Below are 288,358 nucleotides of genomic sequence, written 5' to 3'. Positions count from 1 at the left end.
ATACACACCCTGTTGTCAATCCAACACAATTGTCATCAATAAAATTGCCGATTTTCGATCACCATGTAATCAGTGTTTCATCTAGGCTTTTGATCTGCTTCATGAAAATGCTGTTGAAACAATATACTACGCGTAAATTTTCCGTACGCTGATTTTGCATATGAAAGCCTGCCAGTTGAGAGTTACGTGTACGTTCACAAAGTTCATTGCCCTAGCCCGATACGGTTTCTGTGTCACATTATCTCTGTACGATGAGAAAAGGAGACAAACTGAAGTTTTTATGCATTGTATGGATGTCCATAACACTCTGAAAATAATTCTGATAGCAAAATCGACACGAACAATCGGACTTTATTGTCACAGAAACGTGTTCAGTGCAGACGGCATGCAATGAAAGTCACAAGCAAACTGTGGTGTCAATGGCCCACACAATGGGTCCTGTTTTTGAATTCAGTGAACAGACAAACTTATTTTTCGGGGCAAATAAACCCGTACAAGTTACAAGTTAAGTTCCCCAAAATTTTAAAATCCCTCGAAAATTCCAGTGGAAGGGGACCAATCCCCCCACCCTGGTGTAGTATCCTAGATGAAACACTGTGTACCGGTAATATGGTTCAGTCTTTGCCAGCCTGCAGCCTTGCTTCACTTCTTTCTTCCTTCTTTTTCATCGACAGGCCTTAACTGGCTTATTGATATGTTCGCTAATGTAAATTCTCACTGGATTTTAAAAGCTACGTGAACCTTTTGTCTGCATTTAAGCACTGTAAATCATATATTTTCACATTTCAGTAACTGTGTTTCTCATTCTTCTATCATTTCAGAGTTCATCTGTGACTGGTATTAAGGCTTCACGTTGAAGGAAAACTTCACAGTTTTACATATAAAAGTATCAAAACGCGAGCGATTAAATTTAGAGCGTAGCCCTACATGTAGCATTGTGTCGTTTCAGCATGGAAATCCCTTGGTTTGAGTGAGTAAACAGAATTTGTAAACATGTTTGCTGCGAAGTGATTTTACATAAAGTAACACTTTTATTTCCATGGTCCATCTGGGTGAATTGTATCTATTTAAATTACACCCTCGCGATTCTTCTTTCTCATTAAATGCCAAAACAAATGTGTATTGCTTGATATATAGTTTGATGTCCTTTCCATATAGAGGATCTCATTTCATTACTACTACCGGTATTTGTTCAAAGCTTCCTATATTTATTCTATACATCAGATTAACTTTTGTTGGAATTGATAAGTACTGGAAATATTTGAATAAACTACAAGAACTTTGATCTATTTTACAATTCTGAGATTAACTCTTCACAATTTCTCAGAAGAAGTTTGATTCATCAAACAATGCTGAGGTAAACATCTCACAATATCTCCAACATCAGTTGTTCATGACAGTAAACTTGGACTAGTTTGTACTAGTTTTGATATAACATTATGCTAGCTTCATAAAGGTTTTAGACTTTTTTCCTTTGTTCATTCAGTGTAATTTTTCCCGTAACCTTTAGTAATAAATGAGTGTTTCTTCATCCTACATCAGGTGTTATCTTTTTTTACTCACATGTGAGCTAGTTCACTGGTATGGTAACTTTGATGAGGTGTGTCACATTTATCTAACAGGGTGACGAGGATCTCCAGCTGCTTGTGTTGTATTGTTGTGAGCCATTGAAGTGAGCATGACATGAGGTAGAAATAAATATATTTTTGTGTGTGCAAATAAAATATGACCAATTACATGCAGTATGATAATGGTGAATGAGCAATGTCCATTTTGAGCTGTTATATGTCTTCAAGTGGTCTAATATGAGCTGCTGTATGTCTGCAGGTCAAAAGTCATGGGCTGAAAGTTGTCTGCAATGAGCTGTGGCATGTCTGCAGGTCAAAAGTCATGGGCTGAAAGTTGTCTGCTATGAGCTGCTGTATGTCTGCAGGTCAAAAGTCACGGGCTGCATTTGAGCTGTCATGTGTATGTCATTGATCTGCATACCATGCCCATGAGCTGCAATTTGCAGCTCAAAGCTAATTATATATGCACAAAATCAGACCATTTGCAGATATCTGCAAGTGATCTGCTACAGCCGAGCTGCGAAGATCTGAAACAGCCATCTGGCAGGTCTGCAGGTTTGGTAAGGATAGCCACCTTCTTGACCAAATAGGAGGATGTTTTCTCCCGAAATAAGGATGACAGACGACACACACAAGTAACAAAACACAGTATTAATACCAGAAACCACCCCTTATCCGTCAACAACCCAAAAGACAGTCTAGCTGGTAACATGAAGAGACAGCTTGTCTTGTGAAAGACATGCTGTCATAAGACATAATTGAGCCGTCAAAGAGCCCAAGGGCAGCATCAGTTATCCTTGTCCAGAAAAAGGATGGGACAACCAATTCTGTGTTGCTTATCAATAACTTAATGAAGTGACACGCTAAGACGCATACGCCATTCCACATGTCAATGACACCATAAATTCCCTGGCCGACATCAATTGGTTCAGCAGCCTAGATCTCACTAATGGAAACTGGCAGCTTGAACTTGATGAGGAGACGAAAGCCAAGTCAGCATTTACTACTTGGAATGGCTGATACCAGTGCCATGTTATGTCCTTTTGGTTGTGTTACTCACCTGCTACTTTTCAGCGACTGATGGAGTTTGTCCTGTCTGGTCTTTCATGGGACATACTTTTGCTGTACTTGGATGACATAGCGGTATACACTGACTCAGTTGAGCAGATGCTGGCAAGGCTTGAACTGCATGGTCTTCAGCCACCTTCGAGCTGCAGGGCTGACACTTAGGCCATCAAAGTGCAGACTCTTCAAGCGCCAAGTTGAGTTTCTTAGACACACAATTTCCAATAAAGGTGTCAAAACCAGCCTGGATAAAACCAAAGTGGTGAAGGCCTTGTCAACTCCAATGAGGTCCAATGAGGTCCCCAGCTTTCTTGACTGACGTCGTACTACCAACATTTTGTTCCAGGGTTTGCCACAGTTGCAAACTATTCACCCAGCTGACAGAGGAAAATAGGCACTTCAACTGGAATGACGAATGTGACACCACATTCAAAACTCTCAAGGCTAACATTTTAAAGGCCCCAGTTCTGGCATACCATCTTCCTGGTACCCCATTAGCCTTGACAGAGATGCAAGTCAGCATGGGATTGCAGCTGGGTTGTAACAAATGGAGACGGTAAAAAGCGGGTAATTAGTTACGCCAGATGAAGTTTGATCAAACAGGAAAGAAACTACTGTGTTACTTGTAAAGAGCTACAAGCCGCAGTGCACTTTATAAAGCATTTAAGACCATACTTGTACGGATAATATTTTACCCCATGAACTGACCACAGTTTCCTTCGCCATTTACGTAACTTCAAGGAACCTGAGGGACAACTGGCAAGATGAATGCAAGTGTTAGGCGAGTACGATGTTGACATTGCACATCGCCCTGGTAAAAAGCAAACAAATGCTGACGCATTATTTACATCTGTCACTTTGAACTTCAAATGTGAGGTCACTACCCAAACATCTGAATCAACTGTTGCTCCAACTGCACCAACACAACCCGACAGAACTAACACAGCTGATGACAATGGAAACCCAAAACGTATGCCACCTCCCATTGACTTTCTCCCAGAGAATACTCCAACTAGAGACACACCCGAGAAATCCACAGTACCACTTAATGCATGCACCATTAGGTTCATCCCAAGGTGGAATAACACTGAACTAAGACAACTTCAGCAAACAGATCCCGATATTGGACCAATACTAATGTTAAAAGAAGAGCACAGCGAACCACCTGATGTGAAAAAGATTTCACACAATTCTCCAACTACAAAAGCATACTTGAATGTGTGGAACCCATTGACGACCAAGGGTAGTGTGTTATATCGAAAATGGGAATCCTCTAATGGGGAAGAATCTTGTTTGCTCCTTGATTTGCCAGCCCTTTTGCAAAAGAAAGGGGTTTTTTTTTGCTGAAATCCACTCCTCAACAACAGCATCGCACCTTGGTGTATACAAAACACTACGAAAACTTAAACAATGGTACTTCTGGTATAGAGCCTCTGCTTTTGTTTGATCAATGGTCCGCAAGTGTAATGTCAACTGGTCAAAAGCAGAGAGCATCACTTCAACAATACACAGTTGGGTACCCATTAGAATGCATTGCTTATGATGTCCTCGGTCCCTTCCCAACGATTGAGAGGGGAAACAAACTAGTCCTTGTAATTGGTGATTACATCTCTAAATGGATGGAGACCTACCCCGTCCCGGACCAAGAGGCCACCACCATAGCAACCAAACTGTTATCAGAATTTGTCACCCGTTTTGGTGTCCCTGGCCAAGTCCACTCAGACCAAGGTAGTAATTTCGAATAAGCTGCCATGGCTGAAACCTACAAACTACTTGGTATTAGTAAGACGCGAACCATGCTCTACAATCCAAAGTCAGATGGCTACGTAGAATGATTCCATAAAACATTAGTTAGTACAGACTTTGTCTGTGCTGATCGACTTGGACCTTGTCTTACCATTTGCGTTAATGGTATATCGCAGCTCTGTTCAGGAGAACATTGGCGAGATACCAAGTATGATGGTGCTATGGTGAGAAATCAAACTCCCAGTAGATTTAATTCATGAACCCCCACCAGAACCTGAAATTACCAAGACTGACTATGCTTTAGATCTCCATGATAGACTGACAACATAACAGAAATACAATACCTTACATCAATATTGAAAAAACTTACACATTTGAGGGAAAACCTGAATAACTAGCTAAATATAGTTATTTGTAATCAAATATAGTTATTTGTAATCAGCATTCATGAAGCCAAGTAGACTCATTACAGATGCAAATTAAGCATACATATGCAAATTAGGGCTGACCGGACCCCCAAAACGTGATCAAATGAAAATTAAGCATCATAGTACAATGTAATCGTAAAAACTCAAAAAGTGATTTTTTAGCCAAGAGGGTCCGTTTCTCATTCCATTTGACCTAATTTCAAGATATTTAAGAAAACCAGGAAACATGCCTTCCTATGAAGCATATATTATGAAACAATGTGCAATCTACATAATATTCGATATCCCTCCTATGCATACTTCGGAATAAAATTACTTCATGAGCTTGCAAATCTTGTATGATAGTCAAATTTCACAACGTAGGTAGTTGTATAGCAGTCAATCTCATTACATCATACTTTATCGATGATTTTACTGCGTCATATTAATCACCATTAATAGAGTTAACATTGTATTACAGAAAGGTATGGAATGTTTACCTTTGTTTTGCCTGTAGTATTATCAACTGCTGCCTCGAATTCCTTTCCGTCATCACTGAACATCACTTCAAAAGATGCAGTCCATCCGTGATATGACTCTTGTACTGGACCCCCTGCAGTGATTATACCGGTAAGTGTTGTAACCAAAAGAAGATCAACCACTACATTGAACTTTACTTCCATACTCAATGCATTGCCCATCATCGTTGACGAACTATACCCTAGCCTGATGGCATCGGGGTCGTACATTGGTAAATTTATCCCTGAAGCGGTCCAAATTGTGATCTGGTTATCTTCGATCTCTCCTGATACCATCCCGAGAGGAGTGAGACATTCGATTCCGAGGTTGTTCCCTGGTTAAAGCAAAACACATCGGATACGTGGCGTAAGTGTGTTATTTGCTAGACTTATATTGAAAAGGTCTTTTTTCGGAAAGTTTTGAGCCATCATTTTGCCACAAGCATAATCAAAAGCAGTGGACTCAAGAAATACAGTTGTCGGGAAGGAAAATGTGGAATATTGAGAGGACTCTCCGAGATTTTATTAACAAAGCACTGAATTTTCCTGGACAGAAATCTGTTAGCAACCCATTCTCGCACTTCACAGTCAATGATAAACGTTAGCCAATGTAGCTATTTGTCGAAACAAAGAGTTGGATACGACAATTATTAATATGCACTCTTTCAAAGGCACGTTTTGCGTTTATATATAAAATATACCATGAATTAAAGCCATACCAATCGAATTATTCCGAACTTAACATTACCTTTTCGAAAGGTTCTTACCTGTTGAACATAAGAATGCCGCTTCTTCACCACAGGACGTTGCGATCCATCTGTTCCCATGTTCCTTGCTGAAATGAGAACAGTTTTCATGATCTTTCTACGTACACATGAAAAATGGCTCGTGCGGTTAAAACTATTTAAGCCAAAATAAGTAAGAAAACTGAAGTGTAAAAGAAATCAAAGGCATCGAGAGTTTGAATTCGAAAACTTAAAAAAGTACAAAGCGGCAGACGGTCTGTATAGCAAAGGTCATACACCATATTGGCGTGATTTGAGTAAGCGTCATCTTTTCGGTATAGTAGAAACAGCAAAACATTAACTGAAAGAATAATGCATTGATTTTTTCAGCAAGAATGACTAAAAAATAATGGGAAAATCCAGGTTCTGAGAATCTTCCTGGGCAAGACCTGAATGATATGTTACGTCATAAGCTGGAATAACGAACCAAGATGGAAAGCAGCACGGTCGACCAAGCCTCAGTGGAATTCGAGCATTTTAAATTCAGCGACATCTCAACTCACCGCAGTTCAAAATAATGGAGGTCAGAGAATTTAATTCATCAAATAACTATTTGAAGCGCTTTTGAACTTTGAAATCTAGGGACCGAGCTTGGGTTGTGTTAACAGTAAAATACTGATATGCATTGAGCGAAGTGCTCAGCAACAATATGATTCCCATAAGTCTTGTGAGAAGTGTGTGGTTTGATCTCACATGACGTGGTCAAAAGGGGTTACGAAACTTAATGAAATAATTTTTTGAGAGCCCATGAATTCAGTAAGAAATTGGTTGAAAATGCGTTTCAAGAAATCAATAATTATACTGTGATGATTGTGCATCCCATACTGAAATGTTCACCACCGACAACCAGCGGTGTTCAGAGGCATTTTTGAATTCTATTCCAACAATTTGCCTACAAGCAGTAGTTGCTTTTTTCAACGACTGCAAATTAATTTTAGAATGTCCTCTTTGCAGTCAATTAATTGGGCGAAGACATTGCAATCTCCTGTGAAATTTTCACAGGAGATTGCAATGTCTTGTGTGCACACAAAACTGAGGGCGGCGGTGCGGCATGCACAGGGTCGGCCGAAGTACAGCCGCGGCATATCATGTAAGTATCCTGTCATGGAAACGAGGCAAGTGTAAGCTCATACAAACAAACTTTTACTGCTGAGCAAAGTCGACATATGTCCGGAATCTTTTCGAAAGTATACGGTGCAACCAGACAATGCGACCAATGCCACATGTACACGATGATGCCCATGACCGCCAACAACAAGCTGCGTGTTCTTTCGTCGAGTTAAATTCCCATGCATGTCGTAATTCGACCATTTCAAACAACATGATGAATCATACTGCAAATTTGTTTCGAAAATGCACATGATATGGTCCGATAAACATTCAAATCGTCCACAAAAATGATTGAAATAAGGATGAACGGGTAAGAATTGTCCCTTCCGGCAGCGCGTACGGTAACGCCTTCGTATATATGCTTTGAGCTTTTGAGGTTCAGCTTGCTTTCTGAGCTTCCATCTTTTTGAACTGTGTTTCGAGTGGACAACGCTTATGTTATGGAAGTTCATTGTCAGTTCTGCTTTCGCTGACACTACAATTGTGGTACCTTCATGTTTCTGCGACAGTGTTGGAACAAAACTTTTCACTCGGTTTTTTTAAAACTCTATTCTTTGCATTGCAAGTTGCATGGTATGTCTAAATCACAGCTGCCAGCGGAATTATGACGACATAGATAATTAATATTAATAAGGCCATTGAAGTAAACAAAATTTATTAGATCTAACAATCAGAGAAAAGGCAATATTAAAATGTTTTTGCAAAATTTCAACGCACTGATATAATACTGTACCAGTATCAATAAACTACTTCAAGGATGGTATACACTCGACTTTGACCAGTTCAACTCAGATTAGGCATGAATCTGTCAGTTGCTGGGGGCGTTTTGCAATGTGAACTTCGCGTCATTTCGCCTCCGCTTACTCTACGCATTTTTTTGCAATTTGAGAAGTTTTTCTGGTGCCAAACTGCTGCAGCACTTTGATATAGTGAAGTTGTAGTTGTAGCTGTAGCTGAAAGTAATCCAGGACCAAATCCATCTGGCAAACAAAACACCGGAAGAAGACAAACTCGCCAAACTACGTTGACAGGTACGTTCGCTGGTGTTGAAAGTGAAACTTTTGAGTTGTCTGACATCATGCGAGAATTACTTAATCTAAATTCTGATCTGTGCAGGAAGGCTAAGGTGAAAGAATTCATCACAGATAAGCTTGGTATCGAAGGGGACACCATTGAATTTGACCGAGTCCATCGACTAACGAATACGCGTTCTCGCCCACAACTAATTATTGCGAAATTTTCCAGGTACAAGCAACGAAAAGACGTCTACGAGTCGGCAAAACAGCTCAAAGGTATAGCATATAGAATATCCGAAGACTTTACATACAAAGTCAGAGAAACAAGGAGAAAACTCGGACGTCATCTCGAAGCTGCAAGAGCAGAATTTATAGGGCATTTCTTTCCTTTAACAAGCTGAAATAGACGGCAATACGTTTGTCTACGATAGTTTTCGCGATGACATTCGTCAATTGGCAAGAACGGACGCCACTAACAGCTGAGACGGAGGCCAAGGCCCTGACAATAAGGGAAGACAGCAAGACATTTTACACCAGAAATTCTGAACTCTAACACTGATACACGCAGTTTGCCTATTAAATTACGGTGCTGTTTTTGGAATATTCATGGTATTTCTTCAAAACTCTGTGATCAAGATTTTATTTCTTACCTGTGTAACTTTGATATCATCTTTTTAACTAAGACCTGGATAAAAAATTATTCAAGCCACTCTATACATGGTTTTAAATCCTTTTTCAAAACCAGGATTAAAACGGTCAAAATATGGAAGACATGTTTTCTACAGAGATTCATTACCATTGCATGTTAAGCAAATATCAAGTATTTCTTACAATATAATTTGGCTACATTTCTATAACCATTCCACTGACAACATCCCTGTCATTGTTTTCGCAGTTGTTTATAATCCAACACATGATGTGGGAACAACTGATTCAGAGTGTACACTTGACATTCTTTGAACAAGAATATGAACAATTTCGAAGTATCTTTCTAAATTCCCGTTTCTATACCTATGGTGACTTCAGTGCACGTGCTGCAAACGAGATAGATTACCCTGACGGAAGTATTGCAAAATTTGTCTGCCAAGATTTTATTTTTTCAAATAGTGACCCGCCTATCCAAAGTCGTATATCCTGTGATAGAGTTTTCAATAACGCGGGCAGAAGTCTTCTTCAGTTTTGTAAAAATACAGAACTCAGAATTGTAATGGTAGGTTGTTAAAGATGCAGGTAGCGGGAATTTCACTTTCGTTGACGATTCTGGTTACAGTGTCGTTGACTATTTGCTTACAGAGTCATGTAATTTTTCAACTATTTGTAGTTTTCATATAGGTAACAGGATTGAATCTGACCACCAACCGTTATGTTTTGATATTTACGACGTCGTGTACTCTGCAGTAAAAAAACCACTGAGCTTGCTTCATCAGATTTAGGTATTGATGATCGTATCAATAACTTTGATTGTAGTATTGTTAAATGTGCTGGAATGTTAATAAGAGATCAATGTTTTGGAGTATTGGGATTCTGTTCAAGCATGACATCAAGAAGAGTTTAACTCGTTCATTAATCACACCAATATTGAACCAGCAGCAAACTGTTTGTTATCAATGATTAAATCTGCTGATGATGATATGAAGGTTACGTGTAGGTATGGTAGAAGAGCACGTGGGAATACAGCATTGTCAACAATTCATGGTATGATAGTGATTGTAAAATGTTTACACGTATTGTAAATTCAAAATTAAATCATTATAGGAACAACAGATCTGTTGACAATTTAAAAGAGTTGAAGAAATTTGAGAATGAGTAAAGAGAAATTGTCAGCCATAAGAAGAAAAAATTCAACAAGAGTAATTTAGATAAATTGCTGTCAGCCTCCAAAGAAACAAATTCAAAGCATTTCTGGTCGCTTGTAAAAGGTAAAGCACCATCACCTTCTGCTAGTATTCACAAGGATGAGTGGTTCAATTATTTTTCCTCTCTCTTAAACACCCCTGGTATGGAAAATAATAATTTTTCTAATTTTTACAATGAAGTTAAAGATTTTGTTGATGGTTTTGAACGAGGTGGCTTAGACTTCAGTGTCGATACAGAAGGATTGGAAGTCTTGATGCACCAATTGCACTTGAAGAAGCAGAACAAGCAATCAGGAAGTTAAAGTGTGGTAAATCACCAGGACAAGATGGTGTAAGTGTAGGTATTTTTAGAGAATCTCCACTTTCTGTGAAAGAAATGATTTGTAAGCTTTTAACGCCGTCTTGGAGAAAGGCAATTTTCCAGCAGCATGGGTAGAAGAAGTTATTACTCCGATATACAAGAAAGGTGATAGAAATTGTGCAAATATCTATAGAGGAATAACATTGTTGTCCATAATGGGTAAAATGTTTTGTGGTATTGTTGTTCGCCGATGACTTAACTCTTGTCAGTTCCTCCAGAATGGGATTACAACATCTTCTCAATCAGCTTTATGAATATTGTTGTAATTGGAAGCTCTCGGTGAATACTGATAAAACTAAAATTATTGTCTTCAGAAGGGGAGGGTTTTTGAAAAACTACGAAAAATGGTTTTATAATGGGCACAGGATATCAGTTACTTCTTAGCTTTTTACAGTCATCTAGGTGTAGTTTTTGCTTGGACAGGTCTTTGGTTCCAAGCCCAAAAAGCGCTTAGTGGGCAAGCTAGTAGAGCGCTTTTTTGTTTATCAAGTTCTTTGTGTAAATTTGGTACTCTTCCAGTTAATATTGCTCTTAAGCTTTTTGATACCAAAATACTTCCCATTTTACATTATTGTTGGAAATCTGGGATTTTCATCAAGCCCCAGATATTGAAAAAGTCCATAACAAAGTGTTGCGTTCTGTTATGAAATTATACAGAAATACATCAACAAATGCAATGAAGAGTGAACTAGGTCGAGTTTCATGATGTATACAGGTATTGTAAAATCATCAAATATTGGCTGAGATTGTTAAGAATGGATAAAAATAGAATAGCTTTCAAATGTTATGAATTCCAAATAAGTAACATAGATGTACAGCGTTATAACTTTTGGGTAAAAAATGTCAGGTTACTACTACAAAACATTGGTTTTGCAGAGGTATGGGAAAACCAGGGTGTTGGCGATAAAGCAAGATTTTTAAAATTATTTAAGCAACGATATATAGATATGGAGACACAGCAATGGTCAGAACATTTAAGAGAAACCAGTCGATTGTATCCTCACTCCACATTCAAGAAGGAACTTTGTCTAGAACCATAATTGTTACACCTTGAAAAACCTGTGTTCAGATTAGCTCTCTGCAAATTCAGAACCTCAGCACATTCTCTTAAAATAGAAACAGGACGATGGAACAAAACTCCACGTTTAGACAGAACATGTGATTTGAGTTCCATGAACCAAGTGGAAGATGAATTCCATTTTTTACTTGTATGTCCAAAGTATCAAGACCTGAGGGCAAAGTTTATATCACGCTATTATTACAACACACCTGTTTAAGTTTACTTTGTTGATGTCAGCAGATAATTTTAAAACTCTAAGACAACTTAGTAGATATACATTTTTTGCAATGAAGCGTATAGACGACTATATGAGTAATGTAAATTTCACGTATACTTGTCGTCTGTTTTGCAATTAGCTTTCATGATCTGGTGTTATTGTAATACGTCTAGTTTTCAATCGGGTTCGAACCCACAACATACGGCATCAGTCGCCTAGCGGAGAGGCAATGTCAGTTACTATTTCCCAGTCACCAATGTACGACATTACTTATGTCTTTGTACATTTTGGCCGGTGGCCATAAGTATTGACTTGACTTGAAGTGGTCAATCTGTCGCTCGCGGGTGTATGTCGAAAACTGGTCCAAATATCGTAGTATACCGTCCCTTGGGGTGGTTTATTGCTTAATTAGACATTTGTATGCATGCACATATGTAAAGTATACATTTAATTGAGGAATGAAAATTGTTGTACACACGTACATATGTCCTCTGAGAAATTAAAGTGCGTGATGCACAATTAAAAGAGTGCACTGTAAATGAAAACTTACTTAAAGTAAAAATTATATAATAATATTTGCGACCGACGTTTTATTCACCTTTGCCATCATTAGACAGATACAACTCAAGTATCAATAGACCTGTCGCTTATCAATATTAGGGTTAAACCATTTTCCTATAACCCTGTGTAGTTAATCTAAAGTCTTTAAGGACGATTACTACGCTTTTGATCCGACTATGAGAAGGGTATATCTGTCTTTATGTCTGTAAACATATATGTGTGTGTGTTTCTATGAGTGTATCTTTGTGCTTGTATTTCTGTCTTGCTGACTGTTTTTATATTCGTGATTTATAACAGCGAATCACAAAAGAGTGAGGACATGCAAATGGTCTGATGCTAATAACAACATCCCATTACCTTAACATTGCGCAATCATTCTGAGTTCCGTTGACGTTAACGTTGGGATTTGAGTACCAGTTAGAGTAGCCGAGATCGTCGCCATCCGACCAAACCCACCGCCTTTCTTGGGATAAATCATTTGCACCGAACCAAAACTTGTGTTCATTCTCGTAAATTTCGATGCGTTTGTTGATGTAGTCCTGCGTCTCTTGGTCCTGAATTTTAGCAAGGGAACCACCCAAGTCCTCACAAAACTTGGAAGCCATTGACCATGGTAGTCTATCAACGTAGAATTCAATTGGCAACTTCCCAAGATCTGTTTTGAAAAATAAATCACAATTCGAAAATATGGCGACAGAAGTTTGCCTGTTACCATAACTTTTCATCATCATCATCATCATCATCATCATCATCATCATCATCATCCATTGTGCTTCGACCTAAGCAGCTTTGAAATAGTATAACGAAAGTTAAGGAATGGGAATGGGGCAAAAAAGGACCGACATTCAACATCAGGTGGTCTATTGTCACCAGGTGAACAGCATACACCAACGAAACAAAACGATGCAACCTGTGTCTCCCTACTCAACAAAAGGTGAGAAGTTGTCTTTAAATCCATGAAAACAAATTTTACCTGATGAACTACACCTACGACCCCACCTAGAAAATGGAACTGTCAATTACATAACAACACCTTCGTCACCTGAGTGCCAACGAACATTATATGTATATGCCGGGAGCAAGGATACCTCAGTTGTCTGACGACCGCGTAGAGCGCGAGACAAGGTCACAACTCAGTGACAATATATATATATATATATATATATATATATATATATATATATATATATATATATATATATATATATATATATATATATATATATATATATATATATATATAAAAGAGCTGATTGGTACAAAACGTTAATCAACATTTCATTTTCCATGTACTGTTCTTTTTTCTGTATTATGTTATAGCCACATCTGCTGTTTCCGCTTTGCTTATACTGTGTATGGCCGATGTGTACCTGAATATATATATATATATATATATATATATATATATATATATATATATATTATATATATATATATATATATATATATGGGACAAAACTTTAATCAACAGTTCATATTCCATGTACTGTTCGTTTTTCTGTATTGTGTTATAGACACATCTGCTGTTTCCGCTTTGCTTTAAACTGTGCATGGCCGATGTGTGCCTGAAAACACACGACAGGTATTTTTTGCAAAAATCACTACATGCTTTCCAAGCCAAAGTTTAACGACCTTACACAAAATAATGTGAGGTCGAATGCTTACTTGTTTCGCAGTGTACACCCGACCAGTCCTGTGGGCATAGGCACAAGGTTTTGTTGTTCATCAGGAAGTTATTCATGCAGGTACCACCGTTTTGACAAGGGTCGATCACTTGGCAAGGGTTTTCTGGAAGAAAATCATAATAAACTGGTAACTTCATTTGACCTGTGATTTGATACCATTACAATCAATAAACTTAAAGCCCTACTGGCTGTACCTTTTAAGTCTGTGAGAATGTACTAATTTAGGTGTGTATATACACTTATTATTGACTAATCTCTTGGACTGTATACAATTTTTAAACAAAATCAAGATTACACTCTGATTAAGCGTTTGCCCAAAACATTAAATTGCACCCCCTGCGGAAAACCAAACACCATGGATAATGTGCATGTCTGCACTGAAAGCTTTACATGAACTGCACTGAGTAGTCCAATGTAATGCACAGGGGTGAATGTTTTAAACTGTGACATAATGTATGTTTTGTTTCCTTTGTAATTTTACCAACTTTTACAAATTGCGGGAAATTAAAATTACCTTTAAAATTTGAATTTACTTGCCAAATATTTGAAAAGGGAATGGTTTCCTAATGCAGTAATGGATTTCTATGCCTCTGCAAGTATAAATATTACAATTTGTAGAGGAAAAAATTGTTCCTCTGTCCGCCTATTGTTGATAAGCAAGGCGGAACCACTGTAACTCTTGTCCTGTACTTTTGCATCGAATTAACGATATGCTTGCTTCTTGTACTCACTTTCTTATTCCTGAAGTCGCTTCCACGGAGGACAATGTCACCCTTTTTGGTGTTTTGTCCATGTACACTGATGCCAACATGAGCGAAGGCACATTTCTTTGCAATATCAGGAATTTAGAGGCGCCCTTCTCAATCCCAGGTTCTCACATTAGCAAATGTGTCAATAGCTCATTAACAGTTTGTCATTCTTTTATTTTCCAATGAATATTTTATCAAGTACATAATATTTATATTAGATAAATCTGATAATTGAGTGGGGGCTTTAAAATTAATTAACAGTAAAATTTGATACTGAAAATAGGCGCTAAGCTGTCGCTTTCTCTGTTATTCCCATTGGCAAGTGTGTCGGAAGGTGTGCTATGTTGACCTCCTTGTCATTATGCTTTAAGACACTAATAAAGTAGCCTACCTTACAAAACTGAGGAATATTAAGAATAGCATATTTTTAGCTTTCAGTGAAATTTCATTACATGTGCAAATACTCGAAAGATAAACAAGTCCTCAGAAACATACTTCGTTGTAAAATAAAAAACTATTTTTGGCCAAACAGGATTTTAAGAAGTAATCCAGTGAAGACTCTGACCTTGTTCATAGATTTCAATGTACAATTTATGCTGATACAGAATTATAATATCTCTTTTCTGTGAAGATAATCTCTTAGCACAGATGGTTAAGCGACTTATATAAAGTTTCATTTTAATTAAAAATGCAGATTATCTTGAAAATGTGGTACAACAACTAAACATTTATTGTCGAAGGTCAGTTAAACAGCGTATCATGCTTATAATCCCAAAGCAAACGGTGTACTCTTGCCGAGAATTTGAAATATTGGTCTTCAAGACCAAAGTTCAAACATTAAAAATATTTGCAGCAAAGTCAATTAAATTAGGCACAGTCTTTTAAACATGCACCATTCTGAGTCATTATCTGATCAATTGCACCAGACGTTGCCATGCTTTTGTATCCGGAAACAGTAATTTCATAAGGTTGATTCTCAATAACATGTATCGTTCTTCTTGCACTAGACAAACATCTGAGAAATGTATCGAAGGATCAGATCATTTATAAGTTGTTACGCACTCAGCTCGGGACGGATTTTTATTTATACACGCCTATCTGTTCCTGCATAGGTCTATCGGTCCACCCGCAGTCATATGCAAGACGAGGTTGGATCAAATTCGAGTGCGTGCAAATATAGTACGAGGACAATATGCAACAGCAGCGCCTACTAATGTTTTTCTCACGAAATTGTTCATGTTCGTATCTTTTACGGACAGTCCTTTGCTCATTTTGGTCAAATGTGTTGCAAATACAGTGCACAATTACATAAATATCGGCCAATTTGTTCATGGTAATTTCTGTGGCTGTCTGAAGGCCCTCTTGTCTGAAGGCCCTTTTGTTTAAATTCAGAATCTTGCTCATTTTATCAGTGGCTAATGTAATGTCACTAATGTCATTCTGAACATCTACCTTCGATTCAAAACCGCAGACATTACTCCGAGCATGATCAAGATCGGTATTTTTGGAACTAATTATCCAGAGAAATAAACTATAAAAGCATCCTTTGACATCAATATTCCGAGCTAGTCAACACTATACCAACAAATTATCTCATCGTGTGCAATGGTTCGTAGCACAGAATGTTGCATGTTATTATATCGTGTTATTATATATATATATATATATATATATATATTATATATATAGTATATATATATATATATAGATAGATAGATAGATAGATAGATAGATAGATAGATAGATAGATAGATATTAGAAGAACCTTACCGTGCAGTCTGACATTAAAAGAATAGGCTCTTTTCTGAATATTCAGACTTGCTGCATGTTCTTGTATCTGAAAAGTCTGGGTCAAAGCTATGTTCGGCTGGATGAAGTAATCAGATGATTCGCTTGGGTCTATGTCCCATACAAGTCCAGCGATTTCAGACCAGTGGCCTATCGCGTCATCTTGCTGAACATGCACCCATTCATGCTGGTTTAGTTCTAAAGTCGTTTCCCCATCTGCTGACAGCGACGGTATTTCTATGGTGTGTATCAAGTTGTATACAGTTGTTTTCCCATCACTCATCACTGTTGGCCTCCATATACCTAAATAAACAGTGCCCATGCTCCTGGCTCTGAAGTTGACTCCAACTATCATACTATCGCATGCGAACTTCTTCGCGATGTTGACGGCAACAAAGTTTGGAATTTCGGTGACCAGCCTATCGATGACCTTGTTTCCATGCGTTCTGGGACATTTTTCTGAAACAGGTACACACAATCACCTAGAATTCAGCAAACATGACATCGAAACTGCCCCTGGGACCAATCACCATATCATTTCAAGGTAAAACATTACAATGTACGAGAGATATTTATTCTTTACAAACCTAAGTTGAACCAGAAAAAACCATTAACAGCAAATGGTAGTAGCAATCATTATCATTCCATGAGAAAACATATCATAAGTCTCTCTGTCAAATTTATCTCATTGTTTATATTATCCAAAATTTTGCTAAAGTCAATGTAACAGTGAGGAAACGTATGATTGCCGTACTGAATTTTTGAGAGTTTTCCAGATACAAGTTTACACCATACAGACAAAACGAATTTCTCTGCAGACATTTATGATGGACTTCATTAAGATACAAATACAGCAGTTATTGCATACCTATATGCACCTTTATAACTTTAAGACACATTAACTTACCCACTTGGCAAATAAAATTAACTGGTACAGCACATTCTATCACGACCCATTGGTATCCATTGCTTCCTCTAGCAAGAGAAACAAAGATAAAATTAAGGTTGCAAGTAGCGTTGGTGGGGCCCGAGCGGTTGCCATGGTTGACAGTACCTGCATTGATGATACGTATTTGAGCTAAAATGTTTTTGGTTCTTGTGAAGAAGAATTCTGAATGTCATCCCATGGTTATTGTTGGCCTTTTGCGAAAACCGACAAGGTCACCTAACCACTTGGCCGATCGAAAGGTATGTTGCAAACTAGAAAGTAAACCTCTTATGGATGATATTTGTAAAAATTCAGTTAAAATGGTGCATGGCTTTCAAGAAGAAGAATTTTGAACCGTATGCCAAGCTTATCATAGGTGTTTTTGCAATTAATATGGCCGCTAAACCATGTGACTGATCCAAATGCACCTCACAAACTTACAAGTACACACATTATTGATGACATGGGTGCGACTTCAGTTCAAATAGTGTGTTGGTTCTGGAGAAGATTTATGAATAATATTATAGTAATTATACGTTTTTCACAAAAACCAATAAAAACCAACTTGAATGTACTTATACTAAGAATGATACGAGTAAAATTTTTAGTCGAATGATCGTTCTGGAGAAGAAGATTATTGAAGATTCAATTTGAATTTTTTGCAAAAACAAATACGGTCGCCAAACCACATGAGAGATCCAAACGTCTTTGGCAAATTTAAATGTACTCACACTAAGAATGGTACGAATAAAATTCCAGTTCAAATGATATGTTGGTTCTGGAGAAGATTTTTAAAGATTAAATCGGAATTTTAGCAAAATCCCCATATGTCAGCCAAGATCACGTGACCGATCACAATTTTATTAGCAAATTTTAGAGAGCAGACGACAAGCTTGCTTTACACCACAGCTCAAATCGAGCAGACCCCTTGGTCATCACGAGAAGCCATTTTTAGGTTTTGGAAAAATCCAATATGGCCGCCAGTTCATGTTTCGAGTACCCACATATACATATTAGCCTTGTAAGTTTGAGAAGTTTATGTCGAGCGGTTTTGAGTTCTAGGTCGACAAACAAATAACAGAAGAGGGAAATGTTGCGGAACAATGGTAAAATGTGCGGACATTTGATGTGCTTTTACGTCGGTTTCTGGCTAGCTACAGCTAATTTTTACTTTCTATCTACTAGTTTCTGATCAGCAACACCATTCGTCGCGTTATTTTACCTTAATTCCGAGTCCACAAGTATTTTCCTCTTTAGCATGATAGCACACATTATTTGAAACAGGGCCTGACGCCGAGTCGCGCTTGTGCGAGATAAACATCGTTATGTTGTCATTTGGAATGTTTATGCTGGGTTATGATTGGCTGGAGCTATGAGTAATAACGATGTGTTCTTTTTCTAAATTCGTTCCTACTTGAATCATACTACTGTACCGTGGTGTACATGATGGTATGGCATTTTATTCCCTCCACGAACTGTGGGAATAAATCCTATCAAATGGAGCTGCAAATTCAAATGCTTCATAGAAGATGTAATCCATGTGCGGCTGAAAAGCTGTGCAACATCAATGCAGATAGATCAAGCCTTCTCAAAAAGCGTTTGGAACCTTTCTATTAGTGCAAACATGAGAATAAATATTGCCTTTCAAATTTCCATGCTGTCCACTCATACTTCTTACACAAACCAAACAAAGAACTGGAATTTGAAGTTTGAATAACAAAGACAGCCAGAGACATTTGAATCAAATAATCTGAATATAGTTGAAATGAGGGAAACTCTGTGTCACAACTAACTTTTGATCTTTGCTAGATCTAATTACACACTGACGAAATACAAGTCCAAAGTACATTACATGGAGGCCCTATAGAAATTTGTGGGTCTCAGTATCGGGTAAAGTGGGTCTCAAATTCTGGCACAGAGTACCATAGACAGAGTGGCAACAGCTATTGTTCAAGGCGTGAAGCGGTTACGTAAGCAATCCTCGCCTCACGAAGCTCTTGGCTCGCTTTTCCGAAGAGTGCCGACCATGCACCCTTCGGTAATTTTCGGATTTTCACCAATTGTTAAGCGAAAGTATGTTCGACAAAGTTTGTGTTGTTGTTGTCGTGTGGTGCTGATCGGAATTGATGTGCTGGCAGAAACGGGAGTGTTTGAGCTTCAGGAAAGTGGTTTTACCGTTTTAAAAATTCCTCTTATATATTTATGAATATATAATGAGTGTGTTTGAACCAAATTGGAAAGTCTTTTATCGATACTGTCTGCTTTTACTCAATGGTTTACGGTCAGTCATACCGTCTTTTACACGTCCGTCAAGAAAGGACATGTTTATGAAACTGCTGGCGTGTTATGTTTTGATTGGCGTGAAGCAGTGTTTCTGGCCTGAGAGCTCACAAAGTAACTATGGTTGCTACGCGACTGGCAGTACGATGCCATCTCGTCGTATGTTTCGCATTATCTCGTGTAATTATCAACCACAAACCAAGCCTCCAAAAAGTTTAACACCTTTTAAGCTCATTTTAATATGAAAAGCCAATAGTCTACCGAGACGACCATGGAACAAAAGGCATGCAAGTGTTGCCACTCTGTCTAGGTACTCTGTGATTCTGGTAAGGATACAAACTTGTGTTAACCAGATAGCTGTATTGTTTTCTATTGTTTATTGCTCGTTTTTAGATGATTTACTTTGATCAGCTCCTATGTCGGAGGAACTCTCGTATTCGAAGAAAATAGCACTTTTCTGAATACTTTATATATACATGCATATATATATATATATATATATATATATATATATATATATATATATATATATATATATATGTTTGTGTGTGTGTGTGTGTGTGTGTGTGTGTGTGTGTGTGTGTGTGTGTGTGTAGGTGTGTGTGTGTAGGTGTGTAGGTGTGTGTGTGTAGGTGTGTGTGTGTGTGTGTGTGTGTGTGTGTAGGTGTGTGTGTGTGTGTGTGTGTAAGAAGTACAGACATTTTGACACATAATGCCATGATGTTAACACAAACACGAAAGACTCAATTTAAAGGCTTCTCTATAAAGGCTTATTGGTTAGCCTGTGGAATGTTCTATGGTCGAGTCACTGAACGTTTTAGCTGCAAGAAGGACTTACAGCTTGAATAGTTAGTGGTTAATCAGTTATTAACCATGATAACTATTTTTGAATTTGAAGAAATCACTATAGTTCGATTTTTCTGGCTCCATGCAATGTTGATCAGACACCACTTCAACCTCTCTTTAAGTCAGTACCAAACTTCTGATGATATCAACAGTTTCTTAAGATGATGTGTGAATTATAGATTGGTATAAATGCCATTAATTTTGTAGATCTTTAAAGGTAAAGGATGTATAGCGACACTATTTCAAGACTGTCTGAATATGTTTTGACCACCCAGTCACAATATCCACTCATAAAGTTACACTATACACAGAATGAAATCCCCACTCTCAATTGTAATATCTATCTGAAGAATGTTGCATGCGTACTGTTGTGTACACATTTAAAAAGAGAGACACTGGGTAAATATCTCAGTTAGCTCTACCGAACTCCATACCATCGTTTAAACAATATACTTGATTTATGAACCTGCAACAACCATGAAATTTGTGAAATTTATGGGTTTTGTGCAACTGTCTATGATTCAATGAACCAACAAAGTTTCTTGACCTTCATACTCATGCAGATCTATAGCTATTCAGCGATGCGATAGTAAGCTGTTGGAAGCATATCATCAGTATGCAATGTACAATCTAAGTGTTTCATAACTATCGAATATGAAAATGCATCACAGAGAACGAAACTGGGCTACATAAACACAAATTAACCACTTGAACACACTTTTCTCATAAGAACAATACCAATCATTAAGCCTGCAATGAGTGTTGTGCGTGGCCAGCTGGACTGACGTTGATATTCGTTCTTAAAAATAAAGTCTTATATCTGTGTCGGCCATGTGACTGTCAGGCATGGCCTCGTATACGTATGTGAATAACCGATTGACATTCCGTTTTCATTTGACTGACCATAAGAAATCAAATTGAGATTTGAGTTGACACCGTGGCCGATCGGAACGTATTAGGGAGAGAGTGCAAAGGCGAAGAAATAAAATTCAAAAAAAAAACACTCAACACAGTCACTTTTATAGTAAAATCAAAGTATGTGCCTAGAATCATCATTTTGGCTCATGAGAAATGGTCTTATTATGAAAAAAGCAAATTTGTGATTAATGTACAGGCTAAGCTCAACCAAAGTGAATACCAGGTTGTACATTTTCGTCAACTTTGGTCAAGTCAATCCAGAGATATATCCCTAATTAAGAAAGTTCGTTAAATATGCAAACAAGCTATTAGCTAAAGTAAAAAGGGTAAATAACTTCAGTAATATTTTATCGTAGTATCTCCATGTATATTGCACGTTTAGTCAACTTTGATTAAGCCAATCTAGATAATTTCTCAAATAAGAAAAGTTCCTTGAATATGCAAATTAAAATTAGATATTCTAACAAATCTAAACCGACTTTTGGTCATTATAGTTCCTTCGATGTACAGAGCAAGTTTCGTCGACTTTGGTCAAGCCAATCTAGATATATAACCCTAATTAAGAAAGTTCAGTGGATGTGCACATCAGAAATTGGCTTAAGTAAAAATGCTTAATGACTTTTCAATAATTTTAAATCATATAATCATAATATCTTTAATATACATAACAGGTTTCGTCGAGTCTGGTCGAGTCAGTTCAGATATATTTCCCTAATTCGAAAAGTTCATTAAATAAGCAAATAAAGGTAGGAGTGAAGTTGCTCCAAGGTCGGTATATTACAAGGACGCAGTCGTCGGAACTGCGCTCAAAGTTGTATGGGACCCATCCGACCAATGTAATCATTGTATTCAAGGTAGGATGGTAATTGATGAAAGTTAAAACATGTCTGTCGTAATCTACATCGTATAATTTAAATGTTGCAGCTATGGTGATGAGGTGCATCTAGATATCGTGCACGAACTACATTGTTTGTAAACAAGAAACTTACTAGGTTTTATAAACAAAACTATCAAAACTTTACTAAGGTTCAAATCTCTTTATACCACCCTTGTAAGGAGCTGTCTCGAGAATGGTTCTGGAAATGGTCAATGTAAATTCGTAAAATATCTGTGTTTCATAACTAACATTTGATATCATGCTGACAAATATGAAGCTCTCTGTACTATGTACTCGACGGTGCAAGTTTCTTGTTTACGAACAATGTATTTCGACCACGATATCTAGATGATCCTACTCATCATAGCTGCGTTACTTTTAACCCTTTCACCCCCAGTTCCCTGTATACAGGTCCAACTTTACCATAGAAAACAATGGATTTGGGACAAACCATGGTGGTGAAAGGGTTAAATTAAGCTAAACAAAAAATTATTGTGCTGTTCCGATAACCCGACCTACCCTGTTTCTTCCCGCCGACCCTAGACGTTTTAGAGCTATGTAGACGCGGAATTGAAAAAAAAAGAAATAAAAAAACCCGCAAAATCACGCACGCAAGAAAAAGAGAAAATTACGCGAGAACTAGCGCGAAATCTATGGCGTCATTCATCGTTGCACATACGTTACAAACAATATGACGGCCAGCGATACGCACAAAGTATACTGTATTAACCCGTGCGTTTGCAAATGTGATCACGGCAACGAAAGATCGTTGTTGTCTTCTGTAAATCGGAAACAGACTTTTGAACAAATTTTTGAGGAAAACGACCGAGGTTTTTCTCAATGTAAAAAACACTCCACTCGAGTTCAGTTTGTCAGTATTGCGGCTTGGCCGTGGTTTGAAATCAAGCACTCCAAGTTGGCGACGCTACAATGAACTTAAACGTGAAATACATTCACTCAGTGACCGTGATTCACTTTCATTTTGAGCGATTGCGAAAGTTGAGGAATTACGAGAGCAGAGAAAACCGTTGATGCATTTCAAGTTCTAATGGCGGGCGACCGGCAGTTTGCACCACCCATGGACGTAACCATGCACTACCGAAGACAAGCAGGGGCTGAAATCGGACTGTGCTCTAACAGTACAATATGCTGTCAAAGAATTATTATTTAGACAGTTCAGTTTCTATGGCATTCAAACAAACATACACGTCAACCAGTAATCCAATCTGATGAAGGAACTGTTAACAGTTACAGAGTTTGAACCCCTGAAAAATGAGTATTTAAATTAAACATAAAAAATATTTTGAAAAAAAAAATCTTTCCGTCGACATACCTACCCTTATTTTGAACACCATGTTATCGGAACAGCACAAGTTATTATGTTTGGCCTAATCCGATGTAGATTGTGACAGACATGTTTTAACTTTCATCAATCACCATGGTGCCTTGGATACAGTGTTTACATTGGTCGCACGGGACCCATAAGCTTACGACCTTTGAGCGCAGTTCCGACGACTGTATCCCTTTAAAGTTTTCTTGACGTTTTAAACAGTCTGAAATAGCTTTAATATGTCCGAAAATTTTCGCATCGTCAGCATTGAAGATACATTGAGAATATAGTAAACAATTACATGGTAAACAATTGATACATAAATATTGATCAACGGTTGACGAAGCAGTGGCCCCTGGGTTTACCAGATGATAGTAGGCCCCACTCAGAAAAGCGATTGTCAATAACTACTCTTCGTTGACGCTTAATATAATAAACACCTAATGCCTGGTCATGAGGGCTATAGCGCCCGTCTATTACCCCGAGGGGCCGTGTGTTACCAGAAACACATCCGCTATTCCCCGAGGCCGTAGGCCGAGGGGTATAGCGATGTGTTTCTGGTAACACACGGCCTCGAGGGGTAATAGACGGGCGCTATAGCCCGAATAAAGACCAGGCTATAGGTGTTTTATAACATACCACATGCTCATGTTGTATTGTTATATAGTTTTTAATGTGTTTTGATAATTTGTACCGCAACAGTCCATTGTGACAATTTTACCGGGCGATGTTTCCACAGCGGTTTCAGTTGTACGTGGTACCACTTTCTTTCAACAATATTCTAAGCATACCTAGCGAAATCCTTAGTTGCTCTTTAATCTTTTCCATCGATGAGCTGTTCAAGTTCCTACGCTGTTGGAATGTTGGAAAATGTTGGACAATCTGTTTTAGAGAATGTGTCGTCACCTATCCCGGACGCACATCATGTTCTAGTCACCCGCCATTGTTGCAAAGCTGCAGACGACACTGCGGTCACGTGACCGGGTACGTTTCCAAATTTGGTCAGAACTATTTCCCTAGGGAAATAGCTTTTCAAAAAATACCCTCTGACGTCACTTTTGTCGATCTGGAAGGGACTAGACGTATCTATTTTCTCGTCATGTGACGTATTCTGGCCAATCGCGACACAGAATGAGCATGTAGCGTGTTATAATAAGATTTAAACAACTGTGGAATTTGACCAGAAAAGCCATAACGTTCTACTTTGAAAACTCATAATACTCTTTTGGAACGTTAATATTACCCACACAAAACACAAACAAACAGAAATGTATCCACTGGCAGTGAATGAGCGAAACGACATACGGTTTTTTCTTCATCATGGACTGTGTGATAGTCGTGAAAAAAAAGACCGTTTTGGCATAGTGTGGTCCTGATAAGGTCTTTTTTGTGGTGTCCGATATATGGGGACGCCCAAGGGATTGCGTTTATTTGGTCGTTGCCAAAAAGGTTCCCTACCAACTTATCCTTTTTCGGTAGGTGCACTTTCTTCAGCTTCAACAAATGATGAAATGACGTAGCCATTTCAGCGAAAGTACGCGTAAACTGTTATACCTATGCTGCCGTAGACAGATAATTGTCGGGCTGTGATCGTCTCATCGATTGAGTCATGAGTGCCCGAGAAAATCATTTCAAATTGGGAATCTGTCTATTTTGACTTTGGTTTAGTTGCCAACACATGCAACAGCGAGTGCTAGACATGAGTCTGTTTTCGTTAATTCAGACCACGGGCCCTCGCTACATAGTTCTTGTGAAGACAATCCCATGTTGGCTATTACCATTCTTTCGACAGGTGACAATTGTATGCTCAAATCCCACTAGTGTGTAATAGATACTGTTTACCGTCCCCTGATATACTATTGTTTCACGATCATTAAAAAAATCCGTCCAGTATATGCAAATGATCTGCGTCATCATTTAGATCCCATTATAAGCCCATGGTCCTGTATATTCCCGTTTAAAGAATACAGGCACCCGTACTCTAAATATGCTCATATACGGTAAAAGGGGCGTTCCTTGTTATTCAAAATACCATGTTAGGGCGCTGTTTTTAAAAAGCGGCCACCCGCTTAAAATCTGTGATTGGTCAGAGTCTCTCTTTCCATGACAACTGTGGCAAAATTGAAACCTGTGACAGTATACAAAAAGCTTTTCCAAATTAAGTACTTCAGAGGAGCTCACGAGTCAAAACCTTTGCTAACACAATAAGATGATCCAAGCGAAAACATGCTCACAAAAATTAATGAACATGAGATAATGGACCTGCATGGTATGTCTTTCAATATACATAGGAGATTGAAGGCAAGAAGGATACATTTGCATCATTTGCATCTTAGTTTTTTCCGCATAAAGTCCTGATCAGCATACCGTTTTGTCGCACAAGCAAGAACTTTTTTTCCCGCACTGCACATGCTCGTCGTTTGCATATTACTTTTTTCCGCACAACGATCACTGGCAAGCATACAGTTTTGTCGCACCGAATATGTTCCTTGCTTACGGTATTTTCCGCATATAGTTTGTTGTGTACCGGAACAGCGCGTACTCGAGCAGTTGACAATGTTGTCGCACTGAATCATACTGTTAGCCGCATCATATTGGACGCGACCAGAGTATACTTTGTCCCAGCCTGTAGTTATTTCCTCAACGCATGTAAGCTGTAAGTTTTGTCACACCTCAACATGAGCATACAGAGTTTCCGCACCGGCTACACATTGCCAGCGTCCACATTTGGATAATGAGCGAGTTGTGATTTTGCGGCCGCAAGAGAGGATAAGATTTCATGATGACAGTTCAGTACAGTGCGGAAACGTTAGCATGAAGTTTCTGCGTCTGTATGTTTGTTATGAGCAGCTAGAGATTTCGCGTCCGCAATAGCTTTTGTTTTTTCTGCACTCGCAGTTAGGCATTCGTCGCTATCGTTATGATTCGACATCTCACTACCGCTGCGACCGGTTTTCATCCAAGGTCAAATTGCATAGTGTCAATAGCAATGTTGACGCTGACTGATACTTTGTGGTCGAAAAAATAGTTGTTGTCGCATTTCAAGTTGTTGGCGCCGCTAAAAGTTATGTTGTAGCCGGGTGGTATTTTTTTTGTATATTTCGACTGAAAACGTGTTTGTTTTCTACTTATGCATTTTCTTTGGGGAAAGAAATCTCGCCGAGGGGTCCTCAACGGCTTTCCATGCCGAATGATATTTTGTGGTCGCAAACAAAATGTGTTTTGAGTTGTTGTCCTCGCATTTGAAGTTGACTGTGCCGCTAAAAGTTACGTTGTAGCCGGGTGGTCGTATTTTTTTGGTACATTTCGACTGAAAACTTTTTTGTTTTCTGCCTTTGCATTTTCAATTTGGAAAGAGTTTTCGCCGAGGGCTCCCCAACGGCTTTCCATATAAACAACACATATCTTGTTGAAATATGGAAAAACGAGAAGAGACTGATAAATGTCATGTTTAAGTTCATCATCATCCGTACGCATTTTCGTAGTGCTACCATTTAAAACAAAATTTGCCAGGCAACAGACCAGCAAACAAACCGGCAGACATACTTGCTTTGAGCACAGGTGGCTTTTTGCCAGATGGCGAAAACATACGATACATAAAGTTACATACGGCCTGGATGACAGACAAATTGATTGCTTGATAGATTTGGTCCATGACTGGATAGACATGCAAACAGAAAATAACACTCAGTAGTCTATTAGCTGTACTTACGACAATAGAACGCACTCGTTTGCGAGATAGTCTGGCTCTTGAAACCAATTAGTGTAGTTGGTGCTACCGATGTATGAATAGTACTCCTGGTGTGCAGTTCGAAATTGGATTGCTCTGAGGTCAAAGTAGAAGTCACTCCTCCAGTCAAAGGCTTTAATCATACCTTCCAGGTAATCCTGTACCTCTTGGTTGGGTATCTCTGCTAATTTACCATTCATGCCAACACAGTATTTGGCTGCAGTATCCCAATCGCGTGGATCTGCGATGAAGTAGTAGTCATGGTCCAGATGGCTGTTCGACGGTGTTTCAGAGCCTTCCGGAAACAAATGCAAAAGTTTCCTTTGTGTCAAGAATTTATTAAAGAATAGACACTATTGTCTATAGTCAGTGTCAATCCCTTTAATGTCCATCACACTTATCTTAACCATTTGAAAACTGTACTTAGTTATTTATACATTATGTTCACAGTTCACATATGAAGATATAAACACGATTGGAACTGATTTGGGATATTTGATGGTGAAGTAACGTTGTTTTAACGTACAATTGTAAGCTCATCTGCTTTTTTTTAAGTTACACACTTGTTTTTATGAGTAATTTGTAATATTGCAACATTCAGCTATATATGGCGCCAAACACTTTTGAGAAATTGGAAAAATATAAACGTCCAATTATCCCAAATTAGTTCCAATCGTGTTTATAGTTCTGGGAAGAGCAGGGACGGGGAGTGGGTAATTTATAAAATTAAGTCAGTCATTACTAGTGGACAGATTACTGGTGTGCCATGATCCTGTAAGTAAGGACAGCGTTTAAAGGGGTGTAGTGTTGTGCTCCGATATAATAAACAGTAACTTATGTTCTCTAGTAAATACAAATATAGAATAAAGATCTGAACTCTTATTTTGTGTTCTATAACCGATCATTTAGTGTTCGAATTCTCTGAACACGCACACTCCTAAACGAAAAGAAACAAAACAAACCTAGATTTTCAATTTACGCCATGGGTTACAGCTGCATCTTTTTTACCCATGAGCTCTGCAAGGGCCTGCCCTGAGGGAATGGAGAATCTCGCTATTTTTTTCGGGGACTAGTTTGGTGAGAGACTCTATTGAAAAGCTGTGGCAGGTACCCGTCTCGTGGTCATGTAACAGCACAATCATTTTTTCAACGACTATTTCATCTAAAGGGAAAAGGTCATAGAAAAGTATCCTTCACACCTTTTTTCCGAGTATACTCCCTTTGTTGGATGATTGGACATCAAGGGCACTGGCCTTGTCTGTTTTTTATAGTCAAACATTTTGTTCTGGCGAATTATATCACAAAATAAGGATATAGCGTAACAAAATAAGGATATAGCGTAAATAAAACATAATGTTCGTAGATAGATAGTTATTTTTTCAAGTGAACACGAATCATGACAGAAGCTTCCATTGCAATTTTCCAACAAAATAATTCTGACTGTTTACTCAGGTGCATGTCTGTGGCTACATAAATGAGGTACAGACATATCATATAGCGATATATGTGAAAATCTTGTTTGGTTGTTTAAGGTAGAATGCGCCTCGGGGACAGACATTTAGACTCGCAAAATCTTTCCAATTCTTTCGGGCCTACCACATGTGGTGGCTCTTTTTTGAGGTCTTTTTTGTAAGAAAAACTTCTACCGTCTTAGTTTTTTGAAAATGAAAAATTCCATTTTTCTCTGTAGTGTTAACTCAGGGATGACGGCCGTTTTGAATTTTTGAAATCCGTAAATCTTGAGTAATATGTTTCTTTCAAAATATTTTGAAATATTTTGACATTATAATAGTTTGTCTCACACGAGCCGAGTGTGAGACAAAATATCCCCAACGAGTGTGAGCAATCTAATCCCAGGTCCTTTGTGTCTGAGATTCTTTTTCTCACATGACCACAAAATGAATTAAATGCACACTAGAAACATTGAATATCATAGAAATAACGGGCTACGCGCTGACCATTAACGTTTATTTGTGGGCAAGGGCGAGAGGAAAGCCAAAAATTAACGGGCGAGGCTTGCCGAGCCCGTTAATTTGGCTTTCCTCGAGCCCGCGCCCATAAATAAACGTTAATGGTCAGAGCGGAGTCTGTTATTTCCATTATATTATCAGCGAATCCAAGAAAACCGTCAAAATTTGCGAAAATTTCCGGAGCGAACGACTACTGGCCCCCAGAAACTGAGCAATACGCGACGCACTATCACGCGCGCTGTAAAAAATTGGCAAATCCGGAGATGTTTTCTGAAAAAAGTATCTCAACTTGACCTACAAGTGCTCCAATTTATTTTGTGATTGATTGTGATTTACGTTTGAGCTGTCAAATTACGATACTTTGAGTTGTAAATCTTATTATTCATATTTACGGGCATGTAAACAAACCATTATTGTGTATTTGTGGTCAGTCATGTGGTTCAGCTTGACCAATCAAAATGCGACTGGGCAGGGCATGGTAATATAATTAATTGTATCAGCGACTATCCTACTTCGTGGCCATCTAGTATTCCATGTCACTTACGCGAACTTCTTGGCGAGTTCCGTTGCCGATACTTCAACTACTGTTACGGACGAGATGTCCGACAAAACGTTGGCTATATGTTAAATATGACCTATGTTCACCAGTTATTCGCAACATTCGGCCGTCTTTTTGTGAATCTGTCACCAACGACGTACAACATTATCCAAAATCGTGACAACGCTGTCGTCTGCCACTGTACTCTGACCTGCTTACTCTGTAGTTCCGGTCCGTGTGTTACTCGTCGTGCCAGTGTATAATTTTATGCGCGTGGAACAAAAGGCTGTTTATCACCCTGTCATATTTCTATAATTTTCTCATTTGCTTTAAATTTACCTTCTTAAAAATCGCATGGGCGTGAGATTATGTCCCGCATGTCTTTCAAAATTGGCGCGAAGATGCATTTTCACAATTCTTTGTTCTAATTAAATTGTGGCGCCGTTAAGGAACCCGTGTAGTATGAATTCTTATGATTATTCATAGATGCCCTTGTGTACAAAGTTGGACAATAGAAAGACGCTGGTAGGGTGCTTTTCATACTTTCACGGCTTGGATCTTACACAATAGTGTTATGTGGGCAAACTGATAACTTGTACATTGTTTCTTTTCAAGAGTCTGTAGCTCAAAGTTATATTTATTGTACTTTCTAAGACGATTGAGTCGACAAAGAACTGTAAATGTATAACGTTAGGTTACTTTCGTGATTATATGGAATTCACTGGAGATCTGTATTACGCAGAGCCCCATCTCTCACGGAGGCCTGGGGTTGGCCAAGGTAGGCCGTTCCCGCACGGCACCACAGTCAATAACCCTGGTCAAGTTCCACACCGTCCACCTGTTGTCGCCGTATTACTACGTAGCCGCATCTCTGCCTTTATTTTATTATTATGACAATCCAATCAGAGCTCGTGTAATATATACTGCAGAGTGTAGGACGATTTCTGAGACTGGTGGGATCGATCTTTCCCACATCGTCGATCCCATCCTCTCAGCGGCTACGAATGTGAGAAAACGGATATTTGTCTACCGAAAGAGTTCCTACCTTTAACGTCTGGTGGCGCAGAAAGTATTATGATGATACCGAAAGCCAGTAAGCGAAGTTTCAGCATCTTGGAAAACCATTTATTCCTGAAGCCTACACACAAAAGAATTGAGAAAATTGTCAGTTTTGCAACCATGTGAACATAAAATGAAAGGGTCGCTTCATCGTATGTGAAAATGACACTTTTTATTTCTTACCACTGTGAGTTCGACTTCTCGACACACGATGACCAGGATAGTCTCTGCCAAAAGCTGAATAGTGTTATTGAAAATTATGACGTTAGCTCTTAGTTGCCGAGTTGTCCGTCACCAAAAGTGAGTGATACAATAGCTCTATTCGAGTAACATTATTGTGTCGTTTAGGTCATTACACCCTCCAATGAAACACGTTTTTCGTAACCACAGAACTGGTCATAAAAACTACGTTTGACTTCAAGCTTGCTCACGTACCACATAGAGGTATCATATAAACCGTGAAATGTCATAATGTTTCACTACTTCTTTCTCGAGATGCAGCATTTATTTTTCGATGCTATTTGCTAAGTCATAATGAATCGTCATGTTTTTTTTAGACACTGGCTATGAGACTATGAATTGGATTTTCAGAACGAGGACATTGTAGCTTTCTTTCAAGAATTGATGCCTTGGCAGAGCATTCTTGAGTAGTTTGTTTATTATTCTCCGCTTTTCCCATTTTTACTCTCATGGGACTGGTAATGCAAACATTGTTGGAGGGGCGTTTACAGAGCTTCCACGCTAAGTATCGTTTCCATTCTCTATGATATCGGAGTAAAACCCGAGAACTGCAATGCTCATGCAACAGCAATAAGACGGCATTAAACTGTGGAAACTGACTAAAATTCGATTAAATAGTGGATTAAAGAGCATGTACTCTTTGAAAATTGTGCATAGATGACGGAACAAAAAATCCTGATATGTTTGTAGAAAAATTCCAGTATTGCTACTTTAAAATTGACATGCAGAAAAGTACAAAAGACCGAGAAATCTAAAAAGGTGAAAGGCATTCAGAATTTGAATTTCAAAAAATGTTTCGTGTAAGAATTAAAGAAACATAAAGTGCACATAGTTGTACTTTCTACAATGTAATTGTTTTTTTTTTAATATGAAAAGCTTGCTGTTCGTAAAAGGAAACGAACGCACCAAACAAGCCGAAAACCCTTGTCGCAACCATAAATTTTCACAATATACTTGTACATCCATATTAATTGACAATATCGATGTGTCGTTTCTCAAGTCTCATCCGGTATGCTTTTGAATGGCTTTAGTGATCCATATCACATTTCAAACGACTCATTAGAAGACCCGGTGCATATTCTCCTTAACGCCCTCTTGATTCTGTAACACCTTGACAGCTCATGCAACCATGAAAGACTGACTCGATCGGCGGCAAACTGTTTGAATGCATCAATTAGCCCCGAGCCGACAACTTTGCCTCCCTGTTCAATGTTCATCGGTAAGGACATGAAAAGAAACGATGTGCGATCGAAAGCAGGAAGGGTGCTGATGTGTGAAATTTAATTACTCCGTGCTTCTTTTCTGTGGATTTCTGTATAACACTTGAAATGATAACTTGCATTGAAATATAGGATTTCGGATACGGTGCAAAGAATAAACTCTGATTTTCAATATTACAGTATTCACCATACCATTATCGCTTCATTCCAATGACAGTTACCTTAAAATTATCTATTCTGATATTTAACGTTGATAAATGCACGTTAAAAGACAACATTTTGAAGGTGTACCCGAGATACACATATACACTCGACTTGTAGCAGCTCAGATAAAGTTTGTGTAAACCATCGGCCACAAAATATTAATTGTTGATATTAGTTTACTGACATTATTCATAGCTGACTTGACTTTACGCCTCGCCGCTTCACAAAAAAGAAGATTTTGAGCATTTTTTAGTTGTACTTTAATGTTTTTCTCATTTCATTCATCGATTTTAGCGGTGCAATCTCTTCTCAGTAACCGCTTTTTAGGTCCATTTACATTGTGGTAGATCAATTCACATTTTGCGGTATTGAATGGATTCCAACTTAACGGGTATATTGCGATATATTTATAATTTACTGCATGTGGTTATTTTTCCTTCCAAGAGCAATATTCGACTACATTGCCCTATGCCTCAAACCCTCTTAACACCTAGGCTAATTATCAGTTGCAATACTGACACTTAATTAAGAGTTGCACAATTTAGTATTGAAATTATTATTTGAGAAAGAGATTCAGTACTTATGTTTTGGCCCCAAAACTTGTCGCTTTGAGAATAAGCGCGGTAATCAATTACCAATATTATCTTTCCAAAACAGATTTCCCGCCTTCTGAGATTGTGACGGCCAGGATTCTGTGATTGGTAGGGATTTTTTTCTTTTAAAGGGCACTTTTCAATCCCTGGTTCTCGCATTAGTTTTTGTTGACATTGTCCTTTGTTTTTCATTGACATTGATATCAAGTAAATTCATTTGCTATTATTTGTAAAAACCTGCCCCTTTTAGATCATGTTTATTGACGAGGCTTGGGCATCTATTCTGTGTTTTTTTCCGCTGTATCGTTGCAAATACTGTAGTCATCAATTAATGAGACTCGAGACGTGTTACTGAAACATGGCTACAATTTAAGGATCGAATGATGCAAGGCGAACAGATGTTGTGTAGATAGGGTCGAGGAATATCTGTTACAAACCTTTTACCGAAAATGAAGACAGAAGAAGAGCCCGGGCCATGGTGCTTTGATAACACCTTACTCGGGTTTCATGAAGTCTTTCATCAAAATTTCAACTACTTCGGCGTTCATTTCTTTGAGTGTGTAGAAGACACCGGTTCGAATAATCAAATTCGTAATAAGTAAGGCTATTTTGTGTTTTATGAAGCGGTGCACTATGCCACAGTTAACCGTGTATGAGCTGTCAGAACAATTGTAAATTATTTTAGTCAGTGCACATACAAAACAACTTAACCTCACCTTTTTACTGCCGGCAGAAAAGGGACAGATGGAGATCAGCCGCTGTCAACAGTCCGTAGAGCTCTAACAAATACCGTCACATTTACAATATTTAATCGATATTGCTTATCTAACTTTATTAATATTCATAAATTGCCAAGTCGACTTTACTCTGTGTAAGTGTCACGTGGCAAAGGACTTCATACAGCTTAACAAGTGAAATCTAATCTGTGAGGGAGTTGCGACGAGTTATGTGGGCGGGTTTTTCCTATTATGGTCATATAGAAACCAGTTACAAAAGGAAACAGTTGCCAAAGGCATTTTTGATTTTTTGATATTTGCGTACAATATAAAGGCGCCACTGCAAAAACATTTTTAGAGCAACGAAGAGCGAACAATGTTTTAGACGATGCCTTTTTCAGTAATTTACAGTGTAACAGTACATCTTGATATAAATCTCAATAAAAATGGCGTGTTTCGGAAGAGAAAAAGCGAGAGGGGACAGATAAAGCTTAAAACACAGAAAAGAGGGCGAGAAAGGTTTAGTGCTTCCGGCTTCCACTTTGTTGAAAAGCAAAGCCACTTCTATTATAGTTTCATCGAAGTGGGGTATGATCATTAAGCTGTGTATTGTACTACAAGAGTCACTTCCAATAGCATTTATTTTCGAATATAAATTTCTTACATTAGCCATGTTATCAGAAAGGGTAAGCCGCGGCTTTGAATTGCGACTTCAGCCGATAGCCAATATTTGAGCTACCGTTAATTAGGAGACCAGATGTAACCAGTGCCGTTTTCCCTCACTCTGTCTGTCTGTCTGTCTGTCTGTCTGTCTGTCTCTCTCTCTCTCTCTCTCTCTCTCTCTCTCTCTCTCTCTCTCTCTCTCTCTCTCTCTCTCTCTCTCTCTCTCTCTCTCTCTCATTTGTTCCGTCAAAGGGCTTCAAGTACGTATTTAGTGACTATAGTGTTGAGTTTCTATATCTTCTCACATATCAAGTAGGTGCCGATCATGAAACACGTTCAAAGTAAAAGATGATGAGGTAGACATTTTAGGATTCGTCTGTAAGCCTTGTTTTTTCACAACTTATTTATTCTCCTCCCACCATTAGCGATACCTTGATAAAAATGAAAAATAAGTTGAAAATTAAGAAAATTAAAATTAAAATCTAAAGATAGCATTTCGTGCTTTTGCCCCTAAGAGATCAAAACGCCATATGTGGATTCCATCTCTGGGCAACGCAGACATTTCAAATGATGGGAAAAAATTAACGCACGTTATCAAAACATCTAAGGATATCGCTGAAATACTCCAAATTTATTTCCTAACACCTGAGTATGATGATCGAATCCCCTTGCATTATGCTGTAAGGGATTCATCGAATTGAAGAATACCACGTACGTGAACCTTGATGTTTTGAATTAATTTATTTTGCATGTTTGGTATTTTCTGAGGAGTGTCCTTTTCATTGTCCTTTCCAACGCACGGGCCTCTTCTTTCTTTTACGTCCGCGTGCGCGTGCGTTTTGTTTGTTTTTTGTAAGTAGACGATGCCCACTTTTGTAAGCTACTTTTCAATTCTGATTTTCTCTCTTTTTGACAGTCAAACCAGATGAAGTTTCACAATTTCATATTTTTGTCCATACTTTTTCCCGAGTCTGTCTGTCCAAGTGGTAATAGACTGAAAGGTTTTTTGTTTTTTAATGATTTTTATTTTTTTTCAAGATGATTTACTTTTCTGTAAAAACAGAACTCATTTCATTTTTAAACGAACTATTGTACATGTAAGTACGTCAATAAGTATGGCTGTGTGATATTTTTCCAAGTCGATACAAACTGTTTATTTTCTCGATTATTACTCTTAAAAGAATATTTAACAGTTAAGCACTAAATGTTATTTTCGTCCTTTTTTGAATAATAATTCTCATTTATTAATTTATTTGTTTGTTTGTTTGTTTCTTTATTTCCTTCTGTAATTTCACCGAATTTTTATTTAAATCGAGAAAGATAATTTATTTTTACACTGTAATGATAAATATTTTTTGAAACTTTTGGCACGCCGTACTCTGTATCATCGGGTTTGATAATTTATTAAGAAAGACAAAATTGAGAGTTTTTAACTTTAACGATTTTTAAATATTTTTGAAAGATTTAGCGCTGATACATTTGCTATCCTTCGCTAGCGCTGCGGAAGCTTTGCCCGCCTTGCCTTGGCGTTATGACAGCGCGAGACAATGACTGACACGTCCACGTGACCGAATTCGTATGTCTGGTTGGTGGAGATACCATTCGGCTTATCAAAATTTCAACCTGATCGGATTTATGAATGAAAGTATACCTGTAAATCATTTGCATATCTCCAGGTTCACGGGCCGCTTTACTTATTCAATGTAAGCAATCCGAGTAAATAAAACACAAATCGCGACAAAAATCATGCAATTTTGGCAATAATTCTGATCTACCAACCAGAAAAGAAAAATATAAAAAGACTGTTCATGTGTTAATTATATTATTTCATGGAAGTTTTCTCTGTTTGGCGTCATCTTATACTCATTCTCTTACAAAATCAAGAACAAACATCAAGGGTACGGTCGTGACGTGCAAAGTTTGATACTAGAGAAACAAATTACCACATGTGAATTTAAAAATTGCCACCGTCCATGTGTTAACTCTATGTGAAAAGTAGAGTTTTCGGTTTTTAAAAACCTTAAGACGGTGGAAAATTTTTCCCAAGACTTTCAAAATTAACCCTCACAAGCGATAGTGCAGAAAAGCTTTGAACAAAGTGAGAGTCAGCATATCTTTCCCCGGGTATGTTTTAATTCGATTTTATACAGTAAATACATCTGAATGAGTTGGTATTACAGTTAAAATGGTTACATCCCAAGTTGCAATTCGGATGCTTTGTGTTTTGTCGTTTTATAGAGAAATTTTCGAGAGGATCAAAACCCTAAGGCAATGCGCCAGCCCGCCACCCGCCAATATTTACTACAAATTTACTCCTTTGTTTTAATTTCTCACTGTAAATATATTTTACATTCTATAAACATTCAGAGGAAAACTACCTTCAGAACGGTTCACCAAAAAAATAAATAACATTATATACGAAAATTCAAAGTACCAAGTAACTTGTTGTAATTCGCTTGTCGACCATCCTCGACAAGGGTAGGAATCTCTTCAAATCTTTAAAAAGTAAAATACAACACCAGTGTCGCAAGTTAGGTTGAGGTGTGTCATGAATGTGTGATTCGAACAGCGTACTCCACAAAGTTTAGCGGCAATTATACGACTCTATGATTAGATAGCTGCCACTCACTACGTTAAAGGTATATTGTCACCTGTTCCAATTTTGCCACAGTTACCATGGAAAGAGAAAATCTAACCAATCATATGTTTTAAGCGAGTGTTCGCTTCTTAAAAACAACGCCCTCACATGGGCATTTTGAATACCAAGGAACACTCCTTGACCATATATGGGCATATTAAGATTACAGGTGACTGTATACCTTTAATATGTTTGTCGGTAACTTGTATGATTGCGGTAATGCTCACCGATCGCCAGCACCATTTGGCCAAGTTGTAAACGGTAAAACATGGATGGATTGCCGGAATGATGACTGAGGATGATGGATGTATATATATATATATATATATATATATATATATATATATATATATATATATATATATATATATATATATATATATATATATATATATATGTTAATGAGATGCGCTTAGGCTGCACTCAATGTTTTGTCTGTCCCATATTTCTTCGATTTTCGCGTGTTTAGTGCTACATTTTTTATTTCTTTTGGTGGATACCTATTCGTGAATATTTTGGGGACGAGCACTGCTCATCTAAGAAGTTTCTCAGCTGATTGTCGTCTTCTGGTGCCTCGAACTTTGTTTTCGTGTTGCCGTTGCCTTGTTCAACAGGGTCGCCACTGCTTCAGTCATGCCGTCATTAGTATACACTGCTTCCACCTTGATGAATATTGGAAGGTATGTTGTCAACAATACCTCATTATCAAGAGTAAATTCCTCCACATGGAAGAGATTGAAGGAGTTTAATATATGCAAGACGCCGAATACTAAGAGGGGCTGCATAGCTGGCAGATTGAAGCAACGGCCAATCAAAACTATTCTTACACCTCACCATCTGTTCAATCATCATAGACTTGCCAACTGTTACATCCATCGTCATATGTCAACTAACTTGGTCAACGTACCCCTGAAGAGCAGTTTGACAAAGAAACGAGAGCCTGCAGCTGAGGCTAAGTCACTTCAGTGTTCATTCGTGAACTGTCAATCAATCAATAACAAATCCAGTGTCATCAATGAATACCTACTTGAGCATAATCTTGATATTTTGATCTTGGCCGAGACATGGCTGAAAGATGACGGAACTGCTGCTCCAGTTATCACTGAGTCTTTACCACCTGGGTACAACATTTTCAGTGTTCCTCGGAAAAGTCTTGGTGGAGGTGTTGCTGTCATTTATAGATCATCGATTTTAAACTCAATACATTCATGACCAAGACAAAAAGGTATGGTGATAGGGCGTTCTGTTCTGCAGCCCCATTTTTATGGAACGAGCTGCCAGTAATTATTCGTTCTTGTAATAATTTTAATACTTTTAAACGTATGACACACCTTTTTAAGTTGGCTTTCTCTATTGATTAGACTTTTTTATGATTTTGCTTGTTTTTCACTTTCTCGATCAATTATATTTTTATTAGTTATCCATTTTATATTGTAATGTATCTTTTAGCGGCTGTGATCACTTTTTCTTTGGAGTTTGTCGCTTTACAAATAAATTATATATATATATATATATATATATATATATTATATATATATATATATATATATATATTATATACATGTATACATATATACATATATATATATATATATATATATATACATATATACATATATACATATACATATAAACATACATAACATATATATATATTTTCTGTAATGACTATAATTACTGTATTTCCGACAAGCTCTTTTTGCCTGATAATTACTTTACATATGTTAGCGATATGCGTGGCTCCACGTCATGGTTAGATCATTGTATATCTACCTATAGCAGTCACCAATGTATAAAGTCTATGGAAATCTTGTATGACATGATGTTATCAGATCATTTCCACTTAGTATTACATGCAATGTTGCTATCTTGCCATCGTGTGACTCTAGTAGCTCAGATATTCCCTATTGCAAACCAGGGTTGAATTTAAACTGGTCTAAGGTCAGCATCAAACAACGTGACTTGTACACTGCTGTCTCAGACAGACTTCTTGCTGATACAGTATTTCTGATTTTTATGACAATATCATTAATAGTTTACATTTTGCTGGCACTCGAATAAGCTCAAGTACAGAAAATAGTAAAGGATGTGCAGTTGTTGGTTGGAATGACCATCTAAAAGAGATTCATGAAATTACCCGTGACGCATTTAAATTATGGCGTGAGTCTGGTAAACCCAAGCATGGTCCACTGTATGATTTTAAACGTTGTACTCATGCTCGCTTTAAGTATGCGTTACGGGCGTGTCGAGCTAATGAAGAGCAAATGAAAGCAGATGCTATGGCCAAAAATCTTTTTGGTGGAAATCACAAAAAATTTTGGCACTCCATTAATAGTAAAAAGTGTTCGTCCACGCCAAACAATAATATAATAACAAGGCAGTATTGCTGAAGGCAATGAGTACTTGGGCCGTGATAGAGTAATTTTGAGGACAATCTATACTACTATTCAAATATGGTCTTGAATTTCCTCCTGTCAATTAGGCATTTGATTGACTGGTTATTAAACGAAGCAATGGCATGACAACGGCAAAATGTGTCTAGCAACTTTTGTGGAGTTTGAGGCAGGGGTTCTTTATTTATAGTGGAAATTGCTTAAACTCCTTAAATATTCAAATTACAGCAAATTTCTTTTGTTCTCGATGGTAGATGTCTAATATTTAGATGGGCATATTTAGATTTCTACCCTATAGTTATCCCTATACACCAAAAATCGGACATCCAGCTCTATTGGCTCGCTCAAAATTAGATATGCGCATAATTAATGAGGTACAATATGTGGTGTCATAAGGTGTCTTATCATACCAAATATGAAGGATGTAGCACTTGTGGTTACTGAGTTGTGGACAAATATATATATTTGAGGTCAAAGGTCATTGAGGTCACGTCACATTTTGTCATAATAATTGTATTGCTAAGTTATTCCTATATACCAAAATCAGATCTCTAGCTCTATTACAGTGTTGTCCTTAGAAGCCGGGTGCCGGGTAAATAACCCGGCTGTTTTGCATTTTTTCCCGGCTACTTTTAACGTCATTAGATTATTTTATAAACCTGTAATTTCGGGATTGCACTGCAAGCTGTTTCATAGACGGCACACGTACGATTAACAGATGCGCGACCTCTTTCCCCGCATGGAACTGCACAAACATAAAACAGTTTCTAAATACCCGTTTGTGGCTTTTTGAGCCCGATCTTTTATTTGTTAAATAGTGTGATTGGCTGATGGACGCGCCTATGGTGCTGTCTTTTTTACGAGCAGTGTAATTGGTTGATTAGTATGAAGGTCATCTCAGGTCATGATTTTTTAACGATGGCGTCAAAAAGAAATGTGGCGTCGGCCACTGGCACCTTGCCAATGGAATATTTCATTTACCCGAGAAAGCCCGTTCGAAAGGTATACTTGATTCCAAAAAGATATTTAGTTTACGTATGAAAAACTTCAATTTCGCTGAAAAAAGCGCCGAAAAGATGTGATTTTGATCGACGATTCGAAGTTCATGAGACTGCAGCTAGTTTTCCGCCGCCGCGCTGGCTGCCAACGTCACGGTCACAGTGTTGTCCTTATATTCAAAAGTAGCGGGTAATGTAAGAAAGTAGACGGGTGGACTGCGAGGAAGCGAAGCGAGCGAGCGGCGAGTGTCAGCGTAGCGAACGAGGGGGGAGAGCGCGAGAGGGGGGTGTCCCCCCTCTCGCAAGGCGAAAAATGAAATTTTGGAGTGGAAATGGTGTTCTCTGGTGACATCTGAGGTGACATTTAGCTGAGACTGAAACAGTACTTTTGTTGTGTGTCTCAGACGTGGCTCACATACAACAAAACAAACAAACATGATTTTGTTTTGTTTGTATTATTTATGACACACTTATGGTTTTATTTGCAGTGAAGATGTAACATATAATCTTAAATCACCCGCTGTCTGCTCATTTCATTGCTCATTTCCCATTCTTCATTACCACATAGTAGTAAAAACCATCAAACTCATTCTATTCTAATCAAAACACATTCGCTTTTCTTAAGAACAACATCGGTAAGATAATTCACTGTAACAGTGTTCGCATTTACGAAAAAAATGCGTATATAGAAAACTCATAACAATGAAAAAATGCGTAGAGAGTCGATCGCATTGGATTGAGTCTCTACGCATTTTTTCATTATGAGTTTTACGCAAACGGTTGCGAAAGCACTCTCCGCGACTGAGCTTAGGCGACAACAAGACGAGATGAGTGCCCGCTTAAATTTTTTGCAACATTTCTGTCAATCACTCATTTTATGTGGAAAGTTTCAGATTCTCTGAGTGTAGTCTGAACAATCGGCAGCGTCGAGTCAGTCAGAGGCACGTTACCATGTCAGTTGCTAATTTTCTGGCTAGCGATAGTTTCTGAAACTTATTATTTATGACACAAAGTGAGTGATTGACAGAAATGTTGCAACAAATTAAATGCAAACCGCGCACGATCATCGCGTCTCGCTGTCCCCAAATTTGATCAAAGCAGATATGCAGTAAGGCGTCGGAAGGAAACAACTCTATTTTCTTTCAAATTTGCTCCACGAGTCCGTGAAAAAAATGATTCAGAGGGTCCATCGAAAGACACTATCGGGCAACCCAACATGGAGAAGCGCAGTGAAATTGAACCCATGTCGGAATCCACGACGTATTGTCCAGGGGATCAGCGCCAAGGTGAAGCCGTAAGCCGTGACGCGTCGATGATACGCCGGTCGGCAACACACATGCCTGTCACCGTGGATTCTATTACTTTAAAATAATCAATGAAGAAAAATACCAATTCAAATAGATCGATAGATAGATAGATATACTTTATTGTCCATAAAAACATGGAAAGTTGTCTTTAAACATCAGGGCCGCTATAAAAACACCAAATACGGACAACACCATACAAAACAATACAATAGTTACAGACAAACACAACACTTAAAATGGTGTTTGCTCTGGTTCTCCGGATGGAATCAGACATATTCATATTTAAAACAGCAACTGCTGACGGTATATATGACTACTTAAAAAGATTCTTCCTAGCCCTGGGCACAAGTAGACGGCGTCCCGAAGGCAGATATTGAAACTTGTCATTCAATGGGTGAGATTTATCACCAAGGATGGATAAACCTTTCCTACGAAGAGCATAAGTATACAGTTCTCCAAGATCTTTTAACTTTGTCCCGACAAGTCGACTACATTATGTTTACAATTTTCGTTAGTCGCATTCTCTCTTTAACAGAAATATGACCAAACCATGTGACAATGTTATAAGTTAGAATGCTTTCAATACAGCAACGATACACAGAAACAAGGATGTGACTGCTAACATTGAAACTCTTTAGCTTCCTCAGAATAAATATTCGTTGGTGAGCTTTCTTATAAATTTTGTCTGTATTCTCTTTGAAACTTAACTTCTGGTCTACTATGGACCCTAGATATGGAAATGATGATACTATTTCAACCTGTTGGTTGTCAATGGTAACAGATTCTACTTTTTCTAGCTTTCTGCCATTATTAAGAACCAACTCTTTCGTTTTTTTGATATTTAAGGTAAGAAAACTGTCTTTGAACCATGAACACAGGCGATTAATTTCAGGAAAGTAGCGTGACAAGGATACTTCGCCTTTTAATCTGGCAACTAGTGCCATGTCATCAGCAAACTTCAGCAAAGTCAACAAATTATCCGATAACATGATTTCGTTCGTGTAAATTGAAAAGAGTACAGGCGAGAGGACGCAACCTTGTGGCGCACCAGTATTCAACGTTAGTTCATCGGACATTGCATCATTTAAACTTACACGTTGAGGTCGATCGCTTAAAAATTGCCTTATCCAGAGAATGATAAATAAACAGTTGCTTTAAAAAAATCAGTTCTAGCTCATTTTTTTAAATCCAGAAAATGCGTCGGTATTGCTCTGAGAATTAAACTTGATTTGTTGAGAAGATCATATACTCGTAGTGACCGCAGTGGTTGTCCTTAGAAGCGGGTGCCGGGTAAATAACCCGGCTGTTTTGCATTTTTTCCGGCTACTTTTAACGTCATTAGATTATTTATAAACCTGTAATTTCGGGATTGCACTGCAAGCTGTTTCATAGACGGCACACGTACGATTAACAGATGCGCGACCTCTTTCCCCGCATGGAACTGCACAAACATAAAACAGTTTCTAAATACCCGTTTGTGGCTTTTTGAGCCCGATCTTTTATTTGTTAAATAGTGTGATTGGCTGATGGACGCGCCTATGGTGCTGTCTTTTTTACGAGCAGTGTAATTGGTTTGATTAGTATGAAGGTCATCTCAGGTCATGATTTTTAACAATGGCGTCAAAAAGAAATGTGGCGTCGGCCACTGGCACCTTGCCAATGGAATATTTCATTTACCCGAAGAAAGCCCGTTCGAAAGGTATACTTGATTCCAAAAAGATATTTAGTTTACGTATGAAAAACTTCAATTTCGCTGAAAAAAGCGCCGAAAAGATGTGATTTTGATCGACGATTCGAAGTTCATGAGACTGCAGCTAGTTTTCCGCCGCCGCGCTGGCTGCCAACGTCACGGTCACTACGAGTATATGATCTTCTCAACAAATCAAGTTTAATTCTCAGAGCAATACCGACGCATTTTCTGGATTTAAAAAAATGAGCTAGAACTGATTTTTATTTTTCTTGGCCTTATACATGGGAGTCTATGGAGAACTGCCTTATACATGGGAGTCTATGGAGGTGTAAACTAAAAAGTCCTCTAACACGGCCAAATTCGATCGCATTGTGAAACAAATCGACGTGCATCTGTATGGGGTTGGGTACTATTCTTGTGCAAAGTTTGAAAGAAATTGACCAGGGCATGTCTGAGATATCTGCGTGAACGGACGGACGGACGGACTGACATGACCAAACCTATAACTTCCCCAGGACTTCGTCCGTGGGCACTAAAAACAACGCAACAGTTATTACAGCTACACCGGCGGTAGGTTCATATCCAGAGCCCCGTACGGTCTGCCGCCGTCGCTTGAAAACCTTACCTAGATGAAATTTTGTCTATAGGCTGAAATTTCGCCGAAGTTTGACAAAATTGCATCGATTTTTCAGGTTCATATCCGACATTTTTGAGTTTTGAGTGCAGACAGAAATAAGTTTTGAGGCAACATGGCTGCGACCCCATGTTGACCCCTAGCCCTGCGTACGATGCTATGTGCTACAGCTAACACACAGCATCGTACGCAGGGCTAAAAGTAGCGAGAGTTGCCGACATCGACGGTTATTTACGAGAAGTGAATAAAAGACTGTCATTTTTGGAAGCGATCGAGTAGCTGAGGTAGTAGGCTGGGATGCGACTTGGGCCCAAGAACGCTGAATTTCGGCAGTAATTTGGCTTTTTACGTCAAGTCCCAAAATGGATTTGAAGTCACCGAACCTACGTACGGGTCTTTGCAGGGCTGTGGTGAGTGGGGCGATTAGCTGTAGCGGAACACACAGCATCGTACGCAGGGCTAGTTGAGCCCAAGTGAAAATGTGTTCGCGATCAAATCTTCCTACATTTTTTTCAGAATTTTCGACAAAATCATTGCTTCTTAAATCTTTTGTAAAATATAAAATACTAAAATAAAAATGCGATGTGCCATGTCTCCAGATTTCTAAAATATCGTTCGTTGACCGTTCGACGGAATACTCATTTCACAAACTTGTGACGCAGTTGAAATTCAATACTGACCGCCAAATAATCTTAATGAGACGAGATCATTCTATACATCCTCCAAATTATCCAACCATTCGCGTTAGAGTTCAGCTCGCTTAGAGTATCATAACATTCTTCGGCCTTCGTTTAGATCGACCCTAATCTCTCCCATTCAGGAAATAAATACACAAGCTACCTTGACAAAACTTCGTGCACCATCGAGGACCAAACGCACTACAAATCTGTCTTGACGTCATCATCTCCTTACATGGTAATCGGCATACCGTATTTTTTAGCAAAGGAGACACAGAATACGTCGGAGTATTCAGTTTCAAAACGTATTACATTGTGTGATGTTGTCAAAAAAAGTAATGTTACTGCAGTGGTATAAATTACAAAACACAAAAGTTCAAATCAGTTTATATTGACTGGCTTTACCCAACATTTCATATTGTTTCTTATGCCAGATTTGACCACGTGCTTACTGGCGACCCTTTACATGCAAATTTTGTGTCAAATGGTGTGTTCTGCTGGAAAAACAAACGTACGATTTCTATATGAAGGAGGCGAAATTTGCCCTCAAAACTCGAAACCACCCCTTTATGGGGTGTACCTAGCTATTTTGAACGAGCTTCTCGAATCTGCAGCTCTATTTCGAAATGATGGTGTGGTTTTCTCAGCTCAAGGATAAGTGTTCTCCATCGCTGTGGGCATTACTATTCTCAACTGGGGTACAGTTTCCAGTCGTAATGTTTTCATTGTGTCCGGGATATAAAACTTTCTTTTTCACACTTAATACTTTGATTAACAATAGTCCACATCTTGTCAGCGATTAAACATGCTTCAAGTTTAAATGTTAAATTCTGGTCTCGAGCCCTCTTGTTCGACCAAACTGAAATTACCCCTCCCACTTTGGCTCGTCCAGTGGGTGTAGCAAGGGTCGTGCCATCGCCTAGGAAACGGAGGGTGCATTAATTGTTGCATTTCGATGCACATTTTGATTATATTCAAAAGATTTTGTGGCAAAAACTCAGATAGAGAAACATTAATATTCACATCTCACTTATTCAAGACTGGCTGAGAGCAGCACTTCCATTCAGTTAACATCATTACGCCATTTATTATGCCAAGAAAGATGAAGCCAAGACATTTGCCCTCCCTGGTCTCAGCCAGAAATGGTTATACCTTACAGAGTTTTTCCCACGGAATGAAAACAAATGTACTTGGGCTGAGGCCCAAGTACAATAATAATAATTTTATTGAGCTCTACGACCCCTTTCGAGGTATGAGAGTACATTTACATCAAAATCTCTAAACAGGAGATAAATACATTTGAAAAAAGTTCTGATAAAAGACTTTTAAAAGTATTTAAAAATAGCACTAAAAGTAGAACAATTACATGCACATACGGAAAAATACATAAAGCAGAAAAAACTACTTAAACTTGTTCATAATGAGGTTGGCGAATTTCGCTAATTTTGAGAGATCATGCAAATTCTTACTTTTGAAGAGATTCTCGAACATGACAGTGTTAGGACGTGTATAGTAATAACTTTTTACATAATTTTTTCTTTCATTATTTAAAGCAGGACATTCTAATATATAATGCATTTCATCACCAATTTTGCCTGAATTACACAAAGTACAAATATTACTAATATTATTTTGGTAACGGTTGGAAATAGGGAGTTTGTGGCTACCACAACGAAATTTAGTGAAATTAATTCTGTCCGTTGCGTTGAGCTTAGATAGGTAGTATTCAGAGATACACTCATTCTTGAAGATACGATAGTTTGTACATAAAGTATTTTTTTGGACCTCGCTGTGCCAATTTTGAATGCTGATATCTTTCATACGCAACTCCAAACTGTGTTTCACCCATTTCTTGTTAACATTTTTATAGTCATACCAGATATTAGAAAAACCACACTTGTCAAGAACACTTTTGATTTTTACAATCCAAGGCGACTTATAGCTGTTGTTATCATGCATGGACTTCAATAATCTAAACATGGAACAAGACAATTTACTCTCTTTGGAAGATATCAAGTGTATCCAAAAGTTAATCATACGTTTTTCAATAATAATATCCATACTGTTTTTTCCCAACTCTTCGTAAACCATACAGTTCGCTGTTCTAGTATTTACCCTTAAAAGATTTTTCAGGTACTTATTATAAAATGTGTTGATTTGTTTTGGATTTTGATATCCCCAAATTTCACACCCATACAAGAGTATAGGTGTGACAAAAACATCAAATAACTCGCACTGGATGTCAACAGGGAGATTAAGACGTTGGGCCTTGGCTTTTAGACTATACATGGCACGCCTGGCCTGATTGACCTGTTTATCAATTGCTTTTGTAAATTTACCATTGTAATTAGGGAGTGTACCTAGATATGTGTATTCATCACAGACTTCAATAGAGTCTTTGCCAAAAGTAAACTTGTGCTTTTTAACTTTACCCTTCGAAAAAATAACAACCTTAGTTTTACTTGTGTTAACCGTGAGGTGCCAGTTATTACAATAGGTATATACAGCATTGAGCGCATTTTGCAACTCCTCAGCAGATTCTGCAAGTACAATGGTGTCATCAGCATACAATAACACATAAAGACGCAGAAATACTTCAACATCGTCGTCACTAAGTACAGAGCAAAAATCTTTTGAGAGCTGATCTAATCCTCTATAACTTCTACTGACAGAATATTCAAAGTCATTGAGATAAATAGCAAATAACAGTGGCGACAGGTTTTCACCTTGTCTAACACCAATATTACAAGTAAATAATTCTGAAAGACAGTTCTCATTTTTTACACATGATTTGGCATTATCATACATATTATAAATAACATTCAAGACTTTACCATTTATATCATGACTTATAAGCTTTTTCCAAAGGGAAGTTCTATCAATAAGGTCAAACGCTTTTTATAGTCGATAAAAGCACAGAAAATTCGTTTGTGTCGAGATAAATATAAGTCAATAATACTATGAAGGACAAAGATATGATCCATTGTGCTGTAACCCTCCCGAAAACCAGCTTGTTCTTCGCCCAGCATGCCAGTGCTCTCAACATACCAACTTAAACGAGCATTTATAACAGAGGTAAACAATTTCCCAAGACAGCTCAGCAGAGTTATGCCTCGGTAGTTGTCGGGGTCATCAATTGACCCTTTGTTTTTATACAAGGGTTTTATGATACCAACACACCAATCATTAGGAACAAAACCGGTATCCAAAACCACATTAAACAAATCAACTATAATCTCACGTACATTATCAGGGCTGTTTTTGATAAATTCATTGATAATGTTGTCTAAGCCACAACTCTTATTATTCTTCAACTTTCGTACTTGTTTCATTAGTTCTTCTACTGTAATGGAGTTATTAATGAAAGTATTTATAGAATGATTTAGGGACCTAGGGTCATAAGCTTTTTTTTCGGGGGCATCCATAGGATTGTTCTTCTGACTTAAATTTCTGAAATGTTGAACAAAAGAAGACATAGGCACATTTCCAGAACCTCCATTTTTGTTTTCCACTCTATTGATAATATTCCAATAATCTTTAGAATTCTCCCTTTTCAAATTTCTCAATTTAGTATGCAAATCATGGTAGTAATTTTTAAGCTTCTGCTTGATCAACTTCTTGTAAGCTTTGTTCATCTGCCTAATTTCAATTTGAGCTTCAGGGGTTTTCATTTTTTTCAGTCTATTCTTGTTTCTTATATAATAATATCTATGTTCTTCACAAGATTTGTCAAACCAAGGTTTACTACGGTGGGTTTTACGTGGCCGTTTCCCAACAGGAGTGTTTTTTGTGATGCCAACAGACATAGAAGTACTAATAAAAATGTTACAAAGGTCAGATGTCAAGGAATCTACATCACCTTGTTGTAAACTGCATACATTTAGTGTGTTAAGCCTCACTTTTAAATTGTTAATTGCTTGTATATGGTCATTGAACGCTTCTTTGAAATCACCGGCCAATTCGGCCTGCCATTTGTTTTAAGGTGCTTCTTACATGTTCCTTTGGGAGGCTCAAAAATAGGGACAAACTGAGAATTCTCAATGGAAGGTTTTTGAATATGCTCTATGTCTGTTTTAATGCTTAAATTCACTGGGCAATGCACATCTGAGAGACAACTATCAAACGAATCAATTTCGAAATGAGAAATTAGTGGGAAAACACTAGGTGAAGCTATAGCATAATCAACTGTACTTGAACCATTGGTTTAAAACATGTAAAATTGCCAACAGAATGGTCAGTCCCTAACCTTCCATTGATGATTTTCAGATTGAGGCCTTTACATATCTCTAACAAATTACGACCATTATTATTCATGGTTTTATCAAGATTATACCTTTCTACAGTAATTCCCAGATTTTGCAAGATGTCAACGCTATCATAAACTGATTCAGTACAAGGATCAATACCACAATTCAAAATAGTTTCATGTTCAATTGTAGTGAAATCACTATGGCAGCCTGTCCTGGCATTGAAGTCACCCATGAGTAAAATAGGGCAGTCAATTTTACTATTAAACATACTTAAATCTTGAATTAAGAGCTCAAAGATATCCTCATGATGATAAATGGAACCTTCGTGGGGAAGATAAACGGCCCCTAGTATCATTGGCAAACCAAAAGCTTTTTCATCAATTTTGATCCAGAGAATGCTTTCAGAGACTGACTTATCATAAACAGAAATATGCTTGTAGTAATGATCGCGAACAAAAATGCCAAGCCCATGAATACCACCAAATTTGTGATGGGTGCATTTTTTCATCATAGGAATATATTTGAACCCAGGAAAACTATCATTATCAACTGTATCGGTTTTGGTTTCACTAACACATACAAAATCAAAGTTTTGAATATAATTATCAAGTATACCAAGATCTATTTTAGACTGCAGACCGCAGATGTTGATGCTAGTAAAATTGACATGACGATGAGGGTATTTAGCGTAATTGTGATCATGTAAAATTGCACATTTGATATCATTAAAGGGGTCGGGCCTGTCCTAGTTTTTAAGATAGAAATTTAACTCATTTATTTTACTTTCAGGCCATCCAACTTTAAACAAGTCATCGGGATTTTCAATAGTGTGTTTTTTTTCTTGACCATCCTCGTTCAACTTACAAAAGATTTTGCCGTCGATAGTCCAGACTCTGCCTTTAGTCTCTCGCCTTTCTTTAGTTCACGTACTATTTTGCTTCTCATGGGGGTTAAATCATCCTCTATGTATACAAATCTTCTGTCGGGCAAATTCTTCAGTTTCCGTTTATTCTTCATTAGCTTGGTTTTAACATCTCTCCTTACAAACTTCACGATAATTGGCCTTGGTTTCGCATTTGACTAGCTCGAGAGGTGGGTAGACGATGACTGGTGCTAATGTCGTCTGGTCGCAGATGCATACCAATTTCAGCTGCCAGAGCGAGAGTAATTTGATTTGTATCTTCATTTGGGGTTTCACGAATACCATATATTCGAATAGAGTCTCTACGGCCATACTGTTCAAGTTTGTCCATGTCGAATTTATGAAGCTGCACTTCACTTCTGAGCCTTGCTTGTGACTCTTGAGTTGACTTAAGCTCGTCTTTTTGGTTCTGTTCGGTGGTAGCTAGGGTATCCAGTAATTGCTGAGTAGAGGCATTCACTGCGGCTGTAACAACTGAGACAAGTAGGGGTTGTATATATTGAATGACTTGGCAAACAATGTCTGCAACCATTGTGGCATTGCTGTTACGGGTATTGTAGCTCGATGATTTAGAGTCTTTTGGTTGGCCAGACACCTTTTGCGAGCTCTCATTTACAGCATGTTCAACTGCTTCAGATATGACTTTACTGACAGAGTTCTCATTCTTGGCTTCACTATCGTTCTCGCTTAGTGCTGAGAAACTATTTTTCATATGCGGTTGTCTTTCTTGGCGATGGCATGATCTTCGAAATACACTAATCTTATATCTATGGGCGTAATACTCACTCTTCTCACTCACTCGGCAGCTTGGATGCGGTAATCTTTTGTCAGGGCTGAGGTCCAACGTGGCAGGAACGTGGCAGTGGTGACACGCCGCACTGACAACAAAGGTTCACTGTCCAGGTGGCTGCAAAATGTAACTCGCACAAAAATTCAGCAAGGAAACTTCACGCAACCTCCAACACCGTTGATAAAAATACACCAAAACAACGCAGGAACAGAACATACAGGAACAAGACTTGACATACAGCATCTAAACTTGACTTGACGACGACGGAGAAAAAAATGCACAGACTAAATGCACAGACTGTACAGTTAAAAGCAGGTAAAAATCAGGAGAGAGCAAGAGACACGTCCGTCCAATGTGGGTGGCTGTACTGGCGAAGCTGTTATTGCTGATATGTGGCGTAACCATTACTATGGCGTTTACAACTCAGTGAATACGACACATGACCAGAAGTTTGTGTTAGATGTTGTTGAAAAGTGTACTCTCGAAAATGATTTCATTGTTTACCCCAGTGACATTAGTGATGCCATAGGGAAACTACAGGCTGGTAAATCTGTTGGCCCTGACTATCTCGCAGCTGAGCATTTTATGTATGCTAGCAGTAAAGTTTCCATTTTAGGCTCAGTATGTGTTTTATGGCGATGTTTGTGCATAATGTTTGCCCTAGTCGCCTATCCGATACTGTTTTAGTTCCCATCATAAAGGACAAAAACAACAATATCAATGACAAAAGTAACTATCGTCCGATTGCAGTTTCGACAATTGCTTCTAAGCTTATGGAATTAATTTTACTTAGAAATATTGAATGTTATCTTGAAACGTCACATTACCAGTTTGGTTTCAAATCCGGTCACTCGACCGATATGTGTGTCTTTGTACTTAAAGAAGTAATCAATTACTATAGAAAGCATGGTAGTAATGTCATTGTCACTTTCATGGACGCCTCCAAGGCATTTGACAGAGTCAACCATTGGGTTCTCTTCAAAAAGTTGATTGATCGCAAAGTACCAGTGTATTTTGTCAGATTTGTCAGATTTCTCCTGAGATGGTATCGAACTCAACAGACTTTTATTCGCTGGGGTGCATGTACCTCCAGTGGTTTTACTGTCTCCAATGGTGTAAAGCAAGGTGGGATCTTGTCACCAAAGCTTTTTAATATCTATATTGATCATTTGAGCTTTATGCTGTCTAATTCCAAAACAGGTTGTAACATTGGAGGACTTTCGTCAATCATTTAATGTATGCTGATGATATTTGTCTGATTAGTCCTTCTGTCAAGGGAACTCAGAAGTTAGTCAATATTTGTAGTGACTATGGTGATACTCATGATATTTTGTTTAATAACAAAAAGACCAAATGTATGTGTGTGAGATGCGATTCATCTATGATTCGTCACATTCCTTCTGTGTATCTCAATGGAGTTAAATTAGTATTTGTCACAAAGAAGACTTATTTGGGTTTTGTTCTCAAAGATCACTTTCGAGATGATGACGATATCGAGCGACAGATGAGATGCTTTTATATATCAGCTAATATGCTTATGAGTAAATTTTCTCGATGTACTTTTGAAGTCAAGAGTGTTCTTTTCAAAACATATTGTAATCAATTGTATGGCGGTCCAATTTGGATGAAATATTCTGTTAATATTATGGGGAAATTGAAAGTTGCTTACAATAATGCTGCTCGTCTTTTATTGGGTTATGATAAACGTAGTAGTGCAAGCTCTATGTTTATATCTTACAGAATCAATAACTTTGATGCCTTGCTAAGAAGGCAAATTTATGGTCTACAGCAAAGACTTCTGAGAAGCAGTAATGATATTGTACGATATGTGTATGACTCATTATATTTAAACTCCGAAATGATAAAGCTATGGAACAAGCTTCTTTTTGTATAACTTAACCAAGCTGTGTATATTTATCACCAGATTTTCTTTTGTTGTTATATGGACAATGAGTCCGAAATAAAGTCTATAATAATAATAATATAACTATATATATATATATATATATATATATATATATATATATATATATATATATATATATATATATATATATATATATATATATCGAAGTATACAGGTGTCGTCGTAGGAAATTACAGTGCTCCATGCTAAAGCAGAGCGTTATAAATAATAGCACAAATTAATTCAAGTACGAAGTAATAATATCTTTTACTTAAGTTTCATACATCCTGCAATCTTAAGAAAGAAGAAGCGAAAGATATATATATATATATATATATATATATATATATATATATATATATATATATATATATATATATATATATATATATAGATAGATAGATAGATAGATAGATAGATAGATAGATAGATAGATAGATAGATAGATAGATAGATAGATAGATAGATAGATAGATAGATAGATAGATAGATAGATAGATAGATAGATATAGATTGACAGAACGCCGTCGTATCGTAAACGGTTATCCTATGGCCAGGCATTTTGTACCTCTCCACACTGCTGTACGGCTGAAATGGGTATCTTGGGTTTACTTTCTATTCAACGTAAAGAAACAGCTCGTCCAACCAACGAAAAAGTCTCTAATTTACAAGTTTGGTACACCGACACCAGCTGGTATTGGCGTTCTGTTCATCGACTTTCAACCCGTTCGCGCCCCTGGCTGCTACTTTGTCAATTGTTTTAATGAATTCAGTCTCTTCTTCTATCTTCGTTTTCTGCCCTTTTTAATCACTTACTGACGAAGGGTTGTGTTTTGAAATGTCTTTGCTTTCAGTGCTCCTATTCTAGTATTTTAATCCCGTTTTTTTAATCCTGATCTCTGGTCCATCGTGAAAATGAGTGTTGATCGTCACACGTTGCCTTTTATCCGTCTTACTGATAACTTGGGAATCAGTGACTCAGCATACAGAAGGCTAGAAAATATATCGGTGTACCTTACAAACCTTTCAATTTAAGTTGTTTTAATACGGAGGTATGTATCTCCTAGGGAAAGCTAATTGAGCTGCTAGACGGCGAAATTTAAAGCACAGATTCTATTACTTCAACCGCAAATAACATCGTACCATTAGTAATTTGACGGATCTAATTTCACGAGGCGACATTAATGCGCATCTGGTTCAGCTTAGAAGGTCTAAGAGTCCCAAATATCTTTAATTCCTGAACAAGACCAAGAGATTTTCGATTATGTACTATCGTCTATGTGATTTCCAAGCCTCTGTAATTAAATCTCTCCAGAAATGTGAGCCAGGATAATTCTATTCTTGTCAGAGTAAAGGACACACGTCAGTATCGAAGGGAGGAGACAAGGCGGTAGTTTGCAAGATGACGTAGATTTACTTGACATGCTCACTCGACATGTTTATAGGTTCATCGCCACTTAAAACGAGATGCCTAGAGGTACATGAATGTGGAATGTGTACATGATGGGCACGCACACAGGCAAATGTACAACTGCTTCAGTGTGCATGCCCAGCCAGTAGCCTCCATATTCCTCTGAGGGGTAGCTCCGCCGCTGTTCTCCCATGTATACTGTTTTTGTTCGTCGGCCAGTGGTGGTTCATTAGGAACGTAAACTTCATTGAAACAGTGTTCAGTGCGCGCACCATGTTAAAATTGTCAATATGGCGCTGAAATTGATGATCCCAACTACATGATCCGTTAATCTCTCATGGATATAATAGTGCTCAGGCTTTAATTAGCACATTCGTTCTTAAACGATAATAAAACCATGTATTTTACTCGTCTACAATCTCCAGAGACACCTGCGACTTCTCGTTTTCACCTCATTGAAACTTAAGTCTGCGAGCCGTTCCAATTCATGTTGTACTTCTCAAGATGAACACTTCACGGTCTGATAACTAGGGAATCTTATCCAACCGAAAGCGACGAATTTGATATCTCTTACCAACAGTAAAAGAGCTAAAAATCTGTTTAATACAGGTAAAGCGCGTGAGTCTGTGTCTTTGCCATGTATGTTATCAAACATCGTGATGCATCCCTTAGTAGCCTACAATATCAATGTTGGTGGCGCTGCAGCCTCTGTGACGGTGATAATAATACACATTTATGCGATAATTTACACATAAAAAATACGACACCGAGAAGTGTAGCTGTACATAAGACCATAAAGGTTTAATCTCACAAGTCAGCAGGTTCGACAAGAATCTCAAGAGAATTCCGTGGAGATAAATGCCTATCTGAAATGGTGAAAAACCCATGCGTGAAAAGTACTTTAATGCAATTAAAGTACACTTCTTATTGTCAGTTAACAGATTGGGCAGGGCCTGGGTTGAGCATTTGTGCAGTGCAGTCAGAGACAGTCGTATGTTCAGTGATAAAATCGAGCATCAAGTCAGAATCAGTATCGGTGTCCTTCATTTTCAGTAAATACATGCCATGTTTTCCCAAACAATATACATTGATAACTTAGGTCAAATCAAGACTGGCGTCATCTTCGTCATCTGGCGTCATATATATATAAATACATACATACATATATATATATATATATATATATATATATATATATATATATATATATATATATATATATATATATATATATATATATATATATATATATATATATATATATACACTTATATAATATATACTTAATATATTTAATTATATATACTTATATTTACTTACTCACACACACACACACACACACACACACACACACACACACATATACACACACAGAATAGAATGCAGCCGCCATTTGCATAAACACCTGACAGTATATATACGTAGCAATAAAACCGCCAGTATCACTCCAAATTTTGTCAGGTCAGTACACGAATCGTACCGCCGCAAGAGGATGCTAATGTTGCTTAAACAATTGCCATTGTTATGGCATATCAGGGTACCAAAGAAAACCCGCTCAAGGAGAAAATTCGCTTGTGGATTTGTGTGCCCTTTACATGTCAAGGAGAGGTGAAACACTTCCAAACACGCAATAAATATACCACATTCCTAGTGCAATCTCGTTTAGCTATATAGACCAAGGATTTCACTTTAAGGAGCATCTGCTGTCTTCTTACAATATATTCTGGTCGATGACAGACATGACGCCACTACATTTAGAACTGATGAAGGCTAGTTTTCAAAGTGCTTTAATTCCAGATCAAAGTAGTAACCAACATTTGGAAACTTACTGGCAGTGCCGGGACTTTCGCCTGAAGAGACAAATCAGTTTCACTTTAAAATAACAATATAAAAATGTTTTGTCCAAGAGCCAACCAGATTTCACATTATTTTTATTTATCCAAGACACTCGGGACGCAGTAAAGATTTTCTTGTGGATAATGTCGCAACATCAAATCCAATATACAAACCTACCCTGGGATGGTATCAAATCTATTCTATTGTTCTAAAGATATAACTCCTGCAATTAGTAAGATTTGGATTCCGATAGTATGACAAAAATAAATGAGCGGTTTATGAGAATGTAAATCCGTTTTTCTGCTTGTAGCAATGCGACAGTTCCTGATAATGGAAATGTGACAACATTAAAATTTGCGAGTCCTGTAATTTTCCGGAAAATATCTCGCGGGCGAAATGATGTTTATCAAAAAATGGAAACTTTAACTTACATTTATCCGTACAGATGTGATAAATATGCCGTGATAGAATGCACACGTACAGAAAAAACGTTATCATTTTGCTACATAGGTCATCAATAAATCATTATATTCATTATGCAACCTGACAGTTCAGAACAGTAAGATTGAGGGGCTGCATCCATCTATAACACATGGAGATATAATGTCCCATGGTACATGATGTACCGTCAAAGGAGAGAGAGAGAGAATGTGCCGTACAAACCTATTTTTCACGTTAGTGTGACCAGAACGGGACAACCCCTGCCCCTCCCATGTAATGTAATAATATCTTGCGTGGGTGCAGAAACTGGGGTTGCAATCGTTCTTAAGGTGGAACACACACATACACATAATAATGCTCATACAGGGGCACAAATACAACCAGACATGTAGGCAATACAAACAATACTTTGGTTGACAAAAAGAGAGCTATCCCTAGTCAGTCTTCAAGATTCCGCTACGTTCAAACTAGCAAGTCTCGACAACTTGAGGACATCGACGAACCAGCGAACTGGGCAATATGCTATCAAACGAATATTGGCGCAATCAGTGATTTACAATGCTTCATAAATTTTTTATTTTCCCGGCATACGTGATGTATTCAACCTTCAAATATCAGTATCAGAGGTCAAATGTCGATGGAAATGTCTATAATGTTACTACAAGTTATATATCTATTGGTCGCAGTACAGATAAACGTGTTTACACGTTCTATTGCGTAAAAGTCAGTTGCTCTTCTCCTCTTCTCATTACATCTACCACGAACCGCCCACGTCACCACATATGTTGTAGACGTCACACAAACAGTTGTAGTATGCTGGTATATTCGGCAGGTAATCAACACACATGCTGTCGCGTTTCTGGGGGGCGTCGTCTTCCTCCGACCTCTTTTCTTGCGGAAATCTGCTCCTGCCTGTGATCTCTGAGACGCAACACATTACGACAAGGATAGCGACGACCACATACTTTGATGTCATAGTTGACTTTTTGACTGTGTTGCTGTTGCTTTTTGGTTCTGCAAGAACAATCGTGTAAAATATTTATTTTTTTGATGTCTGTTATAACCACCTCTTAAAGAGTTTTTGTACGACTATCAAATTTACGATTTTTTGATGATCTTGTAAATGTCGCTTATACCTGTAAAGTAAACCAGCCAATTGCATTAATTTCAAGAAATATTGGCCCGGGGAGCTTTCTGGTGAAGACACATCTGATTTGTTTTGAGCTACTTTAATCAAAATCAGATTGATAAGGGAAGAGAATTCCCGGACAGCTGTCTTCCCATTTAGATTTGATGGTCTCCCTTGTTGCTCACCAGTCTTCCACCCTTCCCATTCTCCACAAGGAAAAATCACTACTGACTCTCCTTTTATTGCAAAGTTCCTTTAATTGCCTTCTCGTCGCCGAATGATTTTTCTCTCTTGCTAAAAATGAAACCCCGAAAACAACCGCATCCTGATCCCCGCAATTAGACTTTTTCCAAGTTGTCCGCAGAAGGAAAAAAATAATATCCCTCGTCTTCTTTATATCTACAACTTATGGCCGCCTATATACAGAGATCACATGCGAATACACTTGTTAATTTCCCGTTGCTAAATCATACAATACCACCACCAACACCACCACCAACAACAACAACAACAACAACAACAACGAAGACGATGACAACATCATCATCATCATCATCATCATCATCATCATCACCATAATAATCATCGTCATCATCATCCCTAATTAGGCACACAGATGGTACTGGGTCAACGACGCCATCCAACTTACTACTTTCCCCGGAAATAAAAGCACCAGTACTTAAACATGACTTAAACATGAAGTACACTGCTCACGTCGCAATCTGCAATCCCTAGTCTTTTCACTAGAAGGACAGTGAACATCTAAACTCGGTCTTCTTGTCTTCAACGTGTATGACGTTTTGGAGAAATGTTTGTAAGGTTGCGGTTCAAAACTTTCTTTTTTATTATTTTCGACTTAAACGACCACATAGTTAATTAAGGCTTAGTAATCTACACAGGTTTACCAAAGACAGGGAGAAAAATACCTGGGGAAATTGACTACGTATTACAATGGTAAAACGTTTGGAAAGAAGAGTTAATTGACGCGAAAGAATCGATCTACTTTGATATAGAGTATGTGGCAATTTAGTATATTGATTTTACGACGCAAGTTGCTGACCGAAAGAGTGGATTGTGTGGCATCACGTATATTTTTCTAAAGGGAGACAAGATGGGTACAACCGTAAGTTGGACGCCATCACCGGTTTCATTATATATCTGTCAAACGCATACATTTTTCATACAAAATCTATGAATCGTGTCTTCCCAGTACAATTGAAGGCGTGTCGTCGTGCTTCCTCGACAACCCATCTAGATCCCAGATGTACAGTCATATTTTCGAATGTGCGATTTCCCGTTTGCAACTTGAAAACTGATTAAGATTCAACTTCCCTTGAGTGCCCTTGGTTTTTCTCTTCTTTCAATTGCTCCTTGGTGCAATATCCATGTTGCACACACTGATTGTTTCTCAAACGAGTACAATAGGCGACTTGCATTCCATATTTCTAATCTGCTTTACATTTCATAAGGATAGATATATCATTGGATTTTTCTTAAGTGGGAACCCCTTCCTAACACGACATTCTTTAACATCGGAATGATTCGTCGGTAAGTAAGCAGTGGATTATGTGTTTTTGGTTGTTCTCCAACGGTAATATTTGTGTACGAGCTAAATTCTGTCAGAACTCTACGAATTATTCATATCTTAATCAAAATATCCGTTTCATAACATTTTAGTAGTTGAATCCCTAAAGATGCATTAGGATACATTGATACCCTATTAATTCGTGTTTTTCTTTAAAAAAAGACAGAAAGCACTTAACTTTACACAAAATCTTGCACAGGTCAGCAAAAATTGTAAGATCTTGAGGATCAAAAGTTTGACCCCGAAGCACGCTCTGCTTAAACGCTAAACAAACCGATAATTTCTCCTTGACAGTTGTTCACATGCTTGTTGTTTCTAACCCAACAGAGAAGGGGGATGATTGCCCCAAGGTGATTCTGGAAGCAACGTTGTCTAAATTACACGATAATATCTCATAACGGTAGGCTACTTGCTAATGTACCTTTGTCCAGAATATGAAACGGAAATTATTCAAATGATCATAGTGAAGAACAAGAAATAGAGGATAGGGACTTTGTAAAAAGTGCAATAAAATGCTAGTCTCCGCTTAAAAATGACCGGCTTGTGAAAGAAATCTTCAGATTTTAGTGTAGTAGAAAAACGGCATTGCTAGTATGACAGAAAAAACGCAACACACTATGCTGCAAATCTTATCGCAATACTCAAATTCACTCACCCACTTTATGCTGTAATAAACTGTTACGCAGAAAGAAAGACGGCGTTCTAGGTTCTCCCCTCTAAAGAAAGTAGCTGTGCTTCAAGGGGTACCAGGATTCTCTACCACAACTGACACAATAGCTAGTAGATAACTCTAAGGTCGTACAATCGTAAACATAACATATTATTATCTCATGAAATAAGCAAACATTTACATATAGGCTTATAAACGGCAGAATGCGATGACGCGCGCTCTTATTATTTTACTATGCAAATAACTACTAAAATGTATAATTATATACGATAAAGAGGAGGGGCAGGTGAGCTATTCCATCGATCATTCATAGCGAATGCTTCTGATACTCAAAGGGTTTAATGTGAAACGATTTTGATCACTGGTGAGACTTAAGTTCGCTTAAAATATTACCAACGCGTAAGTCGTTAAACACTCTCTATTAGCTTAAGCCCAAATGTTTTCGTGACAATTAGCAAATACCACTTTACATATCTTGGAGTTGAGCAAACTAACCGACACAATTGCATCCGGACAGCTTTGGACGCAATTGATGTCAACTTGCCTATGAACCTGCAAAACACGAACTACGAGCAAAATACCCGCCTTAGTGTCACAGTTATCTGTAATTATTTAACGCGTGTGCCTTTTCTAAGCTAAAAGTAATAAGCCAATTTTGAAACTTAAAGCACCCGCAATTTGTTAACTGTCACATTTTCGCCTACGGCGACAGGCGTGATCTTTTTCGATGTCCGTAAGTTCTTCATACATTGAGTGGATATTCTAGTACCCACGTACACAATTATATCAATAATGGTACCATGCTTAGTTGTTTGCACATGCTCAAAATTGCCAAGTTATTCATCTCGAAGCTTGTTAACACTCACATGTGATCTCTTCTTGACATCTTAGTAAGCATTCTAATGGAGAAGGTCTGGCCTTGATTTCAATGAAGAGGATACAAACAGTTTTTGAACGCTGGCAAAAAGAGGGAATATCTATATTTTTAGATTGAACAACGAGGCATGCACTTATGTTCTAACGTTAAGTCTGGACTTAGTTCTACATGACTTCTATAGAAATACCGTAAGAGGACAGGTTTGTTACTGATGGAAAAATCAAACACATTCATAGCTATGATTGGTGATTGTAGGTGACAATCAACATGTAATTCACTGCTTCGTCTATATCAATGTGCCTTGATGGGCAGATTTTGTGTTTTGTCTGTCCCCGGAGTGTACCTTTATATTTAAACAAACTCACGCATGACATATGGGAAGAAGATATCTTCATATGATACGAAGAAACGACCTAAATGACAGATCATTAAATACGATGACAAGCGGTGTGCTTTTTTGTATAAATACCCATAAAGCATGACAATGAGCGTCCGTATTGCATATACCCTAACCGCTATACCCGAAGCGACAACCAGCACGGCTCTTTTATGTCACGTTGGGAGCTGGAAGACATTCATAGCCTTAAATTCGAATTGATATCTTTGTCAGCTATCCGGCTGTCACCGCGCACATTTCATGGAGATGAGGCACAAAGCCCTATCAGGGCAAACAAATTTACAAATTACGCTGGCTCATCTCGGGAAGAATAGCATAAATGGCGGGGGCCCATGGAGAGGAAAAGAGGCCCTTTGACTGACGGCACAGATTTCCCCCATGTTTTAATCTATCGTTTCATTCATTGTGGCCAGCCAATTTGAAAATGACATTGCATTGCGAAGCCTGCTAAATGCAAATAACTTTTATCACAAGCTTGGATTATCCCCGCGGGATTTTACAGTTTTCACCTTGATTGGCGTACAACGACCAATGCCACTCCAACTCCTACAGTACTCACCAACAGTAACGGCGTTTAAGGCTTCAAAAGTGAAGAAAAAATTCAATAAACTGATGCAAATGCATGTAAAACAAGCGACGTTCTCGTGAAAGTATTAGAAATTCAGTTGTGGCTTGAAGGAAGGTGCTGACGGTGGCAGTTGCGGTGTCTGTCAGATGGTCGCTGCCCAGGAGCATGAAAATTCTTGCGATATTGATTATAAGTCCCCGAATAAGTCATCATGGTAACATTTCTGATGAACCCTTTACCATCCAAGTCTTATTTCCTTCTTGTACGATCCTGTCCTTATTGAAGTTTGATACTGCCCATGCCGCTCATATTGATTTTCTCTCTCCTCATAACAATGCATAACGCTACCTGGCTATAGCAGTGTAATATTACATGTAAGTAGTTTCAAAAAATCGTCAAAATTGTAAAGTATTTTATATCGTGTCATTTCTTTTGCTACCCTGAGGTTTGCAGATTATCTACATTCAACGATGTTTGCATTTCTGTATTCAACGACAACAAGGATACATGAGGTGGCCAGATTATCCTTTCCAACGCTCTCAAGTTTGATGCGCTCCAACGCTCGCTCAGGAATACATGTTGTGTAAGCTTATAGTTGGACTGATTCTCCTTCTTTGCCATACCAGTGTATGCAACGCCTGCGTTAATACAAGTATGTTTGTCTCCGCAGTTTTTTTCCACTTGTGCCTAACTTGTCGATTGTCCTGTCAGTAAACAAACATCCGAAGCGAAATAGTCGCGCATTTTGATCACTGAACGTTCCTGTTGACGGAATGATCAGACTATTTTAAAGGGACCAACCAACTTTGGTTAAGTTTAGTATGTTACCGACGCGAGATTCAAGCCTCAAGTTATTTGGGCCTAAATGTACACTGGATCTTGCCTATATCCGTGATTTGGTTTCGTGAATAAGTTACGTAAACAGCTGGTTGTTATCTGGAAACACCGTAGCTGCCAAAACAATGTCCAAGAACTACTGCGCTCCCTCGTCACAAGAGCGAACGTAAGCTTTCATGAAGAAATATGGGGTGCATCTACTTACCGTCGGAGCGGGAGGCGGGGACTGTAATTGCAGACAAGCGAAGGCACGGTGATAAAATGCTTGTTGCTATGGACAGATCGATCCTCAATATGAGTTCGAAGCTAGGGCGCCCTGTCTTTTATGGACAGGCGACACAGCACGTTATATACGCAATCAATACATTTAGGACAAAAGCGCTATTTTCATCCGTCAAAGTACATATGTTGAGGTTTAAGAAATGTCAGGTCAAGACGAAAAGTGCAAGCGGTTTATAATTATACATCCTGTCTAATCAATGTGGTAACGCGTCATTATTGAACGACACTGAGAAAGTACAGGGACGCTGAAAAATCTACATTTTTAAAAATTCAAGAATAGGTTTCGAGGAAAACTAGGAAACCTTCGATAAGTAATCAATGCTGATTTGTCGCAAGGAACGGTGTAATGCCTTTGAATTATGGTGTTCGATATTAACCATCGGGCTGATAGCCTGACTCATTCTCGAAACGTGCTTCAGTTTGTGTTACAGACTACATTGAATCGTCACGATTCTGCCCCGCGGAAAAAAATATTGATTAAAACCGCGCGTAATTCTCAGTAGGCGACAATTTTATAGCCCTAATACCGTAAGTCGACTGTTGCAACTGAAAGATTTTATGATTCAAATTCGGCCGTGTTTTTGTTTACGTACGTATGTCAGTGTTTTCTAGTAAGTGACAAGAAGCGGCTATCACTTTATTTAACTATGAGAAAAGGAACATTTGATTTTCAATTTACTTGATTATACTTGGGCGGGGGCGGCTATTATTCCTGAAAACTATTATAGAATCTTCAAATTTCCATTCCGCTAACGTCTTCAAAATGACTGGCAACATATGAGAGCTACCGTAAGATCTAGGCTTCTTGTTGTTCCTTTGCTGTGGTTTGTAATCTCCGTTATTTAAATATCCTGTGTGAACAGGTAGCTGATTGACTGGAGTGTCTTGTGCGGTCACGGCGTTAGCTCGGCAAACAAACAGATTGCCGAGCAGCTCGGTCTACTGCAGCCTAACATCTGAAACATTGTTGGGCACCGATGAAGTTGCTGAACAAATAAACATTCGATTTGAGCGAAATTAATTTGAAAAAAAGACAGCGAAAACCGTATTAATCGGCTGGCTTCAAATTAATCCACGCAGGCGGCAGAGTAGCGAACCATTGTAAGAATCTGAGTGTCCAGAAAACTGTACCCGAGGCCCTTTAGACCTGAATGGTTAGGCTTCCCTTGTGTGTACATCATAAGAAGAACGAAACACAGTTTACATAATAAATTATTTCAAGTCTAATTTTCGAAATTAATTGACATGCATCACCGTGTGATGTCACCCAAGCTCATAAATAGAAGGCTTTGTTTCTTTATTTCGTACGTGTTGTTTGCTTAAAGGCGCCCTTCTCAATCCCAGGTTCTCGCATTAGCGAATGTGTTAACAGCCCATTGACTATTTGTCATTCTTTTGGTTTCCATTGAATATTTCATCAAGTAAATAATATTTATATCAAATAATTTGATAATTGAGTTGGGGCTTTAATTGTTCGTCCAGTTTCTAAAATTGATAGAAAGAAAATGACCAAACTTCAGTTTCGTCGATAGCTTACGGAAAATTAAAAACCCACACATTATAGTGTACATAAGTAGTTTTGCGGTATTTTTAGTAACGCAATCTCATAAGATTATTTTTGGTCGTTTTTTGGTTTATTTGTTGTTGTAGTTTTTCTCTTTTTCTTTGGTGAGTTTTATTTGTCCGGCGATATAAAATAAGCAAAGACCAGATGTGAACTGAACGTGCACACGTGGTTTACAACAGATAAATTACATAGTACGCTTTACAGAACAATCATATATCATTAAGATCATTACATATAACAGGTTTCATCAACTGTCGCACGGTACTTTCAGAGTTAAATCACTTATTGCAAAACTTCATTTAATATGCAAATGAGCTGTTTATTAACTTCACACTGCCCAATTCATGGGACAATTAGATATCTATTCGATCAACATCTGTACCACGTTTCATCGAATCAATGCTGGAATTTCGTAGAATTATCACTATTTACAAAGTTCATTGAATATACAAATGAACCCTTAATTAACTTGACATTGTTCAGCACTTCACGCGACCATTAGATATTTATCAGATCAATATCTGTAGCAAGTTTTATTATATTTGGTGCGATAATTTCAGAGTTATATCACTAATTACAAAGTCATTGAATATGCAAATGAACCCTTAATTAACTTCACACTACTAAAGGCTTCACAAAACACCCAGATATCTGTCGGATCAGTACCTGCAGCAGATTTCATCAAGTTTGGTACAGTATTTTCGGAGTTGTATGACTTATTACAAATCTTCATTAAACATGCAAATGAGCTATTTGTTAACTTGACACTGACAGTACAGTTAGATATCTATCAGATCAGTATCTATAGTAGGTATCATAAAATTTAGTGTAGGAATTTCGGAGTTATATCACTAATTACAAAATAAATTGAGCAGATAATTGACATGACACTCACAGTATTATTATAATGTTCTCAGATTGTCATCTGTGAAAAGTTTCATGAAATTTTTTGCAGCTATATATGGCGGCACTGTCATTACTGTCATTACCATAGCAAACTATGTATTAAAAAAAATGATATTTTATACCTTCATGAATATGCAAGCCACACTAACCACAATCTAATCAGTTCTTGCAATTAGCATACAGTACCTGTCTTCCAAATCTGACGTCAAAAACAGACAGACAGATACACACACTAACACACACACATATGGACAAACAGACAGACATCGTTCCGACATTAGATCACGAAAATGAACACGTAAGCTAAAAAGGTTTAATAACAAGCCGTGTCTCAGAGGGCATAGTGGCAACCCATCGCAAAACACAGCAAACAGTGAGTTGTTCATCAATGTCCTAAACGTTGCAAATACCAAAAGCCTTTGTGACAGTGGATGTTCATCCCACGACGGCCAATAGACGATTTCAATTAATAAGCACGAGATATCTGAATCGGGAATCCGAACATTTTAGAGCGTCTCAGCGGAATGTGTTAAGACATCTTTTGCATAACAAAAGCGGCAAAACTACCTGGTTCGACGAACCGAGGCTCACGCGATAATAGAATGCTATATGCAAGTTGATATTAGAGGATGAAACTTGACTTGTCTGTGGATCAGGGCGATGTATTTACGAATACACGACCAAAACCGAATATTAAATATAGCTGCCATTTCTAGAGAGAACCCAACAAACCCTCAGAAGCCGTATCTATATCTCACCGCATTGTCTTGATCTCACTACCACACAATTGTCTCCCCGTCTCAATGCTAGAAGAAATGTCACAGCAAGTTTTAAAGTACGAGTAATTTGCTCGTGTGCACCCAAAACGTGATCGACATTGTGGACATTTTAGTGTGACTGTAAGGAAACTCAGAGCTAAGGAGACATGTAATAAGTAACCTTTTCTGTAATCGCTAACGATGCAGGAAAGCTCAGTATTTGGAAAGTTGGCTATATTCTGCTTTATACAATACGGCAAGGTTGTAGCTTTGAATATTGCTTGCTGAAAATGGTACTCAAATGTGAAATTTGACACACCTTAACTTTAATTTCATGTTGCCACGAGTTGCCATATCAACACTACAGCTCGTACATATTAGGAAAAAAATATGATTGAAATGAATGAAACTAAAATTGAGCAAAGTCAGACTAATTTGCAGCTGCTGGGGATGAAATGTACATACGGGTTACTGTTAATTCAGAATCCTATGTTTTCCCAGCTGAATCAGTAAGTAATGTCTGAGATCCCAATTTTTGATTCCAGTGTAACGCAACCGTTCCTTCGAGAATACAGATATCTTGTTAAGAATGTTTCCAACGCAAAACAGAGTTGGAAATCAATTCCCTTCCGTGGTTGTAATGACTTGACGACACAACTTTTACATTTACAGTCGTTCTAAAATTAAAGTGGTGATAGCGCTTTTCTAAAACACGTTTTTATCGGTGAAGTCTCTCGCTGTAATTGCGCTTAAAATGATTCACAGCAGGTCACCTTGGAATCTAAGTTCCGTTTGTGGATAATGCTTGTACTGGATATAGGGAGCAATTCGAAATAAGAGGCAGTGGCTGAGTCTTGAAACAAATTCATGGTTTAGAAACTGAACACGGAACCCAGGACAGTCAAGTATTGGCAAGTTTTGACGAACAGCAAATGCTTTAATAACATGAATGAAACACGCGTCAAACCACGTTGAAAATGTTGCACCAGAACAGAAAAACAGACAAAGTCTTCACGTGTATGTATATAATTTCATACAAAAAAATTATCGATGAACGCCAGCGCGCTTTTCAATGGCCTACCAACTGCGTCTGTTGAAATATCTTGCAATTTTCTCAGATGTAAAGTCTGGTCATTCAAAGGAGTAGAATTTCACTACATTGCGACAACATTCATTTCTCATACTAACATTATGGGTAAGTATGCGTAATAGCTCTCTTTTTTCAATTTATATTTCCCCCAATTTCAAAAATTCGTCATATTAAGATTAGATACCGCCATGAAGGACATACAGAGCCCAGCCTTCCACTTGGTTGGCAGCATGATGTTTCTGTAAGGCTTGTAATGCGATATGCTCTATGTCCAACATTTTCTAGGGGCAGGAGGAGGGGGTTGGTTGCAACCTTGCATACAGATGGCCATATTTAAGTGAGGCACCTTGGTAAACTTGAATATGCAGTTCATTATGGAAATCACTACCCTTGAATAAACATTGAGTAATAGGCGCATTTACTGGAAATCGTTTTTGTCTAAAAAGTAAAATGATGAAAATAATGCGAAAGTTTAAGCTCACGGGCCTCTGAGTCATTTGCCGATATGGCATGCAGTTCTCCAAACAGTGCCAGTGCCGAATACCTCATGAAAAGCAACCAAATGATTCGTACTGCCATACCTGCCCAAGAATGACTAGGGAATCGAATGATTCGATCTAAATTATTTACACGCTATGTATCTTATTGCGCACACCAAATTGGTGGCTGACCAGTTTGACTGAAGCGACCCCCCAGTGGCCCTGGGTTCTGACGATCACCGATTAATCAATCTCCTATGTTCCGAGACATGCGGGTTTTTTTCTTTCTCTTGATTCTAATGTTCCACGTTTAATCTACTAGGATAAAAATATCAACATATTTCGTATTCCTGCGATTAAGGAACGTTTAAAAGTAAATCACCACGCCGCCCACACTCTTTTACAACAATATCGTTCACTTTATACAGAGAAAATTTAACGTAAGCAGAGATTACAAACTTCCACGGGCGTTGTTCTCATTCGTATCCCTTCCTAATGGTGACAATTTGAATGTTTTACGATAGAAAAATCTATTTCTCCTATTCTTCAGAACTCACTGTCTGCTGTGACTCATGATGTAGTTCACATGCGTGTGTACTAACATATTACAGTCACTAACAATGTCTTCTTGCAGTTGGAAAAAGACGATAATAATAGAGATAGTTCTCTTTGTACGAGACTATACTGTTACAGTGTGGATGGGTGGATGGATGGATGGATGGATAAAAGGAATAATGAACAGATGAAGGGATGGCTGGCTTGCTGGCTGGCAAGATGTATGTATGTATGTATGTATGTATGTATGTATGTATGTATGTATGTATGTATGTATGTATGTATGTATGTATGTGTATGTATGTATGTATGTATGTATGTATGTATGTATGTATGTATGTATGTATGTATGTATGTATGTATGTATGTATGTATGTATGTATGTATGTATGTATGTATGTACAAATAGAAGACAAGTATGTGAAGGTGTGCAAAATCATGATACAAAATTCCACCATTACCTTTTTCTTCGCAAGTGATGTGTGCAACGAAAACTCTGCAATAACCAAACTCAAACAACTTACGTGGATACAAATACGCACGTACAGTTTAAAGACCCTCTCTATATACATAATTGAAGCCTTGATTCAGACTTAATGTAAGCAGCGAGAGGGAAAAGTGCCAACGGCTGCTCAAAGTTATGAGAAGGTGTCCTGCTGACTATTATTCCATCTGACGCCTTTGGGCATAAAAAGGGAGTTAGCTTGTTATGTAACACAACATGTCGTACCCACCCGCCTGGAACATTAACATTACACTTTGATCACAGTTAACCACCGATGCCGAGGATGTTGTGTCACCCTGCTTGAAAGACAGACGCACAGACGCGATAGCGCTTAGAACACTTACCGGGATACGGCACTGAGTTGTGTACGAAAATATACCCAGGAATCTACGACGAAAAGTTCTGTACTCCGAGATGCTAGCAGTGAACTGAGGATAATAACCAAACCGCTGACAAATATATACAGTCTGGGCAGTCAAATTCCCATTTGCGTATTGAATATGAAATTTTATCACAGCCGTATATGGTAAAGCGCGGGAACGAGATTTGTCGTTGCGATAATTTAGAGCTCTTAAGACTAGATTCAACACTTCTGTAGTTTACTTTGATAGGTTGCGATGCATATGAAATTAGCCTACCTGTAAATGTTTACAATTATATTGGAAATTTGAAATGATTGTCAGTTGTATTGTTAAGCTTAAGGACGATGCGCACTGCGGTCTGAAGATTTGCTTTCATTTGAAATTTTGAACTCCTTTTTTTAAAAATCTCAATTGGGAAATTCATTCAATTTCGTCTCGGCTGATTCTGGTGTACCGTTTTCTGCTGGGAGGTATGGATTGCTTTGTTTTCATCTGCCGTTGTGTACCCGTCCATCAGGGACATTTTATCACTCGGTGTTAAATTTCGTTTCCATGTTTTTTACATATATAGCTGTATGAAGCGTGGCGTTGTTTTGACGGTCAGTTTGCCACTACACAATACGCGTTCGGAGCCTATAAATCACCTACCGAGACACCTGCAATAATACACCTTCACTAACGATCGTTCTGAATCTTTCTTGCGTCATCTGTACACGTTCCTTCTAATTTTCGCGCGCAATTTCTCTCGCTCCGCACATGCTCAGCAGCAAGTACTGCTGATGGGCTTGATTGATTGATAGAAAAGCACGCATACAGTGGTGGACTGCCGCTGTGATGTGCCACAAGCTCGTAACATTATTACATGTAAATCTATATGTAAGCTGCTGTTGACGCCAAATCCGGCTGCAAAATCGGAACTTTCTTGTGAAATCACTCGCTGTCGCTCAATGGAGAAGCCTACACGTTGGTTTATATCAGAATTTAAACTGGCAATGTTTAATTCTTGAATCACTGAATTAAGATAGTGCTTTTTCCCAAAAAGTCTTGCAGTAGCCCATGAAAGGTCTTGTCGACCTTTATTGTATCCTATGATTTATGACAAAACTGATTAAACTTTATGAAGCGTGTGTTTTTTTGCTTCTTCATGATCACCTGAGTTCGATATTTACGGTCCCAGTTCCCACTGCCCTGGTTTAAGTTTCAGCTAGCGACACTCTGAAAACTGATTCGGGGTAGAAAGAAAAGCCTCGGAAGGCGCGTTTTCCTCACATTTTTAATCGTTTTTTATTCAGTTGATCAATTCTAAGCTATTTCTGTTTTAGTTTAATCTCCCAGGTGTTTTCAGCTGCTGCCAAAATGAAAGGAGCGTAAGTCCAGATTGAGCGAATTCTAAACCAGCCCAAGGGTTCATTAAATAATTATGTTGTTATGAAACTTGTTGGTTTTGAGGATATTTATTGGCTGTCATTACGGCAATTTATGAAGGGAGCAACAAAGGACGAAGGAAGTAGCGATAATGCGAACGATTACTGCATCCAAGCATCGCGGATAAATTATAGTAACGGTGAGTGATTGTACTCAAAACGGCTAAAACATCCTCTTTTTAAAGCCTTTCGGGCTTTGCCAACCGAAATTGTTTTATTTAAAGACATGAGCAAAACGACCATCAAGCACTCGATACATCCGCTCGTCCTTTAGGACGCCCCAACCTACAGACTCAACCGTTGTTTTGAATTCCGCCGTGTTACCATGGTAACCGTTTAAGAGAGGCCGTTTAGTATCAACCGGAGAAGAAAAATTGACGACGGTGATCGCGCAATATCTCTGAGATGAGCGTTGAGATCATCGATACAAAAAAATCGGTGGACAGCAGCACGACGGATAATAGCATTACCGGAATGACTGTAATGTTTTGTAACATTTTCAATGTAAACGATATTTAAGCCGAACTCATTTTCCAATTGTAACTGATACATCCGCTTAATCTATTTGGAGTATTTGGAGTTCAAAATTCCGATTTAGTTTTGAAACAGATTTTTTTTAAACCATTTGTTATTCTTGTAAATCTTTTTTCAACTGATAGTATGTATACGAATTGGAACAAAATGCGGAGCAGATAAAGCATGTTGAAGGAACTTCGAAGACTTCACCTACGTGGTACATAATACGTCTTTATCTCTAAATGGTCATGATAGTTGATATTTCTCGTCACACACGTTTTTGTAAATCTTTATTTCCGGTGAAAACAGTCGATTCTTTTCAGTTAATACTCTGAAACCAGAGCAGATTCCTCGGAGTCGAGATTTAAATCTTCACGGCACTGTTGGAAATGACTCGTGTTCTGAAACGGCAGAACTTTCAGTCCTCATCAAAACGTATATTCGTAATGATATGGGCAGACATTTCGGATACATGTCATCCGCTGAAATCGTATTTTACAAACCGATCAGATTCGCCAATAAGATTATCAGTGATTAGAAAATATTAAAAAAATACCTAAAGAGGACAACATCTTGTAAACCTTGAAACATAATTCGTCGGGATTGAGTTATGTTATCGGAGTGCATGTTACGAGTGGCTCTGTTATGATTTACAGTCCACAGCTTTTGGCGATTAGCCGAGGAACGTACGTAAATCTACACGTAGGAAAAGCGAAACAAACAGAAGGCCGTTTTCATTCTGAACAAATGTAAATGTGCTTTGATGAGGGCCGAAAGTGTCTACATGTGTACAATTACGTGAACTCTCACTCCCCCCCGTCTCTCTCTCTCTCTCTCTCTCTCTCTCTCTCTCTCTCTCTCTCTCTCGAACTCTCGAACTCTCTTGAACTCTCTCGAACTCTCTCTCGTACTCTCTCTCGAACTCTCTCGAACTCTCTTGAACTCTCTCGAACTCTCTCTCGTACTCTCTCGTACTCTCAGACTGTCACTGTGAAATATCGGAAAGGGCTTCAGCAAAAAATAAGATACGCTGCAACAATATTGTAGCATAGTAAACTATTCTCCTGTGTTGCTCACCATCTCAGTGGTGAGTGGGTCTTTCTTCACATTCTCTGACGTCTTGCGGACCTTCATGGTCCTGCTAACCAACGACTAGTGTGAAAATTCAAAAGCAAGACTCAGTGTATCCGGAAGAAATCTGCGTAAAACATTCTTGAGGATTCTAAACATGAGCCGAAGTCATGTAGGTAATCTCTTTGCCGAAGATCTGTCAAAACACTGTTTCCTGTAACCCTGCCGGTTCTTCTGCAAACTTGTCGACCGTGAACTTCTTTTCTAACAACCAGGCAAATCCCGCGAGATTAGTGAAACCAAAACTACAAATCTCCCGTGATTTCGAGGACGTGATACAGCAACAGTGTTGCTCGAGTTTACCTGTGACACTTGAAAAGATACCACTCAGTGAACAAAAATATAACTCCAAGAAAAATTGCCTGTGGATCATTTGTTTGGGGAGGAAAATAGGAAAACATGTGTGATCTTTCATCGAGAAAAGTTTTTTCGTCAAAGCCATCTCGTATGCTGGCGTGCTCATTTTTGTTCTTTTCTCGGCGTCTAAACGCGGCATTGATTTCAGCACAGCCTCCATATATTTTCACGAAAAAAATGATGTGTATTGTTAACCGTTTATTTTGGAACTATGACATTTCCGTCGCATAGCAACGAATTATTCCTATGACATGCTGGATGAAAATGTCAGCACAACCGTCTCACTGCTATAGTTAGACACAATCAGTCACCAAAACTGTATACGGTTCGTACACTGTTTTGATGTAACATGCGTTTGGAGAAGCACTAACAACATATTATAGTATTGGATAATACTCCGCTTAAGGGTAATGTGTAGATGTTAAATAGTTTTATACTGTGAGAGATATAACTTCATTACACCACAGTTCTACTGTCTAAGACGTTGCTGACCGCTTGCAGTCGAGAAAGCATAAACCATTTATCTAAATACTGGCGAATATAGCCTACACCAAAACAATAAGAATGCACACACATCCGACCGTCTTGTAGGAGTTCTTTGATATACCTTTACGCAAAACTTAGGGAGAATGGAGTAAAGTACAAAGCACAATAATACATCGTTAGGCCAGGCTGCCACTTTAATGGGCCAAGATTTTCTGTAAAATATTGAATCTATTGATTTGTCTGTCTGTCTGTCTGTCTGTCTGTCTGTCTTCTCGTCTCCATGTTTGGCTGTTCGTCTGCACGTTTTAGTTTACTTATAAGCATAGCAATATAACAATATTACTAAACATTACTGCTTTCGACGCTGAATGTAAAGATGAAGACGCATTTTGAATGATCTATCGCAATTTTGTTCAAAACGTATTCGAATTTGCTTGGGGCAGTCTGATATTGTGTACGTTTCAGAAAAGAGCGTTGAATACGAATCTCAAGAATAAAAAAAATAATATCTGGAATGAACAGATATTTCATTTGGCTGTTTTAGAAAAAATTAAGAATTTTTCTTTAGCATTCGAAGAGAGAAATTAGAAACATTCAAAGCTCTAAGCGCCAGACGGACTGCAGGCGACTAGTAAGAGACATTAAGCAGGTAGCGATATAAACCTTTTCACTGAGTAGTTAAGTGGTTATTTTAAAGGTTCCCTTTTTCTCTGTAAGCATCGCGCACCGTGCATGAAAGCAACAATCGTGCGTCTTTATGTCACCGCGCATTTTTTGAGTGACAGCAACTTCAACTACGCGTTCAATAACACCTATTAAATGCTCGCTCGAGGGACAGTAGCTGAACCTTATGATTAGTTTGCAACGCTATGCAGTTGTTTTGTACATCAACGACAATGTCTTGTTCTGCATGCTCCCTGAAGCATATTGACGTTGCTATTCAGCTTTGGTAGCATAATCATGGGGTGCACAAATTGTGCTTTGTGGTCATTGTTTGAATATGTTTCAAGACCGAAAGTTTGTTAAAGAGTTGTGTATGGTTCGTGAACACCATTCAAAACCTTCGCAAATTATCACCATTTAGTGGCTATAATCGCAGGACCGCTCTTGTTCTCAGAAAAAAGACAGGTCATTACATTTACATAAGTGGTCGTAGCTCGCGCAATTATTAGAAATATTCCCGCTAAAAAGAGTATGTGATCAGGCAATGCGGCCGCGTTTATTAACTCTTTGATTTGCACGACGGAAAACCGAAAACGATGAAAGCCTTTGAACTTGAAGTAAAGTAAAGAGATTTAAAACAATATCATGGTCTACCAGATTAGGATTCTGTACGAAAATCAATTGTGCGTCTAACGAAACAACATTTCAACGAAATACTAATTTTACAAGAGCGGGAATTGAAAACCAGCTCACTGTATTTCAGAATGACATTAAATTCACGGGTCGTTCTTTGTATTTGAGAGAGAGAGAGAGAGAGAGAGAGAGAGAGAGAGAGAGAGAGAGAGAGAGAGAGGAGAGAGAGAGAGAGAGAGAGAGAGAGAGAGAGAGAGAGAGAGAGAGAAGAGAGAGAGAGAGAGAGAGAGAGAGAGAGAGAGAGAGAGAGAGAGAGAGAGAGAGAGAGAGAGAGAGAGAGAGCAGTATCATCAACAAATTACTCCGTGATATTCTCAGTTTTCAGGCTAATGAACATATGTCTTTTATAGACTTGATGTTAAGTGACAAACCTGACCCAAAAAATTGACACTTCTCAAATATTAACGCTTTTTCAGTAAAATACAAAATGACGGATGTCAGTAGAATGACGGACCTGTTGTTTCGCACAATTTATAATAGAAAAACTATCGGTATTATATTTTACCGGTGTGTCTCAATTTTAATGGAAAATTCAATTTTGCACACAGTATGTACGAGATGATATTTGAAGGGCAGATTTCTCCGGGTCACCGAAGAGATATCGCCGGGTCACCGAATTTAAACATGTTTCCTCATCATCAAGAGCCAACACAGACTGATTGATCTGAAAAGGCGGTAAGAGCAATACGTACGATCGTTTGACACATGGAATATCTTCAATTTGTGAAACATCCTTGGAGGTTATAAGCGATGGAGAGAGAGAGAGAGAGAGAGAGAGAGAGAGAGAGAGAGAGAGAGAGAGAGAGAGAGAGAGAGAGAGAGAGAGAGAGAGAGAGAGAGAGAGAGAGAGAGAGAGAGAGGGGATAAAATATAGGGATCCACAAATTTTCTTGTAAATAAAATCACTTACAATGAAAATGTAACAGTCATTTCTGAAATCAGGTGCTGACAAGTAGAAAATTGTGAAATTCAAGTCAGCAATTCGGTCTCGAGTCAGAAAATGTGTCATGAACGGTCAACAGGCTTACATCTAAAAGACACGGAATGGGTTTATCTCGGATTCCATTTAGTCTAAGTGGACATGTTTGACTCATGTGATCTAGTCGATAAAACAAAAACCCCATTGGATGTTATGATTCAGGTTGATTTGGCGCCAAAATGGTCTTCACGGCTGTGTGTATGATATCAGCCTCGATCGAGACTCTTGCTTTAAAGCTGGTCTCACAAAAAAGTTGCACTCTGTATGACGTTATTGATTCGCTCGAAGATTAAATAGAATGCACAGCTCTTGGGAGAGATGCTGAGTTGGATTTTAAATTTCAATCTTATGACACCAGTCGCATCCTCAATGCCTGAAGTTTTTACAACGCTCAGTCGGCAAATATCGTTAACATTGCAATATATCAATACCGACACTCGTTTAAGGTAGTGTGCGCCTCGAAAGTGAAAGACTTAAACTTTTGCTCAAATTTTCCTTAACGAATATTTCAACCATTTCTTTAAAAATCAAGAATAAATATCAGGGTTCACCGTGCAAATTTTGTTACTAGAGAAACAAATAACCCAAGATTTACCGATATGTTAAATTCAAAATGGCTGCCATCCCTGAGTTAACTCTATGGAGAAGAGGTAAAATTTTCGATTTTCGAAAAACTAAGCCAGTGAAAGTTTTTCTTTCTCCAAGACCTTTAAGAATGAGCCCCCACAAATGGTAGACCAGAAAAGAATTGTAAAAGTTTGAGAGTCCGAATATCTGCCCCCGAGGCGCGATCTACCTTATGGTAGTAGTATGCGAATCGGAGGCAAATATTCTGACTCTCAAACTTTTACAATACCTTTTTGGTGTACCATTTATAGGGGCTCATTTTGAAACCCATAGATTAAATGTCGGTAAATATTGAGTAATTTGTTTCTCTAGCACCAAATTTTGAAAGGTGGCCCCTGAATTGTTATTCTTGAGTTCGAAAGGAAAATGGTTGAGAGTTTTTTTTTACGGAAAGTTTGAGTTATCTTTACATGTAGGCCTAAGACTTTCAATTTCGAGGCATATACTACCCTGAATGACATTCTTGTGTTACTCTATGTAGTCGAATAACTGCTAGCTCATTTGGTCGTTTGATTCATGTTGTTTGTGAAGCTGGATTTTTCTAAGATGTAATCTCGCGTCATTTTAGGGCACTGGATCAGCGATTCAAAAAAATCAAAAGGAAGCAGCATAGCGTGCAAGATCGCCGAGATGGAGCTTCAATCTTGGCCATTCTACATCAACTCAGGGTTGCGCGGGGAATTAAGCCGGTCTGTGATCGTAAATAAGCCAACGAATCGATCCATTCAATAAAGTAACATAAAAACAGAAGCCTACACGCCCTGTTGATCGTCAACGGAGAGAAGATAATTGTCCACTGCCCACATGAAAGAATTTGTAATCAAAGCAAATCGCCCCGTTCTGATCCAACCGATTTAATAATGCATTAACGTGATGCAACCATAAGCGATTGTTTCGCACAGGTCATATATTAAATTCGGAGAGATCACAGAGGTCAAAGCATGGCAGTTTAGTGTATTTGACTACGCTGGGATATTTTTTCCATCAATTTGTAAGTGTTTTCATACTTACGCGAGAAGAAAAAATGCCTAGTTTTTGTATGGACCCTGCTAGGTTTCGGGGTAAACAGGTAATTTTCTTAAAAGGAGATCGCTCTACTGCTAATCTCGCTGTATTCTCGTCCGTGACGAACAACATCACTCTGGGTGTCCCGCAATCCTTTTTGTCGAGATAAACGCTTCGAAAGTATCGGCTTATTTATTTTTTAGACGAGAGTTTACTTAATCTTATCACTGGGATATAACTTCCATTCTTTAATCCATAAAACCTTTCACTTTTACTGAACTGAGAACGACTTAAAGACCTTCAAAGAATATGGCTGTGCCATATTTGCTTAGCTAGCAATTGCTTTAGACACCACCGTACTGCAGCCACAAGCTACCTCGCCCGAAGACTTACAAAATGAAAGAAGGCACTCAGAGAATCATGATGGCCCGTAGTGGTAATTTACAGCAAACGTTCTATGTTGGTTTTTGCCTTATTAAAGCGCTGAAAGTACACTACATTTTTCAAGATATGAGACGTTACAAATCAGTTGGATTGAACAGACTCTTGAGTTTTAATAAAAGTTTCGGCAAATATATTTTTTGCGGGAAGCAGTTCTGAATGGCCTAGCGCCTTGAAATGTCTGAGTACTGAGAATTGGATAAGTGCAAGCATGAAAGCTGTATGCAGTTTTTTGTCGTTTCATTGCTAAGCTTAATTATTGTATGCTGAGAAAACAAATTTGTGGAGTTAAAATTATTAGTTCTGTAGCATTAATTGACATTACGGCTTTGACGGCCATGCAGGCACCCTCTACATGTACTCTGTGAACAATCGTAACATTCACCAGTCCTCGCTGTAAGCCCATTGTTTGTGTGACCCAAGATAACTGTGAAATGCACATTTGGACAGTTCATCAAACACGTTTAGGGGGGAAATCTGCAACCCTTCGCTCTTTTCCCAAAAAAGTGAAATACGAAAACGAAGTATGAGGAGAAAAGTTTGTATGCTCGGCCATTTCATCGAAAGCCATTTGAAAGCAAAAAGTAAGTTTCATGCCCCCTCCCAGCACCCCTCCCCGGGATCTATAACCCAATGGTCTAGCTCTTTTGACCCTAAGGCTATACGGTAAGATCTATACTCATGATGTATTTCTACCGCACCCTGTTACCATACAGCAGAACTTCAACATTTTTAAGGTAGTATGCGCTTGGAAAGTGAAAGACTTTTGCTCAAAGCTTCCTCAATGAATCTTTCAACCATACCATTCTCTTTCAAAATCAAGAATAAAAATCGGGGAACGCCATTCAAAATTTGGCGCTAGGGACAAATAACCCCAGATTTTCCAATATTTGAAATTCAAAATGGCCACCGTCCTGTGTTAACTCTATGGAGAAAAATAAAATTTCCGATATTCGAAAAACTGAGATGGTAAAAAGTTTTCTTACACAAAGAGCTTTAAAATGAACCCCCACAAGTTGTAGATCAGAAAAGAATTGTAGAAGTTAGAGAGTCTGAATATGCGTCCCCGAGGAGCATTCTACCTTAATGAGAAGTTAGATCATAATTTCGCACCCCCTACCTTTCGTTCAGACGGAGAGTAGTGAGGTCATATACAAATTATTAGTTTCGTTTGCGTGCACATTTTTAATTATCCCCAGACCCGAACAATAATGAGTTTTGTAGGAGAAATATTTTGATCATAACCTTTGAGATTGTAAAAGATCGCGTCTAGAAATTCTTTCTCGTTCATTAACCACAGAAGAAGACTGTCAAACATTCAACTTGTGCGGTCACTGCAAGTTTACATGTTTATAACCATATATGGTATAAGAGACGCGCTGACTATGATTACTTCCGGAAAGTCAATAGCACAATATACAGCTTGGGCGGCGCTTAAAATTACTATCGGTGATTGGCCACAGATTGTAATTGTTTCTGTGTATAAGACGGGGGTTGTAACGGAACGGTGTTGCTCAAACGAGGCTGACCGAAAGGCCCAGAGATCGAATATTTGGAAGTGTCCACAGTCATCCCCCAAATTTAAACCTTCTGCTTTTTGTAACATTTCAATATTTTAGGTGTGTTGCTGTGTATGATTTTACTGTATCACAGCATGAGATTAACTTATATTGTATCTATTCGAAACATATTTTAAAAATGTTCCTTATACACCTGTGATTCAAGTAGTAGACTTCTACCCTGTATATGCGCAATCACACTTGAAAACTTAAAGATGTCGTAAATAGTATCAAAACAGACAAAACATCCTGTAAATACTGCAGGCTCTCTCAATAAACATACATTCCTTTATGAAGATCTATTCCTAAATTACCCGTAACGCACTTGCTGTGAAAATGTACATGTAAAGGATGTTATAACTTTGCCTGAGGCAAAATTGTTTTAACTTTCCCCCCCCCCCCCATTTTATGAGAAACTTATTAGATAATCGATGGCTCCTATCGGTACGTCACGTACTTTCTAATCAGGCGAGAGAAAATATTGTTTCTACGATTTTCTTGGCAAGGAAACATATGCAATGAGAGAATATTTATATTTGTTACAAACTGGTCGGTAGACTCCCCAAAATTTTATGATTTCGACTACCTGCCATTGCAAATTATGTACAATTGAATAAAAATACGGAATGTTGTTTTGTACCCACGCATCCCTTGCACATGATGACATGAACATCGTATCACCTGTTAAGATCTAAAGACGATACTTTCAGGCGACTTTTCAGTATGTAAATAGATTCGGTGTATCAACTATATTTTCTTCGTGTATTCCCAAACACATGTTGAAGTACTATGTAGTGGTTGAATGAGGGATACTATTGACGATTGAGTACACGTCCAGACAGATATTTAATTCTAAAAAGATAAGAAATGAACCGAAAGGAAATACATGTACTGGCAGTGTTGACGAGGAGAATACTGGGTATCTGTTTAGGCACAAGAGAAGTAACTGTGGTCGATGAATAAACAATAAATGTTCAAATCCGGAAGGATTTTGCACCGACTGTGATGCATTTTTGAAAGCAAATCCAAAATCGATTGGAGTAAACGCGGGGGTTTCAGAGAAAGAATCCTTGAATTCTCCTCGACTTTCGGAACACACTTTCTTGGCTTCCAGTTTGAATAACCAATTCATGGACGGTTTCTGCCCCGGTAAATTTACTGCATTGATGTTGTCACATCACATGTGCACATATATATAAAGATTGGGGGGATGACGCAGTCATACATACGTGCTGTAAAAATAAATGTTATGCGATATAGCCGGAGACAATTTCTTAAACTTTGCCGTAGGAAGGCTTACAACTCATGCAAATTCCGACAATGGCACAGAGTACGTGCTGTTCTAAACCATTGCATGATGATATAGCTCTGATGCATCACAGAGAAGTCCAGGGGAAAGTGTAATTCATAAACCCTCTGGTGCGTGGCAGCGCTGTTCATGCTGACTTAAGCGTGTTTCTTTTCCTTGAATGTAAAGAGTTTTACCGATGTCTTAGCCATGCAGAGACGAGTACAGCACGACAGTATGGTATTATGGTATCTCTTGTAGGGTATTATGATCACGTGACGACGGTCTTAGAGAACACTTTACATCCAAACCACAGTTCATGATTTCATCGTTTTGCTTTGGAATCTACTTAAGACTTGTAATGCATAAAGGCGTGTGGTTTGTTTGCCATAATTTTCAATATTTGTTTGGTGACTTTTGTCAAACTTTAAACTTTACTCTACTTTTTTAGTCTATCCATGGGACATTTCCCTGCAAAAGGCTGCAGCCAAGGAGTGTATCAAATATCACGTTTTCGGGTTAATACGCGGCACCTCTCGAACTTTCTCAATCTCAAGACAAGCCCAAGGACAATGCCATGCCTCTGCAATGTTAACGGGAGTATTGTACAAATGCTTCGAGAGAAAACGTAGAATACGAAAGAAAGCTCGATATTTTGTATGCTCTAGCGATTTAAAGAAAAAAAAAATTTAGTCCCAGCATGCCTCGCTTCTCGTGTCATTATCAACCCACATCGCGTCACGTCACGTCACGTCACGTCGCGTCACGTCACGGCCTACCCAACTGAAAACCCTGATAAATACAAACAAATGGGCTCCAGTACTCGATAAAATTCACTTACCATGACGTCACGGTGCTACGATTTTCTTTATGCCTGCTCAATCTACGTTTCTTCACAAGAAGCCGTAAAAAATGATAATGTCAAATAAAATAAAACTTAACAGACACTGGGGAATTAGTAATCGATAACGATATCAGCCTCAACGGTAGTGCAAATTCGAAATGTAATAAAAAATCATAAAATCATCAACGGTTTTATTTAGCGTAACATTACTCGTCGTAATAATGTTCACCCAGGGAAATATTACGCCCATCTAAAGACATACGCTTGAAAACTTCTCAGACTTACTGATACTGATACCAGAAATATTCTTTTCTGGATACAGGTATTAAAGATAAAACAATAAACAAAACTCAGATGGGTAAAAGTTCTATAATCTGTTCATTTATCTACGTACCGTCCCCATGCCGTAAAGTGGTATTGGAAGGTCACTTTCCGTAAATGTCAAAAATGTGTTTCAGATTCTTGAAGTTTATGGGGGTTGTCACATTTTATTACCTAAGGTCAGAGCAAACTTATCTTAGCGGCTTCTGATTGGAGCGTGCGTTTTCCTATCGTGTGAAACCGTTCATAAGGCTTTATCTTCGAGGCGAACTCGTATCTCCCGTCACAGATAAGCGGGGATCGATGATGCTGGTATCAGACCGGGCACGCGGCCTGATAGTATTCCACCGTTCAATTGTACGGATAAGATCAAACAGCGTTTACCGGAAAAACATGTCATTACGGAACATTCCAGAAAGATTCTTCATTTTTTTACGAAAGCTTCCGAATCCCAATTACTCATCCTTATCTCAAGGAAAGCGTTATCATGGAAAACAGCATTCAATAGTTTTTCAAGAGTACTTTCGAGAGTAGTTCACGGTCCACGGTGTCTTTTGAGTTTCCTTGGTAACTGCGATTTCTATGTTCATATCTTTGATTGAAGACGTCACAATTTTTTCTCGTCGGCTCATAAGCAATCTGAAGCTGAGTAGAAAATTCACTATATTTACTTTCCCTCCATAAATAGTTTGAGGTGCAGCGCGTGTTCAAATAGATTCTAACCGATTTACAATGGCCATAATTGTCTTCGTACCGATTTACAATGGCCATAATTGTCTTCGTCGTACGAGAGGTAGTCGTAATTAAATACGAAGAAGCGATTCGAGAAGGATACAGTTTAATTGAATACCTTCCAGGCTCAAATATGAACAATTACAAGCGTTAATTTCGCTCCTCGGGTTGGACGAAATCTATCCAAGAATTGCATCGCCGATTATTGGGCAATTTCCGTTACATTTATTTGAAGAAATTTTCGTGAAAATTGCTTGGCGTGCGTTGAGCATCGTGTGTTCAATGACACGTGTCATCGATGTGTAACACGATCAGCCTAGATATGTGTTACTATTGGCTGCTTTTATCGTTTAAAACTTGAATACGATGCATTTTACGTCATCTCTGACATCACATGTACACCAGGCCTCTTTGTGTCCGAATTCCTGTTCACACGATGGGAACCGTGACTAATTTGGGATAATTCGATGGTGAATTAATGTCGGTTTAAACTGTAAGCTCACCTGCTTTTCTCTTTAGGCAATGCACTTCTTTTTATGAGTAATTTGTAATATTGCAATATTCAGCTATAGGGCACTAAACACTTTTGAGAAATTTAAAAAATATAAAGATCCAATTCTCCAAAATTAGTTCCAAACGTGTTTGTTGGTTTATGCGTCGAAGACGTTAATTTTTAGATCGAGAAAAAATCATACTTAGGTGAAAATGCTAGATACCATTGCTGGATAGCATATCATAAGCCCTCTATATATTTATAAATAATAATTTGTCCACACGTTTTGAGAGTTTACTACGCAAGTATTGCTGTAATAATTGTCTATTTTGATTTTTTTATTTCATTGTTTATGCGAATATACTACGCATAAATATTTCAAATGTAAGAGATAAGCCATTTCTATATATTGCTATGAAATTGGTTGGCAAACCTTGAAAAATAAGTAAATTTCAACAAAATCATTGGTGAAAGTGTGTCGTGAATTAACGGTCGTGTACCGGCAAAATAGAAGCGGAATGCCATGCACAATTTCACAGCGATATTCAATGTCTTTCCCCGATTGGCAAAACTGTTCAGTTCAGTTCGTTGTTGAAACGCAAACGACAAAGAAGGTTGAAGTATACATTTCGCCATGATGAAAGTGAGCTGATGCATTGAGGGAATTCAACACTTAAATTGAGAAACTTTTAATTACAATTGCACTACTTTTCTAATCTACTACCAATTCTAATCCTCACGAGCTATGATGTATGGTTTAATCATGCAACTTGAGATGATTGGCCGTTGTTTTCTTGATGCCTATACAACATTATTCTCTGCCTTGGGTTACCATGAGCAAACCCCTTTCTGTTCATCGATATATCATATTGGTTTCGTCCGTTGATTAAATATGCTACATTACGATTCTATCTGAGTTTCAAAAGACACTGGTTGAACATTTGGCACGGATGAGAAACCAACGGCATATGAATAAAGAGACATGAACTGAAAGATGTCTCGGCCAGAATTTATAATGGGAGGGTCTACAGCAGAGAGCAACATGTCCTTTCACCTGTGGTTTCAGCCATACATCATTCTGTCAGTCGTAATTGAAAATGATCGCATTCCGAAGATAGCCGTTATTTGCCTGAGAGGTACACCGCATTTATTTACCGACTGTATTCCCGCCTAAGCGTGTTTCAAGGGAGATAAACCACTTCCTTGAGCGACCTTGAAGTTGAGGTTGCAAGAAAATCAAAGGTAGACTGTGTCGTTTCAAACAAGCCTATAACCATACTATGGTCTAGCCTATTACGACAGACGCTCTTCCTTACATGGGGAAGGGGCCACGTGTGCGTGTCGCAATTAAGATGTGGATAATTGATAACGGTTAAGGAAACATCATCTCTTTCTCACGTACCTCAAAAGAGGTTGGAACAAGTTTGCAAATTCGTAAAAGGTTAGCTCTGTTAGAGAGGGTGTGCAGAAAAGGTGACTAATTAGGCGAGGACTGACAATAACTGGGTGCTGCACAAATAATAGCTGAAAACGAAGTCATCGATGATGTCACTGAAAAGGCCAGTAGATGTAACTTCTAATTGTTTTTTTTACTATGTTTGTTTTAATGTCAAAAACAGTTCTTGTTCTACTCACCAAAGAATATCGATATACACAGTGTTCAGCTAATCAACTCAGCCTGCACATGTGCAAACTGCATTGGTATTGTTGACAAGTGGATTCTGGTCCGGACTAGAATTCAAATGTGAGCAACAAATGCACATTTAACACTTATACACAATGTGTTCAAACACTAAACAGTATTTCAACATGCCTTTGGGTCGGAGTAGCACAACAATATCTACTAGACACATAAACAAAATAGTGAAAAATCATCAAAAGTAATAGTTTCAGGCCCTTTAATGTCTCATCGCAAGCTTCAAAATTGCCCTGATCTTCTAATATTCCGCCAGGTTGTGGACCTAACCCTTTCTCCAGTCTGCGATGTTTAACTGTTAAATAGTTAACCTATATAGCTACCTAGAATAAAGCACGAAAGCACTAACTACTGATGCTGCAAGCGTGTAGCGGCGTGTGTACTTATAGCGTTTGACGGAGTAATTATGTCATATCAGGGTTGGTAGTAGTATGTTGACAGAAACAGCTGGATGTCTTTCGAGAGGAAAAGCGGAATCGTTTACGAGTAAATCATAATCCGTCACGGGAAACGATCTAACTGTTACCGCGAGGAAAATCTGGACGCTTTTCTTGGAGTACAAAGAATTTCTGTTGAGAAAGACACGTTTCGGTGTAAATAAAACCATTAGTTTGATTTGCAAGACGACATAAAACATCGTTGTTTGATTCTACTCCTCAGAAACATTTTGGGCGTGACCTGTCATGAGCTATAAGATTGACGATGAAATTATCAAATTGAGACACCTACATATAATTGGTTATACTCTTGAAAACCCCAATTTTTATCCCTCCCTCTGGTACAGTTGCACTAGGTCAGGTAAGTTTCCTAAAGACTATTGCTGAGATACTTTAATAGAGGCAAGTTTTCTCCTATATTTTGTCCGAATTTTGGAGCACTGAATAGTGCAATAAGAAAAAAATATCAGTAATTGTGTAAGTGTGGCTTTCAAAGTTCATCTAATGAAGGTCACATTGCCGAGAATGAAAGCGATGTGATGATACGACTTTCTTGTGTACTTGTTTCCGTTTTTTCCAAATCATCTTAGTAAGAAATTATCACCCATACAAACGTTGTTTTCTCCACTGACTACTCGATGCTTCCTCGTCCTTTTCAGCAGGACGAAAGGGCAATCCAATTCATCATACAGTTTGCTAATTCTAGTTATACTATAGCGTGAATAGTTTAGCTTGGTTGTGGGCTTGTTGTTTGCTTTGGGATACTTAGGATTTAATGTTTGGGAACAATCCCATGGAGGAATAAAAGGATGACGCGCAGGTTTCACTTTATAATTATATTACATTCACTTACACATACACATACATACATACATACATACATACATACATACATACATACATACATACATACATACATACATACATACATACATACATACATACATATATACATACATATCATGAGCAAACGCATATATGACACAGCCGACCGACTATTAAAGTATATAAAATTTGTGTAGCCCCTTGGGGCACGTCATTTCAGAGAATATATGTTATCTGTCTTGGAAAAAAGTGAACTCGCGTAAAAAAGCGAACTTTGCTCGTAAATCTCCCTCTGATATTCAAAAATTTATATGTTACTCTATAAATCACCTAGAACAGTAATGACGGTTGAGACTGTGGATAACGTTCAAAATCCAATTGAGTCTGACCTTTCACCCCAATGAAGACTCAACCATATTTATGCATTAATATGTAAGTGATAGTTATGCCCGTACTCGTTCCAGGGCTGTAGCCTGACCAAATTGCCGAGGGGAAGGGGGGGGGGACGATCCTAGATAAGCTTGGATTTGGATAATTTACGTCAATTTACACAATGACAGTGTGGAAAATTCCAGCCTGTCACGGCCCTTCTTCCTTTTCTATACCTCACATTGGCACGTGTTGGGCGTATGGGGTGCTATAATGCCAATCGATGTTCTCGTCGGATATTCAAAGTGTCACTCAATCAACATAGCTCCACTAAAACAGGACTATTCATGGGTTGGAAATTGCTGTCAGTAATCACAGAAAACAAACGTGGATGAAATGAATCGTAGAGGTATGTGTTTGACCTCTGTTAAAGCGCCATCAACTACCACGTTTGATGCATTTCAAATACTCTACTTTTAACAAATTGTTACTTGTTCTTCTCCGCCAAATCATGTACGAACTTCTATCGTTCGACTTGTCAACACAGTTTGTAGTTTAGTGATGCTAATTGATAAATTTGATAACTAATTTCCAGTCCGGACTTGAATTCACATGTCGACAATAACACAGTGCCTGCATGGTTTATTTTAAACGATGTTTTGTATGGTACAGGCAAGGCTAAGCTTATATTTCAACAAGATTTTCGGTACAAGAATGATAAAGTTTACTCGTATTTCAAATTAAAGATAACGAAGGTATTCTAAAAAGTTAGAGCTATGCTCCCTTCAATGCACTAAGCAATGGGAAATAAATTTCATATCAATTACTCAAGCTTACTTGTTACGGATTGGTTCTTAGGATATCAAGGTTAACCCCTTGAGCGCCAAAGTCAATTTTTGTTGCCTTCATTAATTTTTTCTAGATTTTTGCCAAAATTTTGACAAAAACTTGAGCCAATGAAATGTGATGTCCATTTTGTCCAAAATTATCAAAAAATTACAAAAAAAATTATAAAAATTGGTAAAATATTGCTCTAAAATTTTGGTGGGAAAAATGACAGCAAAAGATATTCGGACTCTCAATTTGTTACGATACTTTGCTGGTCTACCGCTTGTGGGGGCTCATTTTGAAGCTCTCGAGGAGAGTTTCAGTATCTTAGTTTTGTGGAGCTCGAAAAATCTAATTTCTCCCAACAGAGTTAACACAGAGATGGTAATTTAAAATGTCGGCAACACTAAAATGTTGGGTGATTCAAGTTGTTTCTCCTAACTTGTACCAAACCTTGATTTTCACTATTAATATGGTAAGGAGTCATGCTCATGATTGTTGAAAAATTCCTTACGGAATTTAAGTTGATAAAAAGTTTAAGTTTTTCAGTTTCATGATGGCGCGTTCGTCTAAACTAAGGAATACAGATAATTTATTCACGCTGAATTCTGAGTTGGACTTGGAATTACAACATTGCAGAGAGTGATTGATGTATCTTGTGCAATATTTATGAGCAGCTGAGTGAGATCAAGAAACTTGTCCAAATAGTTCCTCACGATAAGATTGATCCTGTACCTTTCTGTTGATATATCCTTCTAGGCTACGTCAAGAAACTCGCAAAGCCTATGAGCTAGAATGCGCCTCGGGGTGCAGATTCGGATTCTCAAAATTTACAGTAGTATTTTGGCCTACCTCTTGTGGGGAGGGGGCTCATTGTGAAGTTTATGGGGTAAATAAAATTTTCATCGGCTTAGTTCCGTGAAAGTCGGGAATTCTATTTTGCCCATAGAGATAATACAGTGATAGTGGCCAGTTTGAATTTCAAGTGTCGGTAAATATTGGGTAATTTGTTTTTCTAGTGCGAAAATTTACTCGCTGACCTCTGATTTCTATCCTTGATTTGGAAAGAGAATAGCGAACATTAGCAAGTCTTTCAGTTTTCAAGGCGCAAACTACTTAAAACGTGTAATTTGTCTCTACGCTATAACAGCTGACAGGAAGTAACGTAATATTAGGTGAGCGAAAAAGCATGTATCAGTGGATATGCGTAAAACAAGTCGACGACCCGCCTTCAGCAAGCAGAAATATGAACGAAGATGTGCTCTCAGACAGATGACTGTCGAAAACCTTTGATTTTATAATAAGCGCTTTTCTGTCTTGTATATGCCATAAAGATACATATTTACATACACGTGTGTACGTGTACAAGGATGCAATCGTCACGTAAACATCGCTCAGAGGCCTATATGTCGGCTTTCCCAACTTATCTTTAGTTTCATTCATTTTTCACTTCTTTGATAATTTCTCATGATAAGATTGCTGTTAAAAGTTGACAACTCAAGGATTGGTGACAGTGCTGATATTTGTCCATTCTCGAAACTCTCACAATCAGAGCTACAGTATCATGCAAATGGCTGCGAAAAGTCTGACTCAAATGCAAGATGCATGAATGACGAATTGACTCAAGCAATGCACAAACACAATTGACGTTTTCTTTCTGACTTTCTTGAGGTGAAGTTCTACAAAATCACACTAAAAGTAAAACTTAGCAAATAAAATATCTTGGTATCGTACAAATTTAAAAATGAAATGAAAAAAAATGTTCGTTGAAGCCAATTTTTAATTTAAACACTTGTTATTCTTATCTTATTTTTATTCATTGTTAGTCTACAGTTATCCTTCATCGAGACATAAATTAAAGTGATTGGCCAATACTGTGGAACAGCTCGTGTGTCAAAAGTGAATGTGGCATGTTGTGAACTCTTGCCACCGTGCACCAATGGTTCTCCCTATGCTTATTCCGGTTGAGAAAAAGAGCCATGCCCGCTGATCCCTTAAAGAGAGGCGGTTGTCGGAATTGCGTATTTGCGACTTTCTTGTTTACAAACAAGCTATTCCATGCACTATACATAGAGATGCATCATGTCAACATAGCTGCAACATTTAAATTTTACAATGTACATTATGACAAACATGTTTTAACTTTCATCAATCGCAATTGTATCTTGGATATAGTATTTGCGTCGGTCGTAAAGGGTCCCTAGCGACCTTTGGGTGCAGTTCCGACAACCGCCTTCCTTTAATCATGGGTGTACGCATGGACGTGCGGTACAGAAAATGTGCCATACTTTTCTGAGGAAAACTTGTCAATTAACTCGTATGAAGATCGTGATGAGGGAAACGACATGCATAAGTATAGAGTAGTGCGCCCTCTGTATCTGAACTGTTCGAACCGATTTAGAAATACATTGAAACTTACCACAGTCAACGCTATGCAAATTTATGCAACATGTATTTTTTTATTCAAAGAAAAGCCTTTGTGTCAGCTTTGTAGTGGTATATTGGCTTATGTTGCATGCTATCAATAAGTCATTATTCATGGCTGTGAAGCTACAACAATATTGAAACGTCGTCATTTTTACCTCATAAAAGCTTTTTTAAAATTTTGTCAGCATGAATATTACCTGAATTCATGGCCATATGCATAAGAATCCATACTTTATGGATGCTATGAAGATATATTGATAAATTTCTGTGTTTTACAACCTATCAAGATTTCTCAAGAAGTTTGGCTGGGTGGTTGAAAAATGATACAGTTTAGAGAGAGAGAGAGAGAGAGAGAGAGAGAGAGAGAGAGAGAGAGAGAGAGAGAGAGAGAGAGGGGGAGGGATACAGAGACAGATAGGGGATAGTCAGTCACAATCATCGACATGTTGATGGATTTGATTTATGGAAAATTTTACTGTCAAGGGAATTCTGCAGCATGAATCAACAGGTGTCAATATTTGTCAAAATGAAAGGTCTGCACTAGATTGATCTAGCATCATGCATGTGAAGCATAATCTGACACTTTAGTTTATAATCAAACAAAGTTTCTTTGAAACAGTACAGAGCAAATTTGTTTCTTGCATTCAGAGCAGTATCGTTAAACTAGATTGCAGGACACATAAGCGTGTCACTGAATTGTGCAGTTTCCCTGAAGATGATTTCACTTGTACATATGGCTGTATTCAAAGGTTGATAAATTTCATTACAATTTCCTGGCATATTTGGTGAATTAAAAAAAACACCATAAGTACAAGTTCAAGTTTTCTTCAACTTTCTGATATTTGTAAATATTTTGCAGTTTGAAACATCAACTCTCTGTTGGTTATACAGTCTGAAGTTCAGATATGAAAACAAGACAGCTAGGGCTGGAGACATATGGTACGTTTGCTGATTTACGGACTAAACAAGCTCATAACTTTTAAAAAGTAGTCCAACAATAACTTTATGAACATACATACATGCATGCAACACTGACAGTGCGCAATCTCTGAATAAAATGAAAAATATCTGTGTGGATGGAATGATGATATAAATGACACATATATAAAATACTTCATTTGGAAGAAACGTATTGTTTGATAAGTTTTCTTTATTGAAAACTAGGATTGAAGATTACACATTACATATAAATTAGCCATTTTATCAATCTGATTCTGCTTCTGAGTTGTGAAAATCTCTGAGCCACATCAACTTGCAATGGAGTAAAGGTCATAGGTCATCAGTTGTGCATGAGCAAGTTGTAAAGGTCGTAGGTCATCAGTTCGGCATAGTAGTAGTAGTAGTTGGGCATAAGTGAGTTGTGAACCCTACTCAATTTTGCATTGACAAGCTTTATCAGCAAACCTAACGCTATATAAAATATCTCAACAGGCGTTTTCTTACATCCTTACCATGGAAAAGAGTTATTTCAAGGTTTGATGAATGAACTACAATAAACAGATTGACTTTTTTTGAAAGTTACAGGAAGAATAAGAACAGGGGAACAGTAAATACGGGCATGCCTCTGTATTGGACACAAACTCCTTTACTGTTGCAAGAGCTGGAGTGTTCAGCATTTAGCGTGGTGACTTCAATTTTGCTGAGGTCAACAAAGATTAGCTTGTGATTTAAATAATCATTTATACAGAGAAACTCAGAGCATGCACAATTGATGACTTGCGTCCTTTCAGCATCAGAGAGTACTGTACATGTAAGCTTAATGAAATACACTGGTGGAACTTCCACTGGCACGATTTAATGGTTTTACCCAACTGACTAACCCGTTCACCCCATTTCCGAGTAAACAGGTCTGCAATCATTATTCATAACAATGGTTATGGGCCAAACTATAATGGTCAAGGGCAGGGTTGATCCATAGTTGTGGGAAATGGGGTGACAGGATAGCCAAGCAAGTACAGGACCATATGTTCAAAGAATTTGGGTAAAACAGACATGGTCACACATCCTACACTCACATCACTTGCATTTAAACATTTAATTTTGATCAAGAAATTTCAGTTCTAATGTACTCAATGATTGTAAAGTATCAATACCATCGTTTGAAGGTTGCGTTCAAACCGTTTCAACACAAATGCTGTCACCTGCAAACAAAATGCTACAGTAGCAATCACTGAAGTTAGATTTGTCTTTGCACTGCAAAACACATTGATTTGGTTGATCATTGTTCGAATCTATGGTCACTACCTCTACACTTGAAACATCTGCCTTCATGTAACATGTAGCAAACTGAACAAAACAGAAACTGCCCTGTGTACAGTACTGACAATGTTGAAATAAAAAATTTGTGCGAAATACTCATTTTTTGTCAACGTGATATAAATTGCTCTGAATCTCCGAGATTAGAAAGGTGTCTGAAACAAGAAATCTGTTTGATGAATTTAAGGTGTACGGTCAGTGTTTTTGCTGAGACCAGGCATCCAAGGAAAGTTAACCAGGGCTCCACTGTCCTGTCACTGGGGTGTCCCCACCTGTAATATCGAGGCAACCCTACTGAGGGGACAACAGAAATGGTCCAGGGGTTCCAACACCATTTACCCATCTTCCCAAACCTTAGCAAAGACACTGACTGTCAAGGTGAAAATACTTTTGCAAACTTTCCTATCTAGAGAAGGCTATGGCACATTTCATATATTGGTGAAGGCGAATCTATGTCTGTTTTCTTTGCCTGGTAAATGCACCAGCCTTACAATCTCATGGGTGGCATTTCTGGCACATAAAGAAGAGTTTTCTAGGGACACTTAATGAAGCCCAGTGCCTGCAACTGTATGAGATACTGTACAGTAACCTTCCAAGGCAGAATATACGTGTATGTATTTTAGGGTAGTAGTGTATTTGTTTCTCTCAACATATGCTGGTTTCAATGAATATAAACACTGTAATACTGTTGGCAGAGATTACAGAAATACAGCTCTTTTTGCAAAATAGGACTTAATCATCTGAAAATTACCTTAACCCTTTGAGTGCTGTAATTGTTCCCACCAAAATTTTAGTGCAACATTTTTACCAATTTTTATGAATTTTTCTGTAATTTTTTTATAATTTTGGACCAAATGGACATCACATTTCATCGTCTACAGTTTGTTATCATAATTTTGACAAAAATCTGAAAAAAATTCACTGGAGTATATTTTCTAAACGTGACAAAAATTGACTTTGGCGCTCAAAGGGTTAAGACTAGATTGGTAAAACACATCATCATCTGATTTTTCACTATCTGCCAGTAGTTTCTGATGAGAGCTTTTCCGTAATCTAATACAGAGTAAGGAATTTGTGACATAACATTTGAAACCATTATTGCTTGTAACATTTTTGTTTCTGTTTTTTAGCAAATTCTCTGTAAAGACTTGAGCAAAATATAATTGCACTTACAGCATGGGACAAAAAGATGATAAAAAATTGCTGATTGGATTTCATGCCATGTCCAGAAAATTTTGTGATTAGCTTAGGAATATCATCTGAGAGCTGATTGCACATGAACATTTTCCATCACTTTACATAGCAGCAGCATAAAAACACTCACACGGTGCAACACAAAACCAACAGCAATTTTTTTTTGGCTTCAATAGTCTCTTGCGAAATATAGGGGACACAGGCTGTGATTTGAGAAACAGTCTAAGCATACAGCCATGTCCACTACATACAAAACCTGATACAGCCACTGCCTTTGGTCTTCACAGCTACCACATCTTGACGGCGATCATCTTGGATAATTGTGTTCTAGTGAAATTGCATACAGATGATGTCCAGTAATACGTCAACCTCTTATAAAAATGTTTCATCAACCACACACACATATGAATCACTCTACCTGCTAATGCTTTGAAGACAGTCCTAGCACTAGCTACCTTGACTTCCATTCACTATGTTAGCGTATTTTATTTCTCCTGGATCCATATCCTCATTCCTTGGCCAATGCGGCAAACGGATTACTTGACACAAAGCGATCCGCTCCCAGCGACCGCCTATCACTGTCCACCTCACTCTCAACATCCGCATCGCTGTCACCTTCTGAACTCGTGAAGTCTCTCGACAGATCCGACTGTTGTTCGTCCTCTTGTTGGAGCTTCCGGTGCTGCTCCTGCAGAGCTGCTATCTGCTGAGTTTCCGGATGGCATTCCCAGTTTGCTAAAAGGCACAATGGATGAGTCAGAACACAGTTTACCAGCTTACATTGATCTTCAAAAACCTGTCATGCAATCAACTGCTTTCAAAAATTAGTGGCTTTGATTAGCAAATGTTGCATCGATGTGTGAAACTTTTTTTTATGGGAAGAGTAAGGCTTATCCAGGTTTGTGAAAACATTGTGGTTCAGTTGCTACTTTAAGAAGAATGGGTTAAAACAGTGATTTTGTGTCTTTTCTTTCTCACACTTTGTCAAAACAAAGTGTTTGTGAGTGATGGAGGTTTGGCTTTGCAAACACTCTTTACATCCATTCTACTCACCATCTCCTCAATGAAGTAGAGTTTCCAGGAACAAGCAGAATTTCAACTGTCAAGGCCATGCAATAACTCACTTAGAAAATAATTGGCTTGCTTTGGAAATTGTTTGGCTAAAGCTATCCCTCATGCATGGACAAATATGTTAACTCAAAGACCATGTAAAGTGTATATTAATAAAAAATATCTGACTCAAAGAGGGCCGTCTATTCACAAATTTTACATTCAGTGAAGTGACAGATCAAGTCAAATTGGCAAAATAATAATGCTTCAGCAAAAAGATGCATTCATCAGTGTGAGTGATTGTCTGTAGCAAAGTATCCATCAGAAACTTCATTTGTCTGATTTGAAAAATATCTCAAAGGATCAAAAAACTAAAAGAGCTCAAAAGATCAAAAATTACTTACCTTTTTCATTTGTGTATCCAAGTGGTCTCATACACATAATAAGTCTTCCTTCCACCGCTAACCTAAGTATGTTGTTTGCTGCCCTGTAAACATCATTTCTGCCAGCTTTAGCAGTCAGGAAACCACGCTTCTCAGACCAGGCTATAGGACAAAATACAGAAAACATCAGGGACTTGTTGCTGCCATTCATCATTTCTTGTAGTATAAATGCAACTACAAAGAATCCTAATCATTTCTAATTTAACGATCTTGGTCTGCTATGAACAGGCTGCTCTACATAGCTTTTAATATATCACTTTTCATGAACAAAAACAAATGAAGCATCATTGCATTCGGGGAGGGTAATGATCATTAGACACGACCTATTCAGAGCAAAAACTTCGGAACAATATGATACCTTGCATTCTCAGCCTACTTATAGAAACAAAAGAATCCCAAATAACAGCCATTGGGGGCATTGTTCATGATCTACAGAAAGTGACTCCTACTTTGCAATCAGAGATGCAATTCATTACTAGTGACTTTGCTTAATATACTCATAGGTGAACATTATTAATTCACGTTACAAATGTGAATTTTCAAATGCACTTTTGTCCTTACCTTCACATATATCCCAGGCTGACCACTGAGGGGCACAAGCACCCTTCTCTGTTGTTTCGTCATTGGGGTGTTTCAACTTGAGTATACTGGTAAGTGGTATTCTCTGAGCTAAGTAACCGACAGGTGTGTACGGTTCTTGCACCTGGGATATGGGGTATATACCTGAAAGGATCTGCAAAAGAAGTAAAAAAATCAACCAACACTGATCTTTGTAAGTTCAAATAATAGGACCTTTTTGTAATTTTTTTCTTTATTCTTGTTCTGTGTTAAACCCCTTGACGACATTAAATATCTGAAATTTCCAGTGCCATATTGACTTACTGTGTATCACGAATGTTGGAATATTCTGGTGGGATTGAAGTCCCTATCAAAATATGTATGGTATGCAGGACAACATTCCCAATAGATGTCAAAGAGTTAAACCTTTTAAAACTACATTCTGGTACACTCTATGGCAACTAGGAACCTCATTACTAGGAGGGAGGCTGAAGTGGATATGCTAAAAGTTCTTTTATTGATCCCTCAAAAAGCAAGTTGAGACTAGAAAGCATTTGCAAGCAAAAGCGAAGTTCCAGAGACCAGAGCAGCGGAAGAAACGAGAGAATGTGTGACAAAGATAGGTGCAGATGAAAGAGTGCTTTGGATTTTAATATTCAGGGCTGATAGCAGTGAACACGATAATACAACTAAAAGCAAGGCAGTCCGGGGAATTACAGTACACAGATTACAAATGCCTACATGTACGGTAAAAACGCAACAGATACATACGGGGGCGACAACGCACGGAAATGTTTATCAGACGACATTCTCGCGAGCCAGAGCAATAATTTTCGCTCCGCTGACCTATGCAAAAATCAATCGCTTGACGGGTAGTGCTGAATTGTTGCTGTAAAGAGGCGTGTGATATACGACGATGATCAGACGAGAGGAAACATCGGACCTAGGCCGTTGAAATTGAGCCACATGCATTTTCATTTGATTAAAAGCACAGACTAAAACAATTTTCATTGCTATGTCGCTGTTTGCACAAGATACTGACCGTTTGATCTTGGAAAGTTGAGTTGCTTTTACGTGCAGCCACGCATGCTGGTGCGAGACAGACAGTACGTACACTATGAATGGCTAGCTCTGCATGGCAGGGCTGTGTGTTACCGGCCCTCCCACCACAGCCCCGCAGACTGATATAGGAAAACCCACAGGTGGCTCCTCAGAAATACGGCGGGCAGTTTCTCCGCCAAAACAGCCGATTTTGAGTCCAAATTTTGCATTGATCATCGTTTTCGAGCACACCCACCTCGCCTAGGTAAACGATATGCCCAGCCGTGCTTGTAAACTTTCAAAAACCATACTTTTCTCTCTCTGTCCGAGCAATTGATCGATACGCCGCCATTGTTGTCTCATGAGCATTCGGGCGAAACAGTATAGCGCCACGTACGGCGAGTATTTAGAGAAAAAAAAAATCAAAAAGCAACAAAAAACAAAGCGAAAGAAAGCTAGAATTATTAATAACTGAACGCAATATGATAGTTGAGCAATCCCAAATAAAAAATAAATAAATAAACAAACAAGAAATGCCCGTAAAACCCGTCCGAGCTGAGCGATGACGTCATAAGCGTGTCGCAATGCATTCTGGGTAATTAAGGTAGAATTTGTGTATAGCATGTGCTATGGTAGTCATACCGGAAATAGAGAAAGAAAGAAAGAAAGAAGAAAGAAAGAAAGAAGGAAAGTGAGCAAAAACTAACAGTTCCAGAGCTGGTCTCTGGAACTAATAATAACCCTTTCATCTAATAAAAATATGATGACAATTTTGGAATTGATTTTAGTACACTGCAACTAACATTTATATCTAATGAACATTTGCATCTTATGGCTGGAATGCAGAGTTTTGACTTCAGGAACACAATGCTAGAAGAGCATCGACTCACCTGCAACTGTTTTGGCACGATGCTGGGGAAAACAAGGCCTGGTGAATCGCACAGCTTTACCGTGGGTGTCAGAAAGATAGTCTGGAAATGCTTGGTGTGGCCGGGCGTCCTGGACGCACTCACCACCTTCTTACCGACCAGTCCATTCATGAGAGAGGATTTGCCCACATTTGGGTGACCTGCAACACAAAGAGGAGAGATTGTCTGTTTATGTGGACTGAAGGAAATATCAAGTCCGTAAAGTAGTGCTGCACTGCATTCAAAACTGTGATGAAGAATAATATTTTAATATCAAGTATATTCATTTCATGCTTGTGTGTCACATGTGAAAGACAATACCAGGAAATCATTCACCAACCATATATTTGATAAAAACCAAGGCAACAGTTTTTCCAAACTTAAAAACAATGAGACTGACTCACCAGAATACCTCTCTTTGCTATATATATACATATGCCAATGTAAGCTAACAATGTGTCTGTTCTGACTTACCAACACATCCAATGGTCAATATCCCGTCTTTAAATTGCTCATGTTCCTCATATGAGGCATCTGGCATATCGTCGTCCTCTGGACTAACAGATATAAGATGGTCCTCAACTCTTTCATCTCCTTGTATTTCAGCTTCTATCTTTTCCCTCCAGCTGCTCAAGTCAACTGCAATGATTCATGGGGAAAACATCAACGCTGATGAAAGACTTATGCTGTCAAATTAACTGCGTCAAAATTCAATGACAGTAGAAAAGTGGTAATTTTATACATTGTTACTTTATATTAATACTTCCCTTTAACTTCTATATTTCCCAAAGCAACTGAGTACTTTGTGTGTTTTTTTTACCCTTTTGCCACCAAACTCTGGTTAATTCCCATAATGTTTTCAATACAGTATAGATGGAATGTACTGGGGAATGACGGAGAGAGATTGAGGCAATCCCTTCAGCGATTCAATTTTATATTAATCAACTGTTTCAGTATCAAATATGGACCTCTATAGAGGGAGCTGGGCGAGAAGTTATCAATAAACTGGCGTATGTGCACTGTGAGTTTGTGAATATGTAAATTGATTTGAAGGTTAGAGATGTGATCTCTCCTTTGTCCGTCACTTGATTGGCGAAGGGCTGTTTCAAAGTCCTTTGTAAAAGGGGTACATGTGCATCTGTGTTCATACAGTACCGGTACTGTATCTTTTTTCATGTCTGTTCAAGTATCCACATACTCTGCGAATCAATAACATTATCATTGATTCGTTTTAAAATTGCTGTACTGAATGAATATTCCACTTACCTCTGTCTTTGCATATTTCTTCGCACGCTAGAAGCAGCTGTTTGGGACCAACTGCTGTAAAATGACCTCTCCTACGTTTCTTATGCAGCTCTGCAGGGAAAAGTGTACACAATCTGCATGTTGAGCAATGCCATTGGCAGTCAACGAACCTAGTGCATGTTCAATCGATAATTAAACGAACACTACAGCCTTTTGCAATTAACCTCCAATGATGTATTATCAATACCCGGCACGTGTTATGAAATCACTTGTAAGTTTATGCTAATGACTCAAACATATTTAATGCTAAAGAGCTGTTACTGTTTCTATCTGGCAGTAATTTGTCATATTTCCATGAAATGCATGTACACATGTACAGCTGCAGTCTTTGTCTGAAATTGGATGAGACACAGGTAACATCATGTACGTACAAATGAAATCACGAAACATATCATGGATGCAAATCAAATCATGCTCTATACATGTACCAGTTCAATTCCCAGTACTTTCTGAATAGCAAATCTTAAACACACTGTAGTCGCAAACTGATGTAAGTAGAGACTGTACAGAAACGTAAACACAGTGGTAACACTATTTGTGCCTGATAGTGATACACATTGAAACGGCTCTTTAAATTTTGACTGAGAAACGCAGGAAATGGGCTGGACAGCAAATGGGATCAAGGCACACATGTAGCAGCACTATTGAAGCACATTGTAGTAACAGGTTGCTGTACTGTATATGGCATATTTGAAGAGCAGTGACAAAAGCAATTGTAAGTTGCAGGTATTGTGCCTATGTGTCTCTTTCACTGTGCACACGTCTGTTTCACCTACTTTTATTTGGATCAGCCTTGTCCAAGATCCGCTCCTTTGGGAACGCTGTAAAGCAGATGATCCTGAGTTCTGGGTACTTGGTCTGCAGGTAGTGCTTCCAGGCAACCACCAAGGACGAGGGTGCCAAGTCAATCTTGTTAAGTACCAGTATGATGTGCTTCTTCAGATCGTTGATGACGTATTTGTAGAGAGCCGGGGAGAAGTGAAGGATCGGGTGTCTGATATCCGTGATGAGTAGAACAATGTCCGACATCTCCAAGGCACGCCACAGCTGACGCCACGTCTGCCGAATCAAGGAAATAATTGAATGAATTAAGGTACTCAGAGAGTTTCCTCTTGTACCGGTAGTCTGTAGGAGGGGCTGGGCATGTGTTATTGAGCACCTTGACAAAGAAAATCAGAGTCATTATACTGATTGAGGGGAAATTGGAAATGCTTCAAAAGAATCCAAACTGGGAAACCAACATACACACATGTTGAAATATGGATTGTGTAGACTGCTAGAGACATTTGGTTTCACCATACACATTCCAGAGTGAAAGATTGCATTTCATTTGTGAACAATTTGAAATGCACTGCAATTTACTAAATGCTCCCTATTTTATAATCTTGCATGAAGTAATTGACCCTTCAACCCTTGACCCCCTGGTAACCTCTAATGTCATGCAGAGATTTCATCACCTTTGCATTTCTGTTTTCTCATACAGATATTACTGTGTAATGCCTTGGAAGGTGTTTTCAATCAGCCAACCTGAGGAAATTCTCTCATGGCTAATCCTGCTATTGAGGAAATGAGAATGATAAAACTTCAGTACTCACGGTAACTCACTCTGATACGAAAGTATAAGTGTGAGATACAGATTGGGTTCCCAAGTCATTGCATTTTACCGGCATTCCCTGGGGTAAATCAATGCAATCAGATTTGAGGAAGGCAGTTCACCATGCTTCCCATATCATTTTCCAATGTTCACCAACCTTGGCAAGAACACTGAGACAGTATCAATGCAGACAGCTACAGAAACCTCCATTGACACAACGTTTCTCTTCCTTACTTGCAAGGCACAAAGCAGTCCTAAACCTTGATTTCACTTTCATTTACTGACAAGCTAGAGTGTAGGAAATTTTAATGGTTGCTGTGATAATTCCTAGTTAGCCACAGAAAATGTTGACTTTACTAATTTCACTATATACCCTATTATATCATAGCTTTGTCAATACCAGTGAATTTGTGACGTCATATCCATACATTATTACTGATAATGTATTCCATTATTCAGCATTGCTGCCCCACAGCGAGCAAGGTTTTTCTTTTGAAAACGAAAAAAGGACTGCGCATTTCAAAGGAGGGAAAGTATCGGATAAACCATGTAATACACAAAACTATAAATCTTGATAATGGTGCACAATATTGATAATAATGTCTTACTGTACGATTTATCACATTTTTTGAGTCCTCACGCATGCACTTGTCGTCTGTCTGGCTGGCGCTCAGCATGCAGTCCCCGTCCGATACGCTGGTTGTGTACTACTACGTTTGTTCACAACATGGTTCGCTTCGTTGCCGTATAGGTGAAACAGAACTCAGTACGTTTGCAAACTCCTAGACGATACTTGGTCTGACACATGACATATTATGTATGTCAGTGGCAATGTAAACTATGCAAGCGTGAAAGGCTACTCGAACCAGCCGTAAACGGGCCAACAACGGCAACTTGCTGTCACCAACCTTGACCGGAAGTGTCTATTGGAAATTACTACGGAGCCATTCAAAGTCTCGGTCCAAGGTCAGCTACAGTACTACCAACAATCATGACGACCGTGGACTCTCCGTTGATCTAACATCTCGGGCACCTAATTCTGATGCACTGACTGTAATCGGAGACAACTTTCATTCATCGTTTTTTTCTCCTCGTCTGTGGTTTTACCTTGCCTTCATTCTCGATATCGCGACGATACGGAAACCCTCCATATGTTCGTCAACTGTACCTTTCAAGCACCCGTTTACGTCAAGACTCAAGTTTTCTCGTTCGCCGAAATAAAATAGCTCTTCTCAAGAAGCCATTGAAAATTAAATTTATAGACACCATTATTATTGAAATATAAACATTAGAATAACAATGTTGGACTCTGTTGATATCGTTTGCAATGAATGCTGTACTACCAGCGACATAATAATGATCGTATTGATCAGCTGATACCATGGCATGCAGCTCGCTGATCATGCTGATGTCGATGCATGAACATTCGGTTTTCTTCATCTCTGGCATTTCACCGTGTCGCTTTTTGAACGGCATGATATTAAAGGTGATGTTTCAAGTTTGATAAAGACGGTAGGGATGCAGTTCCTTTTCATTTCCTTCGAAAATAGGCCTACATCTTTTTCAATTCAAAATTGACTATTAGTGCAAGATGCGAGGTATAATGATATTCAAATATGCAGATTACACTAATGAGCATTGTTTCGGTATTAAAATTCTATGCTAATGACCCTTAATCAATGCGGAATATTCATGTACCTCGGATCTTGCATTGTATAAAAATTGAACGTGAAAGTGTTGGTCATTTTTTGTGCTGAACGTGCGTGTTCAGTGCAGTGCAGTGTGGAGTGCATGTGATGTGTGCAGAGTCATGACGCTCACTGACATCCAACTCAGTTTAAATTTCCTTTTTTGTTGTTTTCTACACCTACAAATTCACTGGCATAGCTAAAACTATTTAATAATAACAATAATGTACCCCTCCTGGCCCATAATGGACTCAAGCAAACTTTGCACTCCATAATGTTCTCGGCTTTGCCTCGTACATTATGTCGGGCAAAGTTTGCTTTCGTCCATTATGGGCCGGGAGGGGGTACATTATTGCTTAAGCATATCTGGTTATACTATACCAAAACGTGATGTCTTTGTGGGGGGCAGTAACAATTATGAGATTGCATCATGCAGCGTTCCCTGCTTCACTTAAACTTATCAGAGTCTGATATTTTTAAACAAAATGATCACGACAGCTACAAAAACTTGAAGACAAAATGAGACACTGGAGCAAGATTTTGTCTGATCTGCACTGGAGGTTCACAAAACAGCTTAGCAATAACACCACAATAACAGCGGTGTGTTGTGGAGGGATTTTCCTGCATATTCATGTCATGCTAGCGTGGTGGACACATACAGTGTATTTAGCCTGCACACAATCGAGTGACTCTCAGCACTGTAACATATGGTGTTCTGAATACTATTTTTCAGCTTTTCACTTAAAATTCTACTGTGAAAGGTTATTTACAAAATAACAATATTCATGTATTCGTACATCGTATGCTGAGTATTATCCTGTATGGTTCATGTTTTGGACAATACCTCTGTTGTTCAATGTACTCGGACATAAATCCCTATATTTTGTAAACACATATCATTCATGTATACATATATGTACTCTGCCCTATTTTGATATGAATCAATCTTCAACACATGTATTCAAACATTTATGATACTTCCATGGATGTAGTCAGTCCTAATAAATGTACAATGTTTGACATTGTTATTGATTTTCAAAAACTCTTCTGCATACATTATACATAAAATGTACTCTAACTGAAGTTCTGAATGTCAGTAAAATGGCATGAGATAAAATACAACAATTGTGCAATATTTGAACAATAGTCAACAAACTCCTGATTAACTGTAACTGAAAGTTCTTCTTATGTGAGCATCAAGGCTAAATTTGCAGTAAAAAGGCCCAATCCAAAATTTATATTTTGACCTACATGTACATGTACATACACCAGAAGTATTGAACCACCAATGGAAACCAGTCCCTGTCCTATCGACTTACATGGCATGTTCAATAACAATCAATACTGTGTTTCTCTTGTTAAATATTTGCAATAAAATTGGCTGGCTTTTGAGATATCAATCTGATGTCATTTCATGAATTCCTGTGAACTATAGTATATTCAATTTCAATGGTACAAGGAACTTATTCTTGTCATTTTTTTGTAACACTGGCTTGAACACGATGGATACTGGATGAAAATACTGACATATGGAAAAGAGCCAAATATTATGAAATCTAAGAGCACAGGTACATGTACACACTTGTTTGCTCCAAGGAAATTCCTAAGTATGACATACATGTACTCTCATTGAACTATCCCCAAGGCTAAAGTAGATCATAAGGGGTTGAACTGCATAGGTGGGGTGGAGGAGGGGGGACTAATGATACACAATAATTAATCCTAACATTGCCGGTTAAATTATGCTGGATAATTCACTTGGTTCATATTTTTCCTGTGACATATTAAGCATGCTCACTCAAATTTTGTGTATGTATACTGAAGATTGTCCAATGGGGAAATGAGATCACCTATCTTAAATTATGTTTTAAATTGTCTGCTGGAAACCATGAGAGAAATTCTACATGTTGGGCATGGTTAGTATCTGTACAAGGTCATGTACCTATTTTTACAGAGACAATGAAAAATCCAGGACTGCCGTCTCATTTGCAGCCACCAAAACAAAGGAAAGGACAAAGTATTACTATTACTAATGATTGTAAGATGGCCCTCTGCTGGAGAGATTATCGGGGTGGCTTCTGTAAATGTAATGATGTTCAAAGTGGTCACGACAGACAAATTAAAGAGTCTGCCACACCAATTAGGAAGAATTATTAATGCCACTGAGAGTGCTGGTAATCACAAAATGACACCTTTCCTCCCATTAACCCACCTGGTGTTGTATTTATCAAGTTTCAAATTACGCTTAAGTATCTATGGGAGTACAGTAGTTGTGAGTGTTTGCCAAAATAAAGGGATCTTACATGTAGGTGTGCCATAAATTTGAATGTCTGGCATGCCTTTTTGTCTATTTAAGCCTTTGAGCGCCAAAGTCAGTTTTTATCACCTTTATAAAATATTCCGCAGTCAATTTCTTTCTGATTTTTGTCACAATTTTGTTAAAAAAACTGTAGCGGATGAAATGTGATATCCATTTGTTCCAAAATTGTGAAAAAACTTACAGAAAAGTTCATAAAAATTGGTGAAATGTTGCACTAAAATTTTGATGGAAAAATTACACACTCAAAGGGTTAATGTAGTATGCACCTCGAAAGTGAAAGGCATGAACTTTTCCTCAAGGGAACTTTCAACCATTCACTTTACAAAATCACGAATAAAAAAACAGGGGTCACCATGCAACTTTTGGTACCAGAGAAACAAATTACCTAAAATTTACCAATATTTGATATTCAAAATGGCTGCAGTCCCTAATTAACTCTTTGTCAAACAAATAAATTTTCAATTTATAAAAATAAGAGTGGAAATTTTATTTATTCCAAAAGTTTAAAATTTTGCCCACATAAATGGTAGATCATAAAATTTTGTAAAAATTTGAGAGCCCAATTATTTGTTCTTAAGGCACATTCTACCTTAAACCTTTGAGTAATTTTTCCCACCCAAATTTTAGAGAAACATTTTACCAATTTTTATGAACTTTTTTGAAATTGTTTTCATAATTTTGGACCAAAGGGACATAACTTTTCATTAGCTACAGTTTTTATAGAAATTTTGCAAAAATCTGAAAACAAATTGTCCGGAACTGAAAAAAAATTGTCTGCAATATATTTTACAAAGGTGACAAAAAATTGACTTGGCACTTAAAAGGTTAGGTAGGATACACAAGAGCAAAGAGAACTTCACAAGCTAAAAATTTTGTCCTGTATTTTCCAAGTACTTTATTTGTGTGTTCAATTGTTATTTTAGAAATACACTTTCTTGTTCTAGCAAAAATACATTAAAGAAATGGAAAGAGTTCCTTACAGCCCCTCTGACTTTACTCACTTTTCTTTTCTTAAGGTAAAGGGCGACGAATTCGGACGCGCCAACGCTTTTAGAACGTTTCTTCTGCGCAGATTAACTCCAGCCTGCCGCAAATGGGTTATTTTGTAGCGCATATATTTAACATCACCTGTCATTGTTGAAATTGCGCTTTTACCTAATTTTTTGACCCAGTGTCTTAGAAATACATGTGACCTATAACCTTGTCATATTTTGACCCCCTAGGAAGCTGTTTTTTATTCAATATGAGCGAAAAATTAACATTTCTCTCCCATTTATATGGCGCAAATTACCCATTCACCTGGAGATATTGTAAAAAAGTAGAGGGGTGACACCTTTTTATTAAAAGTGGTAAACTAAATGGTATTATGTCAGAGTTTTATTCGCCAAGTTTGGTCAAAATGACACCATTCAAAGCGACAGGAAGAAAGTTCGAAAATTATGTAGTGATATAATTTCAATATCGTCATTTTGTAATCGATACTTATGTTAAAATTTCTTCACAAACATCATGAAAACTATACATTCGATAGATATGGATCTTAAATCTTGGTATTTATTAAAATTAATTCATTTGCTAAGCGTTTTATAATTGCTTTCTTTAGTTTAAGCGAATTATATCATTTTTATTTATTTCTAATGACGCCATTTTAACGTCCGTTTCCATGGAAACGAGCGTGGTGACCCCCATTTTTTATTTCATTTTTGCACTTGCACAACTTCCAAGAATATTTGTGCAAAGTTTCAAGAAAATGACACCACAACTTAATTTTGACGTAATTTGTAGTACTTCACCTTAAGTAGGATAAACAACACTTTTAAGTATGCTATATATATATATATATATATATATATATATATATATATATATATATATATATATATATATATATATATCCTAAAACTAACCCTAACCTAATTCTAAACCCCTCCAAGTTTTATTTGATGTGCTTCTTCCAAGGAAAGTCCGTGATTAAAGTGATTTCCAAGTATAAGGGGCCTGAAGGAACTCTTGCCAAGAAATCAATCAGTTTATTTGTCAATACTAACTATATCATATGTAGTGTCCAATGTCTTATTCTTGACAATTAATTTGAATTGTCAACTATGACATGCAGTGTATATGTACGCTACACATTGAGTAGGATGTTTAACTCACCCAGTACAATAAAAGCATAACATCAACAACATAAAACACAAACATGTTTCCTTACTTCCAAGTTGTGCTCAAAATAGCTGAGTTCCTTTGGAGAGTATTTGTCATAAATATGTTCCAGATATTCCATAAAATATGCATTTTCCCTTTTTTCTACTTGATCCTTGCTCAGACTATAATTCCATGGTGGTCTCTTCGGCATGTCCAGCACTGATCCAGGCTTGTAAATATCTTCTATGTCTACTTCTAGCATTTCCTGCAAGAGAACAATAATGGAATAAACCATACCGGTATACTGTAGTAAATCATACCGTTACATGTACTCATTTGAGGTTGCATTGCCCATGATGCAGTTAATTTTGCTCAGAAGCACTTTGTTTGCAAAGATTCATCCAATTTTCACTAATTTGTTAACCCAAGATTAAAATACCGGTTGGCTTAACCTTTAAGTATAACAAGCAGCTGTAAGTTAGGTGAGAAAGACGAAATTTATGCAAATTTACACAAATTACCCAATTTCTTGGCTTTTTCTCCTGTTTTCAACACTTCAAAGAAAATTAACTGTGCTCAAGCTGGGTCAAATTTTTGTTAAATTTTCACATTATGTTCCTTCAATACTATAACAAAACAAAAATTTAGTTTGGCAGCAAGGATCTTACACTTTGAAAAACAGTCATTTCAATTTTGCTGATCATGGTGATTTTAACCCTTTGAACCCGGCTCGGACAGAAATGTCCGATGACGTCATAGAGTACCAGGGGGTCAGGGTGCAAAGGGTTAATCACTTTATTGAATGTCAGTCTTTCAACCCCTGTCAAGTAAGAATTAGAATAGATAATGCAAAACAAAATATTTTCTACATACACTCTAGTTTCAAATAAAATATAAACAAGGCGACCTAGCGGCCGATATAGCTCCGCTGTGTTTATGTACAGAATAACTATTTTTGACACATGTTGATGAGAAGGTGGAAATCTTTGATAACTCAATGCAGTGGCCAGAAAAAGTGGCTAAAATAAGCTGCAAAAATACAAAATTGAAGATTTCATCATACTTTGAATATATCACATCCGATCATCCCTAAGAACATGTCAACCAAAGCTATTTGATGAGTAGTTTTTTGAGAATAAAATATTCTGACCAAAAATGGCAACAATTGCCCCCCAAAAAAATTGCAGATTTCATCATAATTTCAAAATATCACACTTAGTTATACCAAATTTCAAAGCTGTTAGACCAGTACTTTTTGAGAAACGCATTTTTTGACAAAAATGGGAAAAATTGCCCCAAAATTCAAAATTGCAGATGTCATCATTATTTCAATAAATATCATTTAGTTCATCTATGGAAACCTGTATACCAAATTTCAAAGCTATCAGATGAGTAGTTTTGGAAATACACATTTTTTGACCAAAAAATGGCAAAAATTGCCCCAAAAATACAAAATTACAGATTTCATCAGAAATTCAATATATATTACTAAGCTTATCTGTAGAAACCTGTATACCAAATTTCAAAGCTATCAGACCAGTACCTTTTGAGAAACACATTTTTTGACCAAAAATGGCAAAAATTGCCCCAAAATTACAAAATTGCAGATTTCATCATTATTTCCATAAATATCATTTAGTTCATCTGTAGAAACCTCTATACCAAATTTCAAAGCTATCAGATGAGTAGTTTTGGAAATACACATTTTTTGACCAAAAATGGCAAAAATTGCCCCAAAAATACAAAATTACAGATTTCATCAGAAATTCAATATATATTACTTAGTTCATCTATAGAAACCTGTATACCAAATTTCAAAACTATCAGACCAGTATTTTTGAGAAATACATTTTTTGACCAAAATGGCAAAAATGCCTTAAAAATGCAAATTTGCATATTTCTGTACAATTTGAACAAATCTGAAATAGATCATCCCTAGGGACATATGTACCAAATATAAAAGCTATCTGACCAGTAGTTATGAAGAAGAAGATTTTTAAGATTTTTTTACCAAAAATGACAAAAATTGCCTTAAAAATACAAATATGCAAATTTCACCACCATTTGAACAAATCTGATTTAAGTCACCCTAAGCAAACTGCATATCAAATTTCAAAGCAATCGAACGAGCGGTTTCAGAGAAGAAGATTTTTTACCAAAAACACAAAAAAAATGCCCCAAAAAATCAAATATGCAAATATCACCATGATTTGAACAAACTGAAGTAAGGTCACCCCAAGTGAACTGCATATAAAATTTCAAAGCAATTGGACTTGTGTTTCAGAGGAGAAGGCAATTGTTGACGGACAAGGACGCCGGACGCCGGACGCCGGACGACGGACGACGACGGACGACGACGGATATCAACCTATTTGATAAGCTCCGCGTCGCTGACAGCGGAGCTAATAAAGTGGTATCTTTCACTAAATTTTTATCATTCATACCAAAATACCACATACAGTAGAGAGTTCAACATAAATATTGTATCCTCAAAAATTCCTAAAAACAAACTATCTACAAAGTTCTTAAAGTTTAGCATTATCAATTAGTAATTTAAATCATCACTAAAATTCCTTCTTTACAGCACCTTCATGATTACATGTTCATGACACAATTGCAGTTTATCATACCCTTCAAGCTTCGCCAATTACAGAAATATAGAAACTTCTCAGTTCAAATCTAAACACTATCAATAACACTGTGTTTATTCATTTGTGAAATCAGTGAGGATGTCTTGTAGGCCATGGCAAAGGTCATGACTGTTTAATGAGGTTCAGGTCACTTAGGGTCAAATCTATGGATATGAATCAGTTCAGTGGCATGAATACGGTAATTTGTATTTTATTTCCTTGGCGGTATTTGATCTAGCCTTAAGAATGAGGCAAGTAATGATACCCAGATCACACACAGAATGCCAGGATATTTGGAAACAAACACAACGAAAAATAAATCTCAGTTTTCAGGGGGAATTTATAAGTCATGGTATTCATGGATGTATGCAAAGTATGGCTAATGGATTTTGTCTGCCCTGATTCACAAAATAAGTGTTGTGAAAGGTGCCATTATACAAATATTTCACAACTTGATTTCTGGGTCTTCTCAAGCCAGTAGTCTTGCTGATGAGAAAATATCTAGACATCAAATACATATATCTGGCATTTTGATTCTAATTTTTTTACCTTAAGCAAAGACCTAGGACAGTTTTTTTCTCATAGTACTTGCATTACCAGTATTCATGACTTTGACCCTGGTCTAGATTTTAACTCAGATTTCTCTTCCCGATTGCAGATGATGATATACATAAAAATTCACCGCATTACGGGCTTCTTTTTACAGACATGTGTGTACCACATTAGCAACTCTTAGGGTTATGGCTGTCTTGGATTCTTACATTTAAACTGGCAGGAATATATCATCTCTCACATCGAATACATACATGTATATCGTAAATCATAAACTAACAGAACTGGAATAATATCATTGTAAGGCAATGTTGCCTTAAGGCAAGCTTGGTTCTATATACACAAATATATTTTAGAATGACGCGTCAAGCATACAGAATCAATGAAATTGAATCAGGCTTCTTTTGATAGCAATGAAAGAAAAATTTCTTCAGTGACGTTAACACTTCATTTTATTCATCACATGAAATACCGGTATGTCTGTATGAAAATATGTATGAGTGCTTCTGATACTTTTCCTGAGTCATAAATCGTTAAATATTATTGTTGAATGCACTTTTATTTCTTAAAGTGATATGTCATCAATCCATATCCACAGACGATGATGATTACATTATTTGCTGACTGAATACAGTTCCCACGGTCTCATCTAACATTTGAACCTCTAGATGTTTGCACATTCCCCTACTGTTTTTCAGAAACATAGGTTGGGTGGGTGGGCCTCATTATTTGCCGACTGACTAAAGTTCGCACCATACTCACTTATCCCTTTCACTGCCGGACATTGTTTTCAAAATGGGGTCAAAATCAATGCAGTATGGTTTAATTTACATTAATGCATTTTCACAACATGAGAACTTTGGCCGTCGTACATTTTGTTCTCTCTAAACTTTCGACTACTTTGGCCATCTACAAATATGGGCATGCAATGAAAAGACTGTCTGTATATACAGGTTTGCAGGCTCTTGCATCAGGAGACCATTAAGCCCCTTAAAATCAGGTACATGGCAGTCTGCTTTTGGGACTAAAACCCACTTATTCAGGCTATTCAGATGTATCTTAGATTTCAAGGTAAAAGATGTGTCACCATCATTTCCAAGTTTTCAATACTAACACACACACAAAGCACTTGAGACATCCCAGGAGTCATTGCCATTTGTATCCTTGGAGACTCCTCAATGATATCCAGCAGGTCTCCCAGGTGTACACAAATTTACGAACTGGTTTCAAAATTCTGACAACTCCCTTTATGCACGTCATTCTTCTAAATTCTCATTCTAAAGGAATTTGAAAATTATGTTTGACTAAGAAAGGAGATACCATTTTTTTGTCAAATTTTTCATCAGCTGTATTCTCAGCCATGGAGAATAATATACAAGTCTTAGAGAGTAAAGAGACCAGTTGCAGTGCACCTGTCTCAAGGAACAAAAGGATATTGAATTTTTTACCAACGGAACTAACAAAAGATATTCATATGGTAGATTTTCTTATGAATAGAATGACTACTTCAGTTTGTTCTCCCTTGCTTCCAAAGGTATAGTATTTGTAATCCTAACATATTGTGATTTTATAGTTATTTATTTAACAGTTATTTTGAAATTCTCACTGTAATATAAAATGTACCTTTCCGTGATAAAATTAAACAATTACTGAAGCTTCACATTACTGCTTATTCAGAGCAGAACAAAATCATTTCAAAAGTAACCTCCACTGCTTGAATCACACAGAATTGTGGGTAATTTGTATTTGGCAAGTCAATATATGTACTTGGCAAGTCAATATATGTACTAGGGCATAGGCGAACTCAGAGAGTGGATTTCAGGGAGCAAATAGTTTACATCCAGTGGCATAATGTCAGAAATTTCTGTTGTCAAGGAGATTCTGAAAATTAGCCGCAAAAAGGCTCGGCGTTGTCAGTATCAATAAAGATTTGCTGTTCACATTGTTTGTCTGGAATCGGCAAAACTAAACCAACTACTGTACACATAAATCATAAATTCAACACAGAGCCGGTCTAATTAAAGTCTGATGAAAAATTACTATAAGCTCCCACATTAACAATGTCTTGCTCTCTTGGGAAAGGACACAAATGTATCTCACTCTCAATCTTCAACTTTTTGCCTGAAGCATTGCTTTCCACTAATCTATCACAGAGGGTGCAGTGTCTCCTGCTGATGTGCAGCGTGCTCGGAAGGTTATATCTGATTGGTCTATTGTCACTATTCACAGCAACTTCCTTTCTTACATTTACTAAGTTCTGTGTTTCTCTTTTTGGCTGGGTTCTTGAAGGAGGTTTTGTGGTTGTTGAATCTGGTTTTTAAGGTATTGTACTACTACTAGCAGTAAGTTTGATCCAGTTTATCATCGGGGTTGGAATGGTGGCTTGGTAGATGACTGATTCAATCACGCAGTGCCAACATATGGGGCAGTTTTAGCGTATATGGTAGCTGTACCATTTCATTTCAGTTTTTGGTTCTGAGACATGCACTGTTTTGTAATGTGGCCCTGGATAATTTGCACTGTATTGCTTATAGCGCAGTATCTTTAAATGTTTTCACAGTATTCCAGTTGAATAACTTATTTTCATGGTTGCGTATCTTGTAGTTATGTTTTCAGTTACAAATTGGGAAGATCAAAATATGTGTCATGGCAATTGGAAGTTTGAAGCAAGATGGCAAAACAATGAAATGCTTTCACTCAATACAGAATTATTCATAAACAAGTCATCATTGATGACACAGTCCCCACTTGTTAATGGGTACTTTGATTACAGGTCCTCAGAGAGGATAGATGTCTTCTTCATTAGGTCTGTGATAAAAATACTTTTGAATAAATTCGCTTGATACATGTCTGAGTTACCATTCAGGACATGAAAAAATCGTAATAAATGGCCACACGGCAGCCATATTGGATTGTATCACAAAACAAATTGACGTGCATATGTATGACGTTGGTCAATCTCCTTGTACCAACTTTTAAAAAATTCGTTTGATACATGTCTGAGTTATGGTGCTGGACATGAAAAAACATAACAAAATGGCACACGGCAGCCATATTGGATCATATCACAAAACAAATCAATGTGCATGTGTATGACATAGGTCAATGTCCTTGTACCAACTTTGAATAAAATCGGTTGAGATATGCCGGAGTTATGGCTCTGTACATGAAAAAATCATAACAAAATGGCCGCACGGCGGCCATATTGGATCGTATCATAAAACAAATTGATGTGCATAGCCATGACATTGGTCAATGTCCTTGTACCAACTTTGAATAAAATTGGTTGAAACATGCCTGAGTAATGGCTCTGTACATGAAAAAATCGTAATAAAATGGCCGCCTGGCGGCCATATTGGATCATATCACAAAACAAATTGACGTGCATATGTATGACATAGGTCAATGTCCTTGTACCAAGTTTGAATAAAATCAGTTGATATATGCCTGAGTTATGGCTCTGTACATGAAAAAAATTGTAACAAAATGGCCGCCTGGCGGCCATATTGGATCGTATCACAAAACAAATTGACGTGCATCTGTTTGACATAGGTCAATGTCCTTGTACCAACTTTGAATAAAATCGGTTGAAACATGCCTGAGTTATGGCTCTGTACATGAAAAAATCGTAATAAAATGGCCGCCTGGCAGCCATATTGGATCGTATCACAAAACAAATTGACGTGCATCTGTATGACATATGAAGTAATCCTTGTACCAAGTTTGAATGAAATCGCTCCAGGCATCTCTGAGATATCTGCGTGAACGGACGGACGGACGCACGGATGCACGCACTGACGCACGGACGCACGCACAGACACACGCACACACGGACATGACCAAACCTATAAGTCCCCCCGGACGGTGTCCGTGGGGACTAAAAAGTGTCTTACTATCTTTACCTTACTGATCTTTGACAGCGAACAAAATAACCTGCGATTATACACTTGAATATTCACTGTTATCTCCACTGCTAAATTTCTTTTCCGACTACTGCCTTTCTTCAGTGAGAAAATCCTAATTCTAGCTTTCTGACCAATTTACCTGACAGCGATGACAGTAAATCACAGACATGATGAATCAGGTCAACTTTTCAACCTCACAGCTACTTATCACCATCGCACACGTACAGTGAACAGAGAATTTCATAAGATGACAAGATAATACCGTTGGCTTGACAAGAAATAATGCTGACTGACTGTCTTCATTCACAAATTCACACACTACCCATGAGACAAATTACTTTCACTATTTCAAATACTGAAGAAAGAAACTATTTCGACGCTGTATAAGCTGCAACAAAATCACAGTGTGTTGTATGATTTGGCCTTTTTGTTCTGTTCCCTTATATTGTAATTTCTTTCAAATTTATTTAATACATTGCAGTGTTACTCAGTCACTGTAATTTTTTTGTTTTTTTTTTTTTTTTTTTTTTTTTTTGTTTCTTTTGCATGGATCCATAATTGATAAAATAGTCGTGTCAGCCAAGTTTACTTTTCGGATATTCAGCAGCACAATACTTGTTTTGCATGAAATGGACCAGCAAATGATTGGTTGCTGGAAATACAGGTGACCTAATTCTTGAAGAAGCCAAATAGCGCTGAACGCAAATGAAGTCATTTTATTCTCTCATCAATACGCACGATAAATATTTGTCTGCATTTTCCAAATAAACCACAAACATACATTCTGCTAGTGTTACAATGGATACTAAAAGTCACACTAATTCGTATGAATTTATGGCTCAGAATACAAGCTGCAACAACAGTTGCATGTGCAACAACAAAACTTGTCTGAATTTTAGGTAGCATTGTCTGATCTCACACGCGTGCAGCTGTATATTTACTAACAAACCTGAAGTTGCGATCAACGCTATTTGTGACATGGGCTTCTGTGGCTTATTTCCCATTGGCCATCACAACTTCATCTCTCTTCCTGCCAGTTTACTAGATGAACAGATGTTTGCAGAGAACCTACAGACGGCAACGGTTTCTAAGTATATGTGTATGTTCACTCTTTTGAGATAAATCTGACTGGCAGTTATGAAATTCCAGTAAAATATCAATACACCTTGTCTCCTCTGATGTACAGCGAATGCACATGACTCCACGCAAGGTGATTCAATGTTACTGCACACACAAGCAGGCAACACTATCTGGTTACAAACTAAATATGTGTATCCCCGGGGGCAGACTGTGAAAAAATACTAGTTCCCCCTCCTAAACTGACTCATCATGGTAAATTACACTCACTAAACATGATTTAGTTTGGTTTGTCTACAGTGAGTACGAAATTCTCATTGTTATTTTTCATCACCGGCATTGATCTATCCAGACTGAATGGATGAGTGATGGGTAAAATCAATGTGTGCAGTTATTACCTCAGGCAGCGTCTGGAAAGGTTCAATTGCCTTCTTCTTCCTCTCGGCGATCTCAGTCTTAGATTCTCTCTCAAAGTGGAGTCGGTACCTGCAAGTGAATGCCAGAGAATGCGACACATGAATTTCTATACACATGTTAGACTCCTTGCAGTTGGCACGTCTAAAGTTCCGTTGGTGATCAGATGAAATGGTGTTTACACTGGTATATGGTTGAATCATGTCTACAGGGAATACACTACACACGTATTTTCAATTCCAATGCAAGAATATATTAGACTGGTACATGTATATGGTTGAAATCAAGTCTATAGGAAATATGGGAATACATGCATTTTCAGTACCAGTGCGAGAACACACATGCTATTAAAGTCTTGGCAACACTGTTTTTCGTTTCATCTGAGCAAATGAAAAAGAGCATTGATATCATGAATAAGCCAGAATTAATCAACCTTGTTTTACAATTCACCTGTGACACATATGGTATTAATTTACTGTCATCAGCATTTGCATCAATGTCAAGCAGTATAGCATTTGCATCAATGTCAAGCAGTATTAGACAGCATGAACCGATATGCACTGGATTTTCAGTGAAACCGCACAATTTAATACATAGTTCAACCAGCCATCACGATGAATGAATAGCCATGAACGCGTTCATGTGATATGCTACATGTACATCTATGGCAGTATTGCATCAATTAGAAACACTTCAAATCTGCTCTGCAAAAAACCCAACCATATTCAGATAATCTGTAATTATGATTTCTAGCAAAAAGTGGGTTCACAGGTACATGGCAAAGCAACTTCAGAGTTGAGAAAAACACATAGACTGCTTGATTACTGACACTAATTGCAGTGGCACGAGTCTAGTGGCCATTCTGTCATCTTCGATTCACGAGTACATTTCACTATATGTAATGTAGAGAACCTGACAGAAAGAAATTACTACCAAAATAGAGCAAATGCACTGCTGCATCTATTTTCATTACATGAACTTCAACATCACCCCTGTTAAGGTAGTATGCGCCTCGAAAGTGAAAGACTTAACCCTTTGCACCCTGGTACCCGATGACGTCATGCGGACTTTTATGTCCGAGCCGGGTTCAAAGGGTTAAACTTTTGCTGAAATTTTCCTTAAGCAATCTTTCAACCATTCTCTTTCAAAATCAAGAATAAAAATCAGAGGTCACTGTGCAAATTTTGGTACTAGAGAAACAAATAACCCAAGATTTACCGATATTTGAAATTCAAAATGGTCGCCATCCCTGTGTTAACTCTACAGAGAAAAATAAAATTTTCAAAACTCGCAAAAACTTAGCCAGTGAAAAGTTTTCTTAACCAAGAGCTTTAAAATGAACCCCCACAAGTGGTATATCAGAAAAGAATTGTAAGAGTTTGAGAATCCGAATATCTGTCCCCGAGGCACATTCTCACATCTCTGATCACCATGTTTCCACTGTTTGGTTTTCACACAACACCTTCATCACAAGTCCGGAACATGTCCTGATGAAAATTTTACTTCACAGCTCACAGATTATACACTAAGTCTCTCTCTTCAAATCTTTCTACCTTGAAATTAGATATATGGCTGCCTTGCTACTGGAGCAATGGCTATAAATTTAAACAACGGCACTGAAAGCTTGGAATGTTATGTACATAGTACTACTAGTCAATGCTTCTGATTTTGCAATGTTCCCTTGAGTATGCATGGTCCTTAAAAATTGATACGGAGTCCATCATTCTGAGTTAAATATAGACTAGGAATGTTAAAAGAAACAGTACAATTCACTCTTTGATACTTATAATATATCTAAAAAATATACCATTGACAGCAGTTGCAATTTTTTTCAGAAAATTATATAATCAAGTGATAGTACTTTAACTTTACTGAAATATCTTCTTAAGCACAGGCAGAAAAAGAAGAAAGCTAGTTTCAAATGAAAATGTCCAAAGAATGGGTAGGATTGAGATGTCATAATCCAGAGCTCTGTTCAATATTTCATATTTTTCAAGTAAACTGTACTTATGCACTGTACACACTTCAGCAAATACATATTTGTACTCCACGAAAATTACACTATATAAAGATGCAGACACTAGGTAAACACACAAAGATGACCCATGCAGCGATGACTAACACAAGTATTGTGACCTGGAATTACTTGGCAGCCTTTCAACATTATCACAATTGCTGAAGTCAGAACCTCAAATGTTCGATGGCTGCATTAAAAGCTATTAATGGTGTTCATAGCCTGGTCACACAGAGTTTAGTACAGTAGATCGGTTGCTAGCCATATCATGAAATTCAGAAAATGTCACCACAGCTACAGTAATGTTTATATTAAACTGAATGAAATATACCAGTGTGGGTCGTACTTACTGAACTGAATGAAATTTATGTGATTAGGTTATATTAATTAACCCTGTGAGTGCTGTATTTTTTCCCACCAAAATTTCAGTGCAACAGTTTATCAATTTTATGAATTTTTCTGCAATTTTTTTCTAATTCTGGACCAAATGGACATCATATTTCATTGGCTGTAGATTTTTATCGAAATTCTAGCAAAAATTAGTTTTACTTGTGTATATGTACGATAAAGGCGACAAAAATTTACTTTGGCACTCAAATGGTTTTAAACATAGGGCCAAAGTCCCTGAAGCTACTATAGACATGGATACAAAATTAAGTATTTCCTTACTGTATGAAATTATCTCACTAAGGTCATCCTACGGACAAGTAAACTAAATATTAAAGCTGTCTGACCAGCGGTTTTGAAAGAACAAGCAACTCAACAGTTGACAGAGCTCTGTTGAGTTATGTAGAGAATAACCTTTTGTGACACATGTATTGATGAAGAAGGTGGATATCTTTGATTAACATTGTGAGTTCTGTTTAATAAGTTGAGACATACTCAGAGAAAGCACACTGAAGAGACAAAGGTTTGAAACTTAAGAAGTTCAAGGTCATCAAAAGCATTATAAGGAATCATGTTACACTTTCATTGCACTGTTTACACAGATTGCATAATTGCTATAAATAGCACATGAGGAATCTTTATACAGCCCAGCTTTACCATAAAAACCCTATCACTTTGACCACTCTTTTAATTGACCACTCTATTTTTTCCTCAAGAAGTAATTTTATTTTATCCTTACCAAGTCAACCATAAATGGAAATTAGAACTTTCTCTATCTCTATCTCTATCTCTATTGACTATTTTGAGCAATTTCTTTTAGATAACATACAGGGCACAATAAATGACGGTTCAGAATATGTCAAAGTTGGGATTCAGGAAAGTTGCCTTTACATGTTTTAATCCTCCAAGATGGTAAGCATTTCACTATGAACTGTCAAAAAAAGTTGAACTTTCTGATAATTCTACACTAAAATTATTTTGGCTTTGATGATTTCCTAATTAATTTAATTATTTAAAATCATATTAATTATTTTTTTCTGGGTGAATTGATAGGGTTTATACAGTACAAGAATTACATACAATGTAAGTCAAATTTTGACCAAAATGACAAAAAAATTCCTTAAAAATTCAGATTTGCATATTTCATCACAATTTGGACAAGTCTAAGTTGGGTTACCCCTAGGGACCTGTATACCAAATAACAAAGCTGTCTGACCAGCGGTTATGAAGAAGAAGATTTTTTACCAAAAACACCTTTTTTGGCATTAATTTGCCTATTTTCAACAATATCAAAAAATTAAAAAAAATAGTTTCTCAAAATCGTATTTTTCATCTACACAATAAATATCAAATCAGTAAGTACTGCGGTTCTCAAGATATTTGAGTGGACGGACGCCTCACAAACGGACATACATACATACATACATACATACATACAGACTGACGACGGACGCCGGACGGATACCCATCCCAATAGCTTCTATAGACTATAGTCTATAGTAGCACTCAAAGGGTTTTTAATAAACTGAATGAAATTTACCTGTTTGGGTCATACTTCTTGTCAAGGCCTTTCCTGCACCCTGGCTGTTGGTTGATTTTAACAAGTTCAGCATTTTCTCCATCGGAAGTGGATTCAAAATCTTCACTGCTTTCTTCTTTGGATTGCACACGGGAGCGGTGAGGCTGTGCTGTGAAAAAAGGGAATCAGTTAAGAATCATCAGACAGCTGATTGATAGGGGAGATTAAACTTCAGGTTTTAACCCTGTCAATGCGATTTCCCTGATAAGGTATCCACAGTACCAATGTAAGTGGCAATGTGACTGTGCTGCTGCGGGGAAAGATCGTTTCACCAACAAGACATGTTGATACTTCAGGCTTCTATCTAAGCAGCTTACACTTGCAGAGTCATGTACATGTAATTCACACGTATTAGAACATTTAAGCATGACTTGAACTCGCAAACACTAGTATAATTCTCTCTGCTAGAGGCTAATACTGAAATAACAGAGACGACGCAAGAAAAGAAAATTAGGCAGTACAAAACCTTGTCTCGTCTTCAGAATAATGTCATTACAGTCAAAAATTTTACACTGACTTTCCTATCGAAAGCTGAAAAAGAAATCCATTTAGGCCAGGAAGAAAAATAAATTGTTCATCGAATCGCCGCTTCTACTTTGGCATATTTGGAAATTTTTTTTTTTTTTTTGATCCCGGCAAATTCTTACTTCCGCATTCCAAATATTTTTAGTACTGCCACTGGTGACGCCCTACACTGTGTCGGTTTTCGCGGGCACGGGATTTTGAATGAGACTTCATACGTGTTCGGACTTAGTTGACAGCCAACACGTTGTTGTGACGTCTGAATTTGGCGAATCACGACACAAAGTGGGTCGATTTGGCCAGAAATTTGCTCGTTTTGTAAAGGTTAAGTACATGTCACATCATGAGTATTAATTTGATCGCCAACATTCAACGTGATGGCCAACAGTTAGTTCCAGAGACGCTATTCAGTGTTTGTCCTGACATTACGTTCGGCGATTTGTTCAACAAGATCGTGACAGCAGATATAGATGGACGGTGCATCTGATTGAATGAAAATTGCATCGAAAGTATAAAAATTTACGGCAATGACAAAACACATGGTTGCGTCGATGTTAAAGTACGATCTGAATGATGACTATATAACTTCACTCCGATCACAGTACAGTGTTGTTAGACCATTGTGTAAAATGTGTATATATAGTAGGTAAAACACTTGAAATCTACACAGAGGTTTTTGACCAAAAATTCTTCTTGGTTGTGAAAGTATGACCCTAATGTAGACAAAAGAGGCCAAACATGGGGCCAAAGTAAAATGAAAAAACTCAGATGCTAGGTCCTACCAGGACAATATTAAAGGACAATACTGAATTGTTGAATTTCAGTGATTTGCTGTACATTTCAGTTTTATTCTGAGAAATTTTGAAATGCTCAGAATATGTTGTGCAAACACTAACTGTGAATGTAATGGCCTATATTATTGTTGGGAAATATAGTATTGAATTCAGTTACCAGTATCAGTGTTTCTTGTCTGAGATATTTCTGGTAAAAAGGGAAACAATTATCTTGCCTTGTCTGCATGTGTGCAAAAATGCCAGAGAACCGCGTTTACCTTCGGCCTAAAAAAAATAAAAAAAAAAATTTTCGCTCGCCGCTCCTGGGACTTGGTCCAAAAAATCCGATGAACAAGATTTTTTTTTCTCTGGCCATTTATGTTCAACAATTTTTTTGGGTGAAATAACTAATATTGCTGACAGCCTTCCTGTTCAAAGCACATCAGATTTTGTCATGTTATTGTCTCATTTTATATTGTACACCTGTTCTCTCTTCTGATCGAGCTTGTCAAAATTTAACAAACCATTCTGTGCCTCTCCAAAAAGCCTACATGGACCAAAGTACGCTAGAGAACAAATGCCATGGTAGATCATATGCACTGACAGACTGGAAGATGAACAGTTTATTAGTCACTAAAATTGGTGGCAAAACATAGATTGAATCTTATTTGTATTTCTTTCATCTCAACTTTTAATTTTCCAGAAAGGATACAGGAATTTTATAGTACAATTGCATGTATGTAGTGTCTGTGTTTTTCACAAATGATATCACAATGTTATCCATTGGGTCAGTTTTTTCCACAGAACTGCAATCGCATGTCCTTTGTCACTGCAGAATTTTCCTGCTGATCTTAAACATACAATGTAGATACCTGATCAATAAATGTGAAAATAATCAATAAAATTAATTTAAATGAAATATTGAGCATTTCTAACTTTTAAATCTCATACAGATCAGATCCTATTATTTTACTATAGGCTTGTTATACCTTTAACCCTTTGAGTGCTGTAATTTTTCCCGCCAAAATTTTTCTGCAACATTTTACCAATTTTCATGAATTTGTCTGCAATATTTTGATAATTTTGAACCAAATGGACATTACATATCATTGCTAATAGTTTTGAATCAAAATTTTAGCAAAAGTCTGAAAAACATGACAGGGTTATGCATTTTATAAAGGCAACAAAAATTACTTTGGCATTCAAAGGGTTAAAGTCCTATACTATATATAGTATGTGTAGTCGTACATGTGGTTGGTACATGTACATGTATGTCTCAATGCTTTCAGATCAGGTAGGCAGTCTGCATTCAATGGCATCTTTCCCACATAACTATCAATCAGTACCTACATGTTTCAGACAATGATGTGGGTCGAATTGACATTGCAACCATGGCAACAGACTGTCAATGCGTAAGAATATCACTAGCCTAGGGGGTCTATTTTAGGTAATCAAGGTATTCGATATTGCGCTAATAAAAAAGCTGAGAAGCAAAATGTCACTTTGGAATTTTGTCATCTAACTACAACATGTTATCTATGATGTCAAACTGCTACATGTACTTAGTAAATGTCTATTATTATCCCGTAGTAGCTGAAATTTCACTCGAAAATGGAATTACAATAAACTGTTGTTTGCGACACAATATTATTGTGTACTTGCATAAGCTTGCCGTTACTACATCTGATCAGTGAATGTACATAGTGGTTGACTGCATAAAAAATTGATAAAACATTTTTGACATTATTTATATCTTTTTTATTTAAAATATGAAAACAATTTAATCAATAACAATTACATGATACATTCATTTTGTAACATGTATTGCATGTATCATGTGTTGCATGATCAGTTGTTATCATCAATGATTACAAGAGAGATGGTTGAATTTATCTCATAACATAGAATTTCTTTGAACTGCTTGACAGCAGTAGCACAGCTGTTCAAGATTTCCAATAGGACAGTCTACTGAGAGGGTAGCCAGGTCTGGTATAATACAATTTCATTGCTGCTCCAATGTCTGAACGTTAAGTTAGTGATACCATGACGATGGACAGAAATGTGAACAGCAATCAAACATTTTTGTACAGTCATCTCTCTTTTCATTTAGCATTTACAGAGATTGATCTCACAATCAATCAAATTTGATCAAAGTTGATTCCAATCTGATCAAATTTGATCAAAGAAAGCAACAATGTTTTGCTATTGAAACTCTCAGTAAGTGATTGTGACTGTAATGATTGACACACAGATATGGCTTGACGTCTTGACCGTCACCATTATCAGTCCTATACGCATCATCTGTTGTCCTAATTCCCACCACTGTACCAGGGTACATGTAGCACATACATGTACACACATCTCTATATCATCCTGCTGCCATGTTTATTTCTGACAGGGGTCAAAGGGACAGCAAAAAAGCCGCCCCTTCCAGTTGCTTCAAGAGAAATGCTGCTTCTACAATTTAAAATTTACTGTTTAACCCTTTCACCCCCAGTTCCCTGTATACAGGTCCAACTTTACCATAGAAAACAATGGATTTGGGACAAACCATGGTGGTGAAAGGGTTAAAAGAAGCCGTGGGAGGCTGACCTTGAATGCACATATGTCTATGTATTTAAATCTGGGAAACAGAAAATTAAATTTTGCGATCAAGTGCAATAACATTACAACAACCCTCCTTCTATTTCTGTCTAACAAGGACACCATTCTGTAGCATAGAAATTACAGTTCAAAAAAAATTTCATTTTCTGCCATATCCACAGTGTAAATATCACATACATGTATGAACAACAATTTATAAATATCCTATACTTGAGGAAAAAACATTTCAAATATGATAAGGTAGCAAATGAGGACTAAAATTAATAAAGCAGTTTAAAAAATTTTGTATTAAAGAAGGTGTATTTGAGCATTGGGCTCATATACTGTCATTTCTTTGATATCCAATCCTTTTCAGTGATCTCTGCCCCAAGGTTACTCTCTGGCTATTGAATAATCTCATGTGATGAATTTCGATCTGTGTGCGATGGTTGTTAAATCCCAGCTAAACAATGGCATTTGTGACCTAGTATTTGAGGATGTACACGACAAACAATTGCTTTAATTAATTACAAATCCAGAACCTAACTTACTTAAGCTGAGAAAAAAGCTAAAGATTTACAGCCAATACAGTACATGTATGTAAACACAGAGATGTCAATTTTAGTAATATGAAAAATTCGTGAAACATTAATGAAATGCAAAGGATAAGTTTACCAGTCAATCAATTTCACCAATTTGATTAATTACATCAAAATTTAAATTACATTATAATAGTAAGGACAGCAACAAATCAATATGATAAAATAAATAAAGGGCTCTTCATTTTCTAATGATAAAATTTGAGAGGAAATTTTTCAACAGTCGCCAATTAGCAGTTATTCTAGTCCCTGCATAGATAGTAGCTCTTCAGGCCTTTACATCTGTCAATCATTGGTAAAACTTGTAGATTTTTACCATTTTTTCACCCAAACTTTACATCCCTTGGTTAGGCCAGAAAAATAAAAAGTTTGTTTCTTATCCTAGACACATTGCAAAAATGATGCGGTGAAGCGGCTTTTCGTTTTCTTCTCATTTTTTTTTAATTTTTCAACCAACAAGAATGCACAAAAAACATGAAAACAACATAGGAAAGTCATGCAGAGATAAATGCACACTAGTGTTGCTTTAGTATTTTTTTATAGCAACAGTTCTGTGGTTTGACTTTTAGTGCAACAATGCAGACTTTTGTCAGCTTAATATCACAGTGACAGATGTGTACAGTTCTGAACAGAATGTTAGTGTCAGTCAGCATTTTTGCTAAGGTTGGGGCATATTGGTAAATGATTTGGGAACACAGGTAACATTGCTGCTGTCCATCTATTTGATTGCATTGATATACCAAGGAGAACCCCGGTTAAAATGACTGGGGAACCCCAGTAACATTTACGTGCTTACTGCCCTTAGCAAAAACACTGTCAGTTATTTTGTTTACAGTTCTGTTTTATACAGCATTGTGTTATGCGCTAACTTCGCATATTTTTATTTCCTCATGAGCAGAAAAAAAGGTTGAAGCAGCAGGTCTGAATTGATTTGTGCAAGGATCAGAAACAAACTTTTTATTTTTCTTGGCCTTAAAAAGAAATGATTATTTGTTCTGCACATGCAGTATGCCACTTTTTTTGTTGATAAACAATGCACTTATTCCACATATATTGTTGCTGCAGTATTAGTGATAAATACAATGTATAATAATACATTTTAGGCATCTCCCATGTACTTTGGTACATGTATTTCTGTCTCCCTTATCCTACTAGGTTCATGTCACCATCAGGTCAAGTTGCTTAAAACCAGTGAGTCATTGCATGTCCTGCATATTGCATTTTAGTGGAGACTTGAAAATTGATAGAGCAATCCCTTAAAATATGGATATACTTTAACCTACTGTAACATACTTGTACCAGTACTGTAGAAAGCCAAGTAGCAGCATGTGTATTTTGACTCAAATACTGCTTTTTTACTGATTGGCAAATAGGGAAATGAAAGGACTGGCAGGATAAGGGTAATGACCCTTCGGTAAAAAGACCTTTAGTGCAATGGATCCAATCGACCTTTTACAATGTACTTACTACCATATATGTATCTTTTGGCACCAAAGTAACACAGGGTACAGTGTAGGTACATTTGGCTATTATTTGGTGGGGAAGGGAACAATAGCTTTAACTACTTACAATATTTTCATTATTTTTACCCAATAAAACAAACACCTTCCTCTTCTTCCTCTTCATCCTGAATTGTGTTGTAATATCATTTCGCCCTGCCACACTGTATTGTATACAGTATGCCATGTTATTATTGACAAATGATATCAGTTTGTCAGTAATAGCTGGGCATTTGGATATTTAACAAATACAAATATTATAAGGCTGTGCTGATCAGTTGAAGGCTAGCATTTACTCAATACTCTTAAACCAGTATAGGAAAGTTAATTTTACAGAAAGTACAAAACTAAGAGCAAGCATAAAATGATATAGCTATAAATGGAGCTTTTTAAAAGGCCATTACGAGTCCTTCTTTGGAGATTGTATACTTCAAGGTCTTTTTTGCCATTGAAGTTTTGACAGCTGAAAACAAGTATCTTGTCCAAATCCTTGTCCCATAGATCCCTCTGATGAAGTTTGTATGATGTACTTGAATATGGATGAATCAAGGGGCTGTTTAAATTTGTTTTCACAAATTTGAACACAGAAGACAAAATGCTGACCAATAAATCTCACAAAACTTATCTGTAAGCTGTTACATGTTGGTGTTTTTTTTTACAACACTAAGGTAGCCACAGGATGGGAGATTGGTCTGGCAACACTTTGGTTTATACATATATGCACAATACTATGAGTCCAATTTTTGCTTTCAGTCATATCACATCATACCTGTATATCCTCTTGCTGAGGCCAACATTCATGCCCTGGGCTATGAAACTGTATGAACTGTGCGTTTTAAGTATTTTTTCACCTTCAAAGGCCTTCCTTGCCCTTGAAATTCTTATCTGATGGATCGGTTACTCAAGAGTACTCTTGCTGCAAACCTCACCCTTTCAGCAGACATGGCCAGATCTAAGTAAGGATTACTCACAGTAATGTAATAACAATTAGTGAGAAATCACTTATTTTGTGATCACGTCTTGGTCGTGTAGATGAGTTATCAACAGGGGAACACTCATAAAATGTGACTGATACTGTGTACCTTACAATGCCAGAGAGTTCATATTCTGAATAGGAGCAATACTGTAAAAATCTGAGAGATCTCTGTGGAGGAAATGTAAATGATCCAGCTGATGACGCTTCACCACACTTCAAAGGAGAACCTGACTTTGTCACAGATATAACAGCAGTGTACCTCAATATAGCTTTCTAATTATGACAGTAAGTTCTGGTATGTCTGGTATTTGCTATCTTTCTCATTTTAGCAATGTAGAATAACACAGTGACACAACATTACTGCAATCGGCTTCTTTTTTACATTTTACACTAACAATCAAGTGTGTATCTTGCATGCATGAGTGAGACACGTACTGAAGTTAATTCATTGGAAATCATGTTTGCATAAATTAGAGATATATTTCTGTCATCCCTTGATTCATTCCCAATTAATTTCCTACGAACATTGCAGGAATAGATGGCTTTCTCTGTGTCAACTTCAGTAGCATAAACCAGTGATATCAACTCAAGCACAGTACACCAAGTCGAGAAATATTTCAGTGCCAGATTGACGTCTGTGCAGAATGTGATGCTTAATTGGCAAACTAGTGTAGCAGTATAGGGCTGTCATAATACAGTCAAATGACAGTACACGGACCATGGATGTCCCGTGCACAGACGTATCATAATGGCACGTTATGAACTATTCAGACGACATACTTCTTTTCCCAGTTCACTCACTGAAGCGTCAATGAAACTATATTTTCAGAAAAAGTCTGTAATAACATCCTACCTCTCTGCGATCGTTTCATACGTCCAAATAATTTTGACAGGCTCATGTCTAATCGCGACGTGATTGCAATCAGAAACTCAATGTGTGAGCGCTATCGTAACAGTCATTGTTAACAGCACACGATCATACTGAGAAAGTAATCGTAAAAGGCCGAGTGGCACAGGAAACACATTAACAAGGAATTCTGACGGACAGAATCCTCCACCAATCATGGACAAGAAACGGGTTTTCTACCGTGCTACATTATGAAAATGAGAGTCGTACCCAATGATAATGAAGACTGTTCGAGGCCTGGCTGCAGTGCTTCGTGCGACATGCATTTCTTGCCCTTTGCACTCGCCGGTCATGAGCTTTCATTGTAGGAGCAGCACATACTTATGGTTGGCTCACAAACAGCACAATATTACTGAACGTTTGCAGAGCTTCCACGCAGCCGTCATCGCCGTGCCATTCGATGACAACACACGCACGTGCGTTTATCCACGAAGGTTTATCCAGGCCCAAGCAACGATTATACAGTGGCTTGGTTGTGGGTTTGTGAAAACATCTGGGTGCGCAAGCCGGACGGTGGTCGTTCATGAGGCACCGGGGTTAGAAAATTTATTTATGACGGCATCCACCAAAGTAGGGGTAAATTACATTACTCTTACCTGCGAACGAAGAATGGCGTTTCTTCTCTCGTTTTTCCTGCAGCTGTTTTTTCTTCTGCTTAACGCTGAACGGTTTTTTACGAGGCATGATAGCCAGTTAAGTCTGCATTCCTAGCAGCTAGGTACAACTGAAGTGTGGTCACTTATTTTAAAATTTCAAAAAATCCTATGCAGTCGTAGCCAAATCGGCGATATTATTAACCTCATCAATCGATCGCTCTACATTGAACAACGCAGACGATACTATCTTCGCCATATTGTTTTGCAGTGCATTCTGGGTATTTTGCGACCTGCGAATCAAGTTCGCGTACGAGCACAGGGTATAGTATAAAACGAATCAGTCCCCTGGGGTGGAGACGGGGTGGGGTTCTTTGTGCACGCTTTTATTTTATTTTTATTAATTTTGACTGTGATTTTTCAAGTAAAGATTTCGACTACAAGCCATCTGACTGCTTTCTCTATTACTACAAGTAGTTTTATTAATTTTGACTGTGATATTTCAAATAAAGATTTTGACTCCAAAACGTCTGACTGCTTTCGTTATTACCTACAAGTCCTTATCTCCTCTCCAACCTATGTACATACCTCTTTAATTGTTCTGCAAATGTTGCCAACTTGCTAATCGGCTGTCCTTACCGGCGGATTAGGCCTAACACATTTCGAAAATCATTAAGCCTGATATTTGCACTAGCCTGACTGCAAGTGCAAATTCAAGCACACAGCTGCTCAATACCGGAATATTTAAGGATATTTATAAGGATGTGATAATCCACATCAATTATAAGGCCGATCTCCTCCTCCTACATTATAACATATCATTAAAAATTGCCCGCACCATGGAGGTAGCAGAGGCTACCTCCATGAATTTAAGGGCTGGACATTGGCGGTGGTCCCTTGTCCCCGGGTCAACCAAACCTTGCCTTTTAATTACTAGTACATGGAACACCACTTTTTCAAACGATGTCACTAAATGAGACATCCGTGAATGGAATGTATCGGCTTCAAGCTGACTTGCAGACTTTCCAAACAATGACCGTTTAGAAGGTAGCTCTCAGTTAGGCTATGAGGAGTGGGGGGGGGGTTATTTTTTACAAACTTGCCCGCGAGGGAGCGAGGGAGAGTAACGTTTTTGCAAACTTAGTTTTGAGGAGAGTCACATTTTGAATTTATAAATTTTATAATGAATACACATTCTTAATGTGTGTGGTTTTTTTTTTTACAAAGTTTAAAAACTTTTAACAATAATCTTATGAGAATTGTAATAGTAGCCATTATTTACGGCCTGGGGGCCGGAGGAATATAATGTGAGGGGGGTCACTCAAAATATTGAAAACTTCAAAGGGGGGTTTGTCAAAAGGTAGAGAGGAAGAAGGGGGTTACTAAATTTTTGTGCGAAAAATTGAAACACCTCTCAGATTGCACCATTGCACAAATCAATTTCTCGAAATTTTCGATGCGAGAGGGGATACACCCCCCTGTCGTGCTCTCCCTCCCTTTATTAGTAAAAGACAAATTGAAAAATACCTCTCAGATTGCACCAGCCTGAACCATTGCACACGTCAATTTCCCAAAGTTTTCACAGGGTCTAGAACAAAACTGAACTGTTGTGAATTCATCCTTTATTATCACAGAAACATATATTTTAATTGACTTCAGTTCACTAACCATTTTGACAACCAACCATACCGTATTCAGGCTTTTCATTAGAAGGTGGCAGCCGGACAAATAACACAAGAAGGTCACAGATTTTCCATTCCTCACATTCGTTAGTCTTCAAACATTACCGAGTGCAAAATAAATTGAAACACCTCTCAGATTACATAATTACACACATCAATTTCTTAAAATTTTCAAAACGAGAATGAGGATCCCTCTCTCGTGCTTTTCTCCTTGGGGCCGGGTTTTACTTTGAAAAAAACAAAACAAATTAAAGACACCTCTCAGATTGCACCAGACCGCACCATTGCATACATCAAGTTCTCAAAATTTCCCATGCAAGATAGGGACAGCCCCCCTCTGACACTTTCCCCCTAAGCATCTCATGTGTTCTCCCCCTCCCCTTGTACTTTCAAATTCTGCCCAATCAGATATCCTAGTGAAAACCCTGTCATGATACACATCCAAATTGAACTATACTATATGGTTGGATACTGGTTATTGCGCGTGAGCTTTTATATCTGTATTTTGTTGTCACTTTCTGCTGTATTTTTGTAAACTTTACAAATACATTGTTGTCTTTTTGACATTTAAATGCAATGTGCATTGAAATTAAGATTGCCATTTTCACGAAACCCTGCAACGGAAATCATTTTTGGCCAATTTCAGGTCAATTTAACGTTTTCGGGCAAGGAAAGATTTATGTTGTTTTAGCTCAACAGGCGACTTGAAGGAAATGTCAATGAACTTGATTTCTGCCAATCATTCATCTACCGAGGACGATAATAAGAGCTGCGCCCTACAACTGTTCCTGTACGAGTTCATATCAGGTCATCGCATTTGTGTGTCACGTGACCATCGTTTGTTTTTTTGTTGTTTTTTTTGCGACGACAACAAGTAGTATAGTATAGTGCTCAGCAGAGTAGAGTTCAGCTCTGCAAGTAGTGTTCAGCAGAGTTCAGCTCACTTCTGTCAGCCTGAGACCAGCATGCTGTCACAGTTTATGTTGCGTATCTTACAGCCGAGAGGACGGGCAGTAAGCCTGCGCCTTCTGAATAGATACTGGAAAATTGATTCTATCTCGCGAGGTCACAGGCAGTCGGCGGTGGCTTCAGGAAATGCCGAGAGGTTAAGGTCGGGTAGGGAGGGCAGGCTTGCCTTCTTCAACCATTTATTCGAAGAATTTGGCTTTGGCATAGGTGACACATCTGATGGCAGTATAATCACCTTAGACTTCGGTGCTCCTGGCAAACCGGAGCTAGAGGGCTGCATCGATATTTTGAACAAGGCAACCCAACACAGAATGGTAGGTGCCGGGATATTTTTATTTTACTCAGAACTTAATGTAGAGTTGCCAACACCTACCTCACGGAACCGTGCCCGACCAAGTATTGAAGATAAGCTGTGTAGGCACGCGGTAAAAGGTCAAAATCTGACATGCTAAGCTGACCTACATCTGTTAGGTACCGTTCAGTTTTTACGGCCGGGGGGGGGGCCGGCAAAATCCAGGGGGGGTCATCATAATTTTGGAATCCGAAAAGGGGGGGTCATCGCTTTTTCACTGGTAGGAAAGGGGGGGTCACCACATTTTCAAAAACATAATACCAACAATAAAGTTCACTTTATGCCATGGCCATGATCGACCCTCTTTACCGGCGGGCCGCCTTCGGCGGCCCACTACAATAAATATACATTATGTATTACCCATGACCCTCTTAACGGGCAGACGCCTTTGGCGGCCCACTCCAATTACGTTACTTCATGCAATGGCCATGATTGACCCTCTTTACCGGCGGGCTGCCGCAGGCGGCCCGCGCCCACTACAATAAATTGACTTTATGTAATACCCCACGGCAATCTTACCGTAAAATTCCCATTGAAGCCGTGGCTTGTATTAGAAACATTTTGAGGGACCCCTGGGATCACGCACTGAATAATGGTAATGGCCGCGCACCTTCAGCGGCCCTGTCCAGTAAAGTCTACTTTATGCAATAGCCATGATCGACCCTCTTTACCGGCGTGCCACCTTTGGTGGCCCACTAGAATAAAGTTGACTTTACGTAATGGCCATGACCCTCTTAACCGGAGGGCTGCCTTTGGCGAACCACTCCAATAAAGTTTACTTTATACAATGTCCATGGACATGAGTTGTCTATGGAAATGAAGTTAAAAATTGCCTTACAGTCGTCCTAATTAACAGACGTTTCAATGGATGTGGCTGAGAAGTTTGTGCACTGGCATCGAATAAAGTGCGCCGCGTACCGGAGTTCAAATCCAAACCATACGGGTAAATTTGACATATGGGTTTTGGTTATTTTTCGGGGGGGGGTCATCAATTTTTTTCGTCTGACAAAGGGGGGGTCATCTTTTTTTCACAAAAAATGCAGGGGGGGTCTATATTTTTTTGAACACCGGCGACAAGATTTTGCCGCCCCCCAGGCCGTAAAAACTGAACGCTCCCTTAGCCCCCTTCAGGCAAAAGATAGTGCAGAAATGAAAAACAGGATCCAGGGCAATGCATTGAAGTGCATGGCTACTTCTGACCAATGGATGGACGGATGTGTCTGACAGTGTCTATTACAAGTTGTAAGTGTTTATTGCACACCCTTAAAGTGTGGAGCACCTGCACAGGGGAGAAATAATCGGGGGAGAGGGTTTAATCATCATATCTAAGTTTTGAAAAGGACTAATGAAAACAAGGATACATGCACAGCATTCATTATGCTATTACGAAGTGAAGTTTCTTCGCTCATCATTACAGTCTATTCCAGCGTTAAAAAGTTTGCCAATGATAACACAATTACTTAACCTAGACTGTTGCCGATCTCGATTACACATGTTGCTTGAAATTGGCTCAAATTTTGCTTCCTGAGGGAGAGTTTTACACTTCCGTTTATGTAATGGGATGGAAAATGTCATTTGAGCGTGGAAAAAACTTACGACGCAGGCCAGGCCTAGCCTCGGCTGTAGATGTGTTGCTTTGAGAGACGGTGATCGCTCTGTAGACTGTAGCCTAAGGCGACATCTTGGCGCTCTTCAAGGTGAAATGCACATCGAGGACAGATATCGACTCTCAAACTTTTACAATACCATGTTGGCCTTCTACTCGTGGGGGTTAGGCCCATTGGAACTGCGCTCAAAGGTCGTATGGGACCCATACGGCAATGTAAACATTGTATTGAAGGTACGATGGCGATTGATGACAGTTAAAACATGTCTGTCATAATCTACATCGTATGATTTAAATGTTGCAGCTATGATGATGAGGTGTATCTAGATATCGTGTCCGAAATACATTGTTTGTAAACAAGAAACTCGTCCAGGCGCAGTTCACAGGCTTATATTTTTTACGAAAATCGAAAATTTGATGCACCCTTTAGATTTAGCCTAACACAGAAATAGCGCCCATTTTTCAAGTGTCGGGAAATATTAATTTGGCAATTGTTTCTCCAGTACCAAATTTTTGCACGGTGACTCCGATTCCTATTCTTGAATTCGAAAAAGAATGGCATGAAGTTTCCCTTACAGAACGTTTGAGCAACAATGTCAGACGTTCAGTTTCATATACTTTAATGATAGGACTGCTGATGTCCGGCAGTGTATGCTGTCACACCATGCTAATCTTCTCCGCTCGAAACTGAATATGTATCGGTGTGGCAATGTCTGTCTAAATTTAAAACGCTTGTAGCTCCCTTATAAACATGATGCACTCTGCCAGCACAGCCGTTGCAAAGACCGGTTACATATACAGTCGCTTGTGTTTCGATGTGTACACGATGGCCGCTGTCTACTTTTTCAATGCATGCCACAGCTACTATCTTCGTGTACCATCGAACCACAAGCGACTGTTGGTACATCCAAAGTCATTTACGATCACGTAAGACGGTGGACAAATCCTATATGTCGTACACATCGTGACACCGAAAAAAGGGACCTACTGCCGTGTACCTATACACAAGCGACAACAGGTACACCAATATTTGAACCGCCCTGTAAACCATTTGAGTGTGACATGAATCCCTATAATAAGGTATGCATTGCAAATTTTTAGCTTTGCGGAGTAGTATTGCTCTGAGCTACATTACATGCACATCCTGAGCAGTCTATTGTTTTATCGCAGAGGAAGAAATGAAGCCATTGCATGATGAAACAAATCCAGGGTAGAATATTTTTGCATTGCAAAGTCCCGGTACCATTTGGAAATCGAGGAGTTTTACCAGTTGTCATCCATGCCCCCAACCCCCTTGCATGTTTATAACATTCGTCACTGGCTCGTATGATCCTGCTTTTCTTTGGCGAAAATGATGTTGCGTTGTCAGGAGATATCTAACATACAATTCGTACTATTATGCATTCGACCCATTTCCGTCATGTCAATAAGGCCTGTCACGCATCGTGGTGAATATGCTCCAGCGCCCTGACACAAAGATCAAGCATACATGTGCCTACTTTCCCAATACATTTCCTATTTCATATCTCGTTACAGAAAACAGAAAATGGCTATATGTTCCAATATGGGTGCCGGCGAGGGGATTACAAATTCCGCTTACAAATGTCGAAGTTTCTGACAGAAGAATACGACGACGAAGTAGACTGGTAAATTTTGCAAATAAAATGTATATAATAATATCTTCATGTAACTTTTATTGTATTGTATTGTATTGTATTCCTTAGATTAGTAATTATTAAGGAAATGAAGGCAATTAGTAAGGAAATGAAGGCAACTTCACAAATCTGGTCTAACTTTGATAGTGTACGATACAGTGAGCGGATAGTCGTGATTTCGTGCATCGATCTTTGATAGATCTATGGATGGCCATATGGCGAGACGTCGCTGAATATAACAGTAAGCTTACTCCATCGCTTCGTATGTAGTTCATATGTGTATTTTTAGCAGTACAAAAGTTTGTCAGTTTCAATGTCAAGCCTGCAAGACCATTTATTTTGTTCACGACAGTATACTGCTAGTATATTATACTTTGCCCTCACGATGCAAAAAAAAAAAGATAGGCCATAATATTTTCTGTTGTAGGTGAGCAAAGCACTGAAGTTGAGTGCACTGTATACTATTTAGAGTCAGAGACAAATGTATTTTCACCGTGTTTATGTATGAATGATATATTGCAGCGGGGAGTTACTGGTCACATGTGGCGCCACCAACGGTCTCTATATGGTCGCCTCCATGTTGTTCAACAGAGGAGACACAGTCTTTATAGAAGATCCATCATACTTTATCGCCTTGGAAATGTTCGGGAAAGACTTGGGAATGAACGTTGTACCAGGTAACACCCCAGTCTGTGGAAGATCTACATCAAATTTTTAAATAAACATTGTCGACTATAAATACTTCTTGAAATACTTTTCACGCTGACAAGGGAGAAAATTCACTTAGGGACCGTTCAGTTTTTACGGCCGGGAGGGGGGGGGCGGCAAAATCCGGGAGGGTGTCATCGTAATTTTGGAATCCGCAAAGGGGGGTCATCACTTTTTCACTAGTAGGAAAGGGGGGGTCACCACATTTTCAAAAACATAATACCAACAATATAGTTCACTTTATGCCATGGCCATGATTGACCCTCTTTACCGGCGGGCCGCCTTCAGTGGCCCACTACAAGAAATATACTTTATGTATTACCCATGACCCTCCTAACGGGCAGACGCCTTTGGCGACCCACTCCAGTTAGGTTTACTTCATGCAATGGCCATGATCGACCCTCTTTACCGGCGGGCCGCCTGCGGCGGCCTACGACAATAAATTGACTTTATGTAATACCCATGGCAATCTTAATGGCTGGACGCCTTCAGCGGCCCTGTCCAGTAAAGTTTACTTTATGCAATGCCCATGACCGATCCTCTTTACCGGCGGCTCACCTTTGGTGGCCCACTAGAATAAAGTTGACTTTACGTAATGGCCCATGACCCTCTTAACCGGAGGGCTTCCTTTGGCGAACCACTCCAATAAAGTTTACTTTATACAATGTCCATGGATATAAGTTGTCTATGGAAATGAAGTTAAAAATTGCCTTACAGTCGTCCTAATTAACAGACGTTTCAATGGATTTGGATGAGAAGTTTGTGCACTGGCATCTCTGCTACACGAATAAAGTGTGCCGTGTACCGGAGTTCAAATCAAAACCGTGCGGGTAAATTTGACATATGGGTTTTGGTTATTTTTCAGCGGGGGGTCATCAAATTTTTTCGTCTGACGAAGGGGGGTCATCCTTTTTTCACGAAAAATGCAGGGGGGTTCTATATTTTTTTGAACACCGGCGACAAGATTTTGCCGGGCCCCCCAGGCCGTAAAAACTGAACGGTCCCTTAACCGTACCCTTCTACACACAAGCGAAGAAAACGTAGGATTTCTGCGATGATAAAAGATTAGTCAGAACGCACGTATCATAACACATTAAATGCTATTTGTTATTGAATGATTCAGAAGTGCAACCAATTGCATCAAATCTAACTTTGCGAACTCACAACACCATGGCTGCCTTAGGATGGTTGACATCATTTGTAGTAGATGCAGGCATTACATGCCTCAAGTGTGTCCAACAGGAAAGGAGGCACAACAAGAACAGAAATTTCCATGGACAGTATGCATACTGGAGAACATATTTTAAGAAACGAAGCATTGTCTCGTGGAATGCAATTCCGTTTTATCATTACACAAATTGTGCTAATTAACCGAGTGCCCCTCGATATTGCATTTTAGTTTATGCGCAGACCGAAGGAAGTGGTGGTTTTGGCAAATCACAGTATGGTCATATCAGTTCTTGACTCCAATTGAAGGCTCTGATTCAAAATATTTTCTCTCAAAATACACTGCAAATGACATGTTCGAAAATCTGATATTAAGTGAGGCCTTAGAGAGCAATCCCTCCTTTGCTTGTTCTATTTCCTACTACTTCTAGACATTTCAAACACACGTTCAAACATTTTTTCCTTCCAAATACATCTTTCTTGATATTACCAAAATCAAACCTACCTGTCATTGGGCTTGACTTTGACACTTTTCCAACATCTCATTGCAGTGCCACGAAACGGTGAAGGAATAAACATTGAGGAATTTGACAAAGTCCTGTCTGAATATCAGAGAGCTTCCTCCCATCATCCCACTGAGCAACGGCCGTACTGGTCAATGGTGTATCTGATCCCAACGTTCAACAATCCGAAAGGAACGTGTCTTTCCACAGGTAAATTGAATATCATGTATTATCGCCACTTTACTGCTTGACCTGAACTATACGGTCTTTGCAAACTTGTATACACAATGACTAATTGATCCGTTTTTTAATACGACATGATGAAGAGTGTTAACCAGTCCAATCAGTGACATACGTGTCCCTACGCAGGTACATATATGTTGTCAATCATATACATACCAATAATGGGTTAATTGCTGGTGACCGTACATTAATGCGTTTTCTTACCCATATCAACAGAAAAATGTGAGCAAATAGTAAAGCTTGCCCGCAAGTACAACATTTTGCTCTTTTGCGATGACGTTTACAACCTGTTGTCGTACATACCCGGTGAGAAACCCGAGGACAAGCCATTACCTCCGCCCAGGAGGCTGTTTGCATACGACAAGAAGACAGATCCTGACTACGTGGGTAATGTGATCTCGAATGGGTCGTTTTCTAAGATCCTTGGACCCGGTTTGAGAATTGGTTGGATGGAAGCACCGTTAAAAGTACTAGATGTAATCGAGAACAGGTAAGAGTGGTATAATCCAATCACGTTGGATATTACAATCTGAAAGAACGTTAATGTCATAACAATGTAGAGGAATCTATTATATTCCTCTCCTCAACCCTATGTCCCACCATGAGAAAATAATGAATCAGCTAATTCGCTTACAAGATCAAAAGGTAAAATTTTGTCCAGCAAGCAAGCGCTTTACGTCAGTTTTACCTGAGGGTCACGCCTTTTTTCCACTTTCACGGACGTGTATGAATCAAGATTTTACCAAACAAACAGCCGACGCGCAAGCTATAAGCGATCCGTGATATAGTGGTCATTTAAAGGCGCTGTTCGTGATCCCTGGGGTCGCCTTTGTTCTAGTCTGTAAGAGGATTATGGAGGTGTGATAGCCTTTTGTTTTCCATTGAAATTGTAATATGGTGAGTAAATTTTCTAATGAGACAATCTGGTGCCAACACAGGCCTTTAACGAAGTCACGCCTTTTTCACGCCGAAGTCCTACGATGTCACTTTTAACAATAATAACTGCAGAAGTTCTACATTGCTAAACCATCCGGTTATTGTTCATAGTGACTGAAACCAAAATTACTAACGAAAGAGCAAAACAAAAGAAAATACGGAAGGTTTGGTAAATAACATGGAAACAAATCTCTTCCTTTTGTATTGTGATTTGTATTCTGATTTAAATTTATGATTTATGAACACATCCATGCATAAATTTATGTCGACTCGGATTGCATAACGATTACATGCGACCACACAAATTTACAGAAAGGAAGGCCACTCGTACAATCATGAGTAGTGAGATCCCGCTGGAGAAGTACGAGAGGGTCAAAGCATTAGCCAAAGCTGGTATAAATTCTTGATTTTTCATTTCCATTTTACATGTAGACCTAAATAACTCTCCGACCATTGAATGTGTGCGTGCGAGGTTTGCCAGTGATTGAATAGACACGGAACGGCATGTTTTGAATACTTATCTCACACATTAACATACTTGCAATCTTTTCTTTGCTCTGCAGTGCCTTCACAATGAGTGCAGGAGGCTGGAATAATTACACGTCTGCAATACTAGCGAGTGCGTTGGAGCTAGGGCTGGTATCAAAGCATCTACTTGAGAAACGAAAAAAATACAGGGTATTTTTAATATCTGCCTTAAATTTTAAAGCCCATAAGTTCATAATAGGAATTTTGCTGCCAAAGGAGGACGGTTCAAACACATTACCGTGTTCATTACAAATCCATGTGCAAGGCTACGGGACGCCGTCCGACATAGCCAAGCTTTCTGGACCAGAAATTCTAGATAAATTCTTGAATCGACATGGTATCACTGCGTGTGGTACAGGCTATAACATTATGTGATCGTAAGACAACGCTAGTCTATAAAGTTCCTAATTGCTCAAGTTTACAGTAGCCTATATTGTGTCTAACATACAAACAGTCCAACAAAGCATTCTCTCCCGAGTGTTTAATGTGATAATTCCTGCTATGCGTTTAGTGATTGTGAATTAATTTAGTAATATTTGGAGAGTTGTATGTTGATGTTATCAATTTTTATCATTGAAGATAAGTACTTTCCTGTGGATAATATTTTTTGTCTACAGGATAATTTGGACAGTATGTATCAAGTCTTCATGGATGACATGCCCCCGGGCGTTAAGATCTTCAAACCTCAGGTCAGTATGACGCCTTTGGTATTTACTTTAGCAGTGGATTTAGGTTTACCATACGCAGACAGGGCAGAAATTCCACACCTTGTCCGGGTAATTTAGGTTACTAAGATCCTCGAATCACACAGAAGGCATGGCGAATTTTCCGACTTAAAGAACAGAGTATAGTGCAAGGGGGAAATATTTCAGAGGACAATTTATTACGTATGCCATTGATACATTTCCGGTTTTCACAACAAGTCTCCACTCTGAACAATGGGGGACCTTTAGGAATGTCATTACTGTTAGCAAATATGTCATCATACCTGATACATATTCATATTTGGTTACAACGTATTTTGCATACTGGGTTGGCAATACATATTGTTTGAAGTGATAACTTATTAGGTATTCTATGATTGGCAGAGTGATATTAAATGTTAGATCAGAGCGGCAATACATTTTGAGTTATTATCACACATGGACCAGTCAATACACATCATGGCAATACAGGAGTAACAACGACGATAGACTATAACCCCAAAGTTGGCCACAGATTAAAGGTTGATGGTACCACGATGTTCGAATTAGCAAAAATAATATCCTGCCTACAAAAAAATAATAAACGTTCTCAAAAACTGCTGAGTTCTATGAAATACCTCGCAGAGATCTGATTTGTACAATTTTACTGTATTATATCATGTCTGAATAATTTGATTATGGAAAAACGCTATATGTACTGAATTTTTGCTATATTGCATGTGATTTTTTCTCTGTTTCTTGTTTCTTTTCTTTTTAAGGGCGGATTCTTTATTTGGATTGAGTTTCCGGAAGACATAGACACTGAGAAACTGCGGGACGTTTGCGAAAAGGAGTACAGCGTGTCGTTTGTACCCGGCAAAAGGTAAGTATGCCTACACAGCAATTTTCCTGAAACGATCACAGAAAATAGTAGTTAACAGCTCGTTGCTCCTTACGTTCCATGACAAAGAAGAAAAACCATTAGCCGCAAAAGCGAATGATTTTCCGACGTTCTGATTTTGATTCCATTCAATATTGCCTGATCGATACTCTCACCTATACAAATCCACAAGTCTTGTTCTTCCGCCTATAGCACATATATAGAAATAGAATTAGAGTATTAACATTGCAAACTTAAGGCTTCGTGTAAAATATGTGCTGTTGTGGCCAGATATTGCAGGATTTGGGGTACGATTCATTTATGCAAATGAGATTTTGGGTAGCGGAGGTAGCAGGCCAATATTTCAAAGTTTTATCTATTTTTAGCTATTTAGTAGTTGTTTAAAAGTATATTCCTTGCTAAATGTCGAACAATTACACCAAACTAGCAACGTTTAATTAATTTGTGGCCGTCGACACGTTAATTCTAGTGCAGACTAAGATTCGATAGCCTACGATAAAATTGGATACAATATACATCTAGGCTATGTTAGCAAGTTGAATAGAAGACATTTTGAGAAGAGTACTAGTAATAGAGATAATATTACATAGACAGAAGTAACTTCACAAAAAGTTTCTGCCTATAGAGTTTCAGTGTGGCAGTACTAGTAAGGAAAACGGTTGTTTGTGATTTTGAAATGTTTTGATGGAAATGATGGAATCATTCCAATCTTACAAGGTTATTCTACAAGAATATAGATGATTGAAAACTGACTGCGAAAACGATAGTGTGATGGAGAAACAAGTTTAAACCATCGTAGCTGTTCCATAGTCAATGATGAAATGAAGAAAATTTTAAAGTCTTTTAACGACATGAATACTTTCATCGAAATATTTTTGTAATCAGGCATTTAATTTTGACCATTCAATTGATGCAAAATATGGAGATGATTTGAAATTGATTAAATATCATGTATTTGTAGAATTTTCAATTTTACTTGTAGATGTGTGATTTTCCTAACTATGAAAGGAAATAGTTTCATATTTATTTTTTTAAAGTATGCAAAATCCACCTAGAAGATGAGACCCGTCATTTCCCCTCTATGCCTCATTGGCTTTGTCTCATGACGAATTACTGTCAACAAGATGGCCAATTTAAACAGCCTACCTTTTATTATCTTACTTAATAAATTATGACTTTTCACCCGTAAAATCTCTCAGCTTTACAATGTGCAAGGATTGGAAGGCCATCGATTATTGGTTGGTTGAAAACTATTGACTTTTATGATGAATCTTTCCAAAACAGCCAAATAACTACCCAATAGTCTTGGTTTTCAAAATCCATAAATAGCTGTGAATAATTACAATCTACCAAGCAGCTACAATATTCTATGCCTATGTACATCCCCCACACCCCATCCCACGAACCTCTATAAGGTTACTAGTTCCAAGCTAATCATGCAGTTTTATTTTCGTTCTATCAGTTTCTCCACCACGGGAAGTTTCGGGAACTGCGCCCGGGTAGCGATCACTTACTACGAGAGGGACGTGCTTGTGACAGCGGCAAAGAAAATCTGCGCAGCAGCAAAGACATTTTGTAAAAACTGAATCGGAGGATAAATGACCCCGATAAAAGGAGTCATACAATATGTGTTTGTTATACCATTATTTGTGTATGCCAGCCTAGAGCAGATAGCAAGGTTTGGCTGGAGGAAGAAATCAAGCCTATTTCTGTCATATAATAATAACATAAGGTCATGTAAAGAAACTCCTGACAGCAGCTCAGCTTATGCAACACTTTGGACTTCAAGGCAGACATCACATAATTTGAACAGTATATGGTATGGGGAATGTCTCTGACACTGATTAATGATCTGAAAAAGGCCTTTGTTAACATTTCCATTACTTATAAACTTTCCCTCCTATGGTGCAAAGTAGTGGTTTAAGTTTTCATTTAGTATTGATGGATATCTCAGTTTTCTTGTCTTGTTAAGTCTAGAGACTTTGAAGAGGAAATAATATTGTCAGGCCACGCCCAACTCAATGAAAGCTTTATATTTGAAAAAAGTGTCTCGTTTGTGGCTTTTACTTTAGCAAGGCTGGATGTTCAGGGCAGATGATATTATCCAAGCGTTTAACATTTCTGTCCCCTGGTTTGAACTACATCTTGAAATAGGAGCCTCAAACTTTAATTGTATTGAGTTTAGAGTATCCAGTAGGTATTCTTGTCATTACACTGCCATGATTTTGCAGAATGTACCCCTGTTTCGTGCTTTCACGGACGATGAAGATGAACAAAAACAAACTCCCACCCTCTTCCGTGGTTTTAGCATCACGCATGGATACCAGTTTTTCTTGAGAATGCCATCTCCGGGACTGATCAGCATTTTTTTCATGAGTCTGAAAAATAATTTGTTTTTGTTTCATTTTCGTTTACCATGACCCGCACAGCAGGGAGTATACAGCTCACCGTCAAAATGAATGACAATCCTTACAGAATTCACTGATTCACACAGAGAACACAGATAATAGCAAATAGGTTCCTTCCCGGGGTAGGAGATGGGGTGTCTTGGTCTCAGCACAGGTCTTTTGTTGCTATTTGCAAGTTGTTATACACTGGCCGGTACGTTTGTTATTAACTTCAAGTTTGTCAAAGTTAATGGGATGAAAGCGCCCTCAGATTAGTAACTCAGCTCTACTTGGTGACGCACTGGGTAATCTTGTTCATCAGATTGAGTAGAGGTAGACTTGGTTCAAGTCCGTGAATTTCTAAAAAAAAATGTTTTGTAATAGTTTCTCTCGTGTCTCTCCTATTTCATACAAACCTATTTTGACTTTGGCAGCCTACGCCAGGTTTTCCTTGCGATTAATTGAACGTGTTACCTTTCGGCGCAGTAGTGAGTTAGTTTCGGGAGAAACTCCCCTGTAAAGCGTTCACCCAACTCATTGCGTTCACCCCACTCACGGGCACGCGTTTCACATGAAAACAGAACACAAATTATCGCGTTCACCCCACTCAAACATTCACAAATCACAGACTTGAACCAAGTCTATAGAAGAAGCAGTACAGTGATAAAACTTACCTTACAGTTATCACAAGATTAATACATGACCGTGAAGGAGAAGAAGATTTTTTTATAGAGTAGTAGTAAGAACGAGAAACCCGAGTTTGGTAGTATAAATGCTTATCAGAAATATCACAGTCAAACTTTAAAATAAAGTAAAAACAGCAACACGAAAGCTGTGCCGATCGCAAACCCCCCCTTGGGGACGAAACAATTCGCTCCTCCTTTTTTTGAAAAAGATAAATTTATTTCACAAAGTCGCAAATAAAACAAATCTACACAACTGTGAATATGTCAAACTTACAATGCAACTTGTCTGAAAAAAAAACAACAAAAAACAGTCATTAAACTAAAATATATCATCATGTAAATGCATTCAGGATGCATTATTCTCCTTCGATCAAGTCTTACAAGGCTTGAAAACTTTGTGATAAAATCCTCAGCTTTGTTCATCATCTTATAAGTGAAATATAATGTATTCATCCATGAGGAAAGATAACATTTTAATTGCATAACATAGGATTACAGGGAATCTTTAATCCCATGAAGAGTAACCGAATTTCGAATATTCCAAACTGTGTAAAATGATACAGTATACAATGTCAGATGTTGCATTATTTTATCATTTTCGATTCCTGCAATTGCTAATCTTTTGATATTGATATTGATATTGTCATCAAGGTTGTGTTTTCTGACAAAGAAAGAAATAAATTTCTGCCATGCAGATTTCTTTTACATATTTACACTCAAATAAGATGTATTCCGGTGTTTCTTCTTGTCCACAAATATAGCATTTCCCATCACTTAAATTAAGTTTTGGCCAAGCTTCCTGTGACTAAGCATCTATGGAAAATCTTCCAATTTAAATCATTTACTGAACTGCTGAATTAAGACGACTGAAGAAAGTAGCTATGTATACGTCAGTGAGTTAGATTCTCAGCCCATTTTTGACCAATTTGACCTTTGACTGCATGCCATTTCTTATCAACTAATTTTTCCCGGCCAATAAAGTGACTTCAGTGGTTTTGACATCTCTTTTTGTCAGACCATAACTCTCTAAGTCTAAAATATCACAGTTTTCTTACAAAATGCTCAGTTCATGTGATTTTCGGCCGAGTTCGAGAGATACCTCGCCAAATATAGCATGAGGCAGCGTTCCAGGCACCCCTCATGGGTACGCGGAGCTAACGTCAGTAGGGTGGTGGTGCCCAATGTTCACTGCGAGGTGACCGGAATGTTGCTCACGCCACAGTCACTCGTGAGCTATTCATTTCTTGGACTATTCGCCCCATAGACGTGTGTACATAAGCGAGAAAAAAACCCACAGTCACTCGTGAGCTATTCAGCTCTGGGACTATTCGCCCCATAGACGTGTGTACATATGTACACACGTCTATGGGCGAATACGGAGCTGAATAGCTCACGAGTGACTGTGCTCACGCTTATCTTTTGGCGATGTGTCCGTCGAAGACGGCGGAAAATCACACAAAACGAGCATTTTTGAAGCAAATTAAGTATCAGGATGAATTTTGAGAATGATACAGGTGCAGCCAACGGAGCTATTCATCGAAAAAGTATTCCGTAAGCAATTTTTGAGGGCAGGGGAAATTTTAATTTTGCTAGGTCAGGGGACATATTTTAGTTTTTTGTCGGGCAGGGCTATGGAAGACCGGTCACGACATGCGACATGCGAGTTTTTTTTAACTGCGACCTGGGAGTTCTTAAACTGCGACATGCGAGTTCTTAAACTGCGACATGCGAGTTGCAAAACTAATATGGCGTTTGCATACATGTCATTTCGTTCTCCTCCTAACGATGGATTACAGAGGTAGAGACGAGCTTATTTCTGCATACTTCTACAATGGATACACCCTGGGAGAAATAGCGGCCACGTTAGGACTCCGACATGTATGGAAGACCGGTCACGACCTGCGACATACGAACTGCGTCTTTAAACTGTGATCTGCGACTTAACCCTAACTCTAACCCTAACCTTAACCTAACCCTAACCCCTAATGCTAACTAACCCTAAGTTATGCCGTTACAATTTTTCCCTCCCTTGACCTAATCTCCAGGGTTGAGACACAGTCGCTTGGTTGGCTATTCAGCTCTGGAACTATTCGCCCCATAGACGAGTGTACAGAAGCTAGGGTTGTTTCTCGCTTCTGTACACTCGTCTATGGGGCGAATAGTCCCAGAGCTGAATAGCCCACCAAGCGACTGTGGTTGAGAGCGAAGTAAGGCTTTTTACCAGAGAAAACCTAACCCCTACCCTAACCCTAACCCCTAACCCTGACCCTAACAGGGCAGATATTGGTTGATTGTCTTTGGGACTGGGCTTGGGAAAAACGAGGAGAGGGGAAGACTACTTTTAAAACAGGGACAGGGGAATTTCAGCCATGGTGTTTCCGGGGATGGGGATACAGTGCAATTACTTATACCTTTTAAAAGTTACCCAGACTACTTAGCCTATCGATTGATCCCACATCTCACTCTATGTACTGCGAGATGGAAACCAAATACAAGGCCACTGCAGTATGTGTCTGCATGGAATGTTAATTTTCAGGGGAAATTTTTTCTCGGGGCAGGGGAAAATCGACAGTTTTTTTTTCATCACAAGGTAGGGTAGCTTCATGTCTGCAGGGGAAACGGAATGACAAAATTTTTAGGGGAATTATTTCCACGGCAGGGGAAATCAGCATTTTTTTTCACCACAGGGCAGGGGAGCTCCAAACATTCACAGTGGGGAGGGGAAACAGGCAAAAATATGTGGGGATCGGGAAAAAAATGAAGTTTGAGTGCGGCAGGGTAAGTCGAAAAATTTTTCAGTGGGAGGGCAAATTTATCTTGTTCACATTGGCAACCCAACTGAAATTTGGGCCGACGCAAAATAATTGTCCTTTTGGGATTAAATTTGGTCCGTGTCCACACTTACCGGTACCAGAATTAGGGCCGACGTAACTTTACCTTCCTTTGTGACCTCTGACCTGTCAAAGTTCAAAATGGCGCATTTGAATATGACACGCTGTTTCTACTGTTCATGATTTTCCTGTGTTTTTACGCACAAGAAGGGCAAATATGACTACCACTCGCCCTTTTAATCATCGGAGAGATCTTCACCATTATTGGATGAGCATATGGTATATAAAGACCGCGGTGGAGAAATAACCAGTGCGCGGCATTTTGACATGCCTCTCTAGTCTATTACGTGCACTGTGGAATCGAATGACATGGTCTCGTTTGCGGAACAAAGGTTGGTGGGAAGTTCAGCGTACATGGGATGATATTAAAATGTAAAGACTGGATTGAAAACTTTCGATAGGTGTAAACTTTAGTTTCAAACGTCGTTTGTTTTGTGCGAATAGTGTGACTAGTTCAACTTCGATCCATAGCGGAGGCCTGGTCAACTGGGACCAGGCCGACGTAACGTGCCACACTGGCGATTTGCGTCGGACCAAATTTTGCGTCGGCCCTGAGTCGGCCCTGAACCCCCCTTCTAACCGGGACCAAACTGAGTCGGCCCAGGGCCGACTCAGCGTGTCCACATTGGTTTTTTACGTCGGCCCCGGCCCTGGTCGGGACCTGGGCCGACGCAAAGTCGTCAGTCTGACGTACCAATTAGAACAGCTAATCAATTACCCTCTTGACTTAAATTAGTCAGTTCACATTACTTGTCATGTACAATGACCCCTTTAAAAGTGCATAGTTCGTTGGCTGCACCTGATGATAGAGATACATGATACATGATAGATGAACTTGCTAATTTTCACAGTTAAATCGAATGTCGAATATGACACGGTGGCATAATCCCTATACGAAATACCCATTTGGTTTCCTGACTTTCTACTTCTCAGGCATATGTATACGCGTCTATAGGGCGTATAGACGCAGAGCCGAATAGTAGACCACAGGTGACTGTATGGAAAGAGCGACTGAAAAGCGCCGCCCCTCTTCAGATTGGGTCAAAGTTCATTCATGCGGTCATGTGATCGTTAAATGTATATCACATGACCATTGTCTTACAACAGTCAGTCGGTGTTGTGTTATCAGCTGGTATATAGCAGTGTATGTACGCTCTGCATGTGCTTCCAGTGATACTGTTTACGTTCCGTCAAAACTATAGCCGAGTGGAGGTGATACTCCATAGCCTGGTATATAGATAGATACAGGGAAAAGCGAGTCCAGCATTCTGAAGCCATGGCCTCTGCCCTTTCTGGAAGCGGTGAAAGGTTGGGCGGAGACGACAGGCTTACCTTCTTTAACCATTACTTCGAGGAAACCGGCCTGGGGGTAGGTGATACATCTGATGGAAGTCAAGTGAGACTTGAAGTCGGTGCTCCTGGTAAACCAGAGCTAGAGGATTGCATCGATATTTTGAACAAGGCGACCCAACACAGAATGGTAGGTGCCGGGAGGGATTTTTACATCCTTGACAGAATGAGGGTTGCTGTAACACCGCTGTCATGGAAACCGTGCCCGTTCCAGGTGTTTAAAGATCTTCGGTATAATGTATGCATACCAATAAATGGTCAAAACTCGACCCGCTTTTATAGCCCTAATCTGACCTACATATGAATCTTAAATTTGATAGCCTTTTCAGGCCAAAGACGGTTCAGCAATGAAAAATGGGACCCGTTGCAATGCAGTAAACTGCAGTGTGTCTTAAAGCTATCCACAGGGTGCCATAAAATGAGACAAATATTGATTAAAGAAACAAGAGAGGGTAGGCCTAATAAAAGAAATCAAATTACTTGACCGAACTGACCGATTTTATCAGGAAAAATATCAATGAAACATATTTTGCTAAATGGCACAAAAACTCCCGCACACGCGAGTACAATTATAGCTCAGCAAATTGCCTCGAACGGAATTTTCTCAGCTAATTTCTCTGATGTGCAGCAGGCTTATTCAGAGCATGGATCCATGTTCAGGGGCTCATAGGCACAGCTTTATTGTAGTTCACATTTTATCACAATCATCCTTTATCAGTACCTCGAGGTCGGTTCTGTTACATCACTCAGTACACAAATGCCCTCGTGAAACAGACTGAACATTGTACGCCGATTCTCAGGCTTTCGGGCAACAAACGTATGCTGTTACTCAGAGTATGGCCATTCAACATGTGTATGTCTTCCGGTGTGGATGTACGGAAAGGGTGTCCCACAAGAACCGTACCATAGCAGAGAGTGTAGATACGAGGTCAGTGGTGTCACGGTCACTTGTGCCAGTGAACCGATACCCGACGGCCGGTGTATGGTATGCATTAGAAAAGTGCGTATCACAGCGGCCGTCGTGTATCGGTCGAGCAGCGACTGTGAGAGGTAGCATGTCAGTTGATCGTCCGTACTATAGTATTGCAATTCTCGTTGGTGAACTACCTACCGTTTTTAAACTTGCACACAAGCTCTACCCACTGTATGTTTATGAGAATTGTATTGCAATAACGACTCGGTACTCAAATCGCTCAATACATGTAGGAAACCATTTCTCAATACTTTGACTCTTTCATATCTCGTTACAGCAAACAGAAAATGGTTATATGTTCCAATATGGGTGCTGGCGAGGAGATTGCAAATTCCGCTTACAAATGTCGAAGTTTCTGACAGAAGAATACGATGACGAAGTGGACTGGTAATTTTTGCAATGTATATTATATTGCTTTACACAGTGTAGCCATTCACAGGATTCTGAGCAGTTCAGTGTAACATTTGGAAGTGTCTGATTCCCGGTGTCTGATTTGAGCACTGGTTATCATTTCAACATTTCTGTACCGTTTGTACGCACGATTTATGATACGATCCGCCTGTAGGGCAGGAGAGAGAGAGAGAGAGAGAGAGAGGAGAGAGAGAGAGAGAAGAGAGACAGAGAGAGAAGAGAGCTTGAATTACTTAAGATGAGTAGGGTCTACAAGAAAGAAGCAAGTCATCTATGATGACATAGCCTCCCCGCTGAATCATATCACAAGACCTGTAACTTTTCCCTTAGGCCACCATAGTAGCGTTGAACTAAATTATCCTATTTCAAACATTAATAGCTGCACAAATCTTCTTGACAGGTGTAACATCAATGTCAGTTTAAGGCCGCGTTCAAAATAAATAGTGAGGGGGCTGGAGGAATCGCGATTGAAATCTTATTTTTTTTCAGACCCCCCCTCAATACCCTCAAAAATTTTCAAGTCCCCTCCCCAAATTACCATATAGCTGCATATTTAAAGGGAATGCACGCAGAGTAAAAATAAACATGTTATGTGTCGTTCTGCATGCACATGTTCAACACTACCTCTTATCAGCAGGTTGTAGAGCCAAATACCTAGGGCAAGTTCTTAAATTGTTTCATTTTTAAATGTGTCAGTGGACTTTTTGGATTTCTCAGTCTAAGCCGACTTGAGTTTATCCAACTCTGGCCAGGTCGATGTCACCAGCTGAAAAGAACACAAAATGACAATCATAAGAAAGTATGAAAATTGTGTATTCCTGGCTACATTTAACCAAATTGTGAAAAAATGAGCACAGTGACCTAGTACAGAATTTTTTTTTAAAGCACAAGACATATATACAACTTAGATGCCACTTATAAAAGTCTTACAAAATTAACAATACTGGAAGGTTAAAATATTCCATGAAATTAATGTTTTAATCTCAGAAATTTTGGGTGTAATAATGGCAAATTTGATAAAATATAAACGATTCCATTTAATCACACATTTTTTCTTTACTGTTCAAAGTTTTACTTTTGTGTTTTTGTACAATGAGATGTGAAAATTTCATTCACTGCATGAACTTGAAATGAATGGTTTTATATATTGATTTTAAGTGATTTTAGAAAAACTAACTTTTCATCATACATTTGTATAAGATCAATTATGGTGACCCCATCTTTTTTCTCTAATATTTGATTGTTGTATTAACTTTTTATTTTGACAATATTTTTATTCAGTTTAACAATTGCGTTCTTGTTCTACTCCCTACAGCATGTTGAGCTGTCCAGTATCCAGCTTGCCAACACAGCCTACGTGTACCGTGCATTTGCATCATTCAATTATCACCAATATTTAGACAAATGGGCTTTGTTGACAAACTGAATATTGTGTTTTTCAGCTTGCTGTACAGAGACACCAAGAAACTGTGTTTGATACATTGCAAAAAAAATATTGAAAAATTATCAACAGTTGCAGCTCCTGCCCCATTACAAGGCCAACTTGTTTTACGAAAATTTAATGGCATTCATACATTTTTAGATTTTGTCGAGATTAAAGACATAAAATGCGACAAAGTGGTTCCAGATTTCGTTTTAATTATTACTAGCATTAGAACCATTGGACGACATCAAAATGTTGGTGGTCAAAATATTTTCAGGTCCCCCTATAGGCAGAGCAAAACTTTCAAGTCCCCCCCCCCCACTACCCCATAAATTTTCAAATCCCCCCTGAATTCCTCCAGACCCCCTCACCATTTTTTGAACGCGGCCTAAGTTTCTGTAGGCAAATCCATTGAAATTTTGAGTCAGTGATGAAAATAGAGCCCCGGTGGTATTAGAACTTTTGCAGCAATGCACGCTCATTGTTACGATTTTCGTCGGCCTCAGAACTCCTTATATTACCACAGAATTCTACAGCGTCTCACACAACAGTCTGCATTTATTGATTCAAGCAGACAACTGATGATCCTTGCAAAATATTTCAAATCCAAGCTCAGATTAAACTTCCACCAATGCAGATATCAAACCACAAAAGGCGTGCACTATTTTCACCCGAAGTGAAGTGAAGTCACTCGTCTTCAGTGCGCCATATGTCGCAGGAGCCATTATTCCTATGGGCCAACATCCTAGCCATGCAAATTGCCGTATATACTAGAATCACGTGTGCAATGTCCTTGTGAATGTTGTAAGTTTCAAAGGACTCGGTTCAATACGTTTTAGTATTGGCTATAAATGGATATTGACACACTCCTATAAACAAAATGCAGTGTTGCTGCCTGGACGCGCCCTTGCGACAATGTCTCCAAAAGGGAACCTATTGCCCCGCATTCTAACGTACTGCGCGGGGTCACCTTGGTCGCATGCATGTATAGGGCGTTTGCAAATCGACCCGAACCGAGCCGAACCGAACCAAAACTACCCCAAACGATCCAAACAATTGTGGAAACTACCTTCAACGAGCAAAATTAGGGTCGAAAAGCTGCGATCCCCCGTAAGATCGACTGAAACTTGGCCAAGAAATTTCCGTATTTTTTGTATCAAGCGACGATTCACTAAGTGGAGGGGCCCATTGCTAGTCTGCTATGCACTTGCTCCCGCATTAAAGCAGTTGAGAAATTTTAATACTTTATCGGACAACTGTTACTATTCGTTTTTTCAAGGGGGTTTGTTGAACTCGCCTTGCCTGCTGAGAGGTACCTGGGGATCTTCAGTGTATTGACTACACGAGACGTTCAGAGTTCGTTGGTACTACATAGACTTTATTTCTCTGTAGACAAGCTTGACAGTTGCCATCGCTCAAGATACGCTTCTCCCATAGTCTAAAAGTCTTGGGTCCGCTGCGTTCCTCTCTCTCAAGCAACTATCTTTGAGCAACTATATTCGTTGGATTGTTTAAGGTAGTAGGCCTATGCACCTCGAAAGTGAAAGACTTAAACTTTTGCTCTAACTTTCCTCAAGGGATCTTTCAATCATTCTCTTTCAAAATCAAGAATAAAAATAGGGGGTCACCGTGCAAATTTTTGTACTGGAGAAACAAATTGCCCAAGGTTTACCGATATTAGAAATTCGAAATGGCCGTCTTCCCTGTGTTGACTCTATGGAGAAAAATAAAAATTTTCGAATTTCGAAAAACTAAGCCGGTGAAAAGTTGTCTTTCTCCAGGAGCTTTAAAATGAACCCCACATGTGGTATATCAAAAGAGAATTGTAAAAGTTTGAGAGTCCGAATGTCTGTCCCCGAGGTGCGTTCTAGCTTAACGGATTTTAAACGTTACCTTTAGGGCGTGGCTTTGATCATACGATAGACATGAATTAAAAGATAAAATGATACATCCAATCATAAACATCAGTGTCACAATTAATATTCAAACGTCAGTGTGACACGTTGCAAACCCATCACGTGAAATTATCATGTTCCTTCATTAAGTGTTGACTATTTTTATCATTCAAACATATATGTACACAGTGTACATTTTGTCGCAAATATGGTTTGTATGCATATCGACTTATTATTGAGATCTTGTTGTTTTAATTAACTATTTTACTGGTGTCGATGACCGCTAGGTTCATTAACCTTTGTCTGAGATAATATCTCCGTAACAGACAAATTGATGAAACTGGCAAGTGAACCAAAATGTAAAAAATAAGTCCATTCTTACTGGAATGGTTTTACTGTCGATGGTCAACAGATAAACACAAATGCGATGGGAAATAGGCACCGAGGGCGCTCACCAATGGGGCCGGGTTATGGTGGTATTGTCCACAGGCATTCGACTCAATGCAAGCAAACCGTCACTGATGCAACCAGTATGAATAATTTGTATTTGCGCAAATGCAGCGATATGATTCGTGGAGACGTGAAAAGAACCTTGGTACATCATAGGGTACAGGGGACAGTCCCCTGGGGTGGGGAGGAAGGTGTTTTTTGTGCAACGGTTTACCTTATTTGATTTATTAATTTTGACTGTGATATTTCAAATAAAGAGTTCAACTCACACCGTCTGACTGCTTTATTATTACTGACAAGTCCTTATCTCCTCTCCAACTTATGTATACACCACTGTAATTGCTCCAAAAACATTGCCAACTTGCTTTCGACTCCAAACTGTGTTTCCAATGCCTACAATTCCTTATCTCCTCTTCAACCAGTGCACATACCACTCTAATTGCTGCGCAAACATTGCCAACTTGTTAATGACTGAGCGTATCAGCGGATTAGCTTATTAAGTCAACATCACAGCCGTCCCACACGTAGTGAAATGCGTGTGGGACGGCTGTGGTGTTGACTCAATCACTTAATCCGCTGATACGGACAGCGGATTAGCAAGTTGGCAATGTTGTCGGAGCAATTACAGAGGTGTATACACAAGTTGGAGAGGAGATAAGGACTTGTCGGTAATAATAAAGCAGTCAGACGGTGTAGAGTTGAACTCTTTATTTAAAATATCATAGTCAAAATTAATAAAATCAAATAAGGTAAACCGTTGCACAAAAAACACCTTCCTCCCCACCCCAGGGGACTGTCCCCTGTACCCTGTGGGTACATTCGTGATATTTCGCTGATCACTGCGTCTCAAGTGACTTGACTAGACGCAGCACGTAGTAAGACGCAGATACAGGCAAACCGCCATTTTGAAATGAGACAGTTTTTGGTCTCCCGGAAGTTGTTAATTGCGCATGCCCGCACATAGTGTATCATTTTTTGTGGCGTGCTTTTCAGTCTAATCTGGTCGCTGCCAATATTTCAATACTTGTAAGAATGGTAATTAAATCCATGGTTAAATTCTAGCCACGTTCGCATCATGAAACTGTGATAATTTTAGCTTTACTTCCAAGTAAAATTGAACAGCCAATGACAGCGTCCCATGATTCAACCAATCAGATTTCGTAATTCGATACATGGCGGTTTCCCATTACCTGCCTAGCTCTTTGTGCTTGTCACTGAGGCGGGGACCAGCCAATCGTGATATACCACGGCTTGCACACGCGTGAGCTCTCGGCTTGAGCAAAAATCCCTTTTTGACGTTCCATGCCTGAAATTGAATATACTGTTATGATATATTAGCAATCACACCCGGCGACGGTATATCACTCGGTTTTGACCAGCTCACTTCATATATGCACTCGCTGTCCTCGTGCATATGTGTCGTGAACTGGCCAAAATCTCGTGGCATACCGTCGCTGGCTGTGCTTTATCGCTTAAATAACCAATACACAGCCTACTCTCTGAGATAGAAAATGCAATGTCTGCATATCGTGTATATCATCGATGCAGTGACTTCAAATCATATATCTCATCGGTGCATTGACGCTGTTCTTCTACAGATCTGAGAAAATGAAACTGCAGTTCAGTTAATGACAAGTTTGATCGTAATATAGGAAAATCTCCGGTGAGAAACGCACGGAAGTTGAGAGTACTGTTATAGAGTCAGAGACAAACACACTTTCGCCGTATCTCTTACGCCGTATCTCTCACAGTGAGAGTGTGGAGGGACTGTGCTTACGGGTATCATTGGTTTATTGCAGCGAGGAGTTAATGGTCACATGTGGCGCCACCAACGGCATCTATATGGTCACTTCTCTGTTGTTCAATAGAGGAGACATAGTCTTCATAGAAGATCCGTCGTTCTTCATCGCCTTACAAATTTTCCGGAAAGATTTGGGAATGAAACTTGTGCCAGGTATGTACGACAAAAATAACATTACTGTGTACGAACTACTCTATTGATAAGGCTGCATTCACAAACACCTCTAGGAGGTGGGAGAATCGACCGGGGGAATTTGAAAATATAAATGGTATACTAGTATTGGGGTATTTCAAGGGATTTGGGAACTTAAAGGCGGAGGGGGACTCGAAACGAAACTCTCTGATTGATATGAAATATGTTGAGTTATCACATACATAGACCCAGTTATCCCTATAGTATGACGTCACACTATAGGTATATGACTACAATGAATCCATATTCTACATGTGGTGGATATGGGGACTAATTTTAAACGTAAAAATTGCAAAAAAAAATCAGCTGTTCTGTATTCAGAACTAATTTTCCAATCCCTTCAACGCAGATGTGTGTGTTTGGGAGGTGGGGGGGGGGGTAATGAAGCATAAGGAGTATTAAAATATACCGGTATGAGTAAAATACAAAATACCGTCGATACTAGAATTTTTATGAATTTGTGTTTTTTCGTCTCTGATTTGCGATGAATCGTTTGATTCCTTCACCACTGACATTTTGATACGCTGTTTTGCCGGCATTTTGTGTTGTTTACCTCGTCAAAAGAGCTTCTGTCGATGTCATCAAACATCATATGCATATACGATAACCCAAAATAGTAGAGTACCAATCATCCCTGCAGCAGTAAGAATGTTTCCCGAAGCAACATCGGCGGGTTTAAAGTTTAATATCACGATCAATGCTGCGGTCGCATGCGCAGTCAACTAGTCGAGCCGAGGATCCAAAGAGCGTTCATAATTCCTGACAGGAATGACGATACTCCGGACTTGAGACATACCAGAAGAAATGCCATTGTATATTTCAAGAGCGACGAGTTCACAAGGTTATCAGTACATTTAAAGGTGCAAGCTATTGTATTATCATGCATATTGTGCATCACGTTTTCTGAATTGTACTTTGTTGTTGAACTTCCGTCGTCTGAGCTTAGAGAGACTCGTTGCTCGTTGAGTCAGTCGAACACCGCTCTTCATTATATTTATAAAAGCTCATTTTATTCGTAAAATATTAAACATGCAGTTGATAATTTCGTAAACATAATTGGTAATTTTTAAAATTTCATACAAAGTTTGCAAAGCAGAATTCTTGGAATGTGTCATAATCTTCCAAATTGGCGCAAAGAACATTAGTATTTTACGCTCACGATACATTAGCGTCCTCGGACGAGGTAAATCAAGCTGAAATTCAAGTCGATTTGGACTCTAACAATACTGGCCCCACGAAATACCAGCACGGTATCGACAACATGGTCTTGCTCGTTTACACGTTTAAAAATTCACCCAGTAATTTATCATTCTCGTGGAGGTATTCAGCATACTACCGCCATGTTCTATTGTATTTCAACCACTTGTAATATTGTTATTATCATTTAAATTTACTCCATGGCGTGGGTTTGAAACAAAAGAGTTGTAGCATGCCAAGTGATGACTTGTACTTTTTTATCTTCCATAGTCGGTAGAAATCAAAGTAATGTATGACATATCTTAATGTATTCTTTATGGCGTCGGTATCCGACATAGCCAAGATGCTGTATAAATGGGCACACTAACGTATAGGTAGAGACATTCACCCAGGAACTGACTCAGACACTCAGGACTCCACAAGGGAGTGACCGAGACAGGACGTTCACTCAGACACAAAACATGAGGAGAGACGGGACTAACAGATGTATCAGTGCCTGGGCCGTGAGGCCTAGCCACGTTTCCGTATTCAATAAACAAGTTCAAGTTCCACATCATCACTCGTCGTCAGTTCCAGCTTCTTTTCCATAAGTTATGACATACAGATCAATTTGCGTGATTGACTTTTCAGTGATCCTGCGTTACCTACAGCAACAAACGATTTTTTCTGCCAAACACACGGTTCGCGCCATTACGAAAACGAAGCAACCTCAGCGCGCTGACTTGAGCACCTTTTCCATTATCTCATTGCAGTGCCTAGCAACGATGAAGGAATAAACATTGAGGAATTTGACAAAGTCCTGTCTGAATATCAGAGAGCTTCCTCCCATCAGCCCACTGAGGAACGGCCGTACTGGTCAATGGTGTATCTGATTCCAACTTTCAACAATCCGAAAGGAACGTGTCTTTCCCCAGGTAAATTGAATATCAATCCGCCATGAGTCACCCGGTTGCCGCTGTACTGGTTGACATTATCTGTAGTATTTGCAAACTTTTATACACAATGATAAATTAACTTTATTTCTTCAACAACGCCATTTTTGCAAGACTTCAGAGCTAGTATTTGCCATGCAATCAGTAACAAACGTGTGCACATGCAGATATGTGCAGGTTTTTCATCATACAGACTGACATTGTATGTATGTATGTATGTATGTATGTATGTATGTATGTAACTCCAGTACATACTATTAGGTTATTAACAAACACACTAATAGAGTTCATTGTAGGTGCTTTTAAATAGATGACTGCTTAGAAGTAGATGACTGCAAATTTATGTCAAATTATTACGTTTATCATCAGAAAGATGTAAGCAAGTAGTTACACTTGCTCGCAAATACAACATTTTGATCCTTTGCGATGACGTTTACAACCTGTTGTCGTACATACCCGGTGAGAAACCCGAGGACAAGCCGTTACCTTCGCCCAGGAGGCTGTTTGCATACGACAAGAAGACAGATCCTGACTACGTGGGTAATGTGATCTCGAATGGGTCGTTTTCAAAGATCCTTGGACCCGGTATGAGAATTGGATGGGTGGAAGCTCCAAGGAAAGTACTAAATGTATTGGAAAAGAGGTACGTGTGGAAAAATCCAATCAATACTACTCACTGTGGCTATGACAATGAGAAGGATTCTATGACAACATTGAAATCTATACTCCTCTCTACAACCTCATGTTGCACCATGAGAAAAAATGAATTCTGTTCCTTCAATTGTAGGGCCAGGAAGTGGATTTGTCTGACCTGCGCGCTCATTACTCGAACACCGGAGTGCAATGTCTCTTGCACCTCTATCGGTGTATCGAACAAAATCCCCACCATGGTACATGTATTATTGCGCCAACATACGATTTAAACAGTCTGTGATATGGTAGGCAGTTACAGTTGTTTTAGTCAGTGAACATTTATTACACGACTGTTGAAGTCAGTGTGCCAAAACGTGTGAATTATTTGTCCAAACACAAACTACAATGATTAGCGAAGTAAAGGGCCAGAAACAAACACTTTCTGTATTTTATTTTCGGATTTTATTTAGGAACGCATTCATTATACAGATTTATATCAGATGTTCACTACGATTGCCTCAACCTGCGAACTAAGGCGCATTCTAACTTAAATACTTTCAATCGCTTTCTACTGCAGTGCCTACACATGGAGTGGAGGAGGTTGGAATAATTACACGTCAGCAATACTAGCGAGTGCGTTGGAGCTAGGGCTGGTATCAAAGCATCTACTTATGATACGAAAGAAATACAGGGTAAGTGTTTTGAATTTCAACCTTAAAATTTTAAAACCCATGTTTATAAGGAGAAATTTTTGCATGCAAAAGTGGGGGGCTTCAAACTCTTGAAGTGTTCATTGGTAGCCTGTATCCAGGATAACATACGCTGTGCAATATTTCCATGCTTTGTCGGAGGTAAAACCAGAAATAATTGAATCAACATGGTGTTATCCCACGTGGGTATATGATCTAATTTAGCTGTGGCACAAACTTGGTCAATTACGTGGCAAAGCAATTGCTTAAGTTATCAACAGTAATACGTGCCTGACTTTCAGTGCAATAGTCCAACAGAGCACTCTCCTGATGGTAAACTTGACGGTTTACATTGATAAAATTAACGATATTTACGATATGTAAAATAATTTGGTAATGATCGAATTTTTCGATTTGCATAGGAAGTGTTATCGTTGTTTTCGTACTGAAAGAAGCTTTTTCTGGAATATCATAATCTTTATGTACAGGATAATTTGGACAGTGTGTATCAGACACTCATTGATGACATGCCATCTGGCGTTAAGATTATCAAACCTCAGGTAAGTCCTTAACATCCATTTTAGGAAAAGTATATATATATATATATATATATATATATATATATATATATATATATATATATATATATATATATATATATATATACACACACATTAAGCTTTAATATGGTGTGTGTGTGTTTATGTGTGTGGGTGGTTGGTGTGTGTGTATGTATGTATTGTGTGTGTTTGTATAACAAAATGGTTAGATAGAAATCCCAAATACGTCTTGTCGGTGATTTCGTCAAGTAGGCTAAGGTCCCTGAATTAAACAGTGGGTATAGTGGATTTCCTGATTAAAACACAGAGTTGACAGAGTTGAAATGGTCAGTGTGAGCTTGGAGTGTTTGAGAGATCAATATACCTGCAAGTGTAGACGTCTCACTGTTCACACTTAGAAACCTGCAGTTTTTATCACTCCAATATGTAATAATTAACTCAATATAAAATACCTAGTACCAATACACATTGTGTTTAATCCTTGGGTCGGTATTAATATTTGGACAGGTAGTGCAACTTAATACTCCAACTGATATGACGTGTTATGCTGGTGTTATATATCTTGTCAATTACAACATTAGGTTGGTCGACATATTGGGCTGAGTGGTATTACGTATTGACACGAGAACAACAGTAGGCCCAAACGTGTCCACTGAGAGATCTATAAAAGTGGATAGTAACATGATGCCCGAACTAATAAGCATAATATCCGTTCAATAAAAAGGAATCGAAACTGCTGAGTGATAACTCGAAAGTCTCTGTCGAAGATCTGTACGTACAGTAGGTGTTGTATTAGTCAATAATACAAAATATCGAAACAAATTCGAATAATATGGTTGTAGCAATGTCTCAAATGTTAACTGTACTGGATTCTTACCATATATTTTTCATTTCACGTGATTATTAGTTCCCACGGACACCGTCCGGGGGGGGGGGGGACTTATGGATTTGGTCATGTCCGTCCGTCGGTCCGTCCGTGCGTGCGTCCGTTCACGCAGATATCTCAGAGATGCCTGGAGCGATTTCATTCAAACTTGGTACAAGGATTACTTCTTGTGTCATACATATGCACGTCAATTTGTTTTGTGATACGATCCAATATGACCGCCATGCGGCCATTTTGTCACGATTTTTTCATGTACTGAGCCATAACTCAGGCACTTCGCAACCAATTTTATTGTATGTTGATACAAGGACATCAATCTTTCTCATACATATGCACGTCAATTTGTTTCACAAAACGATTCAATATGGCTGCGTGGCGGCCATTTTGTTATGATTTTTTCATGTCCCGAACCATAACTCAGATACGTATCAACCAACTTTATTCAAAGTTGGTACAAGGTCATTGACTATGTTATACATATGTACGTTGATTTGTTTCACGACATGATTCAATATGGTCACATGGCGGCCACTTTGTTACAATTTTTTCATGTCCTGAGCCATAACTTAGGCAGGTCTCAACTGATTTTATTCAAAGTTGGTACAAGGACATTGACCTGTGTTATACATATGCATGTCGATTTGTTTTATGATAAGATTGCCTGGCAGCCATTTTGTTATGATTTTTTCATGTCCCGAACCATAACTCAGACATGAATCAACTGATTTTATTCAAAGTTGGTACAAGGACATTGACAATTGTCAATCAACGATGACTTTTTTCATGTTTTCATTCTTCCTTTCAGGGCGGATTCTTTATCTGGATTGAATTCCCTGAAAACATAGATGCTGGAAAACTAGGAGAATACTGCGAAAACGAATATGGCGTCTCTTTTGCACACGGCAAAAAGTCAGTAGGCCTGCAATGTTATTCTCAAAAAATATACACAGAAAAAGATAGTTAATGGTTTGCACTTCTTACCGTATAGATATGACAAATTCGCTTGCCACAGGGGTGTACGATTTTATGTCATTTTTTCAATTCATTAGTTTTGCCTGGCAAATATTTTTACCCTAGACCGACAGAGCTTTTCAAATTATTTCAGTAATTTCGTTGTCATTTTAGCAACTAATGTTATTCTGCTCGGTGAAACATGCTTAATGGTCAGTCGTCAGATATCTAATCCCTCCACCCTAACCCTCCTCAAGCCCCGCTGGCTGATATAACGATAAAGCTTTGTGTAGAGCTCTGTCGATGAGCACCATAACACAACTAAATAGAAAAGAATAGCTAACCATAATTACATTCTCACATGGAACAAAAATGAGATATTTGTGTTTAGATAGCGACTGTAGTTTGTGATACGATTTTTTTTCTGCTAAACGAGTATATTTTAGTTGTTCTTCTCCCTAAGAATGTTGAAAAACAAAGTATATGTATTATAATTGCAAACAAAACGCATTACGAGCAATTATGCGGTGTTTTTGTCAACCAATGAATTCTAGTCTGAGACTAAATGTCGGTGGTCAACAATATTATTGATATCACACGCACAATACATGTACAAGATATGTTAACCAGTTGAATGTTAGGTGTTGAGAGATAAGTAGAAATCGGGATATAATGTTAAATGAAGGAGATCATCTGAACTGCGAGTGTGCAACTTTCTTGTTTATAAACAATGTATTTCATGCATGATAACGTCAAAATAGCTGCAACATTTAAATTTTACAATATTCATTGTAACTAAACATGTATTAACTTTCATCAATCGCCAACGTACCCTAGATACAGTGTTTACATCGGTCGTAGGGGTCACTGGCAACCTTTGAGCAGAGGTCCGACAAACCCCTCCCTTTAATTCCTTTCAGGCTGGAGGACGAGGTAATAATTTGCGTGTTATGATTTTCCGTAATAAAAAAAGACTTTCAGCTTTATGTTTTCTGACATTGCTTCAGGCGTGAAGGCTTATTCGGGGCTAATCATGCTTTTTTTATTTCTTTCTATTCAGTTTTTCCACCACGGGAAGTTTCAGGAATTGCGCCCGGGTAACTATCACCTACTACGAAAGGGACGTTCTTGTGACAGCAGCCCAGAAAATCTGCGCAGCGTCAAAGACATTTTGTAGAGGCTGACGGATCCCATGAGATATGCGCTACCAACCTTGAAGAAGTGTCATATACACTATTATCTGTCAGCACAGATCATGTAGTGACGTTTTTATATAGCGCAAAAAGAAACCAAACTAAGCTAGTATCTCTCATAAAATAATGATTTAAGGTCCCATAATGTAACTTCTGAGATCGACTTTAAGGCAATACTTGGGAATTTGAGGCAAATACCAGGTGTAGCTGAACAAGAATGGTGAATATCTCTGACAATAATCATAAAAAAAGGTCTTGCGTGTTCTTTGTTGATTTGTGAGCCTTCCTTTATATTTTGCGAAAGAACATTCTTGTATTTACCTTGAGGCACATTACACTTTCGTGTGATGTCCTGTAGAGATCCTAGGCGGGGAGAGTAAAAATTAATCCTTGTCAAATTCACAAAAACTACTTTTAGAACCAAGTTTGATGTATCTTTAAAACCACACTTAAATCATGGTGATATATGCTATGACTGTACAAAACTAACTATTAAACAGTATTATGAGACAATATTACTAAAACATCTTAAGACCAGATGTGAACTGAATGTGCTCACGTGTTTTACAACAGGTTCATAAATAGTAGTACGCTTAAAGGGACAAAGTCGGCCATTTTTCATGAATTTTGTTTGATACAAGATACTACTTATATTATTTGACATGTTGAAAGATACTGAATGAATGGGTGACCATGCATATATTCGACCCCGGTTTTAGACACGATACACGAAACCATCGCGATAAGGAATTAATGGTCATGACCATTAATTCATTTTCACGATGGTTTCATTTAATTTGTCTTAAACCGGGGTCCAATATATGCATGGTCACCCATTCATTCAGTATCTTTCAACATGTCAAATGATATAAGTAGTTTCTTGTATCAAACAAAATTCATGAAAAATGGCCGACTTTGTCCCTTTAACAGAACAATCAGATATCTGTTATATCATTATGTGTAGCAGGTATCATCAATTTTTGCACAGTGCTCCCAGAGTTACATCACTAATTACAAAACTTTATTTAATATGCAAATGAGCTGTTTATTAACTTGACACTGCCCAATGCTTCATGGCACAATTAGATATCTATCAGATCAACATATGTAGCACGTTTCATCAAATTTAATGCTGTAATTTTGGAGTAATATCACTAACTACAAAGTTCATTAAATATGCAAGTGAACCCTTAAGGTGAAGTACTACGAATTACGTCAAAATTAAGTTGTGGTGTCATTTTCTTGAAACTTAGCACAAATATCCTTGGAAGTTGTGCAAGTGCAAAAATGAAATAAAAAATGGGGGTCACCACGCTCGTTTCCATGGAAACGGACGTTAAAATGGCGTCGTTAGAAATAAATAAAAATGATATAATTCTCTTAAACTAAAGAAAGCAATTATAAAACGCTTAGCAAATGAGTTAATTTTAATAAATACCAAGACTTAAGATTCATATCTATCGAATGTATAGTTTTCATGATGTTTGTGAAGAAATTTTAACATTAGTATCGATTACAAAATGACGATATCAAATTATATCACTACTTAATTTCGAACTTTCTTCCTGTCGCTTTGAATGGTGTCATTTTGACCAAACTTGGCGAAAAAACTCCTGACATAATACCATTTAGTTTACACTTTTAATAAAAGGGTGTCACCACGCTACTTTTTACAATATCACCAGGTGAATGGGTAATTTGCGCCATATAAATGGGAGAGAAATGTTAATTTTTCACTCATATTGAATAAAAACCAGCTTCCTAGGGGGTCAAAATATGACAAGGTTATAGTTCACATGTATTTCTAAGACACTGGGTCAAAAAATTAGGTAAAAGCGCAATTTCAACAATGACAGGTGATGTTAAATACATGCGCTACAAAATAACCCATTTGCGGCAGGCTGGAGTTAAATCTGCGCAGAAACGTTCTAAAGCGTGTGCGCGTCCGAATTCGTCGCCCTTCACCTTAATTAACTTGACACAGCTCATTGTTTCATAGCGTAATTAGATATTTATCAGATGAATATCTGTAGCAGGTTTCACCAAATTTGGTGCCGTAATTTTAGAGTTACATACCTAACAAAGTTCATTAAATATATAAATGACCCCTGATTAACTTCACACTACTAAATGCTTTACAGCACAGTCAGATATCTGTCAGATCAGTATCTGCAGCAGATTTCATTAAATTTGATGCATTCATTTCTCAGTTATATGACTTATTAAAAAAACTTCATAAAATATGCAAATAAGCTATTTATTAACTTGACAGTGCCCATGCTTCTGAGTACAATTAGATATACATCAGATCAATGTTTATTGCAGGTATCATCAAATTTGGTGCAGCAATTTCAGAGTTATGTCACTCATTACAAAAGTTCATTTAATATGCAAATGAGCAGATAATTGACATGACAGTCACAGTATCATCATAATGTTCTGAGATTGTTATCTGTGAAAAGTTTCATGGAATTCTGTGCAGTATTTCTTGATATATGTCTACACTGTCATTACTGTCTCCATAGGGAAACCATTGTACGTAAAAAATGATATTGCATAACTTCATTAATATGTAAGCAACACTAACCAAAATCTAATCAGTTCGTGCAATTAGCATATGGTACCTGTCTACCAAATCTTACTTGAATGTGTTCAGGCGTTTCTGAGTTATCGTGTAAACAGACAGACAGACAGACAGGCAGACACACACACACACACTCACACACGCCTACACATGCACCGACAGACAGACATCGCTATGACATTAGCTCATGTGTGTGAACACATGAGCTAAAAATGGAAGCCAGAAAATATTTTTGTGACATTTTTACTCTGAGCAATGATGATTGGGTCAGACACTGTCGTATCACGAAACACGTCATAACTGAATCGTCAGTGAGATGTTTTCAACAAAAGCTGCTAAATAATTTGATTTTTTTCAAATGACAATCTGTTTAGAATTAATGTTGTAAAAAGTAATCTGTGTAATTTTTGCCATGTATCAATTCAAACAAAAGACCCTCTCTTTATTGGTTGTGGATTTCTGGGTGCATGTAAAAAGTTATTTTTTCAGAAATGCATATCAATTTAACCAGACCTGTAATTTATCTGGGTATCCTCAACCTCCACAATTTGTGATGGTAAGCTTTTTTTTTGCTTTTTGAGGCGTTTCTATCCATTGTGAAACACAAGTATTTAATTTAGAGTAAAGCAGTCGATGGTGTAAGTAAGCGAAGTAAATTTGAAGTTAAGTGCAGTGAAATAGATAATATTGTAAAGACTAATTAGGTTTCATTCGTCTGTGTTGTTTTTGTTTTGTATTACTTTTGTTTTTGTTTGTTCTATTTTGTGAGTAATAATAAAATTTTGTAAAAAAAACAAAACTAAACAAAATAAAACAACCAAGTTTAACTCAGAAACGAATCCAACGTCAATATTTTATTTCAGGTTGTATGCACCTCGAGATTGAAGACTATAACTTTTTCTCAAACTTTCCCCAAGGAATATTTCTACCATATTCTTTCAAAATCAGGAATAAATCTCGGGGTCACCGTGCAAATTTTGGTACTAGAGAAACAAATTACACATGATTTAGCGATATTTAAAATCCAAAATGGCCGCCATCCCTGGGCTAACTCTATGGAGAAAAAAACCTGAAAAAACTAAGACAGTGAAAGTTTTTCTTTCTCCTTGGGCTTCAAAATGAGCCACAACAAGTGGTAGATCAGAAAAGAACTGTGAAAGTTTGGCAGTCCAAATATCTGTCCCTGAGGCGCATTATACCTTAAGGGCTCTAAAGTAATTTTTAAAGCCCCAATAGCTGCGAATTTTACGCATTATTTTCATGATTTTATTTTCAAACCAAAGTTGTTCATGTAAATTTGCTTACAGAAGGATCTGTATAGAAGTGTCACTACTCGCTGAGTTGGACCACGCCTTTGCGTTTTAAAAGGTTAAATAATAAACAGGTACGCACTCATAAAATGGCGTCCCCACGGAAAAGTACAAAATGCAGTGTTTCCTGCACATACACATTGTGATCATAAAGGAAACAAGCATGATGCCATTTACTTGAATGCACAACACATGATGGCCAAAATTTTGTTGTTGTCATCTTTATTTTCTCTGTCACATGATTAGTTTTTGAAAATGGCGGGAAATCTAAAATGATGTTTAAACATTTGAATTACAATAATGCCACTTTCGACACTCATGACAGTGTTATACACTTTTTCAGTCTTTAACAGGCCTTTTTCAAAGAAAACTTGGAAAACTTGGGATATTTTGAGATTAGTTTATTACACGTTCGCAGCTATCGGGACTTTAAATATATCTCTAGGTCTTAATTACAATGGTTATCACATGGTAATTTTCCCGACAGTCTTTGATTGTTTCTTGAGAATAAATAAGATTACACCATGGAATATCCCGTTCTCGATTGTTCTTATTGAAGTCTTAACCAATAATTAATTAAACCTATCACACTATCTCTTATCCGCTTCTCGTACGATCTGAGTCAATCACCTTCACACGCCTTGGCCACGTGAGGGACGCTTCGAGATAAAATCTCTACAGGGGAGGGCGTTACAATAACACTGAGTATGTCGACATTTTATGTCGGGGATGAAATGTGTCAGTCGCGTACGCTCCGTTCCGCAAACAGACCATCGAACTTTTGTAACACATGAACATGTTGAATGTCTCGTTATCTCCAAAGAATATCCATTCTGATCCCGATACGGTCTTGAACTTGACTGCACACAGTAAAAGCCAATTATGGCGCGTAATGCATGCCAAAATTAACATCCGTTTTCTTACACCACTGACCGAATTTTTCCACTAGTCATCCACATTCGGCTTGGCGATTTCTGAACCCACTCACTGAATTATTCAAGTGGTTAGCGATTTCTGAACCCACTTACTGCATCCTTCACGTGGTCAGCGATTTCTGAACCCACTCACTTACATTCAAGTGGTCAGCGATTTCTGAACCCACTCGCTGAATTCTTCAACTAGTTAGCGATTTCTGAACCCACTCACTGAATCCTCCAAGTGGTTAGCGATTTCTGAACCCACTCGCTGAATTCTTCATGTGGTCAGCGATTTCTGAACCTACTCACTGCATTCTTCAAGTGGTAAGCGATTTCTGAACCGAGTCACTGAATTTTTCAATTACTGAACTCCCTAAGCTCAACTTCATTAGTTTCTACTTATGACACGGAACAAGACACCTACGTCACACAGCGTCATGCCTACGTCAAATGTCATTACAAAAATTGTGGTTTCATTTTTTACTAGCATGCTAAGGGGGCGAAATTAGCTTCGACCTCTGAGTTTTACGTCGACAACAAGTGCGTTTACGTCAACTTACACACTCCATCAGTAGATTATTTTCATTTTATTTTATTCTTCTTGGCCTTAAAGCCCCAGTATTTCTAACTTTAACCTTTTTTGTTCGAAATTACATGTTATTCCCTTTCATCCATCCTGAAATGTTGTTCAGTGAAGAAATAAGCCAAATTTGTGCTCCTGTAGTGACATACAAACGCTAAATACTGCCCGATCGAGTTGGATTGCCGCGCGGGTTTGTTGACAACGCACGTGTATACGTCTTGCAGCATGCCTCGCACGAGTGATCGCTCGCATGGAAGTACAGCTCTCGTCATCGTACGGTTTCAGAAAACGACAATATGGAAATTGAATATCGTAACTTAACTAAGTTAAAACAAGGAACGTTCCTTGGAAACGATAAAAGGAAATGTTCTTAACGTATTTTAAGACCTTGGGATAGTTCAATGTCGTATAATAAGAGGCACTCATCAGCCAACAGTCCCAAAAAATTCCTGGGGCCATGCCGCGCCCTGCCCGGGCAAACGTCCACGGTCGCTGGCTGAATCATGACTTGCGAATGATTTTATTTTGTTCTCCTCTGTTCAAATACGTACTGCTACTGTGTTTCAGAGGATACAGAACTTTGGGAGGGGAGGCTGATATTCTATTCTGGTACAATGTGTGCGCGGATTATTCAAACTGAAGTTGGCAGAGCCCAATGCGCACCCTGCACAAGGTCACACAGGAACTCCCGGTACCGATGTAAAATCAAGACGACACTGTATGCACTTGGCTCACTTCTGTAGGCAAATAACTATCAAAATTGAGTAACTTGAAGTAATAAAATTCAGCTGATTGTCGCTTTAGCGGCAAGTTGATTGCGAAATCGAAGCAACATATTTTGGCAATGCATGGCAGCCTATCGAATGCAAGTGAACGCGATGGCCTTTGGCAGAAAGTAGGGAAACCGTCAGTATTTACGACCTGATGTTACAATCGATAACGCAGTAACTAACCGAGAACGTAATAAACCCGATAACGTAGCAAAAAATTACCGATAACGTAGTAAATCAACCGATGACGTAGTAACGAACCGCGATAACGTAGTAATTTTTTTAACTGATAACGTAGTAAAAATTTACCGATAACGTAGTAATTTTTCCTAACCGATAACATATCAACAAATTTACCGATAACGTATCAATGAACCAAGAACGGATTAAATCAACTGATAACGTAGAAAAGTCAACCAATACCACATCAAAACAAGCAATAACGTATCAATTGGTTGATATTATCTGATTAAGCGAATCGTGGGGAGCGATAGATCCATCAATTTATAAATAGATATAAGATAGGTATGTAGATAGATAGATAGATAGATAGATAGATAGATAGATAAATAGATAGATCGATCAATGTTTCAATACATAAATCGATCACTCAATCGATAGATTGATCGATCTATCTGTCGATGTTCTATAGATGGTTGGTCGGTCGATCGATTAATCTATCGATAGATAAATTGATGGGCAGATCGATCGATAGAACGAAGGATCTATAAATTCGATAGAAAGATAGATAGATTGATTGACTGATCCGATAAATTGGTCAATAAATAGATGGATGGATAGTAGCCGGCCAAAGGGCCAAACGCATAAAACAACGCATCAGTGTAAAATCCACAGATCAGAACCATTGATAATAAATTTCCAGAACAAGAGCTGTTTACAAGTTTTGTATTGAGCACTTCATCTACGTTTTTGTGAACGACTTTCTCATAGAGCTGTGTGTATGATTGTCCCGGGCATTGTTTGGGGATAGCGCCTATCGACACGATCATTATGTCTATAGGCAAAAAAATGCTTTACCGACACGATGATCGTGTCAATAACGTGGTTTATCTTACCTATCGACACGATCATCGTGTCAATAAGTGTGTCCTTTTTTACTTATTGACACGATCATCGTGTGTATAAGAAGCATTTTCCGCCTATTTGCACGATGATCGCGCAAATAAGCGGGAAAATCTTATAATTGACACGATCATGAGCCTTTTTTACGACCATCAAACACAGCAAAAAACAGTTATGTTAATGCCTCATTATCGGGCAAGCAAATTTACTTTAATGTTTATCGGCGCACTTGTCTTCCTTATAGCCAAAGGCAGGACACTTTGTAATTTTCAAAGTTCAGAATATCCATCAAAGATCGGCGGAGATTGTTAAAATGCAATGAATGTAGCGAGAAAAGAGAAAAAATCGGAAAAATGAGGGGGAGAGAAGAGAGAAAATCACAAAATAACAGACAGAATGAAAGAGAAAAAAAAGAAAAAAGTTCGTTCAGATTGGGAATCGAACACACTTGCTGCGGGAAGGGGGAAGCATTCATCTGTAGCTGCGGGAAGGGGGAAGAATTCATCCGCACACCTCATGTTGTTGTATGTTTGAAGCTGCAGTTTTGTTTATTATGTTGTCGAATTCATTTGGGGGGGGGGCAGTTTGAGTCTCGAAAACGTGATATATTGAGATCGCGAACACGATCTCATTGGTTGTTTATTATGAAACAGCGATAGGATTTTAGCAAGCGATGTCAGCAATTCAATTGTCAATTGAACAAGCGGGTCTAAGGCTAAATATGGAGAACACACTTTTTGTCACACGAGGAATCTCTTACAACACGAAAGCCGTACATTTGAGAGCATTTGATAAAGCAAAATGGTGACATAAGTGTACAATTTGCATTTAATCGCAAGTTATCATGATTCAGTCGATAAGGTGCTTTTTCTTGCTTACCGACACGATCATCGTGTCGATAGCCAGAACGTTATTTGGGGCCTGCCTTATGCATGGATCGAATAGTACGTCTATGCTTAGCGGTACACCATAGCTCACGCCGAACGTCTCTAGACCATGTAGACTACAGCCTAAGCAAATTTTGCAGTTATGAAAGTCAGATATATGTGTCATGAATTCTTTACTAAAAATAAGTAAACAACAAAATAAAACCAAAAGGCAAAAGGTTAGTTTGCTGTTGGGCCGGGTGTGCACGGGGACGACTTTGCAGTGAGGCCGGCCGGGATCGTTCTCTTGTGTTCTACCATGCCTGGAGCGCCATTGTGCTCGCATCTAGCCGGTAATTGTACTACGGTAGTCCTTATGAGGATTAGATACCCGTTACGTACGATATTATTTGGAAATACTTTTAAATTTACCAAGTAACACTTTTATACTGTATTCAAGACATAATTTGTTCCTTTCTGAGCATTTTCAATTACGGCAACGATATGCGAAGTTGATGGGCTGTACATGTATTGCCTATCCTGTACATACCGCGTAGCCCGGCCGTACACCAAACTTCGTTTGAGTAGACAGAGCAGAAGCAGTCCCGTCATTTATTTTCAACGAAATTTTCATAATACTGCATAATGAAAGAAAAGACAAGTTCAATGATTATGATGGCGAAATATTGAATTTTTATTTATATATGTTTTTCTCTCTCAATTCATTCAGCAAACTTGATCTCCGTAACGTCGGTCACAACGTGCAATGCATTGCATGAAGCTTGAGCTTACAATCGACTGCCTCCATCGTCAGTTTAGTTGTTCAAGACGTTTGTTTGTTTGATATTCGGAACAATCTGTAAACACTTACATATGTATATCTTTCCGGTATTTCGCCGAACTTTTACGCGTCTTTTGCTGAGTCTCCAGTTTCGATTGACCAGACCTTTTCGAAGAGCATAGGTTTCTATGGACGCCACAGTAAAACAAAACTTGCGTAGATGTGATTGAGCATGCGCAGTGGTGTCATTACGTTTCGTCTTGTGTGTCAAGAAAGCCGGGGCGACTCGCAGCGATTTCGAAGCTGTTATCCAATTGGGTGGCTGAATCTTACCAATATAATGAAAACAATACAAATGGACTCCCTAAGTGGCTGTGAATAGTGACAATCGACCAATCAGATATAACCTTGCAAACACGCTGCGAGTCAGCCGAGAAAGCCTGACTTCTGGTCCGGACAAAAGTCATTTTTCACTCCTTTTACTGTTAATCGTACACGTTTGTGAGGCGGGCTGGGCATGCGAACCATGCGATTCAGTATCAATTATGGTCTACTTTCACATACTTAGGATACTTACTCAGTAAAGATTCATTTCCGGGTCACATCCCCGGGTCACATCTTACAAGCTTTGATAAAGTCCCCCTCCCCCCAGCGTAATGGTCAGCCACCTTCAGAAAACGGTGAGTGAATTTGACGGTCTCTTTTTGAGTAACCGGATTATGATAGAAAAAATATCAAGTCTGCTGGGGTGCCTAGCGGAATGAGGGCGAGTAGTTAAACGATTCGGTGAGTTGGTTCAGCAATCGCTGACCACTTGAAGGATTCGGTCAGTGGGTTCAGAAATCGCTAACTAGTTGAAGGATTCAGCGAGTGAGTTCAGAAATCGCTAACCACTTGAATGTCAGTGAGTGGGTTCAGAAATCGCTAACTAGTTGAAGGAATCAGTGAGTGGGTTCAGAAATCGCTGACCACATGAAGAATTCAGCGAGTGGGTTCAGAAATCGCTAACCACTTGAATGTAAGTGAGTGGGTTCAGAAATCGCTGACCACGTGAAGGATGCAGTAAGTGGGTTCAGAAATCGCTAACCACTTGAATAATGCAGTGAGTGGGTTCAGAAATCGCCAAGCCGAATGTGGATGACTAGTGGAAAAATTCGGTCAGTGGTGTAAGAAAACGGATGTTAATTTTGGCATGCATTACGCGCCATAAGCCAATCTAGTGCAATCTGACTGTGTAACGTATATTGATTTGTCTTACTTGTAAAGGTTTGTGCTTATTGGAGACTTGTATGGAACGTAAACTTTAGTTTGGGTGTCTATACCTAGCAAGAGTGTACACTGTCGTCCGGTATATTCCTGTTGGCCTCGGCTAGAGTCCAAAACGTTATCTTCGTTATCAGAACAGTCGCCATGACTGATATCAAAAAATACGTCAAAATCTCTTTGTCATTACTTGGAACGCTGACATCCAAAAGCAAGATGGCTATTTGTAAACTTCGAAACCAGCTAAACGACCTCGAAACTATCTAAAAACCAAGTAAACCAGCATAAACTAGCATAAACCGCCCATTTCAAGAAGTAAACCACCTGAAATAAGCACAATAGGTACACGGGGGTAAAATCTAGTTCCAATCTCACACAGAAACCAGCAGAAACCGCCCAGCGAGATTCCACTCAAGGCCGGTAGACATATTGTCTGTTTCATTCGGTACTAAGTTGAAGGGCCCAATGTGTCTAGTGTGTGCCTATACTTTACCCTAGCTATCTCTGCATAGTATTTCAAAGAAAACAGTCCATGTCTGGTAATTGCCCTCCCTAATCCCCTTCATTAATTTGTTCTGCCACAGTCCCTCCACCCACTGCATAGGGGGTCGTACAAATGTCCGTCCCCAGGGTAGGGGCGGGGGTAGGGGTGTGTATCACCCCTATTTGTAACAATCAACCCTATTGTAACAAAATTTAATTTTCAATAAAACTTTGCCGTATATGTGGAAATATTAATAAAATATGCAAATTTGTATGTTTGAGGGCAATTTTCTTTTTTTTTCCTTGTCAAAACTCATTTTTCCGAAACTGCTTTTGTTACAAATTGGGTTGATTGTTACAAATAGGGGTGACACAGGGGTGCCTAAGTCTCAGCTTAGGTTTCTTCTTGCCACGGTTCAGTTTATTTTAATATGTTTGACTATGATATGTATTGCCAATAAAGTTTTATACTGCCAACATTTGTTGTATTTGTCTTATGTTAGCACTGATTTTGTAACGATTTTTTTTCTCCGTCCGCGTCGCTGTGTCACGTATTTGTCCTTTCACAATCTTATGGGAACTTTTATCACTGCTGCGTCTATTATCTGATGCGTTTGATTGCTTATTCGCCAAAGCAAACAAGGTTAAATTACTAATTTGTGGACGCTGTCAGCAGATTTTCACAGGAATAATTTTGACAAAGTCAACAACTAACGCACGAGCAAGGTCTTCTGTTATACCTTGCTGGCGGTGTTCGTTATTGACTTTGTCAAAGTTAATCCTGTGATAATCAGGTGACAGCGTCCACAGATAAGTAATTTACCCTTGCTTGCTTTGGCGAATTAGGCAATCAAAGAAACGCATCAGATAATACACGCAGCACAGTGATAAAAGTTCTCATAAGATTGTGAAAGGACACGGTGTGATAGTAACCGTGGAAAGGACAAATACGTGACACGGCGACGGAGGAAAAGAAATCGATCGTTTCAAAACCAGTGCTAACATGAGATCACAGACCCTGGAGAGAGACCAAGACACAAAGGCTTGGCAGTATAATGCTTTATTGGCAATACATGCCATACTCAAACCATGGAGGTAGCAGCTACCTCCATGGTCAAACAGGGTGGCCCTAAAACGAAGGGGAAGGGGGAAGGTGGTACGAAGGGCTTATGACCCTAAAACGAAGGGGAAGGGGGTTATGACCCTAAAACGAAGGGGGAAGGGGAGGGTTAGGATGGGATTATGATATTCACATTCTAAGTAGATAACCCTTGGATAACACTATGCAAAAATAAAATATTGTCCTGGCTATGATAAAAATATGAAAGAGAGAAATAGTATAGTCACACTTAAGGGATTTATGTTAGTGGACAAGACGGGGTGGCTTTATGTACAATTCAATATATACAAGAACCATATGCATGATCAATAACTATCACTGAAGAAGTGAAGTGGGATATGATATTCACAGTAATAGAAGAAAACACTTTGATAGCGATATGCAAAAATGAAATATTGTCCATACAATTAAGGGACTTATGTTATTGGGTGACCCCGGGGGGAGCGGGCTTATGTACAATACACTATATACAGGCACTCACGCCATGCTTAAGGCAGAGCCTATAACTATCACTGCAGCCATGAGCAGGGACATGATATTCACAGTGTAAGTAGAAAAAAGTTTGATAAATAAAAGCAAAATGAAATATTATTCTCAGGCTTAAGGGACATATCGTTTTGCAGGGGGGAGTTAAGTACAATGCAATCTTAAAGTACTACCATCATACACATCGGGGCCCTATAACTATAACTGATGCCACGAAGCCTGGGAGCATGATATTTTCAGAATTAATATTGAACACATTTACAACAAGATTCAAAAATGAAATATTGTCCTAAGGCATAAGGCACTTATGCTATAGGACGAGGGGGGGACTTAGTATATCATGTACAATATACAAACACTGACGCCATACTGAAGACGAGGCTTTTAACTTTGACTTTTGCCACGAAGGGGAGATGATATTCTCAGTTTCAGTGGAGAACACATTGATAACAAGATGCAAAGGGATTTATTTATATATATTGTCCTTGCGCTCAAGGGACTCATGTTATTAGACAAAAGGGGGAGCTTAGTGTACATTGTATAATATACAGTCACTACGTCATACTGAAGACAGGGCCTATAATTTTAAATTATGCCACGGAGGGGACATGATATTCACAGTGCTAGTAGTGAACAGTTTGATAGAAACATGCAAAGTTAAATTACTATCCTCCTCCATAAGAGACTCATGTTATTGGACGAAGGGGAGGGCATAGTATATAATATACAATACACAGGCATTGGCACCATACTGAAGACATTGCCTATAACTTTAAATTATTCCACGAAAGGGGACATTATATATTCAGCGTGAGCAGCGAATTGTTTGATAGAAACATGCAAAGTTAAATTATTGTCATCAGGCATAAGGGACTTATGATATAGGACGGGGGAGCTTTTTGTCTAATGTATAATGTATAATATATATTGGCACTAGCACCATACTATAGATAGGGGCGGTAACTTTAAATAATGCTACGAAGGGGTACATGATATTCTCAGTGTCAGTAGAGAACACATTGATTGCAAGATGCAAAAATGAAATATTGTCCTCACGCTCAAGGGACTTATGTTGTTGGTTGAAGGGGGGGGAGGGCTTTTTGTATAATGTAATATAAATAGGCACTAGCACCATACTGAAGTCATGGCCTATAATTATCACTGATGCCACGAAGGGGGAAATAATATTTACAGTGTCAGTAGCGAGGTGTATGATAGAAACAATGAAAGTAAAATTAATGTCATCGGGCATAAGGGACTTATGCTATTGGACGAGGGGGGAGACTTTGTGTATAATGTATAATACATAGGCACTAGCGCAATACTAAAGATAAGGCCTATAACTTTACATTTTGCCGCGAAGGGAGACATGGTATTCTCAGTGTCAGTAGAGCACATTGATTACAATATGCAAAAATGAAAAATAGTTTTCAGGCATAAGGGACTTATGTTATTGTCGAAGGGGGAACGTTTAATATAAAGGGATTAGCACCATACTGAAAACATTGCCTATAACTTTAAATTATGCCACGAAGGGGACATTATATTTTCAGCGTGAGTAGCGAACAGTTTGATAGAAACACTCAAAGTTAAATTATTGTCATCGGGCATAAGGGGCCTATGTTATTGGACGAAGGGGGAGGGCATAGTATATAATGTATAATAAATAGGCACTGGCGCCATACTGAAGTCATGGCCTATAATTATCACTGATGCCACGAAGGGGACATAATATTTACAGTGTCAGTGGCGAAGAGTGTGATAGAAACATTGAAAGTTAAATTAATGTCATCGGGCATAAGGGACTTATGCTATTGGACGAGGGGGGAGACTTTGTGTATAATGTATAATACATAGGCACTAGCGCAATACTAAAGATAAGGCCTATAACTTTAAATTTTGCCGCGAAGGGAGACATGGTATTCTGAGTGTCAGTAGAGAACACATTGATAACAAGATGCAAAAAAAGAAATATTATCTCAGGGCTTAAGGATTTATATAATGGGACGAGGGGGTAGGGCTTTGTGTATAATGTATAATATACAGTCACCAGTGCCATACTGAAGACAGGGCCTATAAGTTTGCATGTTTGCATGTTTGCATGTTTCTATCAAACTCTTCGCTACTGACACTGTGAATATCATGTCCCCCTTCGTGGCAAAATTTAAAGTTATAGGCCCTGTCTTCAGTTTGGCGCTAATCCCTTTATATTAAAAGTTATACACTATGCCCTCCCCCTTCGTCCAATAACATAAGTCCCTTATGCCTGAGGACAATAATTTAACTTTGCATGTTTCTATCAAACTCTTTGCTACTGACACTGTAAATATCATGTCCCCTTCGTGCCAAAATTTAAAGCTATAGGCCCCGTCTTCAATAGCGCTAATCCTTTTATAGTAAATGTTATACACTATTCCCCCCTTCGTCCAATAACATAAGTCCCTTATGCCTGAGGACAATTATTTAACTTTGCATGTCTCTATCAAACTTTTCGCTACTGAGACTGTGAATATCATGCCCACCTTCGTGGCATAATTTACAGTTATAGGCCCCGCTTTCAGGATGCTACTAGAGCTCATGTAGTATCGATTGTACTTAAAGCCCTCCCTCTTCATCCTATAACACCAGCCCATTAAGCCTGAGGACAATATTTCTTTTTGTGCATATTGTTATTAAAGTATTCTCTGCTGACACTAGGAATATCATGTCCGCCTTCATGGCTACAGTGATAGTTATAGGCTTTGTCCTTAGTATGGTGGTGGTGCCTGTATATCATACATTATTCACAAAGCCCCGACCCCTTCGTCATATTATATAAATCTCTTATGCCTGAGGACAATAGTTCGTTTTTGCATCTTGATATGAATGTGTTCTCTACTTACACTGAGAATATCATGTCCCCTTCGTGGCAAAATTTAAAGTTATAGGCCCCGTCTTCAGTATGGCACTAATGCCTCTATATTAAACATAACGCACAAAGCCCTCCCCTTTTGTTCATGCATTTAAGTCCCTGAAGCGTGAGAACAATATTTCATTTTTACATGCTTTTCTCAAGGTGTTTCTTCTATTACTATGAATATCTTGTCGCCTTCAGGCCATCAGTGATAGTTATGGGCCCCGATCAGTATGATGCTGGTACTTGTATATATTGCACTGTACCAAAGCCCTTCCCTTCGGCCAATAGAAAAGTACTTTAAGTGTAAGGATAATTTTTCATTTTTGCATATTGTTGTGAAATTAGTCTCTACTAAGACGGTGAATATCATGTCCCCTTCAAGGTATCAGTGGTAGTTATAGACCCCCATCAGATTAGTGCCAGTGCGTGTATATATTTCATTGCGCATAAAGCCCCCTCCTCCTTGGTCTACTAACATAAGTCCCTGAAGTGTGTGGGTAATATTTCACTTTTGCATATTTTAATCAAAGCCAGGACAATATTTCATTTTTGCATGGTGTTGTCAAAGTTTTATGTACTTAAAATGAGAATATCATAGCCCTTCGTATTCCCCTTTCCCCCTTCGTTTTAGTTTTTCCAGTCAAACGTATTAAAATAAAATAACCATAGCAAGAAGAAACCAGACCTGATACCAAGACACCCCTACCCCCGCCCCTACCCCTGGGGACGGACAATTTTACTTCCCCCTATGCCCACTATGGTTCTGCCGATCACCAACGTAGGAGCTTATCGCCCCGACCAAATATTTCGGTAGCAGCTCATAAGGTAGTTATGAGCTGCTAACGAGTAAACAACAGCTCACATGTGCAGCCAATAAGCGCAGCAGAGCTAAACGCACACATTATAACCACTGTGCTACCAGGCACCCATTACTCCTGGGTGGGGAGAAGCACAGACAAATAGTATAGACAGACTGGAAATGCAATAATGCCTTTTGTTCCAAGGTCGTCTCGGTAGACTATTGGCTTTTCATATTAAAATGAGCTTCAAAGGTATTAAACTTTTTGGAGGCTTTGTTTGTGGTTGATAATTGCACGAGATTATGCGAAAAATACGACGAGATGGCATCGTACTGCCAGTCGCGTAGCAACCATAGTTACTTTGTGAGCTCTCAGGCCAGAAACACTACTTCACGCCAATCAAAACATAACACGCCAGCAGTTTCATAAACATGTCCTTCCTTGACGCACGTGTACAAGACGGTATGACTGACCGTAAACCATTGAGTAAAAGCAGACAGTATCGATAAATGACTTTCAAATTTGGTTCAAACACACTCATTATATATTCATAAAATATGAGAGGAATTTTTAAAACGGTAAAACTCACTTTCCTGAAGCTCAAAACACTCCCCTTTTCGCCAGCATGTAAATTCCGCTCAGCACCACACGACAACAACAACACAAACTTTGCCGAACATACTTTCGCTTAACAATTGGCGAAAATCCGAAAACTACCGAAGGATGCATGGTCGGCACTCTTCGGAAAAGAGAGGCGAGAGCAACCTGAGGCGAGGCGAACATGGATGGGTTACGTAACCGCTTCACGCCTTAAACAATACCCGTTGCGACTCTGTCCATGTTTCTCTGTGGGAGAAGCAATGAGGAATAAAGTGCCTTGCTTAGAGAAACAACACCATAGCCATGCCGGGGCTCGAACTCACCATCCTGTGATCGTGCGTCCACTGCTCTAGCCACTGGCCCATGATGCCTCCTAATGTATGTAAATGTGACCTTCACACATCCTACATGTATACTTTTGTGAGTAAAGTAGGATTTGGTAGTTAGTGTTCAAAGGAAACACTTCGTGTTGGCGCCGTTATTTCCCTTCGCCACACGGGTCAGTCACAGCGCTGTTTATAAACCTGGAAAATCCACGTGTTTGACGACGGCGGCGTATCAACGTTTGAGAAAAAAAAACTCGCTTCATAAAAAACTGGTAAGATTGCCGACAAATTTTTTGCTAACGCATAATCAGAGATGGGGGATGATTTATTGGTACATAAATCGGAGGCATGATTCAGTGATAACTACGTCCGTATGTCAATATTTGTTATTTATTTATTTATTTATTTATTTATTTATTTATTTATTTACCCTTTTTATGAGCGACCAATTTACTGCATGTAATGAGTAATATTCTTCGGGGCTGACACCAATAAATACAGCAAACATAAGTTGATAGGATACAAGAAAAACAAAGAGCAAAACAATTCTTTTTCAACGAAATGCGAGTCATAATTATAGTCTTTTAATAACCTTTAAACTTATTTTCGTTACATGCGAGTTTTACGTCAACTGGTAGACAATTCCACGCTTCTGTCACTCTCTAATAAAATGTTCTTTTGCCGGCATTTGAAATACAACGTGGACGGTAGAAATTGAACTGTGAAGCTGACCGTGTAGGATACAAATTTACGTGACTATTTCAGGAATAAATACATTACAGAGATAATGTGGAGCAGTATTTGTACACAGTGACGGCGAGGAAGTTAAAAATACGCTGCCTTATAGGCCAAAAAATTGATTTGTCTCTTGTCACTGCCCGCATCACTTCAGAGCTGAGTGTGCTCGTCAACTCTTTTTTTCCTGTTGTTCATTTGCTCCTATGGAAAAAAGGGGGAAATGCATAAAATTGCACCAAAATAATAAAATTGAAAAAAAATCGCGTCGCCGCATCATTTTTGCCGCATGTCAATGACGAGAAACAAACCTATTATTTTTTTGGCCTTACTGACATTACATCAAACGTAGAAAAGAGGTCGGTAGATGGATAATCATAGGGTACGCAATGCTCTCTTTTGCAAAATGAAAACCTTATCCAAATTTATATTCCGTAGTGTTACCCCAAACAATGATACAGCCTAAAATCAATCGAACTTTGGATTAAACCATAATATAACACGATTCGATTATTAAGTGGGATAAATGGACGAAGTCTGCGAATTAAACCAATCCGTTGACTTAGTTTCTTACATCTTATATTATCGACATGAATGCTCCAAGATAAAGTTCATCAAGAACCACTCCTAATACAGAACCATGTCGTACACTAGCACACCTCCCATCATTACAGATAAAGAATTGGCATTTCTGATACGACCTAACTTATGTGGAGTTGTTATAATAAGACACTTGGTTTTAGAAACATTAATACGCATAGAATAAGAGGTTATCCAGTTAGAAATTGGACGAATTTCAACATCTATTGCATCATTTACTTCTGTAATATTTTGACCTTTAGCAAGGAAGTGTTTGATCGTCTGCATAAGCTTACATAATGTAAACTTGAACAATTGACAGATAACGGCAGATCATTTATAGAAATAATGAACAACAGAGGTCCCAAAATTGAACCTTGCGGTACACAAGTATTAACATTAAATCTCTTTGAGTTACAGCCCTTGCTTGCCTGACTTAGTGAAGTTGCAGTAGTGTTAGCTGTGGAAACGCAGCTATCTGTTGGCGGGTAGCGTGCATCGCTATGCGGGTAAGGTCAACCCCGCCACGGATAGCTGCAGGCCAACTGGGAGCGAAAATGGGTCGAGGAGACCTTAGACTGACACTTCGCATATCATTAGCATCTCATTGTCGGCTGCATGAACAGTGTGCCCGAAAAAAATGGATCCATTGCGACGACTACGTTATGTCGGAACTTTGAATGGCAAAATACACCAAAGTGAGTGTAATTCAATAAAATGACCTATACCTGCCTGAACTCTGATTATTGCTCATTCCCTAACTCATTTTGTGAACAAAATCTCTGGTTCATTGACGTATTTCGGCTGATTTTCCAAGGAGTACAAAGGATTTTCACTCAAGCAGCGTACTTTGATTTCTATCGATATGCTAAGAAGGACGTCGCCCGTTCGAACGTGAATAGCGTGAAGGCCGGTCAGAGTGAAAATCTTTAGTACTCTTTTGAAGATCAGCCGAATTACGTAAACGAACCACAGATTATGTTCTCAAAAAGAGTTAGGGAATGGGCAATAATCAGAGTTCAGGCAGGTATAGGTCATTTTATTGATATTATTATTTTATTGCGTTTCCACAGCTACCAATGGTAACATGTTGAAACGGGGACAGTTCAATTGATGGGTTCGTCGGTTGCTTCTTAGGGCTGCAGAACGCTGTTCGCAGCCGTGGAGTCAGTGTCCTGCTGTGGTCCGTCAGAGACCTTGAAACTTTTGACCTTCAGATTGTTCATGATCGATGCGGGTAAACAAAATACCCAAGATGCTTTGGGATATGTGGTTCGGGAGTCACAGCTGTGTGTAAACACGGGCGTGACAATCTATGTGCTTTTGACGACAGTTGGTCAACGTTTGAGGGGAGAAACTCACCGCTTGTTGCATAAACTGACAAGTAAGCAAAAGTATTTCCATCTACAATATTCCATCCTAATTTGACCAATATAGGCCTTATTCGTTTTTTAACATACAATTAACATGCAAGACGAGATGTCTTTTAAAACTGTGAAGACACATTGAAAGCACACCAATGTATAACCAGGTCGATCTATGCGTTTGAGATCGATATTGGTGTCACAGTCTTCGAACGAAAACGGGATGTTTAGGCAATACCAAAGACCAAGTTTGGTAAAGGAGACAAGTCCGGTAGTCTACGGTAAAGCCGTAGACTACCGGACTTGTCTCCTTTACCAACTCAGATACCCTATTTCAAGTCCATGTCTCTGAACTGGTGCATCCTCTTTGTAGTTGGACTGAGTGCAGTTTCTCTCCTAACAAACTCATCAATACCAAAGACGATAAATCAGTCCTGTTTCCGAGAATAACTTTCGAGCTGCATAGCTTAGTAATGTTGAGGTCAAGATATTTGAATCGTTCGTGTTCGAAATGCTTCTTGATTTGCAGAGAGAACACTCGACCTTCTTGTTTTTGTTTAATTTAGCACATGGGGTCAATTGAAAAGTTCAATGCAAAGTACCGCGGTGTATAAAATCTGCAGACACGGTCGCAGTCACTAACCGACAAACCCGCTTGTATTTTCTGGCAAACAAACGAACGGTACGTAATATATATTGCTCTAAAACTTGCATCGTATGCAAAACATGTCTTATTTAGGTATTTAAAAAAGACTAGTACGAAACTGCCTTATACGTATTGCAAGAACGCAGTCGATAAACTGATCAAGTTAGAGGCGAACGTCGAGTAAATACAGCCTCTTCCGTTCTTGTTCTTGACTTACAAGGAATTGTGCAGTATACCCATGAAGTCCGGTTAAGTTCGATGCGCTGTTAGACACGTCGACCAACGTGTTTTTGCCGGGCCAGCCGGAAGAGTATAAATACACCTCCGATACGTTAGCAAGGTGTGTTGAACCATAGACCCTGAACACGTTTTCAGGGTCTATGGGTGAACACATAGCACGTATTCATGGGAGGTCCTCCTGTCCGATCTGTTCGTTTACAAATGAATATTCAAGTTTGTTTTGCCTACACCTGGATATAAAGTGTCCTCTAGGTTTACTTATCACGTCTGGACACGGCTTTTGAGAGTTCCTTTCCATTCTTCTGTTATACCTTGCTGGTGCGTTCGTTGTTGACTTTGAAATTGTCAAAGTTAATCCGGTGATAATCTGGTGACAGGGTCCACAGATTAGTAATTTCCACTTGCTTGCCTTGGCGCCTATCAGATAATAGATGCAGTACGGTGACAAAACTTCGCGTAAGATCGTCAAAGGACAAATACGTGACACAGAGAAGGAAAAAGCAATTTTTTGCAAAACTAGTACTAGGCCGTGGGCTAGAGGGGGTCTACGTGCACCCCCCCCCCCACAGGATAACAAACCTGTATTTTTCAGAAGCCTTGGGATCCCTAAAATACGAAATGGAATTTTAACAGAAAAAATATAGGGATGGAATAGCTGTTATGGTCATGTTTTGAAGGGTACCGCAAAATCACGATTTTCCAAGCCAAATGCATTTTCGTCAAATCTGTCTTCTTGTAAGTCATGTGCTGAGCTCATTTTTTAACATAACCTCACTTGTTTGGTATCATTAGAAAGGGAATTTATTCCTCTTTAAGATGACATATTGCAACATGCAATATCTTCTACAGTTTTTGTCAAATATAACCAAAACTTACCCCTTACCCCAAAATTTAACATTGCAAATTACAGTAAATCTCAAATTCTACCAATTTTTTAGCTAGGCATAATAAAAAATGTAATGTTTTGTCTGAAATCTGTTTTATTTGATACAGGGACATGTACGAAATATGAAATAGACTTTTAACAGAAAAAATATTGGGAATCTACAGCTGTAACAGTCATATTTTGAAGGGTACCGCAAAATAACAGTGTTGCAGATTTGCATGCATTTTTGTTAAAACTGTCTTCCTATAAGTTATCTGCTGAGCTTGTTTTTGAATATAACCTGGTTTGTTAGGTATCATTAGAAAGATAATTTACTAATCTTCAGAATGATATATTGTAACATGCAATATCGTCTATAGTTTTCATGATATATAACCAAAACTTACCCCTTACCCCAAAGTTTACATTGAAAATTTCAGTCATAGCTAAAACCAAATTCTACAATTTTTTTAGCTTGACACAAAAAGTCTGGCCCTTTTTGCTATTACATCTGTTTCATTTGGTACAGGGACATATCAGAAATATCAAATAGACTTTTAACAGAAAAAAATATTAGGAATCTACAGCTGTAACAGTCATATTTTGAAGGGTACCGCAAAATAACAGTGTTGCAGATTTGCATGCATATTTGTTACTGTTTCTAAGTAAACTGTCAGATTTATAATTTTTTTGCGTTCTGATTTTATTTTTTTATTTTGCAAACTTGTCTGAAGATTTTCCTTCCCTAACTTTTTTCCTTTGAATTTTTTTGTTTTTGACCACCCCTCCCAAGATCCAATGGTCCGCCCCGAAATAACAACTAAACTGTATTGTAACTGTCTCCGTGTCTCCAACTGTACACCAATGCTGTCTCAAAAATGACTCCATCTGACCATCTTCATGCAGAGAACAGTTTTCCCTCTACAAGGAGACCTAACTATTGTGAAGGAAAATGTTAGGAATATCGTAAGCAACAGTGTTTATCCTTACCTTCATCGCTCCTAGATCCTTTGGTATATATAATTCGTGGTATGTAGGTTATCGCACAGTGTCAACGGCGATGAATAAATTACCGTTAATTTTCTGATACAGACGACACAGTTACGATGAATTTCGACCGTTTGCCGACATATCATGCCAAGAGGTCAAAACAAGCCTTAACGAGTGTGGAACAAATTTCTCAGGCCCTATCATTGGATCAGAGAGACGCTTTACTTGACGTTGGATGTGGGCCAGGCCAACTCACAATACTTTTGTCGAAGCGTGTAGGAAGAGTAACAGGTAAGGATCTATTCTTGGCGTTTGCACATGGTATGTATCGGTATATATATATATATATATATATATATATATATATATATATATATATATATATATATATATATATATATATACAGATGTCCTCCTGGGTAATCACAGTGCTCGATGCGAACGCAATAAAAAATAACGCAAATTACTTCATGTACAAAGTATTGGAATCTGTTACCCAAGTTTCATGCATTCTGCAATCCTCAGACTACTGTCTGAGGATTGCAGGATGCTAACAGATTTCATTACTTTGTACTTGAAAAGTAATTTGTGTTATTATATATATATATATATATATATATATATATATATATATATATATATATATATATATATATATATATATAAAACACCTATATATATATCACCTATTCACCTATTCTTTTTATGACATTTGATGACCTTTTACCTACTTATGCGTGTCTCAGAAACTATGAAGGCCAGTGCTTTTGATTTGGTAAGATATCGACCGCAGTATCTCCCTACACTTTTCAATAACCTTTTTTTGATTTTTTGTCTCATTCCTCATATATCAACAGTATCAATGCCTCAGGTTCCTGTATTAAGGTATCGACCAGAATGCCACAAAATGTTTCCAAAACATTTTGTTTGATGATCTTAGATGACTTTGACATATCTCCCTGTATATATATTTGACCTTAGCACCCATTGTAACCGCTTGCCCTCGAAAATACTGCCTGCAGCTTTAATTTTACATCTGTTTTTTTCCTGATCATCGAACAATGTGCTTAAGAATTCTGTGCCAAACAAAATGCAAAAGGTGGACCATTCGATATATCTACGGAAGCTTATTGTTACTACATTTGTGTAAAAAAAATCATGTATGTATGTATGTATGTATGTATGTATGTATGTATGTATGTATGTATGTATGTATGTATGTATGTATGTATGTATGTATGTATGACATTGTATGTATGTATGTATGTATGTATGCATGCATGCATGCATGCATGCATGCATGTATGTATGTATGTATGTATGTATGTATGTATGTATGTATGTATGTATGTATGTATATACATACGTATGTATGTATGCATACTTGTTTATATATCTTTATCTAAAATGTTTGTTTCATGCAATCACCAGCTTTTGACGTCTCCTGTGAGATGATCGCAGAAGCTAAGAAGAATAACCAGGCTGAGAACATCACTTACAACATTGGCGATGCCACAAAACTGACAACCTACAAAGAGTACAGCCAGGCATTTGACAAAACTGTCGCATATTTTTGTTTACACTGGATGAAGGATTCCAAGGCGGCCTTGCAAGGTATATACCAGAGTCTAAAACCAGGTGGTCTGTGTTTCCTGAATATGACACAAGAAAATCCTGACGTCGTCGATACTTTAAGAGTGCTCGGCAGCTACATCAGTCCAAAGTGGGAACATTTTATGAAGGTAACAGCTCGTTCACAACTGCTGGTGCCCTTCACTTCTTTAATTTTCATGTTATTTTAAGAACATGGTTAGAAAACCGTTATTGCTTACGGCCCGTAGTCCGGAGCGAGCCTGAGGGGGTCTCACCCTAAATATCAAAAGCTACTAGGGTGGGGAGAGAATCGGGGATACCCTAGTGTTTTACATGCACAAATATGTCGGGCAAAACTGACCTCCATTACAATCAGTTTACAACATGTGGCTTACAACGATTTTCTGTGAATTGATGTCATGTTTCAATGTAGGGAATAGCAGCATATATACGACAGTCACATACGTCGCCAAATATTATGTGTTTAATATGACCAGGTCTGAGAAAGCAGTCGGGAGACGAAGTCGTCTATTACTACAGATGACAACTTTACCACAAAACTAATTATAAACAATGGCTAGTAGCTACATACAGTGAAGCATAACTCTTGGGTGATAGACAGTGCAACATCGGCACGGAGTCCAGTGACGTGAAATATCACTGTTAAAGGAAGAAATATCTGTCATTTGGGAAGGCGAGATATCCCCTTTAATAAAGCACTTTTGGCGGGAAAAGTCTACGAGTGATGAGAAAGGCACATGGTGGATTCAACACATTGTATCAGAAGATTTAATCCCTGGTTGGTAAAATAAACGCTGATAAGAAGGTGTGTCTCAAAGCTGAAATCTCAGAAGGAATGTCATCTGAGTACTTTCAGTAAGACAATGTATTGGTGACATAATACAAGAATATATTTCCTGACACATCGCCACAGTTGTTCCCGGTTGAACTCCTAACTAACAGTTCAGGTCTACATTCTGGATCACATATATTAATACAATACATTATACATACTGTTGAAGCATGATTATGATGAAGCAGATTTGATCTGAACTAACACTCCGGGTCTGCATCACATTTTCACACGTAATTGCACCATAATTATGCTTCGACTTAATACCTGCATATATTGCAAAGTCCAATTCTGATCAATGTACAATATAATCGTAGGTCCTTAACAATAGCAAAGATATTGAAGAGGGGATATCAATAGCCTCTATTGCAGCTTTTTAGGCAAACACTTTTGCAAGTGCACTGTATATTTCGGCGTGTTTTTAATAATGTCCCTTGGTTGAAAAAAAATCATGAACACGATTGGAAATATTTTGGGTTTATATAATTTTTAAAAGTTTGTCAAAAATTATTGAAAAATAAGGTACCAGACCATAATTTGTTGCTACAGACTAAAGTGAATTTCTTAATTTTGTTCAATCTACTTGGCAACAACGTTTTCATCAAAAATATCAAAAAATCACTATAATGATAAAGTCAATATGTTAACCCATCCAGTAATCATTCTCATTTGATATGATGTAAAATATTACCAGAGCCAATGAGACATTAGTATTTACAACAAAACATTAAGTAGGAAAATCCTAAACGACAAATAGAAATGTGAGATGGACAGAGTATGTAACAAAAATCCTTTACAGAATAATTGCATCGGAAAAATAACTCCTGTAAACCAATATATAGATTTTAAATTTCACATGTGCTTTTAGTTGAATTACACACTTGATACATTACTGAAAAGTCAATGTTCTTAAAAAAAACTTAAACACGATTGGAACTAATTTGGGATAATTGGATGATGAAGTAAGATCGATTCAATCTACAAATGTAATCCCATCTGCTTTTCTTTTCATATTACACACTTGTTTTTATGAGTAATTTGCGATATTGCAACATTCAGCTGTACGGCACTTAACGCTTTTGAGAAATTTGAAAAATATGAAAATCCAACTATCCCAAATTAGTTCCAATCGTGTTCTTATCTGCAATATAATTTGAGATTCCTACAATTTGACTAGCAGAGGTAAATTGTTAAAGTCTGCGAACGGAGAGACTCATTTCATTTCCTGTAATTTTTTATGTATTTTAAACCTCAAAAAAGAATCGGTTGTTTTGGGTTGAGTTTTAAATGTTACCTTAGTCTTTTCGGCTTTCTCAAGCCTTCTACTCTTTTTTTTTATTTTGCAGGGATATAAACATGCCTACTATCCATTCAAGGGAAATGCTGACGATTTCAAAGAAGTACTCTTCGATATTGGCTTTAAAGACGTCAATTGTAGACTGGTCGTAAATAAATTACTCATGACGTTCGATGAAGCAATCGGTAACCGTTTTACATACTTAGTATTTGCTTTCTTTCACATGGTAAGGTACTTTTGACTGACTCCTTTAACGCTATCGTGACTCTTCATATTCCGGTGACCTTTTGGTAAGCTGTTTGTTGTCAATTGTTCCCTGGGTATGCGCCTAAAATTGGTTGCAATGGTCTTTTGATCTTAAGTCTCCACACTGATCGTCCGAAGACTCTGGAAAATTACATATTATAAATATGCAGACAGACTGTCTGCTTAAATTTAGTCTTTAATTTAGTCTCAATGGAATTCATTGATCATTGATTCATTGAGCACAAATTACCACGAAGGCCCCAGGACAAATACCTTTGTATTTAGGCAACAACGTTTCATTATATCCATTTAGACGGCCAAAGTAAGTTTTTATGTATGCGTTCTATGACCAAATTTCGTCATATAGGTCAATATTAAGCGGGACACATTTATTGATGAAATCGCGCAAAAAACCAGTCAGTCACACGACACACATAAGCAGAAAAACTCAATTATTACAAAGATCAATCAAGTAACTCAACAATTCCTACGACCAAGAAATGAGTCGGCGATGAAGTCGTTCATTTTACATTGGGTACCTCTATTCACCGTAAGATCATAGAAACTAATTTCTGTCTTCTTGTGCTGCCAAAAGAACCAATTTACCAGACAAACGAATAAGATGTACGTAAACTTGATAGGAAGTCGCAGATGTAATTGACAACAGAATATTTTAAATGATCAATAAGCAAGAAATTTATAAGAGATTGGAAACTCTGAAACATCACACAATTATTACTCTAATTTACAAAATAAGTGATTTTATGTCTATTGCAGTACATTACCCTAACTTTATGAATCAACTGAGAAGAATTCCAGAAGATAAAAAGAAAGAATATGTAGAAGAGGCCGTCAAGTATGTGATGGATACTGGCTTCAAAGACGATGAAGGATATAATATGACAACTTCTCTTATTGTGGCTGTCGCCAGGAAATAATAAACAAAAATGAAGTGTGTTCTTTAATCACGTGAGATCATCTGGAATCCCTGGTGGTACAGTTTTTGTAAGACACATATCTTTACATGTCACAAAAGGGACATCCTAAAGATCTAGTCATAATAGGGTTAGACAAACCAAAAACTCCAAAGAGTTCTTTTCTTCAGAATGCATTTTAGAGAGGTACTAAGAACAACATAAACGTTATTTTTTAAGCCGAATTCTTCTCGGGCGGGGGGAAATATTTTGTATAAACCATATATGGCCGGAAGCAATGTTACAAAATAATATTATCAGTTATATCAAATATTAAACAAGCTATTTCAGTGATTTTAAGGACCAACATTGTTTCTTTGGCATGGGAACCACTTTAGATACAATATTTTAATTTTGCACCATGGTAAGTGGCAAAAATACGCGACGATAGTGCATAAGAACTGTAAACAAAATAACTGACACTAATATTCCATTCAGAACTGTACACATGTGTCACTGTTATATTGAGCTGTCAAAAGTGTGCTTTACTGCACTAAAAGTCAAATCGCAGAAATGTTACAACAGTGTATACAAAATACTAAAAAAGCAACACTGCTGTGCATTTATCTTTGCGTGCATTCCTATGCAGCTGTTTTCATGTCTTTTGTTTTTGTTTGTTGAAGATTAAAAAAAATTAGAAGAAAAAAAATCCGCGTCACTGCATCATTTTTGCAATATGTCTAGGATGAGAAACAAACTTTTTATTTTTTCTTAGTCTAAAATAACATTTATGGCCATATTTCACATATGAAAAAATCTATTTCAATGAATTTATTGCATAAAAATATTTCTTTGGCATGAAGACACCACTTTTGAGGTTCACTTTTTACATACACACTTCGATAATTAACTAAAATCCAATATGGCTGCAAGCAGACTTAGAAAAGAAGTTTTTCTTCCATAGCTAAAATATTAATAGCCCCTTTTTGGTAATTTAAATGGTCAAAATTATTTACTCTACATGAGAAACCTATTTAGAGATATACTATTACACATGTGTAATAGAGGGAAAGCAGCTTCACATATGGTTCATATCTCGGTAGTTTGCGTTTTATGTGTGATAGTGTACACATTGTAAGTGTTTATTATGTCTGTCTGCTGTATGTGTAGAAATGATTAGGGGTAGTGTAAGTGTCTACACACAGTCTGTACAGAGGAGTGGAGAGACTGTATAACACCGAGATCCTTTGACTCTAAGTTTTGGCAAAAAAGAGTTCATTCATCAGTAACCCAAAATCCAAAAACCTTTCTGCTGATAAATTGTATGGAATATCGATCGATTGTATGTGTTTACCATCTTCTTTAGGTTTTGAAAGCTAGAATGCCTACATTTCGGTCTGAGAGTAATTGTGTTGGCTCGTGTAATTCGAACTTTGGGCATTCGTTTGGATTCGGCGTTCTGGTATTTATGAGTGCATGGTCTATTTTTTCTGTTTTTTGTATGCGATGCTCAGCTGTTTTGGAAATTGATGCTTTAATGAGTTCTTTCAAGTTCACACCTGTTTTTTATACTCTTGGTTTTGATGTTTGGATTACGTTATTATGAAGATTAGATTATCGTCCTTGGTTTTGCTTCCTACTTTTTGTTTAAGTTGCCTTCTTATTTTAAGTTGTGTTCCAAGTTTCATTGGATTTAGTTCTGTCATTCTGGATATAGATAACTAATTACAGACATTCTTTCCCTGTTCAGAGACCCAGCTTTACTACAAATACAATAGGGCTGGTCCATTATATAGTGGTGAAAATGTCAAGTCAATCTAGACTGCCATTCTAATTATGAAAGGTCATTACACCAGTAAGGATAACTGTTTATTATTTCTTCATTATTTTTATTTTATATATCAATTGCAACATCTTATTCTACTCCCAGAAGAATGTTGAAACATCCACATATGATCATTGTTACTGTTTACATTTGTAATACTTTTTATTTCACAAAAGAAAAACAAAGAAGAATCAAACACAAAAAAGACGTACAACACAGAAACTGGTCGGTAAACCTTCTTAAGTCACTATTCATTTATAGAAAAAAAATGTGACCACTTTTTATAATGAAACTCAACTTTTCCCTTGGTCTTTGCGATGTAAAGCGAATTTACGAATTTTTAAAGAAAGAAAATTAATGGCATTAATTTCACTTGGATAACCAAGGATCATACATAATTTTGATGGAGTTGAAGCAAGTTTAAGTGATCTGCTCATTTTATGTATAACTTCTGACCATAAGGCCATCGTATAAATACAGCTGTAGAATAGGTGTTCTATTGATTCCGGAAAATTACTGAAAATATCAAAGTTCAGAAGGATATTTTGTAGGGTTAAATCGGTGCAATTTTTGATTGGTGTATAATATATGTTATCCAACAATTTTAACTGAAATTCTCTAACTTTACAACAAATAGAAAGTTTTAAACTTAATTCATACATTTTACTCCATTCTAAATCAGGCAAGTCTTATGATTATACCAGACTCATTTCAGATTAGGTCTTAAAGGTATACAGTCACCTGTAGTCTAAATATGCCCATATATGGTCAAAGGGGCGTTCCTTGGTATTCAAAATGCCCATGTGAGGGTGCTGTTTTTAAAAATCGGCCACCCGCTTAATATCTGTGATTGGTTAGATTTTCTCTTTCAATGGTAAGTGTCAAAATTGAAACTGGTGACAGTATACCTGTAATACAGAATTTTTAAGTAGGCTACTTCTTAATTGAGCTAATGACGGCGAATCGAGTACAAATGCATCATTGTGAATATGGAAGTAAATAACATCTGTAAAAGTCGAAGTGCATTTGTATTTCAAATAAGCTGGAATTGTACAACTCAACCCTATCAATTGCAACTTATTATTTAACGTTAGACCTCTTTGATCAAATTCATTTTGAGGTATTCTCGCGTGATCCCGAAAAAGATCTGAAATAAAATAAATTCCGACTTCAAAGAACGTCTTGTAAAAACAGAGTTTCCTCCAATTACAATCTTTCTGTTGTTCCAGATAATTTGGTCTTGATAGAGGTTAAAGTGGTTGATCTCAGACCAGACCTAAAAAGTCTCCCATAAAATATGTAAAGCTCACAGGCAAAACACTCCTATTAAAATTACACCTAAGTAATAGTTTCCCTCCTAGAATCTCCAGTTTATGTAAAACTATATTTTTCTATGGATGTACACAAGTATTACAAATGAAACACTTAATCACTATAATCCTTTGAACTTTTTTCATAATAAACAGGTCAGGCATTTTGAGGCCCCCTTGGTCCACCTCCCCAATCACAGTGTCAAATGCCTTTTCAAAATCGACAGCTAACAAAATTGCTGGAATGGACTTTTCAACAAATGTAAAAGAACATTTCATCAATAAGGCGAACATAGTGACTTATATTTCTACCCTCTACAAATGCTGACTTTTTGTCACTAATAAGATGAAGAAGACATTTTTCTAGACGTCGAGCCAAACATTTAGATGCAGTTTAACATCCAAATTAAAAAGTGAAATTTGCCTCCAATTTTTCAATAACTGTTGATCTCTACCAGGTTTCCGAATTAAGCTGATGATACTGTGTCTCTGTGATATTGAATATTGTCCCCGATTATAACCACTATTTAAGGCATCAATGACCACTTCACCAATAACCGGCTAAAAAGCTATATAAAAGTCCTTTGTCAAACCATGGTTATGTGAACTCTTGTTATTTGGAAGCTCATTTTCAATCTTAAAAACTTCACCCGGCGTTAAAGGACCTTCACATAACTGTTTTTGATCTGGACATGGCCGCGGTAGATCATCTTTTAAGAAGTTATTCATCTCAATTTCTTCTGTGTTTACTTTGCTGTACAAGTTGGAATAAAAAAGGTTGATTACTTCTAAAATTTGTCTAGGCTTGTCTAAAAATATCTGCTTACTAGGTGAAACGGAACACATCTGTCCTAAATAGTTAACTCTTTCCTCCAACTCTTTGATTTTTTTCTTCTGTTTATGGCCTTATTTTCACTAAAGACAGCTGTGTAATCTCGAAATTTGTATTTAATGAAATCTCATCTAGCAATTTTATCAGTATTCTCATAATCATCACTTTCCATGTTCTCTATCAATGAAGTTGAATACATTTCGTCCTGTGTTTAACTATTATTAAATTTCCAGTGGCCTGGACCACGTGGATGAAAGATTTCATGCAAAACAAGAGACACAGCTGCATGGTCTGAAGCTAATTCAGGCACTATGTCCATTTTTTTAACATTTTGCTGCAGAAAATCAGAAATTACAAAATGATCCAGTCTGCTCTGAATTAAACTGGGTAGTCATCTACGCCATGGGAAAGCTTGGTTTTCACCGTGAGTAACACGCCAAATATCAATAACATTATGACCTGTGAAGATTCCATCTACTTTCCTCATGTACTATTTCCAGGGCTTAGGTCTACTCCTGACCTGTCAAAATTTACATCATGAATAAAATTAAAATCCCCTTCAATTATTACTGGAATAGATGTATCAGAGCAATGCTGTGCCAATAAATTTGAAATAGTGTTCATGAAGACACTGTGTTCTTTCTCATCATTTGGAGCGTAAATGTTTAGGAAAATAAATGGACACACATCAATACTCACTGAAATCATGAGATAACCATTAGCATCTGCAAAAATATCTTTGATAGAATAGTCAGGGCAATTAATAATAGTCATTACTCCTTTGCTATTATTTGTACCGTGAGCAAATAAACAGTGACCTTTAAATTGAGCCTTCTAAAATTGTACATCTTGTACACTGCTATGGGTTCTTGTAGAAAGGCCACACTGATTTTTTTCTGTTTCAACCACAGTGCCAATTTTCTCCGTTTTTTATACGTGCGAAGACCTATTATTTTCAACGTGATAAAGTGAAAATTCATAAAAAGTAAATAAGTGTTACCATTCGATGTGCATTTAATTACCGACCAGGACGCTCACACAACAGATACAACACGCAAGGAAACAAACATGAAACGAAAGGAAAAGCGAAAGAGAGACAATCCTGTTTAAGATAATGGTGGGGAAGAGATACACGGAGAGTTGTAAATGAGCATTTAATAGGAAGTAAAAGGCAGTATGCTAGTAATGTCATGCATGCGTATTGTCTTTACAAACAATTTGTTTTCTGTTTTTAGTGCACAGAGAACTTGCACAAAAATTTGTGACCCTCTCCCTCAGAGGAGCTCAAAAAATTGTGACCCTTTCCCAAACAGAGGTTCCAAAAATTGTGGCCCTCCCCAAAATCCCCCGCCCCCTGCTAATTTACGTCCAGTCTCTTATATGTCCCACTGTGAAACTGTCTCTTTCAACGTAATGATACAATCAGTAGACTCCAACACCTGTGATAAGACGAAATTCTCTTGAAAAATTAGAATATGATGCTAAAAGAAATAATGGCCACGCGAAACCTTAACCGCGCGTAGCACATCGGCCCCTTGCACGGATGTCCGTTACTTCGAATTCAGTCTCCCACTAACTACCGCATCGGAGAGCATCCAGCTGCCCGGTGCCCTGACACGAGACCTTGGCAAGCGAAGGTGAGCATAGCAGAGCAGACCGCTAACACAAATAGCACAATTTGATGGCATCTGCAAATAACCTTTGACCAAAACCCTATCTTTAGTTCGAAGTTAGCATGACCAATACGAATGACCGTTTTGGAATACAAGCATAGGTTTTGCGAACATAAATCAGAGTTTTACAGACAAAAACTTGCTTATAATATTTTATTAATATAAAAGAAGATATTTCAAATAAAAATTAGAAAAACTGAGCTGGACAAGTACAAATAAGTGTGACACGTGACCAATACGAATGGCCGATTTGGAATACAAGCATAGGTTTCACCAACATGAATGAAGGTTGTACGATTTGTACAAAAAGAAAATAGGTTCAGAAAGATTTTTTTTACAAAAAGAAAATACATTTTACAAGAAATATTTTTTACAAAGAAATTTTTCACAAAAAGGAAATGTATTTTATAAAAGTTTTTTTTTACAAAGAAATTAGGATTTTACACAAGGTTTTTTTCACAAAGAAATTAGGATTTTACACAAAATAGATTTTACAAAAAATATTTTTTTTGACACGAAGAAAAGCGATTCTACAAACGAAAATAGGTTTTTACGCAAAGAAAATGGGTTTTTACAAAAAGAAAATTGTTTCTACAAAAAGAAAATGGTTTTTATAACAAGAAAATAGGTGTTTCAAGAATATTGCAATGTTTGGCTTTTTATAGGTATGGGCTAATATTTCGGTCAGAATTTCGACTGCATATTTATGAGCCTGATAAGTCACCTGACAAGATCATGTGTTTAGCATATATGTACAGAGGCACGCTCGGAAATGACGAAACATTGAACGCTGAAGTTGTTGGCACGGCTTCACTCTTAAGTCGGTGACTCTGTTCTTCTATATGTATTGGTGAAATGCCGGTTATCGTCTATGATTTTTTTTTCTATTACGTGACCGGGTGACCATGGCGACCTTTGGCATGTACGACAATGACTCAAAATAAATAATTTTTCGTCTATCATTCTATGTCGACATAAGATGATTGGTTCGGGCATACGAAACCTAAATTCGAAGGTAGCTCAAAGTTGGAAATAAATCCAACGCAATTACTGCACTCGTACTATTGACCAATGATAGCCATGCGTACGGTAGAAATGTGTCAGGGAACCAGACTGGGCAATGGTTACCTTTGCTATTGCCACGCGCATGGCAATAGCGATCTTGGTTATTGACACGACCGTGTCAATAGACTCGGCCAAAAAGAAATTGCTAAAATTGAACTTAGGACCTAAGTCGCTGTTGTCGATTGCCCATTTTTGTACTTCAGGTGAGGTTTCAGGACATGTATCAACTTCTTCGATCAGTGTTCTCGACTCTGGGGTGTTAGGTTTCCTGGCCTCTCCATGTTAACATCAGTCTGTGCCTATTTGGCAGTCTTGGAAGTTGGAACTGTTTATTATTAATACTGTTCACCGTTACAGGTTTGTTAAATATAGCTGCACGTGCGAGACATCGGACACTGCTGCTTGAAGTGCGGACAAATTTTATCAATGTTGCATGCGTGGCTGTTTTTGTAGCTTCTAGTCAGAGTCGTGAATGTGTCTTTAGTATTCAGTGTTACACTCGCAATCGCCGACTAAGATGAATTTTCGTCATACTTGCATACATAATTTTTAAAAGCGTAATCAAAAATGCAGACAAATTTCTATTTTTGGATATTAATGCGAGAACATGAAGGTCAATTCTGAACGGCCCTATAGCCCTATTAAGCTGATGGAAGCTGTCCTGTGTGGTTGCGGGTATTGCTAGGCCATAATCTGGGATGCTACAAATTGGAAAGGCTGGTGGCTGAACGGCAACAACGATACAGGCTGGAAGCTGTAGGCTAGACGGTATCAAAGGCTGGCGGGTGGAAGCTTGCAGAACGGTAGCCGGGCGTACGATGCTGTTTGTTCCGCGATATACGGCCCGGGAGGCTGTGAAACGCCGGGAATACACAGCATCGTACGCACGGCTGGCGGCTGAAAGCTGGACGGGCATCAAAACTGCTGCTAAGTAAAACAGACTGACGAATGAGTCTAGTGACCCTCTTATAAGGGCAATATTTTGCTTATGGAAACTTGAAAGGCAATATTTTTGGTTATGGAAAAATGACCTTCACAATGCGAATGTGACATTAAAGGTAATAAGCTTATATTTGCTTTTGAAATGTGACCTTCACAATGTAAAATTAATGTGACTTTATAACATGACTCCCTAACATGTTGCAAATGTGCGCGTGAATAAATAATACATAAACACGATGATCCCCAATGCAAGCTCCACAAGGATTTGAAATCATTTAAAATTTGTTAACTGCAAGTCATTAACGTTACGCAAACTCATCGGACGGCTTCACAAACATTACGTGATGCTTTTGTTTTTATCATCACAACTTGATCCATGAACCTCACAATGTAAGATGGCGTATGGAGATTGGTCAAGGGTATTAATCATGGCAGGTGATGCCAAGGCCATTAATCCTTCAAACCTCTCATTTTCTGCACTTTTGTGTTTTTTGTGCAACATGCAAAGTTTATTTTTTATCCGTTAATGTTCTAGCACCAGACAACACAGTCACGCAATCAAGACGATGAATTTTGACCGCTTGAAGACGTATAATGCCATGGCGTCTAAAGGTGCCTTAACGTGCATGGAAGTAATTTCTCAAGCCCTGCCATTGGATAAGAAAGACACTGTACTGGACATTGGATGTGGGCCAGGCGTACTCACAATACTTTTGTCGAAGCGTGTCGGAAGAGTGACAGGTATGATTTAAATCAAATTAAATAATGGGCAAAGTAAGCTCGTATGAAGAGCATGGCAAATGTTTCTCCCAAAATTTTTTGATGATCGTCAATCACTTTTGACCTACCATACTTCCTTGGATCCCTAGCTTATGCTATAACTTATTCATATGGCAACCTGACAATTACGTTATTCCCAGTAACACTACTTGCAGTTTTAATTTTAGATCTGAATTTGTTGTTACCGAGCAATGGGCTTTTCAGAACTCTGTAGTAAAATAATTAATACGGAGTAAACAATTTGATATGAGTAGGTGATATGGAAGAAATCATCAAACAATCCTACCAGAGAGCCCCAATATCTGTGAATCGGCTTTCCAAGAGCTTTCTTTGAATAAGACCCATTAAAGACTGCGAAAGTATATAACACTGTCATACGTGTGTAAAGAGGCATCTAAATTCAAACGTTTTCACATAATTTTAAATTCCCACTATTTTCAAAGCCTAATCACGTGACAAAGGAAATAAAGAATACTATAACAAAATGTTGGCCATCGTGTATTGTACGTTTAAGTAAATGGAAACATAGGCCCTCGAGGGTCTATGATAGAACCATGCTTGTTTCTGGTATGATCATGATGTATTTGTGCTTGAAATACTGTGTCTTTTATACTTTTCCATCATGGGGCGCCATGTTGTGAGTGCAGCACCCGTTTATTATTCAGCCTGACAGTGTTAAAATGTGTAGGCATAGTCCAAATCAGCGAGCACTGATGCTTCTATAAACGTCTTTCAGTTAGCACTTTTACACAAGCTAACTTTGGTATGAAAATAAAATCATGAAAATAATACATAAAATTCACAGCTAACATCTGCTACAGATGGCATGACAGAAGAAAAATAGGAAGCTTATACTGTTGCGCTCGTAGTTCGGGGAATTACGAGTTGAGAGGTACCAGTCTGGATCGTAATGCTTTCAGTAACTGAAGCTGACACACCAAGATGTAGATTTAACACAACTTGTACTTTATTGCAAGATGGCGACAGTAACGTTACCGTCCAAGGTCTGATCCCAAGTCTCAGTCCAAACTCTCTACAAAGTTAAATACATCTTCAAACTTACATAATTACAAAAGTTATCACGTGGTAATTTTCCCGCCAGTCTTTGATTGTTTCTTAAGATTAAATAAGATCACACCATGGAATATCCCATTCTCGATTGTTCTCATTGAAATCTTAACCAATAATTAATTAAACTATCACACTATCTCTTATCTGCTTCTTGTACGATCTGAGTCAATGACCTTCACACGCCTTGGCCACGTGAGGGACGCTTCAAGATACAATCTCTACAGGGAGGGGCGTTACAATACAAAAGAAAATATCCTCAGACGTTATCACCCGGCATCCCAGCCTTTTTATTTTCAGCGCCCCTCCTGCATGAGTCCCGTGTTTCGAATTTTACACTTACATAATATAATTAAGGGACAGTAAATATCATAATTATCAAATTATTTGCTCTATTGAACGGAAAGCTTGTCAGATAAGGCTGCATTCACAAACACCTCGGGGGGGGGAGCAGAGGATTTCAGGGGGCACCTGAAAAAATGTACAACATACCAAGGATCTGAAAAACAAAAATTGACATTGCAAAGGGGGGACTTGAAAATTTATTAAATATCGAATTCCTTTTCAAATACCTTCTGGCAGTTTCATTTCCTGCCATTTCCATTTTCGGCACGCCCTTTGGGCGCAAGTTTTAGGGTATATTTAACAATTTATTGATCCAAGCAGCCACCTTTAGGCATAAGATTTAGGTTGTCGTGATTTCTACTTAACCCCTCTGTTACAAAACTGGCCTCTATAATGACTAAAAGTTTCGCTTAATCTTTAAATAAACAATTTGGGAGATGACTTATTTGATAACATTCTCCCATTGAGACAATACATTTAGGTTGGTCAGTTTCAAGTACATATTCATGTCGCCGTATGTACATTTTTGGAGGACTTTGACAGAATACAAACTTTTAAAATAGTGCATTGTGTAGTCAATAAGAACTAGAAGCTTCAGGTCACACAACCTTTGAATAACAATTTGGAAGATGATAAATTATGTGTTTTTTGTAGTTTCCACAGGCAAAGCCGACAATGTCTAGTGAATCAACACTTTCAGTGAAATTCCAAAATCAAATTTCTTGCATACACATGCACTTGTAACCTCTTTAGTCTGATAAAGTACACTAATATCAATAATCAAGCGAACATATACACAGATTTACCGAGTTTTGTATTGTAAAAAATTATTCATAGTTTCCCAATAAACTACAATGTTTAGTGGATCAACAGTTAGGTGAAATTCCAAAATCAAATTTCTTGCATACATATGAACTTGTAACCAGCCCGGTCTGATCAAGTAAATTAATATCGATAATCAAGCGCACATAAATACGCAGATTTACCGAGTTTGTCTTGTAAAACAATTATTCATAGTTTCCTCATAGACTGCAATGTATAGTGGATCAACATTTTCAGTGAAATAACCAAAATCAATGCAATTTTTGCACACGCATGGACTTGTAACCACCTACTCTCTCATCAAGTACAATTATGTCAATTATTCAGGGTCCATAATGCGGAAGTTTTAAATTTAGAAAAAATTATTAAAAGTTTTGTCATGTATAGTGGATGAATATTTTCGGTGAAATTCCAAAATCAAATTTCTTGTACACATATGCACTTGTAAACACCCTTTGCCAATCAATTACACTTATGCCAGTTATCAAAGGTCTATAGATGAAAATATGTTGCTAGTTTTATATTGGAGAATACGCGTTCATAGTTTTCTTGTAGACTACCATGTATAGTGAATTAAGAATATTGATGAAATCCAAAAATCAAATTTTTTGTACATACATGAACTTTTTATCTGCCATTTCAAGCAAAGAATATTTATATAAATTACAGCACACATACAAATGTAGAAATGCATGTAGCTTGTTTTTATAGGACAAATGTTAATAGTTTGCCCAATAGACTCCCATGTATTATGATTTGATATTTTTGGACGAAGCACTATATCGGCCACATTTTGCCTTACTTTTGGGGGGACTTCAAAATTATAGCAAGTTATATGGGGGGCTTGAACACGTTGTAAGTTTGTTAGGGGGGTATTCGACAAAAATCTTGGGAATCTCCGGCACAAGAGGTGTTTTTGAATGCAGCCTAAGTGGATCTCACTCTATGTCTGGCGTAATCCGTCAACATTTCTTTTCAAACCACTCGATAGAAAACTTTGAGCATTTAGCGAACGAGTCTCTGGGGATATCCTGACTTGGATTTGTTCAGATGTTGACGGACTTTGCAAGTCTAAATTCTTTTAATTCGTTTGCACACTTTTGTTAAAAGCATCTTCTCTGAAATCGTCTGACCGATAGCTCTCAAATGTGATTTTGAGTTTCCAGTGATTTCTCCTATTCAGATGTTAGTAGCTCGCGCAGCGGGCCGTCGAAGGTAGCCGCAAGCATCAGTACAGAACGATAAGACGGCATGGTCGCTGCCATTGTAATCCCATGATTCACGTGATCGCGTCATCGTACGTCACGGCCCAGTTTCGATCTTTTTCTATTTCGAGCAAAATTATGCAAGCAATGGAATTATGCAACTACTAAATTAACTTTAAAAATTATAATATAAATAAAAAAGTACCCATATATTTTGTTCGATAGCATCAGCCGTGCGCGAAACTGCACGCGAGCTGGCAGTCATCTTGTGTCACGGGTAGTCTTGTTCCCTGCCCCCCTTTCTACTGCTGACTGCGCTGTGAAAACGAAAAGGGTCAGGTATGCGCCAACCATTTTGCCCAGATTTGGGACAAAATGGCTTGCGCGCATGGCACGTGATGTCAGGCAAGAATGTTCGAAATCACTGCGACCTTTGCAGTCACTCAGCAACAAGGCAAGGCAGTCACCATCAACACAAGCCTTCAAAAAATCAATCTGTTTCAGGATGAAAACGTAAATAAAGTTAAGTGTGTCGTCAGAAATAGGAGCAGACTGCTCACTGTGAAATTTTCGTAGCCAATCAACATGTTCCACTTTGAAGTCCAATCACGGCCATGGATAGAATGGCGCATACCTTACCTCTTTCGCGTTAGTACAGCGAAGCCATGCCAGCGGTAGAAAGCCTGGGGACCACACTCATGTCAAGGGTCACTGCCCCAGTCACCGCCAGCGGACAAAGTATACTGCAGCGCTGAGTAGTCGGTCTCAGCTCAGCGAGCTTACCGCACGCTGGCTAGCACGAGGCTATCAACACCTGAGACGAAGAGGAATATCTTAAAAATTTCTTTATCCAAAACCTCCTACTACAAACACTTGGTCTTCTGGCCAGAGGTCCATATATCTTTCTTTCATGAATATGACTTTGTTTGTGTACCGTCTATTTACTGTCTGTTCTGTGCTGTTTTGTGTCTATGTTTACAACTATAACGTTGTCTTGCGAATTCTGACCTACTGTCATTGGATTATGGATTGGTATGATTGCGATTATTTTACATCGCTGCGCGAGCGCATGGGCTCAGCCCTAGTGTGATGATATAAAATAAGTTAATTTTCAAACCCTGTCAAAATGATGTGAACTGTGTGGAGATTCCTATGGATTATACCTCAATCAGTATTTTTAAATTACTGTTAAGTTTGCATGCGTAAAATTTTGGGGCTAATTTATGAATTTTGGCTCAAATAGTTCCCCGATACCGCAGGTCTCAGAACTTCCTAGTGGATTTGTAGGGTCCTTAAGATACCCCTATTATGATGTACTTAAAAAGCATTTACAGTTGGTTGAGTTTTTGTTACTTTCTTAAATTGTTTCTCTTCTGATATTGCATATATATGATATATTATATTCTAAATGTTTATTTCATATATAGCTTTTGATGTCTCAGACGAGTCGTCTGAGATGATCGCAGAAGCTAAGAAGAAGAACCTGACCGAGAACATCAGTTACAGCATCGGTGACGCCACAAAATTGACAACGTACAAAGAGTACAGCCAGGCATTTGACAAAGTTATCGCATATTACTGTTTACACTGGATGAAGGATTCCAAGGCGACATTGCAAGGTATATACCAGAGTCTGACACCAGGTGGTCTGTGTTTCCTGAATATGACACAAGAAAATCCTGACGTTGTCGATACTTTAAGCGCTCTCGGCAGCTACATTAGTCCAAAGTGGAAACCGTTTATGAAGGTAATACTTATCCCATTGCTTTGAAACTTGGTATACATGATCCTAGGTTTAGCCTTTGTCAGTTATGTTCAAATTTTGGTGAAATATCATATATGTATTTTGGTGGCAATTTTTCCCATTTGTGGTCATAAAATCTCTTAAAAAGTTCTTACCGTATGTATATTTCTTACAACAGTCAATTTCTCATATGAATAAGAAATTTGATTTTGTAAAATCCCTCATATGAGTCCCAGAATAAGTAAACTTTCTTGTTCATTTGTATAAAAATATGATTGAATCGAATTAGTCTTAACAACTGCATTAATATTAAAATGAAATAATGTTTATTGTAACTATGTTTATGAGTTAGGGAAAATACAGTTCATTAGGTGAGAGGACAGTCGACAATAGGATAAACCTCAGTGGGCATAGCTGCAAAATCCCCTAAGAATGTGAGAAATCTGATCCCAGGTCCTTGGTGTGTGAGAATCTTTTTCTCATATGACCACAAAATGCGTTAAATTCACACTGGAAACATTGAATGTTTAATTGTATCAGCGAATATCCTACTTCGTGGCCATCTAATATTCTGTGTCACTAACGCAAACTTCGTGGCGAGTTCCACTGCCGATACTTCAACTTTTGCTACAGACGAGATGTCCAACAGAAAAAATTGCTATATGTTCCAAGTGGCCTATGTTCACGGAATGTTCGGCCGCTTTTGTGAGTCTCTCACCAATGACGTACAACATGATCTAAAATCGCGACAACGCTGTTGTCTGCCCTCGTACTCTGACCTGCTTATTTTGTAGTTCCGGTCCGTACGTTATTCATCGTGCCATAGGATAATATTTTGCGCGTTGAACGAAAGGCTGTTTATCATCCAATCAGAGCTCGTGTAATATATACTGCAAGTGTGGGAAGGTTTTTGAGAGTATGGGATCGATTTTTCCAGCACTGTCGATCCCGCTCTCCCAGCGGCCAGGAATGTGAGAAAGTAACTTTCTGTAATATTTTTGTTACTCTAATCTCTCAAAAAAAGAGAATTGCTAGTTTGGGAGCAATTTTACCTGTCGCCTTAGCATTTTCCGCTCCTTAAGCCTTCTACTTTTCTTCTGTATTTTGCAGGGTTATAAGTATGCCTACTATCCATTCAAGGGAAGTCCTGAAGATTACAAAGAAATGCTGTTGAGTATTGGTTTTAAAGACATCCATTGTAGATTGGACGTAACCAAATTACCAATGACTTATGATGAAGCAAAAGGTAACTTACAGACTTCGAATTTCCTTTCATTGATATGGTAAGATATTTTTGACTGGCTGCTTTAACGGTACAGGGACTATTCAGCTGACCTTTTTGACAAATTGTCCTATGTCAATTCTTCCCACGGTCTACGAGTAAATTTAGTTAAAACATTGTTTTGGACCTACTTGTCCATACTGATCGTCCAAAGGTTCGGGAAAATTACAACAAACTTCATGCTTAAAATTGATATCGGTGGAATTAGTTGATCGGCCGACTTGTCATGTGTCGTGACATTGTATAGGACTCTGTTTATGTCTGACTTCTTAATTTTTGGGCAAAGACCACCATCGGCATTTGTCTGATGTCAGGAAGGCAAATTACCATAAAACCCTAGCTGGAAAAATACCCTTGAGTAAACAGCTTTAGACGGCCAAAGTAGCTGAATATGTTATATAGAATATGTTCCGTGACTCACATAATAATATAGATCAATATCAACACGCGGACACATTTAGTGACGGAATTGTGCAACAAACAGTGACACATTTTCTTCATGGACATTTTCTTCGTCAGAAGCAGAAGAATCCAGTTATAACCTTAGACCAAACTGGTAGCTCCACAATTTTCTAAGACCAATGTAAAAGGGCTCTATCGCCGTTGAAGCCGTCGATTTCACATGGGGTCTCTATTCACCGTTAGATTATAATGACCTATTTCTGTCTCCTTGGGGGCTGTGCTGCAAAGAAAAAAACAATTTACAACTGTCACGTGCCAGACGACCACAGACTGAACTGTGACAAAACCCTTTATGCAAGTACACTGCATACAATACATTTGTAGGAATAATATTTAGGTGAACTTGATAGTATGTCACAGATGTATTTGTCTACAGAATTTTTTATATGATCAATTAGCGAGAAAGTTATAGGAGATTGGAAGCTCAAAAAATACACAATTTTTAGTCAGTTTTACAAAACAAGAAATCGTATCTGTCTTACAGTATATTACCCAAACTTCATGGATCAACTAGGAAGATTTCCAGAAGATAAAAAGGAAGAATACGTAGAAGAGGCTGTCAAGTATGTGATAGATAATGGCTTCAAAGACGATGAAGGATATAATATGACAACTTCTATTATTGTTGCAGTCGCCATGAAATAATAAACAAATGAGTTCTTAAATGACGCAGAAGCAGATGAAATCCCTATCGATACAGGTCTTATAAAGCACTCATTTTTAGTGACACTAAATAGACGCCCTAACACTCTTATTCACTTGTATTATCAACTCTGTCTTTGATACTTGAAATCTTACAGTAAAGTAATCAATTGTAGTATTCGAATGAAACATATACTAAAAGGACATTAAGCTCTTCAGAGTAACTTCTCTTACGTGGCTTTGTTTCTACAAAATAATTGTGATATGTGTAGAAATGCTTCAGCAAATTTGATGAAACGTTGTACAGATGTTGATCTCTTAGTATAGTAATAGCATGCATAGGCATTTTGCAGTGTCATGTCAATTAACTGCTGATTCGCACATTGAATAATTTTTAGTAATTAGGCAGTTCTGTCAAGAAATACTTTATCAAATTTCATGAAACTTGGTACAGCTGTTCAGCTCACATTGCTTTAATAGTGAATAAAGACGTTTATCAGTGTCATGTCAGTTGATTTTCAATATGCATATTTAATGAACTTTCCTAATTAGTTTGATATGCCTAGATATACTGCATCAAAATTAATGAAACGTGGTTGAGATATTGATCTGGCAGTAGTGTAATGGCATGCAAAATATGTAGCGGTATCAATTCAGTTAAATGCTAATTTACATATCTCATATGTTTTCATAATTAGGCTGATATGTCATGATATACTTCATCAAATTTCATGAAAGTTGGTACAGATGTTGAGCTCACATTGTTTAAACAGTGAATAAGACCTTTATCAGTATCATGTTAGTTAATTTTTAATAAAAATGTGATCCTGAATTAGATTACTATGCACGTACACTGTACAGTAAACAATGTAGATGACGTGTGGGGTACACCCGCTATCGCCGACAGCCTGTTTGGAGGAAGGGCATGTTGACCGTACCCGTACAGTTTGGCAAGATTGTACACAGGGCAGGAGACATTTCTAGGTTTGAATTGTTTGGTTTATTCATTGACTTACTTTTGTTCATTTATATTGGTTCGATAGCCTGTGATTTTATGTGTTCGGCTTTTATAAGGCGTATGCCGTATGGACTTTATAGTAACGACTGCTGCTAACCGTGCCATCATCGTAATGGGGGTATATTAGGGTCGTTGTCGGTCGCTCAATTTTGCACAGACATTCGACTTAATGCAAACAAACCGTTACCGGTTGCATCAGTGACGGTTTGCTTGCATTGAGTGGAATGCCTGTGCATTTTCGTACTTCAGGTGGTTTCGGGCACTGTTACGTGTGCTTCAATACACAGCGGCGGCCGTGGTATGCATTAGATAAAGAGGTTTTTCTAATGCTACAACAGCGACCGCTGTGTATCGGCCAACACGTAACTGTGGTTTAAGGACCTGTATCAACTTCTTCGACTAGTGTTCTCTGACTCTGGGGTGTACTGTTAGTTTTAGCGCCAACATACCTATTATCAGTCTTTAGTCCACTAGGCAGTCTTGGAACTGTTTAATAGTGCTGTTCACCGTGGCGTAATAGGTTTGTTAAATATAGCTGCACGCGCGTGACATCTGGCACTGCTGCTTGAAGTGCTGACAAAGTTTATAGCTGCATGTGTGCTTTTATCGGCGCAATCTGTGGCGCAATGCCAACGGACACAATAATTTTACTACTTGCCACGGCGCCAAACTAAGTTGGATGATACCACATGTATGAATGATAGGGTTGGCTGCCTGGCAGTCAATCGTGACTTTTTTTCAATGTAACAACCAAATGACTAGTCAACTTTACAGAAAAAAAAGTGTGATGTAGACTTAATGTGAAATAAGTTCAAATTATGAAAAGAAATGAAGTTTATGGAATCGAATATCGGACGATCGGTGCTTGGCGGTCTCTCATTTTCAAGTGAACCATTTCAGGTCTGCCCTGCGTTCACTGAGAAAGCGACATCGGACAATCACAGCCCTGTTCACCTGCACCTTCAGTGACCTTTTAAGAGTATACCCCTTACAAAGCAAAGTGTATCGCTCTAAACTAAACATATCGTTATCATTGGACATTATACCAAATAGGACAAAACTATCGAGCATGAATCATGTGTTTTAATTTTAAACTTCAAACATTAAACGCATGGAATACGCATTAAATTGCTCCTTCTTAAAAGCACATGATAAAAATCTGAACTTTGTCTTCCCTCAGGCCTGCCTCATTATATATTTGCTTTATGTGGAAAGTCTGAATTGACCTCTCTGAGATCATTGATATCCTTAATTTGCATACCAGTCTGTTTCAATAGCTAGTTATGCCCGGCTCGCGGGGGATCGTCTCATAACGTTGAATACGGGTTGGTTTGTCACCTCAGCAAAACCTCAACATGTGTTGATAACATAGAAACGTCTCCGTGCTTTAGGAAACCTTTCACATGCGAAAGAATGGTAAATCACGTGAAGATATTCCCGATCTTTTTCGCGAGACTCCCGGCCGACTGTAATATGCATGACGAACTTGTAAGGTTGTGTTAGCTTGTAGTTAAAGTCAATAACTATGACTCAAGTTTACGTGGGTAACCGTTTCAACTTGATCGGCACTTCGTTATATGTAAACCTTGGTCGGGTCCTGGCGGACTCAGCAAAGGTTGGTGGACTCTTGGTTTCATTCTCAGAGTTGTATGCAAATGTCATGACAACTACCGTGACTTCTCAGCACATGCATTAGACATACTGAAGCATGACTAAATATAGACCATGGACTACGGAGGGGGCATAATATTCGTGTAATTGTGATAGACACATTATGATCAAAATACAGTGAAAATGTGTTTTCATTGGCTATCATTTCCTATGCCTGTCATACAATTACATCAGTTCAGACCTCGACAAAATTGTTTCGAAGTTCCACCGCATGTCGTCTTTGTAATTTGCATAACAAAGTCATAGTCCTCCCTGGAAATAAGTACATTTTGACTGGAGGAGCTAACCAGTATAATAATGAATAAATAAATAAATAAATAAATAAATAAACAGTTTCGCCTTTCTATGTCCGGCTGGGTTTGATTGCATTTTGCTCGTCCAAAAGTGATGGAACGGACATGACATTCCAAGTACTGACTGAACTTCATGTCCCAGGCTTTGGTAGTCCATGTGGGCTACCATTTCATGGATTTTGGTAGCCCAAGGGAAACGTTGGTAGTCTGTGGACGCGGGACTACCGCTAATTTTGAACCCTGGCCATGTTTACGGTAGAAATGTGTCAGGGAACCAGACTTAGCAATAGCTACCTTTGCTATTGCCACGCGCATAACAATAGGGACCTTGGCTGTTGATACAACCTTGTCAGTGGACTCGGCCAAAAATAAATTGCTAAAATTGAACTCAGGACCTGAGTCGCTGTTGTTGATTGCCCATTTTCGTACTTCAGGTGAGGTTTTAGGACCTGTATCAATTCTTCGATCAGTGTTCTCGACTCTGGGGTGTTTGGTTTTCTGGCGTCTCCATGTTAACGTCAGTCTGTTGTCCATTCGGCAGTCTTGGAAGTTGGAAGTGTTTAATACTGTTCACCGTTACAGGTTTGTTAAATATAGCTGCACGCGCGCAACATCGGACACTGCTGCTTGAAGTGCGGACAAATTTTATCAATGTTGCAAGCGTGGCTGTTTGTGTAGCTTCTAGTCTGAGTCGTGAATGTGTCTTTAGTATTCAGTTTTACACTAGCAATCGCCAACTAAGATGAATTTTCGTCATACTTGCATACATAATTTTTAAAAGCGTAATCAAAAATGCAGACAAATTTTTATTTTTGGATATTAATGAACATGAAGGTCAATTCTGAACGGCCCTATAGCCCTATAGAGCTGTTTGAATTGAAAGCTGTCCTGTGTGGTTGCGGCTGTTGCTTGGCCATAATCTGCGATGCTGCAAATTGGGAAGGCTGATGGCTGAACGGCAACAACGATCATACAGGCTGGAAGCTGCAGGCTAGATGGCATCAAACGCTGGCGGGTGGAAGCTTGCATAACGGTAGCCGTGCGTACGATGCTGTTTGTTCCGCGATACGGCCCGGGAGGCTGTGAAACGCCGGGAATACCCAACGTCGTACGTACGGCTGGCGGCTGAAAGCTGGACGGGCATCAAAACTGCTGCTAAATAAAACAGACTGACGAATGAGTCTAGTGACCCGCTTATAAAGGCAATATTTTGCTTATGGAAACTTGAAAGGCAATATATTTGGTTATGGAAAAATGACCTTCAGAATGCGAATGTGACATTAAACGTAATAACCTTATATTTGCTTTGGAAATATGACCTTCACAATGTAAAATTAATGTGACTTTATAACATGACTCCCTAACATGTTGCAAATGTGCGCGTGAATTAATAATAAATAAACACGATGATCCCAATGCAAGCTCCACAAGGATTTGAAACCATTTAAAATTTGTTAACTGCAAGTAATTAACGTTACGCAAAACGCATCGGACGGCGTCACAAACATTACGTGATGCTTTTGTTTTTATTATCACAACTTGATCCATGAACCTCATAATGTAAGATGGCGTATGGAACGTGAGATGGGTCATGGGTATTAATCATGGCAGGTGATGCCAAGGCCATTAATCCTTCAAACCTCTCATTTTCTGCACTTTTGTGTTTTGGGTTGTTTTTGTGCAACATACAAAGTTTATTTTTTATTCGTTAACGTTCTAGCACCAGACAACACAAGTCACGCAATCAAGACGATGAATTTCGACCGCTTGAAGACGTATAATGCCATGGCGTCCAAAGGTGCCTTACAGTGCATGGAAGTAATTTCTCAAGCCCTGCCATTGGATAAGAAAGACACTGTACTGGACATTGGATGTGGGCCAGGCGTACTCACAATACTTTTGTCGAAGCGTGTAGGAAGAGTGACAGGTATGATTTAAAATCAAATCAAACTAGAAAGCATTTGCAAGCAAAAGCGAAGTTCCAGAGACCAGAGCAGCGGAAAAAAACAAGAGAATGTGTGACAAAGATAGGTGCAGAATGAAAGAGTGCTTTGGAATTTAACATTCAAGCACGTACCTATTGCAGCCATAAAGCAAGGCAGTCCGGGGAATTACAGTACACAGATTACAAATGCCTACATGTACCTGTACGGTAAAAATGCAACAGATACATACGGGGCGACAGCGCACGGAAATGTATATCAGACGACATTCTCGCGAGCCAGAGCAATAATTTTCGCTCCGCTGACCTACGCAAAAATCAATCGCTTGACGGGTAGCGCTGAGTTGTTGCCGTAAAGAGGCGTGTGGTTTACGACGATGATCAGACGAGAGGAAACATCGGACCTAGGCCGTTGAAATTGAAAACCGAGGCCACATGCATTTTCATTTGATTAAAAGCACAGACTAAAACAATTTCCATTGCTATGTCGCTGTTTTCACAAGATACTGACCGTTTGATCTTGGAAAGTTGAGTTGCTTTTACGTGCAGCCAACGCATGCCGCATGTGCCGGTGCGGTGACAGACAGTTGACTATGAATGCCTAGCTCTGCATGGCAGGGCTGTGTTACCGGCGTTAAACGGCCTCGCAGACTGATATGGGAAAAACCGCTGGTGGCTCCTCAGAAATACGGCGGGCAGTTTCTCCGCCAAAACAGCCGATTTTGAATCCAAATTTTGCATTGATCTTCGTTTTCGAGCACACCCACCTTGCCTAGGTACACGATGTGCCCAGCCGCGCTTGTAAACTTATGGAAAGGCTACTTTTATCTCTCTATGCGAGCGACGCGATCGTACCGCCGCCATTGTTATGTCATTAGCATTCGGGCGAAACAGTATAGCGCCACGTACGGCGAGTATTTAGAGAAAAATAAAATCAAAAAGCAACAAAAAACAAAGCGTAAGAAAGCTAGAATTATTAATAGCTGAACGCAATATGATAGTTGAGCAATGCAAAATAAAAAACAAATAAATAAACACGCAAGAAATGCCCGTAAAACCCGTCCGAGCTGAGCGATAACGTCATAAGCGTGTCGCAATGCATTCTGGGTAATTTGGGTAAAATTTGTGTATAGCATGTTCTATGACAGTACTACCGGAAAGAAAGAAAGAAAGAAAGAAAGAAAGAAAGAAAGAAAGAAAGAAGGAAAGTGAGCAAAAACTAACAGTTCCAGAGCTGGTCTCTGGAACTAATAATGGGCAACGTAAGCTCGTATGAAGAGTATGGCAAATGTTTCTCCCAATTTAAAGTTTTTGGATGATCGTCAATCACTTTTGACTACCATACTTCCTTGGATCCCTAGCTTATGCTATAATTTATTCATATGGCAACCGTGACAATTACTTTATTCCCAAGAACACTACTTGCAGTTTTAATTTCAGATCTGTTTTTGGTGTTACCGAACAATGTGCTTTTCAGAACTCTGCAGTAAAATAATTCATACGGCGTAACAATTTGTAGGTGATGTGGACGAATTCATCAAACAATCCTAGTAGATATCCTTAAAGCCCCAATAGCTGTGAATCAGCTTTCCAAGACCTTTCTTTGAATAAGACCCTTTAAAGACTGCGAAAGTATATATCACTGTCATAAGTGTCGAAAGAGGCATGTAAATTCAAACGTTTTAACATAATTTAAGATTCCAACTATTTTCAAAGCCTAATCACGTGACAGAAAATAAAGATTACTATAACAAAATGTTGGCCATCGTGTATTGTACGTTCAAGTAAATGGAACCATAGACCCTCGAGGGTCTATGATGGAACCATGCTTGTTTCTGGTATGATCATGATGTATTTGTGCTTGAAATACTGTGTCTTTTGTACTTTTCCATCATGGGGCGCCATGTTGTGAGTGCAGCACCCGTTTATTATTCAGCCTGTTAAAGTGTGTAGGCATGGTCCAAATCAGCGAGCACTGATGCTTCTATAAACGTCTTTCAATTAGCACGTTTACACACGCTAACTTTGGTATGAAAACAAAATTATGAAAATAATACATAAAATTCACAGCCAACATCTGCTACAGATGGCATGACAGAAGAAAGATAGGAAGCTTATACAAAAGAAAATATCCTCAGACGTTATCACCCGGCATCCCAGCCTTTTCATTTTCAGCGCCCCTCCTGCCAGAGTCACGTGTTTCGAATTTTACACTTACATAATATAATTAAGGGACAGTAAATATCATAATTATCAAATTATTAGCTCTTTTGTCGTGAATGGAAAGCTTGTCAGATAAGGCTGCATTCACAAACACCTCAGGGGGGCAGGGGATTTCAGGGGGCACCTGAAAAAATGTACAACATACCGAGGATCTGAAAAAAGAATTGAAATTGCAAAGGGGGATTTGAAAATTTATTAAATATCAAATTCCTCTTCAAATACCTTCTGGCAGTTTCATTTCCTGCCATTTCCATTTTCGGCACGCCCTTTGGGCGCAAGTTTTAGGGTATATTAAACAATTTATTGATCCAAGCAGCCACCTTTAGGCAAAAGATTTAGGTTGTCATGATTTCTACTTAAGCCCTCTGTTGTACAAAACTGGCCTCTATAATGACTAAAAGTTTCGACTTAATCTTTCAATAAACAATTTGGGAGATAACTTATTTGATAACAATCTCCCATTGAGACAATACATGGGGGTTTAGGTCAGCGTCAAATATATATTCATGTCGCCGTATGTACACTTTCTTTTGGAGGACTTTGGCAGAACACAAACTATTTAGAATAGTGCATGGTGTAGTCAATAAGAACTGGAAGCTTCAGGTCAATTTGGAAGATGATGAATTATGTTTTATTCGTAGTTTCCACAGGCATAGCCGACAATGTCTAGTGAATCAACACTTTCAGTGAAAAATTCCAAAATCGAATTTCTTGCATACACATGCACTTGTAACCTCTTTAGTCTGATAAAGTACACTAATATCAATAATCAAGCGTACATATACACAGATTTACCGAGTTTTATATTGTAAAATATTATTCATAGTTTCCCAATAGACTACAATGTTTAGTGGATCAACATTTAGGTGGAATTCCAAAATCAAATTTCTTGCATACACACGGACTTGTAACCACCCTGGTCTGATCAAGTAAATTGATATCGATAATCAAGCGCACATAAAAACGCAGATTTACCGAGTTTGTTATTGTAAAACAATTATTCATAGTTTCCTCATAGACTGCAATGTATAGTGGATCAACATTTTCAGTGAAATTCCAAAATCAAATTTCTTGTAACCACCTACTCTCTAATCAAGTACAATTATGTCAATTATTCAGGGTCCATATATGCACAAATATTGCAAGTTTTAAATTTAGAAAAAATTATTCACAGTTTTGTCATCTACCCAAATGTATAGTGGATGAACATTTACGGCGAAATTCCAAAATCAAATTTCTTGTACACATACGCAATTGTAAACACCCTATGCCGATCAGTTACATTTATGTCAGTAATCAAACGTCTATAGATGAAAAGATATTGCTAGTTTTATATTGGAGAATACGCGTTCATAGTTTTCTTGTAGACTACCATGTATAGTGAATTAACATTATTGATGAAATCCAAAAAATCAAATTTTTCGTACATACATGCACTTTTTACATGCCATTTCAAGCAAAGTACATTTACATAAATTACAAAACACATATAAATGTAGAGATGCATATAGCTTGTTTTTATCGGACAAATGGTAATAGTTTTCCCAATCCACTCCCATGTATTATGATTTGATATTTTTGGACGACGCACTATATCGGCCAAATTTTGCCTTCCTTTTGGGGACTTCAAAATTATAGCAAGTTATATGGAGGATTTGAACACGTAAGTTTGTTAGGGGGTATTCGAAAAAATCTTTGGAATCTCCCGCCCAAGAGGTGTTTTCGAATGCAGCCTAAGTGGATCTCACTCTATGTCTGTTGTCATCCGAAATGTTGACGGCGTCAACATTTCTTTTCAAACCACTCGATAGAAAACTTTGAGCATTAAGTGAACGAGTCTCTGGGGATATCCTGACTTGGATTTGTTCAAATGTTGGCGGACTTTGCAAGTCTAAATTCTTTTAATTCGTTTTCACACTTTTGGTAAGAGCATCTTCTCTGAAATCGTCTGACCTCAAATGTGATTTTTTGATTAGAAAACTTTGAGCATTAAGTGAACGAGTCTCTGGGGATATCCTGACTTGGATTTGTTCAAATGTTGACGGACTTTGCAAGTCTAAATTCTTTTAATTCGTTTTCACACTTTTGGTAAAAGCATCTTCTCTGAAATCGTCTGACCGAAAGCTCTCAAATGTGATTTTGAGTTTCCAGTGATTTTTCCTATTCAGAAGTTAGTAGCTCGCGCAGCGGGCCGTCGAAGGTAGCCACAAGCATCAGTACAGAACGATAAGACGGCATGGTCGCTGCCATTGTAATCCCATTATTCAAGTGACCACGTCATCGTACGTCACGGCCCAGTTTCGATCTTTTTCTATTTCGAGCAAAAGTTTGCAAGCAATGGAATTATGCAATTACTAAATTTACTTTAAAAATTAATATAAATAAACAAGCACCTGTATATTTTGTTCGATAGCATCAGTCGTGCGCGAAACTGCACGCGAGCTGGCAGTTATCTTGTGTCAAGGGTAGTCTTGTTCCCTGCCTCCTGTCTATTGCTGACTGCGCTGTGAAAACGAAAAGGGTCAGGTATGCGCCAACCATTTTGCCCAGATTGGGGGCAAAATGGCTGGCGCGCATGGCATGTGATATCAGGCAAGAATGTTCGAAATGACTGCGACCTTTGCAGTCACTCAGCAACAAGGCAAGGCAGTCACCATCAACACAAGCCTTCACAAAAATCAATCTGTTTCAGTATGAAAACGTAAATAAAGTTAAGTGTGTCGTCAGAAATAGGAGCAGACTGCTCACTGTGAAATTTTCGTAGCCAATCAACATCTTCCACTTTGAAGTCCAATCACAGCCATGGATAGAATGGCGCATACCTGACCCCTTTCGCGTTAGCACAGCCACAGGCGTGATGTTTTCTGGGTAGTTTCTATAAGTGTAGTTTATGCTACGTTCCGACGCTCTCTTCCTAAGCCTAAACTACGCTTATAGAAACTACCCAGAAAACATCACTCCTGTGAGCACAGCGCAGCCATGCCAGCGGTAGAAAGCCTGGGGCAGGGAACCAGACTCGTGTCAAGGGTCACTGCCCCGGTCACCGCCAGTGCCGTGGCGACAAAGTATACTGCAGCGCTGAGTAGTCGGTCTCAGCTCAGCGAGCTTGCCGCATGCTGGCTAGTACGAGGCTATCAACACCTGTGACGGAGAGGAGTATCTTAAAAATTTATTTATCCAAAACATCCTACTGCAAACAGTGAATTGTTACTTTATTGAAATTACATAGCTGCGCGAGCGTATGGGCTCAGCCCTAGTGTGATGTTATAAAATAAGTTAATTTTAAAACCCTGTCAATATGATGTGAACTGTGTGGAGATTCCAATGGATTACCTGAATACCTCAATCAGTGTTTTTAAATTACCGTTAAGTTTGCATGTGTAAAATTTGGGAGGTAGTTTATGAATTTTAGCTCAAATAATTCCCCGATACCGCAGCTCTCAGAACTTCCTAGTGGATTTGTAGGGTCCTTAGGATACCCCTATTCTGATGTACTTAAAAAGCATTTACAGTTGGTTGAGTTTTTGGTACTTTCTTAAATTGTTTCTCCTCTGATAGTGCATATATATGATATATTATATTCTAAAATGTTTATTTCATGTAATCAATAGCTTTTGATGTCTCGTCTGAGATGATCGCAGAAGCTAAGAAGAAGAACCTGGCTGAGAACATCAGTTACAGCATCGGTGACGCCACAAAATTGACAACGTACAAAGAGTACAGTCACGCATTTGACAAAGTTATCGCATATTACTGTTTACACTGGATGGAGGATTCCAAGGCGGCCTTGCAAGGTATATACAAGAGTCTGAAACCAGGTGGTCTGTGTTTCCTGAATATAACACAAGAAAATCCTGACGTTGTCGATACTTTAAGCGCTCTCGGCAGTTACATTAGTCCAAAGTGGAAACCGTTTATGAAGGTAATACTTTTTGGCTCACATTTGGTAAATGTATATATACCAAAGCGAGCTTATATGGTGATTCGGCAGCGTCTGTCTGTCTGTCTGTCTGTCTGTCTGTCTGTCTTTCCGTATTTATGTATGCATGTATGTATATATGTATGTATGTATGTATGTATGTATGTATGTATGTATGTATGTATGTATGTATGTATGTATGTATGTATGTATGTACGTATGTATGTATGTATGTATGTATGTATGTATGTATGTACGTATGTATGTATGTGTGCGTGCGTGCGTATGCGAGGATCTATATGTCTATCCACATCAAAAATTCCAAAACTGCAGCATCTACTACCTCAGTATTGGTGTAAAGGTGCACCAAGGGGTGGAGATGTGACTTTGTTCAAATGGACATATAAGTGTCAAAATATGCAAATAAGGAAAACAAAGGAAAATCTCGCAAATTGCTAAAACTCTGTAAGGACAGGCCAGATTTGGTTGAAACTTGGTTTGCAGATTCTTTCAGGTGACTTCGGTAAGATTTGTTCAATTGTGGTGAAATTTGTACCGTTGTATTTTGGGGGCAATTTTCCGGTTTGTGTTAAAAATCCTCTTCTCTGAAAATACTTATCCCATTGCTTTGAAACTTGGTATACATGATCCTAGGTTTAGCCTTTGTCAGTTATATTCAAATTGTGGTGAAATATCATATTTGTATTTTGGGGCAATTTTCCCATTTGTGGTCATAAAATCATTTTCTCTTAAAAAGTTTTTACCGTATATTTCTTACAACAATCAATTTCTCATATGAATAAGAAATTTGATTTTGTAAAATCCCTCATATGAGTCCCAGAATAAGTAAACTTTCTTTTTTATTTGTACAAGAATATGATTTATTTGAATTAGTCTTAACAACTGCATTAATAACAAAATGAAATAATGTTTATTATAACTATGTTTATGAGTCAGGGAAAATACAGTTCATTAGGTGAGAAGACAGTCGACAATAGGATAAACCTCAGTGAGCATAACTGCAAAATCCCCAAAGAGTGTGAGAAATCTGATCCCAGGTCCTTGGTGTGTGAGAATCTTTTTCTCACTTGACCACAAAATGCGTTAAATTCATACTGGAAATATTGAATGTTTAATTGTATCAGCGAATATCCTACTTCGAGGCCATCTTGCATTCCGTGTCACTAATGCAAACTTCGTGGCAAGTTCCACTTCTGCTACAGACGAGATGTCCAACAGAAAAAATTGCTATATGTTCCAAGTGGCCTATGTTCACGGAAAGTTCGGTCATTTTTTGTGAGTCTCTCACCAATGACGTACAATGTGATCTTAAATCGCGACAACGCTGTCGTCTGCCCCCGTACACTGACACTAGTATAGAAATTTGCGAGAAATTTGCGAGAAATGGACACTTTCTCGCTTTTTGCGAGAAGTAAGCGAGAATACATAACTTTCTCGCAATAACTTAGCGAGAATTTAAATTTCTCGCAATCAGCTGGCGAGAACTGTGTTTTCTCGCTCAGCATCTGCGAGAAACTAAATTCTCGCAATCAATCAGCGAGAAATTTGTTTTCTCGCTCTGCATCTGCGAGAAGTTGTATTCTTCTGTGTAAGCATTTCACAAAAATTTCACAATTTCTCGCAGATGCAGAGCGAGAAAACATAGTTCTCGCTGATTGATTGCGAGAATTCAATTTCTCGCAGATGCATGCAAGAAAGCACAGTTCTCGCAGCATGATCGCGAGAAAGTATGTATTCTCGCTTACTTCTCGCAATACAGCGAGAAAGTGTCCATTTCTCGCAAATTTCTGTACTAGTGTGACCTGCTTACTTTGTAGTTCCGGTCCGTGCGTTATTCATCGTGCCATCGGATAATATTTTGCGCGTTGAACGAAAGGCTGTTTATCATCCAATCAGAGCTCGTGTAATATATACTGCAGAGTGTGGGACGGTTTTTTAGAGTGTAGGATCGATTTTTCCCGCACTGTCGATCCCACTCTCCCAGCGGCCAGGAATGTGAGAAAGTAACTTTCTGTAATATTTTTGTTACTATATATCTCTCAGAGAAAGTGGATTGTTAGTTTGGGAGCAATTTTACCTGTCGCCTTAGCCTTTTCCGCTTCTACTTTTCTTTTGTATTTTGCAGGGTTATAAACATGCCTACTATCCATTCAAGGGAAATGCTGAAGATTACAAAGAAATACTGTTGAGTGTTGGTTTTAAAGACATCCATTGTAGATTGGACGTAACCAAATTACCAATGACTTATGAAGAAGCAAAAGGTAACTTATTCACAGACTTCGAATTTCCTTTCATTGATATGGTAAGATATTTTTGACTGGCTGCTTTAACGGTACAGGGACTATTCAGCTGACCTTGTTGGCAAATTGTCCTATGTCAATTCTTCCCACGGTCTACGAATGAATTTAGTTAAAACATTTTTTGGACCTACTTGTCCATACTGATCGTCCAAAAGTTCGGGAAAATTACAACAAGCTTCACGCTTGAAATTGATATCGGTGGAATTAGTTGATCGGCCGACTTGCCATGTGTCGTGACATTGTATAGGACTCTGTTTATGTCTGACGGCATGGGTTTGGAGCTAAGACCACCATCGGTATTTGTCTGATGTCAGGAAGGCAAATTACCACAAAGACCCTAGCTGGAAAAATACCCTTGAGTAAACGGCTTTAGACGGCCAAAGTAGCTGAATATGTTATATAAAATATATTCCGTGACTCACATTCGTAATATAGATCAATATCAACACGCGGACACATTGTGCAACAAACAGTGACACATTTTCTTCATGGACATTTTCTTTGTCAGAAGCAGAAGAATCCAGTTATAACCTTAGATCAAACTGGTAGCTCCACAATTTTCTAAGACCAATGTAAAAGAGCCCTATCGCCGATGAAGCCGTTGATTTCACATGGGGTCTCTATTCACCGTTTGATTATAATGACCTATTTCTGTATCCTTGGTGGGGCTGTGCTGCAAAGAAAAAAACAATTTACAACTGTCACATGCCAGACAACCACAGACTAGGAGAACTGTGACAAAACCCTTTACGCACGTACACTGCATACAATACATTTGTAAGAATAATATTTAGGTGAACTTGATAGTATGTCACAGATGTAATTGTCTACAGAATTTTTTATATGATCAATTAACGAGAAAGTTATAGGAGATTGAAAGCTCCAAATAATACACAATTTTTATTCAATTTTACAAAACAAGAAATCGTATCTGTCTTACAGTATATTACCCAAACTTCATGGATCAACTAGGAAGATTTCCAGAAGATAAAAAGGAAGAATACGTAGAAGAGGCCGTCAAGTATGTGATAGATAATGGCTTCAAAGACGATGAAGGATATAATATGACAACTTCTATTATTGTTGCAGTCGCCAGGAAATAATAAACAAATGAGTTCTTAAATGACGTAGAAGCAGATGAAATCCCTGTCGATACAGGTCTTATAAAACTCAGTTTTGATGACACTAAATAGACGCCCTAACACTCTTATTAACTTGTATTATCAACTCTATCTTTGATACTTGAAATCTTACAGTAAAGTAATCAGTTGTAGTATTCGAATGAAACATATACTAAAAGGACATTAAGCTCTTGAGAGTAACTTCTCTTACGTGGCTTTGTTTCTACAAAATAATTGTAATATGTTTAGAAATGCTTCAGCAAATTTGATTAAACGTGGTACAGATGTTGATCTCATAGTATAGTAATAGCATGCATAGGCATTTTGCAGTGTCATGTCAATTAACTGCTGATTCGCATATTGAATAATTTTTAGTAATTAGGCTGTTATGTCAAGAAATACTTTATCAAATTTCATGAAACTTGGTACAGCTGTTGAGCTCACATTTTATTTTTATTTTATTTCATTTTATTTATCTGGAACCAACAGGTTGCCCAATAACAGGTTCGTTTGAAAATAAAAATATAATACAAAAACGAAAATATATAACAGTTACAACCTAAACAAACAGACAGGAGAATTCACATAAGAAATAACCAAAAAAAGCAACACAGCGAAAGACACACAGAAAAACATCCAGATAAAAGTAATCATTCAGAAAAAAGGATCTTACATAATCCATGACGAAAATTACTGAGTTATTAAAAATATCTAAATTTTGCTTGTTACAGATAGAATTAAAATATGCCTGAGATCGTGATAAAATGAGTGTTTCAAGATATTCGTACGTGCTGACACTGGTCTAAAAAGAACAGCACGACGCAATGTAAAAGCAGGAACGTTAAAATGAATCTGTGCAAGAACATCTGGTACACTATAAACTGAGTGAAGGATTTTATAAAGAAAAAGAGTGTCTAAAAAGTTTCGCCTGTTCTCCAATGTGGGAAGGCGAAATTCATAACATAGGTTACTATACAGAGCCCTTGAGTAAGCCATCGATGAACGGAAACAAAGATACTTGATAAATTTTATTTGGACTCTTCTAATTTCCTTATTAAATATAATTGATGAGGGGACCAGATGGTGAGCAGTATTCAACGTGGCTTCTGACGTAGGAGACATACAATGTTTTTAAAACTTTGATGCTATTAAAATATTTATTAACTTTAACAGTGAATAAAAACGTTTATCAGTGTCATGTAAGTTGATCTTCAATATTCATATTTAATGAACTTTTCCAATTAGTGTGATATGCCTAGAAATACTGCATCAAACTTAATGAAACGTGGTACAGATATTGATCTGGCAGTAGTGTAATGGCATTCAAAATATGTAGCGGTATCAATTCAATTAAACGCTAATTAACATATCTCAAAATTTTCATAATTAGGCTGATACGTCAAGAAATACTTCATCAAATTTCATGAAAGTTGGTTCAGAGGTTGAGCTCACATCAGTATCATGTTAGTTAATTTTTAATAAGAATGTTTAATGGCCTTTCCTAATTCGATTGATATGTCCAAATATACTGCATCAAATTCGATGAAACTTAGTACAGATGTTGATCTCACAGAGCTCTAATAGAATATAATGAAATTTAGCGGTATCGTATAAATAAATTGCTAATTTGGATACATATTGAATTTTGGTTTTTTTAGGGTGAATATCCAGAAGCACTTTCTGAAACACGGTACAGGTGAAAATCTGTCGGTGTTATAATAGCATGCAAAAATGTTTAGCATAATCTGCCGATTAATTATTTAATCTTTAATTCAGACATAAAAACGTCCATATAAAAACATAAAAGAAAAAAATGACAAGCAACAACAAAAAAAACCACTTAATATAAATATTAATCCAATGGGCTTGTAGTCCATAAAACCGCCTGTCACATGCAACAAGGCTGTTAATCAAAACATTAGTACTATTTTGCAAACGGACTCTAAAATTATGAGCAGCCCGTCTTCGTAAAACAGACAAGCAATTCATTGAATTATCAGCAAAACTTTTGAGGCACTAGCGTATCTTGAAAAACCAAAAAGTCTCCGTAGAGCATTATTATGACAAACAGTAATACTTCGTATAACACCAACATTAAAATCGCACCACAGATGATTACCATAAATGTTATTACAGAATGCATTAAAAAGACGAGATTTCACCTCAACAGAGCAATGGTAAAATTTTCTAAGAATCATATTAGCTCTGCCACACAGTGCTCTACGTTGCCTTAAGATATCAGTGTCATCACGAAGGTCACGTGTGAAGACATGGCCCAAATAAGTAAACCAAGAGACAAATTCAATTGAAACGTTACACAACTCAATTGATGGAATTACAGAAAGATTGTTTGACGATTTAAAATGAATACATTTTGATTTGCGAGAGTTATACCTCATATCATGGTAAGAAGCGTAATTTTCACAAATTTGAATAAGTCTACGAAGTCCTTTAACTGACGGGGCAGCAACACACATGTCATCAGCGTAAGAAAGATTATTCAGCATAACTCCTCCAACTTCGCAACCCACTCCAGCATTAGAAAGTTTTACATTTAAAGCATCAACATAAACATTAAAAAGAAATGGTGAAAGTATTCCACCTTGGCGAACTCCATTACCTACATTAAACGATTGTGACAGTGAATTTGACCAACGAATACAAAATTTTTGACAAGAGAACCAATTTGTTAAAAGGCGGATGATATACGTGTGGATAGACCTGTCAATCAATTTCTTGAGAAGGGTCCAATGATTGACTCGATCGAACGCCTTTTCTGCATCGAGAAAGCAAACAAACACAGAGCTACCATTCTGTCTGTAATATCTGATAGTTTCTTTCAATAGAAAGATACACATGTCAGTTCCATGCGCCTTTTTAAATCCAAATTGATTGTCAGTTGTGTGTAACTTGGTTTCACACCTGTTAAGAAGAATGTACTCGAGTATCTTAGAAGACATACAAGTTAATGCTATAGGGCGGTAATTGTTCTTATTTGAAAGATCGGCGGTCTTGTCTTTAATTACAGGAACAAGTATCACTTTCGCAAGATTAGCTGGAACATGGCCATGAACAAGTAAAGCAGAGAAACATAGTGCAAGATGCACCTGTAATCTTTTACTGGCAAATTTGAAATGCTCGGCACTAAGGCCATCAGCACCTGGAGACTTCCCAACCGGAAGACGGGAGAAAATCTTTTCCATTTCATCTACATTTATGATTAACGAATCAGAGTAGGCCACCGACTTAATTGAATTCATAACATCACATTTGTGTTTGGTATTGTCAACTGAGTTCAAGAGTTGTTTGAAGTGGGTACCCCACATGTCAGCAATTTTCTGATCACCTGTCACATTGTTGACGTTTGTAGGTAGCGGCACTCTTTTGTTATTTAAATCACTACAGCTGCCCAGAATTGTCTGTTATCATTTTCAAGGAGAGAGCGAGCCATTCCATTGGCACGATTTCGTTCTTCTTCTTTCCGACATTGTCTAAGGGCATACTTAAATTTCGCACGACATTTACGCATATAATCAAGACAGGTCCAAAGCGTGGCCTAGAGTTATTATTCCATGCAGCATAAGCTTGCCGAGCTTCAATGTGTGCCTCCTTGACTGAATCATTCCATCCGGGTACAGGATGACAACGAGTGTTTTTCTTACCTGTGAAAACATCACTGCTTGCTCTGCCTAGGGCGTCACAGATATTATCATAATAAGAATTAATTAAATGTTCATGATTTTCACTTTTACAGTCACAGTTTTTGCAATTAATAGCATCAATAGGCACTGTTAAGTTTAGTAAGTAAAACTCAGTACGATCTAAGTATTTGTTAATGCAGTCACCATTTACTGATGACCAGTTAATACCAGTCCAGGACTCCTTAGATCTGTCAATTGTATCATTGACGCTTGTGACTTTGAAAGAGCAATTAAAGGTCAAAGGCAGGTGATCTGAGGAAAAATAGTCATTGAGGATGGACATATTGTTAATTTTCTTGAAAGCTGCTTCAGTACAAACGCAGTGATCTAGCCAGGAGGTAGACCCGTGTACGTCACTGATATACGTAAAATTATGCAAATTTGCGCCAAGATGAATAAAATCTGCAATGACGTAATTATTCTGATTACAAAAAGCATCTAGTTCTTGTCCAATCTTCTACTAGGGTCTGCATTCAGATCCCCTGCGACAAGAACATACGGAGTTTGTGCATCTAGGATGATGGAATCAATTTTACCCAGATATTCACAAAAATCTTCAAAATGATCACTGCAGTCAGTAGGCAAATAAACACAGAGTATAAGACATGGTCCCACTTCAGTTGACAATTCCACACCAATAATCCTGGGATCCCCGTACGTTTTCACTGATACAAATTGAGAGTATGATTTACGCCACAATATCGCAGTTCCACCGTACGGTCTACCTGAAGTGATATCATATTGCAGTCCATTGCTGACACCCCAAATGCGTGGAAATCGTTATGAATTGTAGAGAGTAATGTAAGATCATCATTATACAGCCAATGTTCCTGAAGTAAGCATATATCCACGTCTTCACACAATTTTCGCACTTCAGCAACAGAACTTTTAATCGAACGGCAATTAAAAGTAGCTATCCTCACCATAATTATTTTTGGTTATGGCGATTTCGGAAGTATTTTCTTACCAGCACTCCACGAGGCCATTTTTCAGGACAAACAAGATCTTTGTATGAGGCCCCTCTGGCAGTTATATGGAAGGATGCGTAGGAGCTGTACTTGGTGTCGAGAGCTTTACATTCGACATCAATGTTAAGTGTCGATTTCACATATGCAGTGACTTGATCAGGAGTAGTATCAGAGACAATCGACTGATAAAGATGTTGGTCTGATCTGAATGATCCACTCCTGAGAGAGAACAATTAGGCCTGACAGATGTTCCGATTACAGTTTTACGTGATGACTGTTTTTTCTTGGTTACTAGGGTAAACGAGTCGCTTTCCCCTGATGCACTTTGTGTTAGACACGTACTCTTCACAACATCTACGAATGATTTAGTTTTCGGCAAATCACGGAGGCTAGATGTCCCTTTTCTTTCTTTTCTTTTAGAAGGACATGGCCTTTGTAATTAGGCTGACAGTCCAGATTGGCTTTACTTTTTCACCAAGTGAAGCCAACTTGGCTTAGAGATCTTTATCCTGAATGACTGCACTTAATCTGATGAAATTTGAAGCAGATGTTTACCATACGAAGAATTTAACAGTCAAGGAAGGAGTTCAGCAGTATCAATTGGTAATTATAGTAAGTCTCTACTGTACTGAGCACAGGGGCATTTTCTGGTTCATATCTGTCCTTCTAATTTGTTTATGTCAAGAGCCATTACTCAAACATGCCTGGACCATTTTCCTGCAGATTTGTTGAATTTTGACATTTTAAGAGCCAGTGCATGACATACCTAATACTGTTTAAGTTGGTAAAGGGACATAACCCTATGCCATTTATACTAATGTCTACTTGTTTACAATCCAATCCAATTTGGGCATCAGTCACAGACAGGTCTTTGACACCCTCGTTTCGTTTTTCATGTATATCATATCGACTTCAATTTAGTTACTTCAATGACGAATTTCCAAGCACATTGTACTAGTGTGGACTATGTCATTGTCAATGGCTTGTTCCTTCGAGGTCCTTCTTCAAGGTCCGATAGTGAACACAGAAAACAAGAAAAACGGGAGCCAATTGTTTACCAAGTTTGTACAGTTTAGCAAGCACCTACACACCAAATACAAAGGTATAGAGAGCAGCGATTCTCAAGTTTTTTTGAATTCGACCAGAGGATTCAAGAATGAGATATTTGGCGTTATTAACAACTAAAAACAGCAAAAATTGTCATAAAAATGTAACATTGCATGTTTTGTCACAATTTGAACATATTCAACAAAGTTTCCCTGGGAACCTGCACACAAACCGGACAAGCGATTTCAGAGAAAATGTTTTTTGACGAAAAAATCGAAAAAACTGCCCAAAAAGTACAAATATAAAATTCATCTTAATTTGAAGACACTCAACTAGGGTTGTGAGATGGTCACTTTCTACTCGTCAGAGAGAGACTACAAAATGATAGCGTAGTTAAAAACGTGTAGCGAAGTGTAACGAAGTCTACATGTTACATTTTGTGAAAATTTGAGAAGGGATGTAGCTAACGTAGCGTAATATTGCGAGGTGTGGCGAGCTGTAAGATGGTAAGATGGTGACTTTTTACTCGCCAGATGCAGAGAGACAGTAATATTGTAGCATATTGCTAATAACAACGTGCAGCGAAGTGTAACCGAGCTAAATTTTGTGAAAAATTGGATTAGGGGTGTTGCGAACGTAACGCCATAGTAGCGCGACTTTAGTATCCATAGTAACACTAGCAGGTTTTATTTATGTCGTTCTTGCGGAAAGTTAGGACAAATGTTATCTTGAATTAGATTACTATGCACGTACACTGTACAGTAAACAATGTAGATGACGTGTGGGGTACGCCCGCTATCACCGACAGCCTGTTTGGAGGAAGGGCATGTTGACCGTACCCGTACAGTTTGGCAAGATTGTACACAGGACAGGAGACATTTCTAGGTTTGAATTGTTTAGTTTATTCATTGACTTACTTTTGTTCATTTATATTGGTTCGATCGCCTGTGATTTTATGTGTTCGGCTTTTATAGGGCGTATGCCATATGGACTTTATAGTAACGACTGCTGCTAACCGTGCCATCATCGTAATGGGGTATATTAGGGTCGTTGTCGGTCGCTCAATTTTGCAAAGACATTCGACTTCACCGTGGCGTAATAGGTTTGTTAAATATAGCTGCACGCGCGTGACATCTGGCACTGCTGCTTGAAGTGCTGACAAAGTTTATAGCTGCATGTGTGCTTTTATCGGCGCAATCTGTGGTGCAATGCCAACGGACACAATAATTTTACTACTTGCCACGGCGCCAAACTAAGTTGGATGATACCACATGTATGAATGATAGGGTTGGCTGCCTGGCAGTCAATCGTGATTTTTGTTCAATGTAACAACCAAATTACTAGTCAACTTTATAGAAAAAAAGTGTGATGTAGACTTAATGTGAAATAAGTTCAAATTATGAAAAGAAATGAAGTTTATGGAATCGAATTTCGGACGATCGGTGCTTGGCGGTCTCCCATTTTCAAGTGAACCATTCCAGGTCTGCCCTGCGTTCACTGAAAAAGCGACATCGGACAATCACAGCCCTGTTTACCTGCACCTTCAGTGACCTTTTAAGAGTATACCCCTTACAAAGTAAAGTGTATCGCTCTAAACTAAACATATCGTTATCATTGGACATTATACCAAATAGGACAAAACTATCGTGCATTACTTATGTGTTTTAATTTCAAACTTCAAACTTTAAACGCATGGAATATGCATTAAATTGCTCCTTCTTAAAAGCACATGATAAAAGTCTGAACTTTGTCTTCCCTCAGGCTTTACCTCATTATCTATTTGCTTTATGTGGAAAGTCTGAGTTGACCTCTCTGAGATCATTGATATCCTTACAACCCTTTTCAGAATTAGAGCGCGAAGCCACTGCAGTGAACTGCAATAAAACTGCTTACACTAATTAGTTTCAGCTGTAGCCGTGGCCACTTTGGTGTTGAACAAGGCTACTTGATAAAGACCAAAAAGTCTGCTTGTACAAAGGCAAAACTAGCTCTGTCTGAGGCTCGAGTTGTAAATGAGAGTTTACGATTGGCACCTTGTGTTCAAGATTAAGATACAATGTAACATTACCATGCACTGGTCCATGTACAAATCTTTTTTATTTCAACTTCCCCAGACAAACTGTCTGCATGGGACATACAATGTTGTCGACTTTGCCAGCTGGCTACAGCTGAAACTAATTAGTGTGAGCAGTTTTATAGCAGTTCACTGCAGTGGCTTCGCGCTCTAATTCTGAAAAGGGTTGTAATTTGCATACCAGTCTGTTTCAATAGCTAGTTATGCCCGGCTCGCGGGGATCGTCTCATAACGTTGAATACGGGTTGGTTTGTCACCTAAGCAAAACCTCAACATGTGTTGATAACATGGAAACGTCTCCGTGCTTTAGGAAACCTTTCACATGCAAAAGAATGGTAAATCACGTGAAGATATTCCCGATCTTTTTCGCGAGACTCCCGGCCGACTGTAATATGCATGACGAACTTGTAAGTTTGTGTTAGCTTGTAGTTAAAGTCAATAACTATGACTCAAGTTTACGTGGGTAACCGTTTCAACTTGATCGGCACTTCGTTATATGTAAACCTTGGTCGGGTCCTGGCGGACTCAGCACTGTGCTGAAGGGTACTTCTTTTATAAAGGTATGTGAACATTAAATCAACAGATGATCCAACGCAGGAGACAAAAACTTTTGATTTTCGTAGTTGATCTGTTTTCCTCCAGTCCAGTACAGGTATTGACTGAAGCGAGAGATATGGTAAATTTTGGCCATTTTAGTCGTTCGGACTTACGGCAAAATCTTTTTTTCGGGGTGGGATTTTACTGTTACCACTATACAGAAATTGACTTTGTTTCAAAATATAACATCGGAGGCAAAAATAGCACGATTACCCCCTGGGACCCATGTGTGACGGATATATGTCAAATTTGCAATTTGTTAATGTACTTCCAAATATGGTCTAGATAGACCTCCTTGCGCCAGCCTTTTTTTATGACATCGATGTTGCTACATTGACCAGACCAAGCTTTAGTTGCGGTGACTACTAGCTGACCAAAGTTTCCGGATGCGCCATAAACTTGGTCGACTTGCAGAAATCGGCCGCTGACCTTAATGTCATGTTGTTTTAGTTCTAGTGTTTCTCTTGCTTTGATTTTCATTTACCAATAACATTTTACGCGAATATAAACATCGACCATGACCTTGCAGCACATATTGGAGACGACGAACACATCTGCCGAGTCATCTCTCATAGCTTTAATGGGCTTTTTGATCGTTAATATCTTGTAAAATAAAAGTTATCTTATGCGGGTACACAAATGAAAGCAAGTCGTGATACATATCGTTCTTGTCCGCTATGTCTTCTTCAATGCAAATAGGATACACTGCGCATGCGCGTGGTTCACTGCGACCCACTGTCTATACAATCTTGTGCTGAGCAAAGCGTCAACATCGATCAGGTCATAACGGTGTAAATTCAGGCTGAAGTTATTCCAATGGACAATAAAGAAGAAAAGCCACGTATGGGCTCTTGAATACTTGTAACAATTTAAGACTTTTGAGTGAAGGAATGGATGATCTAATCCATGGAAAGGGTGTGCAAGGCATTTAATCTTTGAAAATTTGATATTTTTGTAAGTTTTGTACGGCATGCGAAATCACTTTTTTCTTTCATTAAAGTTCTGATACCAGACAACACTGTTAAAAGAACATCAATACAATGAATTTCGACCGTTTGAAGACGTATCATTCTATAGCGTCCAAAGAAGCCCTAACGTGTATGGAAATAGTATCTCAGGCCCTGCCATTGGACCAGAAAGACGTTTTACTTGACGTTGGTTGCGGGCCGGGCGTACTTACAATACTTTTGTCGAAGCGTGTAGGAAAAGTGACAGGTAAGAGTCAAATCTAAACCTTTGGCACGTGATAAGTATAACATGCATGAAGAGTCGACAAAATAACGGATGTGTGCCATTACACCATAGGGAATTGTACAAAAGTCCCTCCCCAGGGGAGGGATGGGGTTAGGGGTGTCTTGGTCTCAGGACAAGGTTCTTCTTTCTATGGTTTAATACATTTGACTATGATATATATTGCCAATAAAGATTTATACTACCAACCTTTCTTTTCAGCTTATTGTCTTTGTCTTACTAGTAAGAAGTTTTATGTACAACGGGGTTAAAATATGGAATACTTTGCCTGGAGAGATCAAATCTAGCTCTTCCCTTCTATCATTCAAAAGAAATTGCAAGTGCCATTTTTTTAAATAGATGGGATAATCTTGCTTTTTATGTAATTTTTAAATCTTTTTTAGATGTTGTTTTTTACTTGAAGCGTTTTTACATTTTTATCTCTTTATGAAGTTTTCTTCCTGAATTAATTTTTATTAATGTAAATATTGTAAATGTTGTTATTCTCGACTCTGTGTAAGAAGAGCCTCAGGCTCAACAGTTTATCGAGTTTAAATAAAGTCTTATAATAATAATAATATAATATAATAATAATAATGTTAGCGCTGGTTTTGTAACGATTTCTTTTTTCGTATTTGTCCTTTGATAATCTAAAGCAAAGTTTTGTCACTGTGTTGCGTCTATTATCTGACCAGTTTGATTGCCTAATTCGCCAAACAAGCAAGGGTAGTAATTTAATCTATTATCTTATGAGTTTGAGTGCCTAATTTGCCAAAGTAAGCAAGGTAAATTACTAATCTGTGGACGCTGCCACCAGATTATCACCGGATTAACTTTGACAAAGTAAACAACGAGCGCACCAGTAAGGTATAACAAAACCTTCTTTTATAACTTGCTGGTGCGCTCGCTTCGCTTGAAGTCAGATTGTCAAAGGACAAATACGTGGCACGGCGAAGGAGAAAGGATATGTTACAAAACCAGTGCTAAAACAAGACAAAGACACTCGGTGGGTGGGTTGATGAGTGGATGGATGGATGGATCTAATTTTTTTATTTCATACAATCAATAGCTTTTGATGTCTCCTCTGAGATGATCGCAGAAGCTAAGAAGAATAACCAGGCTGAGAATATCACTTACAACATTGGCGATGCCACAAAATTGACAACGTACAAAGAGTACAGCCAGGCATTTGAAAAAGTTATCGCATATTACTGTTTACACTGGATGAAGGATTTCAAGGCGGCCTTGCAAGGTATATACCAGAGTCTGAAACCAGGTGGCCAGTGTTTCCTGAATATGGCACAAGAAAATCCTGACATCTTCGATACCTTAAAAGCGCTAGGCAGCTATACAAGTCCAAAGTGGGAACATTTTATGAAGGTAACAGCTCGTTTACAACATGGTGCCCTTCATGTCTTTAATTTTCATATGTTATTTCTAGAACATGGTTAGAAAACCGTTATTGTTTACGGCCCGTAGTCCGGAGAGAGGGGTCTCACCCTAAATATCAAAAGCTACTAGGGTGGGGGTGTCTTAACATTGTTAGAGTCGAAAAAGTCTGGGGATACACTGGTATTTTACATGCACAAATGTGTCGAGCAAAACTGACCTCCGGTACAATTAGTTCACAACATGTGGCTTACAACGATTTTCGGTGAATTGTACACCAATTGATTGATGTCATCTTTCAATGTAGGGAATAGCAGCATTTATCACATGAACTGGCCCGAATCGCCACCTGTGCGACATAGAACAGGACGGATAAGAAATCCGAATTACCCCTGTTCTACGTCATCAACCAGTACTTTTTCCTGCATGGTACTTTTCATACATGCAGGTCAAGGACCGATTTGTCGTGACTGATGCCGTCCTAGCTCTCACGACATTTTTACAAAAAAGGTGACCCGATAAATCAAGACATGGAAACATAGAAGGCATATTTGTCCGACGAAATTTCGAGTCGCTAAAACTAAAGCTTTTTCCGAGAATCTCATTGGGATTAGTAACGTCGCGGCTACAATCGAGTCGTAAGACTCAATGTGGACGTCGTACCTGGCGATCCCGGTTGGTGATAAACCCGAAACCTACACCTCGACGTATGTTCAACTAAAACACGATTGGAACTAATTTGGTATAATTGGATCTTTATATTTTTCAAATTTCTCAAAAGTGTTAGGTGCCCTATAGCTGAATGTTGCAATATTACAAATTACTCATAAAAACAAGTGTGTAACTTAAAAAGAAAAGCAGATTACCTTTTCTGATTGAACAGACATTACTTCACCATCCAATTATTACAAATTAGTTCCAATCGTGTTTTAGTTGAAATACGTCGAGGTGTAGGTTCTGAATAAATGAGTACAGTAAAATTTCAGGGAAAGAGACATAGGAGGCACAAGCATAAAGTCATTCGACTAACAACGATAAATTTCCTTCATAACAAAAAAAAATTCGGCAAATTCTCGCTCGGAATCAAACCTGTAGCGCGGCTTTAGGCTGTAGCAAACACATAAGCTGTCGAGCTGTGTGAAGCGCTTTGGAATTCGATGTACTTTGAAAGTTGACTCAGACAACACTCAAAACAGAGTTTCAAAACAACAAAATTAGGATGTATACACGGGCGAGATATATGTCCCTGCAAACATCCGTAAGACGAAAACATTGACGAAGGAGATCGGGATTGACAAGTTGACACTGTTGAGACCGGTGACGGCAGCGGTTGGCACAAACATGCAATGAGGTCCTGGGAATGAGGTACACTGTGTGTCTTCGAACGGAATCTTTCGCGCACGCCAAGTTCGTAAACTTGTGTGATATTTTCAAAAGCCACGGCATCTCTGAAAATGATAATTATTGTTTCGACCGTTTCCTTGCATTTACTTCATAAATCTATTTGTAAATATTCTAATTAAATCTAAATACTATGGCTATCCGTCGCCAGCAGGGTGAAAGCTATGTCCACCAATGGCCGACTTGCCTTGGCATCGGTTGCTGAGGGGCAATGACATTCTGCACTTTTGGGCGTATTCATCAAATCGTACAGCTGGGCCTTAAATGTCGAAAGCTCCTCTTATTGTCATACATCCGACTGATAGTATACCGTAGCCTGTATTTGCCATTTGACATCGAAATTTAATTTCGCATGTACTTTGAATTGAATTACACACATGAAATCATACATTACTGAACAGTCAATGTCTGAAAAATTCATTCCTACAATTTGACTAGTACAGGTAAATTGTTCAACTTTGTCAACGGAGAGACTCGTGTCATTTCCTGTAATGTTTCGTTTTGATATTTTAAACCTCAAAAAAGAATCGGTTGCTTTGGGTTGAGTTTTAAATGTCACTTTAGTCTTTTCTGCTACCTTAAGCCTTCTACCTTTTCTGTATTTTGCAGGGATATAAACATGCCTACTATCTATTTAAGGGAAATGCTAACGATTTCAAAGAAGTACTCTTCGATATTGGTTTTAAAGACGTCAATTGTAGACTGGTCGTGAAAAAATTACTCTTGACGTTTGATGAAGCAAAGGGTAACCTATTAAAAGACTTCGTATTTGCTTTCTTTCACATAGTAACGTATTTTTTGACTGGCTGCTCTAACGCTATAGTGACGCTTCATGTTCCGGTGACCTTTTGGTAAACTGTCCGTTATCATATGTTCCCTAGGTTTGCGCCTAAAATTGGTTGCAATGGTTTTTTAATCTTAGGTCTCCAAAATAATCGTTCAAAGATCCTGGAAAATTACATATTATCAATATGCAGACAGGCTGTCTGCTTAAATTTAGTTTCAATGGAATTAATTGATCGGGCATCTTGCCATGCGCCGTGATATTACATTGTCACTGGGGTCAAGAGCACCATCTGTCATTGGTCTGATATTAGGTGCATAAATTACCACGAAGGTCCCAGGATACATAACCGTGTACCTAGGCAATAACGTTTCATGATATAAATTTAGACGGCCAAAGTAGATTTGTATGTATGCATTCTATGACTAATATATATATAATCGGGACAAATTTATTGACGCAATCGCACAAAAAACAGAAACAATTATTTTCCGTCATACGACAAACATGAGCAGAAAAACGCAGTTATGACAAAGATCAATCCAGTTACTCGACAATTGCTAAGACCAAGAAATGTGTCGCCGATGAAGTCGTTCATTTTACACGGGGTCTCTCTATTCACCGTAAGATCATAGTAACTAATTTCTGTCTTCTTGTGCTGCTAAAAGAACCAATTTACCAGATGAATGGATAATATTTAGGTGAACGTGATAGGAAGTCTCAGATATAATTGCCGACAAAATATTTTAAACGATCAATAAGCAAGAAATGTATAGAGACTGGAAACTCCAAAGCATCACATAATTATTACTCTTATTTACAAAATAAGTAATTTATGTCTATTGCAGCACATTACCCAAACTTTATGAATCAACTGAGAAGATTTCCAGAAGATAAACAGAAAGAATATATAGAAGAGGCCGTTAAGTATGTGATGGATACTGGCTTCAAAGACGATGAGGGATATAAAATGACATGTTCTCTTATTGTGGCTGTCGCCAGGAAATAATAAACAAAATGTGTTCTTTAATCACGTGAGACCATCTAAAATCCCTGGTGATGCAATTCTTGCAAGCCACATTTCAGCCATATATCACATATTAAACAAGCTATTTCAATGATTTTAAGGACAAAATTATTTATTTGGCATAAGAACCATTTAAGAAACGATATTTTAATTTCTCGGCAGGTAATTGGCATAAATCCATCATGGCATCCAGCATTGTGATAAAATAACATTTTTGACCATGTACCAAGTATGAAATGCAAGCATTGTGATGAAATAACATTTTTGACCAAATGTAAAGCATTCTGCTTCAGTGATTTAAACGTACAAAGTTATTTTGAGTTATGTTGTGTTGTCAAGAAACATTTTGGAGGTTCGATCCTTTATGCACTATAGGCTCTTTGATAATTTGTATTAATTTGATATGGCTGCCAACACTCGTATAAAATAACATTTAAGACCATATTTCACATATTAAAAGTGTACTTTACTGATTTTATAGTATAAAATTATTGCTTTGGCGAGGAGAAAAACTTTTGAGGTTCATTTTTACACAGACACTTTGATAATTAGCAAAAATCCAATGTGGCTGCAAGTAGACATACAAAAAAATGTTTTTGATCCATAGCTAAAATATTGATAGCCCATTTTGGAATTCAAATGGTATAACGAGGTACACTTTTATGGGGTGAGAACACCGCCAAAATTATCTTGAAAACTTTATTTAAACTTATCTCATTATTATTATTCCGTTGTTTGGTGATTTAATGATAATTATGTCAGTATTTGGCCATTATTTTGCAATTATTTGATCATTATATGGATATTATTTTGACATGATTATGAACTTATTTGGTAATTAAGTTGTTTTGACATTATTCAGCATTGATGTCTTGATTTGGAACTTATTTCATCATTATTATGCCATTATTTGGTGATTTGGTCATTTTTATGTCATTATTTGGTCTTAATTATGCGATTATTTGGTCATGATTACAATATTATCTTGACATTATTATGAATTTATTATGTTAATTCGGTTCTTTTGCCATTATTCGGCATTGATGTCTTGATTTGGAACTTATTTCATCATTATTATGCCATTATTTGGTGATTTGGTCATTTTTATGTCATTATTTGATCTTTCTACCCTGGGTTGGTAACTCTGCTGGTGGACAGAATTGTCCCCGAGGTTATCGTTCGCCCAGTTAAAGCGATGAAATTCGTTTCTTCGCTTCGATAAAGTGTGTACGATGTATGATAGTGAGCATGCGTGCGTGAGTGCTTCACGAACTCTACAACGTGTGGAGCGGTCTCAGTCAGAAAAATGTAACAACTTAGCCGGCTATTGAACCACTCTTTTTTGGGAGTGGAGATTTAGCCGAGCGGTTCTCTCTGTGGCCTCTCCGCTAGGCGACTGATGCCGTATGTTGTGGGTTCGAACCCGATTGAAAACTAGCCGTATTATTATGCGATTATTTGGTTATGATTACAATATTATCTTGACATTGTTATGAATTTATTATGTTAATTCGGTTCTTTTGCCATTATTCGGCATTGATGTCTTGATTTGGAACTTATTTCATCATTATTATGCCATTATTTGGTGATTTGGTCATTTTTATGTCATTATTTGGTCTTTATTATGCGATTATTTGGTCATGATTACAATATTATCTTGACATTATTATGAATTTATTATGTTAATTCGGTTCTTTTGCCATTATTCGGCATTGATGTCTTGATTTGGAACTTATTTCATCATTATTATTCCATTATTTGGTGATTTGGTCATTTTTACGTCATTATTTGGTCTTTATTATGCAATTATTTGGTGATTATTACGACATTACATTGATATTATTACAAATTCATTATGTTAAAATGCGCGGTGAGTTTCGCACACTGCGCAAAGCTCAGTAAAGGTATAAGGATTATGTTACCCCAGTTCCATGGAGCAAAGCGCGATCAAGATTTTGTGTTTATGTTATTTAGACGTTTATGTTATTAGACACGAAAGTCTCGGAAGTTTCCCGCGTTTTGCCAATGCGGTGGCAGTTGATGGTGACCGCCCTGAAGCTCCAACACCCCATGTTGCGACATCCCTGTGTTCCGACACCCCCATATATTTTTAAATAAATGCTTCTGCAGGAACTAGTTTTCCGGTTGTCAAGTCTTATTTACAATGTAATAAATATAAAACATTTTTACATGTCACTGTAAACGCAAGACTTCAATAGAAGTTCACGCCGAAATCAATCTTTGATTTATTCCTAATGATCTATAGTTTATTATATACTCTTTCGCAAAAATATGTTTGACCTTGACAAAGCGATTATATTGTCGTATTTATTTGCCAAATATAGACCACACTGCATTTGGTTGTATTGCAATATTAGAATCCAAATCATCTCAGCATATTCGTGCCATTATTGAAGCCTTCTCATCCAGATGAGTCCAGATGAGAATTATGAAAAAAATGAGAAAGCAATAGGGCCTACTTTTCTTTTATCTTATTTTAAGGCCAGTTAGAGTTGCATCTGTATGCTACAGTCTGAAAAGCCGGTGATAAGTATCAAGGAAATATTCGTTCAATGAAGATGTCTTATCATACGTATGCCACATTACATTTTTGGTTTGTCAGGAACTATTCTCGAACATATGTTATTTTTATCGTAAACTCATAGGGGCACGGTCGCTAACCTAACGACTTTTTATTGCGTTGTTTGTTATGAAACTTTATGACTTTTCGGCCGTAAAGAAGTATGTTGATTCGTTGTGAGGACTCCAACCTTTAAAACTGTATTGTCTCCCCATGCACGATTTTGATTCTTTCTTTTGTTTTCCCTTTCGATTGTGCGATGTTGTTTTTCTTCCGCAGAGCGCGATATTAATAACGAAAACAATTGTTTTTATCAAGTCCACACGGCCGAACATGCATTCGCTGTTTCCTCAAGCTGCAAGTTTTACGTATTTTTTTGCTGTGTTGATTAGGAAAATAAAACATACTGCATACACCGAAGCATCGCCATACACAAGAGCTGCCGTGTCTTGTACAGTATGACATTGGCAATTATTAAAACAAATAAACATTTACTGCAAGGATTATTTTTGAAAATAACATGTCGGGAAGGACGGTATGCGCTTGAAACACACTCAATTTTTATACCACGGGCATATAGGAAGAAATTAAATATTACCTGTAACCGTAACTTCAAAGATGCATCAGTTATGGAAAATTCTTGGAAATGTACGAATATATTTTACCTTTTGGAAGTTTGATATTGAAATACTCACGGGAATTAAAATTTCCTCCCTGCTTATTGTTGACATTTTTGCAACCGACTCTGTCCATATAAATTGTTTGTCAAATATTGTACGATTCCTGTTTGTCAAATTTATTGAATTTTACATGTAATATCGTCTAGAAAAATGATTTCAAAAGCTTACATCTCAATATCTCGGCTATAGCATGTATAGAGACGCGTTGTACTCAAGTACAAATGAAAGATCACCGGCCCAACTCAAATCATATTGAAAAACCGCAATAATTTCTACATTTGGTGAAGCCAGTTATGAGAAACGGATTTCTTTTAAAACGTTCAGAACTATACCAAGAAAATTAAAAGTAAGTTCTGATAATCAGGTACAGTGGAAATCGGAAAGTTCCGCCCTGTTTAGGCCTACATCATGCCATTCTAATCACCTATAAATAATTTCGGATTAAATGTAATTTAGCATAATATATTTCACATTGATAAATCATGGTTCATATACTTCAATTACAAAGGTTCGACGTTTTCTTCAAAAAAGGAATCGTTCGGAATCACATTGAAGTTTTCTAAACACAATGTTTAGGACACAATTTTAAAAAGACGGCTCTATTACAATTGAGCATGGATGTAAAAAATCTTTTTTTTATATCCATGAATTGAGTAAGCTTAAAAATGCTGCCTCGATGCGTATAGCCTAGCTGTGGGTCCATAGCTGTGGTGTTTTCAGACGGGATTCCTGCCTTTTACGGGCTGGTTTTGACTTTTACTATTTTAACCCTGCCACCACAAAATCGTAATAGTCAAAACCAGCCTGTAAAAGGCAGGAATCCCGTCAGAAAACACCACAGCTATGGATCGACCCACAGCTACGTATAGCCATGGGTTTCATAGGCTAAGGCAGATAGATAGGCGTGGAGGTCGAGGCCACCACCATTGCATTGCTGTGCCCTACGTCCTAATACCCAAGTTCATGATGTAAACCGTGTCGGGCCGATTTATATGACAGAGTTCGGGTATTAATAACACCTTTTAGCACCACCGTAGTTGATAGCGTTTTTAGTGCCCCTTTCCACAACACTAGAAGCGCTTTCAACTACGATGGTGCCAGTGGCTCTACGAGAGTCTACGTGGCAGGGCTAGGGCTGTCGACAGCCCGCTGGCTTCCAGTATGGAGCGCCCAGTTCCGCCGCCGAAAACAATCGATTTTTAATCCGAAATCGTGGTCGACCTCTGTTTTCGAGCACGCCCAACTATTCTAGATACGCGTTATGCTGAGCTGCGCTTTAAAACTTACGCAAAGCCCGCTTTTCTCTCTCTATCCGAGGAGACCGACCAAATTACAGCCGCCATGTGCAATGATTTCTGGGTAGGGTTCAAATGCAGGTCAAAGAATGAGTTCAGATAATAAAGTAGGTCAAATAATTGAAAGCCAAGCTAATGTCATAATAATGTAGTAATCATGACCAAATAATCGCATAATAATGGCTACAAATGACACAAAAATGACCCAATCACCAAACACGGGGACCGTGCACCAAATAATAATGTTTCTGGTCAGCTCTTTCTTTAAAAATGGTGCGGCGACGCGAATTTTTTATTTTTTATTTTTGTTTTTCCCCTCAAGGGAGGGAGGAGGGTCAGTTTTATAGTTTTATCAATATAGTCACATATATACTGTTCATGCAGTCACTGATCATGAACCCCAAAGAATTTTCTCTTTCTCTTCAGCCATTTTGGTTTGGTGTCATAGCAATCAGTACGTAGTTTGCCTCGGCCGCCGGTCACAAAACCGGAAAAAAAGGGTGACGCGCTGTTTTTCAGGTGACGCGTGCACTGACCAGAAACATTTCCCTTTTTTGGCCTTATATATAATCGCATGGTATTTTTCTCTGTTTGACATCATCGTATACGAGTGTTTTTCGCGGAGCCGCACAACTCCGTTTGATATGCTGCAGTGTGCAGTACTACGTTGTTCCATGGAGCTGTTTTAGCTCCATGGTTGTTCACAACATGACTTGCTTCGTTGATGTACAGGTAGCTTTGCCAAACGGACATAGAGGGCGCGATTTTTTGACCTTTTGGTCAGGTTTATAAATTGCTGGCGGGCACCATGTAAGCCTTACGTCACTTTCCTCGGAGAAGTCGGCCCGTATTTGATTGCCTGCTATTGATACGTGGAGTGTACGTTGTGGATTTCCGCTCTGAAGCCAAATTTTGAGGGTAGTGAGTGGTTAAGGTAGGCTTACAAACCATGAAATGTTGTATTAGTGGCACTTCGTTGAATAGTGGGAGTTTTGAAATATGAATACCGCAAAGATGGCTGACATAGACCATTTTTCCATGAGAAATAAGTTAGTATTTCGGGCCGCTTTGTCACCGTATTGAAAATGTAACTTTTTCATTCCTCATACAATTGTTTACTAAAATGACTTGATTTGATGTGCGATATATTTCAGTAGTCTGCAAACACGTTGTTAAGATTTGAGAAAGGAATTGTGTACATAAATAAAGACGTCTTTTGATACGGAAGGAATTTTCTTGACATCCATGTTGCTGTGAACAAAAGAATATTGATTACAGTTGTTCTCATGAACTTAACAGTAATCATAGACGCTAGAGGAAAACTATTCAATAATGGATTCCATTCGGGTCAGATGTCAACATTTACATGTAAATTCACACCTCTTGGGCACCTCTACGGTTTATTGACGTTGGCGCCGCCTACCCATGCGGGGGTGACTGAAATGTTGCTCACGGCGTCATGCTTATGTTTAGCCATGGTTTTGGCAAACCTGGCCGAAAATCACACAAAATGAACATTTTTTAAGCAAATGAAATATCAGGTATGACGGCCGAGTTCGAAAGACACCTCGCAAAAACCTAAGCGTGAGCACCCCACATGCATAGGTTTCGCCAACGTCAGTAAAGTAGAGGTGACTTCAAAGTTGCTCACGCTTATGTTTTGGCGATGTGTCCGTAGAATTCAGCCAAAAATCACACGAAACGACCGTTTTAAGCACATTAAGTATCGGGTATGAATTTTGAGAATGATTGGGAACGATCGACCTGATAGATGAACTTGCTAATTTTCACAGTAAAATCGAAAGCGGAAGATGACTTGGCATGGTCCTTATAGCCCAATGGTTTCTTGACTATCTTCTTATCACAGGCATATGTACACATGTCCATTGGGTGCGTAAGCGCAGAGCGGAATTTAAGAAAACAGGTGACTGTGATAAGTCGTACAAAGTTTGCTTTCATCCATCATTGGCCGGGAGGGGGTTCACTATTACAAGTCTATCCATATGATTGTCAAATATCATTTGAGGGCCATTAAAGGCACATGAGCCGCAACTTTTGGCATTATTTTCATGATTTTATATTTAGATTAAAATTAGCTAATAGAAATGTTCTTACTCAGAGATGTTTACTCAAATATAATTATCCACTGAGTGGAACTGCATGGGAAGGTTTCAGTGAGATAAATAACTTAAAAACGGGTGCCGCACCCAAATATGGCCTCCTCCATACAACTACATGATAAACAGCGTAAATCGCGCATATACACATTTGGAATCTTCACAAATACAACATGCTGCAACCGACTGAAAGGACAGGAAAGGGATTCACTCCACTTTGACAGAATATTGTCCGTTTTTCACATAATACAGCAAGATTTTGGAAATGGCGTGAAATTTAAAATGAACAAAAATCTGTTCAATGTCTTGCCTATTCTGCCACAAGTAAACATTGTCGAGGCATACATAGTTAATGACTATATCGTTCAATTTGCAGATTGCAATGAATATCTTAGGAAATTGGAGGTACCTTGAGGTTGGACAAATTTCGCGAGAGTTGCAGCTCATGGGCCTTTAATGAACGTGTTGAATAAAGCTGGTGATATGGTACAAACTTGCTTAACATTACTAATTGAGTGAAATCCCTTAGCTCCCTGAGTTTTACCACCAGGCAGTTTCACTAAGCTTCTGATTACTGTGCAGTTGTGACATACACAAAAATTCATAATATGAGAACTGCAGGAACAAAGATTCCTCAGAGGACCACAGATTGATTTAGCCTAAATCAAAGTGAACAAGGAGACCGCGTTTGGCAATATTTGGGCGCGACTTGCATAAAAGCTGGTGGCACCAACTGAGAGAAGCAGCAAATCCAAGTTCGAAGAAGAGTTCCTCAGGCTCTGCTTCATCCTATTTTGAACAGCAGCGCGACCGTGATTGTGAGGAGAGTCATAGTCAGAAGTGGCTGACTTGAAAAATATACAAATCGACAGTTTTATGATGACTCTGATTGAATGAGGGTATTCACATTACCAATCATTCCTTGGATTTCCGAAATTTGACAAATTTGCAAAAATTGTATTTTTCTTAATGCGTGGGTTGAGGTCATGCCGGAAAATGCCAAGAGAGTTGACCGGTTAAGAAGGGCTTGACTACGCAGTTTCTGCGTAGTGAAGCCTCATTACGTATTCATGGTGACCCCTGGCCAGCTGTCAATAACTTTGGGGGCTTTTGTCTTTTGGCCTGCTTTGCATATGCGTCGTTGGACACGACCTGCCAATCACCCAGGTAGTCAATTAAACTATTAATTGACTGTTTACCGACCCAATTAACACTATCCAGCAGTATCAGTCATATTTTAATCGCGTGGCCCGGGTGGGCACAACGTAGGAACGCGTGTTTTTCTATGTGTACGTTTCACTTGTGGTGTTGTTTGTACCATCGTGTGTTTGAAGTCCTTGTTTCACCTACAGCATTACCTTCAAGGTGACAGGCTTACTATTAATGTTCAGTATCATTGCACCAAGTTCTGCCCACGGTGAAAACCACCTGTTTTGCCTACTAATTACTGCCCGTCGCTGCCCGTCCTGAATGTAGCCTATCTATAGCTACAGTAATCACATAAATCATTTATCAGTTTTGATATATACTCCTAAATTGTAAGTTTGATCAAAATCGAGACCACATTCAAGGGCTATGCAGACTGTCCATGTACGCACACACAGTGACAAGAAGGCGGCAAACACCTACTCACCAAGCACATCGAATCGGCGAAAAGAAGCATAAAAAAGCTAGGCTCAGCATCGCCAAAACAAACACGCCAAGCGCTAACAAAAACCCATACCAAGCGGCCCTTTTCAGGGCCACCAAATACTCCAAAAAGGGAACTACCAAAAAATACGATAAAATGACATAGAACACACAAACACTTAAAAGAAATAACAAAATCGTACACATAACAAACAACTGAAACACAACATTAAATACAAAATAAACAATCACAGTAACGTAACAGAAAACATGGCCGTGGAAATAAATCAGCTATTTCCAAAGAAAAGCCGACAACAACATGAAATTCAACAACAACCTATCATCGCTAGAACTATGAAACTCCGAAAAATAGTACTAGGCAAAAGCCTTAAAATTCATTCGGACACCAACAAAATCAAACAGAATAAAACCACCTCAGGATTTCAACAAATAAAGTCGTATAATGTGACTACGCTACATCGTGAGACACAAACAATCGCAACAACACCAATTCAAAGAAAAGTCAAATTGGACTCCACGAACAACAAAAAACAAAAACTTGAAAGCTATCTGAAGCTTCTAAACTCGCACTTCTAGAGATATCCTTTCAAACAAGGAAACAAAACATGTCGCGTGCCAAAAGAATCGCGATAAACCAGCTTGCAAACATTGGACAAATTTTGGGAAAATAACCCTTCGACAAGGGTCGGTTTTTCGTTATTGTCAACACAAACGATTACGTACTCGAATGCGAAAGGCAATTACGTAACACTCAGTATTATACACAACAAGCCAGAACAAACAGTAAACAAAGTAAACGAACTATTAATTAAAATGTACGAGAACAAGCACATCAACCAGGATACTTGTAAGTATCTTGATCCAATAAACATAAAATCCGTACCCGCAGTGGTACTTATTGCCTAAAAATTCACAAACCTCCGCAAAAAATCTAAAAGACACACCAGTCAAAACAAAATTTACCGAAGTAAAGAAATATAGAACAAACAAACCGAACCACCAAACGGACTCACAACGTGACCAAACTTAATATACTTGCCTCGCTAATCGGAAAGCAAGACCACTAAAATGCATTAAAATAAATTTTCACAAACACAAACTAAGGAAAGAATCTACACTGCGACTGATGAGAAACACACACTCGGGTTTCGAAACGCAAGCGTCAAAGGGCGACTCTATCACTTTTGTAACAACATAGGTCCGGCTGCGTCTCGCCATAAGCTTTCCCCACACAAACAAAACATTACCGTACACACTAATCCAAACTTCTCTACAAATATCCCAAGCGAAACAAACATTTCATTAACACAAACAATCGGATAAGAATGTAGGAACACATTTTCGAAACGAATCAAACACAAACTCGACACAAAAACATTTAGGATAGTTAGGTGGGGAGCCTGTTCACATTTTTTACATCTCGCTATACTGTCTATGATTCCTAAAATAAGTCATCTGCCACTTTTTCTGTATACGCGGTTTGGCAAAACTCATCTCTTCAATCGAAAGTAGGGCGATTTCATGGTTCTTTTGGGCACTTAAGTCACGAGCGTTGGCCTCGGAAATCTAATAATTGGAGGAAAGAAACGGAAGTTGTTACAAACAATCGAACGCTGTAGAGTAAATTCTATAGCATGGTCGACCAGGCGTGTTCAACATGACGGGCAGCGTTCGCACATTCAATACGATCAGCGTTGCCACTCGTTCGCAAATCAACGTTTTTGGGGGCTGGGACGACAATTTTGTTTTGTTCTAGAGTGAGAAATGATTTTGATATGAGATATCAACTGATTACAGTAATCAGAAGGTAAATTTCCTGACGGGCAGTGGTCGGACGTCGACGGGCATGTGGCAGTGGTGATGCATGTACACGATCACACGATTAGCGTTGCTACTCGTTCGAAATCAAATTGTTGATGTCAGTGTTTCACAATAAGGAGGTGACCGTGGACAAATCACCTTTTTATTGACCTAGTACCTATTGGCTACCCCGGCCCTGCCCCTAGCAAATTGGCCAAGTACGTGTCCCCTTGAAATGATGTCAGGTGTGGTACCCAGTACACATAATTGTTAAAAATTTGACAAACTATTTCTACACAGTCTTGTCTTCTGTGTTCGACGCAAAAAAAATCCAAAAATTTAAAACTAACTTGATGAGTGTACTGGTGAATGTTTTGGTCAATCAGATTTTTGTTTTGCCCTTGTTTAAATTTAGTTCCTGTTGCATTTAAACAAAACATCAACACACGCTCAAAATATGCTAGAATAACTACAGATCAGTATATTTCAATAAAATATAAATTTTTACTATAACCCAAACGGGATTCGAACCCCCACACACTCACGGCAACATCGATCGCCTTGCTGCTAGGCCTCACACAAAACCAGTCGGCCACTGCTTCCAACCAAAAGAGTTGGTCACAGTAACCGACTTAGATGTTTCAATTCTGTGCACGACCGAGCAACACGGTATGCGTGGAGCAGACGACACACAGACACAGTACACACACAAAGTACACACACATATAGTAATCGGAAAAGCAGGAAGCCTTTACTGAGCTATCAGACAGACTCGGGGACAAGTAAATATCCACCAGCAGAACTGTCCACTCAGGTTAAAGAAATATAAATTTTTACTATAACCCAAACGGGATTCGAACCCCCACACACTCACGGCAACATCGCCTAGCTGCTAGGCCTCACACAAAACCAGTCGGCCACTGCTTCCAACCCAAAAGAGTTGGTCACAGTAACCGACTTAGATGTTTCAATTCTGTGCACGACCGAGCAACACGGTATGCGTGGAGCAGACGACACACAGACACAGTACACACACCCTTTGTCAGACTTGAATCCCTTCTGCTGATGCCATCATGAGTGAAATACTATCTATCATTACGTAATACATGTCAATATGCAAATTAGTTCAAGGTGTATTTTTAGACCAAGCTTTTGGAATGAAACCTAACGGAATTGGAGAAAATTCTAGTTAATTTGAAAGTCAAGTCAATAATGTACACAAAAATACCAAAATATTCATGTAACTTGAAGCATTTTTTATTACAATTCACTTATGAACTAAGTTGAGCACATAGGTACTCACAGTCTATGTAAACAGGAAGTGCATGCCAAGGAGAGTGTACGGTCGATTTGTTACTACAAGATCGGTATTTCAATCCTATCATAGAACATGTATTGCAAATGGCTACCCGCTGATGTAATGTACCGTATAAGACAACTGAAGAACATTAAAATAAGGGAAATAATTTGAAAAATACGACTTTCAGAACATATTACGTAATATTCTAAAGATGGGCGGGGTCTTTAACGTGAAAAACAATACCGTACCTGTAGACAGCGAACAACTATCAAAAACTAACGCAACGTACGTGTTGTTACATTCCATTTATAGAGTGTGACCAGCTGCTTCCTAATATAGGCGAAAACATGCGTAACTTGACCGCCTAACTGAAGATTTTCAACAAAATTTCTTGATTATGTTGTCAAAATTACAAAAATAACGGTCATTCGTTCAAAAAGTCTAAATCTGCGAGTAATTATACGATTTTGAAACGGTTTGCGTCATTTGAATGATCGCGAGGTCAGCCATGATGGTTAACACTGTTATGGCGCCATTGGAGTGATCAGGTGACTATGGGAAGGGTTCAAAATGCAGTATAACAAAGGAATCACGTGATACACACTTGAATTTTTTCTCGCCCCCCAAGGAATGGGGGCGCTATTTCCCACAATGCATTGCCGATCACGTACGCTTTCAGCATTGATTAGATCGAACGCTCGTGAAGTGTACGTCGAGCTTAAGGAATGTAGTTACATTCGCGATGTTTTATTCGAAAATTATTTATTCCTTCAAGGGCAAATGCACATAATTTATGCTGTTGGAAATACTGGCCGCTCATAAACAAGACAATAAACTCAATATATGTGCATCTTTACTTATATTGTCAAAGTACCACCGACACCCACAAAAAACCAAATGGTTCAGTCCAGGTATTTGCAACTCTGCCATCCGACTGGTCAACAGGAAATCAACCATAGGTGTCTTTTAGCACGCGTATACGCCAGTCACCTAGGCGACGGTAATCTGCACCACTTATCACCATCGGGAAGGTACTCCTCCCCATATACCACTGGTGATCCCACCCTTAAGGCACTGCGTCATTCGACCAAGCATTGTTATTGTAATTTCCTGCATAAAATTAACAGCGAGGTCAACCGGTCAAACTCTCTTGGCATTTTCTCTCATGGGTTGAGGTCATCTATAATGGAAATGTTGTGAGGGTGGGATCCCTTTTCGGGAAGGTTTTTAAAAAATGGTGTCACTTTCAGAAAATTAGTCAAGAAATAAAACCATCACTCCCCTAAATAATGGTTAAAATGATTGGTCACTAGCCCAGTGGTATCTTTTGATTTCCCGGGCGTAAGCTGTAGATACTGACTTGCGATCATCCGACCCTCAACGCTACAATCTACTAAATTATTTCATTCAATTTACTGTGTTATGATATTAATAAGCCCACAAATTTGTCTTTGTTCATACGTCAGGTGATCGTTATTTTGTTTATCACCTGCAGTGATCATCGTCCTTATAACAACCTGACTTGACTCGCCAGTGACTAGTCTGGTACAGTGTCCATATTTCTACCCCTGGCTGCGCGCGCTGCTAACGAATTTTCGTGAGCTGATAACGAATATCTTCGTGAGCAGCGCAGCCAGCGGTAGAAATAGGGCAGGGAACCAGACTGCCAGTGACCTTAATGTCAAGGACAAGCTTTTAATACCTTGTGTATTCCAGGGTCGAGCACATCGAGTGTGCCAGAACGTGCAGACACAGTGGGTGGAGGGACTGTGGTGCAGACATAGGGGAAATTGAGTCCAACCCTGTGAAGTTAACGGCAATCTGAAAGCATGGCTTGGGCCCCTTCGGAATCCGGTGAGAGGTCGGGCAGAGAGGGTAAGCTTACATTTTTCAACCATTATATCGAGGAATCTGGTCGAGGAACAGGTGACATATCTGATGGTAGTGCAGTCAGACTGGACGTTGGTGCTCCGAGCAAACAAGAACTAGAGGACTGCATCGATATTTTTAACAAGGCGACTCAACACAGAATGGTAAGTGCTGGCAGGTTTCATAATAACACTACAAGTATGGCGAGAGTGTCCGGCTTTGGTTGCACCGCCTCCCATGAGTTGGGAGGCGGCGTAGCCAAAGGCACACTCGCCATACTCGTAGGGCTAGTTTTATGATAGAATGGGGGGGGGGGGGTTTGGAGGGGTTGTAATACCGTGACCACTGTCACGGAACTTTGCCCATTCAAAGTTGTTAAAAATTGTCAAACCAGAATTTTACATGTTTGTGATATTTTTAGAGAAATATAACAAAGACTTCCAAACCAATAATAAGTTGTTTTCTTAAAATATTACTACTTGATGAATTACCAAATATTGTTTACATTAATTCTATGAAGTACAATATCACTAGAGGACATCTTTACCTTAGTATGGCAGATTGTATCACTAATTTTGATGTACAGTACCAGGCTGGATGGTGTTATTTATGTGTGAGAGTCCATTGCAACAGTTGCCAACCTTAAATACTTCGCCTTGGTGTTTGATGGACTATGCATCAAAATGTGTTCAAATGCACTTGACATTATGATGATAACAAACTGAGGCCCATAGAAGCTATAAAATGATGTATGTACACTCACTCAGGCGTGCAACAGCGAACCAAATGCGAGCCAAGTGTCATTGACGCCATATTTTATTTCTTTCATAACTTGGACTTTGAACTTTATAAAAATACGGCTCCGCACGTAGTTCATTGCAGACGTCATTTAACAGAGTGAGGTTTCCGCCCTTCACTCGCCAATACAGAATATTAAAATAAAACTTTATGATATCGATAATAATTATTTCAGTAGTTCTACGAATCTGGTTTATAAAGGCTGTTTCCAACAGCTTGTAAATTTCTTTTTGTACCGCCTACCAACCGATTCTTTATCACGGTTCGTGTGTAGGGAGGGAACGTTATCTTCAGGAAAACGATTGACTCATGCCTGGTCAATAAATTAGGTTAGTTTTACATTGTTTCACATTTTTTGCTTACAAGGACCGTAGTCGAACAATCTAAAGTCTTCATAGAATCTAAATTGTGCTGCTGTGCACTATCAACTGTCATACCGTTCTAACCACCCCCTCACCGAAATATCCTATGAGGTAGAACCATTTCACTTAATTAATAAAATGCTTTTAGTTCACCTGTAGAAGGGTGTTCTCCCCAGTCCATATGTTAAAAAGACCGGTGCACCAACTTTATAACCGAGCTGTCAACGACTGTGAACACTTGCAGGTGACTGCGTCCCCATGATAAGGTTTGACTTCTTTGGCCTAAATGTCAAGCTCTGAGAAAATATACCTAGTATTAGAAATCTCAGCTGCATCACTTTGAACCCGATAATACTACATGTCATGTACCTAGTGACTGGTCAGTTTCTTCGGCCTTGGGGGGTGGGGCAGTGGATTCATGGGGGTCACTGTGTTTTTTTTATTTTGGTCCTGGGGGGCACCGTGTTTTAAAAATGGTCAATGGGGGGACGTCAGTGTGTTTTTGAATTACAACACGGAGTCATTTCAACGTTGCATTTTTCGGCACGCCATTTGGACGCGAAACTTTACTGTAATGGATGCGAAACTTTAATATATCACATATCACGGGCACTTAGCTTTAATATGTCACACATATGTATCAGAGATTGTCTGAATGATTGCATGTTGGAAGTTTGTTTTGCAGTGCAATGTCATACAAGCCATAAATTGCATCATTCGGTCAGTTTTCGATGTGCCGTTTGGGCGCATAACTTAAGTCTCTGTGCGATATTATATTGCCTGAATATATTGGTTATTGTGCCCGAGAGCAGGTGGCTATTTGCCCCACGCCAGGAGGGCAAATTATCTCATGCTGTGAGGGTACATAAACCCATGTATTCAGGCAATAACATTTTTATTACATGCCTCTTCACAGTTATTTAATGATATATTACATTTAGTTACGTGCAGGGCATTTTCAAACAATTTTACCATTATCGACCAGCATCAAACAGATTTTAACGAAGATCGAAATAGCAGTGTGCGCATTGATATTTTACATCTAGCTTTAAGCGTTTACTTTGACGTCGAAAACGTAGAAGGGCTTCACCGGACCGGGTAATGATGGAAACCAGTTAGCACATGGTTCACCGGCCCGCTAACTCCCCGGATGTTCCTATTCAAATCAATGCACTGATTTGCATTCACATCGATGCATGTAATAAGTAATAGTGAGTGTACGAGCGTGAGTGCGAACTCCAAAGCGTGTGGAGGGGCGCCGTCAGAAATATTGCAACAACTTAGCTCGGTTATTGGACCAATCTTTTTGAGATTGGGGATTTGGTCGAGTGGTTTTGTCTGTGGCTTCTCCGCTAGGTGACTGACTGCCGCATGTTTTGTGTTCGAACCCGATTTAATATATCAGAGATGTCTAGATGATTGCAAATTGAAAGCCTCTTATGCAAAGCATCATACCAGCCACAAATTGCATCATTCAATTCGATGCACACTTCTGGAGCCTTACTTTAGTATATCAGAAATATGTATCAGTGATATGTTGATGTTTGCAAAATTTTGAAAGTCCGTTTTGCAAATTTTACTAACAATTATGAAATCTGCATTCCATATGAAAAGCATGACAAATTCCTGATTATTTTCTGTTTCCTCTATGAGAATTTACTTTATAAGAAAGCAACATTCACTAATATTTCACAATACATTTGATACGGTGATACAATTTATTGTTCGCTCTCATTGATGCAACTATTTTCCTTTGTGTCACAGGTTTTCAGTAAAAACGTGTCTTTTTCATGACTAAAATGATAGTTAACTGTTATTTTGCTGTGTTTTAATTTATGGTTTCAACGTTAAAAGAAAAGGTCCTCTCAGACACTGCGCACATCGCTTTTGGCTACAACTTATAAAAATGGCTCTCTATGGATTCTCAGAAGATATAGTCGGATGGGTGGCAAGTCTAAACACCCATCAAAGTTTTCGATTTATTGCTGTTCTCTCTTTGATATTAATGATTGACATCCATTTAAGTGCAACAGTTGTGGCCATCTGGATATGATTGTATATACATACAAAGTGTGAAATGCATTCACAGCTTATTCAAAGTACCGTATTCAAACTTTAAAATGGAAACTTTGAAATTTGAAATCCTACTTTACTGACATATCAATAATGAGTAAATGAGTGTGTGTATATATATATATATATATATATATATATATATATATATATATATATATATATATATATATATATTACTTATATTTCACGTGTTGTTTTTACCTTTGCGCGGATAGGAGCCACATGTTTTTGCAAGTTGGATTGGAGTGTTACCCTGATTTCTGAAGTTGGAATTGGGGTCAGCCACATTTTGACGTCGGCAATAATAATCGACCGCCCCTTCCAAGCCCCTTCCCCCCCCCCCCCCCCCGGCAGAAGAAACTGACCAGTTCCCTAGGAACGGTTCTGTCGCTTGTATAGATTCTTGGTCATATCGTCGGGATTGTTGAACAGTGTCCATAGTAGCTACCCCTAAGGATCTCCGCGTAGTATTTCGAAGAAATTAGTCCACATCTGTTAAATGCCTACTCTAATCACCTGTAAGTTGTTGCAAAAATTGAGCATGTAGGTACCGTTTTGCCCAATGCATTTCATATTTCACATCTCGTTACAGCAATCAGAAAATGGCTATATGTTCCAATATGGGTGCTGGCGAGGAGATTGCAAATTCCGCTTACAAATGTCGAAGTTTCTGACAGAAGAATACGACGACGAAGTAGACTGGTAAATTTTACGATGTGTATAGTAATATCTTCCGTCGTGGTTTACCGTGACTCTCGTAAACATGTTTTTACACAACACTTCTTTTGCCTTGCTGCTACTTAGTTTCGTTCCATTTGTGTTTGTCTCATACAAAAGCGCGAAGAGCAAGGCAGCGAACAATCCTTTCCTAGACACATTCCATTGGTAATTCACGGCACTCTTAGTCTAAATCCTGCCAGACCATCCATTTCGTTCATCGTTCAAACATGACCCAAAGACAGCTTACTGTCACATACGTGATTGTTCGTTTTGGTTTTGTGATACGATCCAATATGGCCAGTAGGCCACATGTAGGGCAACATGTCTGTTGGAGAGAGACAGACAGACAGACAGACAGACAGATTTTTTGTATTTCTGTGTGTGTGAGAGAGAGAGAGAGAGAGAGAGGAGAGAGAGAGAGAGAGAGTGTGTGTGTGTGTGTATGTGTGTGTGTGTGTGTGTGTGTGTATGTGTTTCTAACGATACAAGAAAACAAAGTTTTTAGATCCTTGAATTTGAACATCTTGGATAATGCTAAATCTGTCCCATAGAAATGCAATGTCTACATTTTATTGATCCCCGGCCTTACAGTTCTAATGAAACCATTTGTGATGGAACTTGAGTTCAATTGACAAGTTTTAATTGTAATATAGGAACAAATAATCCAGATGAGATTATGAACACATTGTCGAATTATTTTATAATATTACGACGGTTTGTTTCAGTGAGGAGTTAATGGTCACCTGTGGCGCCACCAACGGCATCTATATGGTCGCTTCTCTGTTGTTCAATAGAGGAGACACGGTCTTCGTAGAAGATCCATCGTACTATATCGCTATAGAAATTTTCAAGGAAGATTTGGGAATGAATGTTGTGCCAGGTATTTACGACAAAAATACACCTCTTGGCATGCAAGATGTACTCCAAAGTTAGGATTAGCATGTGATTTATACTTTTCGAGGGAGTTTCATTGACTCACACTCTAGGACGAATTCTTACCCCTCTACACAAAATGACGAAAAAGTAGGTACTCTACGATGACGATGATAATAAAACATAGTCTTACAAGGCATGAAATACTGATTTGGTTTTAGCTCATATTTGGTTTTATATATAAATACCAAAAAGAGCTTATATGATGAGTCTAAGTGTATGTATATGTGTGGGTATGTGCGGATGTATGTCCGTCACACACAAAGGCTCCCATACCGCCAAAGCTACCGTCTCAGTATTTGGTGTACAGGTAGATGTAGGGGTTGAGATGTGAATTTGTTCAAATGAACACATCAGTGTCAAAAATGTGCAAATGAGGTAAGAAAAAGCGAAATTCTGAAACAGGCTTGAAACAGGCTTACTCCACTGACTTGAGTCATTTCCTGTCATTGTTTATGAACTGTTACATATTAACAGACCTGCTCGAACCATAGACAGTAGAGGGGAGGAAGACCGTCAGTAGAGGGGAGGAAGACCGTCTATGATCAAACTAAGGGGGGCTAGCTGCCTTTTTGCAATGCATGTTGCTAAAGTTGACCTATAGTACCTAAAGTTTCAGACCTTAATTACTTTTGTCATTCTTGTTTTTCTGGTTTAAATATTTCTTGTTGTTTTTCTGGTTGTACTGTGCAGAAATCATTGTCATAACATCAACGTAGAATTTTCCTGCACTCACAGATAGAAACAACATTTATTGTTGATCTTTGGTACCCATACTGGTATGTACCAATTCTGATCAAATTTGAGCGACACCGTATAATTGCGGTATTTTTTCCTTTTTCATTCAAACCGCAACCCACCGTAATACATATTTCTTGATTGCAAAACAGTTACTAAACCATCTTGTTGCATCCGGATTTTATTACAGTGTAACAATTATGACAGCACATAGGAATATTTCATATAATGTTCCATTTGAAAGAAAGGATGAGTTTGGCAAGCATTGCAATGAACACTAATTGTATTGATTTCGCAGTTAAATTTAAATTAGTACACTGGTAGAATAGTTAAGAACAAAAGCACTGTCTCTTACACAACGGTCCCCCTTGCAGAACCCCCTACCAGAAACAGTCCATTGCCGACACTTTTATCATAGACTAATTGTGCTAAGTTGCCGACCCCTCAGTGTTGTTTTTACATCGACCAACAGATGTAGCTGTCTTGACAAATCACACTAGGAGTATATTATTCCTCGTCCCCGAGTGAAAAGGTTTTTTTTGAAGAAATACTGCCTATTAAATGATATTATTTAATTCAATATTTTGTACACACCAGGCAAGATCTCAAAGAAGAATCAACAATCTCTTTTATACCCCGGCCATTTATGCCTACGTTCATAATATTACCGAAATCAAACCAACCTCACTGCCCTTGGCTTGTATTTTTTTTTTTTTTTTTTTTTTGCAATATCCCCTTGCAGTGCCGTTCGACGATGAAGGAATAATCATCGAGAAATTTGAAAAAGTCCTGTATGAATATCAGAGAGGTTCCTCCCATCAGCCTACCAAGGAACGGCCGTACTGGTCAATGGTGTATCTGATTCCAACTTTCAACAATCCGAAAGGAACGTGTCTTGCCAAAGGTAAATTGAATATCATGCACTCACATTAACCCAACTTAGAAGGAAAACACACATCAGTAGAACGACAACATGCAGGCTCCCTCCTCGAGGAACAATAACAAACACAGAACCAAAACATGGGAACACAAAATTAATCCAGCGACTAATGAAGAATTCATACTGAGGTTTCCAGACACCCGTTTTCAACAAACGTTCACAAAAGGAACCATTACGGGCGAAATAAGTAATAAGGCAAATCTAAAATTATAATTCGATTCAGCGATGAATTGCCGTGCATCCCAATATCACGTTACAATTACTATTCACTATATCACATTACTAACAAAGATAGACATGATGTGTGAAATTGCTTTGATTCTAATAAGGTAGTATTCGCCTCGAAAGTGAAAGACTTAAACTTTTCCTCAAATCCCCTGAATGAAACTTTTAACCATTTCTTACCAAACCAAGAATAAAAATTGGGCGTCGCCATGCAAATCTTGGAACTAGCGAAACAAATTACCCGACATTTTGCGATATTTTAAATTCGAAATGGCCGCCATCCTTGTCTTAAATCTATTGGGGTAAATTAAATTTTGGATTATCGAAAAACTAAGACGGCGAAATGTTTTCTGTCTCCAAGGGCTTTAAAATGAGCCCCCACAAGTTGTACATCAAAAAGAATTGTAGAAATTTGAGAGTCTGAATATCTGTCCCCGGGGCGCGTTTTACCTTAATACGAGGAGCATGATCAAAAGTACCGTTGCCGGGTTGTTTTCGCATTTTATTGCCTCCATTTCCTGACTGAAAAATCTTCATGTTTTCTGTGGCAAGAACAATTGAAAACGGCATGATTTCTGTCCATGGTTATGTTTTATTTGGCCAGTTTCATTACCAAAATATTTATCCACATCTCCAAGTTTACTTTCATCAAAACTGCTAAACTTTTGTGGTTACCAACAGCCTGACCATGGTCGCTATGCATATTAATTTTGTTTTCTATTTTGGTCATTATTATATAGCCGGTTTAGTATATATTGCGTTGTTTTCATGCATATTTGGTTAATAACAAATATCGGGTCAAGCGTTATTACATACTGGATCAGCCTACATATTGAATTACGTGTTATTTTAATTACTATTACATATTGGGTTGGTTATTACATACCAGGGTGATGTAGGCACAATAAGCATTTAAAAGTTGAGAGAGAGAGAGAGAGAGAGAGAGAGAGAGAGAGAGAGAGAGAGTATAACTAACTCAGGTGACTGTACTTGGAAAGTGTAGGATGTTATTTATTTCAACAGAAAAATGTGAGCAAATACTGAAGCTTGCCCGCAAGTACAACATTTTGATCTTTTGCGATGACGTTTACAACCTGTTGTCGTACATACCCGGTGAGAAACCCGAGGACAAGCCATTACCTTCGCCCAGGAGGCTGTTTGCATACGACAAGAAGACAGATCCTGACTACGTGGGTAATGTGATCTCGAATGGGTCGTTTTCTAAGATCCTTGGACCCGGTTTGAGAATTGGTTGGATGGAAGCATCGTTAAAAGTACTAGATTTAATCGAGAACAGGTAAGAGTGGTATAATCCAACCAGTGCTACTTGCTCTAGATATGGCAATGGAAAGGACATAATGAAACTACTTAAATCTTTTCACACCAAAATGTTTCATCATGAGAAAAATATCGACGCAGTTCATTCGCTTACAAGGACAAAACCTAAATTTGTGTACTGTAAGCGCGCGCATGTTTTGAATACCTCCTCGCCATGGTACGAATGGCACGCATTGTCAACACACGATCTAAACTATCCGTGATATAGCTATCAGTTTGTAAGGTAAAAAGTTAGTAATAACTGTTGAGGTCATACTCAGAAGTAATTGTCCACCTTCAAAGTAAAATGATCGGGGGGAAAAAGAAAGTCAAAATTGCATGTTTTAAATTTGAAATTGCATGGAGCAGAGACAGAATTTTTAGTTTTTGGATCTAAATTCGGAACACATGCATACATAGGTTTACATCAGATGTACAATAAGATGGCCAGCGATATGTAAAGAAAGGAAAGGAGCTGAACTCGTGGTGAACTGAGTAAATTAATAGACAGAAACACAATAGTGCAGAGAGAGAGACAGACAGGCTTTTGGATCCTACTTTTTCTGCTTATCGTTTAGATAAATAGCTTCGAACTTGGCTTTTGAACTAGCAAGGCAGACCGGTAATTGTAATATCAATGAAACGGCACGAGTTGTTAGCTTCTAGATCGAGATACTTCCAGTCTTCACTTTGCTCTGCAGTGCCTTCACAAGAAGTGCAGGAGGATGGAATAATTATACATCTGCAATACTAGCGAGTGCTTTGGAGCTGGGGCTGGTATCAAAGCATCTACTTAACATTCGAAGGAAATACAGGGTAAGTGTTGCAAATATCTTCACTAACTTTTGAAACCCATAGGTTTATAAGTGTAGGGACATTTATTGGTAATAGGTCTTCAAACTCTTGAAGTAGTCATTGTCAACCTACATTCAGGACTGTTATACAGCACTATGTCAAACCCAGCCTTGGCCGCAAAACAGAAAAGTATTGGATCGACATCTTGCCGACGCGTTGTGAGTATACGCTATCCTATGCAAAACGTTGACCTATCACATAGCAAAGCAATTGCTCAAGTTTGCAGCAGCCGCTCATGTTTAATGCAAAACTAGTCCGACAGAGCACACTCTACTAATGGTCAAGTAGACGGTTTAATTTGATATTTACGATAATCTCTTCTTTGTTGGCGATGGGTATCATGGACTGATTGGTTATGAACTGACGAGTTTACGTGAAACTTTATTTTTGTGGTTATTTTTGTTTACAGAATAATTTGGACTGTCTATATCAGACATTCACGGGTGACATGCCCTCTGGCGTTAAGATCTTGAAACCTCAGGTCAGTCTCTAATTATAATGCATTAATTTTGCCCAGTGGTTTTATGTTTACAAAAGTAATTGGTTAAATTGAAATTGCAAGTACGTCTTGTACGTGATTTTGAAGAGTAAGGCACTGGAATCAAAAGATAGGCATGGTGGATCTCCCGAAATAACAACAGAGTGAAAATGGTCAGTGCAAAGGGTGTCTTAGAGACCAATTTACCCATCTCATCAGTGCCTTCGAGATATTTCTAGCTTTCAAAGGAAATCGTCATCCTTCACATCCAAGGACTTTTAGGAGTGTTAGTGGTCCAATATGAAACAATTAAACCAAAGTGTAATACCTATAACCCTCACACATCTGGTTACATCTTATTTTTACAAACCGGGTTAGCATTACATATTGTTTTGATGCGATATTACATATTGGGTTCAATGGTATTGCATAATGTGCTGGCATCACATACTGGGCTCAGTGATATTATCGAGTTAGGTGTTTTACATGGTAGGTTTGTTTACATATTGTGTTGATATTGTTTGATGTGATATTACATGTTGGTTCAATAGTATTGCATAATGTGCTGGCATTAATATCAATATTATTTATTAAGTACCTGGATAGCACAGGAGTGATACAAATAAATAAAGTGTAGGCCTAAAATAAGTTGACCACAGAAATAGAAGTAGGTATTCTTACAATGTCCAAAATTAGTAAGTGAATGGGCAACAAAAGAGTAGTCGATATTTCACCAAGACTGCTGAATGAAAAAAAAACTCGCAACGTGGGTGTGAATTGTTCATGCAGAAAGCGACGTATATCTGACCAGTTTGAATGAGCGAGTGCATAAAGGCCTAAGGTGTCAGCTGGCCAAATCAACTGGTACACCCATTGCTGATTTGATTTATTGCTATTATATCATAATAGTGTATTGAAATTCGGGCCGAACACTTTAAAAGGAATTTTAAACGCTCGCACATGTATGAAGCTAACATAAATCACCGGTATTTTCACGTCTCGTACTATGAGATCGCTAGTATTATATTATCCTAAATATTTAGGGGCCCAAGCCTACCGGCTGGGCCCCTATTGGTTTTATAGAGTTCAATATTTAGGGGCCCAAGCCTACCGGCTGGGCCCCTATTGGTTTCGTAGGAATTCAACTTTCTTCTTCTTCTTCTTTTTCTTCCGCTCTTTTTTGTCGACCTAGAACTCAAACACCGCTTACCGCAAACTTCTGAAACTTGCAGGGCTAATAGTACCTATGAGATCTCGTGCACCTGGGTATACAAATTTTGATTGGTCACGTGACCTGGTGGCCATATTGGATTTTCCAAAATCTAAAAAGGCTTCTCCAGATAACCTAGGGGTCTAGTCAATTTGAAATTTTTGTATAGCAAGCATGGCCTAAGGTCCTTAAAAATTTGCCAATAAAATCGCATGCGGTCACGTGACCTTGGCCGCCATATTGGATTTTTGAAAAATACCAATTTAATCTTTAAAAATCTTCTTCTCCAGAACCAAAACACCGATTCGACTACAATTTCACATGTAACATCTTAAGTGTGATCTCTTTCAAGTTTGCGAAAGGCGTTTTGATCGCTCACGTGGTTTGGCCGCCATATTGGATTTTGCGAAAATCGTGATTTAATCTTTAAAAATCTTGTTCTCCAGAACCAACACACCGATTCTACTGAAATTTGATAAGTAACATCTTAAGTGTGATCTCTTTCAAGTTTGCGGAAGGCGTTTTGATCGGTCACGTGGTCTGGCCGCCATATTGGATTTTTGCGAAAATCATGATTTAATCTTTAAAATCTTCTTCTCCAGAACCAATAAACCGATTTGACTTAAATTTGACATGTAACATCTTAAGTGTTGTCTCTTTCAAGTTTGCGAAAGGCGTTTTGATCGGTCACATGGTTTGGCCGCCATATTGGATTTTGCGAAAATCGTGATTAAATCTTTAAAAATCTTCTTCTCCAGAACCAACACACCGATTCGACTGAAATTTGACATGTAACATAAAAAGTGTGATCTCTTTCAAGTTTGCGAAAGGTGTTTTGATCGGTCACGTGGTTTGGCCGCCATATTGGATTTAGGAAAATCATGATTTAATCTTTAAAAATTTTCCTCCCAACAACCAACACACCGATTGAGCTGAAATTTTATGTGTAACATCTTAAGTGTGATCTCTTTCAAGTTTGCGAAAGGCATTTTGATCGGTCACGTGGTTTCGCCGCCATATTGGATTTTCCGTAAAATATTAAATTCCAAGTGCAAAGTACAGTAACTATTAGATGATGTTCAAAATCCTACTTTTGCAAGCTCGAATTTTGCACATAATATCATTAGTGCAAGATTTTTCAACCATGTTAACCGCTTGGGCCCCGCCAACGCTGCTTGCAGCTTTAATTAGGGGCCCAAGCCGACCGGCTGGGCCCCTATTGGTTTTATAGGAGTTCAACTTTCTTCTACTTCTTCTTCTTCTTCTCTTCCGCTCTTTTTTTGTCGACCTAGAACTCAACCACCGCTTACCGCAAACTTCTGAAACTTGCAGGGCTAATAGGTACCTATGAGATCTCGTGCACCTGGGTATACAAATTTCGATTGGTCACGTGACCTGGCGGCCATATTGGATTTTCCAAAAACCTAAAAATGGCTTCTCCAGAAGACCTAGGGGTCTAGTCGATTTGAAATTTTTTGTATGGCAAGCATGGCCTAAGGTCTTAAGAATTTGCCAATAAAATCGCATGCGGTCACGTGACCTTGGCCGCCATATTGGATTTTGCAAAAATCGTGATTTAATCTTTAAAAATCTTCTTCTCCAGAACCAAAACACCGATTTGACTGAAATTTCACATGTAACATCTTAAGTGTGATCTCTTTCAAGTTTGCGAAAGGCGTTTTGATCGGTCACGTGGTTTGGCCGCCATATTGGATTTTGCAAAAATCGTGATTTAATCTTCAAAAATCTTCTTCTCCAGAACAAACACACCGATTCAACTGAAATTTGACATGTAACATCTTAAGTGTGATCTCTTTCAAGTTTGCGAAAGGCGTTTTGATCGGTCACGTGGTCTGGCCGCCATATTGGATTTTGCGAAAATCGTGATTTAATCTTTAAAAATCTTCTTCTCCAGAACCAACACACCGATTCGACTGAAATTTGACATATAACATCTTAAGTGTGATCTCTTTCAAGTTTGCGAAACGCGTTTTGATCGGTCACGTGGTCTGGCCGCCATATTGGATTTTGCGAAAAATCTGATTTAATTGTTGAAAATCTTCTTCTCCAGAACCAACACACCGAATCGACTGAAATTTGACATGTAACATCTTAAGTGTAATTTCTTTCGAGTTTGCGAAAGGCGTTTTGATCGGTCACATGGTTTGGCCGCCATATTGGATTTTGCGAAAATCGTGATTTAATCTTTAAAAATCTTCTACTCCAGAACCAATACACAGATTCGATTGAAATTTGACATGTAACATCTTTAGTGTGATCTCTTTCAAGTTTGTGATAGGCGTTTTGATCGGTCACGTGGTTTGGCCGCCATATTGGATTTTTCGAAAATCGTGATTTAATCTTTAAAAATCTTCTTCTCCCGAACAAACATCGAATTGACTGAAATTTTGCATATACCATCTTTAAAGTGATGTGTTTCAAGTTTGTGAAATAGGTTTTGATCGGTCTCGTGGTTTGGCCGCCATATTGGATTTTCCGTAAAATATTAAATTCCAAGTGAAACGTACAGTAACTATTAGATGATGTTCAAAATCCTACTTTTTCAAGCTCGAATTTTGCACATAATATCATTATTGCAAGATTTTTCAACCATGTTCACCGCTTGGGCCCCGCCAACGCTGCTTGCAGCTTTAATCTTCTTCTTCTTCTTCTTCTTCTTCTTCTTCCGCTCTTTTTTTGTCGACCTAGAACTCAATCACCGCTTACCGCAAACTTTTGAAACTTGCAGGGCTAATAGGTACCTATGAGATCTCGTGCACCTGGGTATAGAAATTTCGAATAGTCGCGCGACCTGGTGGCCATATTGGATTTGTGATAAATACCGACTTAATTTTAAAAATCTTCTTCTCCAGGACCAACATACAGATTTAGCTGAAATTTTACTCATGTCATCCTTAGAGTGATCTGTTTTCACGTTTGCGAAAGATGTTTGGATCGGTCACGTGATTTGGCCGCCATCTTGGATTTTACGAAAATCGCAATTTAATCATTAAAAATCTTCTTCTCCAGAACAAACACACCGATTTAACTGAAATCTTACTCATGTCATCCTTAGAGTGATCTCTTTTAAGTTTGCGAAAGACATTTGGATTGGTCACATGATTTGGCCGCCATCTTGGATTTTATGCGCATATCTAATTCTGAGCCAGCCAATAGAGCTAAAGGTCTGATTTTTTGTATATAGGGATAACTTAGCAATACAATTTTTTTGACAAAATGTCACGTGACCTCGATGACCTTTGACCTTGAAAATACGTATATGTCCATAACTCAGTAACCACAAGTGCTACACCCTTCATATTTGGTATGATGGGAGACCTATGACACCACATCCTGTACCTAATTAATTATGCGCATATCTAATTCTGAGCCAGCCAATAGAGCTAGAGGTCTGATTTTTGGTATATAGGCATAACTTAGCAATACAATTTTTTGACAAAATGTCACGTGACCTCGATGACCTTTGACCTTGAAAATACGTATATGTCCATAAGTCAGTAACCACAACTGCTAGACCCTTCATGTTTGGTATGATGGGAGACCTTATGACACCACATCCTGTACCTCATTAATTATGCGCATATGTAATTCTGAGCCAGCCAATAGAGCTGAAGGTCTGATTTTTGGTATATAGGCATAACTTAGCAATACAATTTTTTGACAAAATGTCACGTGACCTCGATGACCTTTGACCTTGAAAATACGTATATGTCCATAACTCAGTAACCACAAGTGCTACACCCTTCATATTTGGTATGATGGGAGACCTTATGACACCACATCCTGTACCTCATTAACTATGCGCATATCTAATTCTGAGCCAGCCAATAGAGCTAGAGGTCTGATTTTGGTATATAGGATAACTTAGCAATACGATTTTTTTGACAAAATGTCACGTGACCTCGATAACCTTTGACCTTGAAAATACGTATATGTCCATAACTCAGTAACCACAAGTGCTAGACCCTTTATATTTGGTATGATGGGAGACCTTATGACACTACATCCTGTACCTCATTAATTATGCGCATATCTAATTCTGAGCCAGCCAATAGAGCTAAAGGTCTGATTTTTGGTATATAGGGATAACTTAGCAATACAATTTTTTTGACAAAATGTCACATGACCTTCATGACCTTTGACCTTGAAAGTACGTATATGTCCATAACTCAGTAACCACAAGTGCTACATGCTTCATATTTGGTATGATGGGAGACCTAATGACACCACATCCTCTACCTCATTAAATATGCACATATCTAATTCTGGGCAAGCCAATAGAGCTAGAGTTCTGATTTTTGGTATATAGGGATAACTTAGCAATACAATTTCTAGGACAAAATGTCATGTGACTTCGATGACCTTTAACCTTAAATATAGAATATGTTCATAACTAACTAACCACAAGTGCTACACCCTTCATATTTGGTAGGATCTTATCATCTTAAGTTTAATCTCTTTCAAGTTTGCAAACTGCATTTCGATCAGTCACATGGTTTGGCCGCCATCTTGGATTTTGCGTACAACATGCAATAGCTAGTGAAACACACAGTAAATATGAGATGATGTTTAAAATCCTTCTTATCCAAGCTTCAATTTTGTACATAATATCATCACTGCAAAAAGTTTAAACCATGTTATCCGCTTGGGCCCCGCCAATGCTGCTTGCAGCTTTAATTCATCTTGTAGTCGAAATAATTCTTGCGTAATTTAGCTGTGCCAATGCTGTCTTTTAATAACTGTATTTAATTGCATTGTATCTTTGCCATGTCACGTGATATTTTCATGTTAATTCTCTCTCCCTTTCTTTCTTTATTTATTTATTTATTTCTCAATTTCTTGAAGGGCGGATACTATATTTGGATTGAATTCCCGGAAAACATCGATGCCGAAAAACTTAGAAAGTACTGCGAAAAGGAGTACGACGTGTGTTTTGCACCCGGCAAAAAGTCAGTAGTACTACGCAGGAATTCTCAACAAACATACACAGAAAACGATAGCTAATAATTTTGTCGTTCTTGTTTCTACAATATTCATCTCTCGCATAAGTGAACTGTTATGCGACATCGTTCAGGTTTTTCATTCCGCACAATATTTTGCCTTGCCGACTCACCTACAAAACGTAAAGGAGACAATGACTGTAACGTTTAATAGGACTTTCGTAACATTGCATATTGTATAAATACAGTGGTTTGCGTTGAACCGTTGGTAATATGGAAACTAGACATACTGTCTTAATAGAGGAGTTACCAACACTGCCAGGTATAATTATCGTCTAACAGTAATATCAGTTGATCACAAGGAAATCAACTCTGCGAAAGTTGAACATTGTCTGGTAGGAGGTCAGACCAAAAAACCATCAGATCAGCACAAAAGACGCTTGCAAATGATGTGTTCGGGACATTTATCGGGATATGTGTGATTCGGTGTTGTTTGGACCAGCTTGACCTCCTTCAAGAAAATGTCCAACTTTCGCAGAGTTGATTCCTTTGCTGTTGATTGATATTAGACGATAGTTACCCTTGACGGAATTGGCAACTCATTTAGACAATATGTCTTGTTCCCGCACTGCCAACGGTTCAACGCAAACCACTGCACTGTATTTACACAATATGCAATGTTACTGTCGACAACTGAATTAAAGTTCTGTTGTCAACGATAACATCGCACATTGCACACGTACAGATTATGTTAGTAAGCTGATCGCAAGTCAAGCTGAAATGGGCGAATAAGCTGACAGAATTTACTGTCACACTGAGAAAAAATCTACCATTTTGAAGTCTTACATGGAAATTACGTCACTTCGATCTGACAAGGCGATTTGCCAAGTTCTGACAACGTTACATTACATTTCTAGATGTCAATGAATACATGAAACAATCTTGTGATGGAGAAAGATTATTTTAAGGTGCATCAATGCCACAATGGTGCAGTGTTCGTTTTATAGATACACTGAATGTGGTACAGGACTTTCTTGATTAGGTATTGCAAGCAGAATTCGCCTCGGGGACGAAGTTCGTACATTCAAACTTTCTTCCATTTTTGTTGTGATTAGTTTGTATTTTCTTGTTCGGTTTTATTTTATCCACATTGTTAACTTTTTTACAACATGTGAGGAAACTTTCAATCTTTCTTTAAATTACGTCAACGTATAGCTGCAACGATTAAAGTTTACGATGTACATTATGACAAAAAAAGTTTTCGTCGGCTTGTCTTTCACATTAGTGCTTGCAGCAGTGAGTGGGGCCATTTTGAAAATGAAAGTATCGGCTAGAGAGTTGAAACTTTCATGTCGAACTTATAAGGTTAACTTCGTCTCATTATGAACTTTACAAATTACTAATTGCTAAATTCCCCTTTACAACCTAACCAAGGTTATGGTCAGCATGGTATTGATGAGATTGTCAATGATAATGTGTGACTTTCAGCTTTTTAAGGTTGACATGATTGGAACTAATTTGGGATAATTGGATGGTGAAGTAAGATCGTTGTACTCTGCAAATGTAAGCTCATCTGCTGTTATACACTTGTTTTTATGAGTAATTTGTAATATTACAACATTCAGTTATATGACACCTAACACTTTTGAGAAATTTGAAAAATATCATGATCCAAACTAGTTCCAATCGTGTTGTTTCCAAAAAGTCGCTAAAAGTGTTAGGTTACCAGGCTCAAGTTAACACCCCGTCTTTTGTTATTTTTCCTTCAATCAGGTACTCCCCCTCTGGAAGTTTCAGTAACTGCGCCCGGATAACGATCACCTACTACGAGAAGGACGTTCTCGTGACGGCAGCCAAGAAAATCTGCGCAGCTACAAGGGCATTTTGTAAAGATTGAGAGCTCGTAAGACAAACTCTACGGAAAAGAGTTTAACAAACGTGTGTTCGGTATACTATTATTGTCTGTCGGCCCAGAGCATACGTAGTGAGAGGTGCTCGAAAAAAGGATGAAGCCAGTCTCTGTGGTAAAATACCAATTTAAGGTCACACAAAATAACTTCCAAGAATGGCTTAGACATTATTTAGATTTTAGAGGCAAATGTCAAGCGCAGGTGACCCAGTATTGCGAATGTGCTTAACAATGATTTTCTTAAAGGTTCCAAGTTTTCTGTTGTGTTTTAGATTTTTCTTCGTATTTCGCGAGAGGGCGGTGATGTATTTAATGCTAATGCACGTCATATTTCTCGCGATTGGCAGTGTAGATACTTTGAAGCTGGGAGAACAATAATTAGGCCAGGTCTGGTTCGAAGTAAACTTTATTTCCTTAACCAAATTTGCCTGTGATCTTATTTCAATGTATAGATGCACTTAATGGCTTTTAATATATCCCCTTAAGTGTACACATACATAGCAATAAAGATGAAAATACAGACAACGACCATGATGATGATGATGGTGGTGGTGGTGGTGGTGGTGTTAGTGGCGAAGGTGATGATGATGATGATGATGATGACGATGATGATGATGATGATGTGATGATGATGGTGATGGTGGTGGTGGTGGTGGTTGTGGTGGTGGTTTTGATGATGGTGATGATGATGATGAGGGGCAAGAAAGGTGGTGGTGAAGTGACCACTTTTTTTCCAGGAATTATGAATGCATTCATCACAAATATTCTTTAAAAAAGTTTTATGATCTATGATTCTAGATTTACATGCTATTGAACAAGTGGAAAGGAACCTTCGGAACCAAAACACACAGATAACACTCTGTCAGTATAAATTTACTTTATTATATATAAAATGGATACTTTTTTAGTAACAAAGTATACTCTTCTATTAGCAGTCAAAATTATCTTAGCGCTGTAAAAGGTGATATATATATATATTGCATAGACCTCCGACCAACTGCGAAAACTATTGCATATCCCAAGAGTAATCTGAAATCCGTGATGATTATCCGTATCGGTGTTTAAACATAGCGACGAATAAACTCTAATATTGTTGTGCATGTTATTGTTTATCGTGTACAATCTGGATGTGAAAAGTGTGAGCGATCTAGACGGTGGGTAGCGAAATGCGAGGGCTGACGCCCTCAACGTCGTATCAGGTCTCAACTGAAATGAGACAGTAACTGTAGCGAGACAAGTTTGTCTTGCATGCATTGTTATGCTTCACAAGGTACCAGAACGGCGTTCCTTTCTGTGCCTTGATGTTGCCATCTTTGTTCAGCAGTTCGTACAAAGTGTCAAGTCTTTTAATTTCTGAATATAGGTCAGCCCATACAATATAAAAAAATCGGAGTTTATCAACTTTGGGATGGTGAAAACAATGAAACTGAGTTGCAGTCGGCTATAATATTGCACTGAAAAGACCGCTCTCTCCTATGAAGGTCTCTTGCAAGGAGTTTGACGAAATCCGAAATATGCGTTTTATAGAGGAAAAAATAGACGAGCGCAGAAAAAGCGGTGCCAAACACTCTCGACCCTCTGGTCATCACTCTGTGGTCCGATTTCTGGCGATAGATACTATTTTTCTATCACTGCGTTCAGTAATTTCAGATATTGACCTGTGACGTTCAAATAACGAGCGTCCTAATGAAATACGTCGGTTGTATATGCCTCGTCAAGCAAACAAACCATTGACCCAGGGCCTCGGATGAACACATCTGAAACTTGTTGAAACTCGCAGCCAGAGCCGGGTTTGGTCTTGGCCTTGACTCATCTATTGCTGTCATCTACCGTAACCTTCGCATCCTCTGTTGTCCGTGTCAATCTTGAATTTGCACGTCCGGCCCGCTACAAAGTCCATATGCTGGTTACTGTGCGCTATTCCTGTTTCACTGTGTTGACTTTCATGCATGGCTGTAACTGGTTGACAGTTGTCAGTGGCCTGTGGCGGGCGCTCTTCTGGTGCGCCCGCAGTCCCGCAAGCTGAGAGTACGCACTCTGGCAGACTTGACACTTGTAGGGTTTCTCGCCTATAAGGAAAGAGCAATGAAATGTCGATGAAATGATCTTATAAATTAATGTAGTGATTTCATTAGACACTTAATAAGTATATGATCATATCTATATCCACCCCGTGACACAATGCTTTCAAAGGGATAGTAGATCTAACTTTTGATGATTTTTTACTATTTTTGGATTTTGTTTTGTTTTTGGGGTTTTTTTGTTTATTTGTGTTTTATGTCAACTATACGGTTTCTTGTTTTTCTCTTCAAGGATGTTGAGATACACATTATTCAACCTCTCAGCTTGCACTGTATATGTGTAGGATGTATTTTTATTGTTACTGAAATTCAAAAGTAAACAATAAGTGAACAACTTTCACACAAAGTAAATAGTCGGTGTTGCAGCTTGCTTTGAGAAGTAGAACAGGGACTTGCAATAGTTAAAGCTATTTTTGGTTATTACCATATCGCATCGGCGAAGATTATTCAATTTCGCTTACCTGTGTGTAGTCTGACATGGTTCCTCAAAGTTGAAGACTGGCTGAAACTCCGGCGACAGTACATGCAGACGAACGGCTTCTCTAGAGTGTGGATTCTCATGTGAGAGCGAAGGTTGCTGCGAGAGTTGAACCCTCGCCTGCACACGACACATCGCAACCTTCCGGGTGATGCCGGAAACAAACTCGACTCATTGGGACGGTAGTCGTCTGAGAATGGAGGACGAAACGTGGGACAAGTTAAAAACCCTTTGAATTTGGCACAATTTGATTGGTCAATGTTTGAGATACGGGCTGTACGGGTTTACGGTAAATATGTTACTAATGTCTTGTGTGTAAACCGTGCACTCCTTCAACGATACTTTTGAAGGAATTCAAACTGCACTAGAAATATAGAAAAATTATTGCAACTCTAGATTCTCTCGATATAATGTATTTGTACGACGCTTCTTGGCCGCAGCGACTCACACGACTTCTAAGTGTACGTCGACGGCTGCAGTCCTTTAATTTGAGGAGTACCCGACTAGAATTAGGGGTGCGCACGAAGTGATTGGGATGACAGATGGACGACGGGATACTGAGACTGACCCTGGCGACGGAGAGGTACAACAGACAGAACGACAGACACAGAGACAGAGGAGCGGAAAAAAGAGGAAGAGAGAAAACCAGGGGCTTGCTTTATCGTGTTTACTATATTTTAATATGACAGTTGAATTGCAACGGCAGCGAAATTTCCAATGACCTTTGGCCCCTACCTGTTTTATGCTTCGTCAATTTGTTCTCTTCGGTGTTAGAAGGCACGCCGGGTATGCCCATAAACATGTTGTAACAACTGCCATAGTACACCAACAGTTCTTGATCCGGGGGTATGGACTGTAGAAATGGAACAAATAAAAGAAATTAGTTATTATACCGTATTCTGCGTATTGAAGCTTTGGCGTTTATCTCATATACTGCGAACGGTTACGGGTATTCTAGTAGCCTTGAGACGAGTAGAAGAGAAAACCGTCAACATCGCATGGAAAAGTTTGGTATTCTTTTTGGACCAGTATTAAAATGACATTTTCTCTACCAAACTATATAGAGAGAGCGTTTTGTATAGACTCCATGAAGCACCGAAACGAACTGACAACCCGTCATCAAGGTATTACACGCAGAGACAAATGAAAGTTTTTCTCAAACTTCACCTAAGAAAATTTTAAAACCGAATTCTTTCAAACTCAAGTATATAAATCGGAAGTCAATGGTGAAAACTTCGGTGCAAGAGAAACATATTCACTTAAAATTTACAAATTTTATTTGAAATTCAACACAGCCGCTATCCTAATGTTAATTCTAGGGGCGAAATTCAATTTTCGATTTTCACAAATAATCATACCAATTAAATATTGCAAACGTTTAAGATTCAGAATATGTTGGGCGCAATCTTGTCTTATTTTTTCTCACCTTGATTGCCCTGTAGAAAACGTCGTCTCCAAGCTGATACACTTCTAAATTCTGCTCTTCCTCGTTTCTTGCGCAGTTGACGTAACACATCCAACTTCGCTGATCTTCTGGAAGACGACTCGCGTCGACGAAATGCTTCAGACGACCGTTTCTGTCAAACACCTGGTCGGGGAGGGGGACAATGTGTGAATTTTGAGTCGTTGAAAGTGGAAAGTAAGTCTTACCATTAAACGCTGGTCAGTATGCCAAGAAGCAAAACCGGCGAAGCATTGCTTACTTCGAACTTCAAACATCAGAGTGGTACGAACAATTATGATCAACAAACCGCAGTTTCCAGTGCAACTGCGTGTCGACAGGTATATTAAATGATAAATGCAAATTTGTGCTCAAGTTTGTCAGATACAATACAAATGCAGGTATATTTGTCATATGAACGCAGCAACTTAAAAATCAACTGGATGGGGACGCTAAAAACCTTCAAGTTTAATTTTAAAAAGTTCACTTAAACCGATATAGGCATGCAAACAAAACTATCATTTGTGCAAACAACATAGTTATTTTGTCTCTTTGTACATAATTTGTACAAAAGACATGTACAATCCTTTCTTCTACACAGTCGAAAGAGATGTCTATTGGGTTGATTGCCTACTCAGACTGGTGGCGAGCGCGTAAAATTACTCGTATCTACAAGCAAATGCTCTCCAAGTAAGGTTGTGTGAAATGCATTGTCTGCAGTTTGTGAGATCTCGCGAGAATTAGATATCCAAGCAACACAGTCAGCAGCTAGCCGAATATGTCAAACAAGTCAAGCTTTGACTACCAGACTACAACAGTTGGTACCTGTGACGTTTAAGTGGATAAGTCATTTTTTGTCCAGTAACAGTTGTCGAAACTGTCTATTATAAGCCGTTTGTTTGTCGGGATGTTCTCGGAAAATCTCGTATAGCACAGAGACATGTCTTGTCTATTGAAGGTGTGAGTACAAGTGTGAAATGTGTTGTAACCATCCAATACAATCGTCCAATCGGATGAGGAATTTGTGGGGTTTAAGGAAATTCGATCAAGAATTCAATGTATTATATATGCTTTGATGAGACGACCGTGTCACCTGATTGGTACATCCAGCCATGAGTTCATTGCTCGGCTCACAAAGCTCATGGTTAGATTTCAGACAAACTGACGGGCGTATATTTCAGGGAAGATATACTGGTACAAGCAATTCACAGTCATACTTAACGCACCTCCCACATTAGGCTGTTGTCACTGTCCTTATCCACATCATCCTGGGTGATCACTTTTCCGATGTATGGCCCCATCTCCGTTCCTTCCTTGATCCAAGCCGTCGTGAAGACGCCGATCTGGATCCCCGGCAGCGAGGACTGGGACAGGGTGATCTGTTCGGGCGTAGTCACGCCGACGGGGACCCGAATTTTCTCTGAAAGAGTTGGGGAAAATAGAGACGCTGTGAGAGAAAGTTCCACTACCGGTTTTCCTAAACGCGCACTGCTGAAGTGTAATGAGACGAACAGGCCACTATATGAAGTCTTAGTAACACCTAAACATCAGAGAACGTGGATTATGATGCTACAAACATTAAAGGGAAGCAGTCGTGGGGACTGCGCCTGTGCGAGTTTCTTGTTTACAAACAATGTATTTCGTGCACGATATCTAGATGCACCTCATCATCATAGCTGCAAATTTAAATCATACGATGTAGATTATGACAGACATGTTTAACTTTCACCAATCACCATCGTACCTTGGATACAGTGTTTACATCGGTTGTATGGATCCCATACGACCTTTGAGCGCAGTTCCGACCACTGTATCCCTTAATCACCAAAACGTAACAAGCTGCTTCTTTGTTAACTTGAAAACTTTCGCTTCTTTTGGAGAAATATTTAGTATAATTTACAGTGTCAGTTGACGTACATTTTATCATTGAGCTGTATTAACATGTCGGTTTCTATTTATTTTACCTGAATCCCGTTGGTTCATTTTGTTTTCAGAATAAAGATTGATTGATCGATCGATTGATCGATTGGTTTGTTGATTGATAAGGACGCTTTCTGTAATTTTTTGCAATTTACATCAGTACAAGAGGAAGTAGGTCAGCGTTAGAATACAATATGCATTGCCGTGAATGATATCAAAAAATAATAGAACCACTGTTATTGACGTCGTACCAACCCTTTCGTATTATTTCAGGGAAGATACCAAATTGTGTCTTGTTTGGACCAGCAATTTCAAAGATACCATCTTAGATTTAAAAATACCATACGCATGCCTTAGTAGACCCACGGTCCCTCCAAAAGGACCGTGGTAGACCCTTGCAGTATAATAAACCTTTTCTTTGTATTCGGTAAGCTGACGATCATCCTTCCTAATACACCAAGCCTCCCCCTCCTCCTCCCTCCCTCCCCTAGCGCGCCATACATATCTTTAAATGACACATAATTATGTAAACTTTTATAGGTTTTTGCTTTTCGCTTTGACTCTGCAGATGTGTCGTAAATTGTTGGAAAGTTGCGTTAAAGTTCTAAAAGAAGTTCAAATGCAATTTCTGTCTCCTGAAATCCATTAGTTTGTCAGATGACCCACAATTCATTGTTTTTCATAGAGCATCGTTAACATCACCTATTATATGTTTGGGTTTCTTTGTTTGTTTTTGGTGTTTTTTGTTTGTTTGTTGATATACTCTTTCAATGAATGGGTTTGTTCGTATATTTGTCTATTCGTCTATACCTTCACCCATCACTTCATCTCTAAGCATGAAGAGACTGTATACACACAAGCTGACAGACTGATACATATACGCAGAGGATGGACGAACCTCCCACTGTTGCTCTGCAGGGCACTTGGTGTTTTTGAGCGTTTAAACTAGAATCACTTCTTGATTCCATATTATACTTCAAACTTTGACATTTTAAAGTCCCTGGATTTAAAGAGGCACAGTCGTCGGAACTGAGCTCAAAGGTCGTATGGGACCCGTACCACAAATGTAAACACTGTATCCAATTGCAAGATACGATGGTGATTGATGAAAGTTAAAACATGTCTGTCATAATCTACATCGTATGATTTAAATGTTGCAGCTATGATGATGAGGTGCATCTAGATATCGTGCACGAAATACATTGTTTGTAAACAAGAAACTCGCACAGGCGCAGTTCCGACGACTGTTTGTCTTTAATGATTTCCGTCACCGGTTCAAAGAGAATTTTTGTAGTCTAGTTTATACCATGTGGACCTAAATCCTTCCTTCAATTCGAAAGATGGTAGCACTTCGTTCAAATAGTAGCGGGCCGATACCAAAAAAATCAGGATCTCGGCAACGCGCAATGAGAAATAATGAGAACGTGTCAGGGGTATTAAAGATAGTTCAGACTATATAGAATGAAGTAGAATGGGTCGATTTGGGGGCTAATGGTACCACTTTGTGAGTCGCTGTCGAGGGAGCAGAGCATGGATAGGGAAACGGTAAGCCAGAGTCAACAAGCTGACAACAGACAAGGAGGTGCAGACGTATCGAATGATGAAGAGAGAAATAGAGACACGCAAAGCAGAGCACAGAACCCATTTCAATACTTGAAAACATCATGACCGAAAGAGTATAACTCGATGGGCATACATGGTGAACTTGGTGAACAGAGACGCGCCGAGAGCATTAGATGAAAACCCCGAGTGATAAACTGACAAGATTTTGAAAGATTGATACCCATCGCTCCGAGAGCAGTTAGGGGCACGACACTCCAACACGGAGTGAGTCAGCAACCCGCGAACAATAGACGGGAAATTTCAAGTCGAGTGACGGGCTCAGAGATCGCCGGGCCGCACACACGCACAGAGCGACAGCGAAGCGATGGGGGCAAACCATCGGTCGGCAACAAGAGATCTCACAACCGGAACAGAGCTCGTGTATGATTACGCGGCGCTCTGCCACCCAGCTGTGAAAATAATAATATAACGCGAACTGCAAGTATATCCATAAAACACGCATAAAATTCGATGGATCCGCTCCCCAACGGACAACTAATTCAAATTTTATAATTATATAATGAATACATGATACCTAATACGCGTTTTATTTACTAAACCGTGGAGCAATGTAAAGCATACGGGTGATGAAAATTTAATTAAAAACAATTCAATGAAATATGAGATCATAAAGATAAGGGGCGGCCAAAGTGAGCCACGACTGAAAGGACCGTGACGACTGAATTACACGAGGGTGCACAATTTTGAAGTTATTGTTTACTTTGAGCTGCGCCCGAGCACTGTGCTTGTAATAATTCCCAATGCGAGCGGTAGTGTAGGCGTGGGGCTCTCAACCCTACAGGGACTCGCTGCCTCTCCGCTAGCGCCGAGGTCACCGAGCGAATGAATGTGGGGATAGTCAATATGGCTTGCGTTTGTACAGTAGTCAATCGTATTCGGAAATAGCGGGTGTGTGCACACGTGTGGACGGGCAAATTTATTCATTGCGCTACAAGGGCGGCTGCGGCGGTTCGGGCTATACATGGAACAAGCTTGATTTGGGATCAAGAAGAGAAAGTTACGTCCCTTGACTGCCGAACCGTCTGGCCCCAGGGCTACAACTTGGATGGATGGTTACACGCTAATGGGCAGCGATACGCTGCCTATTATGGGTGGCGTCTTTTGTTAGTGTTTTAAACCAATTTTGGACTCAGTGCGATTATATTTTTTTTTTGCTACAATCGAGTCCGTGTACCAACAATGTAGTTACAATAGGCGGGGCAAGACGAGCCCTGCGTACGATGCTGTGTGTTCCGCTACGCTAATAGCTGTGGTGAGCGGGGCTATTAGCTGTAGCGGAACACACAGCATCGTACGCAGGGCTAGGGCAAGACGAACTTGGACCCCGCACGCTGGTACCACGTCTCGTGTCTCCATAATTTCTTTTTCAATGAAACATTTCGGCACATTTTTGTTTTATTATAAGCCGTTAAATTTTTATATTCAATAAACTTTTCTCAGTAAAAAAAAAATCTTTCTCTGTATTTTTAGGTGGCAACTACAATTTCGCTCTGCAAAACAAATAATTCCAGTGCTGAAAATCAAACTGTCTTCAAAAGTTAAAGATTCCAAGTTCGTATCACGTGCCTGTTGACTGTTTCATTTATTAAAGTGTCTGAGCTCTGTAACAATTTATTTCAAACTTTTGTCTCAAACTGACATCGAAAAACTTTAAACCATCCCTATCCCTTGCAAGCAATAAAAGTCCGGGGTCAGCGCGCAAGTTACGGCATCTGGAAACAAACAACGAAAGTTAACGATGTTTGAAATTCAACATGGTCGCAAATAATGTGATAAGTCCATGAGGAGAAAGCAAATTTTCGATTTTCGCCCCAAAAAAAACAAGTCGGTAAAAATTTCATTTACTCCTTATAAAACAAAATGAGTGCGCATAAGTGGTAGGCAATTTGACAGAGTATTGTCAATAATAGAGTCCGAATACCTGCCCCCCCCTCCCCCGTGCATTCTATCTTAAACGTTCCCATCGGCGTCGAGAATGCTGCCATGAATGGCGACGAATCCGTTGGCAACCGGTAAACTAAGATCTTCAGTAGGTATAAATGGGTACTTCGGCGATAATGTGTAACCATATCAAACTTTACTTTTAGCCAGACAACAGGAAAGCAACCGATATTCAAAGGAAACATTTGTTAACGAATTACGACGAAAGAAAAAAAAACATGACCTGATTATAATTTTTGGAAGTAAGGTTACAACTTTGCATCAATGAAAATTGAACAATTATATATAAATGATAGATATTATAGATGATAGCAAATTTAATAACCAATTTCTTGAGTTAACGTTTGTATTTACGTATGTATGTATGTATGTATGTATGTATGTATGTATGTATGTATGTATGTATGTGTATATATATATATATATATATATATATATATATATATATATATATATATATATATATATATATATCTTATCTCATGATGTCTAAATACATTATTAACTTCAAATCAATTTGGTCATTATGTAATCTTACTTGCTTGTCATTTTTTCTTTTCTTTCATTTGTTAAGTTCTTCAAAGTTTAGTGTCAGATTGCCATTACAACCTTAAACACTTGATTCTTGGTTCAATTGAAAACAAATTGAAAGCTCAAAACAAAGATCGGTACACAAAGTCCAATACCTACTCCATCCGCAGCTCGGTAAATACGAATACACGAATACTCTCAACTCCATGGGGGAAGGGCGTAGATTAAGCTGATGAATGAAGACAAAATTCACCCCCCCCCCCTTTTTGTGTCTAATTTTCATTTCATCGGTCTGATGACCTTGCTGATAATTACACCGTAATGGTTACCACCCGCCATTCATCACTAAAGAAACAGAATAGTAACAATGAGGTAATCTGCTGATCAGCAAACTGCTTCCCGCCATCCTCATACGTCAACCGCCGGCGAGGTTACATGTGAGCCGGTTCACTTCGAAACTGCCGCAAAATTTTCGCAAGATGTTAAACATCTCGTGGTTTTGAACCCCCTCCCCCCCCCCCCAAGAGCCGCCAAAGTGAGAGAGGTGGATGTTTTTTTTATCGCTGTGGTTCGCTACCTGTACCGCTAGGACACGTGCCTGGTGCTTTCGTATGCCAAATAGGATCATTGTTTTAGTTCTGCTGGTGAAAAGGGGATGCCGTTCGATTGTCCCAGTCGACAGGCGCTCGTCCTTGAGTTTGGGCTCAATGAATGTATCGAAGTTTACACCACCCGCGGCACTGCTATTTGTCTTACTAACAGCGATAACACTGTAGTCGACGCGACAAGTATGAAAAACATTCATATGAATTTAACGAGAGCGAGAAGAAATGGCTGTTTTTCTTTTTCAACCTCGTGATGGCCGTATACATGACGTGAGTTGCAGGTGCACGGCTGGGGCAGCAGAGAAGAATCAAGAGTGTCAAACGAGCATGATAAGATTATCAAAATTACAAATGCCGCTGACAGTCATAAAAAAAACTGCTCTGGGCGTAGCCGAATATAATCATTCACCTCGCTCAATAAGCGATGCAAGAAATGAACACAACTACACGTGGTGCGATACTAATATACAGTGAGATAATTTGCTTAGACTTTTAAATTACCTCTAAAATGATAGATAACTTTAAAGACGGATAAAAGATCATAAAAGGTTGCCAAATAAAAGAAATATGATAGATATTATATTTCCATGTGCGTAGACATGTACATGTTACATACATACAAACATACATACATACATACATACATATATACATGCTTACGTACAGGCATACACACATACATAAATACAGACATACATTCTCATGAGAGATAATAGATAGATAGATAGATAGATAGATAGATAGATAGATAGATAGATAGATAGATAGATAGATAGATAGATAGATAGATAGGTAGATAGATAGATAGATAGATAGATAGATAGATAGATAGATAGATAGATAGATAGATAGATAGATAGATAGATTGGCTGCTTTATTGATTGGTTGACAGAAAGACATGTTGACAGAAAGACAAACAGACTGAAAGACAGACAGACAGACAGACAGACAGACAGACAGGTTGACTGACTGACTGACTGTCTGACTGACTGACGACAGACAGACAGACTTACATGAATCGATGGTATTGATACCCGAAGTGTGTATTCCCGGATACGTGGAAGTATTGTTATTGCCCGAAATGTGGTTGTGACGCAAAGAAACAAAATAAGCTTACTATAACAAAGTCGCGCTCAACCACTTGTAACTCTTATCCCATAATCACTTATGATAAGATGAGTTCGGGAAATCTTAAATCGACATGGAATACACCAATTACAATCCAAGGATGAGGAATGTTTCCTTTCTTCTGTAGAACTGGGGTCATTTTTTTTCAGAAATTGCCGATTTCCACAGTGTGCAATGCGAAACCACTGTAGCTCTGTCGTTAAAAAGGTTAGGAATCTCGAGTTGTTCAAACTTCTTTATTCAATTAAAATCAATTGTCCGCCAGCTTCTGCACGCGTGTTTTTTTTTTTCAAATAATCAAAAGTATGTCAGTGGTGATGCCAGAATGAATTGGCCAGCCTCTAAAGGAACCAGGTCTCGCTCATTTTCCTCTAATTTATTGGTCTCCATGGCAACTAATCGTTTTGGAGTGTTTGAAAAATGAGTGGTTCGAATGAAAAAGTATAGCAAGGCAGGATATCAATTAAGTTTTTACACAATGGAAGTCTCATTTGTTAAGAAGTTCAGTAAACACTGTATGGATACATGTCGTCCGACATTCGGTAGAATTTGTTGTTCCCGTTTGTTTTCCAGGCGATATTACTTGCTGCCACGTTTGTTCCCCTCCGTGTTTCCTTTTAATTAATCATTTCGCCGAGGTCAAAGGTCGACCCTTGCTGTGGAAGCGATCGACGGTGCTCAGCATGCACTGAGCCCACGAGCCTTTATTGGCATCGAATCCGTGAGAATATACGCCATTGGTATTGCAAGGGGCGACTTCTTCACGCTACGCGATTGTGTAACATTCTGAATGGTAGGTACGCTTCCCCAGCGTGTAATTAATTAAAACCATAGTTTCCTATTTTTGTGGGGGGTGGTGTATAAATCGCCACAGCGCTGGGAAAAAAAGTTTGAGCACAGCTCACAAATGAAATGTTAACTCCCATCGGCTTTTTCCTGTACTCCATGTTGTAAGAATTCCCTTCATATGATGTACCCAATTGGTCAAAAGTACGCATGTTCGGAGTGCATGTCCGCTCCCATGTGTGAGTGTAACCGCTGCATCTTGTGTGTGCGCGCCTTCAGTATTTAATTAGGCAAAGCGCTCCCTCGCACATGACGGGTCGCAGCCACTCCTCTTCGCGCGCGCGACCACCTCTCATTCCGAAGGATAGTCGTTTCCGGCGATGTACAGACCGTCGTACGATGGCAGTTTGTGTGAGGAGTAACAAATATACGATAATTATGAAGAATCAGGCAAATATATATATATATATATATATATATATATATATATATATATATATATATATATATATATATATATATATATATATATATATATATATATATATATATATATATATATATATATATATATATATATATATATATATATATATATATATATATATATATATATACTAGGAGAATCTAGGAACTTGTAGTTGTCACTCTACAGGCTGTTTCATGCGCTAAGCAATTATCAGACTCCTGATGATCGCTTAGCGCATGAAACAGCCTGTAGAGTGACAACTACAAGTTCCTAGATTCTCCTAGTATTACCGCCCTGCAGAAATGCATTGAGCACTATACTTTTCCTGCATTGAACAAGCAAACCATTTTCGTATATATATATATATATATGTATATATATGTGTGTGTGTGTGTGTATATGTAAATATATATATATATATATATATATATATATATATATATATATATATATATATATATATATATATATATATTTATATATGAGTGTGCGTGTGTGTGTGTGTTTGTGTGTGTGTGCCTTCGGTCATCCTGCCAACCCGCCCCAATTCTAACTGCTACATTCAACAGTTTCATTCAGTATAGCCGAGTCCTTCGATATGACATGAAATCAAATCTTGGTGAAATCTTGAACGATGTTCTATGTCATAAGTATCCCCTAAATATCATATACTAAATGGATTTTGGCCTACTTATCTTATTTCGGCACTTATTCCATAGGAAAGAGAATTATTTATTTTTTTGCCCGGCATAACTGTGACCGTATCTTTCAAACGATTGATCACGACATGCACATTTCTCTAAATAGAGTGTTTCTCTACGCAAGAGAGAGTGTACTGGATGTGTGATCATTTAAAATTTTAACGAAAAAAAACCCAGACGAATGAGCATGGATACAGGAGAAGTTCAAACAATCGTTACGCTGTATAACAGAACTAGCGACAAGAAGACACTGGGACTTTGAAGGGCTTTAGACAAATGGTCACGAGAGAATAAAGTAATAAAATGTTTAACAGTTTGCGTATGTAATGAAATTTCTGAAATTGAACATGATATGATTAACTATCGTTTCTTATGATAAAGTTTACAACACTGCATTTTTGCAATTGAACAGGTACTGCCGTTGTTATCTGCCGCTTGAAACTGATCAATAGAAGGGGGTCAGATTGCCGTTCTGAGTTTTCAGTGTCCCGCAATAAAAAGGTTATCTTCTTGAAAGTTTCCTCTTTTTTTTGAATCTTTCGTTCGCTTTCATTCTTTCTTTCGTTCCTTTTATTTCTTTCTGTTTCTTGCGTCTCGCTTTCATTGTTTCCCCTCTTGCTTCTCCTTGCCTTTCCCTGATAAAACGCTCTCCCTTGACACGTGTTAATGAGCTCGCTCTTCAGATTCATTCACAACTTTTATGGGGAAGAGCAATTGTCGCCTTCGCAAAACCACACAAAGCGGAGCGGAAGATCTACTGTCTATGGTAAAACATGGTCGTTAGTATATTCGCAAGTCTTCGCCGACTGCTCTATGGCACTCCAATACACAAAAGCGGCCTTGCGTGTGCACGAGAATCTCAACTTATTCATTTTCAGACATTTGATTTCTAACTTCAGCAATCGTTCGATTCACTGAACACTCAGACGAAATTAATTTTAGTCACTGCCAGAAAACCAGGAAACGATCGTGTGTGGATTGTGTAAGTCGTCACTTTATGGCTGTCGTAATATATTCACCACTTTATTGTCCCCAAAAAACTTATTTACGAGCATAACAGCATTTCTAATTGAGCTGGGAAAATTATTGTATTTGGACACTGAGGTGATAGTTGGGTTGTAAAGTTTGCCGAGTGGGTCGGGAATTGTTACAGACATGCTGTGCACTTTCGCATCACAGGTTTATTCAAATCGCAGAAAAGGTGCCAATACCAATTTTCGAAGTCGCTTTTTCCGTTTCAAGGGGTCGCTTTTATGCTCTAGTTCTTTTGACCTCGACAATGGCAGTGGTTTGCATATGTAGGCGGGAATAGGGGTTTGAAACATCATCGGGAAACAACCTCGCGCGCATTTCCAGACGTCACAGTCATTGCTGTTTCTTTTTCAAGCAAGCACGTATTATTGCCCTTTGTCCAAGATTATCTTTTATAATAGACTCGTTATTATTCATTGCTGCAACGTACAATGCCATCGATTTCAATGTATATTCTGAGTGCCCTAACACTGGCAAAGTGATTTCAGTATCCGCCCTTGTGACTGGGCCACATGGACGCCTGGCGTACTTCCAATTGGCTCGCTTAGGAAGCCGCCCAAGCGTAAAACCTGATCAATTGATATTTCATCACCGCTACCAAAAATCCTTTCTGTTCAAGTGTGTGGCGTGTCGTCCCCGGTCAAACATTTCTTTTCTTAGGGACTTGCTTCCGATCGCCTTCGTTGCCCTTTGGCTCGACCAGACGGATCGAAAAGCTCTTCCCTAGTATTGTGAAACCGTACCCTCTTACGGTATCATCAGAGCCCTAGAGATGTCTACGCTACATCAGAACTTGCAATGCTCTCAAACAAAGGCGCTCGTAGAGAGCAAATGGCGCGACTGTACACTTTAGTGAGGTATAACAGTGTCGACAAATGTTTAATAGTATCGGTTGACGGGCATCGAATTTATCCTGTCGGCTAGTCTGAATTTATGATATTTATTGTTCATTTTGCTGGCTCGATGAAAGGACAATTGCGCTTATTGTTAAAAGTCTCTACTAAATCAAAGGGCAGGCGAAAATTACTTAACAAATAGCAATTTGAAAGAACGAATGGAAATGAACGGTAAAATCTCTGCTAGAACAAGGATATGGAATATCAAATCCAAACAAATCTCTTGGTCCCTGATTGTTCCCGATGATTTATTCACACTCAAATTTGTATTAGTCATGTCGGAGAGGTGCACGGCCCATCACTTAATACAAAACTATCGAGTTTATTTTCACATAAATCACCTCTTCTCCGTTTGTAGTCCAAGTGGCGTGTATACACTTTTACAAATCCATTTGCACCGCATAACAGTGCAAAAACTCCCTCTATCCGATGTACTTCCGCCGTGCGCTGTTTCAATGTGTGTCGCCTGGCAAACCTGACCAAACTAACTGTAAAGCGTGGCCGTGTAAAAACCGTATATCAAAGAATTTAATTTCAGAATAAATAACCGCCCTGCCAACAATCTCTCTCTCTCTCTCTCTCTCTCTCTCTCTCTCTCTCTCTCTCTCTCTCTCTTCTCTCTCTCTCTCTCTCTCTCTCTCTCTCTCTCTCTCTCTCTCTCTCTCTCTCTCTCTCTCTCTCTCACATTCAAACGTTTTATGGCTTTTATCTTGTATTAAGATTCACGAGACAAGAATGGAGATTTTCAATACAAACTGTTGGGTTTTTTGTGTCTTTTTAATTACAACGGGAAGAGGGTGTTAAACTTAATATACACAAAAAGCGTCGGTAACCGAGGGAAATGGTCGAAAACGGGGGAGTGAAGAAAATGGGCATAAGAGATTTTTCTGGAGGTTGTTTTCTCTCTTGGCAATTTTATGACTGGCGAAGAGTTGTTTTAGTTTTGTTTTATTATTAGATTTAACAATATTCCTATGATTTTGAATTTCGTTTACCCTTACGAGACTTGCGTCGCGGTGTTAAAAGGCACGGACATAATACCATGGAAACTTCTGCGAGAGAAAGACATCAGCCATCCTGCTAGTCGACCTGTGTTAACAACCAATCCACTTTGTACACTTGCGCTTCGACGAAAAACTTTACAAACGATTTCTGCATCGCTGTAAAAAAGGACTACCAACTCTGTCGATATGAAACTTCGCGACATTTAGTACTCACTGCGCATGCGCATAAATTGCAGCGCCGCGGCCACGCTGGCTCGCTCGGCTGAACATATTTACAGACAGCAAAACTGTGTACGGAGACAATGTAAAACATGCACAGTTAGGCGTGAAGACTCAAAATACAAATACAAGAGTCTCTGGATTATTCTAGTCCGTCATAGTTTGACTTTTAAACGACATTCGCGCAAGTTTAGACAGGTTTTTTACAAGAATGCCTTCAAGTGAAAGTAGGGATGAACTGATTGCGTCTGAGTGTTGATGTGCTTAAAATCACGTTTTACCATTTGAGAACATTTTACAATTTTAAATCTACATATATATCATTTATGTAATCCTTAATGAAGTATTTGGGTTTTTTCCAATGTGCGATTGGAATATATTATATATATATATATATTATTATATATATATATATATATATATATATATATATATATATATATATATATATATATATATATATAAACGAACAAAGGACCGTCTGCTCAAGAGTTGGGACAGGATTTGGACCTTTCTGTCTTAATTAATGCCAATAAAAATAGCTTTTAAGATAAATATGAAAAAACAGCTGCCCGGACTAAAGATAAAAAAACACGTCAGTCATTGTTGTTCTGTGGTAGTCTTGTATTTGAAGTAATTGCCAGACCTAATTAGTATCTAGTTAATACTAATTTGCCCCAATACAGATTGAATTATTGGGCATGAAAAGGGCGTCAAAAATCTCTGCAGACTTGCCGGGGAAGATTTGATGGAAAAGTATAGACGGGGCTACGACTGACTAGATTTCAGACTTTTTTTAATTTTTTTTTTTTAGGAAAAGATACCCGACGTGACTTTTAGCGGAGCGGTGACGTGCGTTCCTATTGTCCCGCAGGTCTGTCATTGTTAAGTGACAGCCAGGTCAGTGCGGGCTCTCGCATACGAATCTCGCAGTCTCATATTTCGACTACCGTGTTGCGAGGTTTCGATCTGCGAGACCATTTCGTTTGCCTTCAAAAAACAGCGCTAATTTTGTGTTCTGTCTTGAAATTCATTCACAACATCGCCTACATAAATTATTATCCTCCCGAAAACAAAAAAAAAATCAACAACAGATAATTGGTTTTTTATTTCGGGAAGACAACTCGATCTTGCCGGTTGATGGCGCGGAAGTTTTAAATGTGTGCTCCTGTGGAGTTTTATCGTCGTTATACGATAGGTTTGACCCAAATTAAGCTGTTTTAGACTGAAAGCACGAGCCTGTCTGATAGTCATCATTATGGGACCATAAATTTAGAAATCACCAACTATTTCGATTTCACAAAAAACTGACTACGTGCGAAAGCCTTACACCGAACCTGCTGGATAATAGAATGCACTTTCCAAAGCAAAATAGAGTTTTTTGCTTCTTCCAACCGAATAAAAGAAATCAGTAAAAAGCTGGGGTTTTCATTTATTGGTGATGTGATCTTTATAATCAAACTATCTAAACAGTTTACAGATGTCTGGCTTTCTCCGTATATCGCAATCATGATCAAGTCCGCGAGCCATTCTCTTCTTAAAAGGCCGTAAAATTTAACGACTGTAGAGTGATTTAGGTATAACGAAATACGGCCACTAAAAATAAGTTCAGCTCTGCGTTTAAAATCGACACCAATTTAATAAGTGTAAGAACGATTAGTTTTCAATCAGAGTCGAATCGGGACGTTTAAGCGATGGAGAGAGATTTTTTTATTTCTTAGATATTCGGGAGCCGTAATAGTCACGAAATAATGAGAGACGAGAAAAGCTTAACTCAAAATTCTCTCACCTTGGATTCTGCCGATATTTGGGTTTGGCGCGGGGTGGGATTTCGATTTGGCTAGGCTCTCTTGCACCCGGGCGGTCGGCACGCCGAAAATATCGCACCATTTCCCGTACAGGACATTTCGAAGAACTTCCGATGTGATGTAGAGCGATCCGCCGTGCACCGGGCTTGCGTCGGAGTTTGGCGGTAGGAACACGGATCGATCCATCTTTTTTGTGCTGAGTCTTCCTCTTGTATCGTCCGTGCAGCGGGCGGTTCTCCAGTCAAGATGTAGTTGTAAGAAAAATATGACAGAATCTCTCCTTTAATGTGCATTTTATATGCGATTTAGATCCTGATATAAAGTATTCATAACGAAATTGCGTTTAATAGTTAATAAATGGGAATTTAATATGCAAGAAAATACAGATCGTTTTGCCGCGGTCTTGTCGCTCTCACAAAAGGTTGTATTTTGGACGTGTGAAGATAATTGATTGGAGAAACTATACTACACACGCAAATGACAACCACCGCTACCAATCAGCGGCCTTTACCATAAATATAATTTCGGTTGAACCGGCAACTTAAACTCCCGCTAAACTTGCAAACTCCATGCACCCATGCACCTGCAGCAAATTGTTAATGCGCATGCGTGTCACCGAGCCCCCAACCGACTTTTTTTTCTGCTCTCCTCTCTTCTCTTCATCTATCTCTCTTCCCAAAGTTTGAATTTCAATGCGTTTTAATGATGAATAAGTGAGGCAGTGATGCACCCGCCGTCGACTCTACATAATACGTGTACAATGAGTGGCAAATGTATAAAAACCATGAAACACGCGTTGTCCATTTGTCCAGGAGGCTGGAACGCCCGTTCAGCCAGCTCTCTCGCCATGTAAGCCAACAAAGAGATGTTGGGTGATCGTTTATATCTACATGTGGTCGTCGGGAGGCACACATGTCTGAGTCAAGTCGTGGTTGTTCGCGCATTGCTACTAAATCAGTATTAATTAGATAAAATAAAATGGGATGAAACCGCGGATGGCCATTTTGTTTTACTACATTCTCCTTCATCTGTCGCTTCATAAATCTGTTTTTATCTGCCTCTGTCTGTGTGTCTCCCGCGGTGCCTGTACGAGCCTATTTGTATGCGTCTATCTTTCCATCCCTTCCTCTCCCTCCTTCCTCTAGTTCTGTCTGTCTGTCTGTCTGTCTGTCTGTCTGTCTGTCTCTCTGTCTCTCTCTCTCTCTCTCTCTCTCTCTCTCTCTCTCTCTCTCTCTCTCTCTCTCTCTCTCTCTCTCTCTTCTCTCTCTCTCTCTCTCTTCTCTCTCTCTCTCTCTCTCTCTCTCTCTCTCTCTCTCTCTCTCTCTCTCTCAGCCAAGTGAGCTATTGATACGTTCAGTTCGGCAAACCCATTTGAATACCTGGAAACGCGTCAACCTGTGAAAAGATGATGTATCCAAATTGTACTTTCATAACTCACTGGAATACAATTCATAATATATGACGTTTGTAATTCGTATACCAGGCAAAATAAAATCCTTGACGCTTCGAAAAAAAAAACTTTTAAACGTATCTTGAATATTAACAGCAAGAAATCCATCAGGACAATTGTATTAGTATCACATTTGTCTTCCATAAAAAAGGTGTGGTAATATCGATTCGCTATACCCATTGGTCGAATTCAACAGCGCCTGTGTTATAGCGCTTACGTCCGTTTAGCAATCCCCCTGTCCCAGAACGTGACTCTGTTGAACGTATGAAGATGCGATTGTCGATTGCCAAAACGCTAATGCATTTTCTGTCTGCAAGCTTTAAAACAAAGATGGTGTGTTTATACATAAATCAAACGACGGCTTCGTGTCAGGAGCGGAGAAGCCGCTATTTAAACTAACAATCAGCCATTTTTGTCATCATCATCATCAATGGTATTTTCAGCAGTACGATAATTGAATTCATTGTAGGTCCCTAGAGGTCGCTTCTTGATCCTATTTTAATGAATTGTGCGCATGTATGTGTGTATATTCCCGCAATCCCCTCCAATGTCCATAAATGAACATTATAAACAGTCGAAGGGTCTATGTTTAGGCGAAAATTCAACATGTAAAGATATTTGCCGAGGAAATGCCATGTTGTCTCTATTAATTATGTATTCTGAGACGGGCACTTAAGACAAAAAAATGTTTAATATGTTTTACAGTTTCTGGAGGTAGGGCGAGTTGATGAGATAGTACGCTGCATTGCTGTTTCTATGACAATCGGAGACAAATTTCTCTTTAACCCGGGCGCTTTAGCTTCAAAACGAACTTATTGTGAGCGCGATTAACTTTTTTTCCCTTTTTTGTTAGTTTTTTTACTGGCGCATTTCTTCTTTCGGCCGCGTATGCACATCGTGTTGCCCTAGCGACACCGCGGACCCGAACGAACCGACAGCGCAATCTGCCGTGCTATCGCGCGCAAGTCGAGTTCGTCAACTTTCCCCTACAATGGGGGAGGGGCTTTTTATTTTTTCTCGTTATCAACTCAACCGTGCGGAAGAATTATCCAGATTTTCCTAAAAATGTGTACTTGTCTTGTATTTTAAGATCGGGGAAAAGTGTACGTTTAATCGAGAATTGGCCAGATAAGGCGACTATAGGTTGGGACCCCTCAGCCAATGAGTGGGGGCAAGCGTTCCATTATCTTCTTTCGATTATCTGCTTAACTCAAAGCGCAATGAATTTTTAATAGTATATTAATCGCACCATACAAAATCCCGGTTTGTGCGGGAATTAGCAGGATATTTTATGTCTACGGCAAAAGAAATGAGTAAAGCAAATGCGAGGCATAGGGAGATCAGGCAGATAGGCAATGGTTAGGAGAAATTTCTGTTCCACTCGATTGATATACAGACCATTGTTTTGGATTTCAGAGGAAAAGCTACCGCACAGTTGGAGCTAAAAAAAGTTGCCCGCCATTAACATAATAATTAACATATTCTGAAAATAAAAGAAAGGGGAGAAGAAATCGAATCAAAGGGAGTGCTATATTAAACGTGTTTGGATGAAAACCTAGTTTTATCATCGGCGGATCTAAACGAGCTCTACCATCTGCAGTTGGTTCAACGGAAGCGGGGCCGTTGACGCGTGCCGGTGCGAAACGTTACTTATTTCCTCGGAAATGACTGTACCTATCTCTTCATCTTTCATATACTTCATTTTTCAATTGCTTCTTGGTGGGGAGTTTTAGCTAATTTTTCCTCTTTATGACCGATATAATCAAAGCCGTTTCTTCGGTTTCCCCCCTCCCTGCATTAGAGGGGCAGACCTATGAGAACACTCGCACCGGTTAAATGAAATCTGTAGGAAGCGAGGGAGAAAAAAAAAGAATTTTTTTACGTTTATTGAAACATTATTCAGTTGTCATTAGATTTGTATTAGTATGCTATTTATCAAGGATTGCAAAGGGGAGGGAGATTTCAACTGAAAAATCCGACAAAAAGTCAGCTGTGTTGAAGTGCATACGCCTACAACTTTCATTCACGATTACAACTTACTCGAAAACACTTGTGGGACAGTAGGGCCTGTGTGATTGGTACGGAGCCAACTGGCGATGGGACGCTATTTTCTCAACATATCTGGTTTGATCCCCGATGCAAAAGAGAGAACCGCATCGGTGAAACCGTGTCAACGAGATGCGCCTCTCCAGCATTCGGGTCTGTTGCGCGTGCTCTGATGCATGTTTCCCCTCGCACCGTCGAATGATTTGTGGCCCCCCTCGGTGATGGATCCGTCTCCACCCGTTGTTGGCGATGTCGGCGAACTGCAGTTGATATCAAAGAGCCAGGCTAGACACCTCGGAATCGACGTGTGTTTTTTTTTCGGGGCGCGTTTGTTCAGAAACTTCAGGCGTGTAGTGTGCAATGGCGTTGCCATGGATACATGACAGCTTAGAAACACCACTACTTGACCAATGTCTGTCTTCAAACTGAGGAAAAAATTGCTAGGGCTTGACAATGACTCAAAAAGTCACACTTTTAGCGTATGATGGGGAAGCGAAAATAGGCACGTCTTCCGGCTGGATTTCGTAAGCATCCGACTACGCACTACCACACAGCCCCAACTCGGCGAATCCGGGGGACACACACACTCGCTCTCACACACACTCACACGAAAATGACATACACAAGTGGGGGACGCAATACCCTCGAACCACTAAGAGCCTGGTAAAGAGACCCTAATAAAGTTGGGAGTAGAATTTCATGAAGAATGCAAATAAATAATCGTCACAAACAGCCGAAGTCAAATGTTGAAGCAGCAATACGTTTTACATTGACGCGCAGGTGGCTGCAACAGTGCGTTCAAATATCGTATTTTTCCCCCTTTTTGCCCTGGGTGAAACTTTTCTGACAAAGTACATGCAGAGCTTTTTTTGACTCGCGCGTTTCAACTTTGAAAATGAAAAAAGAGACACTTCCCTCAACAACTGCACCGACCTTTCTGGTATATCGTGGATAACTAGTGAGTGCCGAAGCCTAGCTTTAGTATCCTGATTGGCAATCATAGCAGCCAGTCTCTCCGGCAGGGAATGAACTTTGTCTCGGGTCAGACAGAGTTAAGAGGGTTTTATCAATCTTCATCGCCTTTCTACTTTCTGTGTTAGTTTCTAGCGGGCAGATTAACCAGCATCCAGGCACTCTGTTTGTTTTCACTTCTTTGAAGTCGCAAATTACAAGAGATTTTTTTTCTTTTCTTTTTTTCCCCTCTCCACTCTTTTCTCTCTCGCTCTCCCTCTCTCTCAATTCTGTTCTATCTGTACAAACGGACCAGTGCTTAGAAAAAGGCGTACAAGGGGACACCAACAAAAATATGGGCACAATTGTTTTTATATTCATTAGTCAGGGGAAACAAAATTGGAGTCTCTTTGCCTCACAATATTTTGTGTCCATGTCTATTGTAGCAGCGTGAAGAGCTTTTAAACTGTTTGTTTTCCAAGCGTGGCCGTTATGGGCATCACCTGCATGGCGCAGTTCTGCTTCCAATCATCACCTGCAAACCCCACAATGAGCTCTAATTGTTCAGTAATTGCAATCACAGCCACTGGTTCTAAACTGAACAAAGACTTCGTCTGTTTTGCCGAGGACCTATAGCTGGCTAAAACTACGCACAAGCACATCGCAGTAACGAGCCAGCCAGGCTCGAATATCGCTCCCTGCAATCTCGTCAGCGAGCAAACCCTATCAAAGCACGCTGAATCTGATAGCTCAGCCACCAAGACCGACTACAAATATCAAGTGTTATAAATGTGAATATCTAATGTATATGTATATATATATATATATATATATATATATATATATATATATATATATATATATATATATATATATATATATATATATATATATATATATATATATATATATATATAAACTGAAAGCCTGTCTCATCAAGATGTTCTACCATATCGTCATATGTATCGCATTTGAAATTCATGGCTATATCAGATGACCTGACAACACGGCCGAGCTACGATGCAGAGCGCAATTCACACTTCCTGAAGGCCGCACGTCCCCGATCCCCTGTCTCAACGCATACAAAGAAGTTGTTTTCTGTATGCGCGCCCTGATTATATCTCGCTAATAAATCAGTCTAGGGGATGATAAAGTCCCTGTACACACACAGATGTGAAACTGGAATTAATGCAATCTTAAATACGGCCAATTTTATTATTTTATTCCTATTCATAGTGCAGATCGAATCCAAAACTAAAGAGACCGGGGTGCCTCCCACAATACAAAGAGCGGAATTTAGCTCACAGACAACTTCACATGTCAAAGATAATCTCGATAATAATATGCTCACATCTGCCTACGTTAGAAATTCGGGGTTATTTTAATATACAGTTCCCTCAGTTTCCAGGACATCTTCCTGGCTACCCTTTTTTCCCTTGTCAAACAAATTTTTGAAGTTAATTTCCACAAAAGTGACTGCTTATGTCTTAATTTAATCATTAAGACACTTTCCTCCGGTAAGAATTACAAAACGTTCAAATGATAACGGGCGCTTCTTCAAATTTGACAGTGTTACGCGAAAGAGTGAAAACTTTCGCTGGCAGGTCTTTTTTCAGACTGCGCATGCGCACAACAAATCTCCTCTTTCTTTTCTTGTCGCTCGTCTCGGCCAGAGTGAATTGCTGAGCGCGGAGGAGGTTGACCGGTCACAACCAATGGAAACCGCCACATAACACCTAGCTCTGATTTATTGGTCATACCTTTGTATCCTGCGGCATTTTGTTCCATCTCACCGACGTCGGCGTTTCCCGCACCTTTTATTCATTGCGCCGCATACACATGACAAGTCTGGCGTTCGATACTTGGGCATAACTTGCGCTCTCCCACCTTAGTTTTGCATAAGCACAAGGGAAAAATAGTTTTCCAGCCGGAAACTTCTCGCCGCTTGAACTACGTGAAGTGCTGGCGTAATTTTCTTGACGAGATAAAAGAAAGCACCGAGATCTGTCACGCCATTTCAACTTGAGAGCAGAGCCCGAAATTCAATTCCGTAAAAATGGCGCAAAATCATTGCAAAGCTACTCCAATGCGTGTAAAAAAAAGCAATAAACATGGTACGATGTTATTGAAATGAGGATTCGCCGTCTCGAGATAAAAACACACCATGCAGGTAATGAATTTACAAGTAGGCTGGCCTGGATGATATACGGCATTAGATTTACACTAAAATACACGTCGACCGCGCTCCATTTAAATCGCATATGTTTTAAAAGAGTGGCCGGCAGAGTCGGGACACGTGTTCCTGCACCGTTCATCTACGTGTTCTAGTACAACAATGGGGACCCACTGATAAGAATCATTGATAATACGT

At 38.5% G+C, this 288,358-nt stretch overlaps 9 protein-coding genes and 1 long non-coding RNA gene across 15 annotated transcripts in view; 6 read left to right on the top strand and 4 right to left on the bottom strand.

The window, feature by feature from the left end:
- Positions 1-34,028, bottom strand: part of LOC139114103 (uncharacterized) — a 112,875-nt gene extending 78,847 nt beyond the window's left edge. For both annotated transcript variants that reach the window (XM_070675625.1, XM_070675627.1), the window contains exons 1-9: positions 33,942-34,028; positions 30,955-31,047; positions 27,384-27,696; positions 17,400-17,467; positions 16,475-16,951; positions 13,936-14,058; positions 12,628-12,925; positions 6,072-6,139; positions 5,287-5,639 (exon numbers count right to left, since the gene is read on the bottom strand). In XM_070675625.1, the coding sequence (XP_070531726.1) occupies positions 5,287-5,639; positions 6,072-6,139; positions 12,628-12,925; positions 13,936-14,058; positions 16,475-16,951; positions 17,400-17,467; positions 27,384-27,696; positions 30,955-31,021 (1,767 nt within the window). In that variant the 5' untranslated portion in view covers positions 31,022-31,047; positions 33,942-34,028. The remainder of the gene's footprint in view (positions 1-5,286; positions 5,640-6,071; positions 6,140-12,627; positions 12,926-13,935; positions 14,059-16,474; positions 16,952-17,399; positions 17,468-27,383; positions 27,697-30,954; positions 31,048-33,941) is intronic.
- A 21,963-nt stretch (positions 34,029-55,991) lies between these two features.
- Positions 55,992-69,143, bottom strand: LOC139114102 (uncharacterized). Its single transcript, XR_011547790.1, has 2 exons — positions 69,047-69,143; positions 55,992-57,511 (listed from the first exon to the last, which is right to left on the bottom strand). It is a non-coding gene; the product is annotated as an uncharacterized lncRNA (long non-coding RNA).
- Positions 69,144-90,335: 21,192 nt separating this feature from the next.
- LOC139114101 (guanine nucleotide-binding protein-like 1) lies at positions 90,336-126,993 on the bottom strand. 2 transcript variants are annotated; one of them, XM_070675623.1, is made up of 11 exons: positions 126,721-126,993; positions 118,227-118,374; positions 114,270-114,357; positions 105,775-105,972; positions 98,737-99,019; positions 97,922-98,011; positions 97,130-97,294; positions 96,638-96,816; positions 94,710-94,881; positions 94,110-94,250; positions 90,336-93,390 (listed from the first exon to the last, which is right to left on the bottom strand). In XM_070675623.1, the coding sequence occupies exons 1-11, from the start codon at positions 126,806-126,808 to the stop codon at positions 93,164-93,166; spliced, it is 1,779 nt and encodes a 592-aa protein (XP_070531724.1). In that variant the 5' UTR covers positions 126,809-126,993; the 3' UTR covers positions 90,336-93,163. The 2 variants fall into 2 exon arrangements, with proteins under 2 accessions (XP_070531724.1, XP_070531725.1); XM_070675624.1 differs by lacking the exon at positions 126,721-126,993 and adding an exon at positions 126,071-126,227.
- Positions 126,994-129,243: 2,250 nt separating this feature from the next.
- Positions 129,244-142,447, top strand: LOC139114100 (uncharacterized). 2 transcript variants are annotated; one of them, XM_070675621.1, is made up of 9 exons: positions 129,244-129,682; positions 132,863-132,972; positions 133,504-133,658; positions 135,408-135,569; positions 135,819-136,092; positions 137,102-137,216; positions 137,684-137,755; positions 138,529-138,632; positions 140,113-142,447. In XM_070675621.1, the coding sequence occupies exons 1-9, from the start codon at positions 129,365-129,367 to the stop codon at positions 140,234-140,236; spliced, it is 1,434 nt and encodes a 477-aa protein (XP_070531722.1). In that variant the 5' UTR covers positions 129,244-129,364; the 3' UTR covers positions 140,237-142,447. The 2 variants fall into 2 exon arrangements, with proteins under 2 accessions (XP_070531722.1, XP_070531723.1); XM_070675622.1 differs by having other exon boundaries at positions 129,266-129,839; positions 130,842-132,972.
- A 3,006-nt stretch (positions 142,448-145,453) lies between these two features.
- LOC139114099 (uncharacterized) lies at positions 145,454-164,574 on the top strand. The gene is made up of 9 exons (XM_070675620.1): positions 145,454-146,094; positions 147,215-147,324; positions 152,916-153,070; positions 155,059-155,220; positions 155,608-155,881; positions 156,449-156,563; positions 157,049-157,120; positions 158,812-158,915; positions 160,018-164,574. Exons 1-9 carry the CDS (start codon positions 145,891-145,893, stop codon positions 160,139-160,141), a joined length of 1,320 nt encoding a protein of 439 aa, XP_070531721.1. The 5' UTR covers positions 145,454-145,890; the 3' UTR covers positions 160,142-164,574.
- A 14,329-nt stretch (positions 164,575-178,903) lies between these two features.
- LOC139114094 (juvenile hormone acid O-methyltransferase-like) lies at positions 178,904-189,196 on the top strand. Of its 2 annotated transcripts, none has more exons than XM_070675614.1 (5): positions 178,904-179,030; positions 182,540-182,728; positions 183,869-184,179; positions 186,230-186,365; positions 187,204-189,196. In XM_070675614.1, the coding sequence occupies exons 1-5, from the start codon at positions 178,973-178,975 to the stop codon at positions 187,362-187,364; spliced, it is 855 nt and encodes a 284-aa protein (XP_070531715.1). In that variant the 5' UTR covers positions 178,904-178,972; the 3' UTR covers positions 187,365-189,196. The 2 variants fall into 2 exon arrangements, with proteins under 2 accessions (XP_070531715.1, XP_070531714.1); XM_070675613.1 differs by lacking the exon at positions 178,904-179,030 and adding an exon at positions 179,465-179,716.
- Positions 189,197-204,242: 15,046 nt separating this feature from the next.
- Positions 204,243-218,294, top strand: LOC139114097 (juvenile hormone acid O-methyltransferase-like). The gene is made up of 5 exons (XM_070675617.1): positions 204,243-204,321; positions 208,040-208,246; positions 214,096-214,406; positions 216,550-216,685; positions 217,667-218,294. The coding sequence occupies exons 2-5, from the start codon at positions 208,072-208,074 to the stop codon at positions 217,825-217,827; spliced, it is 783 nt and encodes a 260-aa protein (XP_070531718.1). The 5' UTR covers positions 204,243-204,321; positions 208,040-208,071; the 3' UTR covers positions 217,828-218,294.
- Positions 218,295-222,982: 4,688 nt separating this feature from the next.
- LOC139114096 (juvenile hormone acid O-methyltransferase-like) lies at positions 222,983-234,266 on the top strand. 2 transcript variants are annotated; one of them, XM_070675616.1, is made up of 5 exons: positions 222,983-223,117; positions 227,233-227,447; positions 228,532-228,842; positions 230,862-230,997; positions 231,885-234,266. In XM_070675616.1, exons 2-5 carry the CDS (start codon positions 227,273-227,275, stop codon positions 232,043-232,045), a joined length of 783 nt encoding a protein of 260 aa, XP_070531717.1. In that variant the 5' UTR covers positions 222,983-223,117; positions 227,233-227,272; the 3' UTR covers positions 232,046-234,266. The 2 variants fall into 2 exon arrangements, with proteins under 2 accessions (XP_070531717.1, XP_070531716.1); XM_070675615.1 differs by lacking the exon at positions 222,983-223,117 and adding an exon at positions 224,336-224,446.
- Positions 234,267-242,023: 7,757 nt separating this feature from the next.
- On the top strand, positions 242,024-263,402 carry LOC139114098 (2-aminoadipate transaminase-like). Its single transcript, XM_070675619.1, has 10 exons — positions 242,024-242,143; positions 245,203-245,519; positions 249,184-249,293; positions 250,037-250,191; positions 251,725-251,886; positions 253,171-253,444; positions 254,166-254,280; positions 254,729-254,800; positions 260,874-260,977; positions 262,742-263,402. Exons 2-10 carry the CDS (start codon positions 245,316-245,318, stop codon positions 262,863-262,865), a joined length of 1,320 nt encoding a protein of 439 aa, XP_070531720.1. The 5' UTR covers positions 242,024-242,143; positions 245,203-245,315; the 3' UTR covers positions 262,866-263,402.
- Positions 263,403-263,738: 336 nt separating this feature from the next.
- LOC139114093 (PR domain zinc finger protein 12-like) lies at positions 263,739-281,803 on the bottom strand. The gene is made up of 6 exons (XM_070675612.1): positions 281,522-281,803; positions 268,104-268,297; positions 266,863-267,024; positions 266,172-266,289; positions 265,420-265,626; positions 263,739-264,946 (listed from the first exon to the last, which is right to left on the bottom strand). Exons 1-6 carry the CDS (start codon positions 281,724-281,726, stop codon positions 264,795-264,797), a joined length of 1,038 nt encoding a protein of 345 aa, XP_070531713.1. The 5' UTR covers positions 281,727-281,803; the 3' UTR covers positions 263,739-264,794.
- Between the last annotated feature and the right edge of the window lie 6,555 nt (positions 281,804-288,358).

The sequence above is a fragment of the Ptychodera flava genome, chromosome 16, assembly GCF_041260155.1.
Source record: "Ptychodera flava strain L36383 chromosome 16, AS_Pfla_20210202, whole genome shotgun sequence".
Classification (NCBI taxonomy): domain Eukaryota; kingdom Metazoa; phylum Hemichordata; class Enteropneusta; family Ptychoderidae; genus Ptychodera; species Ptychodera flava.
Note: the sequence above shows the minus strand (reverse complement) of the source record. Positions and strands in the feature narration are given on the sequence as shown.

Bases quoted from the DNA above. Each gene is read 5' to 3' on its own strand.
- LOC139114101 (XM_070675623.1), bottom strand. From the start codon at position 126,808: ATGCCTCGTAAAAAACCGTTCAGCGTTAAGCAGAAGAAAAAACAGCTG. The intron at 97,295-97,921 runs GTAAGTGGAATA...GAATCATTGCAG, and splicing joins AGAAATATGCAAAGACAGAG to TTGACTTGAGCAGCTGGAGG. The intron at 93,391-94,109 runs GTAAGTAATTTT...TGTGCCTTTTAG, and splicing joins TGGATACACAAATGAAAAAG to CAAACTGGGAATGCCATCCG.
- LOC139114100 (XM_070675621.1), top strand. From the start codon at position 129,365: ATGCTGTCACAGTTTATGTTGCGTATCTTACAGCCGAGAGGACGGGCA. The intron at 129,683-132,862 runs GTAGGTGCCGGG...ATCTCGTTACAG, and splicing joins AGGCAACCCAACACAGAATG to AAAACAGAAAATGGCTATAT. The intron at 132,973-133,503 runs GTAAATTTTGCA...GATATATTGCAG, and splicing joins TACGACGACGAAGTAGACTG to CGGGGAGTTACTGGTCACAT.
- LOC139114099 (XM_070675620.1), top strand. From the start codon at position 145,891: ATGGCCTCTGCCCTTTCTGGAAGCGGTGAAAGGTTGGGCGGAGACGAC. The intron at 155,221-155,607 runs GTAAATTGAATA...GTTTATCATCAG, and splicing joins AGGAACGTGTCTTTCCCCAG to AAAGATGTAAGCAAGTAGTT. The intron at 157,121-158,811 runs GTAAGTCCTTAA...TCTTCCTTTCAG, and splicing joins TTAAGATTATCAAACCTCAG to GGCGGATTCTTTATCTGGAT.
- LOC139114094 (XM_070675613.1), top strand. From the start codon at position 179,557: ATGATCGATGCGGGTAAACAAAATACCCAAGATGCTTTGGGATATGTG. The intron at 179,717-182,539 runs GTAAGCAAAAGT...TTTCTGATACAG, and splicing joins CTTGTTGCATAAACTGACAA to ACGACACAGTTACGATGAAT. The intron at 182,729-183,868 runs GTAAGGATCTAT...TGCAATCACCAG, and splicing joins GCGTGTAGGAAGAGTAACAG to CTTTTGACGTCTCCTGTGAG.
- LOC139114097 (XM_070675617.1), top strand. From the start codon at position 208,072: ATGAATTTCGACCGCTTGAAGACGTATAATGCCATGGCGTCCAAAGGT. The intron at 208,247-214,095 runs GTATGATTTAAA...TGTAATCAATAG, and splicing joins GCGTGTAGGAAGAGTGACAG to CTTTTGATGTCTCGTCTGAG. The intron at 216,686-217,666 runs GTAACTTATTCA...TCTGTCTTACAG, and splicing joins GACTTATGAAGAAGCAAAAG to TATATTACCCAAACTTCATG.
- LOC139114096 (XM_070675616.1), top strand. From the start codon at position 227,273: ATGAATTTCGACCGTTTGAAGACGTATCATTCTATAGCGTCCAAAGAA. The intron at 228,843-230,861 runs GTAACAGCTCGT...TGTATTTTGCAG, and splicing joins AGTGGGAACATTTTATGAAG to GGATATAAACATGCCTACTA. The intron at 230,998-231,884 runs GTAACCTATTAA...TGTCTATTGCAG, and splicing joins GACGTTTGATGAAGCAAAGG to CACATTACCCAAACTTTATG.
- LOC139114098 (XM_070675619.1), top strand. From the start codon at position 245,316: ATGGCTTGGGCCCCTTCGGAATCCGGTGAGAGGTCGGGCAGAGAGGGT. The intron at 249,294-250,036 runs GTAAATTTTACG...GGTTTGTTTCAG, and splicing joins TACGACGACGAAGTAGACTG to TGAGGAGTTAATGGTCACCT. The intron at 251,887-253,170 runs GTAAATTGAATA...TTATTTCAACAG, and splicing joins AGGAACGTGTCTTGCCAAAG to AAAAATGTGAGCAAATACTG.
- LOC139114093 (XM_070675612.1), bottom strand. From the start codon at position 281,726: ATGGATCGATCCGTGTTCCTACCGCCAAACTCCGACGCAAGCCCGGTG. The intron at 268,298-281,521 runs GTGAGAGAATTT...CAACTCTTTCAG, and splicing joins AAATATCGGCAGAATCCAAG to AGAAAATTCGGGTCCCCGTC. The intron at 267,025-268,103 runs GTGCGTTAAGTA...CTCCCCGACCAG, and splicing joins ACAACAGCCTAATGTGGGAG to GTGTTTGACAGAAACGGTCG.